This window comes from Hypanus sabinus, unplaced genomic scaffold, assembly GCF_030144855.1.
Source record: "Hypanus sabinus isolate sHypSab1 unplaced genomic scaffold, sHypSab1.hap1 scaffold_368, whole genome shotgun sequence".
In the NCBI taxonomy this organism is placed as follows: Eukaryota; Metazoa; Chordata; class Chondrichthyes; order Myliobatiformes; family Dasyatidae; genus Hypanus; species Hypanus sabinus.
Genome location: NW_026781264.1, coordinates 91887 through 362684, shown reverse-complemented (window position 1 = coordinate 362684; position 270798 = coordinate 91887). Strand labels below are relative to the sequence as shown.

Sequence of the window (270798 nt, the reverse complement as noted above, 5' to 3'; positions counted from 1 at the left end):
TCGTCTCTAACGCACTCACAATGTACACTAGAGTGGCCACTCTGTCCATCTGGTCCCTGCCCATGTTTCTGTTCCATATCAGTATATTAAAATCTACCCCTGCCGTTCCCCCTCTCACTCTCCCTGTGATGACAGGTTACAACTAGTCACCGCTCCGTGGGATAGGAGATTTCTCTTGAATTTCAGAGAATCATAGAAACCTACAACACATTACAGACGCTTTGGCCCACAATGTTGCGCCGACCATGTAACTTACACTAGAAACTGCTTTAAAATTACCCTACCGCATAGCCACCTATTTTCCTAAGCTCCGTGAACCTATCTAAGAGACTCTTAAAATACTCTATTGTATTCGCTTCTGCCACCATCGCTGGCAATGCATTCCACACAAACACCACTCTTTGCTTTAAAACCTTAGCTATGACATCTCCTCTGTACCTACTTCCAAGCAGCTTAAACCTATTCCCCCTCGTGTTAGCCGTTTCAGCCTGGGAAAAAGCCTCTGACTATCCACACGACCAATGCCTCTCATCATCTTATACACCTGCATGAATTTCCTGCATGATTTTCTCCGGGCTGAACAAGACGATGAGCTCACTGTGGTTGTGACGTTGTTCAGGGCTCCGGACGAAGTTGGTTAAACTCCTTCTTCCCCGCTCTTTTCAACGTTTTGTGTCATTTTCACCTATTTTAAAGGACTGTGCCTCAGACAGCTGGGTTGTTGCAATTTTTACGTACCAGCAGCAATAGATCACTAACGGAGTCTGGTTTCGAAGTTAAAACCACTCTCTTCATTAGTATCTACTCCAAATCTATAAGATTGAACGAAATAAACAGCAATTAACGGTGCTTAAAGTCTTAAGATGGTAAAGTGGAAAAGTTCAGTAATCTACGGAACAAGCGAGAGGAGAGATTTGTAAATCCACACGAAGATGTAGAGAGAAGGCAACTACGAAGAATTCCACACACATTCCACGCTGGGTGAACGAAATAACAGTCGCCGAAGATCTTATCCGTCGATTAGTTCCGAAATCCACTTAGAAATATCACCAGGTGACAGTCACAGGAAAATCGTCTTCAAGTGGTTTACCACAGAACACCCCGATTCCAGGTAAGGGAAATCCACACATATGGATTATACGAAGTGACAGTCACACATCCGTTGTGCACTGCGTGCCGATGATCAACCCAATCTTTTGGGCATAGCAGTGACAAGCTGAAGTCTCTCTCACTCTTCCTCTCTTCCTCTCCCTCTATCTCTCTCTCTCCCCTCCCTCTCCTCCCCCCTCTGTCTCTCTGTCTCTGCTGCAGCGCCTGTGTGACGTCACAGACCCGCCTCACTCAGGCACTTAAAGCGACACTCACAGTAAACGAATCTGCGGTCTCGTAACACAATGCACCTCTAAATTCTGACAGCAGACTGGCGAGTGAAACTTCGATGGTACAGAGTCAGAAACCGAAGAGTTGCCAGCCTGAGTCAGGCTTTGCGGCTCCAGAGAGAGAATGGGTCTGGAGTTTAGGAGGAGGAGGAGAGGGAAGAATCAGACCAACAGGATATGGCTACAAAAGGAAAATCAGAAAAAATTGGAAACTGGTTGACCGAAAAAAAAGATTGTTAGTTTCTGCAAAATACTGGTGGAAATCAAAAGATTAGGCAGCAATTGTGGAGAGGAATAAATAAACAACTTTTAGACCGAGCCTCTTCAGCATGCCTAGACTGTGGACTCCGCTGCTTAGTTACTACCTGAACTGCAGAGCTCCTCCAGCATTTTGTGTGTGTGCGTCTCTGTATGTCTAGCCACTGCAGAATCTCCTGTGTTTTATACCTGCATTTAACATTGGCATTAGATACACGTGGATATTGAATACATTGTTTATGTGAGCCGCTTCCTGCGTTAAAAAAGCTTCAGATTTTTTCTATATACCCGAAAAAAAATGAGATATGGACATTGAATCGGTGCTTCAAAACTGTTTAATGGCACCGGTATTACCCAAAAGGCCCTGCCAGGATAATTCTTATCAGGCACTGAAGCGCTGATGAACTGCGCAGGCGTCAGGCTGACGACGTCCCCGAGTATCACGCATGCGCGCAGCACACGAGGCCTTGAAAATGTCGGTTGCAGGTAAGAGCGATTCTCCGTGTTTTTTTCGTAAACACCGACTTCGGGATAATTCCTCTGAATTTCGGACACCGTGACCAGCAATCCCGGGACAGTCCTGCTCTCTTCCCTCTCTCTCAGCCCCACGATCCGTACACGGGCCCCGGGGAGCTTCCGGCTGATGAGGGAATGGGAACCGATGGATCTCTCAGACAGAGCTGAGCTCCAGCTATCTAAATGCAAGGATTAGGAACTCGGAGAAAGGGAACAAAACCCGTCTGTGGACACTCTCTGGAGGTCCAAGATTCGTATGTTACACGACTGCTGGACTAAGTGTGTAAATGTAGGAGTGGACTATGTTGAAAAATAGATGTGCTAGATTTTCTAAAATTGACTCCTTCTACCTTAGGCCACAACCTTATCTGTCATTCCTTATTTATTTATTTATTTATCTATCTATCTATCTATCTATCTATCTATCCATCTATCTATCTTATATATGGAAAAGCAGTATAACATTAGATGATCCAGCATAAGATGAAAGTTTAAACCTTAGCCTTTGTTTTAAATCAATACTTAGTCTTTTCTGTGATTAGAAAATCGGAATCTTGGTTAAATTACTGGACATAAAGTATGGTGAGGTGCATTGCTAGCATTGTAGATTAGCAAAGATTCTACTGTGGATTGGACTTCCAGAGCACAGTTATTGGATATCCACAGGACAGTACTGTCAAAGACTAAGATGGTACTTTCAAATAGCATTGGAAAGGAAATGAGAGGGAATTTTTGAGTGATGCAGAGCAAGAGAAAAGGATTGGAATTGAGAGGATAGTTCTGGTTGATGTTCTCCTTTCATGCCAACAATAATTTTATAAAATTGTTCTGTGATTCTGTGTGAAGCTTTCCCTGGTCATTTGCCAGCTCTTCTTGTGATTCTGCTCCTAAATGTGAAGACGTGGAGAAGTGAGTTTAAAATTATGCCATTGAACTGGTTGTAAGAATGGACCACACCTATTGGTCCTCATTTGCTTTATTCGGAGCCTTGTCAATAGCATGAATAACTGAATAAACATCTCATTAGAATGGGGTAGATTAAACTGAATATATAGGATCTTTAAATTATACCCCTTCCCACTTATTATTTTCGCTGGAAAAGAGATGTTGAAATTCTAAGTAATCCTGACTAAAGTGTATTAATGTTTGAAAAAAAAAGCTCAAGGTCAAATAAGTGTGAAACATTTGTAGAGTATTTTATAGGAAGGGACATTAAAGACATTCATCATTCATGCTGATTTTTCCTCCCAGCACTGCCGCAAATACACAAACCACCCCACCTCCCCAAATCTACTCCATGCTATGCCTGATGAACCAGCCAAGATTAGCAGTTCACCATCTGTGGGAAAAATTGAGTACAAATACCTAATAAGGTTGGGATGTGTACATTTGTCTCCCAATTTATGATGTAGGAGCATTGACATTATGCTGCTTTGTGTGTAAAATATACAATCCTCTTTGTTCAATTCTTTATTAGCTCGTGAACTTACAAGTTTGCTTCAGGGAGTTAAGCAATTTAATTTTAAACAACAGCATGAATTGACAAATGTTACCAATTTTAAATAGCAAAAAGTTTATAGTATTTTTTTCCTGGGAAAAAATAGAAGTGGGGAAAAAAAAGACTTTTGGTCTGAAGTTTGAATAGTGTTATCATGTGACTGCATTTTTCAAAAGAAAAGAACAAAGATTGTAGTTATCCAAATGCAGAAGGGTTAATCCTACGTTAAACGTGAATTAGGATTAAGAGATCCAAGATAATGTTAATTTAATGAAATAATTTAAGTCCAATTAATGCTTTAAATCTACACTATACGTTCAAGAATGCATTTTAGGTAGCTCAACACCTCAAGCAGGTCAGTCAGGTATCTCTGCTCCCTTTAAACTTGCACGTTTCTGTTTCCCAGATGCCTTTGAAACTTACTTTGACCTTATTTTCTGAGCTTCTTTTAAACTTGGAGGTTATGTGGAACACATCATTCTGTAATGTGATGTCTAAAAACAGTGATTTGGAAGTGAGGTATGATGTATTAATATGAGAACATCTAATAATACAGAAAATCTGCTGGTCGGACACCCAAGACCCAACCTTGGCAGGTCACTAAGTTTTACTGTGGTTCGTCACATGTTTGGAGGGCTGTCGCCTGAAAGTAATGATCATTAATCACCATCAATGTCACATAGTTCACACTAAAAATAAAGGCACAAGGGAGAAATCGGCCTCTGTCGCACCTTTTTTTCAGAGTGCTCAGTGGTTCATTTGAAATCAGGTCCAGAATTTTCCTGCATTTCTGATGGGAAATCTGTTGGATGTGTTTCTGACAAACATACACCCAAAAAATGTAATGAGTCAATGCACCAAGTGGATTGAACGCCAGCACTTTTGAACAGTGTGTTTCAGCCTATTCTGTTTCAATCTTTATGAAATGTGAAATAATATGAAAGGTCTAGAACTTGATAGAGGGCTGAAAGATTACGAGAGGCATAGACAGGGTGGATAGTCAGTACCCGTTTCCCAGGGCACCAACAGCAAACACCAGAGGGCATATGTATAAAATTAAGGGAGGGAAGTTTAGGGGAGACATCAGGGGTAATTTTTTTTTTACACAGAGTGTTGTGAGTGACTGGAATGACTTGCCAGGGGTGATGGTGGAGGCTAAAACATTAGGGGTATTTAACAGCCTCTTGGACAGGCACATGGATGAAAGAAAAATGGAGGGTTACGGGGTAGTGTGGGTTTAGTTCTTTTTTTTAAGGTTTATATGGGTTGGCACAACATGGAGGGCTGAAGGGCCTGTACTGTGCTGTCGTGTTCTATTCTATGGCTCTAAAATCTTTTACATCATCAGTTGAGAAAATCATCTTTGATCTACCTCCAATCACAAAGAGGAAATCTGCAGGTGCTGGAAATCCAAGCTACACACACAAATTGCTGGAGGAATTCAGCATTAGTACTCTTTTCCATAGATAATGCCTGGCCTGCTGTGTTCCTCCAGCATTTTGTGTGTGTTGCTTGTTCTACCTCCTCTCGGTCTGCATTTTTCTACCAGTGAGAACACGCTTCCACCAATTCTGTCTGGCTACGTAATGATATCAAACACCTTTGCCCTGGGCAACAAGTAGCTTTCACATCACAAATGTGCCAGACTCCAGGGAGACAGACTACTGCCCTTAAAGGCAGTATTCCTTGGCATTACCATCACTGAGTTCACCACTGTCAGTCACCTGGGTGAGACTTCAGGGGAAATACTTATGTACAGTACCGTCTGTATTGTTGCTGGAGAATTTTCAAGTGGGAAGAAGTGGAGTGATATTTGGAAATCTGAAATTGAAAGCATCATTTAGCAAGAAAATCACAAATAGGTGGTTTGCAGAAGCTGTGGCGAGTAAATCCTTCATTAACCTGTTACATAGGTTGTGTGAGAGTGCAGATGAACTCAATCAAGACTCAACCAGAGGAGATTAAAGTTCTTACTGACAGTGATTTGCTCGCTGTTGAAATGAATACCTCTCTATATAACATTCAGTTTGCACATGTTGTTGTCACTTGGTAAAAATTGTACAGTACAAGGTTTTTGCACACACTGGTCATTACAAATTAGAGGGGATATTGGTGGGAAGGCGGGGAGACCTCCAGTGTCCCTGACGCCCTCACGTAGAAGGGGTATATCCAGCTGCACTTTAAGGAGTTGGAGCTGGAAATGGATGAATTCCGCATCATCCAAGCATCGGAGGGTGTGATAGGTATGACGAGCAGAGAGGTGAGTTACACCAAAGGTGCAGGACACAGGAAACTGGATGAGAGTCAGGAAGGAGAATGAGGTTAAATAGCCATCGCCGAGTACTCTTGTTGCCATCCCCCACAACAACAGGTGGACACTTTAGAAACTGTTGGGGGGAATTACCTGGCAGAGGAAAGTCAAAGGGGTGATAGGGGATTTGTTAGTTAGTGGAACAGAAGTAGAAAGGGACGAATATCCTAGTGGCAAGGCTTGCTAGTGCTCCCCTGTGGGGTGGGTGGTTAAACTAAAGTTGCAGGGAGGATTGGAACCAGAATGACAGAGCAGATAGTGGAGAGGTTGAATTGAATCGAATTAACTTTATTACTTACATTCTTCATACATGAGTTGTAGAAATCTTTATGTTACGTCTCTGTCTAAATGTGCAATGTGAAATTTATAATAGTTTATAATAAATAGTATGTACAACAGGACAGTCAGGATAAATAAATGTACAATTGTATCAGCATGAATTAATAAATCAGAGGGCCTGGTGGAAGAAGCTGTCCCACAATCTGTTGGTCCTGGCTTTCAGGCTGTGGTACCGTTTCCCAGATGGTAGCAGCTGGAACAGTTTGTGGTTGGGGTGACTCTGGTCCCCAATGATCCTTTTTACACAGTGGCCCTTTTTACACACCTGTTTTTGTCAATGTCCTAAATAGTGAGAAGTTCACATCTACATATGCGCTGGGCTGTCCGCACCACTCTCTGCAGAGTCCTGCAACTGAGTGAAGTACAGCACCCATACCAGGCAGTCATGCAGCCAGTCAGGATGCTCTCAATTGTGCCCCTGTAGAAAGTTGTTAGTATTTGGGGCCCCGTCCCACACTTCCTGAACCGCCTGCGGTGAAAGTGGTGCTGTTGTGCCTTTTTCACCACACAGCCAGTATGTACAGACCCGGTGAGATCCTCGGTGTTGTGTGTGCCAGGGAACTTAAAGCTGTTCACCCTCTCAACCCCAGATCCTGGGTCAGCCTGTCTCCATTTCTCCTGTAGTCTGCAGCCAGCTCCTTTGTTTCAGTGACATTGAGGGCAAGGTTCTTTTTTTGACACCAAACAGATGTCATTCAGACCTCAGGACATGAAATTACGATATTGTAGCCATTACTTGGACTTGCTTGCGCCCAACAGTCTGAGGGATTTCAAGGAACAAATCTGTAGAGAGATTGCGGACTATGCCAAGAAACAAAGGTTGATAAAGTGAGTGATTTTAACTTTCCATTTATTGACTGGAATCCTAGGCTGTAAAAAGACTAGATGGGGTAGAGCTTATCAAATCTACCTTAATCAGTATGTAAAATTCCCGATGTAGAAGTGTGCAATAAGCTATTGGGAAGTGATCTAGGGCGAGTGACAGAAATTAGTGTATGGGAACACTTTGTATCTACTGATCATGAGATTCCAAGTAAATACAGAAAAGCAGAGGCCTGGACCTCTCTTGAGATTCTAAATTGGAGAAAGGCCAATTTTTATGATATTTGCAAGGATTTGACAAGTGTGGATTGGGACAGGATGTTTTTTAGCAAAGGAGAACTTGGTAAGTGGGAGTTCTTCAGAAGTGAAATTTTAACGGTGTAGAGTTTGTATGTGTCTGACAAAATAAAAGTTGAATGGTAACTAGTGCAGGGAATCTTGGTTTTCAAGAGATATTGAGGCCCTGGATATCTCGTTCCTCTAAATGCCGCGGACTGTTGGGTGCAACCAAAACTCATTAATGACAACCATTTCATAATTCCACTCCTGAACTCATCTGACTTTCCTTTAGTCGTCTTCTGTTGGATTCTAAAAGCTTCCTAATGGTCCTTTGCTCTTTTGTTTGCCCTCTGCTCTGCTTTTATGTTGGTTTTGGATTCTCATTTAACGCACGTTGTGCCCTGCTGCCATTCCAATGCTTCCACGTCTTTGGGATGTATCGATTACTCAGCTCTCGAATTGCTCCCAGAAACTCCAGCCATTGCTGCTCCATTGTCACTCCTACCTTTTCCCTTCCAAACAAGTTTGGCCAGCTTCTCTGTCGCAGAAACATGGAGAAGTTCAGAGGAGAAACAGGCTATTTGGCCCATTTAGTCAATGCCACAAAAACATTTAAGCTACCTGCAACTACCTGCACCGGGATCATCACCCTCCGAACCCTTTACCATCCAGGTACCTGTCAAACTTCTCTTAATGGTGAAATCGAGCTCATATTCACCACTAGTGCTGACATCTCATTCTGCACTCTCACGACCATTTCAGCAAAGAACTTTTCCAAATGTTCCCATTAAATTTTCACCTTCCCCACTTACCCATGACCTCTGGTTGTCGTCCCACCCAACCTCAGTGGAAAAAGCTGCTTGCATTTACCCTATCTATACCCTCATAATTTTGTTTACTTCCAACAAATCCTCAGAGCAATGTAAAATTTCCTTGTTTATGTTTGGAGCCTTTTTTAGGTGTATAAGATGATGAGGGGCATTGAGTGTGTGGAGAGTCAGAGGATTTTTTCCCAGCGTTAAGATGGCTAACAGGATGGGGCATAGTTTTAAGGTGCTTGGAAATATATGCGGAGGGGATGTTAGGGGTAGGTTTTTTACACAGAGAGTGTTGGATGTGTCGAATGCACTGCCAGCAGCAGTTGTCGAGGCGGATACAACAGGGACTTTTCACACTCTCTTAGATAGTTACATGGAGCTCAGAAAAATAGAGTACTATGTGCTAGGGAAACCCCAGTCAGTTTCTAGAGTAAGTTACATAGTCGGCACAACACTGTGGGCCAAAGGGTCTGTAATGTGCTATAGATTTCTATGATTCTATGAAATTCAAGGGAAATCTCCAAACCCACGGAGTGGTGACTAGTAGTGAATAGTGGGAAAGTTACTGGAACGTATGTGCAAGAACTGGAAATATAAGTATTTGGATAGATGTGGACTGATTAAGGATAGACAGCATGGCTTTGTGCATGGTAGGTCATGTCTAACCAGTCTTACAGAGTCTCTTGAGGAAGTTATCAGGAAAGTGGTTGAAGACAAGGCAGTGGATGTTGTCTACATGGACGTTAGCAAGGCACTTGACACAGTCTCATATGGGAGGTTGGTCAAGAAGGTTCAGTCACTCAGCATTCTAGATGAGATAGTAAATTGGATGAGACACTGTCTTTGGTTCCCTCTCTGACTGGAGGCCTTTGACTAGTGGTTGCCACAGGGATCAGTGCTAGATCTGTTGTGGTTTGTCATCTATATCAGTAATCTGGATGATAGTGTGGTTAACTGGATTAGCAGATTTATGACCACCAAGACTGGTGGTGTAGTGGACAGCGAGGAAGACTATCATGGCTTGCAGTGCAATCTGGACCCCCTGGGAAAATGGTTTGAGAAATGGAAAATGGAATTTAATTCAGACCAGTGTGAGCTGTTGCACTTTGGTTTGACCTACCAAGGGAGGTCTTTCACAGTGACTGGTCGGGCATGGAGGAGTATTGTAGAAGAAAGGGACCGGGGAATACAAGTCCTTAATTCACTGAAAGTGGTATCACAGTTAGATAGTGACGGAAAGAAAGATTTTAGTCCATTGGCTTTCGTGAACCAAATCCTGACAATAGTTGGATATTATGTTGACTTGTAAAAGAGGCCTAATTTGGAGTATTGTGTGATGTTTTGGTCACCTACTGACAGGAAAGATTTAAAAGAGATTCAAAGATTTCAGAGAAAATTCACAAGGCTGTTGTCAAGTTTGGAGGACTTGGGTTATAAGGAAAGATTGAACAGGTCAGGACTTTATTCTTTGGAATGTAGAAGATTGAGGTGAGATTTGATTGTGGTAGAGGGGCATAGATAGTGTAAATGCAAGCTGGCTTTCTCCACTGAGATTGGGTAGGACTTCAACCAGTGGCCAGGGGTTAAGGGTGAAAGGTGAAATGTTAAGGGGAACATGAGGGGAAACTTCTGCACACAGATGGTCATCTAGGTTTGGAATGAGCAGCCAGCACAAGTGGTGCACGCGAGCTCGATTTCAACATTTAGGAAGTTTGTGTAGGTACCTGGATTGTAGGAGTGTGGGAGGGGCAATTTAAATAGTTCAGCACAAGACTAGATGGCCCAAAGGACCTGTTTCTGTGTTGTACTTTTCTACAAGAACTTGAAATATTACAAAAATTCACTCTAACCCCTTTTACCAGCTGTGCGGACCAACCAGTCATCTCAGCAGGAATTTTTTTATATGGTGTTAAAGCTGTAGCACTTTAAGTTAATAATACATAAAAGAATTCCCAGATGCACATCCACAAAGACAATTTGCGTGAGACTGTTTCAGTTACTGTGGGGCCAGGCACCCATGCAGCTCAGCAGGAACAGGGAATAATACCAATGGAGAGAGTCAAACTGAGCCAGGTCACAGATTGGAGACGGCAGAAATGCCCCATTCTTATAGAGACAGGAGGAGCTTCAGGGAATTGATGGTCATTCCAGATACCAGCACTCTGCCCAGTCAGGAGATGATTTCTCTGTCCAACTTGGGTTGAACCTCACTGTAACCGTGTGATACCAAGTCAAACCATGGCAACTCAAGTAATCTCATCTGAAATGTTGTCCTAAACCCATTGATGGATTTTGTAAATCTTTTCACAGGTTAAAAACGAGAAGGAATTTGTCGCCGGGGATCTCAAACAGAAAACGCCAGTTTTGCTGTCTCTGTCTGGATATTTAAGAAGTGGAGCGAGGGATTCAATCGACTATCCTTCCTGCTCAGACTGTGGAGAGGGATTCAATTGATCATTTGACCAAATAGCAAGCCAGTCATCTTACACAGGAGAAAGGCTGTTCACCTGCTCAGACAGTGGGAATAGATTCACTCAGTTATCACAATTGAAGGTACATCAGCAAGTTCACACTGGGCAAGGCCATTCATCTGTTCTATGTGTGAGAAAGGATTCAGTTGGACCTGTGGACACACCAGTCAGTTCACACCACACCTGGTAGAGGCTGGTGATCTGCTGAATTTCTGGGAAAAGATTCACTCAGTCATTTGACCTTATGGCTCACCAGCGAGTTCACACTGGGGAGAAGCCATTCACCTGTTCAGTCTGTGGGAAGGGATTCACTCAGTCATCCAACCTACGGAGTCCCCAGCGAGTTCACACTGGGGAGAAGCCATTCACCTGTTCAGTCTGTGGGAAGAGATTCACTCAGTCATCCAACCTACGGAGTCCCCAGCGAGTTCACACTGGAGAGAGGCGCTTCACCTGCTCAGTCTGTGGGAAGAGATTCACTCGGTCATCCAACCTACTGGTACATCAGCGAGTTCACACTGGGGAGAAGCCATTCACCTGCTCAGAATGTGGGAAAGGATTCAGTGAGTTATCCAACCTACTGGTACATCAGCGAGTTCACTCTGGGGAGAAGCCATTCACCTGCTCAGTCTGTGCGAAGGGATTCACTCAGTCATCCCACCTACAGAGTCATCAGCGAGTTCACTCTGGGGAGAAGCCATTCACCTGCTCAGTCTGTGCGAAGGGATTCACTCGGTCATCCAGCCTACAGAGTCATCAGCGAGTTCACACTGGGGAGAAGCCATTCACATGCTCAGAATGTGGTAAAGGATTCAGTGAGTTATCCAACCTACTGGTACATCAGCGAGTTCACACTGGGGAGAAGCCATTCACCTGCTCAGAATGTGGGAAAGGATTCAGTGAGTTATCCACCCTACAGAGACATCAGCGAGTTCACACTGGGGAGAAGCCATTCACCTGCTCAGAATGTGGGAAAGGATTCAGTGCTTTATCCAGCCAACTGAGACATCAGCGAGTTCACACTGGGGAGAAGCCATTCACATGCTCAGAATGTGGGAAAGGATTCAGTGAGTTATCCACCCTACAGAGACATCAGCGACTTCACACTGGGCAGAAACCGTTCACCTGTTCAGAATGCGGGAAGAGATTCACTCAGTCATCCCACCTACAGAGTCATCTGCCAGTTCACACTGGGGAGAGGCCATTCACCTGCTCAGACTGTGGGAAAGGATTCACTCTGATATCCCGCCTACAGAGACATCAGCGAGTTCACACGGGGGAGAAGCCGTTCAACTGCTCAGTCTGTGGGAAGGGATTCACCCAGTCATCCCACCTACAGAGTCACCAGCGTGTTCACACTGGGGAGAAGCCATTCACCTGCTCAGTCTGTGGGAAGAGATTCGCTGTGTCATCCCACCTACAGAGTCATCAGCGAATTCACACTGGGGTGAAGCCGTTCACCTGTTCAGAATGTGGGAAGGGATTCACTCAGTCATCCCACCTACAGAGTCATCAACGAGTTCACACTGGAGAGAGGCCATTCACCTGCTCAGAATGTGGGAAGAGATTCACTCATTCATCCGCCCTACAGAGTCACCAGCGAGCTCACACTGGGGAGAAGCCGTTCATCTGCTCAGAATGCGGGAAGGGATTCACTCAATCATCCCAACTACAGAGACACCAGCAAGCTCACACTGGGGAGAAGCCATTCACCTGCTCAGAATGTGGGAAGGGATTCACTCAGTCATCCTACCTACTGAGACATGAGAGAGCTCACACCGGTGAAAAGCCGTTCAATTGCACAGAATGTGGGAAACGGTTCACTCTGTCATCCAACCTTCTGAAACACCAGCGAGTTCACACTGGGGAGAAGCCGTTCCTCTGCTCAGAATGTGGGAAGAGATTCAGTCACTCATCCACCCTACTGGTACATCAGCGAGTTCACACTGGGGAGAAGCCGTTCATCTGCTTAGTCTGTGGGAAGAGATTCACTAAGTCATCCAGATTGCTGGAACATCAGCGAGCTCACACTGGAGAGAGGCCATTCACCTGCTCAAAATGTGGGAAGAGATTCACTTGCTCTTCCACACTACAGAGACATCAGCGAGTTCACACTGGAGAGGAGCCATTTACCTGCTGAGAATGTGGGAAAGGATTCACTCAGTCATCCCAACTACTGGCACACCAGTCAGTTGTTATGAATACCTAGGTTTTGTTTGCTGTGGACTGTCATTTTAAGAGAGAGAGATTAGGAAGGTGAATCAGTTTGACTTGCAGCTTGTTTACATCACTCACAGCTTGTTTAGTTTTAACTGAGGACACAGACACTCAGAGTCAGAAGGAGATGAAGGAGGAAAAATGGAAAGATCGATACAAGGGAAATAGGTGCCAAGGGTCACTGTTTGGAATTTTCCTATGCCCGCAAGTGTGGGTTAATAATCGATTCATCGTACATCGAATGTGTGGTTGTCACCTCGTTTGATCCATAGGAGTGGATCTGATTTGGGGTATCCTGTGAAGACCACTGATGTGTTAACCCTTGCCTGGGTGTGGTGTGGTAATTCAATTGAAGACGATACGCCTTGTGACAAGTCACTTTGGGTGATAATTATTATGTGGATTTGGAAGGATGACAGATAATATCTACAGTAACTGTTCTCTTGTTTTATCACCATGGAACCTGTGGAATTCGACATAATTGCCTTCTCTCGACATTTACCCTGGATTACATATATCTCTCTCATCACCTATTCTGTGGTTGAACTGAACTTTCATACTTTACCATCTCAAGACTCCAAGCCTTGTTTCCCCCATGCTCAATAGTTTTGGATTTATATTTACACACATATATACACATAACACTGTTAACTTTTGTTTACCTTGCTTAAGTTACTATATTATAAGTCGATTCTAATAAAGATAGTTTTAAGATCAAAAACAGACTCCTGGTGTAGTCTCCACGAGGAAATCTGCAGATGCTTGGAATTCAAACACACACAAAATGCTGGTGGAGCACAGCAGGCCAGGGAGCATCTATAAGGAGAAGCACTGTCAACGTTTCAGGCCGAGACCCTTTGTCAGGCAGTCTCAGGCAGTCCTGATGAAGGGTCTCGGCCTGAAACTTCGACTGTGCTTCTCCTTATAGATGCTGCCTGGCCTGCTGTGTTCCACCAGTATTTTGTGTGTGTTGTTCCAGGTGTAGTCTATTGGTGCTGATTCGTTTCTAAAGCTTTACGATTCATAACAAAATTGGGGCCTGCATCTGGGATATGAACAGCTATGGGGGCGTAGTCATTAATTATCGATTTCATTGGGGAAGTCCCTTTTGATATATTTGTGTGTAGAAAATCAGCAGCGGATGCTGATTATTGTTTGGAAGCGGCAACCTCTGAGGCATTAGAGGATGCCAGACGGATTGAGTTGTTGAGTCTTGCTAGAAGGTTAAAACTTGCTATGTTGAAATTGACAATGAGGAGGGCACAGATGCAGAGGGTAATAGCTGAAGATTATGTATCTGAGGGTGTGTTTAAAGTGGAGGAGTTGGAGGTGTTTCCTGGAAGTAAACCTAGTGAGCTTGAGCTCCAGGACAAGTTAGAAAAGTTAAAGATGGAGGCTGCGGAAAGGCAGAGGCAATTTGAGGCTATAGAGGCAGAAAATCAGAGAGGAGGCAGAAAAACAGAAGGAGGAACCAGAAAGACAGAGGCTATTCGAGCTGGAAAAGATACAGTGGTTTCAGCAAAGGGGTCTAGCGTTAGACTCTGGTGATGTTTGAGGACGGTCAGGAAATTAAATTGGTACCTCCATTTGATCAGAAAGAGGTTGATAAATACTTCCAGCATTTTGAGAAAGTTGCTTAGAATTTAAAGTGGCCAAAAGAGGGTTGGTTCTCTTACAAAGTGTAATTAAGGGGAAAGCTCAACAAGCCTATTCTGCTTTGACAGTTGATGAAGCAGCTGATTATGACAAAGTGAAACAGGCTGTGCTCAAAGCTTACAAGTTGGTCCCAGAATCATACAGGCAAAAGTTTTGAAATTTGTGGAAATCTGTGAACCGGACATATGTAATTTGCTTATGAGAAGTCTGTGTGTTTTGATCGCTGGTGCACATATATGATGATGATAAGTATATGATGATGATAAATATATGATGATTTTAATAGCTTGAAAGAGTTAGTTTTAATTGAAGAATTCAAAAGGTGTGCTCCTGACGACATAAAGACATATTTAGATGAAAAGGATACTGCCACTTTGCAGGAGTCTGATAGAATAGCAGATGAGTTTGTTTTTACTCATAAGGTTAAGATTATCCCAAATAAGAGCTTCCAAAAGAGTGCCAGAGATCACCAGGGTAAACCAGAAATTACAGCTGGGACTAGTGACAAGAGTAAGGATGAAGAGAAGCAGTTGAAAGAGAAATATTCTGGTCTTGCTTGTTACTATTGTAAGAACGCTGGTCATGTGATGGCTAATTGTTCTATCCTGAATAAGAAAAATGAAAAGAAGCCAGTCCCAAATGCCGGTGTTCAGTTTGTTGACGCACCTATAAACCCACAGGGTTCTGAACATTCTGTTGAGGCTCAGTTATGGACTGAGAACTCTGACTGAATTAAGAAGGCTTTTGATCATTTTATGTCAAATGGGTTTGTATTAGTAAAGGAAGGGTCAACCCAATTACCCAAAATTCTTCGAGTTACTGGGGATTCTCAGTCACTTATATTAGACAGCATTCTAAAGTTTGGTGATGAGACTAACACTGATGAGGTAAATCTTATTAAAGGCATTGGGGGTAGCATGGTTTCTGTGCCATTGTACAAGGTAAATTTACTGTCAGGGTTGCTTTTGGGACCTGTTAAAATCGGATTATACTCCAGTTTACCATTGGAAGATGTTAGTTTGCTGTTAGGGAATGACCTAAAGTTGTTCCTGCAGTGCTGTTGACAACTAAGAGAACCGCTGACGACCCACAGATGGATTTTAACATTTATCCTTCCTGCGCAGGAACTCAAAGTATGGCTAAAATGTCTGCCGACGCAGACGAATCTGTGCAGCATGATTCTGATACTCATGATAGCCAAAATCGGGATTCAGGTTATGATGACTTGTCAGGGAATTTCTGCCTTCATTGTTTCAACAGGATTCAGTCGTAAGTCTGATGAGAAAGATTTATCCCTGTCTAGGAAGGAGTTTATAGCAGCAGGGAACCGAGACCCTGAGATTGAAGCTTTAAAAGAAACAGCAGTCTCAGATGATGAGACTAAGAAAGTGCCAGTAGGGTATTATCTCATGATGAAGTGTCAATGAGGAAGTGGAGGCCACCTGCTATACCAGCGAGTGAGGAATGGTAAATTGTTCACCAAGTTGTAGTTCCTAAAGTTATATGGCTGAAATTTTAACTTTGGCCCACAGTATGCCATTAGGTCGACATTTTGGAGTGAATAAAACTGTAAACAGTTATGTAATAATTCTACTGGCCTAATTTGAGGAAAGATGTTGTGACCTTTTGCAGAAGCTGTCGCACTTGTCAAGTTGTGGGTAAACCAAATCAGGTCACCCCAGTGGCCCCACTCTGCCCTATAACTGCATTCGGTGAACCCTTTTTAAAATTTATAGTGAGGGGAACCTTGTCCTTGTTAAAGGAACAGTGGATTGATGGGGATGTACATGTTAACTTGTTAGACTCTGTTTAGAAGTTCAAGAATAAACTACACCAAGTCTGTAGTCTAGTGAGACAAAACTTAAAGATCTCTCAAAACAAAATGAAGTGTTGGTTTGAAAAGTGGGCTTGAGAAAGAAAATACCAGGTGGGAGATAAGGTGCTTGAAATAGTCTCTCAAATTAATGATCTGAATAATGCTATTAAAACACCCGACCAACGTAAACTAACACAGGTGGTACACATAAATATAATAAAGCCTTATTTTGACAAGCAGGCACCATCTGTGAGTGTTGTTGTCAAAACATATGAATCTGGCAACCCTGAGAATGAAACAATTGACTCGTCTAAGAATTTTCACAAGCCAAACATGGTCCCAGTTAGGCTAATGAACTCGGTTGTTCCAGAAAACATTGCTAACAAGTCGGCTCATCTGCAGCCAAAGCAACAACAACAGCTGGAGGAAGCAATCCTGATGTTTAAAGATTTATTTCCCGATGTTCCCAAGCAAACCACGGTCGCAGTACATGATGTAGATATTGGTCAAGCCAAACCGATTAAACAACACCCATATTGCATGAACGTCGAAAAGTGTAAATTGGCTGAGCATGGAATTGAATATATGCTGAAAATGGTATTATTAGTCCTTTGGCATCAGATTGGAGCTCACCCTGCGTTATTGTGCCTTAACCTGATGGTGGTGTTAGATTTTGCACTGATTATGGGAAGGTAAATGCAGTAACAAAAACAGAATCCTCTCCTATCCCTAGGGAGGATGATTGCATCAATAAGGCTGGAAAAGCTAAATTTCTTACAAAGATTGATCTGTTGAAAGGATATTGGTGTGTTCCATTGACGGACAGAGGTAGAGAAATTTCTGCATTTGTGACACCTTCTGGCTTGTATGAACACAATGTTTTCTCTTTTCGAAGGAAAAATGGTCCAGGATCATTCCAGAGAATGATTGATTCTGTAATTCGAGGGTTAGAACACACAGATGCCTATATTGATGACTTAGCCACAGGGAGTGGCACTTGGGAAAAGCATATCTCTGCAGTAGAGAAGCCGTTTGACAGGCTTTCTCAGGACAACTTTACAGTTAGCTAAGAGTGAATTTGGCCATGCCACTGTGACCTGTCTTGGCTATGTTGTTGGTCAAAGCAAGTTGGCTCCTGTTCGGGCAAAAGTCCAGACAATTTCTCAAGTTCCTATTCTGACTGCTAAGAAGGCTCTTAGAAGGTTTCTGGGAATGGATGGATATTATCGTAAGTTCTGTAAGAACTTTGCTGCTATCGCTCTTCCTCTGACCAATCTCCTGAAGAAGCGTGAAAAGTATGTTTGGACCGAACCTTGTCGGGAGGCATTTGATCGATTGAAAGTTATTATTTGAGGTTAGGCCAATCAATGTAGTGCTGTCAGCCAATTTCATTAGCAGGTTGGAGCTGTGGGTGGCAACACAAGTCATGGGTGCACAGAGAGTAAAGGAGTGGGCCAAAGAGACAACCCTGTGGGGTATGTGTGCTGAGGGTCAGAGAGACAGAGGAGATGGAGCCCACTCTTACCACCCACCGGCGATCTGACAGGAAGTCCAGGATCCAGCTACACAAGGCAGGGTGAAGGCCGAGGTCTCTGAGCTTCTTGTCGATACTTCACGCATTCGTATGGCTACTGCTCTGGCCATGACTGCAAGAAACTGCAGAGAACTTTGGAGAGCAGAGAACATCAGAGAAACAAGCCTCCACTCCATGGACACTCCCTACACTTCCACTCCCTCGGAGAACCAGGCCATGTACTCAAAGATCCTCACAACCTGGACATTCTCGCTGCAAACCCGCTCCCCCATCGGGGAGGAGATACAAAAGCCTTAAAGTGCGTAACATCAGGCTGAAGGACGGCTTCCTGTCTGCAGTTATAAGCCAAATGAATGATTAAATGGACTCGACCTCACAATGTAACTCGACGTGACCCTGCACCATATGTCTATCTGCACTGCACTTTCTCTGCAGCCATAATGCTTTGTTACAGTTATTGTTTTATCGTATATCAGACCGATGTACCGTTGTTATGTATCGATCTGTGTGGATGGTACGTCAGGGAAGATTTGAACTGTCGTTCAGTACATGATGATAATAAACAAATTCCCCATTTTAATTGTGTGCAAATATTAGACAGACTGAGCTTCTGCTCTGGAACCACAGAAGGAAACTGAACAGTTCTCTTTCTGAGGAACGCAAATAAATAGAAAAGGCTTTAATCTCTCATTACGATCTGCGGTAAGTGGGATCAGGTGACTGGTGGTGGGTCTCCCATATCAATATCAGAATCAGGTTTAATAGCACCGGCATATGTCATGAAATTCGTTCAGAAGTAGAACCTAATTTTTAACCATAGATTTTAACAATTGTGATTTAATATAAGAATATAAATATCACATTGTTAAATTATATAAATAGTACAAAATGAAAAAAAGATGTAATAAACTATTTTAACTGTGCCAACTGTTTGACTGACTGGGTTGTTGCTTTGGAAGTAGTGGAGTGAAGCTTAACTGAACTGCACACATTTATGAGAAGCTCAGATAATTATAGAAAGCTAAATTCTCACATAAGTGGGTCAGACACCCAGAAACATCGGCAGCACTTCAGCAGGTAAAAACAGTGGAATGAAACATGCTGAAAATATTGCCGAAAAAAAACCATATTGTCCACCACAACGAGAGGACGTGACAGATCCGGATCTCACCGCCTTGTCTGAACGGGGAAAGATGAAGCTCCACGTATAGGTAGAGCAGTGACCCGCAGATGCTGCAGATCTGCAGAGAAACGTGAACATGAAACGGGATCACATGGCCGTTTTGGTCTCTCACCCCAGACAGATGTCCGTTTACCCACTACTCTGTGGAAAGACGCAAACGCCGCTCACATCTCCACTCACCTTAACTGGATTAGACATTTCAAACCCCAGGAAAAATATATCGTCTGTCCACTCGATCTATTCCTCTCGTAATCTTATAATCGTCCATCCAGTCTCACCCCAGCTTGCGCCGCTCTGGAGAAAACAACACAAGTTTGTCCAGCCTCTCGTTATAGCTCCTGCCCTCTAATCCAGGCAGTGTCCTGGTAAACCTCTTCTGTGCCCTCTCCAAAGCCCCGACATCCTCCCGAGAATGGGGGCGACCAGAACTGTATGAAACACTCCACATGTGGGCTAACTAGTTTTATAAAATTGTGTTACAAACTGTAAAGTTTTAGAAACAAACCAGCAGCAATAGAGTTCACAGTGGAGTCTGGTTTTGATGTTAAAACCATTATCTTTAGTAGTATCGACTGATAATATAGTAACTTAACGAAATAAAGGAAAGTTACCAGTGTTATGTGTATATATGTGTAAATATAACTCCCAGACTATCGAGCGTGAGGGAACAATGCACAGAGTCTTGAGATGGTAAAGTAGGAAAGTTCAGTAATACACGGACTAAATGATGGGAGAGAGATATTTGTAATCCAGGGTGAAACGTAGAGAAAAGACCGTTACCTCAAAACAACCACCGTCGAAGTTCTTATCCGCTGAATCGAGTTATCAGCGAAAGTGACCTGTCACAGGAATACCGTCTTCCAGGGGTTACCACACAACATTCCCAGGCAAGGGTTAACACAAGATATTCCACAATCCGCTCCTATGGATTATACGAAGTGACAGCCACACACATTCGTTGTGGTTCCGTGTACCGATGATCAACCCACTCCTGTGGGCATAGGAGAGTTCCAAGCCTCAGCTGCGACTAACTGAAGCGATCAGCTTTTCCAGTCTCTCTCTCTCTCTCTCTCTCTCTCTCTCTCTCTCTCTCTCTCTCTCTCTCTCTCTCTCTCTCTCTCTCTCTCTCTCTCTCTCTCCCCCTCTCTCTCTCTCTCTCTCCCTCTCTCCCACTCTCTCTCTCTCTCTCTCCCTCTCTCTCTCTCTCTCCCTCTCTCCCACTCTCCCTCCCTCTCTCTCTCTCTCTCGACTGCCTGTCTGCAGATCTCTCTCTCTCTCTGTTACTCTGTTATGGTTCAGTCCACAGTCAGCGCTGTCAGCCTGTGACTGACGTCATAGCCCCGCCTCCTCACGCCGGCGCTCTTAAAGAAACAGTCACAGTACGACCGCAGGCTCGTAACAGCCGCAACACAACTTCCCGACTTTTGAACTCAATGCTTCAACTAATAAAGACAACCATGCCATTTGCCTTCTTAACCACCCGATCAATCTGTGCAGACTCTTTCAGGGAGCGATGAACTTGGAGTCTAAGATCCCTCTGATCATCAACACTGTTCAGGGTTTTACATTTAACAGTGTACTGTCTCATACATTCGACCTACCGAGCTGCCAAGATGATCATCACTAATCAAATCTCACTGAGATTTCTCAGGTCCTGTTGAATTTATTGCCAAGTGCACAAGTACGGGAAGGTACAGGTACAGAGAAACACTGACTTGTGGCAGCATCACAGGCAAGTACATTCAGATAACACGCGGAACACAAATTATACGATTCTCTTATACGATTCAATTATACGATTATACGATCATCGACAATGTTCAGGGTTTTGCATTTAACAGTGTACTGTCGCATACATTCGACCTACCGAGCTGCCAAGATGATCATCACTAATCAAATCTCACTGAGATTTCTCAGGTCCTGTTGAATTTATTGCCAAGGGCACAAGTACGGGAAGGTACAGGTACAGAGAAACATTGACTTGTGGCAGCATCACAGGCAAGTACATTCAGATAACACACGGAGAATAAATTATCCGATTCTCTGTCAGGAACAATCTATAAATATGTTTTATGTCATTAACGATATTTAAAATACATTGTGTCATGATCAATACTAAAATGTGCATTTGTGTCAATAACAGACTTGGAAATGTTGAATTTGGTCCCTGTCTCCATTCCTCCTGTAATCCACAACCAGCTCCTGTGTTTTTGTCACAATGAGAGAGAGGTTGTTTTCTTGACACCACTGTGTCGGGGTGATGACTTCTTCTCTGTCGGCTGCCTCGTTATTATTTGGGATTCGGTCGATCAATCTTCTGTGGTCAGGAAATCTAATTAGCAGATTGGAACCCGCCACTGCAGCCCCACAGTGCACTATGTACTGATTGCAAAGCTACGAAATTGCATGTGAATAGCCTCCCCTCCCCCAACTCCACTCTTTCTGCCTCACCAGCAGACTGGGGCATCTCACATCTCGCTGCCTCCGCCAGGACATTAAACTGTGAACAACTGTGGTCAGGGACTGATCTCTGGGGAACTCCAAACGCTACCTCCTTCCAGTCTGAAAACGACCCACTGATCCAGACACACACTACCGGCAGTTTATCATCTCCAACGAAAAAGCCTAATCACCTATTCCCGATGTTCAATACCATAGCTGACTCTGAGTTTACCTCCGTCAAATGCCGGGAGGGACATAATAATCAGAAAGTCTCTCGTCACAGCCGTGTAAATAAAATGTGATCTCAGTGGGTGTGTGGCGCATGCTCAGAATGCGAAGGAGACAGACAAACTGAGCCCAGTCACAGACTGATGAAGGGGAGGAATGATCCATTTTGATACAGAGAGGGAAGCAGAGAGTTTGATGTTGTGCCTGATGCCGGAACTGTGGCCAGTTAGAAGTCTTGTTCCTCCAACTTGTTTTGAACTGTGAAAATGTTTTATTTATACGAAGGCACCATGGACGCTAAAGTTATTTGAGTTGAAATGTTGTCCTTCACCCACTGACGTGCTTTGTAAACTTTTAATAGTGTAGAAAAGGCAAAGGATTTGTGTATGGGAATTTCAAACACAACAACACGTTAGTTCCGCTGTATCTGTCAGTTCACCAGCGCTTGAATGCCGCCGATCCTTGAATGTGGAGGCGAAGATGCTGGAGAAGACAGCGCCCCACTCGCGACAAGGAGAGCCCGAACACGTGACCATGTCCGTGATCTGATTGGATACATCGCCATGACGTTCCGAGCACTGTGACGTCAATCACTGGCTCTCATTTTGGAAGGGATTCAGTTGGCCATCACAGATACACCAACAGCTTCGCACTGGATAGCGGCCGTTCACCTGCTCCGTGTGTGTGAAGAGACTCATTCAGTTAACCCACCTTGTGATGCTCCGGTGAGTTCGCAATAAATAGAGGCCACATTTCTGTCCGGAGTGAGCAAAGAGTTTCACTCAATCATCCCAGCTGCTGCAACACCAGCAACTTCACATCAGGGAGGAAGTTCAAATCAGCTCCGTGTTAAATGTTTAACCATCACGGTGACTGAAGACAGCTGCAGGTTCATGAGGGACTGTTACTGTCAGATTCTGCAGTTCTGGCGGCTGCTCATCGCACCCAGGACTGAACCCTGGTCACTGAGCATTGGAGGAGTCTGTTCTGCTGATGTTAGCTTTAAACTAGACTGGTGTTTAATATTGTGGATCTGTGAAAGGTAAATCAGTTCTGTATCAAATCCCGCGTCTCAGGTACTTACTGTCTCCACCACACTCATACTGTATACTAGGATGGCCACTCGGCCCATCTGGTCCCTGCCCAAGTTTCATTTCCATATCAGTTTATGCCGTTCCCCTTTCACTCTCCCTGAGATTACAGGTTGCAACTAGTCACCACTCTGTGGGATAGGAGATTTCCCTTGAATTTCATAAAATCACAGAAATCTATAACATATTACCGATGCTTTGGCCCAGAATGTTGTGCCGACCATGTAATTTACTCCATAAACAGCCTAGAATTACCCTACCGCATAGCCACCTATTTTCCTAAGCTTCATGTACCTATCTAAAAGTCTCTTAAAAGTTCCTATTGTATCCGCATCTACCACCGTCGCTGGCAGTGCATTCCACACACACACCACTGCTTAAAAAAATTAGCTCTGACATCTCCTCTGTACCTACTTCCAAGCAGCTTAAATCTATGCCCCCTCGTGTTAGCTGTTTCAGACTGGGAAAAAGCCTCTGACTATCCACACGACCAATGCCTCTCATCATCTTATACACCTGCATGAATTTCCTGCATGATTGTCTCCGGGCTGAACAAGACGATGAGCTCACTGTGGTTGTGACGTTGTTCAGGGCTCCGGACGAAGTTGGTTAAACTCCTTCTTCGCCGCTCTTTTCAACGTTTTGGGTCATTTTCACCAATTTTAAAGGACTGTGCCTCAGACAGCTGGGTTGTTGCAATTGTTACGTACCAGCAGCAATAGATCACTAATGGAGTCTGGTTTCGATGAGAAAACCACTATCTTTATAGTATCTACTCCAAATATAAAAGATTAAACGAAATGAACAGAAGTTAACAGTGTAATGCGTATATATAGCTCCCAAACTATCAAGCTTGGGAAACAATGCTTAATGTCTCCAGATGGTAACGTGGAAAAGTTTAGTAATCCACGGAATAAGTGAGTGAAAGGAGAGATTTGTAAATCCACACGATCATGTAGAGAGAAGGCAATTACGAAGAATTCCAGACACATTCCACGCTGGGTAAACAAAATAACAGTCGCCGATGATCTTATCCGTCGATTAGTTCCGAAATCCACTTAGAAATATCACCAGGTGACAGTGACAGGAATATCGTTTCCAAGTGGTTACCACAGAACACTCGGATTCCAGGTAGGGGCCAACAAAAGTGATACCACAGGATACTCCAGCAAATCCACACATACGGATGATACGAAGTGACAGTCACACATCCCTTGTGCACTGCGTGCCGATAATCAACCCGATCTTCTGGGCGTGGAAGAGCTCCAAATTTAGAAGTGAACGAATCTGCGGTCTCGCAACACAATGCTCCACTAAATTCTGACAGCAGACTAGCGAGTGAAACTTCGAGTCAGAAACCAGAGAGTTGCCAGCCTGAGTCAGGGCTTTGGGGCTCCAGAGAGAGATAGGGTCTAGAGTTTAAGAGGAGGAGGAATCAAACCAGCAGGATGTGGCTACAAAAGAAAGATCAGAAACATTTGGAAACTGGTTGACCTAAAGAAATGTGGTTAATTTCTGCAAAACTCTGGTGGAAATCAACAGATCCGGAAGCAAATGTGGAGAGGAATAAATGGACAACGTTTAGGCCGCGCCGCTTCTGCACGCTTCGGCTGTGTACTACGCTGCTTAGTTGCTGCTTGAACTACAGAATTCCTCCAGCATTGTGTGTGTGTGCGTCGCTGTATTCCCAGCAACTGCAGAATCTCCTGTGTTTTATAACTGCATTTTACTTTGGCATATGATACACTTTGATATTGAGTATATTGTTTATGGGAGCCGCTTTCTGCGTTAAAACAGCTGCAGAATTTTCTATACACACACGAAAAAAATGAGGTATGTATATTGAAACAGTGCCTGCAGAAATATTTAATGGCAGGATGATTACCCATAAGGCAGTGCATTTAAAATTTCGCTTACTCTGAAGCACCGAGCAAATGCGCAAGCGTCAGGGTTGATGACGTCCCCAAGTATCACGCATGCGCACAGTGCACAGAAGGCCTTGCAAATACCGGGTGCAGGTAAGAGCGATCCTCTACGTTTTTAAATAAACAGCGACTGAGGGACGATTCCTGTGAAATCCGGACACCGTTACCCGCAATCCCGGGACTGTCCTGCTCAATCTCCTCTCTCTCAGCCCCACGATCCGTACACGGGCCCCGGGGAGCTTCCGGCTGATGAGGGAATGGGAACCGATGGATCTCTCAGACAGAGTTGAGCTCCAGCTATCTAAATGCAAGGATCAGGAACTCGGAGAAAGGGAACAAAATCTTTTACATCACCAGTTGAGAAAATCACCTTTGTTCTTTCCTCAATCACAAACAAGAGAACATCTGCAGATGCTGGATTGCATCTGGATTGCTGGCAACACAAATTGCTGGATGAACTCAGCTTTAGTACACTTTTCCATAGATGCTGCCCGGCCTGCTGAATTCCTCCAGCATTTTGTGTGTGTTCTTGTTCTGGACTTTTCTACCGGTGAGAATATGTTTTGTCCCATTCTCTTTGGGTACATAATGATATCAAACACCTTTGTCCTGGGCAACAAGTAATTTTCACATCACAAATGAGACAGACTACTGCCCTTCCCTTCATATTCATTGGCTTTACCATCACTGTAAGTCACTTGGGGGAGACTTCAGGGAAAATATTTATGTAGAATACAGAAACTGGTGATACCTGTGTGCATTGTTGGTGATGAAAAATTGCTGGAGAATTTGCAAGGTGGAAGAAGTGGAGTTATATTTGGAAATCTGACTTTTTAAACATAATTTAGCAATCAAACCCCATATGGACAGTATGCAAAAGCTTTGTTGAGAAAGTCCTTCATTTCCGGTTACAAGTCTGCTACATAGGTTGTGTGAGAGTGCAGATGAACTGGACTGAACCCAGAGGAGATCAAAGTTCTTATTGACAGTGATTTGCTAGCTCATAAGATGAACACCTCTCTGTATAAAACTCACTGTGCACATATTGTCACTGGCAACAAAATGCACAGTACAAGATTTATGTGCACACTGGTTATTCCAAATTAGAGGAGATATTAGAGGGAAGGAGGGGAGACATCCAGTGTCCCTGATGCCTTCACAGACAAGATGTGCATCCAGCTGCAGCTTGTAACCCTGCACTTTAAGGTGTTGGACCTTGAGGTAGATGAATTCCACACCATCCGGCAGTTGGATGTGGTGATGGATGTGACATGAAGTGAGGTGAGTTGCACCTAAGGTGCAGGGCACAGGAAACTGTGTGAGAGTCAGGAAGGGGAATGCGGTTAAATAGTCATCATTGAATAATCTTGTGGCCATCCCCCACAACAACAGGTAGACCACTTTAGAAGGTGTTGTGCGGAGAATTAACTGGCAGAGGAAAATCAAAGGGGTGATAGGGGATTCGTTAGTTAGGGGGACAGAACAAAAGGTGACTAATATCTTAGGCTTGCTAGATGTAGCGTCGTGTGGGGGGGGGGGGGCGATATGATTAAAATAAGTTGTAGGGGGAATGAGAGCCAGAATGACAGAACAGATAGTGCAGAGGGTGAATCGAATTGAATTGACTTTATTACATAAATACTTCATAAACATGAGAGGGAGAAAACTACATTACATCTCCTTCTAAATCTGCAATGTGTAATTTACAGTAATTTATAATAGTTTGTACATAGGACAGTCAATATAACATCGAAATGCAATTGTATCTGCATAAATTAATCAGTCTGATGACCTGGTGGAAGATGACGTCCCAGGGCCTGTTGGTCCTTTTGCTGTGATCCCGTTTCCTGGATGGTAGCAGCACGAACAGTTTGTGGTTGTGGTGAATTTGGCTCCCAATATCCTTTGGGCCCTTTTTACACACGTGTCTGTGTAAATGTATTGAATGGCAGAAAGTTCAGAACTACGGATGCGCTGGGCTGTCCACACCACTCTCTGCAGGTTCCTGTGATTAAGGGAAGTACAGTTCCCATACCAGGCAGTGATGCAGCCAGTCAGGGTGCTCTCAATTGTTTCCCTGTAGAAAATTCCTAGGATTTCGCCCCATCCGGAACTTCTTCAGCCATCTGAGGTGGAAGAGGTGCTGCTGTGCTCTTTTCACAACACAGCCGGTATGTACAGACAATCTGAGATGCCTGCTGACGTTTATGCTGAGGAACTTAAAGCTGTTCACCTTCTCAACCGCAGATCCATTGATGTCAGTATCAACCCCAGATCCAATGAAGTCAGTATCAACCGCAGATCCAATGATGTCAGTATCAACCGCAGATCCAATGATATCAGCCTGTCTCCATTCCTCCTGTCATCCACAATCAGCTCCTTTGTTTTGGTGACAGTGCGGGAGAGTTTGTTTTCTTGACACCAGTCAGAATAATTGCTGGCAGAGTCAGCAATCAAATGGTTGAGCATGGGGCGATGAATGTGCTGAGCTGTGTATATCACAATGCAAGAAGCCTCGTAAGAAAGCCAGATGAGCTCAGGACAGGGGATTGTGATATTGTAGCCATTATTGGGACTTGTTTACACCCAACAGTCTGAGGAATTTAGAGGAACAAATTTGTAGAGAGATCACAGACCATGCCAAGGAACAAAGGATAATTCAGTAAGTGATTTTAACTTTCCATATATTGACTGGGACACCCATACTGTAAAAGGATTAGATGGAGTAAAGTTTGTCAAATGTGCCCTTACTACGTAGAATTCCCGACGTAGAAGTGTGCAATAAGCTGTTAGGAAATGATCCAGGGCTGCTGACAGAATTTAGTAAACATCATACCATGAGATTCAAAGTAAAGATGGAAAAAGAGAGGTCTGGACCACGGGTTGAGATTCTAAATTGGAGAACAGTCAATTTTGATGGTATCAGAAAGGATCTGACAAGTGTGGTTTGGGACAGGCTGTTTCCTGGCAACGGAGTATTTGTAAGTGGGAGGCCTTCAGAAGTGAAATTTTGAGGATATAGAGCTTGCATGTGCCTGCCAAAGTAAAAGTTGAAAGGTAACTGGTCCAGGGAACCTTGATTTTCAAGAGAAATTGAAGCCCCGGATATTTTGTTCCTCTAAAAGCCTCAGACTGTTGGGTGCTACTGAGATCCATTAATGACTACAAATCACAATTCCACACACTGAGCTCATCTGACTTTTTTGTTGTCATCTTCTGTTAGGTTCTAAAAGCTTCTGAATAGTTTTTGCTCTTTTGTTTGCCCTCTGTTTGACTTTTATGTTGGCTCTGGCTTCTCATTCCAGCCTCTGTTGTGTCCTCAATGTTTTCACTTCTTTGGGATATATTGATCACTCAGCTCTTGCTTGCATTTGCCCTATCTATACTCTCATGGTATTCTATACTTCTAACAAGTCGTCCGTCCAATGTTTAATTTCTTTGTGTATGTTTGGAGCCTTTTTTAGGTGCATATGATGATGAGGGGCATTGATCGTGTGGATAACCAGAGGTTTTTTTTCCCAGGGCTGAAATGGTTAACACGAGGGGGGCATAGTTTTAAGGTGCTTGGAAATAGATACCGAGGCAATGTCAGGGGTAAGGTTTTTTTTTACACAGATAGTGGTCGGTGCGTGGAATGTAAGCCAGCAGTGGTTGACAAAGCAGATACAATGGGGTCTTTTAACAACCTCTTGGATAGGTACATGGAGCATAGAAAAATAGAGGGCTGTGCACTAGGGAAATTCTAGGCAGTTTCTAGTGTAGGTTAAATGGTCGGCACAGGACTGTGGGCCAAAGAGCCTGTAATGTGCTCTAGATATCTCTGTCCTATGTGAAGGAGCAAAGCAACTTTGGTTATTCGCCGATCCTCTATTACCACCCCCATCACTAAAGATGACTTAATTATCTCTGCTGGGGCCCCTACAATTTCTGCTCTTGCCTCCCACAGGGTCTGAGGGAGCACCTGGCCATACCCTGGAGATTTATCCACCCTAATCTGCCTCAGGATGGGAACCACCTCCTCTGCTTTAGTGTGTACGGGGTCCACGATGTTAATGCTGCTTTTCCACACTTCCATTGACTTTGTATCCCATTTGCTGAGGAAACAGAGATGAAAGAAAATGAGGATCTCCCTCTCTGCTTTGTTTCCAAACATGGATTGCCACGTTGGTCTTCCAGAGGACCAACTTTCTCCCTTGCAATACTTTTGCTCTTAATCTATCAAACCGTTCAGTCTCTGTGTACTCCCGACATAAAAACAATTAACCCTGTCTTTCCCTCCAGGCTTCCAAGAACGCTCGGAGACGGCTTTCCTCTCACAGCGCCAGTGCCTGGATCCCAGCTCAGAGTAGAAGAAGAAGAATGTCCTTAACTCCTGGTGGAGTCTTCGGGCGCCGTCATGACAAGCTTTTGCACCGATCTTTCTGGTGATTGCTCATGGCGTTTCTGTGGCATTCTCCAGTTTTATTTTTACGGGGTCGAGTTGCCAGCTCGACGCTCAACCCAGCACGGATGGAAAGCGTGCAAGGGAGCCGGCTGGCCTTGAACTCGGGACCCTTCGCTCCGGAGTCCGGCGCTGATGCCACGACGCCTCACAGTGCCGAGGGGCAAATTCCATCCACACAAGGTGATGGTTCGAGGACGGCATTTGCCACATTCAGGTTGCCATCGCAGGGAGCTGTATGCTACAGAGACATAGAGGCGATCTATTCGGGAATCTCTCCCTCTAGACCTTCCCGACTTTTGAACTCAATTTTTCAACTAATATAGACAACCATGTCATTTGCCTTCTTATCCACCCGATCAATCTGTGCAGACTCTTTCAGGGAGCGATGAACTTGGAGTCTAAGATCCCTCTGATCATCGACACTGTTCAGAGTTTTGCACTTAACAGTGTACTGTCGCATACATTCGACCTACCGAGTTGCCAAGATGATCATCACTAATCAAATCTCACTGAGATTTCTCAGGTCCTGTTGAATTTATTGCCAAGTGCTCAAGTACGGGAAGGTACAGGGACAGAGAAACACTGACTTGTAGCAGCATCACAGGCAAGTACATTCAGAAAATACGCGGAACAGAAGTTATACGATTCTCTGTCCGTAACAATCTGTAAATATGTTTTATGTCATTAACGATATTTAAAATACATTGTGTCATGATCAATACTAAAATGTGCATTTGTGTCAATAACAGACTTGGAAATGTTGAATTTGTTCCCTGTCTCCATTCCTCCTGTAATCCACAACCAGCTCCTTTGTTTTCGTTACAATGAGGGAGAGGTTGTTTTCTTGACACCACTATGTCGGGGTGATGACTTCTTCTCTATACGCTGCCTCGTTATTATTTGGTATCCGGCGGATCAATGTACTGTGGTCAGCAAATCTAATTAGCAGATTGGAAACCGCCACTGCAGCCCCACAGTGCACTATGTACTGATTGCAAAGCTGCGAAATTGCATGTGAATAGCCTCCCCTCCCTCAACTCCACTCTTTCTGCGTCACCAGCAGACTGGGGCATCTCACATCTCGCTGCCTCCGCCAGGACATTAAACTGTGAACAACTGTGGTCAGGGACTGATCTCTGGGGTACTCGAAACGCTACCTCCTTCCAGTCTGAAAATGACCCACTCATCCAGACACACACTACCGGCAGTTTATCGATCTCCAACGAAAAAGCCTAATCACCTACTCCTGAGGGTCAATACCATTGCTGACTCGGAGTTTACAACCGTCAAATACCAGGAGGGACATAATAATCAGAAAGTCTCTAGTCACAGCCGTGTAAATAAAATATGATCTCAGTAGGGGTGTGGCGCATGCTCAGAATGCGAAGGAGACAGACAGACTGAGCCAAGTCACAGACTGATGAAGGGGAGGAATGATCCATTTTGATACAGAGAGGGAAGCGGAGAGTTTGATGTTCTGCCTGATGCCGGAACTGTAGCCTGTTAGAAGATGAAGTCTTGTTCCTCCAACTTGTTCTGAGCTGTGACAGTTTTTTTCAGAAGGCACCATGGAGAGTAAAATTACCTGAGTTGAAATGTTGTCCTTCACCCTCCAACGTGCTTTGTAAGCTTTTAACAGTGTAGAAAAGGCAAAGGAATTGTCTATGGGACTCACAAACACGTTAGTCTGCTGTATCTGTCAGGTCACCATCGCTTGAATGCCTCCGGTCCTTGAATGTGGAGGCGGAGATGTTGGAGAAGACAGCGCCTCACTCGCTACAAGGAGAGCCCGATCACGTGTCCATGTCCGTGATCTGATTGGATACATCGCCATGACGTTATAGCACTGTGACGTCATTCACTGGCTCTCATTTTGGAAGGGATTCAGTCGGGCATCGCAGATACACCAACAGCTTCGCTCTGGGAAGCGGCCGTTCACCTGCTCCGTGTGTGTGAAGAGACTCATTCAGTTAATCCACCTTGTGATGCTCCGGTGAGTTCACAATAAATAGAGGCCACATTTCTGTCCGGAGTGAGCAAAGAGTTTTACTCAATCATCCCAGCTGCTGCAACACCAGCAACTTCACATCATACCAGCAACTTCACATCATGGAGGAAGTTCAAATCAGCTCCGTGTTAAATGTTTAACCATCACGGTGACTGAAGGCAGCTGCAGGTCCATGAGGGACTGTTACTGTCAGATTCTGCAGTTCTTGAGGCTGCTCATCGCACCCAGGACTGAACCCTGGTCACTGAGCATTGGAGGAGTCTGTTCTGCCGATGGTAGCCTTAAACTACACACACACACGCGCGCCACTCTTTGTTTAAAAAACTTAGCTCTGACATGTCCTCTGTACCTACTTCCAAGCAGCTTAAACCTATTCGCCCTCGTGTTAGCCGTTTCAGCCCTGGGAATAAGCCTCTGACTATCCACACGACCAATGCCTCTCATCATCTTATACACCTGCATGAATTTCCTGCATGATTTTCTCCGGGCTGAACAAGACGATGAGCTCACTGTGGTTGTGACGTTGTTCAGGGCTCCGGACGAAGTTGGTTAAACTCCTTCTTCCCCGCTCTTTTCAACGTTTTGTGTCATTTTCACCAATTTTAAAGGATTGTGCCTCAGACAGCTGGGTTGTTGCAATTGTTACATACCAGCAGCAATAGATCACTAACGGAGTCTGGTTTCGATGTTAAAACCACTCTCTTCATTAGTATAGTGACGGGGTCCTGAATTACCCCTATGAACTGTGTTTTTGAAAAGAGAGAGGGAGATGTTCAACACCGGACACAGAGAGAGTGAGGGAGGGAAGGTGGACAGAGAGTGAGAGAGAGAGAGAGACAGAGAGTTAGAGAGGAAGACTGCTCGGAGACGATGTTATGGTTTCTCTGCAAGCTTGTTGACACTTTTACAAGGACACTGTCAGCTTCTGTGTTCTTACAGAGAGAGAAGGGAGGAACTGTTTGATGGACAGCTGGGGCTCAGCGCGGTGAGATAAGTAGGAGGTCCGCTGACAGACCTCCAGACACATGGTTTTGGACACTGAATGAGCTTTGTTGTGTCCACAGAAAAAGTTGGGCTTTGGAAGATCGATCCGGAGCATCGATCAGTGGCTCTCTCAGTGTGAAAAGGCTGTGACCGGTGGGGAGTTATTCGTGTGTCCATCCCTCGCCTGGGTTAATAACTCCACCACAGAAGAACGGTATCGTTTGTAGTGTCACAGTCGGTGACTTCCAAAGGATTTCGGAGGACGAAGGGACTATCGACGGCGTCAGCTTACCTGAAGACTCAAAACTCTCCCTCTCTCTCTCTCCATCACTACCCGACTCAATCCCACGAACTGAACCGAACTTCACTCATCACCGTAAGACGGTATCCATTTACCCCGAGGCGTGAAGAAGCTTGGCTTTCCTATTTACACACACACACACACACACAATCATTGATAACCTGTTTGGTATATCTGCATTTATATTGCGTAGTTACTAAGAAAGGGAATGTAGAGAGAAGGCAATTACGAAGAATTCCACACACATTCCACGCTGGGTGAACGAAATAACAGTCGCCGAAGATCTTATCCGTCGATTCGTTACGAAATACACTTAGAAATATCACCAGGTGACAGTGACAGGAATATCGTCTTCAAGTGGTTACCACAGAACACCCCGATTCCAGGTAAGGGCCGACAAAAGAGATACCACAGGATACTCCAGCAAATCCACACATATGGATGATACGAACTGACAGTCACACATCCGTTGTCTCTTACTCCGTGGGATAGGAGATTTCCCTTGAATTTCACAGAAACATTGAAATCTACAACATATTACTGATGCTTTGGCCCACAATATCGTACCGACCATGTAACTTAGTCTCTTAACTGTCTAGAATTACCCTACCGCATAGCCACCTATTTCCTAAGCTACATGTACCTATCTAAGCGTCTCTTAAAAGATCCTATTTTATCCGCCTCTACCGACGCTGGCGGTGCATTCCACACAGACATCATTCTCTGTTTAAAAAAAAACTTGGCTCTGACGCCTCCCCTGTACCTACCTCCAAGCAGCTTAAACCTATTCCCCCTCGTGTTAGCCGTTTATGCCCTGGGAAAAAGCCTCTGACTATCCACACGACCAATGCCTCTCATCATCTTATACACCTGCATGAATTTCCTGCATGATTTTCTCCGGCTGAACAAGACGATGAGCTCACTGTGGTTGTGACGTTGTTCAGGGCTCAGGACGAAGTTGGTTAAACTCCTTCTTACCCGCCCTTTTCAACGTTTTAGGTCACTCTCACTAATTTCAAAGGTCTTCGCTTCGAACTGCTGGGTTGTTACAATGAACATCTGAAGTCTGACAGCAGACTAGCGAGTGAATGGAGCAGAGTCAGAAACCAAGTTGCCAGTCAGGGATTTGGGGCTCCAGAAAGAGATGGGGCCTGGAGTTTACAAGGAGGAGGAAGAAGACAAACCGAACCTGCAGGATGTGGCTACAAATGAAAGATCAGACACATTTGGAAACTGCTTGATTGAAAAAAAAGTGGTTAATTTCTGCAAAATACTGGAGGAAATCAACAGATCAGGCAGAAAATGTGGAGAGGAATAAATAGACAACGTTTAGGCCGAGCCCCTTCAGCATGCCTAGACTGTGTACTCCGCTGCTTAGTTGCTGCCTGAACTGCACCGTTCCTCCAGCATTGTGTGTTTGTGTGTGTGTGTCTGTATTTCTAGCAACTGCAGAATCGTTTGTGTTTTATATCTTCATTTGTAAGAGGGTTGTACTTCGGCATTAGATAAACAGAATGCCTGTTGATATTGTTTTTGGGAGCCGCTTTCTACGTTAAAAGAGCTGCTGAGTTTTCTACACAGAAAAAACCCTGAGGTGTGGACATAAAACCGGTGCTTGCAGGAACTTTTTATGGCACCGTGATTACCCATAAAACCGTGCGTTTAAAATTTCTCTGCCTCTGAACCACCAATCAAATGCGCAGGCGTCAAGGTTGTTGACGTATTTAGATCGCATGCGCGCAGTACACAAAAGGACTCAGCAGGAGCGTTCAAGGTCAGAATGAATCTACGGGCGGCTATCTTAAACACCGAGTGTGGAACAATTGCTCTGATGCCGGACACCGTGACCCGCAATCCCGGGACAGTCCTGCTGTCTTCCCCTTCTCTCAGCCCCATGATCCGTACACAGGCCCTGGGAAGCTTCCGGTTGCTGAGGGAATGGGAACCGATGGATCTCTCAAACAGAGCTGAGATCCAGCTATTTAAATGCAAGGATTAGGAACTCGGAGAAAGGGAACAAAATCTTTTACATCACCAGTTGAGAAAATCTTCTTTGTTCTACCTCCAATCACAAACAAGAGAAAACCCGTGGAGAGGGCACAGTTTTAAGGTGCTTGAAAGCAGGTACGAAGGAGATGTCAGGGGTGTTGTGTTCTTTATACGGACCGTGGGTTACTCATAACAAACTATATTAGGGAAGAATTGACCTTTTATTTAACAGCAACAAAACCACGTTTTACACTGCCATGCTTCTCGATCATTCTTCATTTCTGCGCATTCTCAGAACTCTGTCCAGTCACGTCCTGGCACGTGATATCACCACGAGGGGTGAGTTTCTTTACGCAGAGTGATGAGTGTCTGGAATGGGCTGCCGGCGACTGTGATGAAGCCGGATGCAATCGTGTCTTTTAAGAGGCTTCTGGTACATGGTGCGCAGAAAAATAGAGGACTATGGGAAACTCTAGGTAATTTCAAAAGTAAGTAATATGTGGCACAGCATTGTAGGCCGAAGGGCCTGTAATGTATAAATGGTGAAGTCACTTACCCATGACCTCTGCTTGTCAGCCCACCCAACATCAGTGGAAAATGCTGCTTGCAAATACCTCTATCTATACCCTTATAATTCTGTATACTTCCAACAAATCCTCAAAGCAGTGTACAAACTCCATTTCCAAAAAAGTTGGGATATTTTCTAAAATGCAATAAAAACAAAAATCTGTGATATGTTAATTCACGTGAACCTTTATTTAACTGACAAAAGTACAAAGAAAAGATTTTCAATAGTTTTACTGACCAACTTAATTGTATTTTGTAAATATACACAAATTTAGAATTTGATGGCTGCAACACACTCAACAAAAGTTGGGACAGAGTTAAAATAAGATTGAAAAGTGCACAGAATATTCAAGTAACACCGGTTTGGAAGACTCCACATGAAGCAGGCTAATTGGTAGCAGGTGAGTTATCATGACTGGGTATAAAAGTAGCGTCCATCAAAGGCTCAGTCTTTGCAAGCAAGGATGGGTCGTGGCTCACCCCTTTGTGCCAAAATTCATGAGAGAATTTAGGTCTTTCAATATCTACAGTACATAATATTGTGAAAAGATTCAGAGAATTCAGAGACATCTCAGTGCGTGAAGGGCAAGGTCGGAAACCACTGTTGAATGCACGTGATCTTCAAGCCCTCAGGCGGCACTGCCTAAGAAACAGTCATGCTATTGTGACAATTATAGCCATCTGGCCTTGGGAGTACTTCGGAAAACCATTGTCACTTAATGCAGTCTGTCGCTCCATCCAGAAATTCAACTTGAAACTGTATTACTCAAGGAGGAAGCCATACATCAACTCTATGCAGAAACGCCAGCAAGTTCTCTGGGCCTGAGCTCATCTCAGATGGACTGAAAGACTGTGGAACTGTGGTCAGATGAGTCCACATTTCAGCTAGTTTTAAGAAAAAAACGGGCATTGAGTTCTCCATGCCAAAGGTGAAAACGACCATTCTGATTGTTATCAGTGAAAGGTACAAAAGCCAGCATCTGTGATGGTATGGGGGTGCATCAGTGCCCACGGCATGGGTGAGTTTCATGTATGTGAAGGTAACACTGACTCTGAGGCATATATTAGGATTTTAGAGAGACATATGTTGCCATCAGGGCGACGTCTTTTCCCGGGACGTCCATGCTTATTTCAGCAGGACAATGCCAGACCACATTCCGCACGGGCTACAACAGCGGGGCTTTGCAGACACAGAGTGCGTGTGCTTAACTGGCCTGCTGCCAGTCCAGATCTATCTCCTGTTGAAAACATATGGCGCATCTTGAAGAGGAGAATCAGACAACGGAGACCACGGACTGTTGAGCAGCTGAAGTCTTACATCAAGCAAGATTGGATAAAATTTCCAATTGCAAATCTACTACAATTAGTATCCTCAGTTCAAAAACGATTCAAAAATGTTATTAAAAGGAAAGGGTAATGTAACACAATGGTAATCATGCCTCTGTCCCAACTTTTGTTGAGTGTGTTTGTGTTGCAGCCATCAAATTCTACATTTGTGTAATTACAAAATACAATTAAGTTGTTCAGTAAAACTATTTCAAATCTTTTCTTTGTACTTTTGTCAGTAAAATAAGGGTAAATGTGAATTAACATATCAGAGATTTCTGTTTTTATTGCATTTTGGAAAATATCCCAACTTTTCTGGAAATGTTGTTTGTATAATTTCCTTGTTTATGCTTAGAGCCTTTTTTAGGTGTATGTGAGCTCGATTTCAACATTTAAGAGGTTTGTAATAGGTACCTGGATGGCAGGGGTATGGGAGTGGGCAGTTTAAATGGTTCAACACAAACTCGATGGCCCATAGGGCCTGTTTCTGTTTTGTATTTTTCTACGACTGTGACAGGATCCTGAGATAATTCTAATATGTACTCTATGAACTTGTAACAGCTGTGTGGACCAACCATTCATCTCAGCAGGAATTTTTTATATGGCGTTAAAACGGTGGCACTTTAAGTTAATAATACATAAAAGAATTCCCAGCAGCACGTCAAGAAAGACTATTTGCGTTTCAGATACTGTGGGGCCAGGCACCCGTGCTGCTCAGCAGGAATAGGGAATACGAGCATTGGAGAGAGTCAAACTGAGCCAAGGCACAAATTCGAGATGGCAGAAATGCCCCATTCTTATAGAGACAGGAAGAGCATCAGAGAATTGATGGTCATACCAGATACCAGCACTGTGCACAGTCAGGAGATGATTTCTCTGTCCAACTTGGGTTTAACATCACTGTAACAGTGTGATACGAGATCAAACCTCGGCACCTCAAGTAATTTCATCTCAGGTGTTGTCCTAAACCAATTGATGGATTATGTAAATCTTTTTACAGGTTAAAAACGAGAAGGAATTTGTCTCCACGAATCTCAGATACGGCACGGCAATTTTGCTGTCTCTGTCTGGATATTTAAGAAGTGGAGCAAGGGATTCAATCGACCATCCTTCCTGCTCAGACTGTGGGAATGGTTTCACTCGGTTATCTCAGTTGAAGGTGCATCAGCAAGTTCCCACTGGGCAGGGCTATTCATCTGTTCTGTGTGTGAGAAAGGGTTCTGTCGGGCATCCCACCTGCGGACAGACCAGTCCGATCACACTGGGCCGAGGCTGGTCATCTGCTGAATTTCAGGGAAGGGATTCTCTCGGTCATCTGACCAAATGGCACACCAGCAAGTTCATACCGGGAAGCGGCCATTCACCTGCTCAGACTGTGGGAAGGGATTCACACAGTCATCCACACGACAGATTCATCAGCGAGTTCACACTGGGGAGAAGCCATTCACCTGCTCAGAATGTGGGAAGGGATTCAGTCAATCATCCAACCTACAGAGTCACCGGCGAGTTCACACAGGGGAGAAGCCATTCACCTGCTCAGACTGTGGGAAGGGATTCACGCTGTCGTCCCACCTTCAGAGACACCATCGAGTTCACACTGGGGAGAAGCCGTTCACTTGCTCGGTCTGTGGGAAGAGATTCAGTGAGTCATCTGACCTACTGGTACATCAGCGAGTTCACACTGGGGAGAGGCCATTCACCTGCTCAGTCTGTGGGAAGGGATTCACTCAGTCATCCAACCTACTGGTACATCAGCGAGTTCACACTGGGGAGAAGCCGTTCACCTGCTCAGTCTGTGGGAAAGGATTCACACTGTCATCCCACCTACAGAGACATCTGCGAAGTCACACTGGAGAGAAGCCATTCACCTGCTCAGAATGTGGGAAGGGATTTACACTGTTACCCCACCTACAGAGACACCAGCGAGTTCACACTGTGGAGAAGCCATTTACCTGCTCAGAATGTGGGAAAGGATTCACTCATTCATCCATACTGCAGATTCATCAGCGAGTTCACACTGGGGAGAGGCCGTTCACCTGCTCAGACTGCGGGATGAGATTCACTTGCTCATCTAAACTGAAGGTACATCAGAGAGTTCACACTGGGGAGAAGCCGTACACCTGCTTAGACTGTGGGAAGGGATTCACTCAATCATCCAACCTACTGGTACATCAGCGAGTTCACACTGGGGAGAGCCCATTCACCTGCTCAGTCTGTGGGAAGAGATTCACTTGCTCAACAAAACTGAAGGTACATCAGAGAGTTCACACTGTGGAGAAGCCGTTCGCGTGCTCAGTCTGTGGGAAAGGATTCACCCAGTCATCCAAACTACAGAATCATCAGCGAGTTCACACTGGGTAGAAGCCGTTCACGTGCTCAGTCTGTGGGAGAGGATTCACTCAGTCATCCCAATTACTGGCACACCAGTCAGTTCACAATGGAGAGTGGCTGTTGTTATGAATCCCTGGGTTTTGTTTGCTGTGGACTGTCATTTTAAGAGAGAGACAGATTAAGAAGGTGAATCAGTCTGACTTGCAGCTTGTTTACATTGCTCACAACTTGTTTAGTTTTAACTGAGGACACAGACACTCAGAGTCAGACGGAGACGAAGGAGGAAAAATGGAAGGATCGAAATCAGGGAACTAGAGGCCAAGGGTCAATCTTTGGAACTTTCCTATGCCCACAAGGGTGGGTTAGTTATCGATTCATCGTACATCGAACGTGTGGTGGTCACCTCGTTTGATCCATAGGAGTGGATCTGATTTGGGGTATCATGTGAAGACCACTGATGTGTTAACCCTTGCCTGGGTGTGGTGACGATACCCCTTGTGACAATTTGCTTTTTGTGATAATTCGTATTTGGATTTGGAATGACGATGGATAAAATCTACAGCGATTATTCTCTCGTTTTACCACCATGGAACCTGTGGAATTCGACATAATTGCCTTCTCTTGACATTTACCCCGGATTACAAATATCTCCCTCATCACCTATTCCGTGGATGAACTGAGCTTTCATACTTTACTATCTCAAGACTCCAAGCCTTGTTTCCCCCGTGCTCAGTAGTTTGGGAGTTATATTTACACACATTTATTCACATAACACTGTTAACTTCTGTTTATCTTGTTTAAGTTACAATATTATAAGTAGTTATTAATAAAGATAGTGGTTTTAACATCAAAACCAGACTCCAGGTGTAGTCTATTGCTGCTGGTTTGTTTCTAAAGCGTTACGGTTCATAACAAAATTGCATCCTGCGTCCGGGATATGAACAAACTTGGGGAAATATTGATCGATTAATTATCGAGTTGATTGGGGTGATCCCTTTTGATTTATTTGTGTGTGGAAATCAGCAGCAATGGATATTTATATAATTCTGGAAGCACCAACCCCTGAGGTATTAGGAAAAGCTAAAAAGAATGAATTGCTGACGATTGAACCTCAATGAGGTAAGGGGGTGTGAAGGAGCAGGGTAAGCATAAAACTGGGAGAGCAGGTAAAGGTGAAAAAAATAGGGGTTTTATTACCCAAAATGTTTATAAACTCAACAGAACTGTTCTAGAGTCTAAACTTGAATCAGCTAAACAGAACAAAACTGGGTTACAACAATGCAGCGAAATACTCCTCAGACCTAGAGACACCACTCAGCTCCTGGCTGTGGGCTTATATTGGATGCTGGCCATTCAATAGTAAATTGCATGGGACAGAAAACATTCCCCTCCTTTAAAAGATATGCCATAAATGACGTAGCTCCAGAGAACACCCCTCTGGCTGTAGCAGAATCCAATTATCCAGCCCCATCTACATAGGCTGGTGTCATGCAGCCACTGAGTCGTTTCCCAGGTTATCAGGAGGACGGTCGGCTACAGGACACTTTAATAGGCCCGGCTGATGGTGCGGCTGCGAATTGCAGACGCCACAGGGGACTATGAGAAAGCCAGAAATTCAGAGGAAAATAGTTGAGCACTATATATCTATGAAGGTATTTGATAAGGAAGTGTTAAAGAGGTTTCCTGTGAGTAAAGAGGAGATCCAGTTACAACTAGAACAATTGAGGACTGATGTATTTAGATTAGAGGCTGAAGAAAAAGAGACAGAGGGGGTTTGATGCTAGAGAGGTAGACAAACAGAGGGAGGAAGCAGAAAAAAAGGTGTTTTGAAGCTGAGGAAGCAGACAAACAGAGGGAAGAAGGAAAAAGACAGAGGCAGGTTCTGACAGATAAGTTAAGGCTCAAGAAAGAAGTTGCTGTCTCAAAGGAGTTGGTTGTACCATTTATTGCCAGCCAGGAAGTTAAATTGGTCCCTCCATTTGATGAAACCGACGTAGGTAAATACTTCCAGCCTTTTGAGAAAGTGGCTGAAAGTCAAAAGCGGTCGAAAGGAAGCTGGACTCTTTAGTTACAAAGTATAATTAAGGGCAAGGCTCAACACACACATTCTGCCCTATCAATTGAAAATGCAGCTGATTATGTCATTGTGAAACAGGCTGTGTTCAAAGCTTATGTGTTGGTTCCAGAAGCTTACAAAGGCTTAGAAATTGGAGGAAATCTATGAAACAGACTTACATGGAATTTGCTTCTGAGAAGTTTGTGTGTTTTGACCGCTGGTGCACATATAAAAATATAAATGATGATTTTTACAGATAGAAAGAGTTGGTTTTAATAGAAGAATTCAAAAGGTGCGTCTATGATGACATAAAGAGATATTTAGATGAAAATGATGCTGCCACTTTGCAGGAGTCTGCTAGATTAGCAGATGTTTGCTTTAACTCATAAGGTTAAGTTTACCCCGAATAAGAGCTTCCAAAAGAGTAGCAGGGATCACCAGGGTAAACCAGAAATTAAAGCTGGGACTAGTGACAAGAGTAAGGATGAAGGGAAACAGTTGAAGGTGAAATATTCTGGTCTTGCTTGTTACTATTGTAAGAAAGCTGGTCATGTGATGGCTAATTGTTCTGTCCTGAAGAAGAAAATGGAAAAGGTGGCAGTCCCAAATGCCCGTGGTCAGTATGTTGAAGCACCTATAAACCCACAGGGTTCTGAACATTCTGTTGAGGCTCAGTTAAGGACTGAGAGGTCTGACTGAGTTAAGAAGGTGTTCGATCATTTTATGTCAGATGGGTTTGTATTAGTAAATGAAGAATCAACCCCAGTACCAGTGAAAATTCTTCGAGATACTGGGGCTTCTCAGTCACTTATATTAGACAGTGTTCTAAAGTTTGGTGATGAGTCTAACACTGGTGGGTTAAATCTTATTCAAGGCTTTGGGGGCGGTGTTGTTTCCGTGCTGTTGCACAAGGTAACTTTATAATCAGGATAGGTTTCAGGACCTGTTGAGATAGGATTGTGCTCCAGTTTACCAGTGGAAGATGTTACTTTGCTGTTAGGGAATGACCTGGCAAATGATAAAGTTGTTCCTGCAATGCTGTTGACAACTAAGCCAACCACTGTCGACCCACAGATGGGTTTTACCATTTATCCTTCATGCCCAGGAACTCGAAGTATGGCTAAAAAGTCTGCCGATGCAGTGAGTTCTGTGCAGCATGATTCTGATACCCATGATAGCCAAAATCCGGATTCAGGTTATGATGACTCGTCAGGGACTTTTCTACCTTCATTGTTTCAACAGGATTCAGGTCGTAAGTCTGATGAGAAAGATTTATCCCTGTCTAGGAAGGAGATTATAGCAGAACAGAACCAAGACCCTGAGATTGAAGCTTCAAAAGAAACAGCTCTCTCAGATAATGAGATTAAGAAAGTGCCAGTAGGGTATTATCTCAAGGATGGAGTGTTAATGAGGAAGTGGAGGCCACCTACTATACCAGCGAGTGAGGAATGGGCAATTGTTCACCAAGTTGTAGTTCCTAAAGTTTATTGGGCTGAAATTTTAACTTTGGCCTACAGTATGCCCTTACGTCGACATCTTGGAGTGAATGAAACTGTAAACAGGATTATGAAATAATTCTACTGGCCTAATTTGTGGAAAGTTGCTGTTACCTTTTGCAGAACCTGTCACACTTGTCAAGTTGTGGGTAAACCTAATCAGGTCAGACCAGTGGCCCCACTGTGGTCTATACCTGCATTCGGTGAACCGTTTTCAACATTTATAGTGGATTGTGATGGCCCTTTGCCAAAGACTAAAGCTAGCCATCAGTATCTGCTAACTATTATGTGTACTACATCCAGATTCCCAGAGGCAATAGCTCTCAGAAATATTAAAGCTAAAACTGTGGCAATGGCTGTTACCAAGTTTTTTACTTTATCTGGTTTGCCTAAAGAAATCCAGTCTGATCAAGGAAGTAATTTTACATCTGGATTATTCCAGCAGGTAGTTTATGAACTGGGAACTAAACAAATTACATCAACTGCATACCATCTGGAATCACAAGGGGCTTTGGAAAGATTTCATTCTGCCCTCAAAACAATGATTAAGACATACCATGATGAAAATGAAAAAGACTGGGATGAAGGAATGTATTTGGTTTTGTTCACAGTAAGAGTTGGTACAGGATTAACTGGGCTTTAGTCCATTTGAATTTGTATTTGGTCGCAGAGTGAGGGGACCTTTGACCTTGTTAAAGGAACAGTGGATTGATGGGGATGTACATGTTAACCTGTTAGACTATGTTTTAAAGTTCAAAAATACATTGCATGAAGCCTGTATTCTAGAAAGACAAAACTTAAAAGATTTCTCAAAACAAAATGAAGTGTTGGTTTGATAAGCGGGCTTGCGAAAGAAAATACCAGGTGGGGGATAATGTGCTTACCTTATCTCCAATGTTGATGAATCCACTACAGGTGAAATTCAATGAACCGTTTCAAATAGTCTCTCAACAATGATGTGAATTATGTTATTAAAACACCTGATCAACGTAAACTAACACAGGTGGTACAGAAAAATATAATAAAGCCTTATTTTGAGAAGCAGGCACCATCTGTGAGTGTTGTCAAAACATATGAATCTGGTAACCCTGAGAATGAAACAATTGACTCGTCTGTGACTTTTCACAAGCCAAACATGGTCCCAGTTAGACGAATGAACTTGGTTGTTCCAGAAAACATTGCTAACAAGTTGACTGATCTGCAGCCAACGTAACAACAACAGCTGACGGAATTAATTCTGAAGTTGAAAGATTTTTTTCCCGATGTTCCCAAACAACCACAGTCGCAGTACACGGCATAGATAATGGTCAAGCTAAACCGATTAAACAACACCCATATTGCATGAACATGAAAAGTGTAAATAGGCTGAGCAAGGAATTGAATATATGCAGAAAAATGGTATTATTAGTCCTTCAGCATCAGATTGGAGCTCACCCTGCATTATAGTGCCCAAACCTGATGGCAGTGCTAGATTTTGCACTGATTATAGGAAGGCAAATGCAGTAACATAAACAGATGCCTATCCTATCCCTAGGATAGATGATTGCATCGATAAGGTTGGAATAGCTAATATCTTACAAAGATTGATCTGTTGAAAGGGTATTGGTGTGTTCCATTGATGGACAGAGGTAGAGAAATTTCTGCATTTGTGGCACCATCTGGGTTGTATGAATACAATGTTTTACCTTTTTGAAAGAAAAATGCTCCAGGAACATTCCAGAGAATGAATGATTCTGTAATTCGAGGATTAGATCACACAGATGCTTATATTGATGACATAGTTACAGGGAGTGACACTTGGTATCCCTGCAGTGGAGAAGCTGTTTGACAGGTTTTCCCAGGTCAGCCTTACAGTTAACTTAGCTAAGAGTGAATATGGCCGTGCCACTGTGACCTGTCTTCGCTATGTTGTAGCTCAAGGCAAGTTGGCTCCTGTTCGGGCAAAAGACCAGGCAATTTCTCAAGTTCCTATTCTGACTGCTAAGAAGGCTCTTAGAAGGTTTCTGGGAATGGATGGATATTATCGTAAGTTCTGGAAGAACTTTGCTGCTGTCGCTCTTCCTCTGACTAATCTCCTGAAGAAGGGTGAAAAGTTTGTTTGGACCGAGCCTTGTCAGGAGGTATTTGATCGATTAAAAGTTATTTTTTGAGATTAGGCCAATCAATGTAGTGCTGTCAGCAAATTTAATCAGCAGATTGGAGCTGTGGGTGGCAACACAAGTCATGGGTGCACAGAGAGTAAAGGAGGGCGCCAAAGAGACAACCCTGTGGGGTATGTGTGCTGAGGGTCAGAGAGACAGGAGATGGAGCCCACTCTTACCACCTGCCGGCGATCTGACAGGAAGTCCAGGATCCAGCTACACAAGGCAGGGTGAAGACCGAGGTCTCTGAGCTCCTTGTCGATACTTCACGCCTTCGTATGGCTACTGCTCTGCCCATGACTGCAAGGAACTGCAGAGAACTTTGGAGAGCAGAGAAGATCAGAGAAACAAGCCTCCCCTCCATGGGCTCTTCCTACACTTCCCCTGCCTCGGAAAAGCAGGCCATGTACTCAAAGACCCTCACAACCTGGACATTTTTGCTGTAAACCCGCTCCCACATTGGCGGAGAGATACAAAAGCCTTAAAGTGCGTAACACCAAGCTGAAGGATGGCTTCCTGTCTGCAGTTATGCCAAATGAATGATAAAATGGACCCGACTTCACAATGTAACTCAGCGTGACCCTGCACCATATGTCTATCTGCACTGCACTTTCTCTGCAGCCATAATGCTTCGTTACAGTTATTTTTTTGTTGTATATCAGCTCAATGTACCGTCGTAATGTATCGATCTGTGTGGATGGTACATCAGGCAAGATTTTCACTGTAGCTCAGTACGTGATGATGATAAACAAATTTCCCCATTTTAATTCTGTGGAAATATTAGACAGACTGAGCTTCTGCTCTGGAACCTCAGAAGGAAACTGAACTGTTGTCATTTCTGTGGAAAGCAAATATATGGAAAATGCTTCAATCTCACATTACGATCTGCAGTAACAGGGATCAGGTGACCGGTGGTGGGTCTCCCATATCAATATCAGAATCAGGTTTAATAGCACCGGCATATAGATAGATAGATAGATACTTTATTCATCCCCAATTCAACCCATGAATTTCAACCCATGAAATATAACTCATGAAAGGGGAAATGTGCCATGAAATTTATTGTCTCTGTGGTAGCAGTAGAACCTAATACTTAACAAAAGATTTTAACAATTGTGATTTAAAATAAGAATATATATATAGTTCAAAAATAGAAAAAATAAAAATCTAATAAACTTTTAATTCTGTGGAACTATTTGACTGACTGGGTTGTTGCTTTGGAAATTCTGAAGTGAAGCTGAATTAAACTTTACACATTTCTGAGAAACTCAGATAAATACAAATGGCTAAATTCTCACATAAATGGGTCATACACCCAGAAACGTTGGCAGCACTTCAGCACGTCGAAACTGTGTATGAAACATGCAGAAAATATTGCAGGCAAAAAAAAACGCTGTCCACCCACAACGAGAGGATGTGACAGATCCGGATCTCACTGACTTGTCTGAACGGGTGAAAGATGAAGCTGCACGTACACGTAGAGCTGTGACTCGCAGATGCTGCCGATCTGCGGAAAAACGTGAACAGGAACCGGTGGAGGGACTCCCTCCTGAACCGGTGACTCTGCTCCTCGCCGCTCACACGCTGCCCGACCCATACGCCGCATTCCCCACATTATTCCATATTTACACCAGATACATGTCTACTTTTCCACACCATGTCTACCCCGATCCCTTTCCCTCCACCTCCAGGTCACAGACTCACGGGCTCGATTCCCATCCCCTTTTTCAGAGACTGGGATCCCTGATTCAACCGATAATGATGCTGTGCATTTAAATGTGTTCACCTCTCAGTCCTCGATTCTCTAAATGACATTTAGAGTTACCACATTTGATCTTTCTTCAATTTATGACCCCACCACTCCAGGGATCAGTTAGGTGTATCTTCATTGCACTCTCTATAACAAATACTCTCTAACCTTTTTGTTCATCCTCTATGGAATTAATTTAAACTTTCTGCAGCCCTGTGTTGCCCCAACTACTGACGTCCCACCCTTGTCACTATTTCCAACTTCCACCTCCCCCCCCCCACCTGGATCCACCTCTCACTCCCCAGCTCTTGCCCCATCCCCAGCCCTCACCTCTTTTCTCTGACTATTTCCCGTCCACTCTCAGTCCAGAGGGAGGGTCTCGGCCCGAAATGTTGACGGTCCATTTCCCTCCACAGATGCTGTCCGACCCATTGAGTTCCTCCGGCAGTTTGTTCTTTGGTGTGCATAACCCGTATTAGTATGGGGAGCGGGATTTTACACCATATTGCAGGGTTAGTTTGTTGACGTTCTTTGTTACGTCAGCAATATTTCAATGTTATTTTCAGTTCGGTGCATTGTTTTACCATACCGAGCTGCAGAAATCTTTTCAGCATTTTGTCCAACTTTGCCAAATCATTCCTGATTCCCACATCACTCTCTGGGACTGGGAGCCTTTCCCCATCACCAGGTCTGAGGAAAAGCAGGGAATCCTCTGTCACGGTTTCCTTCTCTGTGAGTTCTGTGATTTCCTGTAAACATGGAAGGTGTTGAGTGACGGACTGAGTGAAAGGGAATGGAGAAGACATTATCTGCTCAGTGATGAGACGTCTCAGCGACTTTGATCCCAGGAACAGTCACTGGGCAGCCTCTACACACATTCTGTAAATTACTGGGTTCGGTAATTAGCAGCAAAGCACATGACTGTGGAAATTACAAATCAGAATACTATTAGAGTCACAGAGCCCAGCAGAACTGAAAGAGGCCTTTCGGCCCTTCTAGTCAATACCGACCCGTTTTTGTTTTTACTGCTAACAACCTGCATACACTTCCCATCCATGTCCTTACCCAAATTTCTCTTTAGTGTCTAACTTGAACCCACATCCACCATTTCCACTGGCAGCTCATTCCAGACTCTCACCAACCTCTGAGTGAAGAATCCCGCTTCAGATTCCCCAAAAATATTTCACCTTTCACCCTGAAATATCGTGTGACAGTGGGAAAGTGTGTATTGAACCGTAGGAAATAGCAGAGATACTTAATGAATACTTTACTTCAGTATTCACTATGGAAAAGGATCTTAGTGATTGTACTGATGACTTGCAGCAGACTGAAAAGCTTGAGCATGTAAATATTAAGAAAGAGAATGTGCTGCAGCTTTTGGAAAACATCAAGTTGGATAAGTCGCTATGGATATGAACATTTGGAGAGGTATAATATGATTAGTAATAGTCAGCATGACTTTGTGAAGGACAGGTCGTGCCTTACGAGCCCGATTGAATTTTTTGATGATGTGACTAAACACATCGATGAAGAAAGAGCAGTAGATGCAGTGTATATGGATTTCTGCAAGGCATTTGATAAGGTAACCCATGTAAGGCTTATTGAGAAAGTAAGGAGGCATGGGATCCAAGGGGACATTGCTTTGTGGATCCAGAACGGGCTTGCCCTCTAAAAGCATAGAGTGGTTGTAGATGGGTCATATTCTGCATGGAGGCCGGTGACCAGTGGAGAGCCTCAGGGATCTGGTCTGGGACCCTTACTCTTTGTGTTTTTTATAAATGACCTGGATGAGGAAGTGGAGGGATGGGTTGGTAAGTTTGCTGATGACACAAAGGTTGAATGTTTTGTGGATAGTGTGGATGGCTGTCAGACTTTACAGCGGGACATTGATAGGATGCAGAACAGGGCTGAGAAGTGGCAGATGGAGTTCATCCCTGGTAAGTGTGAAGTGGTTCATTTTAGTAGGTCAAATATGATGGCAGTTAAAATGTCGGGACTGAGATGAGGGGAAATGTCTCCACTCCGAGGGTGGTGAATGTCTGTAAATCCACACCACAGAGGGTATTGAAGACTCGGTGATCGTCCTCACATAAAACAGAGGCTGGCAGATTTGTGACGAGCCAAGGGATCGAGAAAATCAAGATCGGTAGAAGCATGTGGCTGAGATGGGAGAGTAGCCTCCATCTTGCTGATGGTTAAAGGGGCCGAATGGCCTCCTCCTGTTGTTTCTCACTTAATGTTGCAGTGTTCCTGTCCAGTGAGGCCAGAGGAATGTGAATAGAAATGGGTGTTTATAAACTTAGACTGATTTAAATGACAAACACGAGGAAATTTGCAGATGCTGGAAATTCAAGCAACACACACAAAATGCTGGTGGAACGCAGCAGGTCAGGCAGCATCTATAGGGAGAAGCGCTGTCCACGTTTCAGGACTGACGAAGGGCATCGGCCCGAAGCATCGACAGTGCTTCTCCCTGTAGATGCTGCCTGACTTGCTGCGTTCCACCAGCATTTTGTGTGTGTTGACTGATTTAAAAGAAACCAGCTCATTTTCTGTGTGGGTCTGAACTGTGTGTCGGGATTTGTGTGTCTAGTTTCCCCTCAACTAGAAAGGGGAGGAGAGAAGAGAAGAGAGCGATAGTTTTAGGGGATTCTATAGTCAGGGGGGCAGATAGGAGATTTTGTGGGGCAGATCGGGAGTCTCGGATGGTATGTTGCCTCCCTGGTGCCAGGGTCCGGGACATCTCAGATCGGGTGCAGGCTATTTTTGAGAATGAGGGCATGAACCCAGATGTAGTGGTCCATGTAGGGACCAACGATGTAGGTAATGTGAGTGAGGGGGTCCTGCTTAGAGAGTTCAGGGAGTTAGGAGTGAAGCTGAAAGGCAGGACCTCCAGGGTGACAATCTCGGGATTGCTACCTGTGCCACGTGCGAGTGAGGCGAAGAATAGAATGATTATGCACATTAATACGAGGCTGAGAGCATGGTGCAGGAAGGAAGGGTACAGGTTTTTGCATAATTGGTCTTTGTTCCAGGTACATTGGGATCTGTTTCGAAGGGACGGTCTACATCTGAACCGGAGGGGTACTAACATTCTTGCAAGAATGTTTGCCAGTGCTGCTCAGGGGGGGTTAAACTAGATGTGCAGGGGGCAGGGATCCAGATCCAGAGGGTTGGTCAGAAGGAGCATGGGGTTAAATGTGTAGAAGGTTTGGGTGATCTTGAGAAGGTCATCAAAATTCAAGGTGCAATTAGCCCGATGGAAGTTCAAGGAGCTGGGTTAGGTACAATAGACAGTGTTTTAAGCAAAGAGAGGAGGAATGGGCTAAGAATTCTATACTTGAATGCGCGTAGTGTCAGAAATAAGACAGATGAGCTTGAAGCCCAGATGAAAATGGGGAACTACGATATTGTTGGGATAACGGAGACATGGCTGCAAGGGGATCAGGCCTGGGAATTGAGTGTACCAGGGTATACGTGCTATCGTAGAGACAGAAATATGGGAAGAGGGGGTGGGCTGGCCCTGTTGGTGAGGAATGAGATTCAGTCCTTAGCAAGAGGTGACTTGGGAACAGGGGAAGTAGAGTCTGTGTGGTTTGAGCTGAGGAACAGTAACGGTAAAAAGACCCTAATGGGTGTTGTGTACAGGCCCCCAAACAGTAGCGTGGATATTGGGTACAAGTTGATTAGGGAGTTAACATTGGCATGTACTAAAGGTAATGCAGTCGTTATGGGAGATTTCAGCATGCAGGTGAACTGGGAGAATCAGGTAGGTGCTGGACCCCAGGATAGGGAGTTTGTGGAGTGTCTAAGGGATGTATTTTTGGAACAGCTTGTGCTTGAGCCAACCAGGAACGAGGCTATTTTGAACTTGGTGATGTGTAATGAACAGGAATTGATAAGTGATCTTGAAGTAAAGGAGCCATTAGGAAGTAATGATCATAACATGATAAGTTTTTATCTACAATTTGAGAGGGATAAGGGCAGATCAGAGGTGTCAGTGCTGCAATTAAATAAAGGAGACTACAGAGCCATGAGGGAAGAGCTGGCCAAAGTTAAATGGGCGGATGCCCTGGCAGGAAAGACAGTGGATCAGCAGTGGCAGATATTCTAGGGGATAATACAAAAGATGCAAAAGCAGTTCATTCCAATGAGAAGGAAAGATTCAAAGAGGGGGAAGGGGACACAGTGGTTGACAAAGGAAGTCAGAGATTGTATAGCATTAAAGAAAAAGAAGTATGACAGGGCTAAGATGAGTGGGAATACAGATGATTGGGAAAGTTTTAAGGAACAGCAGATTTTAACTAAAAAAGCAATACGGAGAGAAAAAATCAGGTATGAGCTCAGTCTAGCCAGGAATACAAAAGGGGATAACAAAAGCTTTTTTAGCTATGTGAAGAGAAAGAATATAGTTAAGAACAATGTTGACCCCTTGAAGAATGAATTGGGAGAAATTGTTATGGGAAACAGGGAAATGGCAACTGAATTTAATGCGTACTTTAGATCTGTCTTCACCAGGGAGGACACAAGCAATCTCCCAGATGTATGGATGGGCCAGGGCCATAAGATATCAGAGGAATTGAGACAGATTGGCATTAGGAAAGAAACTGTGATGAGTAGACTGTTAGGACTGAAGGCTAATAAATCCCCGGGTCCAGATGGTCTGCATCCGAGGCTTCTAAAAGAGGTGGCTCAGGAAATTGCGGATGCATTGGTAATCATTTTCCAATGTTCCTTAGATTCAAGATCAGTTCCTGAAGCTTGGAGAGTGGCTAATGTTATCCCATTTTTCAAAAGGGAGGGGGGGAAGGAGAAAACGGAGAACTATCGCCCTGTTAGCCTAACGTCAGTCGTGGGGAACATGCTTGAGTCCATTATTAAGGACGAAATACTGGCACATCTTGATGGCAGTAATAGGAAAAGGCCGAGCCAGCATGGATTTACCAAGGGCAAATCATGCTTGACTATTCTGTTGGAGTTTTTTGAGGGTGTAACAAGGATGTTAGACGAGGGTAAGCCAGTGGATGTTGTATACCTAGATTTTCAGAAGGCATTCGATAAGGTGCCACATAGGAGATTGGTGAGTAAAATCAGAGCTCATGGCATTGGGGGCAGAGTTTCAACATGGATAGAAAACTGGTTGGCAGATAGAAAGCAAAGGGTAGCAGTGAATGGGTGTTTCTCGGACTGGCTGGAGGTGACTAGTGGGGTACCACAGGGCTCTGTATTGGGACCACAGCTCTTTACGATTTATGTCAACGATTTAGATGAGGACATTGAAAACCATATCAGCAAGTTTGCTGACGATACTAAATGGGTGGCAGTGTGACATGCGATGAGGACGTTAGGAGAATACAGGGAGACTTGGATAGGCTGGGTGAGTGGGCAGATACTTGGCAGATGTCATTCAATGTGAATAAATGTGAAGTTATCCACTTTGGAAGCAGGAACAAGAGGGCAGAGTATTGTCTGAACGGTGTAGAGTTAGGTAAGGGAGAAATGCAAAGAGACCTAGGAGTCCTAGTTTGTCAGTCAATGAAGGTGAATGAGCAAGTGCAACTGGCAGTGAAGAGGGCAAATGGAATGTTGGCCTTTGTTACAAGGGGAATTGAGTACCAGAGCAAGGATGTCCTTTTGCATTTGTACAGGGCCCTGGTGAGACCACACCTGGAATATTGTGTACAGTTTTGGTCTCCAGGTTTAAGGAAGGACATTCTGGCAATTGAGGAAGTGCAGCGTAGATTCACTAGGTTGATTCCTGGGATGGCAGGGCTGTCTTACGCAGAGAGATTGGAGAGATTGGGCTTGTACACGCTGGAATTGAGGAGATTGAGAGGGGATCTGATTGAAACGTTTAAGATAATTAAAGGATTTGATAGGATTGAGGCAGGAAATATCTTCCAGATGTTGGGAGAGTCCAGTACCAGAGGGCATGGATTGAGAATAAGAGGTCAGTTATTTAAAACAGAGTTGAGGAAGAGCTTCTTCTCCCAGAGAATTGTGGAGGTGTGGAATACACTGCCTCGGAAGACGGTGGAGGCCAATTCTCTGGATGCTTTCAAGAAGGAGCTAGATAGGTATCTGATGGATAGGGGAATCAAGGGATATGGGGACAAGGCAGGGACTGGGTATTGATAGTGAATGATCAGCCATGATCTCAGAATGGCGGTGCAGACTGGAGAGGCCGAATGGTCTACTTCTGCACCTATTGTCTATTGTCTATTGGGATGGGAAGTGAATCAAAACCCTGAGAACTCTGTGACCTGGGGCTGGAGGGAAAGGGATCGGGGAAGATACGGAGGGGAAATGTAAATACGTATGGAAATGATATAGGGAAATAATGAAATAATGTGGGAAATGCGGCGGTGGGTAATGCAGTATGTGAAGGGCGAGGAACAATCACCGGTCACATGGGAGACCCTCCAGCGAAACGTGATCGTGTTTTACTGCAGATCGGCAGTATTTGCGGGTTTGTTTCCGTGGCTCCGCCCACCGCCTGTGACGCAAAAAGAATTACATTGCGCATGCTCACAGGCCCGAGCCAGGCAGGGATGGTTTTTTCGTTCTTTGTGGAAGTGGATCAGCGGTGGGTCCGGGTCCGGGTCCGGGTCCGGGATCGGGATCGGGATCGGGATCGGGAGGGGGTCCTCGCCCCCTTGGACGGGGAGCCGGAGACGGATTATTCTCTGCGGGGCAACAATTTCCCTTCGGTGAGTATTGAAGCCGGTCCCGAGCGGGAAGGTCTGACGTTGAGTGGTGAGTTAACTTTCCCGAATTCAAACAAGATAAAGCCTGCAGATTCTGGAAATGCGAGCAACGCGCACAAAATGCTGGAGGAACTCAGCAGGCCGGGCAGCATCTAGGGGAAGAATACAGTCGACATAACCGGCCGAAACCCTTCGGCAGGACTGGAGAATAAAAGGTGGGGGTGGGGAAGGGAGAGAGAAACACAAGGTGATCGGTGAAACCTGATGGGGGAGGGGATGAACTTTCCCGAACTGGCGGCCTCGCCTCGCTTCCTTCACAGAATCTGCCGGGGTCGGTGCGGGTTGTGAGACCTTTACACCGAACCGTCTGAGATGAGCCGCCGCTCAGCCCCTGTTGTTCTGGTCCTGTTAGCAGGATGAAGTAAAACATGTTTCCATATTGTTACTGACAGAGAATTGTATAATTGCTGTTCTGTGTGTTATCTGAATGTACTTGCCTGTGATGCTGCTACAAGTCAGTGTTTCTCTGTATCTGTACCTTCCCGTACTTGTGCACTTGGTAATAAATTCAACAGGACCTGAGAAATCTCAGTGAGATTTGATTCGTGATGATCATCTTGGCAGCTCGGTCGGTCGAATGTATGAGACAGTACACTGTTAAATGCAAAACCCTGAACAGTGTTGATAATCAGAGGGATCTTAGACTCCAAGTTCATCGCTCCCTGAAAGAGACTGCACAGATTGATCGGGTGGTTAAGAAGGCAAATGGCGTGGTTGTCTTTATCAGTTGAAGCACTGAGTTCAAAAGTCGGGAAGTTGTGTTGCAGCTTTATAAAACTAGTTAGACCACATCTGGAGTCTTTCATTCTCCCATTCTCCCATTCTCGGAAGGATATCGGGGCTTTGGAGTGGGCGCAGAAAAGGTTTACCAGGATATTGCCTGGATTAGAGGGCCTGAGCTTTAACGGGAGGTTGGACAAAATTGTGTTGTTTTCTCTGGAGCCGTGCCAGCTGGTGTGAGACTGGATTGACGTTTATAAGATTACCAGAGGATTAGAAGCCATGTCTCAGAAAGGCAGCGTCCATTATCAAGGACCTCCAGCACCCAGGGCATGTCGTTTGCTCACTGTTACCAGCAGGTAAGGAGGTACAGATGTCTGAATGCTCACACTCAGTAATTCATGAACAGTTTCTTCCCCTCTGCCTCCGATTGCTAAATGGATATTGAACCCTTGAACACTACCTCACATTTAAAATATATAGTATTTCTGTTTGTTGCACAATGTTTAATTTATTCACAGAAAGATAGAAAACCTACAGCACAATACAAAACCTTCGGCCCACAAAGTTGTGCCAATATGTCCCTACCTTAGGAATTACTATGGTTACCCATAGCCCTCTATTTTTCTTAAGCTAGTATTTCTTTATTTTTCTCCAGTGTCTCCAGGTACCTATCCAAAAGACCATATTCTACCCACACCCACCACCATTGCCGGTAGCCAATTCCACACACTCACCACTCTCTGAGTAAAAAAACTTATCCGTAACATCTCCTCTGCAACTACTCCCCAGCACCTTAAACCTGTGCTGTCTTGTCAAAACCATTTAGACCTGGGAAAAGGTCTCTGACTGTCCAACGATCAATGCCTGTCATTATCTTGTACACCTCCATCAGGCCACTTCTCATCCTCCGTTGCTCCAAGTAGGAAAGGCCGAGTTCACTCAACCTTTTCTAATAAGGCATGCTCCCCAATCCAGGCAACATCTGTGTAAATCAAATTTGCACCCTTTCTATGGTTTCCACATGCTTCGTGTTGTGAGGCAACCAGAATTGAACACAGTGGGGTGTGACCAGCGTCAGATATAGCTGCAACATTACCTCTCGGCTCCTAAATTCAATGCCACGATTGATGAAGGTCAATGCATCATATGCCTTCTTAACCACAGAGTCAACCTGCGTAGCAGCTTTGAGTGTCCTATGGACTGGGACCCCAGGATCCCTCTGATCCTCCACACTGCCAAGAGTCTTACCATTAATGTTATATTCTACCATCATGTTTGACCTAACAAAATGAACCACTTCACTCTTATCCTGGTTGAACTCCATCTGCCACTTTTAGCCCATTTTTGCATCCTGTCAATGTCCCACTGATACCTCTAACATCCCTCCACACTATCCACAACTCCCCCAACCTTTGTGTCATCAGCAAAGTTGCTAACCCATCCCTCTACTTCCTCATCCAGGTCATTTATCAAAATCACAAAGAGTAAGGGTCCCAGATATACTGTAAATGATTTAGTTGTTCATTTTTATTATTTTATTTTGGGTGTTTTTCCCTTTTATAATATGTACTGCATTGAACTGCTGCTGCACGGTTTTCAAATTTCATGACACACACCGGTGATAATAAACCTGATTCTGATTCTGAGTGGACATACAATCTATTTTTCCTGGGGGTTGAAATGTCTAATATATTTAAGGTGAGAAAAGATGTAAGCAGCAAGTTTGTTTCTTTACACAGAATGGTGGGTAGCTGGAAAACTCTGCCTGGGGTGGGAGACCCGACTGGTCACTTGATCCAGTTTGCCCCTCCCATCTAACAGCTGATGGGCGGCACCTGTGCATCTGTTTCCGAGGCCCTGCCCTCTGGATGAGGCCCTGCCCTCCTGCCCTCACTTCGCGCATGTTCACTGTCTCCGGCCGGGCGGTGTTTTCTTTTCCGCTCAGTGCAGAAGTGCATCATCTGTGGGATCGAGGGAAGGGTCCTCACCTCCTGGGAGGGGAAGCCAGGGGTCAGGATCACTGTCTGTGGGCCAAAGATATTGCGTTCCCATCGGTGAGTATTGAGACCGATCCCAAGTGGGGAGATCCGATGTTGGCCGTGAGCACCGAACTGAGGACCAATTATCTGGGCTGGTCAAAAGTGTGTGGACTTCACTTAATCTGCATTGAATGATCCAAACCTGGAGCCCAGGCTGTCTATTTCCACAGAGTCGAAATGGGAGACCCACCGACAGGTCACGTGAGGCTGTTTACTGCAGATCTGCCCTGCCCTTCGCTTTGTGATGCGAGATGACGTGGTGTGCGCTCAGAGTTCCTGGATGGGTCAGGATGCTTCCTCTATGTTGTGTTGGGGAATCTGATGTTGGTCACTGAGTCCCGTTAACTTCCCCCAACTCGCCTCGTTTCCTAAGGCTGCTCACATTAGTCCTTGAGCTTTATGGCAGTTATGTCTTCTCCCGGACTGGGGTCGGTGAGAAAGGAGAATGTCCCAGGTTTTGGGGATCTTTGATTTCACTGCCTGCTTTACTGAGGGACTGGGAAGTCTAGGGGGGGTGAGTGGTTTCTGTGATTTGCACGTGGACAAGTGGTTAAGCTATCTGAAGGTCATGAGTTTGAGCCTCAGGCCAGGCAGTGTGTTGTATCCTTGAGTGTGTTGTTTTGTGATGTGTGAGGGACAATAAAAGATTGTTCACTGAGATTATTATATTTGGCTGCAACGTTTAAATTTCAATGAGTTTTGATCTTAGTAACATTAAGCAGAAATGTTTGGTTCTCCTTTTCATTGTTAATGCGCTCCATTATCTCTGTGATTAATGTTAGACCTGCGGTAAGAGGTTTATTGAAAGAAAAACCCCAACTGGAAGCAAACCATGGCTAAAGATGTGGGAATAGCAACAAGTGAACTGGCCCGAGGACTGAGAGCATCAACTGGAGAGAACAACACTGAATCAGCTGACTTGGAGTTCCCAGTGAGTCAGTGAGGAGGAAGTTTGGTGAGTTTCATTTATTCAAACACTGGTCCTTTAGACATCACATACCTGTACAAGGGAAGGTAGGAGATAGTTGGAGTGAAACTGAATGTGCCCAGAAGAACCATTTATGCCTCTGACAGGCACAGTTGCAACCACACCAGGTCTGGTAATGTGCTTCCAGCAGCCCAGCCCTTTAAAATCACTCACATTTTGTGGAAGTCAAATCTGGATAAAGTGGTGGAAATCGGGCAGAATCTGAAGTTGCTGGAGATCTGCACTAAAAACTGAAAATGTTTCAAGTCATCCTGACAAAATGTTATTAACCTGAATTGTAAAGATTGTTCCACTCCCCACAGCTGTTCCTTACATTCTGAGCAGTTTGGTAATTACAATTTCTTTTTATTACATTCACTCTGGATTAGTTTCTGTTTCCTGAAATGTACCTGTTTTAACATGGGAGTGGAAATGGCTCACTCTGTGATAGTAGAACAGTAAAGTAACCACAACTTTTCCCTGCAAATTACTCTGGTACCAATTAGTTTGTTATTCCTAGAAATGTGTTCAGTACAGTTGTTGCTAACAAGGTTTACAAGAATAATCTCAGGAATGTTTGGCATTATGTATGAGGAGCATTTGATTGTTCTGGACCCATGCTCAATGGAGTTCATCGGGACGGTGGGGGTGGTGGGGGATGTATGGTTAAGTAAACCTACCAAATGCTGAAAAGCCTGGATACAGTAGACACGGAGAGGATGTTTCCATTAGACTGTGATCTGACAGCACAGTCTCAGAATAAAGAATCTTCCCTTTAAAACAGAGAGGGAAAAAAAAATTGGCCAGAAGATGTCTGATCTGTGGAATTTGTTGCCACAGAGGTTGGTTGAAGCTGCCATTTGGGTATACATATGACAGAGATTAACATATTGATGATTGCTGAGCGGCTCAGGGTTACAGGAGGAAGGCAGGAATGTGGTGTTGGAATGAAAGTCAGCCATGGTTAAATGGTGGGGCAGACCAGTTGGACCAAATCACATAATTCTGTTCCTGACTGAATGATGGCTCCTCCTTATCCCATATTGGTTTGTGATGTGTGAGTGAAAATAAAAAAATGTTTACTGAAATCATTATATCAGCCTTCAACGTTTTGTTCTTAGTAACATTAAGCAGAAATATTTGGTTCTCCTTTTTATTGTTATTGTGCTTCATTATCACTCTGGTTAAAGTTAGACCTGCAGTGAGAGGTTTGTTGGAAGAAAAACCCCAAATGGAAGCAAACCACGACTGAAGATGGGAACAGCAATAAGTGAACCAGCCTGAGGACTGAGATTATAAACTGGAGAGAACAACTGCCTCAGGAGAATCGGAGATTCCATTGATTCAGTCAGGAGAAAGTTTGGTGAGTCTCATTTACTCAAACACTGGTCCTTTAGACATTACATACCTGTAAAAGGGAAGGTGGGTTATAGTTGGAGTGAGACTGAATGTGCCCAGAACAACCAGTTATGCCTCTGTCAGACCCAGTTGCAATCACTCCAGGTCTGGTAATGAGCTTCCGGTTTCCAGCCCTTTAAAACCACTCCCATTCTGTGGAAGTCGAAGCTGGAGAGAGTCACTCAGAGACCGTACGGTACAAACTCTTTATTCCACGTACCTGGGGCTTACTCAGTTAGTCGCTCAAACAGGAACAGTCAATGACTGTCCCCACCCAATCTACTAACTGACTAACAATTCCCCTGACACCACAGATATATCCATCCAGATACCCCCACACAAGACAGGCTATTTACTACATGACAGGCTGGAGCCCCTAAAGACAAACTACAAAGTAGTCATTATCAAAATAGTCCAGATACTCCCCACGCAAGACAGGCTGGAGCGAAAGATATTTACTACATGAGCCGTCCCTATAGACAAATTACAAAACAGTCATAAAGGCTTCCAGGCACAGAACAGACTGAAGCTGTCCTATCTCTTCTCATGAGTGCACATGGAGATAAGCATCTTGAAACTCCAGCTAGCTACCCTCAAAAAGAAACATGGCTCAGCACATTGGTTGATCATCAGCAGTTTCTTTCAGAAAAACAGGCTGCTATTGTTTAACAAAGTGTTAACCATTTTACAGACTTTATCATTCCCTCCATTTGATCATTACAATATCAACAAAGCAGTAACTTTTTATAGAGAAAGCAACTGATGACAGCATTGACTTATCAGTGGGTAAAGACAGTGTACAACAGGTATTACAACAAAGATATGTACTACTATTAGGCTATAATGCAGTATCATACCCCACATATTACCAAACAGGTCTTCGCAGATCACCATTTCGATCCTTCAGTGAACCCATGTAAATCATGCCCTACTTTCTTGATGCTGTCAATCTCCTTTGTGGTGTGCTCGGAGAGGGATGTAATGGTAGTAGATTCATCAGGGATATAGGTTCAACATTCTGTGTCAATAATAGCACAGGTTCCCCCTTTCTCAGCTGGGATAAAATCTAAAGCTGTACAATCCTGTAGGACTGTTTGCCAGATTGCAATCATTTTAGTGGATATTTCTGTTACTTGGGCCTGTGTTACTGTCAGGGCCCCTGCAGTACTGTGGCCAGCTCCTCAAGTGCTGTATCCAAATTGATTATCTCTCATGAATTCCTGATTTTTTCCATAGGAGAGAAAAGTAATCATCCAAAATCAATCAGTCTCGGTTGTTCCTCTCTGCTGCTAGGCACCGGCAAGTATGGCCAGGATGCATGTTTCCCAGTATAGGAAGTTCAGTTTGGTGGGGGCCTGCGATACCATCCCTCAAAACACTGACAGCGACAGTCATCTCTGACTGGACCACAGGTCCTCACTCTCTTCCCCATATGTTATTTGAGAAAGCCCAGGCTGAGAGTTCCTCACTCTGGTTGAGCGGGATTAATGACATTGGAACCATAGTTTTACCATGCTGTGGAATTTCAGCACAAACCTAGCAGGCCCCTAGCTCTACCTGTTTGGCATTGGTATGACAGAAAGACAGAAATGTTTTAACATGGGGGCCCCCGGATGCTGGGGTGAGCCCTCTCAAATACATCAACATGAACACCACTAACAACCAATACATTTTCCATTAGTCCGAGAGAGACCTTCTGCTCAGTTCCTTCAGTAACATGTTTGGCGCCTAATGATGTATCCACCGAGATTGCCCCTTCAGTTTCTCAGCCGTGGGAGTGGTTGGTAACACCTGATATGGTCCTCTCCACCGAGGTCCAAGATTCCCTTAATCCCAGTTCTTCATCAGGAAAAAAAATCCCAGGTTCCATGGTGGGATAGTCATTCCTCTCTGCGTAGTTGTACTCTTCATTGTAAGCCTGTCATACCTGTGAATGTAATGCTTAGAAAATTTTGGTTTTTTGGCATATATATTTCCCCGTGCCTTCCCCTCAGGTATGAATATCCAATTTTGCTGGTAGACTTCTGGGAACAATGGTACACAAGGTCTTAGTCCCCAGGGTGTCCTCATGGGCTGTCCATAAATGATTTCAGCTGGTGACAACCCTGTTTTCCCTTGTGGGGTAACCCTCATGTCGAACTGGGTATCGGTAGGACTATCAACCAAGTGAGTCCAGTCTCCACTGTTAGTCTGGCCAGATTACTCTTCCGAGTGCCATTGGCTCTTTCCACTATGCCAGCGGCCCATGGGTGGTGTACACAGTGGAATTGTTGCTTGATAGCTAGATCGTTATGACCCCCTTTGTTTACTTTCATCACGAAGTGTGGGCCATTGTCAAAGCTCAGCATCTCTGGCACACTGAACCTGGGAATTTTTTCCCGTAATAATACCTTCACAACAGACATTGCATTATTAAATTTGTTGGTTGTTAGTGGTGTTCATGTTTATGTCTTTGAGAGGGCTCACCCCAGCATTTGGGGGCCCCCATGTTAATTCTCCAATTTCCGGTAATTCCCTCCCCCTTCCCCTATCCCAGGTCCCTCTCTGCCTCTCTCCCCTTTCAACTTTCTGCTCCTTTATCTCTACAGTTCTTTCATGCTTATCCCCTCCCACTCCCCCCTTTATCTCTCCTCTGATTGGTTCTCCACCTCCCTCTAGCCCTTCCCCTATCTGTATTACTGGGCTTCGGCCCTCTCTTCCCCCCCATTCCTGACGAAGGGTCTCGGCGCGAAACGTTGGCTACTCTTTTTCCCACGGATGCTGCCAGACCTGCTGAGCTCTTCCAGCGTTGTGTACGTATTCTTCGCAGTATTAAAGGTAGTTGGAATAGCTTCAATCCATCCACTAAGCATATCTATAATAACTGAAGCAGTATCCAAAACAATGTACTCTAGCCAATTCAAGAAAATCAACTTGTAAACACGAGAAAGGTCCACCTGTCAAGGGAGTCGTACCTGGTGTGCAGGGTACAGGTTTCCAAACATTCCCTCCTTTCAGAGGGCTGTACAATTATGTATATAATCGACCAATATTAGTAAAAACTGTGTAGGAAAACAAACCTGTCCCGCTGGGGTGATCCAAAAACCTAGGTCGGGGTCTTTCTGGCACCCCATCTGGGACCACAGTTTGTGCTCCTCCTCAGAGACGTCCCCCTGAAAAGTACGTACCTCCCACATGTCCGGCAAACGCGTTCTGCTTGAGTCATGGAGGGTTGCTTGATGGGAACCCGAGGAGACTACAACTACCGAGGATTGTGCCGCACTTTTCGCTGTCTCATCTGCTAAAGCATTGTATTTAGTGACTCAGTCGGACATGTGCGTGTGGGCCGCTCATTTAATAACAGCCAAAACTTGAGGTAGCTGCAGAGCGGTGAGTAAGTTGTTTACAAAGGTGGCATTACTAATGGGGGTGGCCAGAGGAAGTCAGGAATCCCCATGTTCCCAGAGAGCCCTGTAGTCATGTACAATTCCAAATGCATAACGGGAGTCTGTGTAAATGTTCCCACTTTAGTCTGTTGCTGGGATACAGGCACGAGTCAGAGCAAACAGCTCAGCCTTCTGGGCGGAGACAGCTGCTTCAAAAGAGGCCTGTTCAATTACTTCACTGCCCGTCACTATCGCATCGTTTTCCTGCTGGATCCACAAAAGAGCTTCCATCCTCATAAAACATTGCCTCCGGCTTGAGGGGATATTGCTAAATGGATGGGAGAGTCGGTCTTTCCTTCACGGTGATCCACATGGGGGCAGTTGGTATGGCCAACTTAATGGCCTGAAATTGCCCAGAGATGGGGTACAACGACTCAGGATCGGTGAATATTAAAATAATGTATTACCATAATTCCTGTCTTCACCTTAGAGTCCTTCCAGTGTTGGAGTTGGCCCGCGGCCAAGTCTTGCCAGGCTCCCTCGCTGCTGGAGGCTTGTTTCGTCAGGGTGTAGGCAAGGAACCCTAGTCTCTTTTGATTGTACCCAGGACAAACCCTAATGGTTGTATAGGGAACCACCAGCCCTGTCTGTCACCAAAGGAAATCCGAAATTTTGGCCAGTAATGCATTGTACTCTCTTTCTGTAACTTTTCCAATCAACGTGACTGGGAAGTTCTGTCCCTCGAGAAGTGCAAAATATGGGCTTTCCTACGTTGAGCACCCTTCAGGTTCATTGAACCATAGAAAATTACAGCACAGAAACAGGCCTTTTGGCCCTTCTTGGCTTTGCCAAACCATTTTTCTGCCTAGCCCCATTGACTTGCACCCGGCCCATATCCCTCCATACACCTCTCATCGCATGAGATTTGGCCACTGGGAACGCAGTGGAGCCCAGATTAATTGCCCAACACTGGAGAGATCAGAAACTGGAGAAGCTGTTAGTTGTTCGCTAGTCCCGAAGTGATACCTTTGCCCGTGCATAGAATCTCAATTTCCAGCGGACAGAGCAAGTCTCTCCCTGCAAGATTACACCCCCGTCTGGTGGTGACTGTAAATGAAATCTCACACTGGTTCCCCTGGAATTCCACCTGCAGTGGATGGGTACGTGAATATGTACGTTCTGTGCCTTCGAACCCAGACAGAGTGATTGTAGCGTCTGATAGCTGGAATCCCTTTTGATAGTATTTCCTGATCGAGGGTGTTGTGGTTGCCTCCGTATCAACCATAAATGGAACTGGAATTCCAGCAACTTGCAATATTACATTGGGCTCTTCCTGAGGGTTGATACTCACAGTAGGAAGCATCCTTGTTTGTCAATTTCTAAACGGGTTGTTGTCCCCACCTGTCCCTTGGTAGGTTTTTGATCCCATTTTTGATCCCAAGATTTAGCCCACTCATGTCCTTCTTCCCACTGAACGTATTCACCTTTTAATATTAGTTCCCTTCGAGGTTCGAAAGTCAGGTCCCAGTAATATGTCAAAGCTCATCACATTCGATTTCGGTGATTGTCAGGCCAATCCATATTATTTGTTTTAATCTTGTTGGCTAACTTAGTTGGTAACCATTGGAACAGTAGGGCATAAACTAGGGGGACGGATTCCCATCATTAAAGGTTTGGTCTCCTGTGAAAGTGCCATAGTAGGCCACAAATCACTCGCAATATTCTGTTCTCAATTCCCCAGGCTTAGGTTTGCATTCAAGTACTTTAGTGATGTTTACCGGTTGCTGGAGAGCCCTTTCCAAGGCTTGAATGATCTGCTCTGTCTGTTCATTCTGATTATGGTTTCCTGCCTGTAACTCCTGATAGGTTTGGTATCTCAATTCTTCCTTCCATTTCTGCCCTTCATCAGCTGAGAGAATCATGCAGCAGAGACTGAATAAATCTTATGGGGTTGCATTAAACTTTTGTATAGTACTGCGGAAACTGAGCAAACTGTGCTGTTTTTTTTCTTTTCTCTCTGGGGACTGATTCATGATCATTATCATTTCTTGAAGCTTCCAGGGAGCATACACAGGAATCACTGAGGGCTGTCCCTCCTCCTGCTCAGGAATTGGGCATCATTCGGGTGGGCTGTTGTCATTGTGGAGCAATTAACTCTGGGGTTTTATTGGATTCTTCCCTCCCTGTCTCAGAATAATCCTCAGTATTCCCATTCTGGGAATTCTGCAAAAAATCACTCTGTCCTTTTAACAGCTGTGCAGACCAACCATACATCTCAGCAGGGATTTTCTACATGGTGTTAAATCTGTGATACTTTAAGTTAATAATACATAAAAGAATTCCCAGCTGTGCATCAAGAAAGACTATTTGTGTGAGACTGTTTCAGTTACTGTGTGGCCAGGCCCCCGTGCTGCTCAGCAGGAACAGGGAATAATACCAATGGAGAGAGTTAAACTGAGCCAGGTCACAGATTGGAGATGGCAGAAATGCCCCATTCCTATACAGACAGGAAGACCATTAGGGAATTGATGGTCATTCCCGATCCCAGCACTCTGCCCAGTCAGAAGTTGATTTCTCTCTCCAACTTGTGTTTAGCCTCACTGTAGAAACATAGAAAATAGGTAGAGGGATAGGCCATTTGGCCCTTCGAGCCTGCACCACCATTCAGTATGGTCATGGCTGATCCTCCAACTCGGAACCCTCTGCCTGCTTTCTCTCCATACCCACTGATCCCTTTTAGCCACAAGGACCATATCTAACTCCCTCTTAAATATAGCCAATGAACTGGCCTCAACTGTTTCCTGTGGCAGAGAATTCCACAGATTCACCACTCTCTGTGTGAGGAAGTTTTTCCTCATCTTGGTCCTAAAAGGCTTTCCCTTTATCCTTAAACTGTGACCCCTCGTTCTGGACTCCCCCAACATCGGAAACAATCTTCCTGCATCTAGCCTGTCCAATGCCTTTAAAATTTTATGTTTCAATAAGATCCCTCCTCAATCTCCTAAATTCTGGTGAGTATAAGTCTAGTGCCTAGAGAGTCATCAGCGAGTTCACACTGGAGAGAAGCCGTTCACCTGCTCAGTCTGTGGGAAGGGATTCACTCAGTCATCCACGCTGCAGAGACATCAGCGAGTTCACACTGGGAGAAGCCATTCACCTGCTCAGACTGTGGTATAGGATTCACTTAGTCATCCCAACTACTGGCACATCAGTCAGTTCACAATGGTGAGTGGCTGTTGTTATGAATCTCTAGGTTTCTTTTGCTGCGGACTGTCATTTTAAGAGAGAGAGAGATTAAGAAGGCAATTCAGTCTGACTTGCAGCTTGTTTAGTTTTACCCGAGGACACAGAAACTCAGAGTCAGACAGAGACGAAGGAGGAAAAATGGAAGAATCAAAACCAGAACCAAGGGTCACTGTTTAGAAGTTTCCTATGCCCACAAGGGTGGGTTAATTATCGATCCATCGTACATCAAATGTGTGGTTGTCACCTCATTTGATCCATAGGAGTGTATCTGATTTGTTGTATCTTGTGAAGACCACTTATGTGTTAACCCTTGCCTGGCTGTGGTGTGGTAATTCACTAGAAGATGATACTTCTTGTGACAAGTCGTTTTCGGTGATAATTTGTATGTCGACTTTGAATGACACATAAAATCTACAGTGACTGTTCTCTCGTTTTACCACCATGGAACCTGTGGAATTCAACATAATTGTCTTCTGTCAACATTTACTCTGGATTACAAGTATCCCTCTCTCATCACCTATTCCGTGGATGAACTGAACTTTCCTACTTTACCATTTCAAGACTCTAAGCCTTATTTCCCCCAAGCTCAATAGTTTGGGAGTTATATTTATACACATAACACTTAACTTTTGTTTATCTTGTTTAAGTTACAATATTATAAGTAGTCACTAGTAAAGATAGTGGTTCTAACATCAAAACCAGACTCCAGGTGCAGTCAATTGCTACTGGTTTGTTTCTAAAGCATTAAGGTTCATAAAAAAAATTGGGGCCAGCATCTCAGATATGAACAAATTTGGGGGTGTATTGATTGATTAATTATCGATTTGATTGGGGTAATCCCTTTTGATTGTAATCCTGCCTGTAATGCAACACTGATCATCATAGGAAGTCATTCCTGCCTCAGAGTGACAGACACCCTGAGCCAATAGGCTGTTCCTGGACTTTTTCCAATTGGCATATTTTAACTATTTCTAATTATTTATTGTTTTATATTGCTATATTTCTACACTACTCCTGGTGGTGCGACTGTAACAAAACCCAATTTCCCTCGGGATCAATAAAGTATGTCTGTCTGTCTTGTGTGTGGAAATCAGCAGCAGTGGATATTGCTATATTTTTGGAAGCGCCAACCCCTGAGGCATTAGGAAAAACCAATCAGAATGAATTGATGACTATTGCTAATAGGCTGAGCCTTAAGGAGTTAAGAATCTGTGAATGACAAGGGGAAGCATAAATCTGGGAGAGCAGGTAAAGGTTAAAAAAAATAGGGGCTTTATTCCCCAAAATGTTTACAAACTCAACAGAACTGTTCTAGAGTCCAAACTTGAATCAGCTAAACCGAACAGAACTGGGTGACAACAACATAGTGAAATACTCCTCAAACCAAGAGACACCACTCTGCTCCTGACTTTGGGTTTACATTTGATGCTGGCCAGTCCATAGTACATTGCAGGGAAGATAAAACATTCTACTCCTTAAACATATGGCATAAATGAAGTAGCTCCAGATAACATCCCGCTGGCTATAGTAGAATGGCACAATTCAATTATCCAGCCCCATCTACTTAGGCTGGTGTAACGCAACTGCTCATTCGTTTCCCAGATTATCAGGAGGATGGTCGGCTCCAGGACACTTTAATATGCCCAGCTGATGGTGCAGCTGGGAATTGCAGCCACCATAGGAGGGCTATGAGAAAGCCAGAAATTCAGAGGAAAATAGTTGAGCACTATATATCTATGAAGGTGTTTGATCAGGAGGTGTTACAGAGGTTTCCTGTGAGTAAAGAGGAGATCCTGTTATGTCTGGAACAATTGAGGATTGATGTACTTAGATTAGAGGCTGAAGTAAAGGAGAGGCAGAGGGGGGTTTGATACTAGAGAGGCAGACAAACAAAGGGAAGAGGCAGGAAAAAAGACTCTTGAAACTGAGGAAGCAGACAAACAGAGGGAAAGAAGACAGGCAGTTTGCGATAGAGAAGTTAAGGCTTGAGAAAGAAGGTGCTTGCTCAAAGGAGTTGGTTGTACCGTTCATTTCCAGCCAGGAAGTTAAATTGGTCCCTCCATTTGATCAGATTGATGTTTGTAAATATTTACAGCCTTTTGAAAAAGTGGCTCTAAGTCAAAAGCGGCCGAAAGGAAGCTGGACTCTTGTTACAAAGTATAATTAAGGGTCAGGCTCAACAAGCACATTCAATTGAAAATGCAGCTAATTATGACATTGTGGAGCAGGCTGTGCTCAAAGCTCATGAGTTGGTTCCAGAATCAGATAGACAAAGGTTTAGAAATTTGAGGAAATCTGTGAACCATAATTATATGGAATTAGCTTATGAGAAGTTTGTGTATTTTGACTGCTAGTTCACATATAAAAATATAAATGATGATATTTAACAGCTTGAGAGTTGGTTTTAATTGAAGAATTCAGAATGTGTGTCCCCGTTGACATAAAGACGTATTTAGATGAAAAAGATGCTTCCACTTTGCAGGAGTCTGCTTGATTAGCAGCTGAGTTTGCTTTAACTGACAAGGTTAAGTTTATCCCAAATAAGAGTTTCCAGAAGAGTAGCAAGGATAACCAGGGTAAAGCAGAAATTAAAGCTGGGACTACCGACAAGAGAAAGGAGGAAGGGAAGCAGTTGAAGTAGAAATACTCTGATCTCACTTGTTGCTATTGTAAGAAAGCTGGTCATATGATGGCTAATTGTTCCGTCCTGAAGAAGAACAAGGAAAAGGAGGCAGTCCCAAATGCCTCTGATCAGTATGTTGAAGCACCAGTAAACGCACTGGGTCCTGAACATTCTGTTGTGGCTCCAATAAGGTCTGAGAGGTCTGACCGAGTTAAGGTGGTGATCAATCATTTTATGTCAGATGGGATTGCATTATTGAAGGTTTCGGGACCTGTTGAGATCGGATTATGCACCAGTTTACCGGTGGAAGATGTTACTTTGCTGTTAGGGAATGACCTGGCAGATGGTAAAGTTGTTCCTGCAGTGCTGTTGACAACTAAGCCAACCACTGACGACCCACAGATGGATTTTAACATTTATCCTTCCTGCGCAATAACTCGAAGTATGGCTAAAAAGTCTGCCGACGCAGACGGTTCTGTGCAGCATGATTCTGATACCAATGATAGCCAAAGTCGGGATTCAGGTTATGAAGACTTGTCAGGGACTTTTCTACCTTCATTGTTTCAACATGATTCAGGTAGTAAGTCTGATGAGAAAGATTTATCTCTGTCTAGGAAGGAATTTATAGCAGAATAGAACCGAAACCCTGAGATTGAAGCTTTAAACGAAACAGCTCTCTCTGATGATGAGATTAAGGAAGTGCCAGTAGGGTATTATATCAGGGATGGAGTGTCAATGAGGAAGTGGAGGCTATTTGCTATACCAGCGTGTCAGGAATGGGTAATTGTTCACCAAGTTGGTGTTCCTAAAGTTTATAGGACTGAAACTTTAACGTTGGCCCATGGTATGCCCTTAGGTTGAGATCCTAGAGTGAATAAAACTGTAAACAGGATTATGAAAGCATTTTACTGGCCTAATTTGAGGAAAGATGTAGTGACCTTTTGCAGAACCTGTCACACTTGTCAAGTTATGAGTAAACCCTATCAGGTCGCCCCAATGGACCCACAGCGGCCTATACCTGCATTTGGTGAACCCTTTTCCAAAGTGATAGTGGATTGTGTTGGGCCATTGCCAAAGAGTAAAGCTGGCCATCAGTATCTGCTAACTATTATGTGTACTACATCCAGATTCCCAGAGGCAATTTTTCTCAGAAATATTTTCCTAGATAAAATTGTGGTGAAGGCAATTACCAAGTTTTTTTTTATATTTATTTGGTTTGCCTAAAGAAATCCAGTCTGATCAAGGAAATGATTGTATATCTGGATTATTCCAGCAGGTAGCTTATGAACTGGGTGCTAAACAAATTACATCGTCTGTGTACCATCCGGAATCACAAGGGGTTTTAGAAAAATTCCATTCTACCCTCAAAACAATTATTAAGACATACTGTGTTGAAAATGGAAAAGACTGGGATGCAGGAATATATTTGCTTTTGTTCGCAGTCAGAGAGTCGGTACAAGAATCACTGGGCTTTAGTCCATTTGAACTTGTATTTGATCACAGAGTGAAGGGACCTTTTACCTTGTTAAAGGAACAGTGCATTGATAGGGATGTACATTTTAACTTGTTTGACTTTGTCATGAAGTTCAAAAATAAACTACAGCAAGCCTGTAGTCTAGCAAGACAAACGTAAAGATTTCTCAAAACAAAATGAATTGTTGGTCTGATAAGCAGGCTTGCCAGGTGGGAGATAAGGTGCTTGCCTATTTCCAATGTTGACGAATCCACCTCAGGCGAAACTCAATAGACCGCATGAAATAGTCTCTCAAATTAATTATCTGAATTATGTTATTAAAACACATGATCGACGTAAACGAACACAGGTGGTACCCATGAATATGATAAAGCCTTATTTTGACAAGCAGGCACAATCTTTGAGTGTTGTTGTTAAAACATATGAATCTGGCAGCCCTGAGAATGAAGCAATTGACTCGTCTGAGAATTTTCACAAGCCAAACGTGGTCCCAGTTAGGCTAGTGAACGCAGTTGTTCCAGATAACATTGTTAACAAGTTTGGCACATCTGCAGCCAAAGCAACAACAACAGCTGAAAGAATTATTTCTGAAGTTTAAAGATATATTTCCGGATGTTCCCAAGCAAACCACGGTCGTAGTACATGATGTAGATATTGGTCAAGCCAAACCTAATACACAACACCCATATCGCATGAATGTAGAAAAGTGTAAAGTGGCTGAGCAAGGAATTGAATATATGCTAGAAAATGATATTATTAGTCCTTCAGCATAAGATTGGAGCTCACCCTGTGTTATTGCGCCAAAACCTGATGGTAGTGTTAGAGTTTGCACTGATTATAGGAAGGTAAATGCAGTAACAAAAACAGATGCCTATCCTATCCCTAGGAATAATGGTTGTATCGATAATATTGGAACAGCTAATTTCTTACAATGATAGATCTGATGAAAGGGTTTTGGTGTGTTCCATTGATGGACAGAGGTAGAGAAATTTCTGCATGTGTGACACCATCTGGGTTGTATGAATACAGTATTTTGCCTTTTGGAAGGAAAAATGCTCCAGGAACATCCCAAAGAATGATTGATTTTGTAATTCCAGGGTTAGAACACACAGATGTCTATATTGATAACTCGGGCACACGGAGTGACACTTGGGAAGAGCATATCTCTGCAGTAGAAAAGCTATTTGACAGGCTTTCCTAGGACAACCTTACAGTTAACTTGGCTAAGAGTGAATTTGGCCATGCCAGTGTGACTGTCTTGGCTATGTTGTAGGTCAAAGCAAGATGGCTCCTGCTCGGGCAAAAGTCCAGGCAATTTCTCAAGTTCCTATTCTGACTGCTAAGAAGGCTCTTAGGTTTCTGGGAATGGATGGATATTACCGTAAGTTCTGTCAGAACTTTGCTGCTATCGCTCTTCCTCTGAATAATCTCCTGAAGAAGGGTGAACAGTTGGTTTGGACCGAGCCGTGTCAGGAGGCATATGATCTATTGAAAGTTGTTATTTGAGATTAGGCTAATCAATGTAGTGTTGACATCAAATTTAATTAGCAGATTGGAGCTGTGGGTGGCAACACAAGTCATGGATGCACAGAGAGTAAAGGAGAGGGCCAAAGAGACAACCCTGTGGGTTATGTGTACTGAGGGTCAGAGAGACAGAGGAGATGGAGCCCACTCTTTCCACCTGCCGGCGATCTGACAGGAAGTCCAGTTTCCAGCTACACAAGGCAGGGTGAAGGCCGAGGTCTCTGAGCTTCTTCTCTATACTTCACGCCTTCGTATGGCTACTGCTCTGCCCATGACTGCAAGGAACTGCAGAGAACTTTGGAGAGCAGAGGACATCAGAGAAACAAGCCCCCACTCCTTGGACTCTTCCTACACTTCCCCTGCCTGGAAAATCAGGCCATGTACTCAAAGAACCTCATAATCTGGACATTCTAGCTGCAATCCCTCTCCCACTGGCGGAGAGATACAAAAGCCTTGAAGCGCGTAACACCATGTTGAAGGATGGCTTCCTGACTGCAGTTATAAGCCAAATGAATGATAAAATTGACTCAACCTCACAATGTAAGTCGACGTGACGCTGCACCATATGTCTATCTGCACTGCACTTTCTCTGCAGCCATAATGCTTTGTTACAGTTAATGTTCTGTCATCTATCAGCTCAATGTACTGTTGTAATGTATCGATCTGTGTGGATGGTACATCACTGTAGTTCAGTACGTGATGATAATAAACAAATTCCCCATTTTAATTGGATCAGGTGACCGGTGGTGGGTCTCCCATGTCAATATCGGAATCAAGTTTAATAGCACCGGCATATGTCATGAAATTCGTTCAGCAGTAGAACCTAACTTTTAACCACATATTTTAACAATTGTGATTTAATACAAGAATAGAAATATCACATAGTTAAATTATATAAATCATACAAAATGAAAAAAAGATGTAATAAACTATTTTGATTGTGCCGACTGTTTGACTGACTGGGTTGTTGCTTTGGAAGTAGTGGAGTGAAGCTTAACTGAACTTTACACAATGATGAGAAGCTCAGATAATTATAAAAAGCTAAATTCTCACATAAATGGGTCAGACACCCAGAAACATCGGCAGCACTTCAGCAGGTGAAAACAGTGGAATGAAACATGCTGAAAATATTGCCGAAAAAAAACCCATATTGTCCACCACAACGAGAGGACGTGACAGATCCGGATCTCACTGCCTTGTATGAACGGGGAAAGATGAAGCTACACGTATAGGTAGAGCAGTGACCCGCAGATGCTGCAGATCTGCAGAGAAACGTGAACAGGAAACGGGATCACATGGCCGCTTTGGTCTCTCACCCCCAGACAGATGTCCGTTTACCCACTACTCTGTGGAAGGACGCAAACGCCGCTCACATCTCCACTCACCTTAAATGTATTAGACATTTCAACCCCCAGGAAAAATATATCGTCTGTCCACACGATCTATTCCTCTCGTAATCTTATAAACGCCCATCCAGTCTCACCCCAGCCTGCGCCGCTCTGGAGAAAACAACACAAGTTTGTCCAGCCTCTCGTTATAGCTCATGCCCTCTAATCCAGGCAGTGTCCTGGTAAACCTCTTCTGCGCCCTCTCCAAAGCCCCGACATCCGAGAATGGGGGCGACCAGAACTGTATGAAACACTCCAGATGTGAGCTAACTAGTTTTATAAAACTGTGTTACGAACTGCAACGTTTTAGAAACGAACCAGCAGCAATAGAGTTCACGCTGGAGTCTGGTTTTGATGTTAAAACCATTATCTTTAGTAGTACTGACTTATATAATACAGTAACTTAACGAAATAAAGGAAAGTTTACAGTGTTATGTGTATATATGTGTAAATATGACTCACAGATTATCGAGCCTGAGGGAACAAAGCTCAGAGTCTTGAGATGGTAAAGTAGGAAAGTTCAGTAATTCACGGAATAAATGATGGGATAGAGATATTTATAATCCAGGGTGAAATATAGAGAAAAGGTTACTTCAAAATAACCGCCGTCGAAATTCTTATCCTTTGAATCCGTCCACATACGAGTTATCTGCAAAAGTGACCTGTCACAGGAATACCGTCTTCCAGGGGTTACCACACAACATACCCAGGCAAGGGTTAACACAAGATATTCCAAAATCTACTCCTATGGATTATACGAAGTGACAGTCACACACATTCGTTGTGTTTCCGTGTACCGATGATCAACCCACTCTTGCGGGCATAGGAGAGGTCCAAACCTCAGCTGCAACTAACTGAAGCGATCAGCTTTTCCAGTCTCTCTCTCTCTTTAGACTGGCCGACTGCCTGTCTGCAGATCGCTCTCTCTCTCTCTTATGTTCAGTCCACAGTCAGCGCTGTCAGCCTGTGACTGACGTCATAGCCCCGCCTCCTCACGCCGGCGCTCTTAAAGAAACAGTCACAGTACGACCGCAGGCTCGGAACAGCTGCAACACAACTTCCCGACTTTTGAACTCAGTGCTTCAACTAATAAAGACAACCATGTCATTTCCCTTCTTAACCACCCGATCAATCTGTGCAGTCTCTTTCAGGGAGCGATGAACTTGGTGTATAAGATCCCGCTGATCATCGACACTGTTCAGGGTTTTGCATTTAACAGTGTACTGTCTCATACATTCGACCTACCGAGCTGCCAAGATGATCATCACTAATCAAATCTCACTGAGATTTCTCAGGTCCTGTTGAATTTATTGCCAAGTGCACAAGTACGGGAAGGTACAGGTACAAAGAAACACTGACTTGTGGCAGCATCACAGACAAGTACATTCAGATAACACACGGAACACAAATTATACGATTCTCTGTCAGTAACAATCTATAAATATGCTTTATGACATTAACAACATATAAAACACATTGGGCCATGATCAATATTAAAATGATTTGTGTCAATAACAGTCTTGGAAATGTTGAATTCGGTCCCTGTCTCCATTCCTCCTGTAATCCACAACCAGCTCCTTTGTTTTTGTCACAATGAGGGAGAGGTTGTTTTCTTGACACCACTGTGTCGGGGTGATGACTTCTTCTCTGTCGGCTGCCTCGTTATTGTTTGGGATTCGGCCGATCAAAGTAGTGCCGTCAGCAAATCTAATTAGCAGATTGGAACCCCCCACTGCAGCCCCACAGTGCACTATGTACTGATTGCAAAGCTACGAAATTGCATGTGAATAGCCTCCCCTCCCCCAACTCCACTCTTTCTGCCTCACCAGCAGACTGGGACATCTCACATCTCGCTGCCTCCGCCAGGACATTAAACTGTGAACAACTGTGGTCAGGGACTGCTCTCTGGGGTACTCCAAACACTACCTCCTTCCAGTCTGTAAACGACCCACTCATCCAGACACACACTACCGGCAGTTTATCGATCTCCAACGAAAAAGCCTTATCACCTACTCCCGATGTTCAATACCATTGCTGACTCTGATTTTACCACTTCAAATGCCAGGAGGGACCATCTGGTCCCTTCCCATGATTCTGTTCCATATCAGTATATGAAAATACATCCCTGCCTTTCTCCTCTCGCGTTCCCTGAGATGACAGGTTGCAACTAGTCACCACTCCAAGGGATAGGAGATTGCCATTGAATTTCATAGAATCAGAGAAATCTACAGCACATTGCAGACAGTTTGGCCTTTATCTTAGTCCCAACTGCTTAGAATTACCCTACCACATAGCCACCTATTTTCCTAAGATCCATGTACCTATCTGAGTCTCTTAAAAGATCCTATTTTATCCGACTCTACCATATCGCTGGCACTGCATTCCATAAACACACACCACTGTTGTTTAAAAATCTTAGCTCTGACATCTCCTCTGTACTTACTTCCAAGCAGTTTAAACCTATTCCCCCTCGTGTTAGCCGTTTCTGCCCTGGGGAAAGCCTCTGGCTATCCACACGATCAATGCCTCTCATCATCTTATACACCTGCATGAATTTCCTGCATGATTTTCTCCGGGCTGAACAAGAGGATGAGCTCACTGTGGTTGAGACGTTGTTCAGGGCCCCGGACGAAGTTGGTTAAACTCCTTCTTCCCCGCTCTTTTCAATGTTTTAGGTCATTCTCACTAATTTCAAAGGTCTTCGCTTCGAACTGCTGGGTTGTTACAATGAACATCTGAAGTCTGACAGCAGACTAGCGAGTGAATGGAGCAGAGTCAGAAACCAAGTTGCCAGTCAGAGATTTGGGGCTCCAGAAAGAGATGGGGCCTGGTTTACAAGGAGGAGGAAGAAGAGAAACCGAACCTGCAGGATGTGGCTACAAATGAAAGATCAGACACATTTGGAATCTGCTTGATTGGAAAAAAAGGTGGTTAATTTCTGCAAAATACTGGAGGAAATCAACAGATCAGGCAGCAAATGTGGAGAGGAATAAATAGACAACGTTTACGCCGAGCCCCTTCAGCATGCCTAGACTGTGTACTCCTCTGCTTAGTTGCTACCTGAACTGCACAGTTCCGCCAGCATTGTGTGTGTGTCTGTGTGTGTGTGTGTGTGAGTGTGTGTGTGTGCGTGTGTGTCTGTTTGTGTGTGTGTGTGTGTGTGTGTGCGTGTGTCTGTGTGTGTGTGTGTGTGAGTGTGTGTGTGCGTGTGTCTGTGTGTGTGTGTGTGTGTGTGTGAGTGTGTGTGCGTGTGTGTCTGTGTGTGTGTGAGTGTGTGCGTGTGTCTGTGTGTGTGTGTGTTTCTAGCAACTGCAGAATCTCTTGTGTTTTATATCTGCCTCTGTAAGAGGGTTATACGAGAGGCATTAGGTAAATAGAATGCCTGTTGATATTGTTTTTGGGAGCCACTTTCTACGTTAAAACAGCTGCTGAGTTTTCGACACAGAAAAAAAAACCCTGAGGTGTGGACATGAAACGGGTGCTAGCAGGAATGTTTAATGGCACCGCGATTACTCATAAAGCCCTGGGTTTAAAATTTCGCTGCTTCTGAAGCAACGATCAAATACGCAGGCATCAAGGTCGATGACGTCACCGAATAGCACGCATGCGCGCCGTAGACAAAGGACATCCGGAGGATCGGTAAAGGTAAGAATGATTTTCTGGGCTGCTATCTTAAACACCGACTGAGGGACATTTGCTGTGAACTCTGGACATCATAGTCCGCAATCCTGGGACAGTCCTGCTCTCTTCCCTCTCTCTCAGCCCCGCGATCCGTACACGGACCCCGGGGAGCTTCCGGCTGATGAGTGAATGGGAACCGATGGATCTCTCAGACACAGCTGAGCTCCAGCTATCTAAACGCAAGGATTAGGAACTCGGAGAAAGGGAACAAAATCTTTTACATCACCAGTTGAGAAAATCACCTTTGTTCTATCTCCGATCACAAACAAGAGAAAATCTGCAGGTGCTGGAAATCCAAGCAACACACACAAAATGCCGGAGGAACTCAGCTTGAGTACTCTTTTCCATAGATGCTGCCTGGCCTGCTGAGCTCCACCAGCATTTTGTGTCTGTTGCTTCCTCTACCTCCTCTTGCTCTGGACTTTTCTACCGGTGAGAACATGTTTTGTCCCGTTATCCCTGGGTGCATAATGACATCAAACACCTTTGCCCTGGGCTACAAGTAGCTTTCACATCACAAATGTGCCAGACTCCAGTGAGACAGACTACTGCCCTTCCCTTCATATTCATTGGCATTGCATTCACTGAGTTCAACACCATCTGTCACTTGGGGGAGATTTCAGAGGAAATATTTATGTACAATACAGAAACTGGTATTACAGTATTGTGGCGATGCAAAATTTGCTGGAGAATTTGCAAGTGGGGAGTGATATTTGGAAATCTGACCTTTGAAAGTATCATTTAGCAAGCAAATCACATATGGACGGTTTGCAAAAGTTCAAGTGAGAAAATCCTTCATAACCCACAACAGGCCTGTTACATAGTTTGTGTGAGAGTGCAGATGAACTTGATCAAACCCAGAGGAGATCAAAGTTCTTATCGACAGTGAGTTGCTAGCTGTTAAAAGAAGTACCTCCCTATTTAAAATTCAGTGTGCATGTCTTGTTGTCAGTGGGTAAAAATTGCACAGCGCAAGGTGTTTCAGCACACCGGTCATTACAAATTAGACAGGACATTGGTGGGAAGGCGGGGAGACCTCCAGTGCCCCTGATACCCTCACATACAAGATGTGCATACAGCTGCAGCCTGTAACCCTGCATTTTAAGGAGCTGAAGCTGGAAATGGATGAATTCTGGATCATCTAGGAGTTGGAGGGGGAGATAGTTATAACATCAAGAGAGGTGAGTTACACCCAAGGTGCAGGACACATTAAACTGGGTGAGAGTAAGGAAGGGGAATGAGGTTAAATATCCATCACAGAGTACTCTTGGGGTCATCTCATACAACAACAGGTGGACCACTTTACAAACTGTTGGGGGGGGACGGGTTACCTGGCAGAGGAAAGTCAAATGTTCGGAAATTAAAACTAGCAGAGATCTAATATCCTAGTGGTAAGGCTTGCTATTGCTAGTGTGTGGAGTGGAGGGTGTTTGGTGAAACTAAATTTGCAGGGGGGAATTGGAGTCAGAATGCCAGAACAGATGGTGAAGCGGGTGAAATGAATTGACTTATACCATTCATATACATGAGTAGAAATCTTCATATTACTTCTTCATCTAAATGTGCAATCTGTAATTTACAATAAATAGTTTATACTTAGGACAGTCATTATAACAGAAACACAATTGTATCAGCATAAATTAATCAGTCTGTTGCCCTGGTGGAAGAAGCCGTCCAGGAGCCTGTTGGTCCAGCTTTTATGCTGCTGTACCATTTCCTGGAAGGTCGCAGCTGGAACAGTTTGTTGTTGGAGTGACATGGGTCCACAATGATCCTTTGGGACTTTTTACGCACCTGTCTGTGTAAATGTCCTGAACAATGGGAAGCACACAACTACAGATATGCCGGGCTGTCCGCACCACTCTCTGCAGAGCCCTACGATTGAGGGAAGTACAGTTCCCATATCAGGCAGTGATGCAGCCAGTCAGAATGCTCTCAATTGTGCCCCTGTAGAAAGTTCTTAGGATTTGGGGCCCCATCCCAAACTTCTTCAACCGTCTGAGGTGAAAGAGGCACACGGCCACGTACCACACAGCCGGTATGTACAGACCACATGAGATCCTTGGTGATGTTTATGCTGAGGAACTTAAAGCTGTTCACTCTCTCAACCCCACATCCATTGATGTTAAAAGGGGTTAGCCTGTCTCCATTCCTTCTGTAGTCCACAACCAGTTCCCTTGTTTTTGTGACATTGAGGGAGAGGTTGCTTTCTTGACACCAGAAAGATGTTGTTCAGACCTCAGATAGAGTCAGCAGACAAAAGGTTAAGCATGGTATGATGAACGTGCTGAGCTGTGTATATCAGAATGCAAGAAGCATTGTAGGAAAGCCCGATGAGCTCATGACAGGGAATTTGATATTGTAGCCATTATTGGGACTTGGTTGCTCCCAACACTCTGAGAGATTTAGAAAAAAAAAACTTTGTAGAGATCGCAGACTATGCTTAGAAACAAAGATTGATATAGTAAGCGATTTTAACTTTTTATATATTGAGTGGAATTCCCATACTGTAAAAGGACTAAATGGAGTAGAGTTTGTCAAATGTGCTCTTAATCAGGACGTCGTATTCCCGACATAGAGGTGTGCGGTAAGCTGTTAGGAAATGATCTTGCATTAGTGACAGAAGTTTGTGTATGGGAACACTTTGTATCTAGCGATCGTAATGATATAAGGTTCCAAGTAAATATGGAAAAAGAGAGGGCTGGACCATGGTTTGAGTTTCTAAATTGGAGAAAAGACAATTTTGATGGTATCAGAAAGATCTAATAAGTGTGGATTGGGACTGGCGGTTTTTCTAGCAAAGGAGTACTTGTAAGTGTGAGTTCTTCAGAAGTGAGGGAGTAGAGTTTGTATGTGCCTGCCAGAATAAAAGTGGTAAGGTAACTGGTACAGTGAAACTTGGGTTTCAAGAGATATTGAGACCTCGGATATTTTGTTCCTCTAAGTGTCTCAGACTGCTGGGCGCTACCAAGACTCATTAATGACTGACTCATTAATCATCATTCCAAGCCCTGAGCTTATCTGACTTTTTGTTTAGTCGTCTTCTGTTGGTTCCTAGAAGCTTCCCAATAGTTTTTTTGTTCTTTTGTTTGTCCTGTCTTTGTCTTTTATGTTGGTTTTGGCTTCTCATTTCAGCCATAGTTGTGTCCTCCTGCCTTTCCAATGCTTCCATTTCTTTGGGATATATCTGTCACTCAGCTCCCAAATTGCTCCCAGAAACTCCAGCCATTGCTGCTACGTTGTCACTCCTAACTTTTCCCTCCCAAACACGTTTGGCCAGCTCCTCTGTTACAGAAACATGGAGAAGTTCAGTACAGAAACAAGCTATTTGGCCCATCTGGTCAATGCCAAAAAAAATTTAAGCTGTCTAATGCAACGACCTGCACTGGGAACATCGCCCTCCATACCCCTACCATACAGGTACCTATCAAACTTCCCTTAATTGAGAAATCGAGTTCATATTCACCACTTGTGCTGGCATCTCTTTCCACACTCTCACGACCATTTCAGTAAAGAGCTTTCCCAAATGTTCCTGTTAAACTTTCACCATCCCCACTTACCCATGACCTCTGGTTGTCATCCTACCCAACCTCAGTGAAAAAAGCTGCTTGCATTTACCCGATCTATACCCTCATAATTTTGTAGACTTATAACAAATCCTCAAAGCAATGTCTAATTTCCTTGTTTATGTTTAGAGCCTTTTTTAGGTTTATGAAATGATGAGGGATGTTGATTGTGTGGATAGCCAGATGTTTGTTACATCGGCCTTTATAAATCTAAGTATAGAGTATAACAGTTGGAATGTAATGGTGAAGGGGTATTAGACATTGGTAAGACTGAATTTGGAGTATTCTGTGCAGTTTTGGTCACCTAATTACAGGAAGGATATTAATAAGGTTGAAAGAGTGCAGAGAAGGTTTACAAGGATGTTGCTGGGACTTGAGAAAGTGAGTTACAGAGAAAGGTTGAATGGGTTAGGACTTTGTTCCCTGGAATGTAGGAGAACGAGGGGTGATTTGATAGAGGTGTATAAAATTATGATGGGTATAGATAGAGTGAATGCAAGCAGGCTTTTTCCACTGAGGCCAGGGGAGAAAAAAAACAGTCATGGGTTAAGGGTGAAGGGGGAAAAGTTTAAAGGGAACATTAGGGGGTGCTTCTTCACTCAGAGAATGGTGGGAGTGTGGAATGAGCTGCCAGATGAAGTAGTGAATGCGGACTCACTTTTGACATTTAAGAAAAACTTGGACAGGTATATGGATGAGATGGGTTTGGAGAGATATGGCCCAGGTGCAGGTCAGTGGGACTAGGTAGAAAAATGGTTCTGCAAAAAGACCTGTTTCTGTGCTGTAATGTTCCATGGTTCTATAGTTGAAATTTCCCAGGGAAGAAATGGCTAACATGAGGGGGCATCATTTTAAGCTGCATGGATGTAGATACCGAGGGGATTTTGGAGTAAGATTTTACACAGAGAGTGGTGGGTGCGTGAAATGCACTGCCGAATATTTGTGTGAGAGTGCTTCAGTTACTGTGGGGCCAGCAACCCATGCAGCTCAGTTGGAACAGGGAGTAATACCAATGGCGAGAGTCAAACTGAGCCAGGTCACAGATTGAAGATGGCAGAAATGCCCCATTCTTATAGAGACAGGAGGAGCATCTGAGAGTTTGATGGTCATTTCAGATACCAGCAATCTGCCCAGTTAGAAGATGATTTCTCTCTCCAACTTGGGATGAACTTTACTGTAACAGTGTGATGTCAGATCACACCTTGACAACTCAAGTGATCTCATCTGAAATGTTGTCCTACCCCATTGATGGATTTTGTAAATCTTTTTTACAGGTTAAAAATGTCAAGGAATTTGTCTACGGGAATCTCAAACACAACACACCAGTTTTGCTGTCTTTGTCCAGATATTTAAGAAGTGCAGCAAGGGATTCACTCGATCATCCTTCCTGCTCAGACTGTGGGGAGGGATTCACTCGATTGTCCTTCCTGCTCAGACTGTATGGAGGGATTCACTCTGTCATCTAACTGACTGGCACACCCATCGTTTTACATGGCCGTTCACCTGCTCAGACAGTGGGAATGGATTCACTCGGTCATTTCAACTGAAGGTACTTCAGCAAGTTCACACTGGGCAGAGGCTGGTCATCTGCTGAACTTGTGGGAAAGGATTCACTCGGTCATCTGACCTAATGGCTCACCAGCGAGTTCACACCAGGGAGTGGCCGTTCACCTGCTCAGACTCTGGGAAGGGATTCACTCGGTCATCTGACGTAATGGCTCACCAGCGAGTTCACACTGGGGAGAGGCCGTTCATCTGCTCAGACTGTGGGAAGGGATTCATTTCGCCATCTAAACTGAAGATACATCAGAGAGTTCACACTGGAGAGAGGCCATTCACCTGCTCAGATTGTGGGAAGGGATTCACTCAGTCATCCTACCTACTGGTACACCAGTCAGTTCACACTGGGGAAAGGGCGTTCACTTGCTCAGAGTGTGGGAAAGGATTTACTCAATCATCCACCCTAATGGCTCACCAGCGAGTTCATAGTGGGGAGCGGCTGTTCACCTGCTCGGACTGTGGGAGGGGGTTCACTCGGTCATATAAACTGAAGGTACATCAGCGAGTTCACACTGGAGAGAGGCCATTCACCTGCTCGGACTGTGGGAAGGGATTCACTCAGTCATCTCTACTGAAGTTACATCAGCGAGTTCACACTGGGGAGCGGCCGTTCTCCTGCTCAGACTGTGGGAAGGGATTCACTTGCTCATCTCAACTGAAGGTACATCAGCGAGTTCATACTGGGGAGAGGCCGTTCACCTGTTCAGTCTGTGGGAAGGGATTCACTTTGTCACCTCACCTACTGAGACACCAGTTAGTTCATACTGGGGAGTGGCCATTCACTTGCTCAGTCTGTGGAAAGGGATTCACTGAATCATCTTTCCTGCAGAGACACCAGTCAGTTCACACTGGCAAGTGGCGGTTCACCTGCTCAGACTGTGGGAAGGGATTCAATTGGTCATCTCACCTGCTGTCACACCAGTCAGCCCATACAGGGAAAGGGCTGTTCACCTGCTCAGTCTGTGGGAAGGGTTTCATTTCATCATCTCAACTGAAGATACATCAGCGATTTCACACCGGGGAGAGGCCTTTCTCCTGCACAGACTGTGGGAAGGGATTCACTATGTCATCTCATCTGAAGGTACATCAGAGAGTTCACACTGGGGAGAGGCCATTCACCTGCTCAGACTGTGGGAAGGGATTCACTTCGTCATCTCAACTGAAGGTACATCATAGAGTTCACACTGGGGAGAGGCCGTTCACCTGCTCAGACTGTGGGAAGGGATTCACTCGGACATATCAACTACAGAGACACCAGCGAGTTCACACTGGGTAGAGGCCAATTTCATGCTCAGACTTTGGGAAAAAATTCTCTCAGCTAAATCAACCAATGTATATCACTGTTGACACTGGGGATATTCCCTTCACCTGCTGTGAATATGGGAATCGATTCACTTAGTGAACTAACCTTATGTAACTCTTGATTTGGCTAGTAGCTTAATATAACGGGTGATAGACCCCAGCCTGGCTAAACTTAAGAAATATCATTTGGATGGATGCTGTGTGATGTGTCCCCTGCTACAAATCAGAACCCTGAAATAACAGTAAACAACATGTGATTAAACAATTGAGCTTTGTAATTCATACTTTGACCAGTGGGTTAGTAAAGAAAGCAAATTTAAGAAAAAGAAAAAGGACCCATTCTCTCCATTTGCATTTTCTCATCTCTCCCTGGCAAAAGACCATGAAAATCTCTCTTCCAGACTCACAAGAAAGAACATTTCTGTCATTGGATAGCCCCATAGTCGTAGCCTAAACATTGCTGCTACTGAGAAACCATTACCTCAGCTGGGAAACTTTACTGAGAGGTCCTTACATTAGCAGTGAAACCTTACAGCATGTAAGACTTGTGATACACTACTGGGTTCACACTGGGGAGAAAGTTTCAATGAGCTGCATGCTGGATATTTGTCCATCACCATTGCTGAATGCAACTTCGAGACTGACTGTCGGTGCTGAACTCTGCAATTATTGCTGCGGCTCACCACACCCAGTTCTGCACCCTGGTCACTGGGCATGGGAGGAGTTTCTTCTGCTGCACATTCACCTTTAATGGGACTGGAGTTTAATATTCTGGATCTGAGACAAATAAATCAATTATATTTTAAACTCTGTCTCTGGTACTTACTGAATTTATAACACACCTAGTGTACAGTAGAGAGTCAACTCAAGCCAGCTGGACCCTGCCAGTGATCCAGTTCCACAACAGTTCTTTTAAATCTTCTCCTGTTGTTCATCTCTCGCTCTCCCTGGGTGGTGAGATCCACCACTGGATCCATATTCCAGTGGTGACGGATTCCAAACAGACACCACTCTGTGGTGAAGAGGTTTCCCTTGAGTTTTCTGCAGAGTGAAGAAGTCGAGGAGAAGGAAATCAGAAGTGGGGTGTGGCAATGTCAGAGTTGAAACATTTTGAAGCTGATTGACAGAGAAAATCTTTTGTTTGTCTGACTGATAACACGAACAATACCTGTGTTGAAGTGCTCCACTGTTTGAGGAACTGTGTGTGTTCGGAAATGCTTTATCTATTAAGGGAGTTGTTCCTGCTTGTTTATCTTGTAAAATTATATCTGGATCGTTGTTATGGATTGTCCTATCTGAAATAATGTATTGATTAATGTATAATTTTGTCATCATTTCATCTGCTCAGATTGTTGGGATGTCTCCCATGGAGGATCATACTCGTTCAACTGATTAATGTTTCCTTCCATAGTGATGATTAATTTTTCTGAGTTGGCCTCTCATTTAAGATTTCCGGTCTGTATTTCTTATCACAATTGCATATACACACATGGAGTGCTGAATCCAGTTCATTTTTGATGAAAACATATATACCTTGAAGTTTTATCTGACTGTTCTGTGATATTTTTTTATTTCATGTGTGTTATTTCCCTTCCTCCATCTGTCCAAGGTAGTGTTAATCTAAGTGGGTTTGAGTGTAAATAGTCTTTTCTAAAGCTTTCTTATTGTTTATCTTTCTAAATTTTACTAATTGAAATGGGACCAAGATATTTTTATAAAAAAAAGTCAATGTCAGTATTGATGAAAGTGTTTATTGCCTGTGTTGTATTTGTTAATTATTGAGCTCAATTTGGTAGTTTTTTTTTAAAAGTCTTGAACTGAATTTTGTCAAAGGTTTTCCCTATTTTGCAGTACTTTCTATTTTCTTTGCTTGTTGATATTCCAGATATGTGGGTATCAAGTGTCCTGGTGAAGGATCTTGGCCCGAAATGTTGATTCCCATCCATAGATGCTGCCTGACATGCTGAGCTTCTCCAGCACTTTGTGTGTAGTTCTCTAGATTTCTTGCAACTGCAGGTCCTCTTGTTTCCCAGATACTTATATGTTTCTTGAAAGAAGAAGCCAAGAACAAGCTGGTAGTGGGGTTGTGTGGCTCTGTTGGTAAAATATTAAATTAAATCATTAGAAAGAAGTGGCGTAGGGTAGGAAGGTGTAAAATCTGTGGGTAGAATTAAGGAACAGCAAATGTAAAAAAAAATCCCTGATGACAATTGTACAGAGACCCCCAAACAGTCGTAAGTATGTGGTCCTCAAATTACAATGGGAGATAGAAAATGCGTGCCAAGAGGGCAATGTTACAGTAGTCATGGGGGATTGTCATGCAGGTAATTAGGAAAATTAGGATGGTGTTGGTCTCAAGAGGAGGAATTCCTGGAATGCCTACAAGATGCTTTTTTAGAGCAGCTCGTGATTGAGTTCACTTGGGGATCAGCTATTCTGGATTGGGTGTTGTAATAAACCAGAATTAATTAGGTCACTTAAGTCCAAAGAACCTTTAGTGATCTTAATCTGATCTAATTCACCCTGACATTAGAGAAGGAGAAGCTAAAGTCAGGTGGAATAAAGAGAATTAGAGGGGCACGAGAGAAAAATTGTTCAAAATTGATCTAAAAAAAACATGGGCTGGGATGAAAACAGATCAGCAATGTCTGGAATTTTTGGAAGGCACAGGATATATACTGTGGCATGCAAAATTTGGGCACCCCTGTTCAAAATTTATTTTACTGTGATTAGATAAGCGAGTAAAAGATGACTTGATTACAAAAGGCATAAAGTTAAAGATGACACTTTTTAAATATATTTTAAGCAAGATTACATTTTTATTTCCATCTTTTACAATTTCAAAATAACAAAAAAGGAAAAGGGCCCAAAGCAAAAGTTTGGGCACCCTGCATGTTCGTTACTGAGTAAAACCCCCTTTGGCAAGTATCACAGCTTGTAAACACTTTTTGTAGCCAACCAACAGTCTTTCAGTTCTTGTTTGAGTAAATTTCTGGGTTCACTCATAAGTAGCAAAGTACTGACTGTGGAAACTACAAATGAGAATATTATTCAGGTCACAGAGCAGCAGTACTGAAACAGGCCTACTAGTCCATGCTGACCTGTTTTTGTTGTTACTGCCTGGTTCCAGCTACCTGCTCCAGAGCCTCCATACACCTCCCATCCACGTCCTCACCCAAATTCCTTTTCAGTGTCTAAATCGAACCCACATCCTCCACTTCCACTGGCAGCTCATTCCACACTCTCACCAACCTCCGAGTGAAGAATACCCCTTCAGGTTCCCCGAAAATAATTTACTTTCACCCTGAACGTATGTCCAATGTCAGGGTGAGAGGGAGGACGGGGCACAGAGGGAAGACAGTAAGGGAAGGTGGTGGTCGAGTGCAGAGAGGGAAACAGAGTGGAGAGTTTATACTTAATATCTTTCAGAAAAAGTAATTGTTTGAACTTACTGCAAACCTGCTATCCATACCCTGCACGTTATTGATCTAGATGACAAGTAGCAGTGCTTGGCGTTCAAAGTAAATATTGTTATCAGAGCACACATATGTCACCACATACAACCCTGAGATTGTTTTTCCTACAGGAACATTTAGCAAATCTATAGAATAGTAAAAGGATCAATGAAAGTTCAACTAGAGCATAGAATTCAACAAACTGTGCAAATGCAAATATATTCAAATATCAATGAATAATGAGAGCAATGTGGTGTAACCCTGAGGAACCTCACTAGGCCCGGGCCTCGAGTCCAATAAACAGCCTCCCACCATCACTCTCTGCTTCCTACCATCAAGACAACTGTGCATCCAGTGAGCCAGCTCTCCCTGGATCCCGTGTGATCTGACTTTCCACAGCAACTTACCATGTGAACCTTATCAAAGGCCTCACTGATGCCCACATCAGCCACGATCCTGGGGCGGAGGTGTCACAGATAAAGAGGGCATGGATTTAAGCAGAGGATGAAGAGCTTTAGAGGGATCTGAGGAAGAGATTTCCCACTCAGAGGGTAGCTGAAATCTGGAACACACTGCCCGAGGTGGTGGTTGAGGCTGTTCCCTTCACAACATTTACGAAGAGGATGAGCATTGAAACTGCCGAGATACAGTCGGCTGTGAACCAAGTGCTGATAAATGGGACCAGTGGAGACAGTGAGTGGATGGTCAGAACAGGTATGGCTGGCCAAAGGCCTGTTTCCGTGCTCTGTGATCCACCACTCCGGACATGTCAGATTAATGATTGTACCACTGCAAGGCATTGATTTCAAAACTCCACACCCCTCTCCATCCTGAAATAAACCAGACTGAACTCCTTTGTCACTACTGTGAGTATCAGTTTCTGTCAAGGTAACATACAAGTTGATCACTTTTGCTGAACAACTGGCAATTGATGAAGTTTCTTCCGTTAATGTTGCTGCCTTACAGCAAAGCTAAATCTCTCACTGTGTCAGAATCAGTAATTAAATCAGACCCCAAACACTCTGCTTTCATCCCTGCATGTTATAACTGGAACCATCTCACTGAGGGTCTGATGGAGACATGGGATCACATATCCCCTGCTCCTGACATTTCAATTACCCTCAAAATGGTTTACTGATTCAGTCTGAAGGTTATGGTACATTCAGCTCGTCATCAGACCTGACAAACCATGTCTTCCCACAGCTGGTTCCACATGTTGGTGTGTCCTCTTTCCTCCACCTCCAGGGAAGCTGCATCTCCACACAAACTCCTCACTTGAGATGACTGTCTATACCCGTGACACAGGAAATCACATCTCTGTCACTCTCCTGATACCGTGTCTGACCTGCTCACCCCCGGGTATCCTCCATCAACAAGCCTCTTCCTCAGACACCATCTGTGAGATTATATAAAAATATAATTACTGTAAAACGATCTATCAGACAGCTCCTGCACCCCATCACCCCGGACGATGATTTGCTGATTAAAACTCTCTCTTCTCAGGCCTTTCCCTACTCCCTTTCCCTACTGCCTTTCCCTTTGCAAACTCCAGATAAGCCAGCTGATCCGAATCCACTGTGAGGACATTTATATCTCACAGGAGGATGTAGAAACCCGTGTTGTCCTCTGATACAGAGGTCACTGACACCCCACCGCCATCCCAATCTGCACCAACAGCCAATGACGCTGACAGCTCTTCCAGACACTGGGGCTTTGTAACAAACACAATGTTAGCAGCAAGATTAAACAGTAATTCATTCGAAGAGAGAATGGCTGCTTCCTGAAAGGACACGCGAGCGTCCGATACAACGGAGCAGATCCTCCCCTGTTTACAACTTTATTTGACCCGGGTCACGGAACGTCCGATCATCCCACTTTCTCACAACAGCAAACCCACCCTCCCCGACTATGATCCTACACCTTCCCTGCACTCACCCCACGCCCAAGTCCACCCACAACCTCTACCCACACACACATAGACAGATCCCCTTCACACTAAATCCCTCCCAGCCTGGGAACCACAACTAACTGATCCCACAGCCTGGCCTCGGACGCAAAGTTAAAACTGGGGCTGCGGGTCCGGAGAGCCCGGAGCCTCCAGCCGTCCGGCAGAGCTCGTTCCCGGCACTTTTCATTGAAACATAGAAAACCTACAGCACAATACAGGCCCTTCGGCACACAAAGTTGTGCTTCCACGGCAGCTGGCCCCTGGTTTCCGCAAACCCGAGATCAGACCCTTCTTCACGGACTCCTGAACAGAATAACGGCCGGCGACAGCTCCAGTCGGCACTGCGCCTGCGTTTAGCAGGAGGTTCTGTGCTGCACCAGTCGTGGCCGGAGGTCCCTACAGAGGGACCAGTGGACGGAGGCGGGAGGGACAACGGAGAGGTAAATCACAAACACGACAAAGTCTGCAGATGCTGGAAATTCAGAGCAACACAAACAAAATGCTGGAGGAACTCAGCTGGCCGGGCAGCATCTACCGGAAAGAATCAGCAGTCGACGTTTCCAGTTGAACCCTCCTTCAGGACTGAGATGGGATGGGAGAAATATCTGAATAAAATCGGGGCGGGCGAGGAAATGTCTCGCTGGAAGGTGATAGGTGAAGCCAGGTAGGTGGGAAAGCTCAAGAGCAGAAGAAAATAGAGTCTAATAGGAGAGGAGAGTGGAGAATCGGAGAAAGGGATGGAGCAGTGGATCCAGAGAGAAGTGATAAGCAGGAGAGAGGACGTGAGAAGTCAGAGAGGGAGTGGGAGGGAGGGGTGTGAATGAAATTTATTCACCGGAAGGAGAAATCTATATTTATGCTATCAGGTTGCGGGGGGGGGGGGGGTGCCCAGACGGAGTATAAGTTGCTGATCCTGGACACTCAGGGTGGACTCGTCTTGGCAAAAGATGGGCTGACACGTCGGAACGAGAATGGGAATCGGAATTGAAATGTTTGGACACCGGAAGTCCCGCTCTGAGCGGATAGTTCAAAGTTTAATTTATTATAAAAGCAGGTATCCATAAACAACTCTTGAGTTTTTTTTTCTTCTTCTCCAGAGAACCACGAAACAAAAAAAGAGCATGAAAGTCGCTCAGGGAGAAGAATCAAACTACCCCCCCCCCCCCCCCGCATAAAAAAGATCTTCATCCTGATCATCAAACCCCAAACACACCCCTCTGGAGAAAATGGAACAATAACATCGACTCCCCCCCGATAAAAAAAAACACCCCTACCCCGCACAACTGCGGAGGAGCCGGTGTCACGAGTGTCGAGGCGGCCGCATCGGGAGCAGCGGACACAACGGGCGACCCCGGAAGATTCACAGGTGAAGTTTCGCCTCACCTGGAAGGATGTTTGGACAACGGAGAGAGTTCGGCCGTCCGGCCCTTTCACTGTGACACCCCGAAATCCACATCAAATCCGTCCAAACGAATCTGGGCGAGCTTTAATGGCCAATAAATATAATTCCTCTCAGCGATCAGCTGTCTGAGTGATTCCCTGACTCTGAGAGGAGAGGGTATCTATGGTCCACACTGTCAGGGTGTTGAGTTTACCAGGAGACAAAGACTGCAGGGACGAGAGGTTTTCTGTTGACTAATACACTGTGTGTGGACCCCGCCGGCAATTCTGGTGTTGAGACCGGAATCGAGACAAACACCACGCTGCCCACTCCACCAACAACACGGCACAGCCGGACACATAACAGGGGCCTTTACATCTCACAACGCTGGATTCAGTGATGAAACCCGTGAATAATGTTGTTGTCCCTCTGAAATCATAAGGAACGCCCATTAAGGCTACACCCCTACAGGTGACCTCACACAGACTCCCCCTCCCGCCTGACGTGCTCTCCACAGCGGGATCTGCCCTCACGTGCGCGGTGTCTTAAATAAATAAATGATAGATAGATAAGGTATGGGGAAAGACGGAGAGGAGGGGCATTAACTGAAGTTAATCAATAGTAATCAATATTCAGATTCAATAAAAAGAGTAATCAATATTCATACCGTCAGGTTGTAATATCAGATGTTGTTCCTCCAACCTGAGTGTGGCTTCATCTTGAAGTAGAGGAGGCCACGGTCAGACATATCAGAATGGGAATGGGACGTGGAATTAAAATGTGTGGCCACTGGGAGGTCCTGCTTTCACTGACGGACAGAGCGTGGGTCTTCGGAAACAAAAGGATGCGCCAGCAGAGAATATGGCAGAGGATGGTTTCGATCCATCGACCCCTGGATTATGGGCCCACCACGCTTCCGCTGTTACAAATCGGAGTAACTCAGCAGGTCCGGGCAGTATGTATGGAACTGAATACAAAGGGAACGTTTCGGGCCGGGACCTTTTATTGGAACTGGAAATGAAGAGGGGAGAGGCAATATCAATGATTGAGTTGGAATGTATGGGTTGCTTTGCTGTGAGACTCGGAGCTCAGGGTCTGTGTTTAAACAGCACATTCCTCAGAACAGGGAGCGGACTTTCTGCTGAAAACAAATCCAACTGGTTCGAAGTTTCACTCTCAGTCACGCAAACAAAGTCACTTTAGAATTCTATTCAACTATTTAATGTACAAGGGTATAATGTACAATGAAATGAATGTACAAGGGTATATGTGCTATCGTAGGGACAGAAATGTGGGGGGAGGGGGAGGGGTGGCCCTGTTGGTGAGGAAAGAGATTCAGTCCTTTGCAAGGGGGGGGCATAGGATCAGGAGAAGTAGAGTATGTGTACATAGAACTGAGGAACAGTAAGGGCAAAAAGACACTAATGGGTGGTGTCTACAGGCCCCCAAACAGTAGCATGGATATTGGATGCAAGTTGAATAGGGAGTTAACATTGACATCTGGCAAAGGCAATGTCGCAGTAGTTATGGGGGATTTCAACATGCAGGTGAACTGGGAGAATCAGGTTGGTGCTGGACCCCAGGATAGGGAGTTTGTAGAGTGCCTACGGGATGCATTCTTGGAACAGCTTGTATGAGAGCCAACCAAGGACAAGGCTACTCTGGATTTAGTGTTATGTAATGAACAGGATTTGAAAAGCGATCTTGAAGTAAAGGAGCCATTAGGAGGTAGTGACCATAATATGATAAGTTTTTATCTGCAATTTGAGAAGGTTAAGGGCAGATCGGAGGTGTCAGTGTTGCAGTTGAACAACGGAGACTATGGAGCCATGAGGGAGGAGCTGGCCAAAGTTAAATGGACAGATATCCTAGCAGAAAAGACAGTGGAAGAGCAATGGCAGGTATTCTTGGGAATAATGCACAAGGTGCAAAATCAGTTCATCCCCCGGAGAAGGAAGGATTCAAAGGGGGGAAAGGGGCCACAGTGGTTGACAAAGGAAGTCAGAGATTGCATAGCATTAAAAAAGGAGAAGTATGACAGAGCTAAGATGAGTGGGAAGACAGATGATTGGAAAATTTTTACGGAACAACAGAACTTAACGAAAAAGGCAATACGGGGAGAAAAAATGAGGCACAAACGCAAGCTAGCCCGGAATATAAAATAATTTGCAAATGCTTTTTTAGGTATGTGAAGAGAAAGAAGATAGTTAAGAACAATGTTGGGCCCTTGAAGAATGAATTGGGTGAAATTGTTATGGGAAACCGAGAAATGGCAGAAGAATTTAATAAGTACTTTAGATCTATCTTCACTAGGGAAGACACAAGCAATCTCCCAGATGTTTGGATGGGCCAAGGACATAGGGTAACAGAGGAAATTAAACAGATTGACATTAGGAAGGAGACGGTGATGAGTAGACTGATGGGACTGAAGGCTGACAAATCCCCAGGCCCAGATGGTCTGCATCCTAGGGAACTAAAGGAGGTTGCTCTGGAAATTGCAGATGCATTGGTAATCATTTTAAAATATTCCTTAGATTCAGGATCAGTTCCTGAGGATTGGAGAATGGCTAATGTTATCCCACTTTTTAAGAAAGGAAGGAGGGAGAAAGCAGAGAACTATCGTCCTGTCAGCCTAACATCAGTAATGGGGAAGATGCTAGGGTACATTATTAAAGATGAAATAGTGGCATATCTAGATAGCAGTGATAGGATTGGGCCGAGCCAGCATGGATTTACCAAGGGCAAATCATGCTTGACTAATCTGTTGGAGTTTTTCGAGGATGTAACCGGGATGTTGAACAAGGGAGATCCAGTGGATGTAGTGTACCTCGATTTTCAGAAGGCATTTGATAAGGTCCCACATAGGAGATTGGTGGGTAAAATCAGAGCTCATGGCTTTGGGGATCAGATATTGACATGAATAGAAAACTGGTTGGCAGATAGAAAGCAAAAGGTAGTGGTGAATGGGTGTTTCTAGGAATGGCTAGTGGGGTGCCACAGGGCTCGGTATTGGGACCACAGCTGTTTACGAATTATATCAACGATTTAGATAAATGCAATGAGAATAACATCAGCAAGTTTGCTGATGATACTAAGCTGGGTGGCAGTGTGACATGTGATGAGGATGTTAGGAGAATTCAGGGTGACTTGGATAGGCTGGGTGAGTGGGCAGATACTTGGCAGATGACGTTTAATGTGAATAAGTGTGAGGTTATCCACTTTGGGAGTAAGAACAGGAAGGCAGATTATTATCTGAACGGTGTAGAGTTAGGTAAGGGAGAAATACAAAGAAATCTAGGAGTCCTTGTTCATCAGTCACTGAAGGTAAATGAGCAAGTGCAGCAGGCAGTGAAGAAGGCTAATGGAATGTTGGCCTTTATTACAAAGGGAATTGAGTACAAGAGCAAGGAAATCCCTTTGCATTTGTACAGGGCCCTGGTGAGACCACACTTGGAGTATTGTGCAGAGTTTTGTTCTCCAGGGTTAAGGAAGGACATCCTCCTGGCTGTCGAGGAAGTGCAGCGTATATTCACAAGGTTAATTCCTGGGATGTCCGGACTGTCTTACGCAGAGCGGTTAGAGAGACTGGGTTTGTATATGCTGGAATTAAGGAGATTGAGAGGAAAAACTTCTTCTCCCAGAGAGTTGTGGGAGTCTGGAATGCACTGCCTCGGAAGGTAGTGGAGACCAATTCTCTGGATGCTTTCAAGAAGGAGCTAGATAGGTATCTTATGGACAGGGGAGTCAAGGGATATGGGGACAAGGCAGGAACCGGGTATTGATAGTAGTTGATCGGCCATGATCTCGGAATGGGGGTGCAAGCTCAATGGGCCGAATAGTCTACTTCTGCACCTATTGTCTATTGTCTATTGTCTATTTCTGTACATGCAAAGATGCTAAACTGTTAATAGTTAATAGTTTAACTATTAACTATTTCTTCTGCAGGGAAGAGCAATAAACCAATGAATATGTAATTTATCTTATAGGATGGGCTTGAACCAGCTACGTAACCAATTACAGTTGCTGCCCTAGTTGCTGTGAAATTGCAGAATTTGACTATTTTTACTTCAAACTCACATATCTGCAGTTGTTTTAAAAGTATTTTTTCCACGATGCTTTTAAGAAAAATCACTCCATGACATTCACAAATGTGAAATTCTTTAATACAAAGACATTACACAGTGTATGAAACGTGTATGATTCCCTGTTAAAGGAAACATGCTAAATACCCCTTTAATTTTGTTGATGTAAGGTTAAAAGTGAGGGGCAAAATGGAGATGAGAATGTAATCAATGAGGGAGGGCTGAGGGAAACGGGTTTCAGGAGAAGTGGTTTCAAGTGTGGAGTGAGCACGAGGGTTGTTGGAAAAGGATGAGTGAGGGTGATGTGTGCGGAACAGAATGAGGTAAGTGCAGGGATTGGAGGAAAGAGATGTAGAAGAAAGCATCGGCTCACTACAGGAAGGATGTGGAAACCATAGAAAAGGTGAGAGGAGATTTACAAGGATTTTGCCTGGATTGGGGAGCATGCGTTTTGAAAACAGTTCGAGTGAACTCGGCCTTTTCTCCTTGGAGCGTCGGAGGATGAGAGGTGGTCTGATAGAGGTGTACAAGATGATGAGAGGCATTGATCCTGCGGATTGTCAGAGGCTTTTTTCCCCAGGGCGGAAATGGCTAACACGAGAGGGCACAGTTTTAAAGTGCTTGGAAGTAGCTGCAGAGGAGATGACAGGAGTAGGTACAGAGAGTGGCGAGTGCGTGGAATGGGCTGTTGGTGACGGTGGTGGAGGTGGATATGACAGGTTCCTTTAAGAGGCTCCTAGATAGGTACATGGAGCTGAGTGAAATAGGGGGTTATGTGTAAACCTAGGTGATTTCCAAAGTAAAGACATGTTGGACTCAGCTTTGTGGGCCGAAGGGCCTGTGTTGTGCTGTTGACTTTCTTTGTTTCAATGAAAGAGAACGACAGTGAGGAGGTATGGATGAGTGAGAGAGGTGCTGTGACTGGACGGAATAATTAGACTAACTGTTTATTCATCCACAGTGCAAAGGTTGTTAGACGTGGCTAATCACAAATCACTGAGCAAATCCAGGGTGAGATTACAGTTTTTGGTCTCTGTATTCCACACCAGGAGTTTCACCAGGGTCTGGTGTAAGCAGCTGTCTGGCCTTGCACATTCCACATTCCAGTGAGTGGTCACTCTGCGAAAATGAAATCCAATCGGTTTAACATTTCAATATCATTCCGATGTGAAAGCATTCACATTAGTATTCTGCTAAGCTATTTCTGCTGCAGGGAAGGTCAGTGAATCTGAAAACTGATATAAAGAACAGTACCAATGGTCTCGAAACTGCAACGTTATCAATTACCTGCTTGCTGTGAGTTTCCGGAATTGTACAACTTTTTCTTTCAGACTCACATTATCTACAGTTGTCTCTAAAAAAATTATTTCATGATTCTTATAAAAAAATCAGGTTGTAACATTCACCAGACCATATGACTTGGAGCAGAATTTAGCCTATCAATTCAGCTCCGCCACTCCATCATAGCTGACCCCTGATCCCACTCACTCAACCCCATACATCTGCCTTCTAGCCATAACCTTTGATGCCCTGACCGATCAGGAGACTATCAACCTCTGCCTTAAATATTCCCACAGACTTGGCCTCCACTACAGTCTGTGGCAGAGCATTCCACAGATTCACTACTCTCTGTCTAAAGAAAAAAATCATTTTTTCATCTTTTCTAAACAGTTACCCCTCAATTTTGAGGCTGTGTCCTCTAGGTTTGGATACGCCCACCATTCTCTCCACATCTAAACTCGCCGGTCCTTTCAACATTCGGTAGGTTTCAATGAGATCCCCCAGCATTCCTGTAATTCCAGTCAGTACAGGCCCAAAGCTGCCACATGCTCCTCATATGTGAACCTCTTCATTGCTGGAATCATCCTCATGAACCTCCTGCGGTCACTCAACGATGACAACACATCGTTTCCGAGATATTGGACACAAATCTGTTGACAATACTGAAAATATGGCCCGATTAGTATCTCAGAATTTTGTACTCAGATTAGTGTACTCAGAATTTTCTCCTTGCTTTTATATTCTATTCCCTTTGAAATAAAGAACAGCATTGCATTTGCCTTCTTCACTACAGACTCAACCTTTAAATTAACGTCCAAGGAAATTAACCTTGCACGAGTACTCATGATCCTTTCTGCACTTGTGATGTTTGAACCTTCTCCCCATTTAGATGATAGTCTGCACTATTGTTCCTTCTACCAGAATGTGTTATCATACTTTTCCCAACACTGTATTCCCTTTGACACTTTTTGTCCATTCGTTCAATTTGTCTGAGTCGTTGCTTCATCCGCACTACCTATTGCTCCACCTATCTTCGTATCATCCACAAACTTTGCCACAAAACCATCCACATTCCATTATCTAAATCACTGATAAATAATGTGAAGAACTGTGGTCCCAATACTGACCCCTGAGGATCACCACTAGTCACCGGCAGCCAACGAGAAAAGCCTCCTTTTATTCCCACTGACAGCCTTCTGCCTGTCAACCATTCCCCTATTCCAGTAATGCCACAGGATTTTAGCTTTTTAAGCAGCCTCATGTGTGGCACCTTACCAAATGTCTTCTGAAAATGTAAGCAAAGTATATCCACTGTCTTCCCTTTGACCACCCTGCTGGTTACTTCCTCAAAGAACTCTAGTAGGCTTATCGGGCAAGATTTCTCTCCACAAAAACCATGATGACTTTGACTTATTTTATCATTAGTCTCCAAGTACCCCGAAACCTCATTCTTAATAATAGACTCCAACTGCTCCCCAACCACTAACATAAGGATAACTGGCCTATAATTTCCTTTTTTTTTACGGTCCTCGCATCTTAAAGAGCGGAGTGACATTTACAATCTTTCAGTCCAACATATCTGCAGGTGAAGTGTTGCCTCTCTTGGAAGGACTGGCAGGTGTAGCATTCTGGCCGCCTACAGAGATAAGTGCCAGGAGGCAGATTAGTGGGGACGGATCACTGTGGAAGTGTAGGTGAGTTAGCGTTAGTGTTAGGATCCTTTTTTGAGATGACTGAAGTTGTGGAGAATGTTGTGTTGATGCAGAACCTGACTGGGTGGTAGTTTATGACAAGAGGAAGACCATCACTGTTAAGGCAGAAGGAAATGGAGGAGATTCGGGTGAGAGCAGCATCAGTGGAAAAGGACGGGAAACGACATTCTTTGAAGAAGAACATCTGTGATGTCCTGAAGTGAAAATCCTCACCCTGGGAATAAATCTCAACACCCCCTTCTCAACACCCCTCTCCCCAAGCACCCCCTCTCTCAGCACACACCACCCCTCAGCACCCCTTTCCCCAAGCACACCCCTCTCTCAACACAACCCCTCCCTCCACACTTTCTCTACACACCCCTCTCAGCACCTCCCTCCCCAAGCACCCCCTCTCTCAACATATCCCCCTCTCTCAACACACCCTCTCCATCCACCCTTTCTCAACACCCCCCTCTCAGCACCTCCCTCCCCACGCACAACTCCTCTCAGCACACACCCCCTCCCTCAACTCCCCACCTCTCCCTCCACCCCGTCTTAGCACCTCCTTCCCTAAGCACACCGCCTCTCTCAGCACACACCCTCTCCCTCAACACCCCACCCCTCCCTCCACCCTCTCTACCCGCGCACACCCCCTTCCCTGCGCATCCCCTCTCTCCGCACTCCCCTGTCTCAGCACACACCCCCTCTCTCAACTCATCCCCCTCTCTCAACACTTCCTTTCCCTCAACACCACCCTCCCTACCTCCATCTCCCTCTGCTACGCAGCATCGTCCTGCAAAAGTTGCTCTACTATTTACCCCTGCCGTCCCACTCCCTACTCTTCCCCTCCCTCTCACACCCCCCCCCCCCTCACCCGGAGGGGCGTATATAAAGTGGGGAAAGAGAAGAGGGGTGCGAAGGGGATAGACAGTCCGTACCTGGAGAGGAAAGAGAAGACGAGGGGTGAAGGCGCGAGAGAGCGGGGTAGGGTGTAGGGAAAGAAGGAAAGGGAGAGTAGCGAAAGAGGAAGGAGCGTCTAGCGGGGAGGAGAGAGCATGGGATGAGGAGAGAGCGGGAGGGGGAGGAGAGAACGAGGGGTAGGTGGGGATGAGAGAGCGGGAGGAAAAGAAGACGGGGGTGGGATTGGGAGGAGAGCACAACGGGCAGGGGTGGGTGGGAGGAGAGCAAGTGTTTTTGTAATGAGCGACTGACACTGTATAACCAAATGATCTCGGGTGTAGCGGCTCAGACTGAAATCTGCGTGCACGGTGAGCACCGTTCACCCGGGACCGCACTGAACTCGGTCCGGTTTCAACATCACAGTAAGTGTTGTCTCCGATTCTCCAGAATCAGGGAACGTTTTCAACGGGATTCGGCTTCTGTCGGGACCGGGAGGGAATTCAGTGGGAGAAGGGGAATCTGAAATCTTCAAATTAACGAATTAATTATTGACCAAATGGATTAAAAGAAACGATTACCTTCAATTGCAAACCTTCTCCAGTTGTTCTCGTCGCTGCCGAAAAGCCTTTCGCACCGACAATGATATGCGCAATGTCCCCACGGGGCAGGGAAATAGTCTCTGTCCCTCTCCTCCCTCTCACCCCTCTTACTCACTCACTCACTCACTCACATACACACGAAAAACTATTCGGAATACAGAACTACTCTAAGATGTTGCCGTTCGGATCGTCGCAGTGGACAATGCTGCAGATATATTTATTTAATTAAATTGTGTATTTTTAATAGATATGTAAAAACTCTTAAAGTCCGATCGGAATTCAAACAAGTCGAAATTCAGATTGCAGACACTGGTGAACTTTCTTTTCTATATCATCGGTGTTTTTATTTATTTTCCCCCTGTAACAGAAATATTTAAACGCAGTGTTAAATTAGCTTTGTTCACAGTTGAAGGTGAGTGCGGAAAGTCGAACTGGTTTGTATGGTTTCAGCAGAGAAGCCGTTCCCCGCTCTGAGGGATGTCTGTGTGTTGGAATTCGCCCTGTGGACACCACAGAGAATCGTGCTGTGAGTTTTCACAGATTAGCACCCCCCCTTCCCCTCCTCCCCCGAAGCTACTAAATGACCCTCGCCTGACTGTCTGCTGTAAAGTTAGAATCTACCCACACGGAAACTGAACATTCTTAAGGTGAGAATAATTCAGCTTCTGATATTTATTTCCGATCTTTATTTCCAACCGACACGTTACCTGCGTTTTGGATTAGTGATCAAGAAGTTACTTGCAAACAAGCGAAAATTTACAGATTCCGGAGCAACACACACGAAATGTTGGAGAAACTCAGCAGGCCAGACAGCATCTATGAAAAGAGTGAACGGACGACGTTTTGGGCCAAAATCCTTCGATATGACTCCTTTCCGAGATGTTGCCTGGCCTGCTGATTTCCTCCGGCATTTAGTGTGTTTTGCAAGAAGTTATTCGCTCTATTTCAAGTCTCCTCTGTCGGTCGTGGTATTTGTGTTCTTGCATTATCCTGTCTGCACGGTTGAGATTCTCCACTGTTTATGTCAAGGTTAAAAACAGTTCCCGAATCAGGGGTTACGATTCGAAAGCAAGCGTGGGAAAAGTTATTTAGCCAACACGGCTTCTAATAATAGAAAACAGAACCGCGTTACAATAAGTATCTGTTACTAAAAGTTAAATTAAATAAGTATTGCAAAAATAAATTCAGTGAAGTACGTTCGTGGGTTCCATGTCAATTCCGAAATGGGATGGCAGAGGGAAGGAAGCGGTTCCTGAGTAGTTGAGTGTGTGCCCTCAATCTCCTGTACCACCTTCCTGCTGATACCAACGAGAAGAGGGCATCTCCTTGGTGAAGCAGATCCCTAATGATTGATGCCACTGTTTTGTAATAGCTGCCGTGCATTCTTTGTAACTGCATCGGTATGCTGGGCCCTGGAGATCCTCAGAGATGCTGACACACAGGGACATGAAGTTGCTCTTCCTGGGCACTGGTATAATTGTTAGCCTTCTAAGGGATGTTCAAACTTCCAACTGCAGCAAAAATGACCCCATCTCTGAAGCATTCACAGAATACAACTCCTGTTTCTCTGGGGTGGCTGAAATCCCTTGTAAATCTGTGTGACGACAGCACCCACCATTTCCTCACTCTCCTGAAATTGGCGGAAACACCAAAAAATTCCCACGATGTATTTTATTGAAGGAAAGGCAGATGAGCTTAGGTCATGGATTAACACATGACATTATGATATTGTCACCATCAATAAGCCTGGCTTGCAGAGAACTGGCAGATCAATATTCTGGGGTTCTGTTGTTTTGGACAGGACAGAGCGTGAGGGATTAAAGGGGTAGGGGTGGTTTCACTCAGGGAAACTGTCACGGCAGTGTGCAGAAAGGGCAGATGGGAGAACTCATCTAGTGAGGTTTTATGGGTAGATCGAAGAAATAAAATTTGTTTGAACATGTTAATGGGTCTATCTTATAGACCACCCAAGAGTCTGTGGGATTTAGAGGATCAAATTAGTAGACGTCAGAGAATATTGCAAGAACCATAATTTGTTATAATATGATTTTAACCCTCCACATACAGACTGGAACTCTCATACTGTAGATGTACTCATGTAGTTGACAAATGTCTAACAGAAGTTTCATTAATCAGTACATTGAGGTCCCAAAGACTCAAGTGTGATACTTGATCTCCCATTGGGGACTGAGACAGGACAGAGGTAATAGAAGTCTGTGTAGGGAAACTGTTTGCATCTGGTGATCACAATGCCATCAGATTCAAAGGAAGTATGGCGAACGACAGCTCTGCTCCGTGGTATTGAGGCCCTGGTAAAGAAAACAAAACGTACAACCAAGCTGGATGAACTCAGCAGGTCGGGCAGCATCTGTCATCAGACTGATTAGGGACATCCAACATGACTTTGTGTGTTCTAGACAATCTATTGAGTTTTTCAAAGAGGTTACAAGGAATGTTACCAGGAAAGTTGATGAAGGCAAGGCTCTTGATATTGTCTACATGGACTTTAGCAAGGCATTTGACAAGGTCCCGCATAGGGTGTTGACCTATAAATTTCATTCTCTTGGCATTCAAGTTGATTTATTAAATGGGAGTAGACATTAGCATAGAGGAGGAAGGCAGATAGTGATAGCAGATGGTTGCCTCTCTGACTGGAGACCCGTGACTTGTGGATTTCCAGAGGGATCGGTGCTGATATCCGTTGTTGTTTGTCAACTTTATCAATGATCTCGATGATAATTAGATTATCCGGATCAGCAAATTGGCAGATGAAACCAAGGTTCGGGGTGTATTTGACAGCGAGGAAAACTAACAGAGCTGACAGCGAGATCTGCGCCAGGAGTAAAAATGTCTGACAATGGCAGATGGAGTTTAATGCAGGCTTGTGAGCTGTTACGCTTCAGTAGGATCAACCAGGGTGGGTCTTACACAATGAAGGGTTCGGCACTGAGGGGTGCGGTAGGACAAAGGCATCCGGGAATACGGATCCATAACTCACTAAAAGTGGCAGCACACCTAGATAAGTTAGTAAAGAAATCTATGGCACATTCGCCTTCATAAATTAAAGTATTCAGTACAGGTGACTGCATAGCATAAGACAGTTATGAGGCCTAATTTGGAGTATGTTTGCAGTTTATGTCACCTACCCACAGGAAAGATGTAAATAAGGTTGACAGAATACAAGGAAAATTTACAAGGATGTTGCTGCGATTGGGGGACCTGAGTTATAAGGGAAGATTGGATATGTTACGACTTTGTTCCTTGGAACGCGGACGATTTGGGGGAGATTTTATGGAAGTCTACAAAATCATGAGGGGTATAGACAGGGTAGATGGGGTTGAGGGATGAGGCTAGTGAGAGTTAGGTCAGGGGACAGAGGGGAGTGAGGCTCCCATTTTTAATCGGCAAACAGCTCCCCCCCCTCCCCGATGCTCATTTCAATCAGTGCGTCCTTCCTGTCGACTATTTTAACGTATGTGACGATTTTCAGTGAGTGCGTCACTCCCTCCCTCGGTAAAACCTCTGGCCATTTGGAATAAATGACTTTTAAGAGAATTAAATTCGGCAAGTATTTCCAGCGCGGTGTGGAATGAAACCGTGGGCGAGGAGAGTTCTTGTGACAATAGTTGTCCAGATGGAAATGCAAACATCTCTACCAGTTTTTTTTTCCAGTTCGTAGAAATATATAGTCGAACGTGTTTGCTTTAACTTCAGCAGAAATGCAGCCCCCTGTACCTGAACAGGCGAGGGAGGTTTGAGCTGAAACTCTATCCATGTCAGGCAGACTTTCTTACACAGAGGGCGGAGTTCAGACCTTCCCACTGGTTGCGATGAAAGAAAAAGGAGAGATCCACACGGAAACCCGGACAGAAAGGTTAACGCAGCCTGTTTGTTTTCCTCTTCAGGGTTGCGACATTGACCCCACTTCCGCCTCCTCCCGCTGTCAGACCCGTCCTGAGCCGGTGAGAGTTAGTGTGACCCGGACTGCGGCAGTCCCGCTCTACCCCGGCTCATCCGGCCCTGTCCATCTGTAATGAGCGGCGGACGCATCACAGCCGAGTGCCTCGGGAGCAGCAGCTCAGACCCAACTCTCCGTACAGAGTGAGCACACCGGTTCAGGACCATTGTTGGTCACCGGGGAAGTCGGACTGTGATTTGCTGGGACCACACTGAACGCCGGCCGGTTACAGCATCAGAGGTAAGTGTTGTCTATGATTCTGCACAGCTATTCAGGATTTAGAGCGAGGCTCGGATTTGGTCAAAACCGGGAGTGAATTTAGTGGGAGAAGGGAGTTCTGACACGTTAATGTTAACGAGGCAATTGCTGTCCAAATGGATTAAGAGAAACGACGTATTTGCCGTCAACCAGAATTACTCTCCTGGCTGATTTCTAGTGAATGTGAGCAGAAAGCATTTTTCACCCCGGTAGTGACATATGAAATATCCAACGGAGCAGTCACCCGTCACCGATCTCTCTGAAACAAGGTATATCAGCAGATGCTGGAAATCTGAGCAAGACAAACAAAATGCTGAAGGAACTCTGCAGGCCAGGCAGCGTCTATGGAGAAAAGAACAGTCGACCTTCGAGACCCCAGCTAATGGATTTTACATCGCGTCATTGGTTCTATCACTCTTCTCTGTACGACAAAGAGTTAAACTTTGTTCACGCTTGAATGACAGTGTTTTCACTGGAACACTGGAATTTAGGAGGCTGAGAGGGGATCTGATTGAAACATATAAGATTATGAAGGGATTGGACACGCTGGAGGCAGGAAAAATGTTCCCGATGTTGGGGAAGTCCAAATCAGAGGCCACAGATTAAGAATAAGGGGTAGGGCGGTAGGCCATTTAGAACAGAGTTGAGGAAAATCTTTTTCACCCAGAGACTTGTGGATCTACGGAATGATCTGCCTCAGAAAGCAGTGGAGGCCAGTTCTCTGGATGCTTTCAACTAAGAATTAGATAGAGATTTTAAAGACAGCGAAGTCAAGGGATATGGGGAGAGGGCAGGAACGGGGTACTGATTGCGGATGATCAGCCATGATCACATTGAATGGCAGTGATGGCTCGAAGGGCCGAACGACCTACTCCTACACCTATCGTCTATAAAACTGTACCGTCCGGCGTGAACAAACATTCCACTCTCAAAATCATTGAGATCGCATGTCCCCTCCATTGCGATGTTTGTTTGAGACAGAACGTATCCTGTGCTAAAGAACAAGAAATTATTAGAACTACTCACACGGCAGTTTATAGCGGGGGAAGAGTCGGCGGGGAGGAGTGTAAAGAGGTGGTGGTTCCATTGTCTAGTCGGTTGGTGGGACCTGTTGTGGATCACTGCCTGCGGTCTTGATTCCCTTCTTTCAGAAGTGTGTGGATCAAAAGAAGGTTTAACAGAGACATCTGCACCGTGTGAGTTGTCCTGTGAGGAAACCTCTGTGATCTTGGCTTTTTTCAGTGATTGAGAAGAATTCGACATGACCTAAGTTTATAGGGTGGTGTATACGTTGCAGTCTTTTTAAAATAACAATGTGTTTGATTATATCCGTAGTAGTTTGGTAAAATCAGTGGGGTATTTGATGAGAAATAAAGTATCCTGCGGCGTCTTGACAGGGACGTAGACAGAATAGTTCCTGTTCTGGCAGGAACTGAAAGCAGTTGAAGACAGTCTCCCTCCTCTTCTCCGTCCACCCTTCTCACCCCCTCTCTCCGCCCTCACCCCCTTTCTCACACCCCACTCTCTCCCCAACTCTCCTCCACTCTCCCCCCTCTCTCCCACTCTACGCTCTTTCCCCCCTCCCCTTCTCTCTCCCCATCTCCCCTCCTCTCTCCCCATCTCCCCGCCTCTCCCCATCTCTCCCCCTTCTCCCCCTCTCTCCCCTCTGCCCCACTCTCCCCATTTCTCCTTCCCCCCTTCCCCCTTCTCCCCCTCTCTCTCCTCCCGTCTCTGGAATGGCCTCCTCAATATTCAGCAGAAGCAGATTATTACCATTAATTCTGTAATCTCTGCATTGTAAATATCACTGCCATGTGCATGTCTGTTTTCCTTAAAACACACACACACACAGTAAAAAGCATTCATGTCCGTAATGCCACACAGTTTTGAAGACGATATCGAACAGGATAAACATGGAAATCCTCTCCTGACGAGGGACGTATTGAAACACCACAACGTTCCTCACCCAGTACGGTCTCTGTGTGTACTTGGTGCTGAGCTTCTCTTTCTGTTCCAGCGAGTCCGAGTCCCTGAACTTAGTGGGTGCAAACAGTAAGTGAGCACACAGTGAGCAATATTCAGTTGATAACACACATATAAACCTGGGCTTCACATCAGTCAGCATGTAATTCCACACCCTGCTCCACAACGCATTAAGTATATGACACTAAAGCTGATTCAAGCAAATAATTATATTGTGCTGTTCGGTCCAGGCTTCCTATTGTGCCTCAGTGCACGGTGACACAGATTACCTCCAGTATCTGTCCACAACTCGATCTGCGCCAGGGAGCAACCGCGACCCGCATCCCGGCTCCGTTCAGTTGGTGTCAACACACTAATTCATTGCAACACGCTCAGAATGCTGGAGGAACTCAGCGGGCCAGGCAGCATCTATGGAAAACAGGACAGTCGACAATTTGGGCCGAGACCCTTCGGCAGCACCACTTTGCGGAACACCTGCACTTTGTCTGCCGGAAAAAGCAGAAGCTCCCAGTGGCCAGCCATTTAAATTCCACTTCCCATGCATATTCCGACATGTCAATCCCTGGTCTCCTCCACTGTTGTGGTGAGGCGACATTCAGACTGGAGGACCAACACCTTATATTACGTCTGGGTAGCCTCTCACCTGATAGCATGATCATTTTTTTTCTCAAACTTCAGGAAATAGCTCCCCCCACTTCATCATTCCCCATTCCCCTTTCCCTCTCTGGCCTTAACTATTTACTTGCCTATTGCCTCTCTCCGGTGCACTTTTCTTTTTCCCTGGCATTCTGTCCTCTCCTATCAGATTCCCACTTCTCCGGCCGTGTATCACTTTCACCAATCAATTTCCCAGCACTTTATGTCATACCTCCCCCTCCCTGTTTCACCTATCACTTTCTGCTTCTTCCTCCAACCCCCATCTCTCTCCGTCTAGCTGTGACCCAACATCTTTCTTTTCTCTTTTCTCCAGTCCTGCTGAAGGGTTTGGGCCCGAAACTTCGACTGTTCTCCTTTCTGTAGATGCTTCTTGGCCTGCTGAGTTCCTCCAGCATTTCGTGTTTGTCGTTTGGATTTCCAGCTTCTGCAGACTTTCTCTTGGCATTAATTTATTGTATACTTGGGGATCAATTTATTTTCAGACTGAAAACGGTAGTGACAGCTAAAGGCAAAGATCGTTGTGGAATTATTGGAAAGACACAACATCAGGACGGGCAATGTGAAGTCGGGTGAAAAGTTATGCTTTTGGAATAATATTTTCTTTTGAACTCTGGTCCTTCAATTTCACCAGATTTAACTGTGCTTCCACTGCCTGGAGCTCCACTGATCTCAGAGTCAGCCCTTTTATAAAGCAAATTTCAACAATTGTCCACAATGGGGCCAGTAAAATAATGGGCAAGGCGGCAACTGTGTCGAGATTACAATCTGGAGATAACCTCGCCCTAAAAAGTACAAGAAGATAAAAATATATTTCACCTTCAGATGAGCGTTCACTTGCTGGAGATAAGTGACCTGATCAAGCAGATAAAATCATCACTAATGGGTCTATTTGCGTTCCTCCCGTTCAGATCCCTGAAAGTTGCCTCACGGGGATGGGGGGGGGGCGGTTATGGGGGGGTGCTATGTTTACTGAATGATGAAAAGCCCTTTAACATTAAATTCACTGGATGTGCTTTTGTCAGCCAGAGGATGTTGAAGCGAGATTTAATAAAATTCACATGCTGAATTTACTGTGACCAACCTAGTTCAATTTGTGATCTCAGCGCCTTAATCCTGCCTCTCACCTGTAACATTTCACTCACATGTCCTTCAAGGACCATTACACTGCACAGATTACAGAATTATTTGCAATAATCTGCTTCTCCTGAATATTGAGGAGGCCATTCCAATGAGACACTAGACCCAGAGAGAAAAAAAAAAAACAACTCAACTGTCTACAACTGGCGATAGCCAGTTTCAGTTCTCCCACAACAGAGACTATTTTGGTCACGTCCCTGTCAAGACGCCGCGGGATACTTTATGTCTGATCAAAGACCCCACTGATTTTACCAAACTGCTATGGATGCAATCAAGTACCTTGTATTTTTTAAAAGACTGCGATGTATAGATCACCCTGTAAACTTAGGTCATGTCGAATTCTTCTCAATCACTGAAAAAAGCCAAGATCACAAAGGCTTCATCACAGGACAACTCACAAGATGAAGATAACTCTCTGTTAAACCTTCTTTAGATCTCTCACCTACCCACACCCTTCTGACAGAAGGGCATCAACACTGCCGGCGGTGATCCACTACAGGTCTCTACAACCGATTATATAATGGGACCATCAGCTCTTTAAATCCCTGCAATGTGGGTAGTTAATAATCTGCAATGCGGGTAGTTCTCATAAATTCACCCTCTCCCTGTAGCTACCGACCGAAATGACGCCTAGGATGGACAGATAGTGTTGTTACGAACCCCGCAACTGGGTCACTTACCAGCAAAGATAGAGAGGTCCTTTAAAGTCTGATGATAGGATTTTTAACAGTATTTATTAGTAAAAATACACAAAAATAATATCAATGCAAATATACAGATAATATACGTCGTCATTACTAAATCTAAAAGTGCGGGTATAATAATAATCAATAAGAAGTGGCTGTATCGTTGTCCGGGGAGAATGTATTGTCCGATGGAAATATAAAAGTCACTCAGTTCATGCAGGCTGCAGCCTTTGGTTGGAGAGCGAGAGAGAGATTTGGAGAAACTTGCCAATTCCTTTTATGATTTCGATCCGTCGAAGTCTCGTTGGTGTGGCCGTTCACTTGTGGCTTCTCCTTTAGCTAAGCCGTTCTTCCGTGGTGAGGCCGCCAATCCCAGGCAAGGGAAAGGACGCACACGAGCCCCACCGGCTGTCGCTATTAAACGCTGTCACGGGATTCCTAGCGTTTCTCTGGTGCGTCTAAAGGGGTTGTACCCCAGACCCTCTTTTATCCTCACTCACGGGGTCTCAGATGTCAATCAGGTTGGGATGATGCAATCCCTCAACCAGACCACTCTGGTCATTCCCTGAGGGCTTCAATGAATAGTACAGCACTCAATACACAATTCCGTCTCCCAGAGACAATGGCCGTTATCCGTAGCTTTGTATCGCTGAGGCCAGGACACATTCCAAAACCTTGAGGATACTCTCTCATTTTCTGGGTCCCAGACCCGAATTAATAGCGATCTTGCGATTCTGAAAAAGGAGGGGGCGACTTTGTACCCTTCGGCCCCTCAGAGTTGTGGCACATTCGTAACAGTGTCGATCCCGCCAGCGAAGGAATAAACAAAGCGAATCCTCGGTTCCGTCAGTCAGCGATCAGTAAAGCCCCGGCTGTGGAAACTGCTGGAAACTGTAGCCCGGGGACAGTTCCGAACATCTGGAAGCTAGCTCCTTCCTAGCCTTTGCTGTTCATTCGCAACTGCATTGAAAGTGCGACGTTTCCATTAACACTTCCAACTACACCAGTTTCCCGCCGGGCATGCACAGGAAGTTGTTCTTATTAGTCGAAGGGAATTATTATTTCTTTCAAAAGCGATTCACCTACAGTTCTACTGTTCAATACACCAATACGTTCTCTGTCTCATTTAAGTGTTCACAGAAGTGGCTAACTGCCTTTATGATGTTTATATTTCAGTATATAGCGCTTCTTACCTTGTACCGCGGCTCCAGGTTCTGATACCACCCTGTCCCAGTGAGGCTGTGTTACGGGTTCTGTAGTTAATGGACACACCCTAGTTAATGTTCAGTCAGCTCCTGTTCATAATCATTAACTAAACTCAGAGCTTCATCAGCGGGTCTCTCCTTCTCCTAGTCCTTGGAACAGGGTACGTTCGGTCTCTCAAACACATCAGAATGGGGATGAAATGTGATCTCAGTGACTTAGAACGTGGAATGGTTGTTAATGCCAGACGGCGCAGTTTATAATATCGCAGAAACTGCGGATTTCCTGGGATTGTCGCCTTCAACAGTTTCAGTTTGCGGAGAACAGCACAGAAAAGAAGTGAGGCTGCGGCAGGTCCGTGAGCAAAGACTCCTTATGAATGAGAGTGATCGAAGGGAAAAGGCCAGACTGATTCTATATGTCAGGAAGACGACAGTATCTCAAATAACCACGCTGCAACAATAGCGTGCAGAGAGGCATCACTGAACGTGTAACATGTCGAAGACTGAACTGGGCGGCTTACAGCTGTAGAAGACCACGGACATACACTCAGCGGCCACACTATTAGGTACAGGAGGTGACCGTGAGATGTACTTCAGAAAGTTTTATTTCAGATAGTCTTAAGATAGACTCTATCTTTGCGCAAGGTAGCACAAAAACATACAGAGAGAAACAAATAAACAAGTGCCGAGCTCTTGATTCCGTTCCCAGTGAATTCCCTGGGCCCAAACAGTGAGTGAGTACACCCTGCGGAACGTTCAGTTGAGATCACGGTCAGCAACCCGGACCTCACACTGATCGGGATGTAACTCCACACCCCGCTCCCCAGCGCTTGAACTGAAGGACACCAAACCTCAGTCAGGCAAATGGTTGTATTGTGTCGTTCGGTACCGGCTTCCGATTGTACTTCGGTGCACAGTGACAAAGATTACATCCAGAATCTCTTTCCAATTCAGTCTGCTCCAGGGTTCCTGTTTCCTTTCGGTTGGTCTGATCGAATTAATTTATTGTTTAGTACTGGACCAGTTTATTCTCAGACTGAAAAGCCCAGTGACAGCTGAGGGCAAAGTTCAATATGGGTTTATTAGAGAGAGACACCAGCAGGACGGACTCTGTCAACTCTGGTTGGGAATACTCTTCCTTGTGAACAGTGGACAGTCGCTTTCGCCAGGTGTGACGGTACCACATCTGCTGCAGCTGCACTGATATCAGAGTCGGACCGTTTATAAAGCAACCTTCAATATTTGTCCACAATGGGGCCTCTATAATAATGGGCAAGGCAGCAACGGTCTGGAGATAACCACGCCCTAAAGAGTACAGCAAGATAAGAATATATTTCCACAGATCAGTGTTCACTTACTGGAAATAGATAAAATTATTAATCAGATAAAAATATGACGAATGTGTCTGTTTACTTTCCTCCCGTTGGTGTGCTTCCCCGCCCTCACATTTACAGATACCGGAGCCGTTTCTCCTTACTGTGTGATGAATATTCTGTCTCCTGAATATTGAGGACGGTCATTCCCATGACACGCTGGACCCACAGAGAGAGGGAAAACATCTCAACTGTCTTCAACTGGCGGTGCCTGGTTTCAGATCCTCACACAACAGGAACTATTTTGTACACGTCCCTGTCAAACTCCGCGGGATACTTTGTCCCATCGAAGTTCCCACTCATTATACCAAATTACCGCGGATACAATGAAGTATATTGTTGTTCTAAAAAAAAACTGTAATGTATACAAGCCCCTGTTTTATGTCACACCACAAGTCAAGATCACAACAGATTCCTCATACAAAATCTCGCAGGGGCAAATATCTGTCTGGTAAACCTTCTCTTGATTTCCCACCTCGCCACTGACTTCTGACAGAAGCGAAACAACACTGCAGGCGGTGATCCACAACAGTTCTCAGCAACCGACTATATAATGGAACCATCAACTCCTCACATCGCCTCCCCCCACAGCAAGTCAATGCATTCAATTAGATGAAGGGAATTATTAATTCATTTAAAAGCGAGTCGCTACAGTTCTAATGTCGATGAACACAATATGTTATCAATCCCATTCGTGTTCATAAAAGTGTCTAAATATCTTTATGATATTTATATTTCAGTATATAGCGCTTCTTACCTTGTACCGCGGCTCCAGGTTCTGTTACCACCCTGTCCCTGTGAGGCTGTGTTACGGGTTCTGTAAGTAATGAACACACCCTGGTTAATGTTCAGTCAGCTCCTGGTGATAATCATTAACTAAACCCACAGCGTTATCAGCCGGTCTCTCCCTATCATGTTCTTTAGTAAAGGGTACGTTCTGTCTCCAGCAAACATCACAATGGAGATGAAATGTGATCTGGATGACTTTAGGGTGGAATGTTTGTTGTTTCAGACGGTTCAGTTTGAATATCGCAGGAACTGCTGAAATCCTGGCATTGTCAAGTTCAACAGTCTCAGTTTTGCGGAGAATGGTGCTGGGAAATAAAACAGGTTGCGGCAATTCTGACAGCAAAAACGTCTTAGTAATGAGAGAGGTCGGTGGAGAAAGGCGGGATCGATTCAATCTGCCAGGAAGACGACAGTAACTCAAATAAGCACGTTACTCCTGCACTGTGCGGAGAGGCATCGCTGGACGCGTAACGTGTCGAACATTGAACTGAATGGGCTCCGGCAATAGGACACCACGGACATAGAGCCAGTGGCTGTATTACTGGGTACCGGAGGAACACAATACAGTGCACACAGACATTTGTTGTCAACAGCCAATGACATTTAAATCAGCAAGTTTTATTTTAAATATCACTGACAGGTACTTGCTGTCTTTGCTAGAATAGCACACTCACTCCTGCAGAAAAATCAGGCGGATCCGCAAAGCCACACTATTTTAAAGACAGTAATGAAATGGTAGAAAAACTAGAATTCCTGCCATCACAAGTGGACGCATTAACTCATCGTAACGTCGCCCACCCAGTACAGTCTCCGTGTTTACTCTGTGCTGAGCTCCTGGTTCTGTTTCCAGCGAATCCGAGCACCTGTATCTCACGACAAATCGATCAGCTCCAGGGAGCAACCGCGACCCGCATCCTGGTTCAGTTCGGGTGGTGTCATTTCGCATTAATTTATTGTTTACTTTGGGACCAATGTACTGTCAGACTATAAACTTCAGTGACAGCTGAGGGCAGAAATCGCTGTGGACTTATCGCTGTGGGCCGAGATGGTCTGTTTCGGTGCTGTGACTGTTATATGTTATATGGTTATAGGAAAGACACAGCAGCAGGATGGGCCATGTGAACTCTGGTAAAAAGTTATGATTTTGGAACAATCTTTTCTTTTGAACACTGGACATTCACTTTCGCCAGATTAAACCGTGTCCCGGTAACGTGCAGCATCACCGATCTCACTCAACAACTTTATAAAGCAAACTTAAATATTTGTGCCCAATGGGGCCATTACAATGATGGGCAAGCCAGCAGCACCGATCTCAGTCAACAACTTTATAAAGCAAACTTAAATATTTGTCCACAATGGGGCCATTACAATGATGGGCAAGGCAGCAGCTAAGTGGAGATTGCAAACTGGACATAGCCACAGCCAAAAGAGTACAACATATTTCACCATCAGATTAGTGTTCACTTACTGGAAATAAATAACCTTATCAATCAGATGACTTTCATGACTACTGGTTCTATTTACATTACTCCCGTCGGTGTGTTACCCCGCTATCACCATTACTTTGCAAATACCCGAGCTGTTTAAAGAAGAGGAAGTGCTGGCGCTATTAAGGATAGTGGATAAGTCTCCAGGACATGATAGGATATTTCCTGGGAATTTGAGGGAAGTTAGTGCTGAAATAGCAGGGGCTCTGACGGAAATGTTTCAAATGTCATTATAAACGGGGATGGTGCCGGAGGAATTGCGTATTGCTCATGTGGTTCCATTGTTTAAAAAGGGTTTTAAAAGTAAACCTAGCAATTCTAGGCCTGTAATTATGACATCAATGATGGGTAAATTAATGGAAAGTATTCTTAGAGATGGTATATATAATTATCTGGACAGACATGGTCTGGTTAGGAACAGTCAACATGGATTGGTGCGTAGAAGGCCATGTTTGACAGATCTTATTGAATTTTTTAAAAAATTAAAAAACAATTATTACATTTTTAGAAATTTACAAAGAATAAATGAGGTTATAAAATAGTAAGAAAAAGAAAAATAATATTAACCCTCTCCCCTCCCCTTAGCCCTCCCCCCTTAACGCTTGTCTAAAGAAAAAAAAAAGAAAGAAAGAAGAGAAAGATTGCCTGGATACCGGAGGATCCCCACATGCTCCATGAAGTTCAAAATAATTTTAATATTTATTTTTACTTTCCCCAATTACTTTATAATTTTATCTCCAAAGGACCTATGTATTTAATCCCACCCTTTGTATGTTTGGGAGCCAAATTTTCAAAAATATATCATATTCATTTCTTAGATTGTATGTAATTTTTTCAAGTGGAATACAACTATGTATTTCATTATTCCATCGATCCATAGTTAAATATAATCAGATTTCCATGTAACTGTGATAACTTTTTTTGGCTAGTGCCAATGCAATTTTTATAATTTTTTTCTGATACTTATTCAATTTAAGTTTCGGTATTGTCCCTTCAATGTATCCTAATAAAAATAATACTGGACTATGTGGGAGTTGTACTCCAATAATTTGTTCCAATAAAAGTCTCAGATTTATCCAAAATGGCTGAATTTTAAAACAAGACCAAGTAGTATGTAAAAAAGTACCAATTTCTTGATTACAGCGAAAACATTGGTCAGACATATTTGAATATAATCTATTCATTTTCTGTGGTGTTATATATCATTGATGTAAAATTATATTGTATTAATCTAAGTCGAACATTTATTGTATTTATCATACTATCAGAACATAAACTTGACCAGTTTTTCCATCAATTTTAACATTCAAATCAGATTCCCATTTTTGTCTTGATTTATGAATTCCTGATTTAATTGTCTGTTTTTGAATCAAATTGTACATAGAAGATGTATTTTTTTTTAATTTTTACTTTTTGAATTAATATTTCTATTTCACTAGGTTTTGGCATGAACATTGTTTGACCAGCTTTTCTCGTAAATAATCCTTTAATTGAAAATAACAGAAAAGAGTGTTCTTTGATATTTTATATTTATTTCTTAATTGATCAACCGACATCAATATACCTCGTTCAAAACAATCACCTATATATTTAATCCCCTTTTGGAACCAATTATATAAAAGTTTATTATCCATTGTAAAAGGAATAAGCCTATTTTGAATTAAAGTTCTTATTGCTAATAAAGATTTCTTTATATCGTCCATATTTACCTTATTCCATAAATCAATCAAGTGTCTTAATATAGGAGATTTTTTCCCCTTATCCATTTGGATTCCCATTTATATATAAAATCATCTGGTATGTTTTCTCCTATCTTATCTAATTCTATTCTAATCCATGCTGGCTTTTCTTCATCAAAAAAGACGCAATAAATCTAAGTTGATTTGCTTTAGAATAATTCTTAAAATTTGCAATTTGTAACCCTTCTAAATCAAATATACATGTCAATATTTCCAACGATATTCTTGACTTCTTTCCTTTCCAAAGAAATTTCCTTACATATCTATTCAGTTCTTGAAAAACTTCTGAGGTAATTGTATTGGTAAAGTTTGGAATAAATATTGCAATCTAGGAAATATATTCATTTTTTCAGCATTAACTCTACCTATTAATGTTATTGGTAACATAATCCATTTATCAAGATCCTCTTTTATTTTTTTATTAATGGTAAATAATTTTGTTCATATAATTTTTTTACATCATTATCAACGCTAATACCTATATATTTTATCCCATTTATTACCATCGAAATTGAGTTACTAATCGACATTGATTATAATTTCCTTTGGTAAGGGGTAAAATTTCACTTTTATCCCAATTTACTTTATACCCTGATACCCATATTCTTTCAATCTAAAAGATAATCTTTGCAAAGATTGCAATGGGTTTGATAAATAAATCAAAACATCATTAGCAAATAAATTAATCTTATATTCTTCTTTATTAACTCTAAAGCCCCCAATGTCTGAATCTGTTCTAATTAATTCAGCTAATGGTACTATTGCCAATCCAAATAAAGCAGGTGATAATGGGCAGCCTAGTTGACCTCGTTAAGCAAAATGGTGTTGAAATCTGACCATTTGTAACTACTTTAGCTTGAGGATTAGGATTTCAGGTTTAAATGCATTGTATAAAAGATTTTCCTAACTCATATTTTTCCAATACCTTAAATAAAAAATCCCATTCCAATCTATTAAATTCCTTTTCTACATCCAAAGCAACTGCCACACTCATTTTCTCTCTTTTTTGTGCCAAATGAATTATACTAAGTAACTGGCTTATATTATCCATTGATTGTCTGTTTTTAATAAAACCTGTTTATACATATGTATTAATTTTGGTAAATATTTAGATATTCCTTTAGATAAAATTTTGCTATTATTTTATAATCTGTATTCAACAAAGAAGTGGGCCTATATGATGTTGGGTTTAAAGGATCTCTATCTTTTTTTGGCAGAACAGTTATAATCGTTGTTAAAACTGCATTCTTTCCACGATATATTTCTTCCATAAAAGGAGGAATTAATCAATCTTTAAACCTTTTATAAAATTCAGGAGGAAAACCGTCTTCTCCTGGGGATTTATTACTCTGAAGTGATCCTAAAGCTTCTTCAACCTCTTTTAATGTAAAGGGCATATCTAATCCTTTCTGTTCCTCCAAATTTAATTTTGGAAGGGTTATTTAAGATAAAAATGTATCTATCTCAGTAATCGTATTTTGTGATTCTGATTGATATAGTTCAGTATAATTTTATTTTAGTTTCATTAATTTGTAAGTGACCTTATACACACTTGTTCTAATTGCATTTATTGTTTTAGAAGCCTGTTCTGTTTTCAACTGCCAAGCAAGAATCTTATGAGATCTTTCACCTAATTCATAATATTTCTGTTTAGTTCTGATAATTACTTTTTCTGTACGATATGTCTGGTGTATTATATTGTAGTTTTTTTTATTTAAAATTGTCTTCGTTTTTCTTCAGTCATATATCTTTGAGATTCTTTTTCTAACTTTATGATATCTTTTTCTAATTGATCTATTTCTGCCAAATATTCCTTCTTAATTTTAGAGGTATAACTTATAATCTGACACCTTAAATATGCTTTCATCGCTTCCCATAATACAATTTTTTCCTGAACTGAATGTAATTTTGTATTAAAAAATTTGAATCTGTTTTTTCATAAAATCACAAAAGTCTTGACGTTTTAATAAAATTGAATTAAATCTTCATCAAGAGATCGATTTCTCCTTATCCATCATTATCATTATTATCAAGGGGAATTATTGCTTTATATTCCACACTTTTCACTCTATCTTGAATATTTTTTGAAAATAAAAAAAATCAACCCTTTAGTAAGTTTTATGTCTATTTGAATAAAATGAATAATCTCTTTCTCTTGGATTATTTTTTCTCCATATATCAATCAGGTTTAAATCTTTCATTTATAATAAAGTTAGTTTTATTACGTTTGATTTTGTAGCAACTTTAGTTGACCTATCCAAAACTGGATCTAAACAAAAATTAAAAGCTCCACCTATTAATATTTTATCATGTGCATCAGCCAAGTTCAAAAAAAACTTCTTGTATGAATTTTACATCATTTTCATTGGGGGCATAAATGTTTATACAAGTCCATAATTCTGAAAAAAATTGACAATGTATAATCACATATCTCCCCACAGAATCAATTACTACATTTTATATTTTAATTGGTAAAGATTTATTAACCAAAATTGCAACTCCTCTCGATTTTGAATTAAATGAAGCTGCAATGACATTTGCAACCCAATCTCTCTTTAATTTCTTATGTTCTGTTTCTGTTAAATGTGTTTCTTGTAAAAAAGCTATACCTCCTTTCATTTTCTTAAAATATGTTAAAACTCTTTTTCTTTTCACAGGTCCATTAAGTGCATTAACATTAAAACTTAAAAAATTAAGAAAATTAATCATTCATAATACATTGGGAACTCTTTGAAATTCTCCATGTTGCTATGAGTCTCTCCCCAACCATCCAGGCAAAAAAAGAAGACAAATAGAAGAAAGGTAACTTATATATAAGGAAAAAAACCCAAAATACTCCCTCACTAATGTTGCGAATAAAACGAACACAACATTACTCCCCCCCCCCACTTACGGGTCATGGCAATCGCCATGATTGTACAAGTGAAACTCGCAGCCATCGATCAGGAGCTCCTCCAAATCCCTCGCAGAAAAAAAAGAAAATATATTCGTGAAGAAACAAAAGAAAATAATTAATGTCTCTGCTCCCAATTCATACTCAACTATTTTTTCCTTTATAAATGTCTGTCAAGTCCAACCTCGTTTCAGTCTTCTTCATTAGTCCACTTCATTTCTATAATTCTTTACTCCTCTTCGTGGACATCAGGTAATTCTTATACAAGTTTCTCTGCTTTCCGGTAATCAACGAAAAATCTTCTTTCTTTGTTATCCAGGAAAATTATCAATTTTGCTGGGTAGCTCAATAAAAATTTATAGCCCTTTTCCCAGAAATATTTTTGCACTGGATTAAATTCCTTCCGCCTCTTCAGAAGATCGTAACTTATGTCCGGATAAAAAAAAAACTTTTATCTTCTATTATCAATGGCCCATTTCTCTTTTTAGCACCTTGAGTAGCTGCCTTCAAGATCACTTCTTTACCTTGCTCCCTTAAGCATTTTATCAAAATTGATCTCGGATTTTGATCTTGCTGAGGTCTTGGTCTTAAAGCTCTTTGTGCTCTTTCAATTTCAATTACTTGGCTTCCTTCTTTCATTTCCAAAATTTTCGGAATCCATTCTTGAAAGAATTTTATTGGATTTTCTTCCTCTGTACCCTCCATAAGACCAACAATTCTGATATTATTTCGTGCACTTGAGTTTTCAAGCGCATCTATTTTTTCCAACATCCGTTTTCTTTTTATTGTCCAGGCGAGATTATTGTCTTGGATCTTATCTATTCTTTCAGTATTTTCTTCCACTTTTACTTCCTTTTCTTCAACTTTATTATCCATCTGCTTTTGTTTTTCCACCACATTATCGAGTGTGGTCTTCATCCTTCTTATAGCTTTTAATTCATTTATAATATATATCAGGATATCTTTTATGACTCCTTTAATCTCCATTATCTTTTCCTCTTCTTCTTCCTCTGAATCTCCCACAGAGTCTGACTCCACTTCCGATATACTTCCAGGTTCGCTTCTAGCCGTAGTTGGGATTTGTAGTTTTGTTACTTTTGCTGATATCTGTTCATGCACACTTGTTTCTTCGCGCATGCATTGTTCTTGCCGTTTCATTTAGAGACCGCCGACGTTGCTGCAAATTCCTGTCCCGCATCAACAGAAGTGCCATGCACTTCGCCGTGAGGAGATCCAACTTGAGTCCGAGGCTTTGCCGAGACGGTTAGGCCTTTTCCCACGCCGATTTGCGCAGTCTTCGAAGTAGTAGCTTTCTTCTGTTTCGGTTTAGGAACCATATCAAAAGATAATCCTGAGTTATTTATAAATAGTTTCTAGTAGATATTTGTTAACTCTTCTTCATTTAAACCTTATTTCATTACTTTTTACGAGGGAGCTGGATTCCCAACGTCTTGATCCTACGGCAGCACGCGACGTCCGCAGATCTTATTGAATTTTTGAAGAGGTTACGAGGAAAGTTGATGAGGGTAAAGCAGTGGAGGTTGTCTATATGGAGTTCACTAAGGTCTTTGACAAGGTTCTACACGGATGGTTAGTTAGGAAGGTTCAATCTTTAAGTATTAATATTGAAGTAGTAAAATGGATTCAACAGTGGCTGGATGGGAGATGCCAGAAAGCAGTGGTGGATAACTCTTTGTCAGGTTGGAGGCCGGTGACTAGTGGTGTGCGGCAGGGATATGTACTGGGTCCAGTGTTGTTTGTCATATACATAAATGACCTGGATGATGGCGTGGTAAATTGGATTAGTAAGTATGCTGATGATACTAAGATAGGTGGCGTTGTGGATAATGACATAGGTTTTCAAAGCTGACAGAGAGATTTAGGCCAGTTAGAAGAGTAGACTGAAAGATGGCAGACGGAGTTTAATACTGATAAGTGTGAGGTGCTACATTTTGTTAGGACTATTCAAAATAGGACAATCATGTTAAATGTTAGGGCATTGAGGAATGCAGTAGAACAGGGTGATCTAGGAATAATGGTGCATAGTTCCCTGAAGGTGGAATCTCGTGGATCGGGTGGTGAAGAAAGCTTTTGGTATGCTGGCCTTTATAAATCACAGCATTGAGTATAGGAGTTGGGCTGTAATGCTAAAATTGTACAAGGCATTGCTGAGTCCAAATATAGAGTATTGTGTACAGTTCTGGTCACCGAGTTATAGGAAAGCAGTCAACAAAATAGAGTACAGAGCAGATTTACTAGAATGTTACCTGGGTTTCAGCACCAAAGTTACAGAGAAAGGTTGAACAAGTTAGATCTTTACACTTTGGAGCTTAGAAGGTTGAATGAGGACTTGATAGAGGTATTTAAAATTATGAGGGGGGTAGATAGAGTTGACGTGGATAGGCTTTTTTCCCATTGAGAGTAGTGGAGATTCAAACAAGAGGACATGAGTTGAGAGTTAGAGGGTAAAAGTTTAGGTTTAACACGCCGGGGAACTTCTTTACTCGGAGAGTAGTAGCTGAGTGGAACAAGGTGGCAGTAGAAGCGGCAGAGGCAGGTTCGATATTGTCATTTAAAAAAAAAAATGGACAGGAACATGGACAGGAAAGGAATGGGGGGTTATGGGCTAAGAGCCGATCGGTGGGACTACGTGAGAGTATGCATTCGACACGGACTAGAAGGGCTGAGATGGCCTGTTTCCGTGCTGTAATTGTTATATGGTTATATGTGAGGTGATGGACATTCAGATGAAGTAGGACTTGTACAGTTAATGGCAAGGCACTGACAAGTGCATAGTTCACTAAAAGGCAGGATTGTGAGAAAAAAAAAGCGTTTAGCATGCTTACCTTTATCAGCTATGGCGTAGAGTGTAGGAGCGGGGGATTATTTGTAGTAATATAATTTGTTGTGAGACCACTTTTGGAATATTATCTACAATTTTGCTTACCCTGTTATAGGAAGGACGCTGTCAAGTTGGAGAGGGTGCAGAAGAAATTTACGAGGATGCTTTCTGGACTAGAGGGTCGGGTTACAGTGAGGCTGGCCATGCTGGACCTTTATTCCTTGGAGAATGAGAGGTGACCTCAGAAGTTTAAAATCATAAGGGGTATTGATAAGGTAGATCGTCATTATTGCAGAGTTGGAGAGCACGAAATGAAAAGTCACAGAGAGAGGAGAGGAGGGGAAAAATTGGTAAGAGACCTTGGGGACAACCTCTGTACACTGAGGACAGTGAGTACCCGGAAGAAGGTACCAGAGGAAGTGGTTGAAGTGGGTTCAACTGCAACATTTAACTGGCATTTGGACATGTACATGGAAGGGAGAGGCTTGGAGAGTTATGGACCAAACTAGACATGTGCGACTAGCAGGGAGGATGCTGTGGTTGGTATGGACCATTTGAGCCGAATGGCCTGCTTAGCCTGCATTACTCTCGGATTCCTTAATTCTAAAGTGACACAAGTTGCATCCCTGTGCAAATACTTTTACTTGTACACATCGTTCTGCTGTCAGTCACTGGTGTCTTTTCAGGGCTCCTGGCATCCAAGGTTTTACACATACACATTGTGGATCATGCAAACTATCTGCCCTGTTCTGCTGTGAGTTAAAATACAATGAAAATCAGATGCTTTCAGTAGCTATGCTAACACGTTACCTTCCCTGCACTGCCATATATTCAGTTACTAATCAATGGTCAATAATACATCATCTTCCATAGTATCAGTAACCTGTGAACTCAATCCGAATGGTGAGCGAGCTGGGACCTTACTCTTCAGAGTAAAGGTGGGGGTGGGGAATTGGGGAGAGGTGATTTGATAGAGGCGTATAAGCTGGTAAGAGGCATAGATAGAATGGAGAGGCAACAACATTTTCCCAGGGTGGAAATGACTAATATGAGGGGGCATAATGTTAAGGTGATTAGAGAAAAGTATAGGGGTTTGTCAGAAGTAGTATTTTTTTAACAAAATGAAAATGGTGGTTGTATGGAATGCACAGCCTGGGTAGTGATAAGGGTAGATGCATCAGTGAGATTTAAGAGGCTTTTAGATAGACACATGGATGAAAAAAAATGGACAGCCATTTGAGAGAGTAAGGATCAATTGATCTTGGAGCAGATTAAAAGTTCGGTGCAACATCATGGGCCAAAATCCCTGCATTGTGTTATATTGCTCTATGTCTTGCCCAGCTCAGTTTAAGCCCTGAGAGGAGTGACGAGAGCTGTGAAGGCCTTTAAGGCCCAGAAATAAAATATGCGATTTTCATTTTAATGACAGAGATGGTATCCTATAGGTAGATTTGTTTTTCTGCTGGGATGGAATGCTTCAGGTCAATTAAACTTTCAGCAGCGTGTAGGGCTCTGCCTATTCCTTAACTCACCACCATTTTGGGGTCAATATTACAAAGCATTAGTGAACCTCATTACAGTCTAAACTTCCCATTCTTCTCAAGCATCATGTAAATGTAAAGTACTTTGAATTAATCCATATTTTTCTCTACTTCAGGTGAAAGATGAGCGGACATTGGCGATTCTATGAGAAAGTAGTGCTGGGTGTTGTTATTACTCTGAGATTGTTATTCGTCTTCTGGGGTAATGACCAACGTCGAGAGATTGATGTTGCAGAAACTTTTCATCGCAATGACCTGCCCAAGGTTGTTACTGGTGATGCAACTGAATCAGTGCTCAAGCCAAAGTGCCACGCGAACACGACATTGCTGCACCTGTCCTCATTTCATCAAGAGAAAGAGCACATAAAAAACTTCTTGATGTATAAACACTGTCGAGAATTTGACATGATTCAAAATGTTCCAGACAAATGTGGTGGTCGAGAAGAATCTCAGAATGTCTTCCTGCTCCTGGTCATCAAATCTCACCCTTTCAACCAGGATCGGCGGGAAATGATAAGGAAGACCTGGGGCAGAGAACGCGAATTCAATGGGGTCCTAATTAAGAGAGTCTTTATTTCTGGTGTCTCTCCTGACCAAAAAGAAAGTAGGAAATTGAATCAGCTGTTAGCCATGGAAAACAGAGAACACAGAGATATCCTACAATGGGATTTCTTGGATACCTTTTTCAACCTCACCCTCAAACAATACAAGTTGCTGCAGTGGGTCAGTGAATTTTGCCCCAGTGCTAAATTCATCTTCAATGGAGATGATGATGTCTTTGCCAATACCGATAACATGGTTGATTACTTGCTAGACATGAAGGTTCACCAACACCTGTTTGTGGGCCGTCTCATTTATGGGTTTGGACCCAAACGCCAGAAGTCGAGCAAGTATTATGTGCCAGAAATAGTGACCACCATCAAGTCGTACCCACCATACATTGGTGGAGCGGGCATACTTATGTCTGTGAATACAGCTCACATCATTTTTCACATAGCCCAAGACCTTGAACTATACCCCATTGATGATGTATTTTTGGGGATGTGTCTGGCCAAGGCTGGACTAGCCCCACACTCCCATAGCGGATTCAGGACAGCTGGAGTCAGGGTTCCTTCAACCCAAGATGAATCTTTCAATCCTTGCTATTACCGTGAGTTGCTGCTAGTGCACCGTTTCCGGCCTTTCGAACTGCTACTGATGTGGGATGCGGTGCATGATGCCAATCTGAAGTGTGCTCGTGCTCCCCAGGAGTCTGCATCCACGGAAAGGACCACATGAGTCATGAGAGAATGTAGCAACTGCTGGAAAGTAATGCAGTTTGTGCACATGTGTTAATCAGTTGTTTATGCAATGTAAGAGGTTTAATTCCTAACTTCTATTGGAGTATACATTAATTCATAGAGTTGGTGCCTTTCTACATTCTACTAATGTTTGAAAAGCTGTTAGGTGTCATCACTCAGCCTAATTATTACTGCAGCCATAATGACATTACAATATTGCCAGGAGCACCACAATTTAAGTCATTTGTAAAGTTATTCCAAGTGAGCAGTCCTTGTTGCATTGCGTGCAGATGGGTACAGCATGTTCACTTGGGGCATTTGTATAATAAGCCACCAATAAAATTTCAGGTAACAGTTATTTCTGTGTATTTTCTTCTTGCCGTTTCTTACATGACACTTGCAAAATGTGAAAGAGACAAATGTATTTCTTGGACTGGAACTGTGAGAACAACAAAGAATCTAGATCTGAAATTGTCTCAGGGTTGGAGGAATGGAGAAACTTATGGTCATCACTTCTGTACTCAAATGTCAGCCTGCACTGTGTCTGTGTAACTACATATCAAATAAAAGCACACACGCACGAGATGGCTTGAACTGGAGTATTTACATTGCAGAGAGGGAAAGAGATCAATGAACATGTGGGGACAACAGATCAATATGCATACATAGACGGCAGTCCATATGTAGTGCGAAGGGGAGTGGCATTAGATTTGGCAGGTGTCATGTCTAAGACAATGTACTCGGCTGCCAGTGTCATGTTGCTGGTATTGACACGGTCATCACTGAGAGGTAAGTCCGGTAGCTTTCACTAGTGGCCAACCTGGACATCGGAAATCTGGAGAGGAGGGAACTTCAATAAGGCTCACTGTCCGAGGGGCAATAGAGCAATCGGTGACCAATCAACTAGCGGCCAATCGGCATTTGGGATTGATTAGTAAGAGCAAATTAAAGGAAGGTGGGCCAAACCCAGTGGCCGTCTTCTGAGTAGAGGCATAGAAAACCTACAGCACAATATGGGCCTCTCGGCCCTCAGAACTGTGCCGAACATGTCCCTACCTTAGAACTACCTAGGCCTTACCCACAGCCCTCTTTTTCAAAGCATGTGACCGTCCAGGAGTCTCTTAAAAGACCGTATCTTTTCCGCCTCCAGCACCGCCGCCGGCAGCTCATTCAACGCACTCACCTCTCTCTGTGTAAAAAAAAACTACCCCTGAAATCTCCTCTCTATTACTTCCAAGCACCTTAAACTATGCACTCTCATTCTAGACATTTCAGCCCTGGGGAAAGTCTCTGACTGTCCACACGATCAAGGCCTCTCATTATCTTGTACACCTCTATCAGGCGACCTCTCATCCTCCATCGCTCCAAGGACAAGAAGGCCGAGTTCACTCAAACTATTCTCATAAGGCATGCTCCCCAATTCAGACAACATCCTTGTAAATCTCCTCTGCACCCCTTCTAAGGTTTCCATGTCCTTCCTGTAGTGAGGCAACTATAACTGAGCACAGTACTCCAAGTGGGATCGGACCAGGGTCCTATATAGCTGCAACATTGCCACTCAGCTCTTATACTCAATCCCACAATTGGTGAAGGCTAATGCACTATATGCCAACTTAACCACAGAGTCAACCTGTGTAGCAGCTTTGTGTGTTCTGTGGACTCGGACCCAGATCCCTCTGATCCTCCGCACTGTCAGAAGTTTTGCCTTTAATGCCATATTCTGCCATCATAGTGTAGGGACTGCGGTCTGCAGTCAGGTACTCAGGATCACTCAGCATAATGTTACACGAACATTATTAGCAAAACACTCCGACACAAGACGGGTTTCATTTTGTTACAGACAGAAATGCCGGTTTGGTAGTACAAGTAAATTGCATTTCCACATTGGTGGAGAAGTGTGCTGACACCCCTCGCTGACTGTAAAAGCTGTGACGAGATGCTGAGGTGTATTCAATATGGGCTGTGCCTTTAAAAAGAGAGAGAGTTGGTGTACATCGATTCAGAGAGAGAGAGAGAGAGAGAGCACGGAGCAGCTCGTGAGTCGCCATGGTTACGTAAGGGCGGGGCTATATAATGGGCAGCTGGCGTTCAGCATGTTTGGGATATATTCAAGGTCAGCCTGCTTTCCACACTTTTCACACAGACACACGGAAGACACGGACAGAAATACAGAGGAAATAGACACTGGATGAACTTTCAGTGCCCAGGAAAGGGTGGGTTTTGATCGCAGTGTCGGAAAGGGGTGGCCGATGGAATGTTATCGGTGTGTTTAACCTTTGATAACTTTACTGCGTGAAGGCGGTACTCTTTTGTGTGATCACAAAACTTTAACAGGACTTCGGAATGCAACTGAACGATCAACGACATCAGCTTACTTGGAAAACAAATCACCTCTCTCTCTCTCTCTCTCTCTCTCTCTCTCTCTCTCTCTCTCTCTCTCTCTCTCTCTCTCTCTCTCTCTCTCTCTCTCTCTCTCTCTCTCTCTCCTCAATTCTACCCCTCTTAATATCACGAAATGAACTGACGTCATTCCTATACCATCGTAAGTGTATCATTTACCACCTAAGCTGAAGATGTTTGAGGTTTTATATTTACACGCTTACATATGCATAAACTCTGCTAATCTGTTTGGTTTATCTGGTTTTATATTACGAGATTACGTGGATACTGATAAGTAGTGTTTTGTTTGTAACAATACCAGACTCCAGGTGTGTTCTATTTATGCTGGTTCTTTTAACCCGTTACGGGGTACGTAACAAAACTGTTCCAACCACTACATCACACCCCATTTCTGTAAACCCCTTCGACACTTACAGCACTCGGCATTTCCGCAAAACCTCCATCATCCAGCCTTGTTCATTCCGACGACAGCAGACCCGAGAAAGATTAAGTCGTGTCAGATTGAATGACTCATAAAACACTGTTGACCAATAGAAACTACAGACTGATCAAGGACCGGGGAAGCAGACAAGCCAGTTCTCTCTGCCTCGCCCCCACCCATTTTGTGGACTATGAATTGATTCTTACACTGGAATAATTTAATCAGAGGAACTGAATGTGGACACAGGGAGCTTCAGGTAATGATCTGCTAAACCTGAGACCATTCTCAAACAAGTCTCCAATTGTTATGTAAAGGGCGTGGACTCTGAACTGATTCCTGACCCAAGGACAATCTAATCAGAGCAATAAACCTGAGACCATGCTCAGGGGAGCAGCTACTTGTAATGTAAAATGCCAGACATATCAAAGAAGCAATCTGTAGTCTCGTTAGACTCTATCTGGGTTGCCTCATTTAACTGGCTTGGACCAGTCAGGGTGTAAAGATACGAATACACAAGGCTGAGGTGGGCAGAGCCAGGTACAATATGTTGGTTGTAGCTCTGTACAATGATCAGTAACCATGTGACCCAGGTAGGTCAGGTGACCTTGAGCCAATGGTTTGGGGATCCAATGGTTCAATTAATGAGGAACAATATAAGATTCCGGAGCACCAAATATGCCAGGGTGATAATAGTCCAGCGGCCAGAGACCAACCATTGTCGAAAAGTAGTACCACACGGACACGTGGAGATTGGATACATGGGGATCGGAATATGATGAAAGGCATTGACCGTGTGGATATTCAGAGGCTTTTTCCCAGGGCTGAAATGGTTGCCACAGGAGGACACATGTTGAAGGTGCTGGGGAGTCAGTACAGCGGAGGGGTAAGTTTGTGAGTACGTGAAATAGGCTGCCGGCAACAGTGGTGGAGGCGGATTCGATTGGGTCTTTTTAAGAGACTTTTGGATAGGTACATGAAGCTTAGAAAAATAGAGGGCTATAGGTATGCCTAGTCATTCCTAAGGTAAGGACATGTTCGGCACAACGTTGTGAGCCGAAAGCCCTGTATTGTGCTGTAGAATTTCTATGTGTTTTATGTTTCTATGTTTACCGGGTAAAAACCTTTCTCTTAATTGACTGTTCATGGAGTGTCTGGGTTTCCAGTAGTGTGCACACAGGAAGATAGTGTGCAAATCTACGTGATTTTAGTAGAAATAATAAAATATACTTGTTGGTAAATACAGATTTTCTGTATTTCATTGATCTTTGTTACAAGGAATGATTCTTGTCACGGTGGCATCCATCATTAACATTGCCCACTAACAGGACGTGCCCTCTACACAGTGTTACCATCGGGAAGGAGATACAGAAGCCTGAAAGCTCAGGCTCAGCGATTCAGGAACAGCGTTTTTCCCCGCTGCCACCTGTATCTCAGTTTTGTTTTCTCTATATTTATTTATCCTGTATTTCATTGTACTGCTGCCGTAAAGTTAACAATTTTGCGACGTATGTCTGTGATATTAAATCTGGTTCTGATTCTTTAAGTGTACCTTTGAAACCTTTGATTCTGATTCAGATACAGGGGGGATATTTTAGATCGAACTTACATTAGTTGAAAGCCTATCAGAACCTTATGTACTGTGCAGTAATATTCTGTGTTCTGTGCTCGATCGAGAGTACCGTATCTTGCTATAGTTAAGTAAGTCGATTAATTATTTAAAATTATTTAAATTAATTATTAATTAATTACACCTTGCTTTTCCAGACTACTCTCAATGCGTTGGATAATAAAGTGCAGGACAATAAAAAAAAACAATAGACCATATATATATATATTAGTACCGACCGCTGGATGATCTCGATAGCTTTGCTTGGAAGGGACTTGCCAAGTATTATGTAATGATGAATTGTCCTCGGTGTTGAGACTATCCTGGTCATGGGGTATGAAGGGAAGTATCTGGACAAACAGGAACATTAGCGATAGTCAGTATGGGCCAGTGCGTAGTAGGTCATGTCTAACCAATCTCACAGAGCTTTAGGACGTAGTAACCAGGAATGGTGTTGACAGCAAGGCAGTGGATGCGTCTGCACGGACTTCAGCAAGGAATTTGCAAGATTTACAAGGAAGGATGGTCGGGACGGTTCAGTCGCTTGGCTTTCACGATGAAGTAGTAAATTGGATTAGCCATTGGCTATGTTGGGGAAACTAGAGTGTGGTAATGGATGGTTGTCTCTCTGATTGGAGGCTAATGGAGAGAGGAGATCCGCAGGAATCGTTGCTGTGCCCGTTGTTATTTGTAATCTATATCCACGATCTCGATAATAATGTCGTTAACTGGATCAGCAAATTTGCCGATGACACCAACATTACGGATGTAGTTGACAGCGAGGAAGACTACCGGAGCATGAGGCGGGATCTGGACCAATGGACAAATGGCCTGAAAAATGGCAGATGGGATTTAGATCAGACAAGTGTTAGATGTTGCCCTTTTGGGCGGACCAGCCAGGGTGGGTCTGACACAATGAGAAATAGGGCACTGAGGAATACGATAGAACAAACGAATCTGTGAATGCAGGTCCATAATTCAACGAAAGTTGCGGCACTGTTACACAAGGTCGTAAAAGAAACTTTTCGCACATTGGCCGTCATAGACCAAAGTACTGAGTACAGGAGTTGGGACGATATTTTGCTGCTGTTTAAGGCTTTATTGGGGCCTAATTTGGAATAGTGTGTGCAAGAAAGATTAAAATATGATTAAAATAATGCGGAAAAAATTACAAGGCTTATGCCGGGATGGACTGAATGTTTTTAATTAAAAGGAAAGATTACACATGTTAGCAGTTTATTCCCGAGCGGGTAGAAGACTGAGGGGAGATTTGATAGAGATATACAACATTATGAGGCGTATAGAGAGTGTAAATGCAAGCGGGCTTTCTCCACTGATATCGGGCGAGAATACAACTGACGATCATGGGTGAAGTGTGAAATGTGAAATGTTTAAGGGAAACATGAGGGGGAAATTCTTCTGCCTGAGGGTGGTCAGAGTGTAGACAGAGCTGCCAACACAAATGGTAATTGAGATTCCGATGCCAATCTTTAAGAGATGTTTGGAGAGGTACATGGATGAGAGGGATATGGATGGCCACGGTCCGGGAGAGGTCGATGGCAGTAGGCAATTTAAATAATTCCTCACTGACCTGACGGGCTGGAGACCCTGTTTCTGTGCTGTGGTTTCCTATGGCTGTCTGACTGTGTATCTGGGTTAGAGCTTCAGCGTCACACAGCACCGACCGATCTAGAAAGTCGTTGATACTGTTCGATCCCTCTGTCCATGCAACACTGAAGTAATTTGGATGGTTATTCTGTATTCCCCAATTGCCTGCGATGGTTTTGAAGGGAGACAAGTGTGAGCCTGATTATTGCTTTGCCTTCGCTGCGTTTTTAGTTTGTGTAGTTTTGTGTGTTTCATTTATTATTGATTTCAGAGGGAGACACGGATTCCACACCGGCCATGTGGATTCAGGGTTAAATGAATCGAAATATGAGCGTATCGACACCCGATACGATAAAACCACGATTCAGAGGTAAATTGGCATTTGGATAAATTGGTGTGTACTTGAATTGGGAATTCGTATTGCCATTTTGGACGGCTGGTTCTTGTAGTGAGCACCAGTAGCTGCTGCTAAACACTTTGAAATTCTGGTTTCTCGTTGTAGGGCTCCATTGGAAAAGGTGCTTTGAAGTCATTGTAGCATTTGCCCTGTAATATGTAAATGGCAGGTCAGTTTAGAAAACGCGCTGGTGCAGTCAATCTCTCAGCGATTTGCTGACATCGTCCCCCTTAATTCCATTAATTATCCAGGTGCTGCTGTGTGATCAGATTAAATCGATTATTTCCTCAGCCCTATTTATTGCAGCACTGTAACTGCAGACTCGCAATAGAGTTGTAAACTGCAGCAGTATTTCGACTCTGCATGAGGAACACGGCTGCGCTCTGTCTTCCAGCCAGAATTCACTCTATCTACTACATCATCTGCCTTCTGTTAGGAAGCCAATACTGAATCAACGTAGCCAGGTTTCCCTGGATCCCATGCCTCCTGACTTTCTGATTGAGTCTTCTGTAGGGAACTGATCAAACTCCTGACTATAATTAATGCAGCCACATCGGCTGTTCGGATTCATCTGTTAGTTTTATTTTCACTTTCAAATAATTCAATCTGACTCATAAAGGACAACATGCCATGTTTTCTCTCCGCAGCCAGACTACATCTCTCCAAATACTCATAAGTTCCTCCTTCAATAATCTCTCCAGTAGATTACACACAACCGATGTAAGACTCCCTGGTCTATAATTCCAAAAACTATCCCTAATATCTTTCGTCAACAAATGAACAACATTTTCCACACTCCAATCAACTAGGTCTACTTCCGTGGCCAGCGAAGACACAAATATCATGTCCAAAAGCGCAGCAATATCCGAGATAGCCTTCCAAAATTACCTGGACTATATCCCTTCCGGCATCGGGGAATCATCTATCATAATGTTTTCCAAATTTCCAGCGCATCCTTTCTTAGCTTCGGCATGCTCTAGCATATCTGCCTTTTGACGCTGTGTTCACGTTGATCAATGTATTCAGTGAGGAGCTTCCCATCCTCTTTGGACTCCAGATACAAGTATTCCTCTTTGACCTCTAATCTACCCACTCTCTCGCCAGCCTCCTCCTGTTCTTCACAGTGCAACTTGTCAAGGATTTATCAAATCCCCCTGGAAGTCTTTTAAGTCCATTGTTAAATTCCTTCCTGTCTACATTGTGACTTGCTGTAGCCTTACCTGATCATTTCTTCCTTTTCTGTAAGTATCGTTCTTTCTTCCTCTTGACGTGTTGTTCCAACTTTCTTGTCTCCCAGGGTTACTTTACGCTATCGTCCTTTCCCTGCGTCACTGAGACAAGCCTTACTGAACCCCGTGTCAGTGCTCCCTAAACAATCCTCACATATGTGTTGCGCAATACCCCGAGTGCATCATTTCCCAATGTACGTTCTGAAGCTCCTGCCAGGAGTCACCACACATCGCTGTCCCCCAATTAAATAGATCCCATGCTCCCTGGTCCTAACTCTGTGCAAGGTAAATGTCGGTGAATTCTCCCTGTTGTTCTGAAATGCGGACCCGCGGAAAGATCTGTCACCTGACCCGTTTCCTTTTCTAATATTAGATCTGGTATGGAAAGTTCGCCAGTCAGCCTTTCTTCTTATAGTGACATGAATCCTTCCTGAACACAACTGAGAATTTATGCCATTCCTAAACATTTTACCTTGGGTATGTGCCAAAGACTATTAGGGAAGTTGCAGTTGCTGTGCCAATAACGGCTCATTTCCAGTTTCCGCTTCCCGGTCGTTTTCTCACTGTTGCCGTTGCGTTTTTTTTTGTTAATCTTGTGGGCGGCTGTACCGAATACTCCAAATGGGGAGATCGCGCCGATTTCAAAAGGGAGAACAGAAACACTGTTCGTCTCACAGTCTATTAAAAAACGAACGCTCCACGTTGTTCTCCCTTTCAGCAGCTGCGATACTATCCCTGGTTTCCCGTCGCACTCCCTTCACACTCTGTTACCCGACCCTGTCCATTTTGAAGAATGTAAAACCCAGAAATTCCTGAAGCCATCTCTGCCCTTGCGTCAGTCGAGTGTCTGTGATAGTTTGGAACATACTTCAACCAAAGTGACAATCACGCCTGGCGCATTGAACGTTTATATTGCTACCTACCTGAAGTGTAGGAAGCAAACAATCTTCCGCCAACTTTGCAATTTCCGGATAAGCAGGTATATGATTATTTGAATTTATGACATATTTGCCAAATTTGTTCATTGTAAAACGACTTTATTTGAAAACTCCGCTGAATTTTTTTTAGACACGGGCGTTATCTACACAGATGGCCATTTAATGTAAACACATACTTCATTCCATTACTTAGCTCCTCTCTGAATTTCCTTTGTGTCAGTGTATAGATACAAGTATTGGTGCACATGCTGAGAAATTGTAACATGAACCCAAATTGTTGTAGGATGTATACCGGGGAACTCAAATATCTGTCCTGGTAAAAATAGTTTTGAGTTTGCCATTTCAGGGAATGGGCTACATAGGGCACCCAAAATAATATAAAATTAGCTGATATAGAAAACAACAAAATCATCGATTTTCTGCGTTTTTCCACCTCGGCATCTTTCTGATTGTCGCTGCTGTGCCGAAGCTTTCTGCGGACTCTATTTGCCACAACGATATGTCTTACGGTTAACCCGTTAAATACCAGGATTAAGCCGATTGGTAGCAATGGTGTTAAAATGCTCTGCAGTAATGTGTACCCTCTCCACACGGGTGAAGTAGGGTATTCATGTGTGCGGATGCACCGCCACGGCGTGTTGTCAATGATCACGTAAGGTTCAAGGGCAAAGTAAAACGGGACACATTTCCCGCAGCTCACTATAACCACGGTCACGATAACAACCGTTGCTGTTCTCTCTGTGCAATATCGCTCCCGCAGCTTTCGGCAACATATTGCGATGAAGCGATCGAAGGTAAAACTGACCTTAAACCAAACAGAACAGTCCGACGTTACAACCTCGAATACAAGTGTCAGAGCGCAGACAGGAGTGATGAGCAGGAATCTAGAATAAATGTAGATATTGTTGGTCTGTTCCACTAAAGCAGCAACAATAACCACCATCAGATCCGCTGTTGCCATTCCAACTAGGTAACGGGTGATGCGTTTGGAGAGTCCGCATTTTCCCCGAGAAAGGATCACAATCGCCGCTAAATTAACTAGAAGAAATTTGGAATCAAAATAAAAATATGGTCAGCAGCAACTCTCTGAATGCCTCCATGGGGATGGTCTGTTTGGAAGTGGAAAGCGGGAATCCAGTGTGTGCGGTCTCGGTCGCTGCACTCCGGCTGGAGGACAATAACGGATGTGAGTGTCAGAGGATTGGCGACCTTTCCACAGTTTAGAGCGAGGCATCCGAGTTCCACGACTCACGTACCGGTGAGCAGTCGATCGCTCCTGTAAAGAACAACATTTCCATTATTAGAGGTGAAAGAAAAGATGGGATTATGTGTAGTGGTATCAAAGTGCCATCGAGGAGATATAAAGCACGAGTTCTTATTTACTGACTTACAGAAGAACAGACCTACGTGTCGGAAATAGACTGGACCGTCATTTAAATAAGCTGCCACGTTGTCCTAAGGTCGGAGTGTCTGCACTGATAGAAACTCGGACCTAGAAAAGCAGAGAACACATCACTTCCGAAAGCCTAGCGAGGTGAAATTATGAAACATTGACAATATCGACTCCAACTTATTTGAGAAAAGAAGAAAACACTGCGATCGAACTATAAAAAAATGAAAATAAAATCATTGGATGCTTGAATCCTCCATTCCGGAAACATGTTTCAGTCGATGGTAGCATCTGTGCTTAGTAACAGTGCGGATATCGCAGCAGAGTAACGACGGCACCATACATAAAGAGACCAGCTCCGGCATCTTACCAGGGACACCAACCGCTACAAGTGTGGGATAGAAAATGGCCGCGATGTGGTAAATTGCCGGATATCCCATATTCCGTCAGAAGCAACGTTCAGTTGTACGGAGCGTTTCAGCCGCACAGCTGGACTGGTGATCGGTTTAGCAGATTTTTATTGAGGAGAGAGCAATTCCACTGAGGCAATTAGCGTGGCTATCACGTCAGGGACATTAGTGACAACCAACTGCACAAACACTTACGTTAAACTATTTTTATCACTGTTCCCGTGTCCTGAATTTTTCTCCTCAAGGGATATTGCTTTACCTTATCTATTTACTTTAAAACAAAATATGATGTGAATTTTCCATGTTATTTTCCATGATATCTGGTTTCAGATAGTAAATAGGACATTTGTATGTATATCTGTGTTGCTTTTAAAGTAGGCATTTATCTTGAAGTCGATTTACTGTGTAACATTTGACGGGAGCACATTCGCTTCTGACATTGAGGGAAGGAGAATGTTCTGGCAGGGGAAATGGAGAATACTTCTTTATTAAAGGGGAACATTCGTTCATTTTTTTCTTTCGTTCGTTCCAGTCATTCATGTCGCTTTGAGTGTTGGAAGTCACAGCGACAGCTGACACGTGTTAGAATAAAATACACTGCACTCATATCCCACGACACAATTTAAAAGATCCACAGCGATATTCCAGAGACCTGTGATCAAAAAGAGAACGAGTCCTCTGGAAATCAGCGAGGGCTGTGGACAGTTTGAAGCACAATGTTTTCCAGCGCACACATGGGCCGTTTGGCAGGAACTTGATCTTTACCAGTGAAGGACTTGACCACTCCTTACCCGTGACGTGCGCTGCAGTCCTTTTAACTTTAAAGATATTCTCAAATGTGCCACAATTCTACCAATATATCGCCATCCATTCTCTGCATAAACAAAAGTAACGTCTTTGAACTATCCGCAGGTTCCCAGGCAGTTCTATTATTTGCCATGAAGATATATTTTCTTTCTCCTGATTTACTGTCAGGTATATTGCCTTTCGAGCGTCACTATGAGTATGTGCAGAACAGCGGATGTGGTCAAGCTCACCTGTCAATCACACTTCCTTCTGCTCCTGCAGTGCACCGCTCCGTGCCGATTGTGGTTCTCGTACCGATGAGCGGGCCTCGGCTTATTGGAGAAAGTCTCATCACTCTGTTTTCATTGTGGAACTCGTGCTAATGTGCGGCCCTCGGTTGACTCGGGAAAGCATCACCTGTGCCTTCAAATTCATCCTTCCACTTCGTACCTTTTCTGGTTGAACTCCATCTGTAACTGCTCAGCACTGCTCTGCGTCCTGTTGTTATCTGTGACTACCTTCCATACTATTCATAATTCCACCAACTTCCACATCATTTCAAGCCTAATAACCCACTGTTCCACTTCCTTATTCACATCATTTTTAAAGCACAGAAATCCGGGGCTCTTAGAACAGGACACCACTGGCACCAGCATCCAAGGGGAAAGCTCTTTATCCAGAAGTATCCTCTGTCTTCTTGGGCGCCAGTCCTGAATACACAAGCCAGCTTTTCCATGATATTAAGTCTTCTAACGTTCTGAAAGGTACTACCATGGTTAACCAAAGAATGACCGTTATATCCTCACAGAATTGAACCAGGCTCGGGAGAAATCATCTGCCCCTCACAAAGCCATACTGCTTCTCCCAAATCAGTTTCTGCTTCTGGAAATTCTCGTAAATCCTGTTTCTAAGAATGTTCTCCAATAATTTGCCCGTCACTGAAGAAGGACTCACCGCTTCCCTCAGTGATCCAGGATTTCTCCCGATCACACAATAGGACTTATCTATCCTAATGTTTCTTTTTCAAAACTTCCAGTACGTTCTCTCTCTTAAACTCGACATGTTGTCGCTCATCGGCCTGTTTAACGCACTCATCACAAATGTCCCTCTGACTGGTAAATACTGAACTAAAGTCCTCCTTCAGGATCTGCCCTTCTTCCCCCGACTTCAGAGGCTTGTTTCATCTTCTATCCCCGACCGGTCCTATACTCTCTCTAGTCGTCTTCTTCTTCACATACATCTCGAATGTCTTGGGGTTTTCCTTAACACCACTGCAGACCTCCTGTAGACGTTTCTAGTGATCCTAATTCCATTCTTCAGGTTGTCCCCAGCTACTTTGTAAACCTACAGTCATGTCTGATCCTTGCTTTCAAACACTGAGGTCAGCTTCCTGTAGCTTCTTTCTTCCTCTTGACCAGATGTATCACATCTCTGGTCAGCCATGTTTCCTTCACCCTACCGTCCTTCCCCTGTCTGAATGGGGCAAATCTATCCAGAATCCCATGTAAGTGCAGCCTAAAACACACTGACATTTCCTAGAACATATCCATTCCTGATTTATGTTTTGATGTTCCAGCCTAATATCTTCATAATTTCAATTACTCAGATAATTACTTAGGGAATTGACACAGAGCTGTTGGACGAGAGAGGGTGCAGTGATTAATTTGCACCCGGACACGGGTCAGTGTGCAGAGAGTGGGGCAATGGGATGGGTATGGGGAATGAAACGAGCTTGTGGGGAACAGCGGGGCATTGAGATTACTGGGTAACTGACGCGGGCTTGTGTGATTAGTATATGTAACCCTTTTACGAAAGGAGGGTGCTGGACCCCTTATACTCTGCCTACCGACACCACCGATCGGCAGATGGCGCAATAGCCACTGCTCTACACACCATCTTTACACATCTGGAGAAGAAGGGTGTTTATGTAGGAATGCTATTCTAGGACTCCAAAATCATAATTCCCTCCAGGCTCGACAGGAAGCTCAGAGATCTCGTCCTTGACCCTGCCTCTCAGATCGCCAGCAGGTTGTAAGAGTGGGCTCCCTCACCTCCACCCCTCTGACTTTCAACACAGGATCCACTCAGGGCCAAGTAGCGAGTCCCCTCCCTTACTCCCTGTATACCCATTACTGTATCGACACCCACAGCTCCAATCTGTCAATCAAATTTGCCGACGACACTACATTCATTGGCCTAATCTCAAAAATAAAAACGAAGTGGCCTACAGGGAATGAGTTATCTCTCTGACACAGTGGTGTCAAGTGAACAATTTCTCCCTCAACGTCACAGAAACAAAGGAGCTGGTTGTGGATTACAGGAGGAATGGAGACGGGCTAACCCCTATTGACATGTATAAATCTGGGATTGAGAGGGTAAACAGCTTTAAGTTCCTTGGCATCCACAACACCGATGACCTCAAGTGATCTGTACACACCAGCTGTGAAGTGAAAAAATGCACAACAGCGCCTCTTTCACCTCAGACGATTGAGGAAGTTTGGCTTGGGCACCAAAATGCTAAGAACATTCTGCAGAGACACAATTGAGAGCATCCTGACTGGTTGCATCACTGCACAGAATGGGAACTGTATTTCCCATAATCGCAGGGCTCTGCAGATTGTGGTGCAGACAGTCCAGAGCATCTGTGAACTTCCCATGATTCAAGACATTTACAAGGACATGTGTGTAAAAAGTGCTTGAATGATCATTGAGGAGCCTATTCACCCCAGCCGCAATCTATTCCAGCTGCAACCATCCAGGAAGTGCTTCGTCTGCAAGCACTGACGTCAGGTGGACTGCTCAGAAGAAGGGAATGTCAAGTCTCTTGTTTGCTAAGGTGACTGGGGAGAGTTTAATCTAGAACTGCTGGGGGTTGGAACCGAACTGAAGAGACGGAGGAAGAGGCAAAGAAAGCTTGTAGGTATTAAGAGAGAGAGGGGATAGGCAGGTGATCGAGAAGGGACGCGCTCAGACGGATGGTTGGAAATGTATCTATTTTTATTATGGATTTCTGATGGAGATACAGACTCCACACTGGCCATGTGGATTCAGGGTTAAAGGGATCGAAATTTAACCTTTTCTACACCCAGCACGATAAAATCACGATTCAGAGTTAAATCGGCATTAGGATAAAATGGTGTGTACTTGAACTGGAAATTTGGCATTGGCATTTCGGAACGATGGCTCTTTTAATGAGCAGCGAAAGTTGCTGCTGAACACTTTGAAGTGCTGATTTTGAGTTGCAGGTCTCACTGGAAAATATTGTTTTGAATTCATTGTAGCACCTGTCCCGTAATATGTAAATGGCAGGTCAGTTTAGATAACGTGGCGGTGCAGTCAATACCTCAGCGATTGCTTACGTCATCAGTCCTAATTCCATAAATTAGCATCTGCCCTGTAATGTGTAAATTACAGGACAGTATAGAAAACGCGCTTGTGCAGTCGATCGCTCAGCGGTTAGTTTACATCGGCAGCCCTAATTCAATAAATTATCCAGCACCTGCTGGGTGATCAGATTAAATCGGTTATTTCCCTCAGTCCTATTTCTCGGCTGAGTCTAAATAGGGTTACAAAGTGTATCGGAATTTCTATCCTCCTTGCGGGACAAGGCTGCCCACTGTCTTGCAGCCAGAATTCACTCTATCTACGACATCAACTGCCTTCTGTTAGGAAGCCAATCCTGAATCAACGCAGCCAGGTTTCCCTGGATCCCATGTCTCCTGACTTTCTGAATGAGTCTACTATGGAGAATCGGATCAAACGCTTCATCAAAATCAATACATCCACATCGACTGTTCTGATTCATCTGTTTGTTTTTCACTGTTACAAATAATGCAATCTGGTTCATAAAGGACAACATGCCCCTCAAAAAGCCACGTTGATCCTCCGTATCTGGACTACGTTTCTCCAAATGCCCATAAATTCCCTCCACAATAATCTTCTCTCATTACTGACATAATACTCATTGGTCTATAATTCGAACGTGTTAACATATTATTTTTCTTCCACAATTGAATAACGTTTTCCACCCTACAATCGTCGAGTTCTCCTTCCGTCGCCAGCGAAGACACAAATATCCCGTCCAATAGCTTAGGAATAACTTCGCTCGCCTTCCAAAGTTACCAGGACTATATCCCTTCTGGCACCGGAGAATCGTCTATCGTAATGTTTTCTAAGTTTGCAGCACATCCTCTTTCTGAGCGTCGGCATATTCGAGCATATCTGCCTTTTGACACCGTGCTCACATTCATCAATATTATCAGTAAGGAGCTTCACTACCTCCTTGACTCCGAATACAATTTTCCTTTCACCTCTGAGCTGCCCACACTCTCTCTAGTTATCCTCCTGTTCTTCATTCACCTTAGTGCATCTCCCCATGACATTCTCAAGTCCCTATCTACCTCTTCGAAGTCCATTGTTAAATTCTTCCCTGTCTTTTTTGTGACTCGCCATAACCCCACTCGATCTTTTCTTCCTAAATCTTAAGTATCTTTCTTTCTTCCTCTTGGCGAGTTGTTCCAACTTCCTTGTCACCCAGCGTTACTGTATGCTCTCATCCTTCCCTGCGTCAAAGAGACAAGCTTATACTGAACCCCACGTTATTACTCCCTAAGCAAACTCCACGTATCTGTCGCTCATTTACCTGAGTACACAATTTCCCAACGTACGTTCCCAAGTTCCTAACAGGTAGCACCACACATCGCTAACACATCGCCGAATTCCATGCTCCCTGGTCCTATCCCTGTGCAAGGTAAATGTCGGGGAGTCCTGCGCTATCGTTCTGAAATGCTGACCCGCGGAAAGATCTGTCATCTGACTCGTTTCCTTTTCTAATATTTGACGCTGTACGAACTGTTCGCTAGTCCTCCTGTCGAAATATATTGACACAAATCCTTCCTGGACACAACGAAAACGTTATCCGATACCTGAACCTTTTGCCCTGGGGAAGTGCCAAAGAATATTAGGAAAGCTTCAGTTTTCCGTTCCAATAACATTGCACAAGTCCATTTTCCGCTTCCCGTTGGGCTCCTCACTGTTCCCCTTGCATTTTTTTTAATCTAGGGACGGCTGTACAGAATACTCCATATCCGGTGATCGTGCCCTTCAGTTTTCTGTGTTCGTCTCCCAGTCTATCAACAAACGAACGCTCCACGTTGTCCTCCCTTTCTGCAACTGCGATACTATCCCTGGTTTCCCATCACACTCCCTTTATACTCTGTTATCCGACCCTGTCCCACTTTCAACATCTAACACCCGGAAACTCCTGAAGCTGTCCTTGCCCATCTGACAGTCGAGTGTCTGTGATAGTTTGCAACATACCTCAACCAATGCAACAATCACGCCAGCAGCATTGAGCGTTTGTATTGCTACCTACCTGAACTGTATGAAGTCAGCTATCTTCCGCCAATTCTGCAATTTCCAGATGACCAGGCATATGATTGTTTGAATTTATGTAATATTTGCCAATGCTGTTCATTGCAAAACGGCTTTATTTAATAACTCCACTGAACTGTAATTGGACATGGGCGTTATCTACACAGATGCCCATTTAAGGTAAACACATATTTCATTCCATTTCTCAACTCTTCTCTGAATTTCCTCTGTGTCAGTGTATAGATACAAGTATTGGTGCACACGCTGAGCATTTGCAACATGAACGCAAATTGCTGTAGGATGTATACCGGGGAACTCAAATATCTGTCCTGGTAAAAATAGTTCTCTGGTTGCCATTTCAGAGAATGGGCCACATAGGGCATCCAAAATAATATGAAATTAGCTGATATAGAAAACAGCAAAATCATCGATTTTCTGCGTTTTTCCACCTCGGCATCTTTCTGATTGTCGCTGCTGTGCCGAAGCCTTCTGCGGACTCTATTTGCCACAACGATATGTCTTACGGTTAACCCATTAAACACCAGGATTAAGCCGATTGGTAGCAATGGTGTTAAAATACTGTCCAGTAATGTGTACCCTCTCCACACGGGGGAAGTGGCGTATTCATATGTGGCGCGGCACCGCCACGGCTGGTTATCAATGATGACGTAAGGTTCAAGGGCAAAGTATAACGGGGCACTTCTCCCGCGGCTCACTATAACCACGGTAACGATAACGCCCGTTGCTGTTCTCTCGGTGCAGTATCGCTCCCGCAGCTTTCGGCAACATATTGCGATGAAACGATCGAAGGTAAAACTAACCGTGAACCAAACAGAACAGTCTGTTGTTAAGACCCTAAGTACAAGTGTCAGAGCGCATACAGGAGTGATGAGCAGGGATCTGGAATAACTGTAGATATTGTTGATTTGTTCCACTAAAGCAACAACGATAACCACCATCAGATCCGCTGTTGCCATTCCAACCAGGTAACGGGTGATGCATTTGGAGAGTCCGCATTTTTCCCGAGATAGGAACACAATCGCCGTTAAATTAACTGCAATAAATTGGAAAATGGAAATACAATTAAAATAAATGTAGATATTGTTGGTCTTTTCCACTAAAACAACAACGATAATCACCATCAGATCCGCTGTTGCCATTCCAACCAGGTAACGGGTGATGCATTTGGAGAGTCCGCATTTTCCCCGACAGAGGACCACAATCGCCGTTAAATTACCCTCAAGAAATTGGAAAGCAAAATTAAAATATGGTCAGCAGCAACTCTCTGAATGCCCCCAGGTATGGTCTGTTTGGAAGAGGAAAGCGGGAATCCAGTGTGTGCTGTCTCCGTCGCTGCTCTCCGGCTGGAGGACAATGACGGATGTGAGTGTCAGTGGATTGACGACCTCCCCACAGTTTAGAGCGAGGCATCCGAGTTCCACGACTCACGGACCGGTGATCAGTCGATCGCTCCTGTAAACAACACCTTTGCCATTATTAGAAGTGAAAGAACAGACGGGATTATTTGTAGCGGTGTCAAAGTGCCATTAAGGAGATCTCAAGCACGAGTTCTCATTTACTGACTTACAGAAGAACAGACCTACGTGTCGAAAATAGACTGGAACGTCATTTAAATAAGCTGCCACGTTGTTATAAGGTGGAAGTGTCTGCACAGATAGAAACTCGGACCTAGAATAACATATACCAGCATCAGCTCAGAAAGTATAGCGAGGTGAAATTCTGAAACAATGTCAATATCGGCACGAACGTAATTGACAAAAAAAAAAAATCACTGCGGCCAAAATAGGGAAAATGAAAATAAAACAATCAGGTTCCGAAATCCTCCATTCCGGAAACACGTTTCAGCCGGCGGTAGCATCTGTGCTCAGTAACAGTGCGGATACCGCAGCAGAACAACCACGCCACCATACATAAAGTGACCAGCTCCGGCATCTTACCGGGGACACCAACCGCTACAAGTGTGGGATAGAAAATGGCCGCGATGTAGAAAATCGCCGCATATCCCATATTCCGTCAGAAGCAGCGTTCAGTTGTACGGAGCGATTCAGCTGCTCAGATGGACTGGTGATCGGTTAAGCAAACTTTTATTGAGGTGAGAGCAATTAGCAATTCCACTGAGGCAATTAGCGTGGCTATCACGTCAGAGACATTAGTGACACCTAACTGCACAAACACTTACGTTAAACTATTTTTACTCACTGTTCCCTTGTTATGAATTTGACTCTTCAAGGGATATTGCAATCTATTTACTTTAAACCAAAATACGATGTGCTTTTCTCCGGGTTATTTTCCATGAGACCGGTCATCAGCTGTTTAAACAGCATATTTTTATAACATTCTTGCTTTAAGATAAGCATTCATCTTGAAGTCGATTTACTTCGTAATTTTTGACCGTGCCCATTCACTTCTGAAATTGAGGGAAGGAGTTTGTTCTGGCGGCTGAAATGGAGAACACTTCTTTATTAAAAGGGGAACATTCGCTCATTCTTTTCTTTCGCTCGTTGCAGTCATTCCATGCTCTTTGAGTGGTGGAATTGATAATGACAGCTGACATATATTACAATAACACTGTACTTATGGTCCTCCAAACACTTTTAAAGATCCACAGCGATATTCCAGAGACGTGTGATCAAAAAGCGAACCTGTGTTCAGGAAAGTAGCAAAGGCTATGGACAGTTTGAAGAACAATATTTTCCAACGCACACATGGGCCGTTTGCCAGGAACCTGACCTCTACCAGTGAATGACTTGACCTCCCATTCCCGTGGCGTGCGATGCCGTTTATTTAACTTTAAAGATATTCTCAAACCTGCCAAAACTCTATCATTCTCAGTTTGAATAAAAGTAGTAATTCAAATCTGTGATCTATCCGCAGGTTCCCAGGCTGTTCTATTATTTGCCACAAAGTTGTATTTATTTACTCCTGATTTACTTTCAGGTCTATAGCCTTTTGAGCGTCACTGTGAGTATGTGCAGAACAGCGGACGTGGTCAAGCTCACCTGCCAATCACACTTCCTTCTGCTCCTGCAGTGCACCGCTCAATGCCTGTTGTGGTTCTCGTCCCGATGAGCGGCCCTCGGCTTATTGGAGGAAGTCTCACCACTCTGTTTCCATTGTGGATCTTGTACTGATGTGCGGCCCTCGGTTGACTCCAGAAAGTATTACCTCTTCCATCAAATCCATCCTTCAAAAAGTGAATCATTCCCTACGTTTCCGGGTTGAACTCCATCTGTAACTGCTCAGCGGTGTTCTGCGTCCTGCCACCGTCCTGTTGGTAATCTGTGACAACCTTCTATACTATCCGTAATTGCACCGTAATCTCTGAAAATACAATAAACCACCCTTCCACCTCCTCATCCAAATCATTCATAAAAACACAACAATCCGGAGGTCTCAGAACATATCTCTGCAGGACTCCACTGCTCATGGACATCCGGGGAGAACATTTTCCATCCACAACTAACCTTTGCCTTCTGTGTACCTGGATACCAAACCTTCTGACGTTATGAATGGTCCTACCATCGTTAAACTTAACGCCTTGTTAAAATCCAGTCATATCAGATAAATTATCCACCACTTTATTTCCAGAAGACCACGGAACAAACACGTTCTCTCTTCTGTTTCTCTCTTCCATTGACTCCACCTTAGCTCGGGCGAGTGCAAAGATGTAAATAATCCTCATCCTCCGGGGGCAATCTGGAAATGGTTGCCCAACTCCTCCGTCCACGTCACCATCAATTACCTGAGACATAATTCTAAGAGGATCATCTCATCTCGGTCCAGGACATCCTGTTTTCTGGACAATATGTTTTCTGGAACTCAGCTACCAGAGGACATTGAGTATCTCCAAGGGGTTTACGTTGGTTAATATGATATCACCCCAACTTGTTTGGAGCGGACTGGATTCAATATACTGATGGAATTGCTTTGTCAGCGACATCATATGTGCCTGCAAATCGCGAAGCTCTCAAGGGGCTTGGCTGATGTAGTGAGTTACTAACTTTCTGTCCTATTTCCGACTCCCGCAGTTTTGTTCGCACCTCGAAATAAACTTTGTTTTGCTGTTTCCTCCGTCCCCTATTAATGGCGGCATCATAATGAGCTACCTTAATAGAGTCAATTAATTGCTGCTTGCATTTGTCCTTTCCAATGCCATCATACCGGGTCTGTGATAAATCTAACCCAAAGAGAGTTTCCAACCATTTCATTTTGCATAACATTGTCTTTAAAGTTCTGCTCATCCTTTCAGCAATTGCACTCTATTGTGGTGGATAAGGGATACCAACTTGTGTCGCGAGAGAGCTTTGCAATCCCCAACGGGTAGAAACTCTGTCCAACAAAATCCTGGCTGTAACGTCAGCGGTTTTCATTATCTAGTTGTGGAAGCCTCTATCCACCTGGTGAACGCATCCACTATCTCGATGATATATTTCGGTCCTCCTGAGGATGGAGCTGAAGATCCAACAGAATAACCCTGCAAGTTAACAAAAGGTCCTTCTACGGGGCGTATCCTGAAAATGCATTTCTAGCCGATTTATCTGGTTTCTCACTGGGGACAAATCAAACAATTCTTGCAATAATGTGCAACTCCTCGCAGATTTGGCCAACAACACAGATTCTTCAAATGCTCCACAGTTCTATCTGATCCTTGATGTCCACAAATGTCACGGTGCAAGTACATCAACTGGTTTCTTTCACAATCCCGCTCCTCAAATTTAGCACTATCAAGTATAATCCAGATTGGTGCCTGTATCCAATCGAATTTTCCCAAACTTCAGAATCCTCTCCCGTTTGTACTTTTGCTCACTCCTGATCCTATTGCAGTGTAATAACTAAGTCTATAAGTGTAGAGTTTGCTGGATTTGCAGTCATCCCTACCTCTACATCTGCACTCACTTTCATCACCCAAGTTGATTCCAGTTATGAATAACTCTCCAGCCTTCCTGCTCCTTTCTGGGGATATCTTTAAGTGAACCTCCACCTTTTTAATCGATCAGTGTTTTCTCTTGCCTTCTCAAATATTTACTTCAACAAGGGAGCTGATGACAAAGGTTTCCCTTCTATTGGGAAATAACCTCTAGATTCCCATAACGGTAAATATTCAGTCAAAGCACATGAGCATCCAGTGATTGAAGGGATACGGGGCATGTACAGTCATCAGAGTTTAGTCTCATTCGGTATCAGTCTGTTCACCATCTTCGGTCCATTCACTTACATTCATCTCGGTCTTCTGCACTGACGGGGGTAACATAGGACACGGTGTCTTGCATCACTGGAACAAGCTCTCCCGCCAGCCACGTCCCTGACGAGCGGGACGTTCCCGGCTGTGCAGTGACGTAACACTGACAACAGATTCTCAGAGTTCATCAGTCAACCTCCTGCTGCAATGCGGAACTTTACATGATTCCATAAGTCAGATCTGAGCTTCCCTCGAATTCCTATTCAGAGGTACGGGACTGAGACAACACCAGTAACCCTGGAGCAGACAGTTGCAGAACGAACCCCACACTTACACGATAGTAGAGACTGACAGATACAGAACGAAACCCACGCTCCCACACTGTAACAGAGACTGACAGATACAGAATGAAATTCACTCTCACACTGTAACAGTGACTGACAGATACAGAATGAAACCCACACTCTCACACTGTAACAGAGACTGACAGATACAGAACGAAATTCACTCTCACACTGTAACAGTGACTGACAGATACAGAATGAAACCCACACTCTCACACTGTAGCACAGACTGACAGATACAGAATGAAACCCACACTCTCTCACTGTAACAGAGACTGACAGATGCAGAATGAAACCCACACTCTCACACTGCAGCAGAGTGACAAATTCGTTAGGTTGTAGAGCAACCAGCTTGTTTCTGCAGTGGAATTAAATCAATCGCCATTTTCCTTCATAATCTATCCACTTGCCGATATGTAGAACCATGGGTAACAACTGAGCGCTCTGAAATGCGCAAGCGTTTAGTGGTGATACATTTCACTCGCTGTTTACCCCGTAAATATGAAAATTGTCCTTCATCAGACTCCTGAAAATTATGTGAGACGCGCCTCAGGGGGAATTCACCCCGGTGGCCGCTCTGTTGAACTCGGGAACTATCCGGGACGGTCCAGTCAGGTCCCGCCCGTTTTATTTTCATTCTCTCCGTGACATCTCATTCTTCGTTTTGGTGTTGCCCTCTGTGCTTTTCTCCGGGTTTCTTCAATCAGGGTGGATCAATTCCCTTTTCTTCAACCTCTCCTCTGTTTCTCTTTCTGAACGAAGTGATCTCCATCTGCAAGTGTAATCGATTTTTGGGAAAAAGAATGGTACTGGAAATCCGAATTCAGACATAAATCACTGGAAACGCTCAGCTTGTAAGGTACAGTAGATTAAATACCCATTAATATTTCAGTCATCTGTGCTTATAGTTCATCACCATGTTAAAAATGTCAAATACCTCGTGTCTGAGGGTTCGGACCCTGTATCTTTTACACTGATTATCTGATGCGGAAAGCCACACAGAGAAATATCGCAGAATTACTTTAAATGGTGTTGTACCGCTCTCTGACCGAACATTACACACTCCGTTGCATTTCCAGTTCCGTCGCACCGATGTCTGTCCTGCAACCGACCAGCCTTGTACAACTCCGGTGATTCTACACGCCCGGAGTTTGACGGAAGTAAGAGTTGACGCGACAGGTAACTTTTCGAGAGCAGGATTGATTTATGCGGTTCGCGCCAGTCATTAGTAACTCAACACTTTATTACACATAACTGTTCCAGTGATACGTAACGATTATGTCCCATCTCCGTCCACCCCTTGAACACGAAATCAGTTTGAATCCGAAGGGACTTCGTACTAGTCTTGGTCAATTTAACACCCAAACAGTTTGAGAGGTTTAGTGACTACAACACAACCGCCTGGCAAGATTAAATGACAAGACCATTGTATCTGGAGATGGTAGTGACCCGGGGTTAACTTTGTTGTGTCAATGCAGCACATCTCCTTCTGTTGTTGACTGCTGTCTGAGTCCAATCACAAACAAGAGGAAATCTGCAGATGCTGGAAATCAAAGTAATGGACACAAAATCCTGGAGGAACTCAGCAGGTCAGGCAGCCTCTGAGTAAAAGAGTAAACAGTGACGATTCGGGCCCAGACCCTTCATCAGGGTGATCCAATACAATAGGATTAGACTTTTCCACCACAACTGCAGGGTCAACGACAGATTTTAGACAAACAGGCATGCCACTTACAACTGGTGGTAATTGGAATGAATAATATGCAACGGGTTGTCTGAGACCCCGATGTCGTTGTGTTAAATTGCCAATCCAAACCCTTTGTGCTTATTTACAAACAATTGGAAAGGAGCTGGATAGTCAGATATGCCCAAAGCAGGGACGGTTGACAAAACAGTGTTAAGAGCATTAAAGACTGTGTTCATTTCCTGACTCCACTGTATTTCGTCAGACATGCTCGGTAATGAGGCTTGTCGAGGAGAAGCCTCCATCATTCGATATTCAGGAATCCAATGCCTACAGTAATTGACCATTCACAAAACGGGAAACATTTCAGTTCGGGTGCGGGGAAGTGGCGCATCAATAAAAGCTGCAATTAGGTCTTTGGCAATTTGCTCAGTTCCTTGAGAAACCATGTTTCCCAAATCCTGTAGAGTGGGCTGACATTTATTGAGGGATACCTTTTGTTTCTTTCCAGCCAGGCTTGGCAACAGAGCCGCAACGTCATTTTTTCGCAATTAACTCGGCCGAGAGTGATAATCGGCAGTTTGTAAATTTCTACTTTCCGCTGGCAACCGCTGGGCGCTTAAATCCCGTGTTATTGCTGCGGCATAAACCGAGGGGCTCTCAGTTTACCCATGATGCATCCTGGTCCGAGTTCACTGTCCACCACTGTAAGTGAAAGCAATCAAACACTGACTGTCCCTGTATAATGGTATGGAGAGAAAGGCAGAACAGGGTCTATAACAGAACAACATCAGACGCGGCAGGAATATGGAGATGATGACGTCAGCATCGGGCTCGACGGGACCAAGAGGTACAACTATCTTGTTAATAGCACTTAGATCTGTTAAAAAAAAATCACTCATTACCATGACTTGCGTTTGGAATTGGTGGAACAGGGGAATTACATGGAATACAGGTTGGGAACAGCACTTCCTGATCCAACAGCGCTTCTGTGCCAGGCTCCATACCTTTCACTGCCTCCGGTGACAAATTATATTTCCATATAGAGGGTGGAACAGCATTGGTCTTCCTGTGGTGGGGCGGAATGTACAATCAAACATGGTTCTTGTGTATCGACCACAGGGAGGGAGGTGACCCCTCCGTTGACAAATTATATTTCCGTATAGAGGGTGGAACAGCATTGGTCTTCCTGTAGTGGGGCGGAATATACAATCCCACATGGTTCTTGTGTACCGACCACAGGGAGGGAGGTGACTGCGAAAGCAAAAGGTGTACGACACGCTCGGGCGAAGGAGGGGGAGCAAGCAGTCAAACTTTATTTTAACGCTGAAAAGGGCGAAGATTAAATATCCGGAATGAAATTGTAGAGTAGCGTTATTATTTGGCAGTGATGTAGACTGTGTGCGGTTTAACCCTGTAAAGTCTGAAGCACGGGTTCGAGTAGTTCAGGAGTTGCAGGGAGTTTGATGGCAATCGTGACATGAGAAGTCCGGTTTGGCAATTTAAACCGCTCATTCTGGTCTTCACTCATAAACAGTTCTGCCACTGTGTCTTCTGGACCGTAATAGATGCGCCCGGTCAGAGAAAGAGTTTCTGCTCTGTGAAACACGGAAAGGAGCTTCTGGTGATGGTTCAGCCGAGATGTTTCAATGTGTCAGGCGGTGCGTTGGAAATGCATTAGAGGTCGGCATGTTGGAATACACTGCCGTAGACAATCAGCGTCGTTAGGCAGTTTAAGAATGTCTGGACTGTCTGCTCGGTAATGCAGAGTTGTCCTGCAAGTCTATTCCAGCAGATGATTCCCAGCTGTCAAGGAAACGGGAAGCACAGTCAGTCATATTTTCTCATGTTTTTTGTCTGCACCTGGCAACCTCTTCAGAGTCACTATGGCTTCCCCATCATGGCAGCCTTACACGGTGCCCTTTAACCACTTTCCATTAGTAACGTTATCTCCATCATTATTGTATCTCACTTTATTCCGCTGGGGACTTCAAAATTTCCTTGCACTGCCGTCCAAGTCGGTCCCACACACCACTTTCAATAACATCTGAACATTTCCAGGCAAGGGGTTATAAATCTTACAAATTTGTCCCTTAGCTTGCACCTCGGACATGGCTCACGGCCGGATTACCGCGACGGGGCAAACATTTTCTTTTGGATATTGTGTAACAGGATCTATTCTGATTCGCTTCCCGTTTCCGGGTTAAATACGCAAATTATATTCATGTCCCATTTGATTTTTAGTCCCTTCCGCCAGTGGACAGAGGACCCTTAAAATAGGCTCATCTTTCCTTGGATAGTTCCTTGTCTTGTCCTTATCCCCCTTCTGCTCGTCGGCTTCGGTTGCCTGGGCATTATCAGACGGGTCGGGGTGTTTGATTCTGTCGTACAGCTTCTGCGAACAGTAAAACATCGATCAGATCTGAATCCGGGGCGGGCTCGGGCTCTCTCAGACTCTCTGGGTGAGGATATAAGCCCCGAGACACCTCCCGGTTCTTCTGTTCGGACGTCTTCTGCAGAGTCGGTCTATTTATTGGTTTCGGAGACTGATGTCGCTTAGCTACCACCAGCCTTTTCTCAAGTCAAGGTTTGACCCAGGACACACACAACCCACAGATACTTAGGAAAACAAAGACAACATACTCCGTTGACCAGGCTCAAAATAACAAAGTAAATTGCATAAATCAAAACACTTTATTAAATCCCGCGTAGTGTCTCCGTCTCCTCGAACAGGATCTCGTTTAAAATATTTAATTTTCTTTATCTCAAAAGACTCCCATAGAGCCACCGTCCTTGTGTCCAACCACACAAGTCACTGGTAAAAGGAATCACATGTCTAGTATTTCCACTTTCCAACTAGCCATCATCAGCAGTGGAGACTGGCGGCACCAGCGGCTCTCCCCGGGATTTCTGTACTCGTTCCATCTGCCGGTGCAACTTTCTCATTGTTTTTCTTTACCTTTACAGAGAAAACTCACCCCGCATTTCTGTCAGCAATCTTTACTATCGTTACTTACCATCTTCCTTCAATCTACTTACCTGGTTTTCATCATTATGTTTACAGGAAACTCTCTCCCCCGCATTCCTGATCAACATTACTGTCACTGCTTCCCATCCGCCTTCAATCTACTTACCTGCTCCTGCAAAGGAAAGACGGTCAGTCGCAAGCACAAGCGTGAACGACATTTCGTTCCGTTCGCCTGTTGAAGACTTATTTATACTCGTTGGATTTGTTTACTAATCGGAAACATCTTGGGTGGGACTAGGATCCGGATCCTCACGTCCTTAATTCCCACAATACTTCACACAATGCTGCGGTCCTTCCGACTTGATCTTGCCGATGCCGTCCTTTCTACCCGGTCATGGGCCAGGAGGCTCAAAGCGGATCACCCAACGGGTAGCTAACTCGAAGTTGCCATTCCCACCCACAGTTACTCCATCGTCCGAAACCATTTTGTTGGCATCCTGCTTAGCTAAGGCAAATTGTCAGAGATGTTGAAGAATCAAGTTCAGTTGGCAAATCTTCTATTTAACATGCTATCACGGAGAGTCCACATGCGTGGAACTCTTAAGGTACAAGTATAATGCTGCTCTTTATATCTAGTAGCAGAGAGGTGTGTGAAATCTTAGCAGAACAAAGGAGTTAGTTCACAATGTTTATTTTCATGACTTATTGTTCATCGGTTTAAACTCATCTCATTTGCGCAGCTGTATTATGGTTCTGAGGAACAGAAGTGACAGGCACGATATTATTTCGTGGAAAACGCAGAAATCCACAATCTCCCAAAGCTTAAGCAACATACAGCCCTGTAAACCTTATATTAGTGAATTTCATCCGTAGGGATGGCGGTTCGATGCCAGAGAGACAGAGCGAGGGTGATGGTCGTGAATAATGTTCGGAGGAAGGGAGAGCGTGAATGACGGTTAGAAGGAGTGCCGTCAAGGAAAGGAGTCACAAAGACGGGAAAACTTTGTCCAGACCTGATTCCTGCCTGGGCACTGGCTGTCTAGGTGAGGATATAGACTCTGAGATTCCTCACCTTTCTTTTGTTTGAACATGGTTTGGGCAGTCAGTCTATGTTTTTCTCGGAGGCTGGTGTGGCCTAGCTAACTCCAGTCGAGTTTACTGTCATTTAATAATACACATGCACTCCGACAAACTAGACAAGGTTTCTCCAAGCCGGGTTGTAAAGAACAGCAGCACAAACAACACACAACTACTTATGAAAGAAAGGACAACATCCTCCGATGAGCCACGCACAAATAAACAAAGTAAATCAAAACACGTTATTATATTCAGATTCAGTTTGTCATTTAGAAACCACAAACGCAATGCAGTTAAAAAAATGAGACAACGTTCCTCCAGAATGATATCACAAAAGCACAGGACAAAACAGACTACACCGGAAAATCCACATAACCTTTGGCAATCCCCAATCCAGAGTCTGGAGAGGCTGCTGCGTATTAATATCGCGTTACTATCTTAGCACGTTCCCCGGAAAGGAGCTCCAAAGCTACCAGACAAAACAAGACCAAAAACTAAAGCTACAAGACCTGCACAAAACCACATAGTTACAACAGTGCAAACAATAGCATAATTCATTAAAAAAACAGACCATGGGCACAGTAAAAGTAGTCCAAAGATGTTAAAGGACTATAAGTTCAACAGAAACCACCACAGAGTTTCCACAAGTCCCCAGGGTCCCGACAGACTCGCCATCCCACGCAGGCGGCAGAAGGGCTTCCACGGCGCCGCCCGACTCAGCCTCGCAGACACAGCACACACCTCCGAGCCAAAGACCATCCCCTCCGGCACAGCTTCTCCGAGCACCATCCTCTGCCGAGCGTATTAAGACGGCCCCGCCAACGCGACTCCGAAGACTGGGTGCCTGTTCTTCCCAGCTGAGTCCCGGACCGCACAGCAGCAGCAGCAACGAAAGTGGTCTTCTGGAGATTTCCAGATGTTCCTCCGTGCTCCCACGTCCGTTTTTCACCCGATTATGATGGCGCACGGCACCCCGCTTGACAAATAACTGATAATCAGCTCCGGAATGGCCGCTGCAAGCTCCGTCGCGCCATCATCTTAGATTACAATTGAATTTGAACATGATTCAGCACTCCATATATGTATATGCAATTGTGATAAGAAATACAGACCAGGAAACTTAAATGAGAAGCTACCTCAGAAAAACGAATCATCACTGTGGAAGAAAACATGAACTAGTGGAATGAGTATGACCCTCCATGGGAGACATCCCAATGATCTGAGCAGATGAGATGGTGAAAAGGAAATATCGAGCACCTGACTGAGAGTTGGAGACCTCTTCCCAGAAACAGAAGGATTCCTTGCGGAAATACAGGACAAGGTGGTTAACAAAAGCGGGGAAAAAAATCAAAAATACATACAATACAAACAAGGCAATCAATGCAGAAAATGCTAAGAGAAACCAGACACAATCCAACACATTCCAGGATCCTGCGGCAGTTGAACTCAATCTGATTAATTATGCAGCTGCAATCAAGTGGCAAATATCATTCACCAAAATCTTGCTTTAAAATACAAACGGATGAATGACCATGTTAACCTAATTAAGGTACAATTATTTCCAGCCTGATCCACTTAGTCAAAATCTCACAGTATATATATATATGATAATCGATACATTATTACAGATAGGACAATCCATAATAACCATCCGGATATAATATTACAGGATAAACAAGCAAATCCCTCAATAGATATAACAATTCTGAACACACACGTTCCTTGACAAGTGGAGCACCTCACCACAGGTATTGTTTGTGTCATTGGTCAGACAAATTATTTTCTCTGTCAATCAGCTTCCAAATGTTACTACTCTGTCATTTATTGCCACACCCAGCTGCTGATTTCCTTCTCTTTGTGATACGTTCTTACATCAACCATCGTCCAGAGCCCCAAACTCTGCCCTGTGCAGACTCACCTCTGGTTTCTGACCCTGCTCCTTTGAACATCCAACCAATGTTTTCGCATTCTGCTTTCAGTCTTTAGAGAACAGTGATGTCTTCTAACAACCCTTCAGAAGCACGGAAAATGACCCATAATGAGGAAATGAGCCATGAATAAGGAGAGCAAATCCAAATGTCATTCTTCCTCAGCTCAGAGATTTCAGGGGCAAAGAACATCTCAGACAGAACTGCAGTCAGCTCAACTGTCTGGAGAAAATTCAAGGGGAACCTTTTCACCCACAGAGTGGTGACTGTTTGGAACCCATCCTACAGGGGGAACACGAGGTGAACAACAGGGGAGGATTTAAAAGGATTCGTGGGACAGAATCACTGGCAGGGTCCAGCAGGCCTAAATTGACTCTCTATTCAGTTTAAGATAGTACATAGGGCCAAGATAAATTGGTGCATATATTTCCTAATATAAGCCCTATTTGTGACAGATATACCATAGAGGTAGCTGCTCTAACTCATAAGTTTTGGTCATGTATAAGCTTAAATAATTTTTGGAGAGATGTGTTTAGAATATTGTCTAAAGTTATAGATGTGGATGTTCAACCCAATTTCTCCTACGGGAATTTTTGGGATTATTCCAGAGGAAATAGGCAGAGTATCTGCTTCCGCTCAGCATGTGATAGCCTTTTCAACTTCACTGACTAGGAGTACTGTCTTGTTATATTGGAAAGAATCTAATCCTCTACTGTTTTCTATTGGCTCACCTTCATTATGTCATATCTGAGCTTGGAGAAAATTAGAAGCTGGACGTTTGATACATCTTTTAATTTTGAGCAAGTCTGGTCACCCTTTATTCAATATTTTCATATGATTTAATTTATTTTTTCTTTATTCTCTTTCGGGAAACTCCTTATCCGTGAAAGTTTGGAGGTGACTGGAAGGTTGCATTTCTCTTTGTTTTTCTTCTAATTTTATCCTCAATTGGACTGCCCAATCTTTCTTTTCTTTTCTTTTCTTTTGTTCCAATTTAGTTTAGTGTTGTTTTCCTGCATATAAATAAAATTTTCCAATTTTTTTAACGATTTGTTAAGAGGAGTTTTGTTTTTTTTTATTATACTGTATATATAACTGCATAACATTAAACCTATCTGATTTTGACAATATATACTTTTCTTTATTGCTCTTTATATGTCTATTGTATTCTCTGTTTGCTAAACCTTTCCACTGATTTGTATATTTTTTACTGGAAATCAATAAAAAAGTTGAAAAAATGAAAATGACTGTCCTGGAACAGAGTCACTGGCACCATCCAGCCAGCCTGAGTTGGCTCTCTACTGTACGCTAGGTGTGTTATAAATTCACCAAGTACTGGAGACAGTTTTAAATAAAACTGACTTATTTCTCTCATATCCAGAATATTAAACTCCAGTCCATTAAAGGTGAATGTGCAGCAGAAGAAACTCCTCCCATGCCCAGTGACCAGGGTGCAGAACTGGGTGTGGTGATCAGCAGCAATAATTTACGAGTCACTCTTGAAATTACATTTAGCAATGGTGATGAACAAATATGCAGCATGCAGCTTATTGAAAGTTTCTCTCCAGTCTGAACCCGGCAGTGTGTCACAAGGTTAGATTACAGAGTGAATCCTTCCCCACATTCACAGCAGTTGAACGGCCTCTCCCCAGTGTGAACTCAATGATGCACATAAAGGTGAGATGACCGAGAGAATCTCCTCCCAGAGTCTAAGTAGGTGATCAGCCTCTACCCAGTGTGAACTGACTGGTGTCTCAGTAGGTCAGATGACCGAGTGAATCCCTTCCCACATTCTGAGCAGGTGAATGGCCTCTCCCCAGTGTGAACTCGCTGATGTTGCAGTAGGTCAGATGACCGAGTGAATCCCTTCCCACATTCTGAGCAGGTGAATGGCCTCTCCCCAGTGTGAACTCGCTGATGTACCAGTAGGTCAGATGACCGAATGAATCCCTTCTCACATTCTGAGCAGGTGAATGGCCTCTCCCCAGTGTGAACTAACTGATGTAACTTCAGTTTAGATGACTGAGTGAATCCCTTCCCACAGTCTGAGCAGGTGAATGGCCTCTCTCCAGTGTGAACTCGCTGATGTAACTTCAGGTTGGATGACCGAGTGAACCTCTTCCCACAGACTGAGCAGCTGAATGGCCTTTCCCCAGTGTGAACTAACTGATGTACCTTCAGATGGGATGACCGAGTGAATCCCTTCCCACAGTCTGAACAGGTGAATGGCCTCTGCCTAGTGTGAACTGTCTGGTGTCTCAATAGGTGTGATGACTGAGTGAATCCCTTCCCACAGTCTGAGCAGGTGAATGGCCTCTCCCCAGTGTGAACTAACTGATGTACCTTCAGATGGGATGACCGAGTGAATCCCTTCCCACAGTCTGAGCAGGTAAATGGCCTCTGCCTAGTGTGAACTCTCTGGTGAATCAATAGGTGAGATGACCGGGTGAATCCCTTCCCACAGTCTGAGCAGGTGAATGGCCTCTCTCCAGTGTGAACTTGCTGGTGAGCCATTAGATCAGATGACTGAGTGAACACTTTCCCACAAATTCAGCAGTTGAGCAACCTTTGCCCAGTGTGATCTGACTGGTGTGTCCACAGGTGGGATGACCGACTGAACCCCTTCTCACACACAGAACAGGTGAATGGCCTTGTCCCAGTGTGAACTTGCTTAAGTACCTTCAGTTGAGATGACCGAGTGAATGCACTCCCACTGTCTGAGCAGGTGAATGGCCTCTCCCCTGTGTAAAATGATGGGCGTGCCAGTTAGTCAGATGACCAAGTGAATCCCTCTCCACAGTATGAGCAGGAAGGATGATCGAGTAAATCCCTTGCTCCACTTCTTAAATATCTAGACCGAGACAGCAAAACTGGGGTGCTATGTTTGAATTTCCATAGACAAATTCCTTGTCATTTTTAACCTGTAAAGATTTAAAAATTCATCAGTGGGTGAAGGACAACATTTCAGATGAGCTCACACTGTTACAGTATGGTTCAACGCAAGCTGGAGAGAGAAATCATCTTCTAACTGGTCACAGTGTTGGTATCTGGAATGACCATCAAACTCTCTGATGCTCTATAAGTATGGGGCATTTCTGCCATCTCCAGCCTGTTACTTGGCTCAGTTTGACTCTCTCCATTGGTAGTATTCCCCATTCCCCTTGAGCTGCATGGGTGCCTGGCTCCACAGTAACTGAAACACTCTCACGCAAGTAGCTTTTGTTGACATACAGCTGGGATTTTCTTTTATGTACTATTAATTTAAAGTGCCATAGACTTAATGCCATGTAAATATCTCCTGACCTTGTCTAGTTCAACATTGGAGATAAATGGCTTGTAATTCTGAGAATTAGTTAAAACCCGAGCAGAAGGATATAAATAAAATAATTTAAACCATTGAATAAAATCAGGCCCAAAATTAAATTTTCTTATGTTTTAAATAGATAATTCCATTCAACCCAATCAAAGGCCTTCTCAGCATCTAAGGATGTCACACATTCCAATGTCTCTTTAGAAGGAGAATAAATGACATTTAATAAAAGACGAATAGGGAAATGAGAATATTAATCTTTAATAAATCCAGTCTGGTCCTTTGAGGTTGCCCTTTGAGTCCATTGCTCTTTGATCTGGCCTTAGAACACTTAGCTATTGCCTTTAGAGTATCTCACGGTATCACTGGGATATTAAGGTGAGGTATTAGTCACAAAGTTTTGTTCTATGCCGATGACGTACTACTTTATATTTCTAATGTCAAAACTTCTGTGCTTTCTTTACTTTCTTGTTTCAGCCAATTTTCAGGATATAATCTAAATTTACGTAAGAGTGAACTTCTTCCTTTGAAAAATTTGGTACCCATTCATACTAACCTTGCTTTTAAATCTATAAGAAATCAATTTTGCTGTAATAATTACTAAGATTTATAAGCTACTGTTTAAAGGAATTTTTTCACTCTATTGAGTTACGTTAAAAGGACACTTTCAAAATGGTTGCCACTTTCATTATCGTTGATTGGCTGAATCAATTCTATTAAAATGAATCTTACCTAAATTTATATACCATTTTCAGGCCTCACCCATCTTTATTCCTCAATCCTATTTTGATTCTCTTGACTCTCCCCTATCTTCCTATATATGGAAACATCAACTTTCTAGACAAAATCAATTTCATTTTCAAAAGACAAAAAAGAATGGAGGTTTAGCTTTACCAAATTTTATGATTTATTGCTGGGCAGGCAATATATGGAACCTCACATTTTGGTCATACTATATTAACCATGAGGACTGTCCTGTTTGGGTTTCTATAGAAGCTAATTCTGTTCATAAATTCTCTATTATTTCTCTTCTTGGATCTTCACTTCCTTTATCTTTAAGTAAACTACCTGACAGATTGGTAGTTAAACATACTTTGAGGATGTGGATAAAATTTAGAAAATATTTTGTTTTAATGAGACATTTGCTATCAAGTCCTATTTTTTCTAACTATTTTTAACCCTTCTTTGATTGATGTAGTTTTTAAAGAATGGGATAGACTAGGTATTAACTGCTTCCAGGATTTGTTAGTTGGAGGAAGCCTTTTCGCTTGAGCAATTCTCAGCTAAATAGAGCTTACCAAAAACCTATTTTTTTTAATGTCTGCAAATTAGGGACTTTCTGCAGTCTCAATTGCATACATTTCCAAAAAGTCCAGATAAAAATTTATTAGATGTAATTTTTAATCTGAAACCTTTTCAGAATGGTTCAATATCCAATATTTGTGGCTTGCTGTTGAGAATGAGAAATGTTCCTTTAGACAAAATTAAAATCTCTGGGAACAAGATTTGCAGACTTCAACATCTAGAATGAAATTTTTAAATTGGTTAATACTTCATCGTTATATGCCTGCCATTCCCTCCTACAATTTAAAGTAGTCCATAGGGCCCATATGACTAAGGATAAGCTCTCTCGTTTTTATTCAGATATGTCTCCCTATTTTGACAGATGCAACTATGGAGTAGCTTCATTGATTCATATGTTTCGGATATGGCCGAGACTTCAAAAATACTGAAAGGAAGTATTTCAAACCTTTTCTGCACTTTTTAAGGTTAATTTTAAGCCTAATCTTTTGACTGCCTTATTTGGTAATGTTGGAGGGCAAGATATGATTTTGGAAATACCTGATCAGTGGCTACGTGATGTTACATCATGCTTAAATTTAGAACAGATTTGGTGTTCAATTTCTGAATCAAAGACTTTCAAACATAATGGGGACCATTTTTGAATTATTTTCAAAGCATTTGATTTGTTGTTACGTACGGATGTTGGCTAATATTATCATCTATTTATTTATAATGATAAGGATGTTTTTCCTTTTTTTCTTTTTTTTTACCAAGCAGCTTTTTGTTGGTAGCGGATTAGATTTTTTCTAATATACAGTTTCTAATATACTGTATTTAGTACCATTTTATCATTTTTATAGATTATTATATATATTATATTTATATTATATATATATTATTATATAGTGTATATATATACACACACACTTAAGTTACTCGGTATTCTTTTATGTAAGAAAATCAATAACAATATTGAAAAGAAATGTCCGGATCTGGCTGGTGGCACAGTGGCAACCGTGCCGGACTTCAGGATGAACCTGAGTTTGAATCCAGCCAGCTCCCCTGGACACTTTCCAGGGGAGCTGGGTTACGGGCTGCTGATTTCTTTGGAACCACTGCTGTAACTTGCCTCGTACGCGGTTGCCCATGATGCCAGAGAGGCATGGAGGGAAATCGTCCGTTAACTGGAGAAACACCGGTTGCAGCGTACCTTTCCTTAAATATCTCCCAAAACCATTGCCTCATCCAATTTACTATCTCATCTTGAATGCTGAGTGACAGAACCTCCTTGACCAACCTCCCATATGTGACTTTGTCAAGTTCCCATGGAGAAAAAATCAGCTGTCTTGCCTTCATCCACTTTCCTGAAAACTTCCTCCAGAGACTCTATAAGATTGGCTAGACATGTCCTACCATGCACAAAACCATGCTGTCTATCCTTAATCAGTCCACATCTATCCAAATACTTACATATCCAGCTCCTGCACATATATTCTAATACTTTTCCCACTACTGATGTCAAGCTCACTAACATAAAGTTTTCTCATTTATCCTTAGAGCCTTTCTTGAACAGCGGAACAACCTTGGCTGTCCTCCAATCCTCCAGTACCTCACCTGTCACTAAGGATGATTTAAATATCTGAGCTTGGACCCCGAAAATTTCTGCACTTGTCTTCCGCAGGGTCCTGAGAAACAACTTGTCAGGCCTTGGGGATTTATCCATGCTAATTTGCCTTAAGACAGCAAACACCTCCACCTCTGTAATGTGTACAAGGTCCATGAAGTTGATGCTGCTTTGACTCACTTCTATCGACTCTGTGTCCATCTCCTGAGCAAATACAGATGCAAAACTACTATTTAAAACCTCCCCCATCTATTTTGTCTCCTGTATAGGTCACCATTCTGTTCGCCAAGAGTGGGCATGTTCCTGTTCTGACCTTCTCCATGTTTCTGTGACAGAGAAGCTGGCCAAACTTGACTGGAAGGGGAACCTGGTAGGAGTGATGATGGAGCAGCAATGGCTGGAGTCTCTGGGAGCAACTCGGGAGCTGAGTGATAGACACATCCCAAAGAAGTGGAAGCATTGGAAAGGTAGGAGGACTCAACCTTGGCTGAAATGAGAATCCAAAACCAACATAAAAGCCAAAGAGAGGTTAAATAATCTTTTAGAAACGAAGAGAAGACAACTAAAGAAAGTCAGATGAGCTCTGGGTGTGGAAATATGATATTGTAGTCATTAATGTGTCTTGGTAGCACCCAACAGCCTGAGGAATTTAGATGAACAAAATATCCAGGGCCTCGATATCTCTTGAAAACAAAGGTTCCCTGCACCAGTTACCTTTCACCTTTTATTTTGGCAGGCACATGCAAACTCTACACACTCAAAATTTCACTTCTGAAGAACCCCCACTTACCAAGTACTCCTTTGCCAGAAAACAGCCTGTTCCAATCCACACTTGTCAAATCCTTGCAAAGACCATAAAATTGATCTTTCTCCAATTTAAAATCTCAAGAGAAGTCCAGGCCTCTGTTTTTCCATATTTTCTTGGAATCTCATGGCATTAGGATCACTAGACATGAAGTGTTCCCATACACTAATTTCTGTCACCAGCCCTGGATTATTTCCCAACAGCTTATTGCACACTTCTACGCCGGATGTTTTACGTACTGCTTGAGGCACATTTGACAAACTCTACCTCATCTAGTCCTTTTACAGTATGGGAGTCCCATGTAAAGTTAAAATCACTTACTATATCAACTTTTGTTTTTTGGTGTAGTCTGTGAACTCTCTACAAATTTGTTCCTCTAAATCCCTCAGACTGTTCCCAGTAATCCCTCAACCAATTCCCAGTAATGCCTACGATATCGTAAATCCATGCCCTGGGCTTATCTGGCTTTCCTACAATGCTTCTTGGATCATGATTTCCACAGCTCAACACATTTATCGCACCATGCTCAAGCATTTGATTGCTGACTTTGTCTGAGGTCTGAACAACATCTGTCTGGTGTCAAGAAAACAAACTCTCCCTCAATGTGAGAAAAACCTCTGATGCTGAATTTTGTAGTGACAACGGAGGAAAGGTTTTCTTCCGATGACTCTTCCATGAAGGTCATATTTGTGCAGGTGTCGCTGCACAGTAGAACAGTGCACAACCACTCCAGAGTCTGCTAAATCTTCCTGAATTTTTTTTACAGTCAAATGGGGGTTTTGATTTGCCTTTCTAGCAGTCCTACGAGTAGTTCTCTCAAAAAGCTTTCTTGGTCTTCCAGACATCAACTTGCCCTCCTCTGTTCCTGTTAACTGCCATTTCTTAATTACATTGTGAACTGAGGAAACGGCAACCTGAAATTGCTTTGCTATCTTCTTATAGCCTTCTCCTGCTATGTGAGCATCATTTATTTTAACTTTTCAAGTACTAGGCAGCTGCTTAGAGGAGGCAATGGCTGCTGATTGTTGGAACAGGGTTTGAAGAGACAGGGTATTTATAAAGCTTTGTGATTTGCATAACCTGGCCTGTCCTAATGATGACTGTGAACAAGCCATAGCCCTAACATGCTAATTCAGGTCAGAGACCTTCGTAAAAGTTATCTGAGAGCTCAAATCTCTTGGGGTGCCCAAACTTATCCATGGTGCTCCTTTCCTTTTTTTTCCACTCTAAAATTGTACAAAACAGAAATAATACACTAATCTTGCTTAAAGTGTTGAAAAGAATGTTTCGTGTTTAAGACTTTTGGAGATCAGTTCACCTTCTACACACTAAATTATTCACAGTAACAGAATGTTTGACCAGTGGTGCCCAGCTGTTTACATACCACTGTATCGGATGAGGTGGTGAGCACGGTGTGATGGGGGTGGTGGGGGTGAGGAGGAGGACTGACAGGGAGCAAAGAGGGAGAACATGTGGGATGAGTGGTAGATTTAGAGGGTGATAAAGAGGGGAAGACAATGTGGGATACAGGAGCAGGCAGGGAGAGTGTTTGAGAGAGGGGGAGGGTGGGATGCAGGGAGAGAGGAAGAGAGGATGAGAGCTGGAAATGGAGGTTACAGAGTGGTGGAGGTGACTGAGTGAGAGAGACAAATTTGATTGAAGTGAGAGGGTGCATGAGAGAGGGGGAGATGGAGAGGGGAAGGCAGAAGGTGAAAGAGAGTGAGAGAATGGTCAAGTAGCAGTGTCACTGAGGCAGATAGAGAAGAGTGAAGGGGAGCGTAGAGGTGGGGAGGAAGCAAGAATGATTGAGGGGGCGATGATATGGAAGGGGGTGAGGGAGAGGCGAGATGGCGAGGGAGAGACTGAATAAAAAGGGAGGTCTGGAGTAGAGGGCAGGAGGATGAAGAGGGACCGTGAGGAGGAGTGGTGAGGGAAACGGGGTACGTAGACAGGGATGAGGGAGAAAGGTGAGAAGATGGTGTGTCTGATTAGAATTGTTAGGCTAACTATTTATTCAGTCCCCAGTTGCAGGGTCGTTAATCACGTATGTTCACATGTCACTGAACAAATCCACCGTGGGATTATGGTTCCATGCCTTGACATTTACTGTGTATGATTCTGGTCAACATATCCGACAGTGGGGAGCTCTAACACGTACGGTTCTGGTCAACATATCTGACAGTGGGGAGTCTTAACGTATACGGTTCTGGTCTACATGTCCAACAGTGGGGAGTTTCACAGCATACGAGGACCAACAGCAAATCACAGTGGAATGCCAACCCCAGGTGATGCTGGTGTTTCTCATGTTCAGGTAGCGGTGAGGAAAGAGTTAATCTCGGGTTTGTGTAAATCGAGGGCCGGTTGCAGTGGGAATGGGCTTGGATCGATCCAGACAGCTGGAGCCACCGGGTTCTCCAGTCTTTTAGATTTGCGCCCGAGTCGGGATTGCGGGATCAGTTTGTTGTGGTTCCCCTCCAGCTTGGGAGGGTGGATGTGAGTGAAGGGGGCCTGTCAGTGAGTCGGTGTGGGGTGAATGGTCAGAAGGGTTTGGAGCCACTGGCGGGACAGAGGGTGGTTGGGGTACTGTGGGTGATCAGAAGTAACATGACCTGGGTGGATGGGCAAGAGGTAAATTACGTTATCATCGAGGGTGGATCTGGTCCAATGAATCAGACAGATCAGCTCACGTGTCCTTTCAGGAGGCCACAATTCCCTCATCATCTTAATCACTGACTAATCTTCCTGTTAACATTGAGTTTGTTACAGAGCCCCAGAGTCTGCAAACAGACGATTGGTGGGAGGCAGAGTGTTATGGTGACAGCCTGTTTCTTGGACTCGAGTCCCGTGCTTAGTGACATTCCCTGGGGTTACACCCATTGCTACTTGTCATCTATGTCAATAATTTAGTTGAGAAAGTACAGGGTATGGGGAGAGAGTTTGCAGCAAGTTCAAACAATTACTGTTTTTGAAAGACAGTCAGTATAAACACTCCCCTCTCTTTCCCTCTCCCCACTCAGAACTGACCAAAAGCTACATCAGAGGATGAGAGATCTTGAACTGAGTGACCACTGTGAGGGAATGGGAGTGGTTTCAAAGGGCTGGGCTGCTGGAAGCACATTACCAGACCTGGAGTGATTGGAACTGGGTCTGACAGAGGCATAACTGGTTCTTCTGGGCACATTCAGTCCCACTCCAACTATTTCCTACCTTCCTTTGTACAGGTATGTAATGTCTAAAGGACCAGTGTTTGAGTAAATGAGACTCACCAAACTTTCTCCTGACTATATCAATGGAATCTCCAAGTCATTTGGGTTCTCTCCAGTTGATGTTCTCAATCCTCGGGCTGTTTCACTCGTCTTCAGTCATGGTTTGCTTCCATTTGGGGATTTTCTTCCAATAAATCTCTCATCACATGTCTAACTTTAACATCAAAGATAATGAAGCCGATAAACAATAAAAAGGAGAACCAAACATTTCTATTAATTGTTACTATGAACAAAACTCACTGAACGTTAAACATTGAAGGCTGAACAGAAAGGAAAACACCACCCACCCGGAAACAGTGAGCATGCGTGAAGAGATTGTACATCTGCGGATAAATCGGAGGGGCAAACAGGATCACGTAACTAGTGGGGTCTCCCACCCCAGGCAGAGGGTCCAGCTCCCAACACTCTGTGGAAAGACACAAACGTCGCTTACATCTGGTCTCACCTTAAGTGTATTAGACATTTCAATCCCCAGGACAATAGCATTGTCTATCCACTCAGATTCATAATCGTTTATTATCACCAGCATGTGGTGTAAAATCTGTTAACTGTGCAACAGCATTTCAATGTAATACATGATATAGAAGAAAAAAAAACAAAATAATAAAAATTTACAGTATACTTATATCTGGGACCATTAATCGCCGTGATTTTTATAAATGACCTTGATGAGGAAGTGAAGGGATGTGTTAGTAAATTTACTGATGACACAAATGTTGGGAGTGTTGTGGATAGTGTGCGGGGCTGTCAGAGGTCACAGTGGGACACTGAAAGGATGCAAAACTGGGCTGAGAAGTCCCAAATGGAGTTCAACCCGGATAAGCTTGAAGTTGTTCAATTTGTTAGGTCGAACATGATGGCAGAATTTCGCATTAATGGGAAGACTCTTCACAGTGTGGAGGATCAGAGGGATCTTGGGATCCGAGTCCATAGGACACTCAAGTCTGATATGCAGGTTGACTCTATGGTCTACCGTGCATTGACCTTTATTAATTGTGTGTTGAGTTTAGGAGCCGAGAGTTTTTGTTGCAGCTATATAGGACCTTGGTCACACTCCACTGTGCTCAATTCTGGTCACCTCACTACAGGAAGAATGTGGAAACCTTAGAAAGGGTGCAGAAGAGAGTTAAAAGTATGTTGCCTGGATTGGGGAGCATGCCTTATGAGAATAGGTTGAGTGAACTCGGCCTTCTCTCCTTGGAGTGACAGAGGATGAGAGGTGACTTGAAAGAGGTATATAAGTTTATGAGAGGCATTGATCATGTGGTTAGTCAGAGACTTTCTGAGACACTGTTTCTAATCCTTTGGTAATCTTATAAACGTCTATTCAGTCTCACCCCAGCCGGCACGGCTCCAGAGTAAACAACATAAGGTTGTCCAGCCTTCCGTTATAGTTCAGGCCCTCTATTCCAGGCAGTGTCCTGGTAAACCTCTTCTGCACCCGCTCCAAAGCCCCGATATCCTTCAGAGAATGATAGCCACCACAACTGTATAAAACACTCCAGATGTGGCCTAACCCTAACCCTCCCGTTGTAGCTCAGGCCCTCTATTCCAGGCAGTGTCCTGGTAAACCTCTTCTGCACCCGCTCCAAAGCCCCGATATCCTTCAGAGAATGATAGCCACCACAACTGTATAAAACACACCAGATGTGGCCTAATTAATCTTATAAACGTCTATTCAGTCTCAGCCCAGCCGGCACGGCTCCAGAGTAAACAACATAAGGTTGTCCAGCCTCCCGTTGTAGCTCAGGCCCTCTATTCCAGGCAGTGTCCTGGTAAACCTCTTCTGCACCCGCTCCAAAGCCCCGACATCCTTCAGAGAATGATAGCCACCACAACTGTATAAAACACTCCAGATGTGGCCTAATTAATCTTATAAAGCTGCAACATAACTTCCCGACTTTTGAACTCAATGATAAATACAACCATGTGGCGACCCATTTCCTGGCACACCCGAACCGGCTCACAATTAGCCAGCGTTCCGGCTAAGGGAGATAGCCTACGGGGGTTTGTGAGTACGTGTATTTTGGAGCATCCGCGCCCACGGGGGGCGGGTTGAAGGAGGCTTTAAAACAAGGCTGTTGAGTTCGAATAAAGTTATCTTTGACTGCAGTTTACCAACTCCCGTGTCGTTATTTTAGCGCTGCCTGTAGCACACCGCTACAACCACACCATTTGCCTTCTTAACCACCCGATCAATCTGTGCGGTTTCTTTCAGGGAGCGATGATCTCGGACTCCAAGATTCCTCTGATCATTAACACTGTTCAGGGTTTTGCATTTAACAGTGTCTACATTAACATGCCTCTACATTCCACCGACCGAGCTGCAAAGTTGATTATCACTAATCAAATCTCACCGAATTTTCGCAGGACCTGTTGAATTTATTGCCAAGTGCACAAGTACGGGAAGGTACAGGAACAGAGAAACACTGTGGCAGCATCACAGGCAAGTACATTCAGTTAACACACGGAACACAAATTATACATTTCTCTGTCAGTAACAATATGGAAATATGTTTTACGTCATCATGCTAATAGGACCAGAACAACAGGGGCTGAGCGGCGGCTCATCTCAGACGGTTCGTTGTGAAGGTCTCACAACCCGGACTGACCCCGGCAGATTCTGTGAAGGAAGCGAGGCGAGGCCGCCAGTTCGGGAAAGTTCATCCCCTCCCCCTTCAGGTTTCACCGATCACCTTGTGTTTCTCTCTCCCTTCTCCTCCCCCACCTTTCATTCTCCAGTCCTGCCGAAGGGTTTCGGCCGGTAACGTCGACTGTACTCTTCTCCTAGATGCTGCCCGGCCTGCTGAGTTCCTCCAGCATTTTGTGCGCGTTACTCGCATTTCCAGCAACTGCAGATTTTCTCTTGTTTCGAGTTCGGGAAAGTTAACTCACTACCCAACGTCAGAACTCCCCGATCGGGACCGGCTTCAATACTCACCGAAAGAAAATTTTTGGTGTTGCCCCGCAGAGAATAATCCGTCTTCGGCACCCCGTCCAAGACGGCGAGAACCCCCTCCGCATCCCGATCTCACCGCCGACCCGCTTTCACAAAGAACGAAAAAAATAGCACGGACTAGCCCGGGAATGTGAGCATGCGCAATGTGCTAATTGCGTCATCGAGCGGTGGGCGGGGCCTCAGAAAAATTCGCAGATGCTTCCGATCTGCGGTAAAACGGGATCACGTGACGAGTGGAGGGCCTCCCACGTGATCCGGTGACGGCTCCTCGCCCTTCACACACTGCCCTGCCCACCGTCGCATTTCCCATATTATTTTATTATTTCCAAAAATAAACCAGATACGTATTTAATTTTCCCACCATATCTTCCCCGGTCCCGTTCCCTCTAGCCCCAGGTCACAGAGCTCTCAGAGTTAAGAGTTTCGACTCACATCGCGGTCCGAAACACAATTCAGACCCAAACCAGAAATGTGCAAGTTTCATTTAAATCAGACTATGTCTATAAACACTAATTTCTATTTATATTCCTCCGGCCTCACTGATCAGGAACACTGAAACATTAAGTGAGAAACAGCAGCAGAAGGCCATTCAGCCCCTCTAACCATCAACAAGATAGCGGCTGTTCTCCCTTCTCAGCCATATATTTCTGCCCGATCCTCATTTCCTCGATTCCCTTTGGTCTCCACACATCTGTTGTTCTCTGTTTTATGTGAGGACCATCACTGAATCTTCACCGCCCTCTGTTGTGGGGATTTACAAACATTCACCGCCCTCGGAGTGGAGACATTTCAGACTCGGACAGTCCACGACCTTTTTCAGAGACTGGGATCCCTGGTTCAACCGGTAATGATGTTGTGCATTTTAAGGCGTTCACCTTTCAGTCCTCGATTCTCTAAATGAAAGGGTTATCACATTTGATCTTTCTTCATAAGATGACCCCACCACCCCAGGGATCAGTCTGGTGAATCTTTATTGCACTCTCTATAACAAATACTCTCTAACCTCTTTGTTCATCCCCTATGGAATTAATTTCCATCTTCTGTATCCCGTGTTGCTCCAACCCCTCACCTCCCACCCCTGTCACTATTTCCACCTTCCCACCCACACCCTCACCTGGATCCACCTCTCACTCCCCAGCTCTTGCCCCATCCCCACCCCTCACCTCTTTTCTCTGACTATTTCCCGTCCACTCACAATCCAGAGGGAGGGTCTCGGCCCGAAATGTTGACGGCCCATTTCCCTCCACAGATGCTGCCCGACCCACTGAGTTCCTCCGGCAGCGTCTTTGTATGCTGGTAAACTAACACCTTGACAATGTGGACCATAGATACCCCTTCCTCTAAAAGTCATCGAATCACTCAGACAGCTAATCGCTGACAGGAATTATATTTGATGGTTATTACATTCCAGCTGGATGGAGTTGATGGGGAGTTCGGCGTGTCCCAGCGAAAGAGCCGAACGGCCGAGCTCTCTGCGCTGTCCCTCCGGCTCTGGCCAGTGGTGGCGCTGTGGGAACCCTCGGCCAGAGTCTGGACCATAGGAAGACGCGCAGGCGCGCTGCCGACACTAAGCGTCGCAACACTGGGTCTGTGACAGTCCGAGCGGCGGTAGACAGAGGCTGATGTCGGGTTTGTGTAAATCGGGGGCCGGTTGCAGTGAGAAAGGGCCTGGCCCGAGCTCTGCCGGGTGGCTGTGAGCTCCAGGCTCTCCTCAGCCCCGGTTTTAAATATGCGACCGAGCCAGGGCTGTAGGGTCAATTTCTTGTGGTTCTCCAAGGTGTTTGGGGAGAATGGGCTCTGTCTGTGTGTGTGGGTAGAGGTTATGAGTGGAGTGTGGGTGTGGGTTTGTAGGCGGGTTGGGTTCTTTTGGGTGAAAGTGGGATGATTGCACATTCCGTGATACGGGGAGGATGGTCCCGAGACAAATTAAGTTATAAACAAGGGACGATCTGGTGAAATGGATCAGACAGCTTAGCTCGCGTGTCCTTTCAGGAAACAACAATTCACTCTTCATATTAATGACTGTCTAAGATTGCTGTTCACAAGATTATGAGTTACAAGATTGTGTGTTACAGAGTCTCAGAGTCTAGGACAGCTGTCTCCGTCATGGGCTGCGAGTGCAGATTGGGAAGGGGGAGGGTGTGTCAGTGACCTGTGCATCAGAGGACACGGGTTTCTACATCCTCCTGTGAGGTATAAATGTCCTCACAGTGAATTCGGATGTGCTGGCATATCGGGATTCTGAAAGTGAAAGGGAATCGGGAAGGGGCTGAGGAGAGAGTTTTAACAGGAGAACATGTTCAGGGGTAAAGGGATACAGGAGCAGTCTAATAGATCATTTTATGTTTTTTCTTTGTTTGTGTAACCTCACAGATGGTGACAGAGGAAGAAGCTTGTTGACGGAGGATACCCAGAGGCGAGCAGGTCAGGCACGGAATCAGGAAGTGAGTTGAATTGTCTTTATTTCATACATTAATGAGGAGTAAAAATCTTTACATTATCTCCATCTAAATGTGCAACGTGCAATCATTGTAATTTATAATAGTGTGCTGTCTTTACGACAGTTATTTAGTTTATAATATTTTCGCTTAGTAATTCATTCAATAGTATTTTCTAGTTAGAATTAGAAGTGTTTAAAGTATATTCATTGCATGTAAAATATATCGGCATGCGATGACGTCACATCCGGTTTCGCCGCGTCTTGTGTGAAAATACCGGTTTGAAATTAGCGCGAGGGTGGGGGCTTACCACGAGGCACACCTGAGCAGAAGTTGTTTTGCAGGCATGAGAAATCACAGTGAGAGCAACGCTGTAAGTTAATAGATAATCGATATATTGAACTAAGATGTTAATGCCGATCCTGTTAGAAGTAACGACGGTAGATAATGTTTATGCTTTCGTTAGTTAAATAGTCGCGGATAGTTTGCATGGAAGTGTATTTAAAGTAGTCAATGGAGCAGGTAAACTCTCCCTGTATACTGCACCTTAGTGTAATGTAGTTATAGTCACCTTTGCAAGTATTTACACTTGAAATGTGATATTAAGGAAGGAACAAATACTGTATCAATCTTGTATTGTTTTATCAACAGTTTTCACCATTTGTTAATGTGAAGAGTGAACAGTAAATGGTTAATCTTACTGCGATCTGGTTCTTATTAACTGGTTTATCTCGACGTTAAATTCGGCGTTCGTGACACGCGAAGGAGAACGTTACAAATAGTTTATAATAATTAAAACAGAGTGTAATATAGAGTACGTTCATCAGTCTGATGGCCTGGTGAAAGAAGCTGTCCCAGAGCCTGTTGGTCCTGGTTTTTATGCTGTGGTACTGCTTCCCGGATGGTAGCAGCTGGAATAGAGTGACAGAGATGTAAGGCAGCAGCATTAATGGAAGACGACACGGGAACTTCATCAATTGCCAGTGGTTTAGCAGAAGTGACCAATCTCTATGCTACCTTGACAGAAACAGATATGCACAGAGGTGACAAAGGGGTGCAGTCTGGTTTACTTCAGGTTAGAGAGGGGTGTGGAGTTTTGAAATCAATGCCTTGCGGTGCCACCATCGTTAATTTACCATGTCCGGAGTGGTGGATCACACAGCACGGAAACAAGCCTTTGGCCGGCCATACCTGTTCTGACCATCCACTCACTGTCTACACTGGTCCCATTTATCAGCACTTGGTTCATAGCCGACTGTATCTCGGCAGTTTCAATGCTCATCCTCTTCGTAAATGTTGTGAAGGGACCTGCCTCCACCACCACCTCGGGCAGTGCTCCAGATTTCAGCTACCCTCTGAGTGAAAAACCTCTTCCTCAGATTCCTCGAAATCTATGCCCTCTGACCTGTAACCCTACTGTCCCAGGATCGTGGCCGATATGGGCATCAGTGAGGTCTTTGAATAGGTTCAGCATGGTAAGTTGCTGTGGAAAGTCAGATCACATGGGATCCAGGGAGAGCTGGCTCACTGGATGCACAGTTGTCTTGATGGTAGGAAGCAGAGAGTGATGGTGGGAGGCTGTTTATTGGGCTCGAGGCCCGTGTCTAGTGGTGTTCCCCAGGGTTACACATTGCTGCTTGTCATCTATGTCAATAATTTCGTTGAGAATGTACAGGGTATAATTAGCATTTTTCAGCAAGTAAGTTCAAACAATTACTTGTATTCAGATAGTAAGTCTAGACACTCCTTGTCTCCTTCTTGCAGTTGCTCTCCCCTTACCCCTTACAGCTGTGGCCACCCTCCCGCATCATCCCCCTTCCCCACCCGCCTTCCCTCTCCACGCAGTCTTTGTTCTGATCCGCGACAGGTTATATGTTAACGATGTGAGGTGATATATTTTAAGGGAACCTGAGGGGTGTGAGTTCCAGATTTCAGCTACCCTCTGAGTGAGAAATCTCCCCCTCAGATCCCTCTAAACCTCTTCATCCTCTGCTTAAATCTGTGCCCTCTGATCGGTGACACCTCTGTCCCAGGATCGTGGCTGATATGGGCATCAGGGAGGCCTTTGATACGGTTCAGCATGGTAAGTTGCTGTGGAAAGTCAGATCACACGGGATCCAGGGAGAGCTGGCTCACTGGATGCACAGTTGTTTTGATGGTAGGAAGCAGAGAGTGATGGTGGGAGGCTGTTTATTGGACTCGAGGCCCGAGCCCAGTGAGGTTCCCCAGGGTTACACCCCATTGGTATCATTATTCATTGATATTTGAATATATTTGCATTTGCACAGTTTGTTGAATTCTATGCTCTAGTTGAACTTTCATTGATCCTTTTACTATTCTATAGATTTGCTAAGTGTTCCTGTAGGAAAAACAATCTCAGGGTTGTATGTGGTGACATATGTGTGCTCTGATAACAATATTTACTTTGAACGTCAAGCACTGCTACTTGTCATCTAGATCAATAACGTGCAGGGTATGGATAGCAGGTTTGCAGTAAGTTCAAACAATTACTTTTTCTGAAAGATATTAAGTATAAACTCTCCACTCTGTTTCCCTCTCTGCACTCGACCACCACCTTCACTTACTGTCTTCCCTCTGTGCCCCATCCTCCCTCTCACCCTGACATTGGACATACGTTCAGGGTGAAAGTAAATTATTTTCGGGGAATCTGAAGGGGAATTCTTCACTTGGAGGTTGGTGAGAGTGTGGAATGAGCTGCCAGTGGAAGTGGAGGATGTGGGTTCGATTTAGACACTGAAAAGGAATTTGGGTGAGGACGTGGATGGGAGGTGCATGGAGGCTGTGGTGCAGGTAGCTGGAAACAGGCAGTAACAACAAAAACAGGCCAGCATGGACTAGAAGGGCCTGTTTCAGTACTGCTGCTCTGTGACCTGAATAATATTCTCATTTGTAATTTCCACAGTCAGTAGTTTGCTACTTATGAGTGAACCCAGAAATTTACTCAAACAAGAACTGAAAGACTGTTGGTTGGCCACAAAAAGTGTTTACAAGCTGTGATACTTGCCAAAGGGGGTTTTACTCAGTAACGAACATGCAGGGTGCCCAAACTTTTGCTTCGGGCCCTTTTCCTTTTTTGTTATTTTGAAATTGTAAAAGATGGAAATAAAAATGTAATCTTGCTTAAAATATATTTAAAAAGTGTCATCTTTAACTTTATGCCTTTTGTAATCAAGTCATCTTTTACTCGCTTATCTAATCACAGTAAAAGAAAGTTTGAACAGGGGTGACCAAATTTTGCATGCCACTGTATATATCCTGTGCCTTCCAAAAATTCCAGACATTGCTGATCTGTTTTCGTCCCGGCCCATGTTTTTTTTAGATCAATTTTGAACAATTTTTCTCTCGTGCCCCTCTAATTCTCTTTATTCCACCTGACTTTAGCTTCTCCTTCTCTAATGTCAGGGTGAATTAGATCAGATTAAGATCACTAAAGGTTCTTTGGACTTAAGTGACCTAATTAATTCTGGTTTATTACAACACCCAATCCAGAATAGCTGATCCCCAAGTGGGCTCAACCACGAGCTGCTCTAAAAAAGCATCTTGTAGGCATTCCAGGAATTCCTCCTCTTGAGACCAACACCATCCTGATTTTCCTAATTACCTGCATGAAAATCCCCATGACTATTGTAACATTGCGCTCTTGGCACGCATTTTCTATCTCCCATTGTAATTTGAGGACCACATACTTTCTACTGTTTGGGGGTCTCTGTACAATTGTCATCAGGGATTCTTTTTTACATTTGCTGTTCCTTAATTCTACCCACAGATTTTACACCTTCCTACCCTACGCCACTTCTTTCTAATGATTTCATTTAATATTTTACCAACAGAGCCACACAACCCCACTACCAGCTTGTTCTTGGCTTCTTCTTTCAAGAAACATATAACTATCTGGGAAACAAGAGGGCCTGCAGTTGCAAGAAATCTAGAGAACTACACACAAAGTGCTGGAGGAGCTCAGCATGTCAGGCAGCATCTATGGATGGGAATCAACATTTCGGGCCAAGATCCTTCACCAGGACACTTGATACCCACATATCTGGAATATCAACAAGCAAAGAAAATAGAAAGTACTGCAAAATAGGGAAAACCTTTGACAAAATTCAGTTCAAGACTTTAAAAAAAACTACCAAATTGAGCTCAATAATTAACAAATACAACACAGGCAATAAACACTTTCATCAATACTGACATTGACTTTTTTTTTATAAAAATATCTTGGTCCCATTTCAATTAGTAAAATTTAGAAAGATAAACAATAACTTAAGAAAGCTTTAGAAAAGACTATTTACACTCAAACCCACTTAAATTTACACTACCTTGGACAGATGGAGGAAGGGAAATAACACACATGAAATAAAAAATATCACAGAACAGTCAGATAAAACTTCTAGGTATATATGTTTTCATCAAAAATGAACTGGATTCAGCACTCCATGTGTGTATATGCAATTGTGATAAGAAATACAGACCGGAAATCTTAAATGAGAGGCCAACTCCGAAAAATTAATCATCACTATGGAAGGAAACATTAATCAGTTGAACGAGTATGATCCTCCATGGGAGACATCCCAACAATCTGAGCAGATGAAATGATGACAAAATTATACATTAATCAATACATTATTTCAGATAGGACAATCCATAACAACGATCCAGATATAATATTACAAGATATACAAGCAGGAACAACTCCCTTAATAGATAAAGCATTTCCGAACACACACAGTTCCTCAAACAGTGGAGCACTTCACCACAGGTATTGTTCGTGTTATCAGTCAGACAAACAAAAGATTTTCTCTGTCAATCAGCTTCAAAATGTTTCAACTCTGACATTGCCACACCCCACTTCTGATTTCCTTCTCCTCGACTTCTTCACTCTGCAGAAAACTCAAGGGAAACCTCTTCACCACAGAGTGGTGTCTGTTTGGAATCCGTCACCACTGGAATATGGATCCAGTGGTGGATCTCACCACCCAGGGAGAGTGAGAGATGAACAACAGGAGAAGATTTAAAAGAACTGTCGTGGAACTGGATCACTGGCAGGGTCCAGCTGGCTTGAGTTGACTCTCTACTGTACACTAGGTGTGTTATAAATTCAGTAAGTACCAGATACAGAGTTTAAAATAGAACTGATTTACTTGTCTCAGTTCCAGAATATTAAACTTCAGTTCCATTAAAGGTGAATGTGCAGCAGAAGAAATTCCTCCCATGCCCAGTGACCAGGGTGCAGGACTGGGTGTGGTGAGCAGCAGCAATAATTGCAGAGTTCAGCACCGACAGTCAGTCTCGAAATTGCATTCAGCAATGGTGATGGACAAATATCCAGCATGCAGCTCATTGAAACTTTCTCGCAAGTTTGAACCCGGTAGTGTGTCACAAGTGTAACATACTGTAAGGTGTCACTGCTGATGTAACAACCTCTCAGTAATGTTTCCCAGCTGAGGTAATGGTTTCTCAGTAGCAGCAATGTTTAGGCTACGACTATGGGGCTATCCAATGACAGAAATGTTCTTTCTTGTGAGTCTGGAAGAGAGATTTTTATAGTCTTTTGCCAAGGAGAGTTGAGAAAATGCAAATGGAGAGAGTGGGTCCTTTTTCTTTTTTTTAATTTGTTTTCTTTACTAACCCTCTGGTCAAAGTAAGAATTACAAAGCTCAATCGTTTAATCACATATTGTTTACTGTTATTTCAGGGTACTGATTTGTAATGGGGGACACATCACACAGCATCCATCCAAATGATATTTGGCAAGTTTAGCCAGGCTGGGGTCTATCACCCCTTATATTAAGCTGCTAGCTGAAGTGAGAGTTACGCAAGGTTAATTCACTGAGTGAATCGTTTCCCACATTCACAGCAGGTGAACGGAATCTCCCCAGTGTCAACAGTGATACACATTTGGTTGATTTGGCGGAGAGGATTTTTCCCCAAAGTCTGAGCATGAAATCGGCCTCTACCCAGTGTGAACTCGCTGGTGTCTCTGTAGTTGATATGTCCGAGTGAATCCCTTCCCACAGTCTGAGCAGGTAAATGGCCTCTCCCCAGTGTGAACTCTCTGATGTACCTTCAGTTGAGATGACGAAGTGAATCCCTTCCCACAGTCTGAGCAGGTGAATGGCCTCTCCCCAGTGTGAACTCGCTGGTGTACCTTCAGTTGAGATGATGAAATGAAACCCTTCCCACAGACTGAGCAGGTGAACGGCCCTTTCCCTGTATGGGCTGACTGGTGTGACAGCAGGTGAGATGACCGATTGAATCCCTTCCCACAGTCTGAGCAGGTGAACCGCCACTTCCCAGTGTGAACTGACTGGTGTCTCTGCAGGAAAGATGATTCAGTGAATCCCTTTCCACAGACTGAGCAAGTGAATGGCCACTCCCCGGTATGAACTAACTGGTGTCTCAGTAGGTGAGGTGACAAAGTGAATCCCTTCCCACAGACTGAGCAGGTGAACGGCCTCTCCCCAGTATGAACTCGCTGATGTACCTTCAGTTGAGATGAGCAAGTGAATCCCTTCCCACATTCTGAGCAGGTGAACGGCCGCTCCCCAGTGTGAACTCGCTGATGTAACTTCAGTAGACATGACTGAGTGAATCCCTTCCCACAGTCCGAGCAGGAGAATGGCCTCTCACCAGTGTGAACTCGCTGATGTACCTTCAGTTTATATGACCGAGTGAACCCCCTCCCACAGTCCGAGCAGGTGAACAGCCGCTCCCCACTATGAACTCGCTGGTGAGCCATTAGGGTGGATGATTGAGTAAATCCTTTCCCACACTCTGAGCAGGTGAACGGCCTTTCCCCAGTGTGAACTGACTGGTGTACCAGTAGGTAGGATGACTGAGTGAATCCCTTCCCACAATCTGAGCAGGTGAACGGCCTCTCTCCAGTGTGAACTCTCTGATGTATCTTCAGTTTAGATGGCGAAATGAATCCCTTCCCACAGTCTGAACAGATGAACGGACTCTCCACAGTGTGAACTCGCAGGTGAGCCATTAGGTCAGATGACTGAGTGAATCCTTTCCCACAATTCCAGCAGTTGACCAGCCTCTGCCCAGTGTGAACTTGCTGAAGTACCTTCAGTTGAAATGACCGAGTGAATCCATTCCCACTGTCTGAGCAGGTGAACGGCCACTCCCTGGTGTGAACTCGCTGGTGAGCCATTAGGTCAGATGACCGAGTGAATCCTTTCCCACAAGTTCAGCAGATGACCAGCCTCTGCCCAGTGTGAACTTGCTGAAGTACCTTCAGTTGAAATGACCGAGTGAATCCATTCCCACTGTCTGAGCAGGTGAACTCCCATGTAAAACGATGGGTGTGCCAGTCAGTTAGATGACAGAGTGAATCCCTCCATACAGTCTGAGCAGGAAGGACAATCGAGTGAATCCCTCCCCACAGTCTGAGCAGGAAGGATGATCGTGTGAAACCCTTGCTGCACTTCTTAAATATCTGGACAAAGATAGCAAAACTGGTGTGTTGTGTTTGAGATTCCCGTAGACAAATTCCTTGACATTTTTAACCTGTAAAAAAGATTTACAAAATCCATCAATGGGGTAGGACAACATTTCATATGAGATCACTTGAGTTGTCAAGGTGTGATCTGACATCACACTGTTACAGTAGTTCATCCCAAGTTGGAGAGAGAAATCATCTTCTAACTGGGCAGATTGCTGGTATCTGAAATGACCATCAAACTCCCATGCTCCTCCTGTCTCTATAAGAATGGGGCATTTCTGCCATCTCTAATCTGTGACTTGGCTCAGTTTGACACTCGCCATTGGTATTATTCCCAGTTCCAACTGAGCTGCATGGGTTGCTGGCCCCACAGTAACTGAAACACTCTCACACAAATATTCAGCAGTGCATTTCATGCACCCACCACTCTCTGTGTAAAAACTTACCCCAAAATCCCCTCGGTATCTATTTCCATGCAGCTTAAAATGATGCCCCCTCATGTTAGCCATTTCTTCCCTGGGAAATTTCAACCATAGAACCATGGAACATTACAGCACAGAAACAGGCCTTTTGGCCCTTCATGGCTGTGCAGAACCATTTCTCTGCCTAGTCCCACTGACCTGCACCTGGGCCATATCTCTCCAAACCCATCTCATCCATATACCTGTCCAAGTTTTTCTTAAATGTCAAAAGTGAGTCCGCATTCACCACTTCATCTGGCAGCTCATTCCACACTCCCACCACTCTCTGAGTGAAGAAGCACCCCCTAATGTTTCCTTTAAACTTTTCCCCCTTCACCCTTAACCCATGACCTCTGTTTTTTTTTCTCCCCTGGCCTCAGTGGAAAAAGCCTGCTTGCATTCACTCTATCTATACCCATCATAATTTTATACACCTCTATCAAATCACCCCTCATTCTCCTACATTCCAGGGAACAAAGTCCTAACCCATTCAATCTTTCTCTGTAACTCACCTTCTCAAGTCCCAGCAACATCCTTGTAAACCTTCTCTGCACTCTTTCAACCTTATTAATATCCTTCCTGTAATTAGGTGACCAAAACTGCACAGAATACTCCAAATTCAGTCTTAACAATGTCTAATACCCCTTCACCATTACATTCCAACTGTTATACTCTATACTTAGATTTATAAAGGCCGATGTAACAAACATCTGGCTATCCACACGATCAACATCCCTCATCATTTCATAAACCTAAAAAAGGCTCTAAACATAAACAAGGAAATTAGACATTGCTCTGAGGATTTGTTATAAGTCTACAAAATTATGAGGGTATAGATCGGGTAAATGCAAGCAGCTTTTTTCACTGAGGGTGGGTAGGATGACAACCAGAGGTCATGGGTAAGTGGGGATGGTGAAAGTTTAACAGGAACATTTGGGAAAGCTCTTTACTGAAATGGTCGTGAGAGTGTGGAAAGAGATGCCAGCACAAGTGGTGAATATGAACTCGATTTCTCAATTAAGGGAAGTTTGACAGGTACCTGTATGGTAGGGGTATGGAGGGCGATGTTCCCAGTGCAGGTCGTTGCATTAGACAGCTTAAATTTTTTTTGGCATTGACCAGATGGGCCAAATAGCTTGTTTCTGTACTGAACTTCTCCATGTTTCTGTAACAGAGGAGCTGGCCAAACGTGTTTGGGAGGGAAAAGTTAGGAGTGACAACGTAGCAGCAATGGCTGGAGTTTCTGGGAGCAATTTGGGAGCTGAGTGACAGATATATCCCAAAGAAATGGAAGCATTGGAAAGGCAGGAGGACACAACTATGGCTGAGATGAGAAGCCAAAACCAACATAAAAGACAAAGACAGGACAAACAAAAGAACAAAAAACTATTGGGAAGCTTCTAGGAACCAACAGAAGACGACTAAACAAAAAGTCAGATAAGCTCAGGGCTTGGAATGATGATTAATGAGTCAGTCATTAATGAGCCTTGGTAGCGCCCAGCAGTCTGAGACACTTAGAGGAACAAAATATCCGAGGTCTCAATATCCCAAGTTTCCCTGTACCAGTTACCTTACCACTTGTATTCTGGCAGGCACATACAAACTCTACTCCCTCACTTCTGAAGAACTCACACTTACAAGTACTCCTTTGCTAGAAAAACCGCCAGTCCCAATCCACACTTATTAGATCTTTCTGATACCATCAAAATAGTCTTTTCTCCAATTTAGAAATTCAAACCATGGTCCAGCCCTCTCTTTTTCCATATTTACTTGGAACCTTATGTCATTACGATCGCTAGATACAAAGTGTTCCCATACACTAATTTCTGTCACTAATGCTAGATCATTTCCTAACAGCTTACCGCACACCTCTATGTCGGGAATACGACGTCCTGATTAAGAGCACATTTGACAAACTACCCCATTTAGTCCTTTTACAGTATGGGAGTTCCACTCAATATATAAAAAGTTAAAATCGCTTACTATATCAATCTTTGTTTCTAAGCATAGTCTGCGATCTCTACAAAGTTTTTTTTTCTAAATCTCTCAGAGTGTTGGGAGCAACCAAGTCCCAATAATGGCTACAATATCAAATTCCCTGTCATGAGCTCATCGGGCTTTCCTACAATGCTTCTTGCATTGTGATATACACAGCTCAGCACGTTCATCATACCATGCTTAACCTTTTGTCTGCTGACTCTATCTGAGGTCTGAACAACATCTTTCTGGTGTCAAGAAAGCAACCTCTCCCTCAATATCACAAAAACAAGGGAACTGGTTGTGGACTACAGAAGGAATGGAGACAGGCTAACCCCTTTTAACATCAATGGATCTGGGGTTGAGAGAGTGAACAGCTTTAACTTCCTCAGCATAAACATCACCAAGGATCTCATGTGGTCTGTACATACCGGCTGTGTGGTACGTGGCCGTGTGCCTCTTTCACCTCAGACGGTTGAAGAAGTTTGGGATGGGGCCCCAAATCCTAAGAACTTTCTACAGGGGCACAATTGAGAGTATTTTGACTGGCTGCATCACTGCCTGATATGGGAATTGTACTTCCCTCAATCGTAGGGCTCTGCAGAGAGTGGTGCGGACAGCCCGGCATATCTGTAGTTGTGAGCTTCCCATTGTTCAGGACATTTACACAGACAGGTGCGTAAAAAGTCCCAAAGGATCATTGTGGACCCATGTCACTCCAACAACAAACTGTTCCAGCTGCGACCTTCCAGGAAATGGTACAGCAGCATAAAAGCTGGACCAACAGGCTCCTGGATGGCTTCTTCCACCAGGGCAACAGACTGATTAATTTATGCTGATACAATTGTGTTTCTGTTATAATGACTGTCCTAAGTATAAACTATTTATTCTAAATTACACATTGCACATTTAGATGAAGTAATATGAAGATTTCTACTCCTCATGTATATTAATGATATAAGTCAATTCATTTCACCTGCTTCACCATCTGTTCTGGCATTCTGACTCCAATTCCCCCCTGCAAATTTAGTTTCACCAAACACCCTCCACTCCACACACTAGCAATAGCAAGCCTTACCACTAGGATATTAGATCTCTGCTAGTTTTAATTTCCGAACATTTGACTTTCCTCTGCCAGGTAACCCGCCCCCCCCCCCAACAGTTTGTAAAGTGGTCCACCTATTGTTGTATGAGATGACCCCAAGAGTACTCTGTGGCGGCTATTTAACCTCATTCCCCTTCCTTACTCTCACCCAGTTTAATGTGTCCTGCACCTTGAGTGTAACTCACCTCTCTTGATGTTATAACTATCACCCCCTCCAACTCCTAGATGATCCAGAATTCATCCATTTCCAGCTTCAGCTCCTTAAAATGCAGGGTTACAGGCTGCAGCTGTATGCACATCTTGTATGTGAGGGTATCAGGGGCACTGGAGGTCTCCCCGCCTTCCCACCAATGTCCCGTCTAATTTGTAATGACCGGTGTGCCAAAACACCTTGTGCTGTGCAATTTTTACCCACTGACAACAAGACATGCACTCTGAATTTTAAATAGGGAGGTATTTCTTTTAACAGCTAGCAAATCACTGTCGATAAGAACTTTGATCTCCTCTGGGTTTGATCGAGTTCATCTGCACTCTCACACAAACTATGTAACAGGCCTGTTGTGGGTTATGAAGGATTTTCTCACTAGAACTTTTGCAAACCGTCCATATGTGATTTGCTTGCTAAATGATACTTTCAAAGGTCAGATTTCCAAATATCACTTCCCACTTGCAAATTCTCCAGCAAATTTTGCATCGCCACAATACTGTAACACCAGTTTCTGTATTGTACATAAATATTTCCCCTGAACCCTCCCACAAGTGACAGATGGTGTTGAACTCAGTGAATGCAATGCCAATGAATATGAAGGGAAGGGCAGTAGTCTGCCTCATTGGAGTCTGGCACATTTGTGATGTGAAAGCTGCTTGTTGCCCAGGGCAAAGGTGTTTGATATCATTACGTACCCAGAGAGAATGGGACAAAACATGTTCTCACCGGTAGAAAAGTGCAGAACTAGAGGAGGTAGCTCAAGCAACACACACAAAATACTGGAGGAGCTCAGCAGGCCAGGCAGCATCTATTGAAAAAAGTACTAATGCTGAGTTCCTCCGGCATTTTGTGTGTGTTGCTTGGATTTCCAGCATCTGCACATTTTCCCTTGTTTGTGATCGGAGATAGAACAAAGGTGATTTTCTCAACTGGAGATGTAAAAGATTTTTGTTCCCTTTCTCCGAGTTCCTAATCCTTGCATTTTAGATAGCTGGAGCTCAGCTCTGTCTGAGAGATCCATCGGTTCCCATACCCTCAGCGGCCGGAAGCTTCCCGGCGCCCGTGTACGGATCGCGGGGCTGAGAGAGAGGGGAGAGAGCAGGACCGTCCCAGGATTGCGGACTATGATGTCCAGAGTTCACAGCAAATGTCCCTCAGTGGGTGTTTAAGATAGCAGCCCGAAAAATCATTCTTACCTTTACCGATCCTCCGGAGGTCCTTTGTGTACGGCGCGCATGCGTGCTATTCGGTGACGTCATCGACCTTGATGCCTGCACATTTGATCGTTGCTTCAGAAACAGCGAAATTTTAAACTCAGGGCTTTATGGGTAATCGCGGTGCCATTAAACATTCCTGCTAGCACCGGTTTCATGTCCACACCTCAAGGGTTTTTTTTCTGTGTAGAGAACTCAGCAGCTGTTTTAACGTGGAAAGCGGCTCCCAAAAACAATATACTCAATATCAACAGGCATTCTATTTATCTAATGCCTCTCGTATAACCCTCTTACAGAGGCAGATATAAAACACAAGAGATTCTGCAGTTGCTAGAAACACACACACACACACACACACACACACACACACACACACAATGCTGGAGGAACTGCGCAGTTCAGGTAGCAACTAAGCAGAGGAGTACACAGTCTAGGCATGCTGAAGGGTCTCGGCCTAAACGTAGTCTATTTATTCCTCTCTACATTTGCTGCCTGATCTGTTGATTTCCTCCAGTATTTTGCAGAAATTAACCAGTTTTTTTTTTCAATCAAGCAGTTTCCAAATGTGTCTGATCTTTCATTTGTAGCCACATCCTGCAGGTTCGGTTTCTCTTCTTCCTCCTCCTTGTAAACTCTATGCCCCATCTATTTCTGGAGCCCCAAATCCCTGATTGGCAACTTGGTTTCTGACTCTGCTCCATTCACTCGCTAGTCTGCTGTCAGACTTCAGAGGTGCATTGTAACAACCCAGCAGTTCGAAGCGAAGACCTTTGAAATTAGTGAGAATGACTGAAAACATTGAAAAGAGCGGGGAAGAAGGAGTTTAACCAACTTCGTCCGGAGCCCTGAACAACGTCACAACCACAGTGAGCTCATCGTCTTGTTCAGCAGGGAGAAAATCATGCAGGGAATTCATGCAGGTGTATAAGATGATGAGAGGCATTGGTCGTGTGGATAGTCAGAGGCTTTTTCCCAGGGCTGAAACGGCTAACACGAGGGGGAATCGGTTTAAGCTGCTTGGAAGTAGGTACAGAGGAGATGTCAGAGCTAAGATTTTTAAACAACAGTGGTGATTGTGTATGGAATGCACTGCCAGCGACGGTGGTAGAGTCGGATAAAATAGGATCTTTTAAGAGACTCTTGGATAGGTACATGGGGCTTAGGAAAATAGAGGGCTATGCGGTAGGGTAATTCTAAGCAGTTTAGAGACTAATTTACATGGTCGGCACAACATTGTGGGTCAAAAGGTCTGTAATGTGTTGTAGATTTCTGTGATTCTATGGAATTCAAGGGGAATTTCCTATCCCACGGAGTGGTGACTAGTTGCAACCTGTCATCTCAGGGAGAGCAAGAGGGGAACGGCAGGGATAGATTTTCATAAACTGATACGGAACAGAAACATAGGCTGAAACCAGATGGGCCGAGTGTCCTTTCTAGTATACATAGTGAGTGTAGTGGAGACTGTAAGTACCTGACACACGGGATTTGATAAAACTGATTTATCTTTCACAGATCCACAATATTAAACATCAGTCTAGTTTAAGGCTAACATCAGCAGAACAGACTCCTCCAATGCTCAGTGACCAGGGTTCAGTCCTGGGTGCGATGAGCAGCCGCAAAGTTCTTGCAGAATCTGACAGTAACAGTCCCTCATGAACCTGCAGCTGCCTTCAGTCACCGTAATGGTGAAACATTTAACACGGAGCTGATTTGAACTTCCTCCCTGATGTGAAGTTGCTGGTGTTAGCAGCTGGGATGATTGAGTGAAACTCTTCGCTCACTCCGGACAGAAATGTGGTCTCTATTTATTGAGAACTCACCGGAGCATCACAAGGTGGGTTAACTGAATGAGTCTCTTCGCACACACGGAGCAGGTGAACGGCCGCTTCCCAGAGCGAAGCTGTTGGTGAATCTGCGATGTGCCACTGAATCCCTTCCAAAATGAGCCAGTGAATGACGTCACAGTGCTCTGAACGTCATGGCGATGTATCCAATCAGATCACGGAGATGGACACGTGCTCGCGCTCTCCTTGTAGCGAGAGGGGCGTTGTCTTCTCCAGCATCTCCATCTCCACTTTCAAGGATCGGCGGCATTCAAGCGCTGGCGACCTGATAGATACCGCGGAGCTAACGTGATGTTGTGTTTGATATTCCTATCGACAAATCCTTTGAATTCTTTACACTGTTAAAAGTTTACAAAGAATGTCAGTGGATGAAAGACAACATTTCATTTTTCAAAATGATCCTGAGACAAACGGGGTAATTTAGTGAAGGTTTATAGTCTCCGTTATATAACGCAGCCATGACTTTTCTTTCATACTTAAAACGTTCATTTAATACCCCGGGCAAATAATCTTCGACCAGCCTTATCTTATCTTCTTCGTCATACCTAACCGACGATATTGGCGAATTATGGTAACCTTTGTTTGAAAGCCATGAAAAGCAATGGTCACAGGTCGAGGTTTCTACTGAGAAGAGGAATTAAACACCGGGGCTCGGTGTACCCGGTCTATTCCAGGCGGAGTCTCCAAAACGTCAGAAAACAAACGAGCGAACAGCTTTGGAAAACATTCTGAAGGTCGATTGCCTTCGACCAACTCAGGAAGACCCAAAATTCGTATATTGTTCCTCTTGATCTGCAGTGGCGGGTTCCAATCTGCTAATTAAATTTGTTGACTACACTGCATTGTTCGGCCGAATCCCAAATAACGAGGCAGCCGACAGAGAAGAAGTCATCACCCCGACATGGTGGTGTCAAGAAAACAACCTCTCCCTCACTGTGACAAAAACACAGGAGCTGGTTGTGGATTACAGGAGGAATGGAGACTGGGATCAAATTCAACATTTCCCAGTCTGTTATTGACACAAAATACACATTTTAATATTGATCATGACACAATGTATTTTATATAACGTTATACATTTAGGTATTATAATTAGTAAAACAAAATAAAGATCTCTACAAAGCGAATACATTCCATTTAATGGTCTCCAGGAAACAACAATTTTCCTGATGGAATCCACTTACTTTTTCTTTAATCGGTCGTATTCATGCTGTGAAAATGATTTTACCTAGATTTTTATATGTTTTCCAAAATATACCTATCTTTTTAACTAAAAAACAAATTCGATCAAATTGACTCACTTATTTCTTCCTTATTTGGAACAATAAATTAATTAGTATCATTTACAAAAATCTGAAAAAGATGGTGGACTTGCACTTCCTAATTTAAGACTGTATTATTGGGCTGTGAACATTAGAGAATCCTGTTTTGGTTATATTGTCTTGATAAGAACTAAAATCAATTGTGGGTTGATATGGAATTAAAAGCAGTTAAACAATTTCATTTAACTTCAATATTAGGAGCTCCATTACTTATACAGCTCTTTAAAATTCCAAATTTAAATCTTTACCCGGTTATTAAACAATCCCTACGGATTTGGGTTCAGTTTCGTGTTTTAAAAATTTTTAATCAATTTAAGATGACTAGTTTTTTACATCGAAACTTCTCATTTATACCTTCAACAACTGACCCCATTTTTCTCCTATGGAAAAATAAAGGGATTCTTTTTTTTACAGATTTATTTTGTGATGGCCGATTAATGATCTTTGAAGAGTTAATTAACAAATTTTCTCTCGCTCATACACATGTTTTTCAATATGTTCAGTTTTGACATTTTTTACAACATTATTTACCTAAGATTCCATGTTTACAAGAATCTGATTTGTTGGATACCATTTTGAAATTGAATCCCTTTGTGAAAGGTTCCATTGGCAGAATGTATCATTTATTTTTGTTACCAAATGAGAACCTATCACTAAAGATTAAACAAGATTGGGAGAGAAAACTTAATATGACCTTTGTTAATGAAGATTGGCTTCGAGTTTTTAAAAATGTAAATTCCTCTTCTGAATGTGCCAACCATTGTTTAATTCCATTTAAAACTGTTCACCGTTATTATTTAACAAAGGAGAGACGATCTAAAATATTTCCTAGTATAGACAAATGCTGGGATAGATGTAAAACTGAAGTAGCTACTTTGACACATATGTTCTGGTCAAGTTCTTCATTAAAATCGTTTTGGAAATCTTTTATTTCTACAAGTTCTAAAGCTCTGAAAATTAATTTACAACCTAATAGATTGACTGTTCTATTTGGAATAGCTCCACATCATATTCAGGGTATTTCATCTTCAGATCAACATGTAATTGCATTTGTTACTCTACTGACAAGAAGGGCTATTTTATTATGGAAAGATATTTCTTCCCCTACATTCATTGAATCGTTTTCTCAAGGAATGTTATGTCTTAGTTTGGAAGAAATACAAGTAGAACTTTTGATCCTCGATTCGATTTTGAGAGAAGATGGGGTTCTTTTGCCAAATATTATTATTTAATTTGAATGTTGCTAAATGTTTTCCGTCCAATTTGATTTTTTTTGTAAGTGTGAAATGACGGTTGATGATTCTTTTTAAAAAAAAATTAGGTAATGGTCAAACGTATTGCTCCGGAGGGTTCATTCCTAATGGACTTTTCCCTTTTTTTTTCTGGTTACTGGGTTTTTTTCCGCGTTAGATGGGACACTTTTTTCCCTTATTTATATATATGTATATATATTTGTTTCCATTTTTATATTTTACGATCAGTTTTTTTTCAGCTTTATTAACTGTGTACATACTAATCTATTGACGTTTTGCATCATTATATAGCTGTAGAAGATTAAGCATCAATAAAAAAGATTCTAAAAATGAAAAATGAAACTGGCAAAACAATCACTAGACATATGGTGCAGAGTCACGTCGAGTTACATTGTGAGGTCGAGTCCATTTTATCATTCATTTAGCTTGTAACTGTAGACAGGAAACCGTCCTTGAGCCGGGCGTGTCGCACTTTAAGGCTTTTGTATCTCTTCCCCGATGGGAGAGCGGGTTTGCAGCAAGAATGTCCAGGTAATGTGAGGGTCTTTGAGTACATGGCCTGCTTTTCCGAGGCAGGGGAAGAGTAGGAAGAGTCCATGGAGGGGAGGCTTGTTTCCCCGATGTTCTCTGCTCTCCAAAGTTCTCTGCAGTCATGGGCAGAGCAGTAGCCATACGAAGGCGTGAAGTATCGACAAGAAGCTCAGAGACCTCGGCCTTCACCCTGCCTTGTGTAGCTAGATCCTGGACTTCCTGTCAGATCGTCGGCAGGTGGTAAGAGTGGGCTCCCTCACCTCTGTCTCTCTGACCCTCAGCACACATACCCCACAGGGGTGTCTCTTTGCCCCCTACTTTACTCTCTGTATTCCCATGACGTGTCGCCACCCACAGCTCCAATCTGTTAATTAAATTTGCTGAATACACTACACTGACTGGCCGAATCCCAAATAATAACGAGGTAGCCTACAGAGAAGACGTCATCACCCCGACACAGTGGTGTCAAGAAAACAACCTCTCCCTCATTGTGACAAAAAAAGAGGAGCTGGTTGTGGATTACAGGAGGAATGGAGACAGGGACCATATTCAACATTTCCAGACTGTTATTGACACAAAATGCGCATTTTACTATTGATCATGACACAATGTATTTTATATATTGTTAATGATATAAAACATATTTAGAGATTGTTACTGACAGAGCATCGTATAATTTGTGTTCTGTGTGTTATGTGAATGTACTTGCCTGTGATGCTGCCACAAGTCAGTGTTCCTCTGTACCTGCACCTTCCCGTACTTGTGCACTTGGCAATAAATTCAACAGGACCTGAGAAATCTCAGTGAGATTTGATTAGTGATGATCATCTTGGCAGCTCGGTAGGTCGAATGTATGAGACAGTACACCGTTAAATGCAAAACCCTGAACAGTGTCGATGATCAGAGGTATCTTAGACTCCAAGTTCATTGCTCCCTGAAAGAGACTGAAACAGATTGATCGGGTGGTTAAGAAGGCAAATGGCGTGGTTGTCTTTATTATTTGAAGCATTGAGTTCAAAGGTCGGGAAGTTGTGTTGCGGCTGTTACGAGCCTGCGGTCGTACTGTGACTTTTTTTTAAGAGCGCCGGCCTGAGGAGGCGGGGCTATGACGTCAGTCACAGGCTGACAGCGCTGAGTGTGGACTGAACCAGAAGAGAGAGAGAGAGAGAGAGAGAGAGAGAGAGAGAGAGAGAGAGAGAGAGAGAGAGAGAGAGAGAGAGAGAGAGAGAGAGAGAGAGAGAGAGAGAGCGAGAGAGCGAGAGAGAGAGGGAGAGAGAGAGAGACTGGAAAAGCTGATCGCTTCAGTTAGTCGCAGCTGAGGCTTGGAACTCTCCTATGCCCACAAGAGTGGGTTGATCATCGGTACACGGAACCACAACGAACGTGTGTGGCTGTCACTTCGTATAATCCATAGGAGTGGGGTTTGGAATATCTTGTGTTAACCTTTGCCTGGGTATGTTGTGTGGTAACCCCTGGAAGACGGTATTCCTCTGACAGGTCACTTTCGCTGATAACTCGTACGTGGACGGATTCAACGGATAAGAACTTCGTCGACGGTTATTTTGAAGTAACGGCATTTTCTTTACGTTTCACCATGGATTACAAGCATCTCTCTCCCATTATTTATTCCGTAGATTACTGAATTTTCCTACTTTACCATTTAAAGACTCTAAGCTTTGTTCCCTCAGACTCGATAGTCTGGGAAATACATTTACACACATATACACTTAACACTGTTAACTTTCCTTTATTTCGTTGTTACTATATTATAAATAGATACTAATAAAGAGAGTGATTTTAACATCAAAACCAGACTCCAGTGTGAACTCTATTGCTGCTGGTTCGTTTCTAAAACGTTACAGCTCGTAACACAGTTTTATAAAACTAGTTAGACCACATCTGGAGTGTTTCATACAGTTCTGGTCGCCCCCATTCTCGAAAGGATGTCGGGGCTTTGGACAGGGCACAGAAGAGGTTTACCAGGACACTGCCTGGATTAGAGGGCATGAGCTATAACGAGAGGCTGGACAAACTTGTGTTGTTTTCTCCAGAGCGGCGCAGGCTGGGGTGAGACTGGATGGACGTTTATAAGATTACGAGAGGAATAGATAGAGTGGACAGACGATATATTTTTCCTGGGGGTTGAAATGTCTAATACATTTAAGGTGAGAGGAGATGTGAGCGGCAAGTTTGCTTCTTTCCACTGACTAATGAGTAGCTGGAGTCTCTGCCTTGGGGGGAGGGGGGAGGTGTCACCAATCCTGACGAGTAATCCCATTTGCCCCTCCCATTTAACCGCAGCATCTGCGCTGGCCCCGCCTCCCGATGATGTAACAATCTCTCCGCGCATGTTCACAGTCTCCGGGTGGACGGTGTTATCCTCTCCGCTCAGAGCTGAAGTGGGTCGGCCGTGTGTTCGGGAAAGACTTTCGACTCTTCCTTCGAGATCTCTCTCTGCGGGCCGAAGATATCACTTCCCCATCGGTGAGTATTGAGACCGATCCCGAGCGGGGAGATCTGATGTTGGCCGTGAGCCCCGAACTGAGGGCCAGTTAATCATCTATTTTCCAGCTATCTGGGCTCGTCAGAAATGTGTCGACTTAACTTAATCTGCATTGAACGATCCAAACCAGGAGCCCAGGCTGTCTGTTTCAGCAGAATTGAAATGGAAGACTCTTGTGCCGCAGATTCGCCCCGCCTCCGCTTTGTGACGCCAGATGACGTGGTTGATTTTGGCCACTGACTGTGTTCAGGTATTAACTTCCCTGAACTCGCCTCGCTTCCTCAGGCTCCTCGCTTTTGTCCTGGGGCTTTTTGGCTGTTGTGTCTTCTCCCGGACTGGGGTGGGTGAGAAAGGTGAATGTCCCAGGTTGTGGGGATCTTTGATTTCATTGCCTGCTTTAGCGATGGACTGGGATGTCAAGGGGGAGAATGGTTCGAGCTTCAGCACCACGCAGCGTGGTGTGTCCCTGAGCAAGGCACTTAGCCACACATTACTCCTGCACGTTTATAGCCCAGCTCCGGCGGTCACTCCAGTATAGGCAAGACAAGATCTGTATCCTAGGACCTGTAATACAAATTTCCTGAAATGGACCAGTTTTAACCTGGAAATGGAGTGATAGTATAACAGTAAAGAAAGCACAACTTTTCCCTGTCAATTATCTGGTACCATTTTGTCTGTTATTGCTGGAAATGTGTTCAGTACAGTTGTTGCTAATGAGGTTCACATGAATAATCTCAGGAATGATCGGCTTTATGTGTGAGGAGCATTTGATGGTTCTGGACCTGTGCTCGATGGAGTTCAGAGGGACGGTGGGGGTGGTGGAGGGATGTATGGTTAAATAAGCCTACCAAATGCTGAATAGCCTGGACATGAAGAGGATGTTTCCATTAGACAGGGAGTCTGTGATCTGACAGCACAGTCTCAGAATAAACTTGCTTCCCTTTAAAACTGAGATGAGAAAAATTTTTTGGCCAAGAGATGTCTGATATCTGGAATTTGTTGCCGCAGAATTTGTTTGAGGCTGCCATTTGGGTATATTTGTGAAGATTAATATACTGATGATTGCTGAGTAGATTCAGTGTTACAGGAGGAAGACAGGAATATGGTGTTGGAATAAAAATCAGTCGTGGTTGAATGGTGGGCAGACCAGATGGATTGAATCACCTAATTCTGTTCCTGTTTCTTATATCTTACCGTGACTGAATGATGGCTCCTTCTTATCCCGTATCGTCTGTGTCATGTGAGGGACAATAAAAGATTGTTCACTGAGATCATTATATTTGCCTTCAACGTTTAAATTTCAGTGAGTTTTGTTCCTAGTAACATTAAGCAGAAATATTTGGTCCTCCTTTTCATTGTTAACGTGCTTCATTATCTTTCATGTTAAAGTTAAAACTGCGGTGAGAGATTTATTGGAAGAAAACGCATGACTGAAGACGAGGGAACAGCAACAAGTGAACCAGCCTGAGGATTGAGAGCACTGACTGGAGAGGACCCACATGACTCGGAGATTCCAGTGATTCAGTCAGGAGAAAGTTTGGTGAGTCTCATTTACTCAAACACTGGTCCTTTAGGCATTACATAGCTGTACAAAGGAAGGTACAAAATAGTTGGGAGTGAGACAGAATGTGCCCAGAAGAACCAGTTATGCCAGTACCAGTCAGACACAGTTGTGAAGAAGCACCCACCTCCAATATTCCCTTTAAACTTTTCGCCCTTCTCCCTTAACCCATGTCCTCTGGTTTTTTTTCTCCCCTAGCCTCAGTGGAAAAAGACTGCTTGCATTCACTCTATCTGTACCCATCATAATTTTATACACCTCTATCAAATCACCCCTCATTCTCCTACACTCCAGGGAATAAAGTCCTACCCTATTCAACCTTTCTCTGTAACTCAGTTTCTCAAGTCCTGGCAACATCCTTGTAAACCTTCTCTGCACTCTTTCAACCTTATTAATATCCTTCCTGTAATTCGGTGACCAAAACTGCACACAATACTCCAAATTCCCCCTCACTATTGCAATATACAACCACACCATTACATTCCAACTCTTATACTCAGTACTTTGATTTATAAAGGCCAATGTACCATCTCTTTACTACCCTATCTACATGTGATGCCACTTTTAGGGAATTTTCTATCAGTATTCCTAGATCCTTCTGTTCTAGTGCACTCCTCAGTGCCCTACCTTTTACCTTGTATGTTCTATATTGGTTTGACCTTCCAAAGTGCAATACCTCACACTTGTCTGTATTAAACTCCATCTGCCATTTTTCCAGCTGGTCCAGATCCCTCTGCAAGCTTTGAAAACCTTCCTCACGGTGCACTACACCTCCAATCTTTGTATCATCAACAAATTTGCTGATCCAATTTACCAAATTATTATCCAGATCATTGATATAGATGACAAATAACAATGGACCCAGCACTGATCCCTGTGGCACACCACCTGTCACAGGCCTCCACTCAAGAATAGCAATCCTCCACGACCACTCTCTGACTTCTCCCTTTCTCAATTCCCATTCAAATTTACTACCTCACCATGTATACCTAGTGACTGAATGTTCCTAACTAACCTCCCATGCGGGACCTTGTCAAAGGCCTTACTGAAGTCCATACAGACAACATCCACTGCCTTGCCTTCATCCACTTTCCTTGTAACCGCCTCGAAAATCTCTAATATATTTGTTAAACATGACCTACCGTGCACAAAGCCGTGTTGACTCTCCCTAATAAGTCCCTGTCTATCTAAATAATTGTCGATCCTATCTCTTCGTACTCCTTCCAATAACTTACCCATGACCTACATCAAACTTTCAAACCTATGATTTCCTGGATTACTTTTAGAGCCTGCTTTAAACAACGGAACAACATGAGCTATCCTCCAAATCTCTGGCACCTCACCCGTAGATAACGACATTTAAATATATCTGCCAGGGCCTCTGCAATTTCAACACTAGTCTCCTTCAAGGTCCGAGGGAATACCCTGTCAGGTCCTGGAGATTTATCTACTCACCTCAAGGTAGCAAGCACCTCCTCCTCTTCTATCTGTATAGGTTCCATGACCTCAATACTTGTTTGCCTTATTCCATTGACTCCATGCCAGTTTCCTTAGTAAATTCAGACACAAAAAAAACATTTAACATCTCCCCAATTTCTTTTCGTTCCATGCATAGCCAACCACTCTGATCTTCAAGATGACCAATTTTATCCCTTAACTATCCTTTTGCTATTAATATATCTGTGGAAGCTCTTACTATCCTTCACCTTGACTGCCAACGCCACCTCATGTCTTCTTTCAGTCCTCCTGATTTCTTCCTTAAGTATTTTTTTGCACTTTTTATACCCCTCAAGTACCTTCTTTGCTCCCTGATTCTTACACATGTCATACATCTCTCTTTTCTTTATCAGAGTTCCAATATCCATCGAGAACCAAGGTTCTTTATTCTTATACACTTTGGCTTTAATCCTGAGACTTTGTTCCCAGGGTGTACTCATGGGCCGTCCAGAAATGATTTCAGCTGGTGACAACCCTGTTTTCCTCTGTGGGGTAACCCTCATGTGGAATCGGGCTAATGGTCGGACCTTCAACCAAGTGAGTCCAGTCTCCACTGTTAGTCTGGCCAGTTTACTCTTCAGAGTGCCATTGGCTCTTTCCACACTGCCAGCGGCCCGTGGGTGGTGTACACAGTGGAATTGTTGCTTGATAGCTAGTTTGTTACATACTCCTTCATTTACTTTCACCATAAAGTGTGGGCCATTGTTGAACTCAGCATCTCTGGCTTGTACCTGGGAATTATTTCCCATAATAATACCTTCACAACAGTCACAGCAGTATTAATGGTAGTTGGAATAGCTTCAATCCATCTATTAAACACATCTATAATAACTAAGCAGTATCTATAGCAATGTACTCCAGGCAATTCAATAAAATCAACTTGTAGACATGAAAAAGATCCACCTGTCAAGGGAGTCGTACCCGATGTGCAGGGTACAGGATACCAACCATTCCCTCCTTTCCCAGGTGTGTCAAAAATTGTATTGGTAAAAATTGTGTTGGAACACAAACCTGTCCCACTAGGTGATCCAAAAACTTAGGCTGGGGACATTCTTGCACCCCATATGGGACCACAGTTTTCACTCCTCCTCAGAAGCGTCCCCCTGAGAAGAACAAAACACGAGGTAGCTGCAGAACAGTGAGTAAGTTGTCATTACTAATGGGGTGGCCAGAGGAAGTCAAGAATCCCCATGTTCCTAGAGAGCCCCGTAGTCATGTGCAATTCCAAATGCATAATGGGAGTCTGTGTGAACGTTCCCACTTCTGTCTGTTGCTGGGATACAGGCACGAGTCAGAGCAAACAGCTCAGCCTTCTGGGCGGAGACAGCTGCTTCAAAAGAGGCCTGTTCAGTTACTTCACTGTCCGTCACTATCGCATAGTCAGAATATCATTTTCCTGCTGGATCCACAGAAGAGCTTCCATCCTCATAAAACGTTGCCTCAGGCTAGAGGGGGTATTGCAGAATGGATGGGAGAGTCTGTCCTTCTTTCCCAGTGATCCGGACGGGCTAGAGGGGGTATTGCAGAATGGATGGGAGAGTCTGTCCTTCTTTCCCAGTGATCCGGACGGGCTAGAGGGGGCATTGCAGAATGGATGGGAGAGTCTGTCCTTCTTTCCCAGTGATCCGGACGGGCTAGAGGGGGTATTGCAGAATGGATGGGAGAGTCTGTCCTTCTTTCCCAGTGATCCGGACGGGCTAGAGGGGGTATTGCAGAATGGATGGGAGAGTCTGTCCTTCTTTCCCAGTGATCTGGACGGGCTAGAGGGGGTATTGCAGAATGGATGAGAGAGTCTGTCCTTCTTTCCCAGTGATCCGGACGGGCTAGAGGGGGCATTGCAGAATGGATGGGAGAGTCTGTCCTTCTTTCCCAGTGATCCGGACGGGCTAGAGGGGGTATTGCAGAATGGATGGGAGAGTCTGTCCTTCTTTCCCAGTGATCCGGACGGGCTAGAGGGGGCATTGCAGAATGGATGGGAGAGTCTGTCCTTCTTTCCCAGTGATCCGGATGGGCTAGAGGGGGTATTGTAGAATGGATGGGAGAGTCTGTCCTTCTTTCCCAGTGATCCGGATGGGCTAGAGGGGGTATTGCAGAATGGATGGGAGAGTCTGTCCTTCTTTCACTGTGATCCGGATGGGCTAGAGAGGGTATTGCAGAATGGTTGGGAGAGTCTGTCCTTCTTTCACAGTGATCCGGATGGGCTAGAGAGGGTATTGCAGAATGGTTGGGAGAGTCTGTCCTTCTTTCACTGTGATCCAGACAGGAGGGCGGACTTCATGGACTGAAATTGCCCAGAGATGGGGTACAACATCTTGGGTTCTGTCACTATTAAAAGAATGTCTTACCAGATGTCCCGTCTTCACCTCAGACTCCTTCTAGTATCGGAGTTGGCCCGCGGCCAAGTCTTGCCAGTCTCCCTTGGTGCTGGAGGCCTGTTTCGTCATGGTGTAGGCCAGGAGCACTCGGCTCATTGGCTTGAACCCAGGTCAGACCCTGAAGGTGGTATTGGGAACCTCCAGTCCTGTCTGTCGCCAAAAGAAATCTGGAACCTCGGCCAGAAATGCAATGCAGTCTCTTCCTTTAACCTCTCCAATCACCGTGACTGGGAATTTCTGTCCCTCGGGGTGCATAATATTGGCTTTCCTCAGTTGAGCACCACGTAGGGTCATAGCACAGAGTCACATGAGAGTCGGCCACTGGAAGAAGGGGTTCAAATGTACTGGAGTCCAGATAAAGTGCCCACCACTGGGTGGTCAGAGGAAGCTATTAGTTGTTCGCAGTTCCAGCATGATATCCTTGTCCATGCATAGAATCTCAACTTCCAACAGACAGAGCAAGTCTCTCCCTACGAGATTACACCCCCGTCTGGTGGTGACAGTAAATGAAACCTCACACTGGTTCCCCTGGAATTCCACCTGCAGTGGCTGGGTACGTGAATACGTACGTTCCGTGCCTTCGAACACTGACAGAGTGATTGTAGCGTCTGATACCTGGAATCCCTTTTCCGATACTATTTCCTGATCGAGAATGGTTGTGGTTGCCCTCATATCAATCATAAATGGAACTGGATTTCCAGCAACTTGCAATATTACATTGGGCTCTTCCTGAGGGTTGGCAGTCATGGTTGGAAGGATCTTCTTGTCAATTTCTAAACGGGTTGTTGTCCCCACCTGTCCCTTGGTAGGTTTTTGTTCCCATTTCTGTTCCTCAGATATAGCCCGCTCGCGTCCTTCCCGCTGAGCATATTCACCTTTAATATTAGTTCCCTTCAGGGTTGATCGGGATTCAAAATTTGGGTCCTAATGATATGTCAAAGCTCATCGCATTCGATTTTGGTCATTGTCAGGCCAATCCATATTATTTGTTTTAATCATGTTGGCTAACTCAGTTGGTAAGCATTGGAGCAGTAGGGCATTGAACTCGAGGGAAAGATTCCCATCATTAAAGGCTTGGTCTCCTGCAAATGTGCCGTAGCAGGCCACAAGTCACTCCCAATAGTCTGGTCCCGATTCCCCAGGCTCAGGTTTGCATTCAAGTACTTTAGTGATGTTTACAGGTTGCTGGAGAGCCCTTTCCAATGCTTGAATAATCTGGTCAGTCTGTTCATTCTCATTATGGTTTTCCGCCTGTTACTCCTGATAGCTGTAACTCCTGTCTCTCAATTCTGCCTTCCCTTTTTGCCTCTCATCAGCTGAGAGAATCATGCAGCAGTTAAATCTTGAGGAGTCGCATTAAACATTTGTATGGTACTGTGGACACACTGAGCAAACTGCGCTGTTTTTTCTTTTCTATCTGGGGCCTGATTCATGATCATTAGCATTTCTTGAGGCTTCCAGGGAGCATACACTGGAATCACTGATGGCTGTCCGTCTTCCTATTCCGAGGGGGAGCGTTTGCTACTGCTGTTCAGGAGGATTTAAACTAATGTGGCAGGGGGATGGGAACAAGTGCAGAGAGACAGAGGGGTGAAAAATGACGGTAGAAGCAAAAAGTAGTAAGGTGAAAAGTAAAAGTGGCAGGCAGTCAAATCCAGGGCAAAAATCAAAAAGGGCCACTTTTCAACATAATTGTATAAGGGCTAAGAGTGTGGTAAAAACAAGCCTGAAGGCTTTGTGTGTCAATGTAAGGAGCATTTGTAATAAGGTGAATGAATTGAATGTGCAGATCGTTATTAATGAATATGATATGGTTGGAATCACAGAGACATGGCTTCAGGGTGACCAAGGATAGGAGCTCAACATCCAGGGATATTCAATATTCAGGAGGGATAGACAGGAAAGAAAAGGAGGTGGGGTAGCCTTGCTGGTTAGAGAAGAGATTAACACATTAGAAAGGAAGGACATTAGCCTGGAGGATGTGGAATCGATATGGGTAGAGCTGCGTAACACTAAGGGGCATAAAACGCTGGTGGGATTTGTGTACAGGCCACCTAACAGTAGTAGTGAAGTTGGGGATGGTATTAAACAGGAAATTAGAAATGCGTGCAAAAAAGGAACAGCAGTTATAACGGGTGACTTCAATCTACATATAGATTGGGTGAACCAAATTGGTAAGGGTGCTGAGGAAGAGGATTTCTTAGAATGTGCGCGGGATGGTTTTCTGAACCAACATGTCGAGGAACCAACTAGGGAGCACGTCATTCTAGACTGGGTATTGAGCAATGAGGAAGGGTTAATTAGCAATCTTGTCATGCGATGCTCCTTGTGTAAGAGTGTCCATAATATGGTTGAATTCTTCATTAAGATGGAGAGTGACATAGTTAATTCAGAACCAAATGTTCTGAACTTAACGACGGGCAACTTTGAAGATATGAGACTTGATGTAGCTAAGACAGACTGGCAAATGATATTTAAAGGGTTGACGGTGGATAGAAACATAGAAAGTAGGTGCAGGAGTAGGCCATTCGGCCCTTCGAGCCTGCACCGCCATTCAGTATGATCATGGCTGATCATCCAACTCAGAACCCTGTACCTGCTTTCTCTCCATAACCCCGATCCCTTTAGCCACAAGAGCCATATCTAACTCCCTCTTAAATATAGCCAATGAACTTGCCTCAACTGTTTCCTGTGGCAGAGAATTCCACAGATTCTCCACTCTTTGTGTGAAGACGTTTTTCCTCATCTCGGTCCTAAAAGTCTTCCCCTTTATCCTTAAACTGTGACCCCTCATTCTGGACTCCCCCAACATCGGAAACAATATTCCTGCATCTAGCCTGTCCAATCCCTTTAGAATTTTATATGTTTCAATAAGATCCCCCATCAATCTTCTAAATTCCAGTGAGGATAAGCCTAGTCGATCCAGTCTTCCTTCATATGAAAGTCCTGTCATCCCAGGAATCAATCTGGTGAACCTTTTGATTAGGGGACCAAAACTGCACACAATACTCTAGGTGCGGTCTCACCAAGGCCTTGTACAACTGCAGTAGAACCTTCTTGCTCCTGTACTCAAATCCCTTTGCAATGAATGCCAGCATACCTTTCGCCTTTTTCACCGCCTGCTGTACCTGCATGCCTCCCTTCAATGACTGGTGTACAATGACACCCAGGTCTCGATGCACCTCCCCTTTTCCTAATCGGCAACCGTTCAGAGAATAATCTGTTTTCCTGTTCTTGCAACCAAAATGGATAACCTCATATTTATCCTCATTAAATTGCATCTGCCATGAATTTGCCCACTCACCTAACCTATCCAAGTCACCCTGCATCCTCTCAGCACCCTCCTTACAGCTAACACCGCCGCCCAGCTTCGTGTCATCCGCAAACTTGGAGATGCTGCATTTAATTCCCTCATCTAAAATCATTAATATATATTGTAAACAACTGGGGTCCCTGCACTGAGCCTTGCGGTACCCCACTAGTCATTGCCTGCCATTCTGAAAAGTTCCCGTTTACTCCTACTCTTTGCTTCCTGTCTGCCAACCAATTCTCTATCCACATCAATACCATACCCCCAATACTGAGTGTGTTAAGTTTACACACTAATCTCCTGTGTGGGACCTTGTCAAAAGCCTTTTGAAAATCTAAGTATACCACATCTACTGGCTCTCCCCTATCCACTCTACTAGTTACATGTTCAAAAAATTCTATAAGATTCGTCAGACCGGAATTTCCTTTCACAAATCCATGCTGACTTTGTCCGATGATTTCACCTCTTTCCAAATGTGCTGTTATCACATCTTTGATAACCGACTCTAGCATTATTCCCACCACCGACGTCAGAATAATTGGTCTATGATTCCCCGGTTTTTCTCTCCCTCCTTTTTTAAAAAAGTGGGCTTACATTAGCCACCCTCCAATCCTCAGGAATTAATCCAGAATCTAAGGAGTTTTGAAAAATTATCACTAATGCATCCACTATTTCTTGGGCCACTCTGGGATGCAGAACATCTGGCCCTGGGGATTTATCTGCCTTTAATCCCTTCAATTTACCTAACACCACTTCCCTACTAACATGTATTGCCCTCAGTTCCTCCATCTCACTAGACCCTCGGTCGCTTACTATTTGCGGAGGGTTATTTATGTCCTCCTTAGTGAAGACAGAACCAAAGTAGTTATTCAACTGGTCTGCCATGTCTTTGTTCCCTATGATCAACTCACCTGTTTCTGACTGTAAAGGTCCTTACATTTGTCTTGACCAATCTTTTTCTTTTCACATATCTGTAAAACCTGTTACAGTCAGTTTTTATGTTCCCTGCCAGCTTTCTCTCATAATCTTTTTTCCCTTTCCTAATTAAGCCTTTTGTCCTCCTCTGCTGGTGTCTGAATTTCTCCCAGTCCCCAGGTGTGGCACATTTTTTTGCTAATTTATATGTTTCTTCTTTGGACTTGATACTATCCCTAATTTCCCTTGTCAGCCACGGGTGCACTACCTTCCCTGGCTTATTCTTTTGCCAAACTGGGATGAACAATTGTTGTAGTTCATCCATGCTTTAAATGCTTGCCATTGCATGTTCACCGTCAACCCTTTAAGTATCATTTGCCAGTCTATCTTAGCTAATTCACGTCTCATACCTTCAAAGTTACCTTTCTTTAAGTTCAGAACCTTTGTTTCTGAATTAACTATGTCACTCTCCATCTTAATGAAGAATTCCACCATATAATGGTCACTCTTACCCAAGGGGCCTCGCACGACAAGATTGCTAACTAACCCTTTCTTTTTGCTCAATGCACAATGTAGAATGGCCTGCTCTCTAGTTGGTTCTGCAACATTCAAAGGCAATGGCAAGCATTTAAAAATTGCATGGATGAACTACAACAAGTTTTAAGTTTTTCAGCTTAAACCTATTCCCCCTCGTGTTAGCTGTTTCAGCCCTGGGGAAGAAGCCGCTGGCTATCCACACGACCAATGCCTCTCATCATCTTATGCACTTGCATGATTTTCTACAGGGTGAATAAGACGATGAGCTCACTGTGGTTTTTACGTTCTCTCTCTCTCTCTCTCTCTCTCTCTCTCTCTCCTTGTGTCTAACGTCACAGCCCCGCCTCACTCAGGCACAAAGTGACACTCACAGTAAGCGAACCTGTGGTCTCGTAACACAATGCACCTCTAAAGTCTGACAGCAGACTAGCGAGTGAATCTTCGATGGTGCAGAGTCAAAAACAAAAAAGTTGCCAGCCTGAGTCAGGGCTTTGGGGCTCCAGAGAGTGATGGGTTCTAGAATTTACCAGGAGGAGGAGGAATCAGACCAGCAGGATGTGGCTACAAAAGGAAGGTCAGAAACATTTGGAAACTGGTTGACCGGAAAAAAAGGTGGTTAATTTCAGGCAGCAAATGTGGAGAGGAATAAAAAGACAATGTTTAGGCTGAGCCCCTTCAGCATGCCTGGACTGTGTACTCCGCTGCTTAGTTCCTCTCTGAATTGCAGAGCTCCTCCAGCGTTTTGTGTGTGTGTGTCTCTGTATTTCCAGCAACTGCAGAATCTCCTGTGTTTTATATCTGCATTTTACTTTGGCGTGAGATACACGTTGATATTGAGTATATTGTTTATGGGAGCTGCTTTCTACGTTAAAATAGCTGCAAAATTTTTCTATACACACTATAAAAAAAATGAGGTATGGACATTGAACCGGTGCTTGCAGAAATGGTTAATGGCATCGTGATTACCCATAGGGCCATGCATTAAGAATTTTGCCAGTGCTAAAGCGCTGATGAAATGCGCAGGTGTCAGGCTGAGGACGTACCTGAGTATCACGCATGCGCGCAGTACACAGAAGGCTTTAAAAATGTCGGGTGCAGGTAATAGCGATTCTCCGTGTTTTTATCTTAAACACCGACTTCGCGACAATTCCTGTGAAATCTGGACACCCTGGCCAACAATCCCGGGACAGTCCTGCTCTTGTCCCTGTCTCTCAGCACCACGATCCATACACGGGCCCCGGGGAGCTTCCGGCTGATGAGGGAATGGGAACCGATGGATCTCTCAGACAGAGCTGAGCTCCAGCTATAATAAAGGCAAGGATTAGGAACTCAGAGAAAGGGAACAAAATCTTTTACATCACCAGTTGAGAAAATCACCTTTGTTTTACCTCCAATCACTAATAAGAGAAAATCTGAAGATGCTGGAAATCCAAGCAACACACACAAAATGCTGGAGGAATTCAGCATTGGTACTCTTTTCCGTAGATGCTGCCTGGCCTGATGAGTTCCTCCAGCATTTTGTGTCTGTTGCTTGTTCTACCTCCTCTTGTTCTGGACTTTTCTACCGGTGAGAGCATGTATTGTCCCATTCTCTCTGGGTACTGAATGATATCAAGCACCTTTGCCCTGGGCAGCAAGTAGCTTTCACATCTCAAATGTGCCAGACTCCAGTGAGACAGAAAGACTACTGCCCTTCCCTTCATATTCATTGGCATTGCAATGACTGAGTTCACCACTGTCAGTCTTTGTCTGATGTGTGTATTGTGGCGATGCAAACGTTGCTGGAGAATTGGGGGAGGCTTCAAGGGAGGATAGAAACTGAGTTCACCACTGTCAGTCATTGGGGGGGGGGAGAGGGTTCAGGGGAAATATTTATGTAGAATATAGAAACTGGTGATATTTGTGTGTATTCTGGTGTTGCAAAAGTTGCTGGAGAATTTGCAAGTGGGAAGAAGTGGAATGATATTTGGAAATCTGACTTGTTAAAGCATAACTTAGCAAGCAAACAACATAGGGACAACATGCAAAAACTTTGGTGAGAAAATCCTTCATTACCCATTACAGGCCTGCTACATAGGTTGTGTGAGAGTGTAGATGAACTGGATTGAACCCAGAGGAGATCAAAGTTCCTATTGACTGTGATTTTCTAGCTGTGAAAATGAATACCTCTCTATATAAAATTCACTGTGCACATCTTGTCACTGGGTAAAAAAAATGCACAGTGCAAGATTTATGTACACACTGGTTATTACAAATTAGAGGGGGTATTGGAGGGAAGATGGGGAGACCTGTAGTGTCCCTGATGCCCTCACTTACAAGAAGTGCATCCAGCTGCAGCTTGTAACCCTGCACTTTAAGGAGTTGGAACTTGAAACACATATGGGAATTGATGGTCATTCCAGATGCCAGCACTCTGCCCAGTCAGGAGATGATTTATCTTCCAACAGTGTGATACCAAATCAAATCTTAGCAACTCAAGTAATCTCATCTGAAATGTTGTCCTACACTCATTGATGGATTTTGTAAATCTTTTACAGGTTAAAAACGGGAAGGAATTTGTCTCCAGGAATCTCAAACACGGTACAACAGTTTTTTTGTCTCTGTCCAGATATTTAAGAAGTGGAGCAAGGGATTCAATCAACCATCCTTCCTGCTCAGACTGTGGGGAGGGATTCACTTGGTCATTTCAACTGAAGGTACATCAGCAAGTTCACACTGGGCAAGGCCATTCATCTGTTCTGTGTGTGAGAAAGGATTCTGTCGGGCATCCCACCTGTGGACACACCGGTCAGATGACACTGGGCAGAGCTGGTCATCTGCTGAATTTCGGGGAAGGGATTCTCTCGGTCATCTGACCTAATGGCACACCAGCGTGTTCACACCAGGGGGCAAGCATTCACCTGCACAGTCTGTGGGAAGGGATTCACTGCGTCATCCAACCTACAGAGACATCAGCGAGTTCACACTGGGGAGAAGCCATTCACCTGCTCAGTCTGTGGGAAGGGATTCACTCAGTCATCCCACCTACAGAGTCATCAGCGAGTTCACACTGGGGAGAAGCCGTTCATTTGCTCAGTCTGTGGGAAGGGATTCACTCAGTCATCCCAACTACAGAGTCATCAGCGAGTTCACACTGGGGAGAAGCCATTCACCTGCTCAGTCTGTGGGAAGGGATTCTCTCAGTCATCCAACCTACAGAATCATCAGCGAGTTCACACTGGGGAGAAGCCGTTCACCTGTTCAGAATGTGGGATAGGATTCACTCAGTCATCCCAACTACTGGCACATCAGTCAGTTCATAATGGGGAGTGGCCATTCACCTGCTCAGTCTGTGGGAAGGGATTCACTCAGTCATCCCACCTACAGAGTCATCAGCGAGTTCACACTAGAGAGAAGCCATTCACCTGCTCAGTCTGTGGGAAGGGATTCACTCAGTCATCCCAACTACAGAATCATCAGCGACATCACACTGAGGAGTGGCTGTTCACCTGCTCAGAATGTGGGAAAAGATTCACTCAGTCATCCACCCTACTGAGTCATCAGCGTGTTCACACTGGGGAGAAGCCGTTCATCTGCTCGGAATGTGGGAAAAGATTCACTCACTCATCCACCCTACAGAGACACCAGCGAGTTCACACTGGGGAGAGGCCATTCACCTGCTCAGTCTGTGGGAAGGGATTCACTCGGTCATCCATCCTACAGAGTCATCAGCGAGTTCACACTGGGGAGAAGCCGTTCACCTGCTCAGTCTGTGGGAAGGGATTCACTCATTTATCCAGCCTACAGAGTCATCAGCGAGTTCACACTGGGGAGAGGCCATTCACCTGCTCAGACTGTGGGAAGAGTTTCACTCGGTCATCCCAACTACTGGCACACCAGTCAGTTCATACTGGGGAGAAGCCGTTCACCTGCTCAGTCTGTGGGAAGGGATTCACTCGGTCATCCCACCTACAGAATCATCGGCGAGTTCACACTGGGGAGAAGCCATTCATCTGCTCAGAATGTGGGAAGGGATTCACTCGGTCATCCACCCTACTGAGTCACCAGCGAGTTCACACTGGGGAGAGGCCGTTCTCCTGCACAGTATGTGGGAAGGGATTCACTCGGTCATCCACCCTGCAGAGACACCAGCGAGTTCACACTGGGGAGAGGCCATTCACCTGCTCAGACTGTGGGAAGAGTTTCACTCGGTCATCCCAACTACTGGCACACCAGTCAGTTCATACTGGGGAGAAGCCGTTCACCTGCTCAGTCTGTGGGAAGGGATTCACTCAGTCATCCAGCTTACAGAGTCATCAGCGATTTCACACTGGGGAGAGGCCATTCACCTGCTCAGACTGTGGGGTAGGATTCACTCGGTCATCACAACTACTGGCACACCAGTCCGTTCACAGTGGGGACTGGCCGTTGTTATGAATCCCTGGGTTTTGTTTGATGTGGACTGTCATTTTAAGAGAGAGAGACAGGGATTAGGATGCCGACTCAGTCTCACTTGCTGCTTGTTTTCATTGCTCGCAGCTTGTTTAGTTTTAACCGAGGACACAGACACTCAGAGACAGACAGAGACAAAGGAGGAAAAATGGAAGGATCGAAACCAGGGAACTAGTGGCCAAGGGTCACTGTTTGAAACTTTCCTATGCCCACAAGGACGGGTTAATTATCGATTCACCGTACATCGAATGTGTGGTTGTCATCTCATTTGATCCTTAAGAGTGGATCGGATTTGGCGCATCCTGTGGAGACCACTTATGTGTTAACCCTTGCCTGGCTGTGGTGTGGTAGTTCACGAAGACAATACCCCTTGTGACAAGTCACTTTCGATGATAATTTGTATGTGGATTTGGAACAATGACGGATAAAATCTCCAGCAACTGTTCTCTCGTTTTACCACCGTGGAACCTGTGCAATTCTACATATTTGACTTCTCTCGCCATTTACCCTGGATCATAACTCACTCTCTCTCATCGCCTATTCTGTAGTTGAACTGAACTTTCATACTTTACCATCTCAAGACTGGAAGCCTTGTTTCCCCTGAGCTCAATAGTTTGGGAGTTACATTTACACACATTTATAAACTTAACACTGTTAACTTCTGTTTATCTTGTTGAAGTTGCAATTTTACAAGTAGATTCTAATAAAGACAGATTTAACATCAAAACCAGACTCCAGGTGTAGTCTATTGCTGCTGGCTTGTTTCTAAAGCATTATAGTTCGTAACAAATTTGGGGCCTGCGTCTGGGATATGAACAAATTTGATGAATTATCGATTTGATTGGGGAAATCCCTTTTGATTTATTTGTGTGTGGAAATCAGGAGCAATGGACATTTATAAATTTCTGGAAGCGCCAACCCCTAAGGCATTAGGAAAAGCCAAAAAGAATGAATTGCTGACTGTTGCTAATGGGCTGAATCTTAAGTATGTAAGGGGGTGCGAAGGACCAGGGCAAGCATAAAACTGGGAGAGGAGGTAAAATTAAACCAATAGGGGTTTTATTATAAAATATAGGCACCCACCCCCTTTTTCAGAGACTGGGATCCCTGTTTCAACTGGTAATGATGTGCATTGCAATGTGTTCACCTCTCAGTCCTCGATTCTCTAAATGAAAGGGTTATCACATTTGATCTTTCTTTATATGATGACCCAACCATTTCAGGGATCAGTCTGTTGAAACTTCATTGCACTCTCTAATACAAATACTCTCCAATCACTTTTTTAATCCTCTGTGCAAAAAATGTCCATCTTCTGCAGCCCCGTGTTGCCCCAACGACTCACCTCCTACCCCCGTCATTGGCCCCACTTGCAGGTCAACCGTCTGTCGGTGTTTCCTCCCCTATGTGAATCCCTCTGCTCGCCACCACCGTGGGCTCAGACATTTCCACAGATTTCCACCGGGGCAAACATCTTGTCCGCTCCCTCTCACACCATCTTTTTCCTTTCAATTAAATCCCTCCTCTCCCTCCCCAGGGAACTGGCATCAAACCGACAGGCCGAGCGGTCTCCACCTCTCGGCGACATATCAGACTCCGGCTGCAGGAGACGCTTCACAAACGCCCCAACTTCCCTTGGAGGGAAATGGAAATAAATCAAAAAACGGACATTTACTCCGCTGTGATGTGGAGTTTGAGGCCAGAGCGGGAGGCGAACTCAGCGGGGGTAACACCCTCTGGACTTGTCCACCTCTGCGACTGGTGGTAACAAGTGATTGACATCGCTTTGCAACAATGGGAATAGCGCAGCCCCTGAATCCTTTGTTGACTGCGGTGGGGGAGGGCTGGTCACGTGACTATTAGCCCAGCTATTAAACTGATAAAGCCCGAGCTCACCAGCGCATGGATGACGTAAGACGCTGTGCACGTAAGGGCAGATCCCGGTGTGGGAAGCCCATGCGTGACGTCAGGCGCGAGGGGGGTCTGTGCGACACGACCTGTGGGGATGCGCTCTCATTTAAATGCACCTTAGTGCGTTTCTTATGATTTCAGAGGGACAACAACATTAATCACGGGTTTCATTACTGAATCCACTGTTGTGAGATATAAAGTCACCTGTTATGTGTCCGGCTGGGACGTGTTGTTTTGGGGGCTATTGATCGATTAATTATCTATTTGATTGGGCATATCCCTTTTGATTTATTTGTGTGTGGAAATCAGCAGCAGTGAATATTGATAAATTTCTGTAGGTTGGATGACTGAGTGAATCCCTTCCCACGTACTTCCTCATCCAGGTCATCCACTCTTGGTCTTCCTGGAATCATTCTTTGACACTTCTCCAGACCCACTCCAATACGAACACATCTTTTGCTCAGATAATAAGTCGGAAGTACAGGTCGGAATCTGCTCACAATACACCAACAGTGATCTGTCCAATGCATTATAAAGCTATAGTATCGCATCCTTGCTCTTATATTGCTAACATTGCAGTTGTCATCCTTAATCAACTCAATCTACAAGCAAATCTTTAGGGCCTCTTGCTCAAGGACTTACAAGCACTTATGCACCTCTAATTTTTTCAAGCTTCTCCCATTTATTTTTTTTCTATGCCCAATTACTTCTACCAAATGTACATGACTTGCATACACTGTATTTCAACTGCTACTTTGCTGGCATTCTCCAGACCTATCGAAGTCCTTCTGCAGACTCCCGCTTTGCTCTAAACTATCTGTCCCGTACCTATCTTTGTATCAACAGCAATGTTCGTCGCCAAGGTATCAATGCCGTCATCCATATCATTCAGATTTAACATGAAACGATGCGGTCTCAATACTGACCCCTACAGAACAGCATTTGTTACCGACAGCAAAACAGAATTTCCCACATTATTCTGACTCTTTCTCCCTTGTCAGTACAAGTTTCTTCCCTGTAATTCCATGAGCTGTGATCCTGTTAAGCAGCCTCACGTGCAGCACCTTAGAAACATAGAAAACCTGCAGCACGTTACAGGCCCTTTGGCTCACAAAGCGATGCCGAACATGTCCTTGCTCTAGAAATGTCAAGGGTTACCGACAGCTCTCTATTTTTCTAAGCTCTGTATACCTATCCAGGAGTCTCTTAAAAGACCCTATCATGGCCGCCTCCACCACCATTGCCGGCAGCCCATTCCAACCACTCACCACTCTCTATGTAAAAAAAACATACCCCTGACATCTCCTCCGTACCTACTTCCAAGCATCTTCAAACTATGCCCTCTCGTACTAGCAATTTCAGCCCTGGGAAAAAGCCTCTAACTATCCACACGATCAATGTCTCTCATTTTCATGAACACCTTTATCAGGACACCTCTTATCCTCCATCACTCCAAGGAGAAAAGACTGAGTTCACTCAACCTATCCCTATCCAAACAACATCCTCGTAAATCTCCTCAGCACCCTTTCTATGGCTTCCACATCCTTCCTGTAGTTTGGCGACCAGGACTGAGCACAGTACTCCAAGTGGGGTCTGACCAAAGTCCTATATAGCTGCAACATTACATCTCGGCTTTTAAACTCAAGCCTGCGGATTATTAAGGCCAACGCACAGTATGGCTTCTTAACCACAGAGTCAACCTACATAGCAGCTTTGAGTGTCCTGTGGACTCCGTCCCCAAGATCCCTCTGTTCCTCCACACTGCCAAGAGGCTTACCATTAATACTATATGCTATCATATTTGACCGAAGCAAATGAACCACATCACACTTCTTTGGGTTGAACTCCATTTGCCACTTCTCAGCCCAGGTCTGCAGACTATCAATATCCCCCTGCAACCTAACCCAACCTTTGTGTCATCAGCAAATTTACTAACCCGTACCTCCACTTCCTCATCCAGGTCATTTATAAAAGTCACGAAGGGTAGGGGTCCCAGAATCGATCCCTGAGGTAGACCACTGGTCACCGACCTCCATGCAGAATATGACCAGTCTACAACCACTCTTTGTCTTCTGTGAGCAAGCCAGTTCTGGATGCACAAAGCAATGTGCCCTTGGATCCCATGCCTCCTTACTTTCTCAATAAGCCTTGCATGGGGTACCTTGTTGAAGATCATCTGAAAATCCAAGCAAACAACATACACTGCCTCTGCTTTATCTATCTTTCCTGTTATTTCTGCAAATTATTCCAAGAGATTTGTCAGTCAGGATTTCCTTGAAGGAATCCGGCTGACTTTGGCCTACTTCATCATGTTTCCCCAATTACAGTACCCAAGAAACACACTCTTAGTACACTCTAACATCTTCCTGACCACTAAGGTCAGACTAACTGCCCAATAATTTTCCTCTTAAATAGGGGAGTGACATTTGCAAATTTCTGGTCCAATAGAACCGTTCCAAAATCTAGTGATTTGTGATAGATCATTACTCATCACTTGAAGAGAAAACTAAGGGGGAACTTCTTCATTCAGAGGCGGGGAGAGTGTGCACCGAGCTGCTGAGCAAGTGGCAGGGACGATTGTAATCTTTAAGAGAAGTTTGCTTAAGTCACTGGATGAGAAGCATATGGAGGGCGATGGTCCAGGTGGAAGTTGTTGGAACTCGGAAGATTAATGCTTTAGCATGGACTGGACTGGCCGAATGGCATTTTCCTGTGTTTTAGAATTTTATGACTCCAATGCCTTCACAATCTCTTCAGCTACCTCTTTCCGAACTCTGCGGTGTCTTATCTACCTTCAGGCCTTTCAGCTTCAAAAACACCTTCTCTCCTTGGTAAAAGCATGTATCCTCACTTCTGCCCCAGGTGCTGCTGACTGTTTGGCATTTATGTAATAAATTTAATGACACAACTGTAGTGGGTGACTTCAATCTGCAGGAGGATTGGGAAAGTCAGATTGGCGTGAGATCGCAAAAGAGGGGATGTATTGAAAGCTAACGAAATGGCTTTTTAGAGCAGCTGATGGTTGAGCCTACTCGGGGAACTGCTATCTTAGATTGGGTGTTGTGTAATAACCCAGATCTTATTAGGGAGGTTAATGTAAAGGAACCAGTAGAAGGCTGTGATCATAATATGATTGAAGTCCTACTGCAATTTGTGAGGCAGAAGCACAGGTCACATGAGTAGTATCGCAGTGGAATGACAGGGAATTACAGAGGCGTGAGAGAGGTGATTCCCCAGGTGGATTGGAGGATGCTTGTGGAGATGACGTCAGAGCAGAAATGGCTGACGTTTCTGGGAATAGTTCATGATGTACAGGATAGATATGTCCCACAGACGTAGTTCTCAAACAGCGGGGCTAGGCTATCATGGCTGACAAAGGAAGTTAAGGACTGTATAAAAGCATATAAGGTAGCAAAAGTGAGTAGTAGGTTGGATAACTGGGTAGCTTTTAACATCCAACAACAGGCAAGTTAAAAATAAAAGCTATAAGGGGAAAGGTGAAATATGACAGCAAACTATACAATAATATCAACCAGTTATAAAATATACGAAAGGGAGGCGAGAGTTGATATTGGACCACTGGAAAATGATGCTCATGGGGTACAAATGGGGAAGAGATGGTAGACTAACTTGATAGGTACTTTTCATCCGTCTTGTCCGTGGAAGACACCACCGGTGTGCCAGAGATCCATGAGTGTCAGGGAACAGGAGTGAGTGCCATTGCTATTACAAAGGAAAACGTGCTAGGCAAACTCAGGTTCTTAAACTGGAGAAGTCACCTGGACCAGATGGACTACATCCCAGAGTCCTGAGAGAGGTTGCTGGAGAGATAACAGATGCATTGTTCATGACACGTCAAGAATCACTTGATTCTGGCATGGTCCCGGAGGACAGGAAGATTGCAAATGCCAATCCACTCTTTGAGAAGGGAGGAAGGCAAAGTAAAGCAAATCATAGTCCAGTTAGCCTAACCTCAGTGGCTGGGAAAGTGTGGAGTCATGATAACAGTTGAGGTTTTGGGGTACTAGGAGACTAATGATATAATAAGTCAAAGCCAGCATAGGTTCTGCACAGGGAAACCTTGCCTGACAAGTCTGTTACAGATCTTCGAGGAAGTCATAAGCAAGATGGACAAACGAGAGGCGATGGATATCATTTACTTGGATTTTCAGAAGGCATCTGATAAGGTGTCACACATGAAACTGCTTAACAGGATAAAAGTCAGAAGTAATACTGGCATGTATAGTGGATTGGCTGACAGCCAAGAGGCAGCGAGTTGGAATAAAAGGGGCTTTTTCTTGTTGGCCAGCAGTGACTTGTGGTCTTCAGGGGTCAGTATTCGGACCGCTAATTCTCACATAGTTTGTCAATGATTTGGATAATGGAACTGATGGGGTTGTGTGGCTCAGACTGTGGGAAGAGATTCACCACATCATCTCACCTAGTGACTCACCAGTCAGTTCACACTGCAGAGAGGAATTTCCCCTGCTCAGTCTGTGGGAAGAGATTTGCTCAGTCATCTAACCTACAGAGACACCAGCAAGTTCACACTGGGGAGAAGCTGTTCACCTGCTCAGACTGTGGAAAGGGATTCACTCGATCATTCAACCTACAGAGTCACCAGCGAGTTCACACTGTGGAGAAGCCGTTCACCTGCTCAGACTGTGGAAAGGGATTCACACTGTTAGGTAGCCTACAAGTACACCAGGTAGTACACACTGGGGAGCGGCTGTTCACCTGCTCAGACTGTGGGAAGGGATTCACTCAGTCATCCAACCTGCAGACACACCAGCGAGTTCACACTGGGGAGAGGCCATTCACCTGCTCAGACTGTGGGAAGGGATTCACCACATCATCACACCTAGTGACACACCAGTCAGTTCACACTGCAAAGTGGGATTTCACCCGCTCAGATTGTGAGAAGGGATTCACCCAGTCAATAGACAATAGACAGTAGACAATAGGTGCAGAAGTAGACCATTCGGCCCCTCGAGTCTGCACCGTCATTCTGAGATCATGGCTGATCATTCACTATCAATACCCAGTCCCTGCCTTGTCCCCATATCCCTTGATTCCTCTATCCATCAGATATCTATCTAGCTCCTTCTTGAACGCATCCAGATAATTGGCCTCCACCGTCTTCCGAGGCAGTGCATTCCACACCTCCACAACTCTCTGGGAGAAGAAGCTCTTCCTCAACTCTGTTTTAAATAACTGACCTCTTATTCTCAATCCATGCCCTCTGGTACTGGACTCTCCCAAACATCTGGAACATATTTCCTGCCTCAATCCTATCAAATCCTTTAATTATCTTAAACGCTTCAATCAGATCCCCTCTCAATCTCCTCAATTCCAGCGTGTACAAGCCCAATCTCTCCAATCTCTCTGCGTAAGACAGCCCTGCCATCCCAGGAATCAACCTAGTGAATCTACACTGCACTTCCTCAACTGCCAGAATGTCCTTCCTTAAACCTGGAGACCTAAACTGTACACAATATTCCAGGTGTGGTCTCACCAGAGCCCTGTACAAATGCAAAAGGACATCCTTGTTCTTGTATTCAATTCCCCTTGTAACAAAGGCCAACATTCCATTTGCCCTCTTCACTGCCTGTTGCACTTGCTCATTCACCTTCATTGACTGGTGAACTAGGACTCCTAGGTCTCTTTGCATTTCTCCCTTACCTAACTCTACACCGTTCAGACAATACCCTGCCCTCTTGTTCCTGCTTCCAAAGTGGATAACTTCACATTTATTCACATTATATGGCATCTGCCAAGTATCTGCCCACTCACCCAGCCTATCCAAGTCTCCCTGTATTCTCCTAACGTCCTCTTCGCATGTCACACTGCCACCCAGTTTAGTATCGTCAGCAAACTTGCTGATATAGTTTTCAATGCCCTCAGCTAAATCATTGGCATAAATCGTAAAGACCTGTGGTCCCAATACAGAGCCCTGTGGTACCCCACTAGTCACCTCCAGCCAGTCCGAGAAACACCCATTCACTGCTACCCTTTGCTTTCTATCTGCCAACCAGTTTTCTATCCATGTTGAAACCCTGCCCCCAATGCCATGAGCTCTGATTTTACTCACCAATCTCCTATGTTGCACCTTATCGAATGCCTTCTGAAAATCTAGGTATACAACATCCACTGGCTTACCCTCGTCTAACATCCTTGTTACACCCTTAAAAACTCCAACAGATTAGTCAAGCATGATTTGCCCTTGGTAAATCCATGCTGGCTCGGCCTAATCCTATTTCTGCCATCTAGATGTGCCACTATTTCGTCCTTAATAATGGACTCAAGCATCTTCCCCATGACTGACGTTAGGCTAACAGGGCGATAGTTCTCCGTTTTCTCCTTCCCTCCCTTCTTGAAAAGTGGGATAACATTAGCCACTCTCCAAGCTTCAGGAACTGATCCTGAATCTAAGGAACATTGGAAAATGATTACCAATGCATCCGCAATTTCCTGAGCCACCTCTTTTCGAACCCTCGGATGCAGACCATCTGGACCCGGGGATTTATTAGCCTTCAGTCCTACCAGTCTACTCATCACAGTTTCTTTCCTAATGTCAATCTGTCTCAATTCCTCTGATATCTTATGACCCTGGCCCATCCATACATCTGGGAGATTGCTTGTGTCCTCCCTGGTGAAGACAGTCATCTGATCTGCTAGCACACCAGTGAGTTCCACTGGGGAGAGGCCGTCGATCTGTGAATGTGGGAAGGCATTCACACGATCATCTCATCTATTAAAACACCAGCGAGTTCACACCACTTAGAGGCCGATCGTCTGCTCAGACTTTGGGAAATGATGCTCTCAACCGTCTCCACCAAGGCTGCATCATTGTGTTCCACTGGGGAGAGGCCATTCACCTGCTGTGAATATGGGAAGGGTTTCACTCAATAATCTAACCTTGGAACACACGCCTGGGTTCACTTTGGGGAGAAAGTTTCAATAAGCTGCAGGCAGGATATTTTTCCATCCCCGTTGCTGAATGCAATTCCGAGAGTTACTGGGGGAGTCTAGTACAAGAGGGCATGACTTGATGTTTGCAGGGCGCCCATGCAGAGCAGAGATGCGGAGATTTTTTTTTAGTCTGAGGGTGGTGAATGTGTGGAATTTGTTGCCACGGGCAGCAGTGGAGGCCAAGTCATTGGGTGTGTTTAAGGAAGAGATTGATAGGTATCTGAGTAGTCAGGGCATCTAAGGTTATGGTGAGAAGGCGGGGGAATGGGACTAAAGGGCAGAATGGATCAGCTCATGATGAAATGGAGCAGACTCGATGGGCCAAATGGCCTATTCTGCTCCTGTCTTTCGTGATTTTTTTTTCTCATGTGTGTTATTCCTCTTCCTCCTTCTCTCCAAGGTAGTGTTAATCTAAGTGGGTTTAAGTGTAAATAGTCTTTTCTAAACTTGTAATTTAAGTTCTTACTTTTCTTGGGAAATTTTAGTGATCGAAATGGGACTAAGATATTTTCATTAAAAAAGTCAATGTCGGTATTGATGGAAGTGTTTATTGCCTTTGTTGTATTTGTTAATTATTGAGCTCTGTTCCACAGTTTTTTAAAGCCTTGAAATAAATGTTGTCAATGGTTTTCCCAATATTGCAATACTTTCTATTGTTTTTGGACAGTTCATTTCAACCCTGAGGCTGTCAAGTTGAACAACTCCAGCCATTGCTATTCTGCCATCATCCCTGCTAGTGTCCCCTTCCAATCAACTTCTGTAAGCTCTTCTCTCGTGCCTCCATATTTCCCCTCACTCCACTAATAAAGATGCATCATGTTGTACCTTTCCCCTCTCAAAGTGCAGGGTGAATTGCAACATGTTATGATCACAGCGACCACGTGGTTCCTTTACCATAAGCTCCCTAATCAAATTTGGTTCCTTGGACAACACCCATTCCAGAATAAACATTTTTCAAGAGGGCAATTTTAAAAGCATTTTCTAAAATGCTTTTTCTAAAAGCATTAGAATTTTCAAGCTATTCTAAAAGCACCTCATTAGTATTTTCCAAATACCCTCTCTTGAGATCAAGCACCAATCTAATTTTCATAATCTACCTCCACCCAACCCGCTCTTGAACTGCTTGTCCCACTCCCATCGGGGGGTAAATGCTCAGCATCCTCACCAGGACTACTAGCCTCTGGGACAGATACTTTTCCCAAGCAGTAAGGCTGATAAATATCTCTAACCAATAACAAACCCTTCCACAACACCAAACACCTCTACTTTACCATTTCCCGTCTGTCATCTTGTATGCAGGCATCCTATGCCGAGCGTCACTTTATGAACATAGTATATAAGCTTTGGATATATGTTATTATTATTGTGTTTTTGTGTTGCATTGGAGCTGGAGTAATAATTATTTCGACCTCGTTTACACATGCCTGCTCGAAATGGAATTAAACAACTCTGAATCTTGAATAAATATTTCAGCAGGCTGCAGCGTTACATTTCTGTCTCTCAGAATTATTGCGGCAGAGCGCCACCTGGTGACAATGGAGTCCACAAATCGGGAGGGGGGGGGGTCCTGTTATTGTGGGAAATCACCAGCAAGTGGCAGTGTTGTCCACAAAAGGGAGAGGTTTACAGCGATAGTGAAGTGGACTGGAAGCGAACTGCAAGTGGATGAAGTGCCAGACCTGCCCGAGAACACTTTCCTCACCACTAGTCAGGGTCCCAAACAGTCCTTCCATTTGAGGCAACTTTTCAGCATCGTGACTGTTGGGGTCATCCATTTTTTCCAGTTTTCCAGGTGTGGCCTCCTCGACATTACTGAGACCCGATGTAGTCCCTGCATTCTGCACTCTGTCCCGCTGAGATTCTGCAGATGTTGGAGATGCAGGGTCACAGACACAAACTGTTGGAGGAAGTCAGGAGGTCAGGTAGCTTCGATAGAGGGGATAAAGCAAAACAAAGATTTCCTGCCGAGACCCTTCATCGGGACTGGAAGTGGGGAGAAGCCGGAACAAGATGGAGCGGGGAGTGGAAAGAGTCCAAGCTGGTAGGTGATAGGTGAAGCCAGATAAGAGTGAAGGTTAGTGGGTGGGGTAGGGGGGAGATGAAGTGAGACGCTGTGAGGTGGTAGATGGAAAATGTAAAGGACTGAAAAGGAGGAATCTGATAGGAGAGGAGAGCGGTCAATGGGGAAGAAACTAAAGGGGAACCAGAGGGAGACGATCCGCAGTGGAGAAGAGAGAAGTGAGGAGACATAATGGAAGAGACTGGCGTGTGGGTTGATGAAATGAAAAGGTGGAGATAGAAGTTAAAGATATGGCTGCTCATGCTACCCGGAAGTAATATGAGGTGTTGCTCCTCCAAACTGAGAGTGCACTCATCGTGTTAGTTAAACAATGAACCGGAAGGGAGAGTGGATTGATAATTTTCCCCTGGGATCTCTATTAAATCAATCCTCTCTTACCTTAAACCAGTCCTCTCTGGTTGTTGATTCCACAAAAATGGGGTAAAAGAAAAAAATAAACTTAGAAAACCTACAGCATAATACATGCCCTTCGGCCCACAAAGTTGTGCTGAGCATGACCCTAAATTAGAATTTACGAGGGTTACCCATAGCCCTCTATTTTTCTAAGCTCCATGTACCTATCCAGTAGTCTCTTAAAAGACGCTATCGTAGCCGCCTCCACCTCCGTCGCCAGCAGCCCGTTCCACACACCCACCACTCTGAGTATAAAACTTACCCGTGACATCTCCTCTGTACCTGCTCCCAAGCACATTAAACCCGCGGCAGCCATTTTAGCCCTGAGGAAAAGCCGCTGACTATCTACAAGATCAATGCCTCTCATCACCCTGTACACCTCTATCTGGTCACCTCTCATCCTCCGTCGCTCCAAGGAGAAAAGGCCGAATTCTCTCAACAGCGCACTTTCTCCATTTCTGTACACTTATAGTTTGGAACACCTGCATAATGTCGGCCTCATTAGTAAGTCTTCGGAATCTGTTGAATTTATAACAGTGCTAGTGTACAGTAGAGAGTCAACTCAGGCCTGCTAAACCCTACCACTGATTCTGTTCCACGACTCTCCTTTTAAATCCTCCCCTGTTGTTCCCCTCTCGTTCTCCCTGCGAAATGGGTTGCAGTCACCACTTTCTGGGGGAAGAGGTTCCCCTTGAGTTATCTGCAGACTGAAGAAGACGAGCTGACTGCAGTTCTCTCCAACATGTTCTTCGCCCCTCTCATCTCTGGACTGAGGAAGAATGACTTTGCTAGTTAACCTCGTTATTCACGACTCATTTCCATATTATGGGTCATTTTCCCTGCTTCTAAAAGTTGTTGAAAACACCCCTGTCCTTTAAAGACTGAAAGCAGAATGGGGAACCACCTGTCGGATGTTCAACGAAGCAGGGTCAGAAACCCGAGGGAAGTCTACACAGGGCAGAGAGTGGGGCTCTGGATTATGAACGTATGATGAGGAGAAGGGAAGCTGCAGCGGGGCGTGGCAACGAATGACAGAGTAGCAACATTTGGAAGCTGATTGACAGAGAAAATAATTTGGTTGTCTGATTGATGACACAAGAAATGACTGTGGTGAGGTGCTCCACTGGTTGAGGAACATGTGTTGGGAATGGTTTAATCTGCTGGGGGAGTTGATCGTGTTTGGTTATCCTGTAATATTACAACCGGATGGTTATTATGGATTGTCCTATCTGACATAATGTATTGATTATCATATAATATGTAAGATTTTGACACTAAAACCGTATCGGGTTTGAATTTATGGTACCTTTATGAAGTGATGGGCATTCATGAGTTTGTATTTTCAAGCAAGATTTTGGTAAATGATATTTGCCATTTGTTTGTACCTTTGTAAGTAATCAGATTGAGTTAAACTGCTGCAGGATATTGGAATGTGTTGGATTGTGTCTGCTTTCTCTGGCATTTTCTGCACTAACTGCCTCGTTTGTTAATATTTCATGTATTTTTGATGTTTCCCCCCTTTTGTCAAACGTCCTTTATTTCTGCAAGGAACCCCTTTGTTTTTTGGGGAGAGGTCTCCAACTCTCAGTCAGGTGCTCACGGCTTCCTTGTCACCATCTAGTCTACTCAGATTGTTGGGATGTCTCGCATGGAGGGTCATACTCATTTCACTGGTTAAAGTTTTCTTCTGGAGTGATGATTGATTGTTCTGAGTTGGCCTCACATGTACGTGTTCTGGTCTGTATTTCTTATCACGATTGCAAATACACACATGGAGAGCTGAATCCTGTTCATTTTGTTGAAAATATACACTTAAACGTTTTATCTGTTTTTCTTGTTTTTTTTTATTGAAGTTCATCGTCAAACAAACATTTCCAGAAGTTGTATTTCAGACTTTGTAGATATATATCATATAATCAAATATGTCACAAATCTCAGCATTGAATTTATCTGAGGTATACACTTATAGAAAAGAGTGAAAGAAAAAACAAGCAAAAGGAAAAAAAACTATGTACAAGTAGGGAGTGATCTTTTTTTAACAACATATTAAATGATTTGTGAGAATAAAATCAGGCCTATGAGGCATTATGTAGTTAAACCATTTTTCCCAGTATGAATCAAATTGTTCCAGATTATGATTATCTTCTGCATTTTGTAAATGTCCATTGTAATTTCCATCCATGCATTTAACCTTGGGCTCTCCTGTGATAACCATATCCCAGTAACAGTCTTTTTACCAGCCACCAACCACCAACCACATATTCATTAAATATTTATCTTTTTTCAACCATTCTTGAGGTATATATCCAAAATATATGGTCTTACTCCCCAAGGGTATTTCACACTTAAAGATGCCATGTCGGGCATTGTGTATCCCCCTCCAATAGTCTTTGATAGCAGGGCAGTCACAAAAAAATATAATAATGATTTGCATTTCGATTTCCACAGTTTCTCCAGCAAACAGCGAGGTTACTATCATAATGGGATTTCTAAGAGGGTGTAATAAAATATCTTATCAAGTTTTTCTGTCCGAACTCCCTCCATTTCTGTGAACTGGTACACTTCCATTGATACCTCCATATTGTTGTCCATTCTTCCTCGGATATAATTATCCCTCCTTCCTTCTCCCATTTTGTTTTAAAGTATGAAGTCAAATGTATTTTAAGATTTGACAAACCTTATTCATGCTTGAAATAATTCCACTACCGTTATCTGAATTATATGCTTTTCTAAACAGCTCTAACATGCACGTACTTGCCTTGGTTACAATCTTAAGCATCCTATTAACATACTGTCGCATCTATAAATACTGATAAAAATCTTGTTTTTCTAAATGTTTCCCTTTCAGCATTTCAAAGCTGAACAGTGTTCCTTCTTTTATTATGTTGCAAAGAACTGTTATTCCTTTAGCTGTCCAGTCCTTAAATCTAGCATCCAATTTATTTGGTGTAAAATCCGAGTTATATGCACACCATTGAAGAATTGCAGTATCTCCCTCGAGATTATATTCTTTTAGAGTAGTTTTCCACATTAAGAGTCAATTTCACCCATGGATTATCAATATTATTTATGTACCTTTGCAAGTTATTATCAGCCAAAACCGCTTGTATGGGGATGGGAAGTACCCGCTCCTCAATGTTTTTCCTTTGTGCGTCATACGATGGGTTGCTCCAGCATATCACAGCTCTCAACTGTGCTGCAAAATAATAACCTCGAAGAGAAGTTAGGCCGCATTCACCCTTTTCCTTTGCTAATTGCAAAGTTTTGAGATGAACTCTAGGCCTTTTACCTTGCCAAATATACCTTGATAACATCTTGTTCCTTTCATTGAATTGATTTTGATTAATCTCTATTGGTAGGGTCTGAAAGAGCTATATCAGTCTGGGCAGTGTATTCATTATAATAGACTCACTCCTTGAACTGAAACTAAAAGAAAGGAATCAGGTTCCATCTTGCTATATATTCCTTAATGTTTTTTTTATATAAAGGCTGATAATTACATTCTGATAATGTTGCCTAATCTTTTGGCATAATGATGCCCAAATATTTGAAAGACTCTGTTTGCCATGCCCGGGGTTATCTACTTTCAATTTCTCTTGCTGGGCTATAGTAATATGAAAGTAATTGGGTTTTATCTATGTTGATCTTGTATCCTGATAATTGACCATATTGTTCAAAGGATTGCATCAATCAGGTAAAGAGTATGTTGGTTGCCCTAGATAGATCAAAATGTCATCCACGTAACAAGCCAATTTATGCTCTGTCCCTTTACTAGTAATTCCCCACTTTGTCTGATGTATTGAGCTAATGGCTCCAGATATAATGCGAAGAGTAGTGCTGACCATGCACAACCCTGTCTTGTGCCCCTTTCTAGGGTAAGACTATTTGATTAAATATCCATTGATTTTAATCCGAGCGGTAGGGTTGTCATATCGTGCCTGTATAGTTTTAATAATTGTTATGGAAACCAAATCTATGTAAAACTCTGTAAAGAAAATTCCAATTAACCGAATCAAATGCCTTTTCAGCATCCACGCTTATCACTATTGCTTTGATTTTATTTTTTTGTGTACATGATCCATAATGTGAAGTATCCTTCGTATATTGTGCAAACACGAGGAAATCTGCAGATGCTGGAAATTCAAACAACACACACAAAATGCTGGTGGAACGCAGCAGGCCAGTCAGCATCTATAGGGAGAAGCACTGTCAGCGTCTCTGGCCGAGACCCTTCATCAGAACTAACAGAAAGGAAAGATACTAAGAGATTTGAAAGCAGTTGGGGGAGGGGGAAATGCGAAATGATAGGAGAGGACCGGAGGGGGTGGAGTGAAGCTGAAAGCTGGACAGGTGATTGGCAAAAGTGATACAGCGCTGGAGAAGGGAAAGGATCATGGGACAGGAGGCCGAGGGAGAAGAAAGGTGGAGGGGAGCACCAGAGGGAGATGGAGAACAAGTGGAGTGATGGGCAACTAAGCATGTCAGGGATGAGGTAAGAAGGGGAGGAGGGGCATTAACAGAAGTTACAGAAGTCAATATTCATGCCTTTCTTTCTCCCTTATCACTATTGCTTTGATTTTTTTTTGTATATGAATTTGTATACAAGTTCCCTCTCTTCAGCAAGAGTCATTCCTTTGCCGCCCGGCTGGCAGTTTCCGCAGCCGCAACCCCCGCATTTTTGCTCGCATGCTGCGTCAATACTATCCCACTTCCGATTTCCATGCTCGATTTCCATAGCGGTTTTCTAGAACACAGAAGATGTCATCTGCAGTTTTATAAGTTTTGAGGCGAAGGTCTCTTCTGACTTTGTCGTCAAGACTGTCCAGCAGTTGAACCTTTTCCACCTCTCTTGAACCGGTTGGCTCTCTCTGCCTCTGGAGTGCTTCCCAGTCCTTTCTCCACCTGTGAAAATCACGTCTGCCGCCAGTAAACTTGGGAAGGGCCGTCGGTTTCAGTCTGATGGCTGGCGTGGGAAAATTGGAGGAAAAGCCCAATGCCGTCGGTGTTAGTCTTTCAGCATCCTCCTTTCTCCTTGCCTGTATGAAGTGGGCCTTCTTGGAAACTAGCTTGGGGATTTGGAGTTCGAGCCCCTTTAGGCGACTCTGAAGGTGCTTCCGATCCCCTGGCCGGTTCCATCGTTCCCACCTCCTTCGCTGTCTTTACCAGTCCTTGCAGATGGTTAAGCATGAAGCCATACGCCTCCTGGTGGCCATCGGGTTGTACAGCAGCGACGTCTTCACATTCATCCTCTGCTGCTTGTAGTGCTATGAGCAACTGAACATTTCCAAAGTTGGTCCAAAGAGTCTCCCGGATCAACCTCTCATTTGCCATCTTTGCCAGGTCGGCTTTTTGCTGTTCAGTTAACACAGCTACTTTCTCTGTGTTCAGCTTCACCTCCCGTTCTGCAGTGAGTCCGGCCTCCGCATCGTCATTGGCTTCCATGACTTTCTCGGCTTCTATTGTGAGTTTATTGAAACTCACTCTGAGCTCCTCTTCAGACATGTCTTCATAGGTCCTGGTAATACTGTTGGCCAGACGAGAAAACAATCGTTTTGCTGTCATTCTCTCTAGCTTGAGTTGCTCAACTGATTTCCCAATAGCTTGATCAGCCATGTCTGATTCCCTCTGCAGGTGAAAGTACAACTTTTTAGTGATGCTTTGATGTTTTTTTATCTCAACTTGATTTCCTTCCTTTTTCAGGACTCCAGGTTATTGCTCTTGCTGTTCCAGCTCAAAGCTCCCAGATTTCTGTTTCCTGGTCAAACAGTTTTGTCAAGTCTGAGCAGGTGAACGGCCTCTACCCAGTGTGAACCTGCTGGTGTTTTTCGAGACCAGATGACCGAGTGAATCCCTTCCCACAGACTGAGCAGGTGAATGGCTTCTCCCCAGTGTGAACTCGCTGATGTACCAGTAGGGTAGATGACTGAGTGAATCCCTTCCCACATTCTGAGCAGGAGAATGGCTTCTCCCCAGTGTGAACTCGCAGGTGTTCAAGTAGGTGGGATGATCGAGTGAATCTCTTCCCACATTCTGAGCAGGTGAATGGCTTCTCCCCAGTGTGAACTCGCTGATGTACCAGTAGGGTAGATCACTGAGTGAATCCCTTCCCACAGACTGAGCAGGTGAACGGCTTCTCCCCAGTGTGAACTCGCTGATGACTCTGTAGTTTGGATGACTGAGTGAATCCCTTCCCACAGACTGAGCAGGTGAACAGCCTCTCACCAGTGTGAACTCGCTGATGTACCTTCAGATTAGATGTGTAAGTGAATCCCTTCCCACAGTCTGAGCAGGTGAACAGCCGCTGCCTGGTATGAACTCGCTGATGTTTCAGTCTGCTGGATGAATCAGTGAATCCTTCCCCACATTGTAAGCAGGTGAACGGCTTCTCCCCAGTGTGAACTCGCTGATGTCTCTGCAGGTTGGATAACTGAGTGAATCCCTTCCCACATTCTGAGCAGGAGAATGGCTTCTCCCCAGTGTGAACTCGCAGGTGTTCAAGTAGGTGGGATGACCGAGTGAATCCCTTCCCACATTCTGAGCAGGTGAACGGCTTCTCCCCAGTGTGAACTCGCTGATGTCTCTGTAGGCTGGATAACTGAGTGAATCTCTTCCCACATTCTGAGCAGGTGAACGGCCGCTCCCCGGTGAGAACTCGCTGGTGAGCCATTAGGTCAGATGACCGAGTGAATCCTTCCCCACAAATTCAGCAGATGACCAGCCTCTACTCAGTGTGAACTGACTGGTGTGTCCACAGGTGGGAAGACCGACTGAACCCGTTCCCACACACAGAATAGTTGAATGGCCTTGCCCAGTGTGTAGCTTCAGTTGAGATTACTGAGTGAATCCATTCCCAGTGTCTGAGCAGGTGAACGGTCTCTCCCCTGTGTAAAATGACGGACGTGTCAGTTGGTCAGATGACCGAGTGAATCTCTCCCCACAGTCTGAGCAGGAATCTCTTGCTCCTTAAATATCTAAACAGAGACAGCACAACTGGTGTGTTGTGTTTGAATTCCCATAGACAAATTCCTTGTCGTTTTTAACCTGTAAAAAAAATTAAAATCCATCAGTGGGTGAAGGACAACATTTGATATGAGATCACTTGAGTTGCCAAGGTTTGATTTGGTATCACACTGTTACAGTGAAGTTCAACACAAGTTGGAGAGCGAAATCATCTTCGAACCGGGCACAGTGCTGGTATCTGGAAAAACCCACAAACTCTCTGATGCTCTATAAGGGTGGGGTACTTCTGCCATCTCCAATATGTGACGGCTCAGTTTGACTCTCTTCAATGGTATTATTCCCTGTTCCCTCTGAGCTGAAAGGGTATCAGGCCCCACAGTAACAGAAACCCTCTCATGGCGCATCAGCGCCAGACTTTGAGATGAAAGGTCCTGAGTTCGAATCCAGCCGGCTCCCCTGCACGCATTCCATCCGTGCTGGGTTATGAGCTGGTGATCTCTTTGGCCCCTCACCCAGCAGAAGGTAATGGCAAACCACTGCAGTAACTTGCCTCAACGTTAGAGAGACATGGAGAAACTCTGGAATTGAGGATTTCTCCTACTCAGATATATGGTTGGTCTGCACAGCTCTTAAAGGAATTCGAGTGAATGATAGTATTATTTAAGGTTCTTGTCATGGAAAAGTACAACACAGAAACAGGCCCTTCCAGTTTGTGTTGAACTATTTAAACTTTCTACTCCCATACCCCTTTCATCCAAGTACCTATGCAAACCTCTTAAATTTTGAAGTTGAGCTCGCATGCACCACTTCTGCTGGCTGCTCATCCCACACCCGGATCTGTGTGAAGAATTTTCCCCTCATGTTCCAATTAACCTTTCACCTTTCACCCTTAACCCATGGCTTCTGGTTGTAGTCCCACCCCATCTCAGTGGAGAAAGCCAGCTTGCATTTACCCCATCTATAACCCTCATAATTGTGGTATACCTCCATCAAATCTCCCCTCAATCTTCTACCTTCCAAGGAATAAAGTCCTGACCTGTTCCAGTCTCTCCTTATAACCCAAGTCCTCCAGACCTGGCATTTCTCTGAAATCTCTGAACCCCTTTTACATCTTTCCTGTAGGTTGATGACCAAAACTGCACTCAATACTCCAGATTAGGCATCACCAATGTCTTGTACAATGTCAACATAACATACCATTCAATACTTTGGTTTATGAAGGACTATGTGCCAAAATCTTTCTTTCCGTCCCTATCGAACTGTGACACCACTTTTAGTGAAACATAGGCCTGTATTCCCAGATCCCTTTCATCAACAACACTCCTACATGTCCGACCAGTCACTGTGTAAGACCCACCCTGGTAGGTCCTACCAACATACAACATCTCACACTTCTCTGCATTGAATTCCATTTTCCATTTCTCAAGCCATATTTCCACCTGGTCCAGTTCGCACTACAAGCCATGATAGTCTTCTCACAGTCCGCTGAATCCCCAGTCTCGGTTTCATCCTCCAATTTGCTGATCCCTAACCAGCTTATCATCCAGATTACTGATATAGATGACAAACAACAACAGATCCAGCACTGATCCCTGTGGCTCACCACCAGTCACAGGTTCCAGTCAGAGAGGCAACCATCTGCTACCATACTGGCTTCTCCCACAGACAGTGTCTCATCCAATTTACTGTCTCATCTTGAATGCTGAATGACTGAACCTTCTTGACCAACCTCCCATATGAGACTTTGTCAAGTGCCTTGCTAAAGTCCATGTAGGCAACATCCACTGCCTTGCCCTCAGCCACATTCCTGATAACTTCCTCGAGAGACTCTGTAAGACTGGTTAGACATGACCCACCATGCACAAAACCATGCTGTCTATCCTTAATCAGTCCACATCTATCCAAATACTTATATATCCGGTTCCTGCACTTATGTTCTAATAACTTTCCCACTACTGATGTCACGCTCACTAACGTAACATTTTCTCGTTTCCCCTTACACCCCCTCTCGAACAGTGGAACAACATTGTCTGTCCTCCAATCCTCCAGTGCCTCACCTGGCACTAAGGATTATTTCAATATCTTTGCTTGGACCCCAACAATTTCTGCACTTGTGTTCCGCAGGGTCCTTGGGAACAACTAGTCAGGCTCTGGGGATTTATCCATGCTAATTTGCCTTAAGCCAGCAAACACCTCCACCTCTGTAATCTGTCCATGCTCTCTGAATTTGATGCTGCCTTGCCTCACCTCTATCGACTCTGTGTCCATCTCCTGAGTAAATACGGATGCAAAACTACTATTTAAAACCACCCCTATCTATTTTTTCTCCCATATAGATTACCATTCTGATCATCCAGAGTGGGCATGTTTCTGTTCTGACCTTCTCCATGTTTCTGTGACAGAGAAGCTGGCCAAACCTGACTGGAAGGGGAACCTGGTAGGAATGACGATGGAGCAGCAATGGCTGGAGTCTCTGGGAGCAACTCAGGAGGTGAGTGATAGACACATCCCAAAGAAGTGGAAGCATTGGAAAGGCAGGAGGACACAACTGTGGCTGAAATGAGAAGCCTAAGCCAACATAAAAGCCAAAGAGAGGGCAAATAATAGAGTAAAAAACATTGGGAAGCTTTTAGAAACCAACAGAAGTCAACTAAAGCAAGTCAGATGAGCTCAGGGCGTGGGAGTATGATATTGTAGTCATTAATGCATCTTGATAGCACCCAACAGCCTGAGGAATTTAGAGGAACAAAATATCCGGGGCCTCGATATCAGTTGAAAACAAAGGTTCCCTGCACCAGTTACCTTTCAACATTTATTTTGGTAGGCACATACAAACTCTGCACCCTCAAAATTTCACTTCTGAAGAACCCCCACTTACCAAGTACTCCTTTGCAGAAAACAGCCTGTCCCAGTCCACACTTTTCAAATCCTTGCAAATACCATAAACATTGATGTTGCTCCAATCTAGAATCTCAAGAGAGGTCCAGACCTCTGTTTTTCCATACTTACTTGGAATCTCATGGCATTATGATCACTATACACAAAGTGTTCCCATTCACTAATTTTTGTCACCAGCCCTGGATCGTTTCCCAACAGCTTATTGCACAATTCTACGCCGGATGTTTTACGTACTGATTAAGGAGCATTTGACAAGCTCTACCCCAGCTGGTCCTTTTACAGTATGGGAGTCCCAGTCAATATATGGAAAGTTAAAATCACTTACTATATCAACTTTTTTTTCTTGGTATTGTCTGTGAACTCTCTACAAACTTGTTCCTCCAGATTCCTCAGACTGTTGGGTGCAACCAATTCCCAGTAATGCCTACGATATCACAATTCCATGCCCTGGGCTCATCTGGCTTTCCTATGATGCTTCTTGCATTGTGATTTCCACAGCTCAACACATCCATCGCACCAGGCTCAAGCATTTGATGCTGACTCTGTCTGAGCTCTGAACAACATCTGTCTGGTGTCAAGAATACAACCTCTCCCTCAGTCAGAAAAACCTCTGACGCTGAATTTTGTGTTGAGGACGCAGGAAAGGTTTTCTTCTGATGACTCTCCATGCAGGTCATATTTGTGCAGGTGTCACTGCACAGTAGAACAGTGCACCACCACTTCAGAGTCTGCTAAATCTTCCTGAATGTTTTTTACAGTCAAACGGGGGTTTTGATTTGCCTTTCTAGCAATCCTACGAGTAGTTCTCCCAAAAAGTTTTCTTGGTCTTCCAGACATCAACTTGACCTCCACCGTTCCTGTTAAATGCCAGTTCTTACTTACATTATGTACTGAGGAAACAGCTACCTGAAAACGCTTTGCTATCTTCTTATAGCCTACTCCTGCTTTGTGGGCATCATTTATTTTAACTTTCAGAGTGCTCAGCGGCTGCTTAGAGGAGCCCATGGCTGCTGATTGTTGGGACAAGGTTGGAGGAGTCAGGATATTTATAAAGCTTTGCAATTTGTACAGCCTGGCCTGTCCTAATGATGATTGCAAACAAGCCATAGCCCTAACAAGCTAATTCAGGTCTGAGACCTTGGTAAAATTTAACTGAGAGCTCAAATCTCTTGGGGTGCCCAAACTTTTCCTTGGTGCTCCTTTCCCTTTTTTCTCCCACTCTAAAATTGTACAAAACAGAAATAATACACTAAACTCCTGATGAAGGGTTTCGGCCCGAAACGTCGTCACTACCTCCTCCCATAGATGCTGTCTGGCCTGCTGAGTTCTGCCAGCATTTTGTGTTTTTAATAATACACTCATCTTGCTTAAAATGTTGAATGTTTTGTCTTTAATTTTCTGACTTTTGGAGACCAGTTCACCTTCTACTCACTTAACTATTCACAGTAACAGGAAGTTTGACCACTGGTGCCCAGCCGTTTGCATACCACTGTATGGGATGGGGTGGAGAGTGCGGGGTGTGACGGGAGAAAGGGGGAGGAGAAGGAGGACTGACAGGGAGCGAAGAGGGAGAACGCGTGGGGTGAGTGGTAGATTTAGAGGATGAGAAAGAGGGGAAGACAATGTGGGATACGGGAGACAGCAGGGAGTGTTTGAGAGAGGGGGGAGGGTGGGATGTAGGGAGAGAGATAGAGAGGTTGAGAGCTGGAAATGGAGGTGGTTACAGAGTGGCAGAGGTGAGTGAGTGAGAGACAAGTTTGATTGAGGTGCGTGAGAGAGGAGGAGATGGAGAGGGGAAGACAGAGGGTAACTGAGATTGAGAGTGGGATGGCGGGTGATAGCGGTAGGGACAGGGATTGTGGAATGGGAGAGAGAATGGAACAGTAAGAGAAATAGATGGAGAGATGGAGAGAAAGAGGGAGAGAGTGAGAGAAATGAAAAGAGTCATGACAGAGTGAGGAGATGAAGAGAAACAAGAGAGAGGAGTATGATTTATTACTAGAGGGGTAGAGAGAGTGGCAAAAAAGGAGAGCGCGAGGAAAGGGGTGAAAGAGTGGGAGTGGTCAAGTAGCAGTGCAACAGGGATAGGGAAAGAAGCGGGAGGGAGAGAGCCGGTGAGGAAGCAAGGATGATTGAGGGGGCGATGATAAGGAAGGGGTGAGGGAGAGTAGAGACAGTGAGGGAGAGAGGGAGCAAGAAGGAAGGGCTGGAGTAGAGGGCCCTATGAGGAAGAGGAACTGTGAGGAGGGTGTGGTGAGGGAAATGGGGTAAGTAGCTAGGGGTGAGTGAGAAAGGCAAGGAGATTGGTGTGTATGATCTGAATTGTTAGATGAACTATTTACTCAGTCCCCAGTTGCAGGGTCATTAATCACGTATGTTCACAAGTCACGGAACAAATCCACCATGCGATTACGGTTCCATGCTGGGAATTATGAGTGTGAGGGCAGCTTGCTGTTCTCGGTGTCGGATGTGGGAGGTCCTGGAGTCTCCTAGCCTCCCGGACGTTCACATTTGCGCCTGGTGTGTCGAGCTGCAGTTCCTAAGGGACTGTGCCAGGGAACTGGAGCTGCAGCTCGATGACCTTCGTCTGGTCAGGGAGAGTGAGGTGTTGATAGAGAGGAGTTACAGGCAGGTGGTCACACCGGGGCCACGGGAGGCAGACAGGTGGGTCATGGTTAGGAGGGGGAAGGGGAAGAGTCAGGTACTAGAGAGTACCCCAGTGGCTGTACCCCTTGACAATTAAGTACTCCTGTTTGAATACTGTTGCGGGGGGTGGGGGGGGGTGAACAGCCTTCCTGGGGGAAGCAACTGTGGCCGTGCCTCTGGCACAGAGTCCAGCCCTGTGGCTCAGAAGGGGAGGGAAAGGAAGAGGAAGGCAGTAGTAATAGGGGACTCGATAGTTAGGGAGTCAGATAGGTGATTCTGTGGAGGCAGTCAGGAGATCTGGATGGTAGTTTGCCTCCCTGGTGCCAGGGTCCGGGATACTTCTGATTGCGTCCAAGATATCCTGAAGTGGGAGGGTAAGGAGCCAGAGGTCGTGGTACATATAGGTACCAATGACATAGGTAGGAAAAGGGAAGAGGTCCTGAAAGGAAAATATAGGGATCTTGGAAGGGAGTTGAGAAGAAGGTCTGCAAAGGTAGTAATCTCGGGATTACTGCCTGTGCCACGTGGCAGTGACAGTAGTAATGGAATGAGGTGGAGGATAAATGCGTGGCTGAGGGGTTGGAGCAGGGGGCAGGGATTCAAGATTCTGGATCATTCCGACCTCTTTTGGAGCAGGTGTGACCTGTACAAAAAGGACGGGTTGCACTTGAAACCTAGTGGAACCAATATCCTGGCGGGGAGATCTGTGAAGGCTACTGGGGAGACTTTAAACTAGGATGATTGTGGGGGGAGTGGGAATCAAACTGAAGAGACTGGGAGAGAGGAGGTTAGTTCACAAATAGAGAAAGCTTGTAGACAGTGTGAGGAAATCTAGGAATAATGGTGCATATTTCCCTGAAGGTGGAATCTCATGTGGTGGTGAAGAAAGATTTTGGTATGCTGACCTATATAAATCAGAGCATTGAGTACAGGAGTTGGGATGTAATGTTAAAATTGTACAAGGCATTGGTGAGGCCAGAATTGGAGCATTGTATACAGTTCTGGTCACCAAATTATACGTAAGATGTCAACAGAGAACAGAGATTTACTAGAATGTTACCTGGGTTTCAGCACCTAAGTTACAGAGAAAGGTTGAACAAGTTAGGTCTTTATTCTTTGGAGCGTAGAAGGTTGAGGGGGAACTTGATAGAGGTATTTAAAATTATGAGGGGGATAGATAGAGTTGACGTAGATAGGCTTTTTCCATTGAGTGCAGGGGAGATTCAAACAAGAGGACATGAGTTGAGAGTTAAGGGGCAAAAGTTTAGGGGTAACACGAGGGGGAACTTCTTTACTCAGAGACTGGTAACTGTGTGGAACGAGCTTCCAGTGTAAGTGGTAGAGACAGGTTCGATTTTGACATTTTAAAAAAATTGGATAGGTATACGGACAGGAAAGGTATGGAGGGTTATGGGCTGAGTGCGGGTTGGTGTGACTGGGTGAGGGTAAGCATTCGGCACAGACTGAAAGGGCCGAGATGGCCTGTTTCTGTGCTGTAATCGTTATGTGGTTTTACTGCGTACGATTCTGGTCTCCATATCCGACAGCGGGGAGTTTTAACACATACGGGGACCAACTGCAGCTCAACCCCAGCTGATGCGGGTGTTTCTACTGTTCTGGTGGCGGTGAGGCAGGTGTTAATCTCGGGTTTGTGTAAATCCAGGGCCGGTTGCTGTGGGAAAGGGCCGAGACCGAGCCGGACAGCGGGAGGCTCCGGGCTCTCCAGTCTTGCATCCCTGGTGTTAGTTTTGCACTGTGTCGGGATCGCGGGATCAGTTTGTTGTGGTTCCCCAAGCTGGGAGGGTGGACGTGGGTGAAGGGGGCCTGTCTATGTGTCGGTGTGGGGTGAATGGTCAGAAGGGTGTGGGTGTGCGGGGGGTGGTTGGGGTACTGTGGGTTATCGGAAGTAACATGACCTGGGTGGATGGGCAAGGGGTAAATTACGTTGTCAACGAGGGTGGATCTGGTCCAATGAATCAGACAGCTCAGCTCGCATGTCCTTTCAGGAGGCCACAATTCTCTCATCATCTTAATCACTGACTAATCTTCCTGATAACATTGTGTTGGTTACAGAGCCCCAGAGTCTGGGAATGGCTGGGTGGTAGGAGGCACAGGGTGATGGTGAGAGGCTGTTTCTTGGACTCGAGTCCAGTGCTTAGTGACGTTCTCTGAGGTTACGCCCATTCATACTTGTCATCTATGTCAATAATTTAGTTGAGAAAGTACAGGGTATGGGGAGAGAGTTTGCAGCAAGGTCAAACAATTACTGTTTTTGAATGACAGTCAGTATAAACACTCCCCTCTCCCCACTCAGAACTGACCAAAAGCTACATCAGAGGATGCAAGATCTTGAACTGAGTAACCACTGTGAGGGAATGGGAGTGGTTTCAAAGGGCTGGGCTGCTGGAAGCACATTACCAGACCTGGAGTGATTGCAACTGGGTCTGACAGAGGCATAACTGGTCCTTCTGGGCACATTCAGTCTCACTCCCCACTATTACCTACCTTCCTTTGTACAGGTATGTAATGTCTAAAGGACCAGTGTTTGAGTAAATGAGACTCACCAAACTTTCTCCGGACTGAATCAGTGGAATCTCCGAGTCAGATGGGTTCTCTCCAGTCGGTGCTCTCAGTCCTCGGGCTGGTTCACTTGTTGCTGTTCAGTTTTCAGTCGTGGTTTTTCTTCCAATAAATCCTTCACTGCAGATCTAACTTTAACATGAAAGACAATGAAGCACATTAATAATGAAAAGGAGAACCAAACATTTCTGCGTAATGTTACTAAGAACAAAGCTCACTGAAATTTAAACACTGAAGACAGATTTAACGATCTCAGTGAACAATCTTTAATTGTCCCTCACATGTCACAGAATGATATGGGATAAGAAGGAGCCATCATTCAGTCATGGTAAGACATAAGACACAGGAACAGAATCAGGTGATTCGATCCATCTGGTCTGCTCCACCATTCAACCAGGGCTGATTTTTATTCCAACACCATATTCCTGTCTTCCTCCTGTAACCCTGAAGCTACTTAGCAATCAAGAATATATTAATCTCTGTCATAAATATACCCAAATGGCAGCCTCAACCAACCTCTGTGGCAACAAATTCCACACTTCAGACATCTTTTGGCCAAAAAATTTTTCTCATCTGAGTTTAAGGGGAAGCATCTTTATTCTGAGACCATGCTGTCAGATCACAGACTCTGTCTAATGGAAACATCCTCTCCATGTCCACTGTATCCAGACTTTTCAGCATTCGGTAGGTTTACTTAACCATACATCCCTCCACCACCCCAACCGTCCCTCTGAACTCCATTGAGCACAGGTCCAGAACCATCAAATGCTCCTCATACATAACACCGATCGTTCCTGAGATTATTCATGTAAACCTTGTTAGCAACAACTGCACTGAACACATTTCCAGGAAAAACAGTAAAATTGGAACCAGGTTAATTGACAGGGAAATGTTGTGCTTTCTTTACTGTTCTACTATCACATGTGCTGGCGCCTGGCCAAGTGGTTAATGCATTGGTCTAGTGATCTGAAGGTTGCTAGTTCGAGCCTTGGCAGAGGCTGCCTGTGTGTCCTTGAGCGACGACACCGGTGCCAAGCTGTATGGGTCCTAATGCCCTTCCCTTGGACAACATCGCTGGCGTTGAGAGTGGAGACCTGCAGAGACTCTAAAGGAGGCCTACAAACTATCACAGCCATTTTCATTTCCAGGTTAAAACAGGTCCATTTCATGAAATATAAGCCAAGAAATAAAAAGAAACTGGAATTACCAGAAACACTCTGCAGGTAAGGAACAGCTTACAATACAATTCAATTAATAACATTTCATCAGAATGACTTCAAACATTTTCAGTTTTTAGTGCAGATCTCCAGCACAGCTGCCTGATTTCCACTGTGTGACAGTGGGGGAGGATGGGCGGGGGGGGGGGGGGGGGGGGATTTCCGAACACAGTTTGAACACCAATCTCTGGGTCTATTTCTACTGTTGTAAACACGGAACAGCCCATTTACTCACAGCCTCTCCCTGTGAGGATGGAATGGGAACTCATCCTCTCCTCAGACTGGCAGTCATTGCTTCCAAAGGAACTCCAGAAACAAACATCTGATCCCAGACCAGAAATACTCACTCAACACCTCACAAGCCCAAACAGCTCAATCCCTGGATCCACTTTAGCTGGATCAAAAACTATGATCTCCCAGGACCCAACCTCACAGACTCACACAGCTTAATCTGCCACTCACCGACCTTGAGAGTCTCACACATCGTCCCCACATCTCACACTGGGTAGTGCAATCTGAGATTTCCCCACAGCCAATGTCCAGCTGCTCGAAATTTCTGCTTCATTGCAGGATGGCCATCCAGCCACATCTGTAGAAGCTCAAACCAAAGTCAAAGCCAAAACACCAGCAGTTCCATTTGCCTGGAAAGCCGATCACAGGATTAGAGCCCAAGCACCAACTCTCCCAGTACTCTTTGCTGCCAGTAAAATGCTGCAGTGTGTCAGCCCGTCACTGTTCATAAACGAGCACCTCCACACCAATGCACAACAGAACTGGGACCTGATGACCCTCCGGCATTCCAGCTAACAATAACCGTTTCTGGAAATGACTCAGCGAGGCCAAAGGTTCAAAAGAACACTTCACAATGAAGACAGAGATTGGAAGAAAGATTGCTGATATATAACATCGAGGAGGTGGGATACAGGGTGGACCGAAGATGACCCAGATGGGAGATGTAAATCACTGAAGCAGGAAGATGGGTTTAGGAGACTGCACAGAGGTTGAACAAGATGAGCAGAGATAAGCAGATGGAACCAGGTGGGAGAAGGGATCATACATTCAGAGGTGCAGTGCTACCAGAGCTCACCGGACAACTGCTCCGATACCTCTGTAAAAAAGTCAAAATAAACAAGCGGGTAATTTAACAGCAGCCACATATTAAATAGAGGGAATTCTACGGAAGCAGGGGGTTGGGAAGTGGGGGTGTTGGCTGGTAGGGAAAAGTACCACTAATAAACATTAGGATATTTGATCGTTTTTGGTTTAATCCTGGAGCTGTGACTGTTTTTTATTTAGGTATTTGTGAAATTCCTTCTCGCTCGACCCGTTGCCCAAGGAAGCTGGGAAATACCTGTACAGAAGTGCAAGCATTTTCCGCTCTTTCCAACGGGTACCATTGGATTCCAGGAAGGAGCTATATTAAGCAAGGAATGAACGGAAATGTTCTGCTCCGAATCAGTCGTATTAGTAAGGCTACATCTATGGTGGTCCGTGGATTACTCGCTAATCCTAAAGTAAACTTTTCTCAGTAACAACCCTTTGGCTTCTAAGCAAACAAAGTTATTTTACTTGCTTGATAATTATATTTTATGATAATCGGTTAAGTGCAACAATGCAATATTTTGTCATATTATTAAGTTAAGTATTATATGTTTAATTTTACCAGTTATACACTGAAACGTAATGATAGGCTGTCATCTTGTTAATGTCTTAGCTATCACTATATTTCTGTGGAGCTCTGGAATTCATATATTTCTTTCACCTTGGTTTACTGCTTGCCATTATAGGAAGCCCTATATATGTCACATCCAATTTGTGCACCTGCTCATTGCACGTATGGGGCAAGGCAGTTGCTCAGTAAATGAAATGAGCATGTACACAAATTGGATATCACAAACTGGAAGTGATTGATAAGTTTATGGCCTAAGGTGGAAGGAGTCAATTTTACAAAACCTAGCAATTTTCAATTATCTGAAACAGAAATACCACAAAAGTTATTAACTTCAAACTTACTGCATATTCACTCAAAGAGTTGAACTACACGTGCAGGCACCGAGCGCTGTATAACTCCAGGCCTTCCAACTTAGGCCACGAACTTATCAATCAAACCACCACCCACCCACTCCACCACCCCCCCCCCCCGCCCCCCACAGCTCCGGCAGCTAAAAAATTACCTCTTCAGCCCTGCTCCTCAGCCGTCCGGCAGAGCTCGGGCCCGGCCCTTTCCCAATGCAACCGGCCCCCGAGTTACACAATACCGGGATCATTCCCGACTCACCCCTGCTCGAATCGGAGAACCGCCAGCAACAGCGGCACTCGGTACCGCGCATGCGTTCAGCAGGCGTTTCTCCGCAGCGCCACCGATGGCCGGAGGTCTGCACATCGTCTCCGAAGGCCGGAGATCTGCACAGCGCCACCAGTGGCTGGAGATCTATACAGCGCCACCCGTGGTCGGGGGCCGGAAGGACAACGGAGAGGTAAATCACAAACACGACAAAGTCTGTAGATTCTGGAAATCCAAAGCAACACAAACAAAACGCTGGCCGAACACAGCAGGCCGGGTAGCAGCGGGAATGGAAATCAGAATGAAAATGTTTGGACACCGGGAACTCCCGCACGGAGCGGATAGTTCAAAGGTTAGTTTATTATTAGAGCAGCTATCCATAAATAACACTGAGTTTCTGTTTCTCCATAGAACCACGAAACAAAGAAAGAGCATGAAAGTCGCTCAGGGAGAAAAATCAAACTCCCACCCCACCCCCCGGATCAAGAAGAACGGGATCCCAATCATCAAACCCCAAAACCCACCCCTCCGCACAAAAGGGAACAATAACATCGAGCCCCACATAAAAAAAAAACACTCCTACCCCGCACAACTGCGGTGGAGCCGGTGTCACCAGTGTAGAGGCGGCCGCATCGGGAGCAGCGGACACAACGGGCGACCCCGGAAGATTCACAGGTGAAGTGTCGCCTCACCTGGAAGGATGTTTGGACAACGGAGAGAGTTCGGCCATCTGGCCCTTTCATTGTGACACCCCAAACTCCACGTCAAATCCGTCCAAACGAATCTGGGTGAATTTTAATGACCAATATATATTGATCAGCTGATTGAATGATCCCCTGACTCTGAGAGGAAGGGGTATCTATTGTCCACACTGTCTGGGTGTTGAGTTTACCAGGAGACAAAGACTGCAGGGACGAAAGGTTTTCTGTTGGCTAATACACTGTGTGTATTGCCCGCTGGCAATTCTGGTGTTGTGACCCGAATCGGGACAAACACCACGCTGCCCACTCCACCAACAACACGGCACAGCCGAACACATAACAGGGGACTTTACATCCCACAACCCTGGATTCAGTGATGAAACCCGTGATTAATGTTGTTGTCCCACTGAAAAGTCCATTAAGGTGCTTTTAAATGCCTGCGCTCTCCCACAGGTGACGTCACATAGCTCCTACCCCCCGCCCCCCCACGCGCCTGACGTCACACATGGGCTCCCCACACCGGGATCTGCCCTCACGTGCGCGGTGTCTTACGTCACCCACGCGCTGCTGTGCACAAGCTTCATCGGTTTAACGGCTGGGCTAATAATCACGTGACCAGCCCCTCTCCCACCGCTGTCAACAGAGGATTCAGGAGCTACGTTATTCCCATTGGTGCGAAGCGATGTCAATCACTGGTTACAACCAGTCACGGAGGCGGAAAAGCCGAGTGGGCGTTACCCCGCTGAGTACGTCTCCCGCTCAAGCGCCTCCTCAGAGCGGAGAAAACCTCAAAGTAAATGTCCGCTTTCTGATTTATTTCCATTTCCCTCCGAGGGCAGTTGGGGCGTTTGTGAAGCGTCTCCTGCGGCCGGAGTCTGATGTATCGCTGAGAGGTAGGAGGAGACCGCTCGGCCCGTCTGTTCGATGCCGGTTCCCCGGGGAGGGAGGGATTTTACTGAAAGGATGATGATGGTGAGAGAGGGGGCGGACAGGATATTTGGCCCGGTGGGGACAGGAGGGGCTCATCTGTGGAAATATCTGAGCCCACGGTGGTGTCGAGCAGAGGGATTCACCACATGGGGGGCAAACACCGGCAGACTGTTGCCCTGCAAGCGGGGCCAATGGTCCGGGCAAAGTGACAATTATTTGGGCTTTGTTGAGATTGTACCTGGAATATGGTGTAAAATCCCGCTCCCCACACTAACACGGGTTTACAGACCAAAGAACAAACTGCCGGAGGAACTCAGTGGGTCGGACACCATCTGTGGAGGGAAATGGACCGTCAACATTTCGGGCCGAGACCCTCCCTCTGGACCGAGAGTGGACGGGAAATGGTCAGAGAAAAGAGGTGAGGGGTGGGGATGCGGCAAGAGCCGGGGAGTGAGAGGTGGATCCAGGTGATGGGGGAGGTGGGGAGGTGGAAATAGTGACAGGGGTGGGAGGTGAGTGGTTGGGGCAACACGGGGCTGAAGAATATGGAAATTCCATAGAGGATTAACAAAGAGGTTAGAGAGTATTTGTTATAGAGAGTGCAATGAAGATTCACCTGAATGATCCCTGGTGTGGTGGGGTCATCATATGAAGAAAGATCAAATGTGATAACCCTTTCATTTAGAGTATCGAGGACTGAGAGGTGAACATTGACATGCACTACTTCATTACCGGTTGAACTAGGGATCCCAGTCTCTGAAACAGGGGGTGAACTGCCCGGCACTGAGATGAGGGGAATTGTTTCCACTCTGAGGGTGGTGAATGTCTGTAAATCCCCACCACAGGGGGCGATTATTCTACCTAGAGATTCTACATCTTCCAACCCTTTACAACCTCGTTATAATGAGTTTATTTAATATTTTACCAAAAGAGCCATACAGCCCTACTACCGGCTCATTATTTCAAGAAACATATAAGTATCTGGGAAACGAGAGGACCTGCAGATGCTAGAAATGGAGAGAACGACACATAAAGTGCTGGAGGAGCTCAGCATGTCAAGCAGCATCTATGGATGGGAATCAACATTCCTGGCCAAGTCTCTTCTTTATGACTCGATACCCACATATCTGGAATATCAACAAGCAAAGACAATAGAAAGTAGTGTGAAATCCATAAAACCTTTGACAAAATTTAGTTCATGGCTTCAAAAAAACCTGCCAAACAGAGCTCAATAGGAAACAAATACAACAAAGGCAATAAATACTTGCATCAATACCGAGATTGACTTTTTTAATGAAAATATCTTGGTCCCATTTCAATCAGTAAAATTTACAAAGACAAATAAGAACTGAAGAGACTTTAGAAAAGTCTATTTACACGAAGTCCCACTTAGATTAACGACTACCTTGGACACAAGGAGGAACAGGAATAACACACATGAAAAAAAAATCACACAACAGTCAGATAAAACCTAAATATATATTTTCATCAAAAATAAACAGGATTCAGCACTCCATGTGTGTATATGCAATCGTGATAAGAAATACAGACCAGAAAACTTAAATGAGAGGCCAACTCAGAACAATAAGTCATCACTCTGGAAGAAAACATTAACCAGTGGAATGAGTATGACCCTCCATGGGAGACATCCCAACGATCTGAGCAGACTAGATGGTGTGAAGGAAGCAACGAGCACCTGACTGAGAGTTGGAGATCCCTTCCCAGAATCAGCGGGGTTCCTTGCAGAAATACAGGACAAGGTGTTTAAGAAAAAGAAAAAAATCTGAAATACATGGAATTCAAGCAAGCAAGACACTAAATGCAGAAAATGCCAAGAGACACCAGACACAATCCAACACATTCCAGGATCCTGCAGCAGTTTAACTCAGTCTGATTACTTACGCAGGTACAATCAAGTGGAAAATGTCATTCACCAAAATCTTGCTTTAAAATACAAATGGATGAATGACCACGGTAACTTCATTAAGGCACTATAAATTCAAGCCTGATTCAGTTAAGGACATAATCTCACAATTTATTTGATAATTAATACATTATTAGAGATAGGATCATCTCAAATAACCATTCAGATATAATTTACAGGATAAACAAGCAAGAATAACTCCCTCAATAGGTATAACCATTCTCAACACACACATGTGCCTCGACCAATGGGGCCTCTCACCACAGGCATTGTTCATCAGTCAGATAACAAAATTATTTTGTCTGCCAATTAACGTCCAAGTGTTGCTACTCTGTCATTCGTTGCCATGCCCCACTGTTGATTCCTTTCTCCTCATCATACGTTCTTACCAGAACCATCGTCCAGAGTCCCAAACTCTGCCCTGTGCAGACCCGCCTCTGATTTCTGACCCTGCTCCTTTGAACATCCTACTTATGGTTTCCCATTCCAATTTAAGTCTTTAGAGGACAGTGGTGTTTCCAACAACCCTTTAGAAGCAGGGAAAATGAGTCATAATGTGGAAATAAGTTGTGTTTAAGGAGGTTAACGAACAATGTCATTCTTCATCAGCCCAGAGATTAGAACTGCAGTCATCTCGACTTTTTCAGTCTGCAGAGAATTCAAGGGAAACAACAGGGGAGGATTTAAATGGACTGATGTGGAACAGATTCACTGGCCGGGTTCAGCAGGCCTGAGTACACCAGTTGTGTTATAAATTCACTAAGCACCAAAGACAGAGTTTATAATAGAACTGGTTTATTTGTAACAGATGCAGAATATTAAACTCCAGCCCCATTAAAGGTGAATGTGCAGCAGAAGAAACACCTCCCATGCCCAGTGACCAGGGTGCAGAACTGGGTGTGGTGAGCAGCAGCAATAATTGCAGATTTCAGCACCAATAGTCGCTCTCGAAATTGCATTCAGCAACGGTGATGGACAAATATCCAGCATGCAGCTCATTGAAACTATCTCCCCAGTTTGAACCTGGTAGTGTGTTACAAGTGTAACACACTGTAAGGTTTCACTGCTGAGGTAATGGCTTCCCTGCAGCAGCAATGTTTAGGTTACGACTAGAGATAACAGGGTTTTGGAGTGTGGGACTATCCAATGAGAGAAATGTTCTTTCTTGTGAGTCTGGAAGAGAGATTTTCATGGCCTTTTGCTGGGGAGAGATGAGAAGACGTGAATGGAGAGACTGGGCCCTTTTTCTTTTTTTTTGTTTTCTTTACTAACCCTCTGGTCAAAGTAAGAATTATAAATCTTAATAGCTTAATCACATATTATGTACAATTTGTTACTTCAGGTGTCACACAGACGCAAACCTATAAAACTACCAGCAACAATTAAATACACTTGGAGTCTAGTTTTGCTGTTAACAAACAAAATTTTATTGGTAACTACTAATAATAGTGAACTTAAACCAGATAATCCAAGGGTTAGCAATGTTATGCATATATAGGTGTGAATACAGGTTTCCCCCGGTATCTAAAGCTAGAGTGTTCCTATGAAACCATTTGTAAGCCGAAATGTCATGAAGTGAAGAAGCAATTACCATTAATCTAAATGGGAAAAGATTTTGGATGTTCCCAGACCCAAAGAAAACCCACCAAATCATACCAAATAGCACATAAAACCTAAAATAACACTAACCTATAGTAAAAGTAGGAATGATAAAGTAGAAATATTGTATGTACGGTGTAGATTCACTGAAATTCGGGAAGATAGTGAACTGAAATCGATTTGGAGAGAAAAAAAATCGGCACGTGCACGCATGCGTAGACAAATGCCGCACAAGGCTTCACGGTCACCCTAGTCTTTCTCGGGGTAAACTCACGTATAAAGCAGGCATCATCTTTATCATAAAAGTGAAAATCCTCTTTGGTTAGCAAAAACAGGTACTAACGTAGGTCTTTCGTAACAGTGAGCTGTCGTAAAGCGAACGTCCGAAAAACGGGAGCCACCTGTATATAAAATCCAAAACCAAGGTGGTAAACGACATTGTCTTACAATGATGTGGTAGATTCAATTTAGTTCACAAGATGGGGGGGGGGGGGGATAATAGACTTCTCTGTAAGAAGTCGCTTGCTTGTTCTGTGTTGGTAAAGGATCATTCTGACCTTGCTTAACCACACAGAACATAAACATTAGCTGGTCACCATAGCAACCCAGCACTTCTGCAGAAATCCAACAGCGTGTCCAAGGTCAGTCTCGGTTCTCTTTGCACTTTAAAGAGACAGTCCACAGAGAGTATGAACCCCAAGGGCAGATTACACAGGGGACACATCGCTCAGTATCCACCCAAACGAGATTCTTCAGTTTGGCCAGACTGGGGGCTATAACCCCCTCTGTTAAGCTGCCAGCACAACTGGAAGCTACATAACATTAGATGACTGAGTGAATTGCTTCCTACATTCACAGCAGGTGAACGGCCTCTCCCCAGTGTGAACTCAATGATGCACACTGGTTGTTTTGGCTGAGAGAATTTCTTCCCAAAGTCCAAGCATATTGGTCTCTACCCAGTGTGAAGGCGCTGGTGTGCCTTTAGGATGGATGACTGAGTGAATCCCTTCCCACATTCTGAGCAACTGAACGGCTTCTCCCCAGTGTGAACTCGCCGATGTACCAGTAAGGTGGATGACTTAGTGAATCCCTTCCCACATTCTGAGCAGGTGAAAGGCCTCACCCCAGTGTGAACTTGCTGGTGTGCCAGTAGTTGGGATGACCGAGTGAATCCCTTCCCACACTCTGAGCAAGTGAACGGCCTCTCCCCAGTGTGAACTTGCTGATGTACCTTCAGTTGGGATGACGAAGTGAAACCCTTCCCACAGACTGAGCAAGTGAACGGCCTCTCACCAGTGTGAAGTCGCAGATGTATCTGCAGATGGGATGATCGAGTGAATCCCTTCCCACAGTCTGAGCAGGTGAATGGTCTCTCACAAGTGTGAACTCGCTGATGTATCTTCAGTTGGGATAACGAAGGGAATCCCTTCCCACAGTCTGAGCAGGTGATTGGCCACTTTCCGGTATGAACTCGCTGATGTATCTTCAGATGGGATAACGAAGCAAATCCCTTCCCGCAGTCCGAGCAGGTGATTGGCCACTCTCCGGTGTGAACTCCCTGGTGTGCCTTCAGTTGAGATAACTGAGAGTATCCTTTCCCACAGTCCGAGCAGGTGAACGGCCTCTCCCCAGTGTGAACTCGCTGATGTACCTTCAGATGGGATGATGAAATGAATCCCTTCCCACAGTCTGAGCAGGTGAATGGCCTCTCCCCAGTGTGAACTCGCTGATGTATCTTCAGATGGGATGATGAAGTGAATCCCTTCCCACAGTCTGAGCAGGTGAACGGCCTCTCACCAGTGTGAACTCGCTGATGTATCTTCAGATGGGATGACGAAGCGAATCCTATCCCACAGTCCGAGCAGGTTATTGGCCACTCTCCAGTGTGAACTCGCTGATGTACCTTCAGTTGAGATGACTGAGCGAATCCCTTCCCACAGTTTGAGCAGGTGAATGGCCTCTCTCTGGTGTGAACTCGCTGATGTACCTGAAGTTGAGGTAACTCAGTGAATCCCTTTCCGCAGTCTGAGCAGGTGAACGGCCACTCTCCGGTGTGAACTGACCGGTGTTTCAGTAACTTATATGACGAAATGAATCCCATCCCGCAGTCCAAGCAGGTGAATGGCCTCTCCCCAGTGTGAACTTGCTGATGTTCCTTCAGTTGAGATGACTGAGCGAATCCCTTCCCACAGTCTGAGCAGGTGAATGGCCTCTCCCCAGTGTGAACTCGCTGATGTACCTTCAGTTGAGATGTCTGAGCGAATCCCTTCCCACAGTCTGAGCAGGTGAATGGCCTCTCCCCGGTGTGAACTGACTGGTGTCTCAGTAACTTATATGTGGAAGTGAATCCTTTCCCACAGTCCGAGCAGGTGAATGGCCTCTCCCCGGTGTGAACTCGCTGGTGAGCCATTAGGACAGATGACCGAGTCAATCCTTCTCCACAAATTCCTCAGATGACCAGTCTCTGCCCAGTGTGAACTGACTGGTGTGTCCGCAGGTGGGAAGACCAACTGAATCCCTTCTCACTCACAGAACAGGTGAATGGCCTTGCCCAGTGTGAACTTGCTGATGTACCTTCAGTTGAGATGACCGAGTGAATCCATTCCCACTGTCTGAGCAGATGAATGGGCTCCCCCCATGTAAACTAATGGGCATGCCAGTTGGTCAGATGATCGAGTGAATCCCTACCCACAGTCTGAGCAGGAAGGATGATCGAGTGAATCTCTTGCTCCACTTCTTAAATATCTGGACAGAGACAGCAAAACTAGCGTGTTGTGTTCGAGATTCCCGTAGGCAAATTCCTTGTCATTTTTAACCTGTAAAAAGATTTACAAAATCCATCAATGGGTGTAGGACAACATTTCAGATGAGATTCCCTGAGTTGTCAAGGTGTGAGCTGGCATCACACTGTTTCAGTGAAGTTTAACCCAAGTTGGAGAGAGAAATCACCTTTAACTGGGCACAGTGCTGGTATCTGGAATGACCATCAATTCCCTGATGCTCTTCCTGTCTCTTTAAGAATGAGGCATTTCTGCCATCTCCAATCTGTGACCTGGCTCAGTTTGACTCTCTCCGTTGGTATTGTTCCCTGTTCCCACTGAGCTGCATGGGTTCCTGGCCCCAAAGTAACTGAAACACTCTCACACAAGTAGCCTGCAATCCGTTCTATGCACCCACAACTCTCAGTGTAAATAAAGTTACCCCTGACATCCCCTCCATATCAACTTTCAAGCACCTTGAAACTGTGCTCCCTCACATTAGCCATTTCAGCCCTGGGGTAAAAACCTCTAGCTATCCACACGATCAGTGTCCCTCATCATCCTATACATCTGAAAAAGGCTCTAAACATAAACAAAGATATTATACATATCTTTGAGGATTTGTTGGGAATAGACAACGTTATGACAGTATAGATAGGGTACAGGTAAGCAGCTTTTTCCACTGAGGATGGGTGCGATGACAACCATAGGTCATGGGTAAGCGGGGAAGTGAAAATTTAATGGGAACATTTGGAAAAGCTCTTTACTGAAATGGTCGTGAGAGCGTGCAGTGAGATGCCAGCACAAGTGGTGAATATGAGTTCGGTTTCACCATTTAAAAGAAGTTTGGATGGGAGCCTGGATGGTAGGGGTATGGCGGGCGATGGTCCCGGTGCAGTTAGTTGCATTAGACAGTTTAAATGTTTGTTTGGCATTGAATGGATTGGGCAAATAGCCTGTTTCCGTACTGAACTTCTCCATGTTTCTGTGACAGAAGCTGGCTAAACTTGCTTGGAAGGGAAAGATAGGAGTGACAACGGAGCAACAATGGCTGGAGTTTCTGGGAGCAATTCAGGAGCTGAGTGATCGATACATCCCAAAGAAGTGGAAGCATTATAAAGGCAGGAAGACACAACCGTGGCTGAAATGAGAAGCCAAAGCCAACATAAAAGCCAAAGAGAGGGCAAGCAAAAGAGCAAAAACTATTGGAAGCTTTTAGAAACCAACAGAAGACGACTAAAAATAAGTCCGATGAGCTCGGGGGTGGAATTATGATACTGTTGTCAATAATGAGTCTTGGTAGCACCCAACAGTCTGAGGCATTTAGAGGAACAAAATATCGGGGGCCTCAATATCTCTTGAAAACCAAGGCTCCCTGCACCAGTTACCTTTCAGCATACGAACTCTACACTCTCAAAAATGTCACTTCTGAAGGCCTCCCACTTACCAAGTACTCCTTTGCCAGAAAACGGCCTATCCCAAACCACACTTGTCAGGTCCTTTTGACACCATCAAAACTGACCTTTTATCCCCTCTGTTCTGTTCCCCTAACTAACGAATCCCCTATCACCCGTTTGACTTTCCTCTGCCAGGTAATCCCTCCATCCCCAACAGTTTCTAAAGCGGCCCACCTGGCTGTTGTGTGGGATGGCAACAAGAGTACTCTGCGATGGCTATTTAACTTCATTCCCCTTCACGTCTCTCACCTAGTTTCCTGTCTCCTGCACCTTAGGTGTAACTCACCTCTCTTCATGTCATATCTATCACCCCCTCCAACTGCTGGATGATCCACAATTCATCCGTTTTCAGCTCCAACTCCTCAAAGTGCAGCTGGGTGCACATCTTGTAGGTGAGGGTGTCAGGGACACTGGAGTTCTCCCCACCAATGTCCCCTCTAATTTGTAATCACCAGTGTGCACAGAAATCTTGTACTGTGCATTCTTTTACCCAGTGACGACATGTGCACTGCGAATTTTATATAGAGAGGTATTCCTTTTAACAGCCAGCAAATCACTGTCTGTAAGAACTGTGATCTCCTCTGGGCTCGATTCAGTTCATCTGCCCTCTCACACCATGTCACAGGCCTGTAAAGGGTAATGAAGGATTTTCTCTCCAGTGCTTTTGCACTTTGTCCATAAGTGGTTTGCTTGCTAAATTATGCTTTAAAAAGTCAGATTTCCAAATAGCACTCCAATTCTTCCCTCTTGTAAACTCTCCAACAATTTTTGCATCACCACAATACACACAGGTATCACCAGTTTCTGTATTGTACATAAATATTTCCCCTGAAGTCTCCCCCAATGACTGACGGTGGTGACCTCAGTGATGGCAATCCCAATGAATATGAAGGGAAGGGCAGTAGTCTGTCTCACTGGAGTCTGGCACATTTGATGTGAAAGCTACTTGTTGCCCAGGGCAAAGGTGTTTGATATCATTATCTTCCAGAGAGAATGGTACAAAACATGTCGTCACGGGTTGAAAAGTCCAGAACAAGAGGAGGTGGAACAAGCAACACACACAAAATGCTGGAGGAACTCAGCAGGCCGGGCAGCATCTATGGAAAAGAGTACTAATGCTGAGTTCCTCCGGCATTTTGTGTGTGTTGGTTGGATTTCCAGCATCTGCAGATTTTCTCCTGTCAGTGATCGGAGGTAGAACAAAGGCGAATTTCTCAACTGGAGATGTAAAAGATTTTGTTCCCTTTCTCCCGAGTTCCTAATCCTTGCATTTAGATAGCTGGAGCTCAGCTCTGTCTGAGAGATCCATCGGTTCCCATTCACTCATCAGCCGGGAGCTCCCCGGGGCCCGTGTACGGATCGTGAGGCTGAGAGAGAGGGAAGAGAGCAGGACTGTCCCGGGATTGCGGACTGTGATGTCCGGATTTCACAGGAATCGTTCTGAAGTCGGTGTTTCAGAGAAAAACACGGAGAATCACTCTTACCTCCATCCGACATTTTCAAGGCCTTCAGTGTACTATGCGCATGCGTGACACTCGGGGACGTCCTCAGCCTGACGCCTGCGCATTTCATCGGTGCCTCAACGACGGCGAAATTTTTAACTCATGGCCCTATGGGTAATCACGGTGCCATTAAAGATTAGTGCAGGTACCGGTTCAAGGTCCATACCTTATTTTTTCGTGTGCATCGAAAAATCTGCAGCTGTTTTACCGCAGAAAGCGGCTCCCATAAGCAATATACTCAATATCAATGCCTATCGAATGCCAAAGTAAAATGCAGTTATAAAACACAGGAGATTCTGCAGTTGCTTGGAATACAGAGACGCACACACACAAATACTGGAGGAACTCTGCAGTTCAAGCAGCAACTAAGTAGAGGAGTGCACAGGCTAGGCATGCTGAAAGGGCTCGGTGTAAACGTTGTCTTTTTATTCCTCTTCACAATTGCTGTCTGTTGATTTCCACCAGTATTTTGCAGAAATTAACCACCTTTTTTTTTCGATCAACCAATTTCCAAATGCTTCTAATCTTTCTTCTGTAGCCACATCCAGCTGGTCTGATTCCTCCTCCTCGTAAACTCTAGACCCCAACTCTCATTGCAGCCCCAAAGCCTGACTCAATCTGGCAACTCTTTGATTTCTGACTCTGCACCATCGAAGATTCACTTGCTAGACAGCTGTCAGACTTTAGAGGTGTATTGTGTTACGAGACTGCAGGTTCGTTTACTGCGAGTGCGTTTTTAGTGTCTGATTGAGGTCTTTGACGTAAAACACAAAGGGTGAGGGGGCGGGAGAGGGAGAGGGGGAGGGGAGTGGGGAGGGAGAGAGGGAGGGGAGGGGGAACGGGGAGGGGGAGATGGGCGACGGGCGAGAACGTCACAACCACAGTGAGCTCATCGTCTTATTCAGCCCGGAGACAATCATTCAGGTGTATAAGATGATAAGAGGCATTGGTCGTGTGGATAGCCAGAGGCTTTTTCCCAGTAGGAAAATGGCTAACACGAGGGGGAATAGGTTTAAGCTGCTTGGAAGTAGGTACAGAGGAGATATCAGAGCAATGTTTTTTTTAAGCAAAGAGTGGTGTGTGTGTGGAATGCACTGCCAGCGACGGTGGTAGAGGCGAATACAATAGGGTCTTTTAAGAGACTCTTGGATAGGTACATGGAGCTTAGGAAAATAGATTTCTGTTATTCTATGAAATTCAAGGGAAATCTTCTATTCCACGGAGTGGTGACTAGTTGCAACCTGTCACCTCAGGGAGTGTGAGAGGGGAACGGCAGGTTTTGATATACGGATATGGAACAGAAACATGGGCAGGAACCAGATGGGCCGAGTGGCCTTTCTAGTTGACATTGTGAGTGTGGTAGAGACAGTAAGTACCTGAAACACGGGATTTTATACAAAACTGTTTTAACTTTCACAGCTCCACAATATTAAACACCAGTCTAGTTTAAGTCTAACATCAGCAGAACAGACTCCTCCAATGCTCAGTGACCAGGGTTCAGTCCTGGGTGCAATGAGCAGCCACCAGAACTGCAGAATCTGACAGTAACAGTCCCTCATGAACCTGCAGCTGCCTTCAGTCACCGTGATGGTTAGACTTTTAACACAGAGGTAATTTGAACTTCCTCCCTGATGTAGGAGGGTTCAGACCGAAGATGTAGGGGAGAAGGAAAACAAAAAGATAATAAAGTTGCGTGCACCGTTAGGGATAAGCAGAGAGGAAGAGGTGGAGAGTTTCTTAAATGCATCTATTTTAATGCTACGAGCATTGTCAGATAGGTGGATGAGGTTAGAGCATGGATTGAGACATGGAAATATGATGTTGTAGCTATCAGTGAAACATGGTTGCAAGACAGGTGTGATTGGCAACTAAATATCCCTAGATTTCGTTGCTTAAGGTGTGAAAGAATCGGAGGGGCAAGAGGGTGAGGCATTGCATTGCTTGTCCGAGAAAATATTACAGTGGTATTTTGACAGGACAGATTAGAGGGCTCGTCTCGGGAGACTACTTGGATGGAATTGAGGAATGGGAAAGGTGTAGTAACACTTATAGGGGTGTATTATAGACCACATAATGGGGAGCGAGAATTGGAGGAGCAAATTTGTAAGGAGATAGCAGATATTTGTAGTAACCACAAGGTTGTGATTGTGGCTGATTTTAATTTTCCACACATCGACAGGGAAGCCCATACTGTAAAAGGGATGGATGGTTTCGAGTTTGTAAAATGTGTGCAGGATAGGTTTTTGCAGCAATGCATGGAGGTACCAACTAGAGAAGTGGCAGTGTTGGATCTCCTGCTGGGAATGAGATAGGTCAGGTGATGGAGGTATGTGTTGGGGAGCACTTCGGGTCCAGTGATCACAATACCATTAGTTTCAATATAATTATGGAGAAGGATAGGACTGGACCTAGTGTTGAGATTTTTGATTGGAGAAAGGCTAACTTTGATGAGATGCGAAAAGATTTAGGAGTGGATTGGGACAATTAGTTTATGGGAAGGATATTACAAAGAAATGGAGTTCATTTAAAGGTGAAATTTTGAGGGTACAGAATCTTTATGCTCCTATTAGGTTGAAAGGTTAGAAGTTCGAGAGAGCCATGGTTTTCGAGAGATATTGTAAACATGGTTCGGAAAAAGAGATAGATCTATAATATAGGCAGCATGGAGCAAATGAGGTGCTCAAGGAATATAAAGAATGTAAAAAGAATCTTAAGAAAGAAATTAGAAAAGCTAAAAGAGGATATGAGGCTGCTTTGGCAAGTAAGGTGAAAATGAATCCAGAGGGTTTCTACAGTTATATTAATAGCAAAACGATAGTGAGGGATAGAATTGGTCCCTTAGAGAATCAGCGTTGACAGCTATGGGGGAGATTTTGAAAAATGATTTTCATTGGTATTCACTAAGGAGAAGGTTATTGAATTGTGAAAGGTAAGAGAAACAAGTACGGTAGTTATGGAAACTCTGATAATTAAATAAGAGGAGGTACAGGAGCTTTTAAGGAATATAAAAGTGGACAAGTCTCTGGTTCCTGACAGGATATTCCCTGGAACCTTGAGGGAAGTTAGTGTAGAAATAGCAGGAGCTCTGACGGAAATATTTCAAATGTCATTAGAAACGGGGATGGTGCCGGAAGATTGGCGAATTGCTCATGTTGTTCCATTGTTTAAAAAGGGTTCTAAGAGTAAACCTAGCAACGATGGGCCTGTAAGTTTGACGTCAGTGGTGGGTAAATTAAAGGAAAATATTCTTAGATATGGTATATAATTATCTGATTAGACAGGGTCTGATTAAGAACAGTCAACATGGATTTGTGCATGAAAGATCATGTTTGACAAGCCGCATTGAACTTTTTGAAGTGGTTACTAGGAAAGTTGACGAGGGTAAAGCAGTGGATGTTGTCTATAGGGACTTCAGTAAGTCCTTTGACAAGATTCCACACGGAAGGAAGTTAGGAAGGTTCAATCATTAGGTATTAATATTGAAGTAGTAAAATGGAATCAACAGTGGCTGGATGGGAGATGCCAGAGAGTAGTGGTGGATAACTGTTTGTCAGGTTAGAGGCCGGTGACTAGTGTTGTGCCTCAGGGATCTGTACTGGGTCCAGTGTTGTTTGTCATATACATTAATGATCTGGATGGTGGGGCGGTAAATTGGATTAGTAAGTAAGCAGATGATACAAAGATGGGTGGCGTTGTGGATAATGAAGTAGGTTTTCAAAGCTTGCAGAGAGATTTAAGCCAGTTAGAAGAGTGGACAAAAAAATGGCAGATGGAGGTTAATGTTGTTAAGAGTGAGGCGCTACATTTTGGTAGGTCTAATCAAAATAGGACATATATGGTAAATGGTAGGGCACTGAGGAATGCAACAGAACTGAGTGATCAAGGAATAATGGTGCATTGTTCCCTGAAGGTGGAATCTCATGTGGACAGGGTGGTGAAGAAAGCTGGCCTTTACAAATCAGAGCAGTGAGTATAGGAGTTGGGATGTAATGTTAAAATTATACAAGGCATTGTTCAGGCCAAATATGGAGTATTGTGTGCAGTTCTGATCATCGCATTATAGGAAAGATTTCAATATAATTGAGAGAGTACGGAAAAGAGTTACTGGAATGTTACCTGGGTTTCAACACCTAAGTTACAGAAAAAGGTTGAACAAGTTAGGTCTTTATTCTTTGGAGTATAGAAGGTTGAGGGGGGACTCAATAGAGGTATTTAAAATTTTGATGGGGATAGATTGATTTGACGTGGATAGGCTTTTTCCATTGAGAGTAGGGGAGATTCAAACACGAGGACTTGAGTTGAGAGTTAGGGGGAAAAAGTTTAGGGGTAACACGAGTGGGAACTTCTTTACTCAGAGAGTGGTAGTTGTGTGGAGGAGCTTCTAGTAGAAGTGGTAGAAGCAGGTTCGATATTAAAAAAAAATGTATAGGTATATCGACGGGAAAGGAATGGAGGGTTATGGGCTGAGTGCAAATTGGTGGGAATAGATGAGAGTAAGCTTTCAGCATGGACTAGAAGGGCTGAGAAGGCCTGTTTCCGTGCTGTAATTGTTATATGGTTATATAATAACCATCCAGAAATTATATTACAGGATAAACAAGCAGGACTAACTCCCTCAATAGATATAACCATTCCCAACACCCTCATTTCCCTTGACCAATGGAGCACCTCACAACAGGCATTGCTTGTGTCATCAGTCAGACAAACGAATTATTTTCTGTCAATCAGCTTCGACATGTCCACACTCTGTTATTCGGTTCCACTCGCTGCTGCTGATTCCCTTCTCATGATCCGTTCTTACCCCAACCATTTCCCGGAGCCCCACACTCTGCCCTGTGCAGACCTGCCTCTGGTTTCTGACCTTGCTCCGTTGAACATCCAACAGATGGTTTCCCATTCTGCTTTCAGTCTTTAGATGACAGTGGCGTTCTGTAGCAACAGTTTAGAAGCAGGGAAAATGACCCATAATGTGGAAATGAGCCCTAAATAAGGAGGTTAACTCCCAATGTCATTCTTCCTGAGACCAGAGATTAGAGGGACAAAGGACATCTGAGACAGAACTGCAGTCAGCTCGACTTCTACAGTCTGCAGAGAATTCAAGGGAAACCTCTTCACCAACAGAGTGGTGACTGTTTGGAACCCATCACCACAGGGAGAGCGAGAGGGGAACAACAGGGGAGGATTTAAAAGGACTGTCGTGTAGTTGAAACTCTGGCAAGGTCCAGGCGGCCACTCTCTACTGTACACGAGGTGTGTTATAAATTCACTAAGTACCAAAGACAGAGTTTAAAATAGAACTGATTTATTTGCACATATCCAGAATATTAAACTCCAGTCCCATTAAAGGTGAATATGCAGCAGAAGAAACTCCTCCCATGCCCAGTGACCAGGATGCAGAACTGGGTGTGGTGAGCAGCAGCAAATATTGCAGAGTTCAGCACTGACAGTCACTCTCGAAATTGCATTCAGCAACGGTGATGGACAAATATCCAGCATGCAGATTATTGAAACTTTCTCTCCAATGTGAACCCTGTAGTGTGTCACAAGGTTAGATTACTGTCTGAAACCATTCCCAGATTCGCAGCAGGTGAACATCCTCGCCCCAGTGAGAACTCAATGATACGCATTCATTTGAGATCACTGAGAGAATCTCTTCCCAATGTCTGACTGATAATGTTTTAAAGGATTTGGGGGATACTCAGATTCATGTAAATAATGGGTTGAGGTTGAGTTCCAACTGTGCCTGTGTTTGTGAATGGCTTTATTTAAGATGAAGTCTCACAGCTGCTTTTTGGAGCGACATAAAGGTTGAAGCTCATACAGATCCAAAAAAGACGTTTCCTGATAATTCACACCTTTGGTTTCGACAAAAGATGGTTGCTGATGAAGATAAGACAGGATATTCCTTTCTTAATTACAACTTTATGTTGAAGGTGTCTCTTATCTAAGTTATTAAGCTTTGCTTTATTTGAGCAACTGGAATATCTTTGGAAGTGATTGTTCTTTTTTATCGGTGGCCTTATAAATTGTAGCTATTCTGGAAGCCGAGCAGTGAACTTGTTTGAACCGCCAGAGGGATGAGACGCTTTTCCCCTTGATGTCGGGACAAAGTTACCTAGCCGGAGGAGCTCGAAGAAGTAACCTGGTGAACGGATAAGTAACGATCTTTCAGGGCTGTGGTTACTTGATCCGGTGAATTTAAGTCTACACTTATTGCTGTGGCTCGAATCCCAAAATAGGGAATGTCGCTCTGGGCTGAATAGGTGACTGAAGACTTGAGTCGAATCGCAATTGGGTAGCAATTGGGTAACCTCGCCCACGGGATTGGTACCTTGACCAGATCAAAAGAACTATTCGGACCAGGATTTAAGGTAAGCAGTTGTCTCGGTAAGGTTGCTGCGGGTGACATTGGCTATTCTGTATGACGGCCGGAAGCGGGATTGGGGCCCCGGTCGGGAGAAGCGGTCGCCGCTGCCCTGCGAATTCGATAAGGGGTCACGCAAGTCTCAGAATATGGCCGGTTGAAATTTGATAAGGATGCGACACTGGCAGCCCGGTAAATTTCTCACCTCCGCAGCAGAATATGGCCGGTTGAAGTTTAATGAGGCAAGTTCAGAGAAATGAAGGAAGGGAACCTCCCACTCCTCCAGAGTATGTGAGTGTTGTTTTGTGAAAATTAACGGAAAATATGCTAGCAGGTTTTTGTGATAATTAAAGTCTGCCGGTGACATTGGATATTCAGTATTGTTCTTAAAGAAAGAGTCGGGAATGGGGACCCCGGTCAGGAGAAGCGGCCACCGCTACCTAAGGGATTTGGCCATATCAGCTGCCTCCTGATAATATGGCCGGTTGAAGTTGATTAACGAGGAGGCAGGCTGGCTAAATTTCTCACCCAGCGTCATAAATAAGAGCAACTGATATTTGGCCCCCGGGGGGGGGGGGAGCGGGGGAGGAACTTGTGTTATAGAATCATGTAAGCAAGCGGTTAATTTAATCTGGAAAAAGAACTGTGGAAGGAAATGGAAATTCCTGATTGAGGAGTGGGAAGATAAAGCGGATGTAAAATTGAATAATACTTTACTGGCCAGTTGGAGGAATAATGCATGCAATACAGAAATAGAGGCATGTGCTGTTGTCGGAACTCCTAAGAGTCGGGAAACCCTTAAAGCTGAATGTGAATGGGTGGATGGGAGAGGAAAAGAGAGAAATAGCAACAGTGAAAACAGCAAAAGGCCGACAACGACAGAAAGGAGGGATTAAGGCAACAGCGCTGAACAAGAGCTGAAAAGGGTCCCGGGATCCCGATCCTATGTTTGGCATACAGACCCTGCTTGATGATTCAGAAGACACGGATTGGGATGAGGAATGGGGATTATTTCCCAGAGTTCCGATACCTCCGTCCCAAACCAGCGTTCCTCAGCACCCACTCCGCCTTATAATTCTGCATGTCCTTATCAAGACACTAAGGGATCAGGTATAGGGGAACGAGTAAAACTAAATCGAAGAAATAAGGGGCGTAAAGAAACAGAATAGAGATCAGGGTGAAGAATTAGCCTAATTTACTCAGTAAATGGAGGAAGTCCAAATTAGCTCCCCGGGGCAATATCCCACTAGACAACTGCCCAATCCACGAGCAGCAGACGATATTGTGGAATCGACTGTTGAGGTTTATGTCCCTTGGAAACGGCCAGAAATGATCATGATAATGAATCAAACCCCAGACCGGAATGAAAAACCAGCTAAGTTTGCCCAGTATGTCCGGAGTACTATTAAAATGTAGGTGGCTACTACTAAATATTTATTTGGATTATGTTGCTTGATTTTATCCCCAGAAGAAAAAGGTAAATGGTTGGAACAAATGAGTGATGATACGGGGCCGGTTCGAACTCATGACGATTTACAACAAAATATCCCTGATGATCATTACTGGATTAACCATTTGATTCAAGCACTGGAGCGAGCCCTTCAGCGAACAGGGTGCTGGAATGCAACCCAAGCCTGAACAGACAGGAAGTGAGTATTGGGAAAGTTTTGTTGCCTGTTATGGTGCCTTTACCGGAGATTTAGCTTTAAACTAAGGACAAGATTCGCTCCTGTTTAATGCCATGTTATTTTAGTGTGTTCCTCCCATGTTGCAGATATGCCTCGGACGAACAATATCGATTAGTCTGACAATACTCGAAACCAGAGGAGATGAGTTGTTGTTTATTATTGGAGCGGTCAGATTGAGTCCAAATCAGGTGAGAACTGAGCATGTTCAACGAACACGAAGGCAGACGGTAGTAAAGCAACGGAATACTTTGGACGGTGGGGAGGATCCTGGAAATCCTGACCAGAGATACCCGGACTGGCCTTCTCCTCCGTTCCCCAATCCTGATATGGCAGACTGGGGCCAATATACAGGATGGGATAAGTACCTCCATGGAGGGAAGAATTTACCTCAGAGACCGGCACAGCTGAATCCACCTTCTAACCCCTTCCAGCCGGGACCCTGGAAGGGGAATCGAGGAGGACCTGATAGTAGACCCTGGTCGCAGGGAACCAGACCTCGGGTACCGCCCAGAGATGAGCCTCGACTGAAGCAATGGCTAGACCCTGTTTTAATTCTGGAAGATATGGCCATTGGTGGGCAAAATGTCCCTATCACTTTAGGGCAGAATCACCCTCCAGCGGACCACTTCGAGCCTCATTCACAATGCCTTTCGCATGAGGCAAGGGGCAAAACATCTCAGTAGTCAATACGTCCCCTAATCAAGAACCACATGCTACGCTACGAATGGCAGGAACTCCAATTCAGTTTATGATTGATACGGGGGCAACCACTTCGACCCTCGATCAGGAGAGTGTAAAGGACAAGGGATACGACTGTGGTTTTATCATGATTTGAGGGATAGGTAAATGTAGATTGTCAGACTATGCCGCTGCCTTTTCAATCCTGTAGACAAAACATTTGCAGTCACCAGCAATCTCGGATGCAATTTGGCAGGGAGAGATTTGCCCTGTCCACTAGGGGTTGAAGTACCCTGCGCAGAGGGGGGCATCAGTTTGGGACTGACAGGGGGAAGGCAGTCCCCCCAGTTTGCTGTTCACCAATGGAGGGGAATCAGCCTAGGTCCATCCACTTTTGTGCCTCCCTTCCCAACAGCTGACTCTCAAGTAACAGTCTGTTGTGTCGCTACTGGGGCTTCGGTTGAAGATGACCAGTATTATACCTCTCCCGAAGGAAAGGAACATTCGGTTTCCATTATCGGAGAAATAGAAGGTAAGAAAGTCTCTGCTTCCCTGGCTCAGATCCTTGGTTGCCTTTGGCGATAAACAGGACTGGTGGATCCGCATATTACCCGAACTGTTAATCCAGGTTATAAGGCAAAGCGTCTGGGCACTCTCGACGATACCTTAACGCAACTTGCCCAGACTGTTAAAGGATCATGGCAGCAGCTCCCTCAAGGACGCCTACAATGTTGTGAGTTCCCACAAAAGCTGACTGGACGGTTGACCCGGCATGCATCCAGCATTATCCAATGACAGAGAGAACCACAACTACGGGCGACCTCTCCCCCCCCCCCACGAAGTTGGGCGGACATCTTGCACCCCTGTCTGCATTGAACTGAAAAAGGAACAGGCGTTTCCTTCAGTTACTCAGTAGCCCTTGAAACCAGAGGCAGATGAAGGAGTGCGAGCACTTATAACCTCCTTGCTGGCTCAGGGAATTCCGGTCCCTCGCCAATCACCTTGCAATACGCCGATCTTCGCCGTTCCAAAGCCAGAAAGAAAAGAACGGCGCCTAGTACAAGACATCAGGAAGATAAATGAAATCGTGGCACCCCTACATGCCCTTGGCCCAAGCCCTGCAACTATTCTGAATTGCACGCCTGCAGCCGACTGCATATTTACAATAGTAGAGTTGCAACATGCTATCTTCGTCGTTCCAATACATCCAGATTTCCATTACTAGTTTGCATTTACGTATCAAGGACAACAATACACCTGACTCGCTTGCCCTGAGGGTTGATTCATTCTCCAATGCTATTTTCGCAGACTCGCCAGTGCCAATGACGTGAGTTGAGGTTGTCTAGTAGCTCAGCTTTGATACAGTATACAGATGGTTTACTGATTGCCAGCCATAGCGCTTCCGCCTGCGAAATTGTCACGACGATACCACTGAACTTTCTCCACTCGTTGGAGAACGTGACCCCGCCGCATAAAGTAACGCGTTCCCAGAAAGAAGTGAAGTCTCTAGAGGTCCTGCTCTCAGCAGCCGAACGGAAGCTGACAGAAGACCGAATACGACCCCATTTCAGATGCCCCAATTTCAACTTCGCCGAAACAGACGAGGGTCTTTTTCGGACTCCTGAATTTCTACAAGACAACGAATATTGAATATTGCCATTTACACCGTCAGCTATCTCAACTGGTATCACTAAACGCTCCGCCTACCTTCACTCTGACTGCCGAACAAAGAGAGGCTGTCACTGAATTAAAGGACAGTGTATTACGAGCCCCTCCCTTGGGGCAGTCCCTCTATGATCGCCCCTTTCAACTATACGTCGCCATTAAAGACCGTTGTGCCACTACAGTACACACTCAAAAACATGGCGACCGACAGCGTCCTATTACTCTACCAAATTAGATCCCGTAGCAGCAGGATTGCCACTCTTCATACAGATACCCCCGCTGTACACACGCTTGTGTTGGCCGCTTCAAATATTACCTTACACCTGCCAGTTGCTGTGCTCACACCACAGTCCACGGTGGAATTCCTCAATAATCTCCAGACTCAACATCCAACACAAGCTCGGCAAAGGCGAAACGAGATGGCTCTCCTTGATAATACCCTACTGACTTCTTCTCACTCTGAACCCTGCGACCTTCCTAAATGACCCACCACAACCCTTGAACGTTCCAACACATGCTTTTCTATTACAAAATCGTATTTTCACCACCACACGAGAAGATTTGTCCGGTCAGCCATTGTCTAATGCCGACCTCCACTTCTATGTCGTTGGCATTTTTTTGTCAGCCACACCAACAAACCATGCTCAGGGTATGCCATCGCCACTGACTCCACAGTTATTGGACAAGGATCTTTAAGTCCCCTATATTGGCACAAATGGCAGAGCTTTCTGCCCTCACCCGCGCCTGTATTTTAGCTAGAGGCAAATCAGCCAATATTTACACTGAATCCCGCTACGCTTTTGGTGTGGCCCATGATTATCGTTGCTTCTGTGGGAGCATCGTGGATTTGTAACCTCCACTGGACAGTCTATTATTAATGCCCTGTATGTTCGTCACTTATTACAGTCTCTTCAGATCCCATCTCAAGTCGCTATTAATAAATGTTTAATACACGAGCATCCGATGAAGTATCCCCGGGAAACGCCAGGGGGGACGAGCCGGCAAAGCAAGCCGCTCTCCTCCAGCCACTTATTATACTTATGGGGTACAAAAGTCCACAGTCCAATCACCACAGCAAACGGAAATGCCAGACATGAGGGAAATGCGCGCATTTCAGTGGGACGCCCCTGCTGAGGAACGCAAATTATGGTCCCAGATGGGATGACACTATGATAAAACACTCAATTGTGGCTGACCCCTGCGGGACAGGATTTTTTCCAAATTTCTTTTTACCCACCCTGATTGATTATGTGCACAATTGTACCCACCTGGGCAAGGAGGGAATGGTAACCACATTATTACAATCCTGGTGGCACCCTGATTTCCAAACAGCAACTGAAAAAGGAATAAAAACATGCCTATTATGTAAAAAGGCCAATGCTGGGAAGGGTATACCTTGTGCCTCCGGGAACACCCTCCTGCCAGGTGTCTACAACATGATTCTATTGGACTACCTAGGGTGCATGGTTATAAATATTTCTTGCTAATAGTAAATCTGTTTAGCAGATGGATAGAGGCTATACACAGTACTCATAATACTGCTATGTCGATTCCCCGTTACGGATTACCCGAATCAATAAGCTCAGACAATGGACCTCATTTTATTGCTAAGATAAATGAGAAAATCTGTAAAGAACTGGCAGTAAATCAGCAACTCCACTGTGCTCACCATCCAAGTGCAGCTGGTATTGTGGAGCAAGCAAATGGAACCTTAAAGAATAAACTCACTAAACTTATGCAAGAAACTGGACTAATCTGGCTTAAGGTTTTACCTGTGGCATTGTCCCATATGAGAGTTACATCCCCGTCTAAAATTGTATTCCCAGCAGAAATCATCTATGGAATGCCTATGCATACCCCATGGACGCCGGGGTTAAATTGTCCATTTCCTCATAAGATAGAAATGCATGCTCTAGGGGAGGAAATGGGAATGTATTTGTGTAAGCTGACCAAAATTTTCCATAGTGTGCATTCGCGGGTTCGCCAGGCCCACCAAGCTGACGAGGATCAAGTTAAAGGGGACTATCCCACTGTTGATCCTGGAGACTTTGCGTTGATAAAGAATTGGGACAGAAATAAATTGGACACTCGGTTGTAAGGAACCCATCAGGTGCTGCTGACCACACCTACGGCCGTGAGGTTGGAGGGGCAACCAAAGTGGGTACATCGAACCGACTGTAAACCCGCCATAAAGGAAGTAGCAGAAACGGAGGGGGAATAATATCATGCTGACAGTACTAATGTTACTTTTCGGACTGTATACACCACGTCTACAAACACATACTTCCCTTTCTCTGTGCCACACACATGCAGAACAAATATGGCAGTCGGCGTGTTTGGTGGGTCCCAGGTTACCCCAGCATGCGGAATCGGGAATGCCCTCGGAACGAGTACCTTTGAGTAGTAGTGAGATGTTAACTGTGAGATTTCCGAATGCTTTGAGTAAAACATCAGACCCATTTTTGGATCGATGGTGGATATCAGGATGCAATACAAACCAGAATTGCGGGTGTCTCTGTTTTAAGGGATTTACGAATCCCTACAGAAGTGGCTGAGAGACTTGCCCATAGAACTTGCCCATACTCTGAGTAAGGTAAACGGGACCGGTTATTGCCGAACTGGAGCAATAGAGGAAACGTTATTGGGAAATAGCTCTTGTACAGAAATTAGAGCTGATTCCCCTCCGTTCGCTGATAATGGAACTGACTGGTTATGTGATAAGAAGGTATATCCGTGGCTGTCAGGGCCTTACGATGACAAGGGAACCATCACGGCAAGAAATTGGACGGGATGTTGCTGATTACCTTATGTAGCACCCTTTATATATTCATTAGCCAACATTTCTCATCGTACTCAGCTAGAAGGAAATAAGAGAGGAATTACAGAAAGTGAGAGATTTTGGACGATAGTATTTCCTTTGTATGGGACAGCCCGAAATTCGAGAGAAGAGATCAGGTTGACAGCTGTACCAGAGGAGTTGGCGAATAGTACTGCTCGGGTTTTAACCGATGTCCAGACCCAGATTTAACTACTGAAGTAGTAGCTCTGAGGATGGTAGCTTTACAGACTGGGATGGCATTGGATTTATTGCTAGCAGAGAAAGGGTTGTCATAGGAAAGGAATGCTGTACTTATATTCCAGATGAGGCATCTAATATTACAGATCTATCTAAGCTTATCACTCGGGAAATCCAGAAAATTAAGGGAATTGGAGAGAAGATGCATGGGCTTACCGATGGTAAGGCAACCTGACCATGGTCTTTTAACATTTTGGAGACTTCTGGGGAATGGTTCTGTATGTAGCTGTGATAATAGTTTTAATTATAACCATAGTATTTCATATAAGATATATTAACCCTCTTATAGCTTGTTGTAAACCTAATAGATTACTTTATATTTTATCATCAAATAATAAAAAGGAGGGAATGATAGAGTTTTAAACGAATTGGGGTATTCTCAGATTCCTGTAAATAATTGGTGAAGGTTGAGTACCGACTGTGTATTCTGATCTGTGAATGGCGACGGCATTTTTACGATGATGTATCTCAGCTGCTTCTTTGGAGCGAGATAAGGGTTGAAGCTCACACAGATCCACAAAACGCGTCTCCTGACTTTTCACACCTTTTGGGTTCGACAAAAGGCGTTTGCTGATGGAGATAAGACAGGACGTTCCTTTCTGAGTTAAATCTTAAATTTGGTGCAGTCTCTTATCTAAGTTATTAAGTTTTGCTCTATTTGAGTAGTTGGAATGTCTATCGAATTGATTGTTCTTTTGTATCGGTGGCCTTATAAATTGTAACCATTCTGGAAATAGAGCAGTGAACTTGTTTGAACCGCCAGAAGGATGAGACGCTTCTCCCCTTGATGTCGGGACAATGTTCCCTCGCCGGGGGAGCTCGAAGAAATAAACTAGTGAAAAGATAAATAATGATCTTTTTTCTGCTGTGGTTATTTGGTCCGGTGAATTTAAGTTTACAACGTGGACCAAATGATGTACATCTCAGAGTTCCGAAAGAGGTGGCTGAAGAGAGTGCACTTACTTTATTTACTTTACTTTATTGTCCCCAAACAATTGATACTACAGCGTACAATCATCACAGCGATATCTGACTCAGTGCTTCGCTCTCCCGGAAGTACAAATCGAAGTAAATATAATAAAAAAATAAATTATAAATCATAATTAGAAAATAAAAAAGGGAAAGTAAGGTAGTGCAAGCCAGGTCTGGATATTTGGAAGGTACGGCCCAGATCCGGGTGGAGATCAGATCAGTGTGGAGATTTAGTGATGATTTTTCAAGAATTAAAGCACTCTGGTATGGTTCTGGAAGACAGGAATGTTGGAAATACCACTTCACCCTTCAAGTAGGCAGAGAGGTAGAAGAAGCGAATTATAGGCCAGTTAGTCTGATCTCACTGGTTGGGAAGATATTGGAGTCAGATTTTGAGGATGTGTTTACAGTGTATTTGAGGCTCATGGTAAAATCGGCCATTTTCAGTATGTTTTCCTCGAGGAAAATTCTTGCCTCACAAGCGTGTTGAAATCTTTTCAATGTACAGAAGAATTAACAAGCAAGATATACGAAGGACAATCGGTTGCTGATGTGCGCCTGGACCTTCAGAAGGTCGTTGACAAGGTGCCAGACATGAGCCAATAATATTACAGGAAAGATTTTTGCATGCATAAAGCAGTGGCTGATTTGCCGGAGGCAAATAATAGAAATAAGGGGTACCTACCGGTGACCAGTGGAGTTCCACAGGGATCTGTGTTGAAACTATTTTTTTTATGTTGTATGGCAATGGCTTGATGACAGAATTGATTACTTTACTGCAAAGTTTGCGGATGATACCATGGTAATTGTAGGGTCAGGCAGTTTTGCGGAAGTAACGAGGCTGCAAAAGCATCTCGACGTCTGGAGAAATGGGCAAAGTCTTGCAGATGGAATACAGTGGGGAAGTGTATAGTCATGCACTTCGGAAAAAAAATAAAAGAGTAGAATATTTTCTAAACAGAGAGAAAATTACAAAAAACACGATGTGCAAAAGGACTTGGGAGTCCCTGTGCAGGATTCTCTCTATCCAGACCAGCTCTATTGCAGCTTCCATGTTTTTTTGCTCTGGACTTATCCCGTCCAAAGTTCATATTTAGATCCAGAAAATAGTTCTGCTATTTAAATTAATTGTTCTGCCTTTGATGAAGGAGCAATCGTCTGCCTATAGAGAGTTTCTCAAAATATAATAATATTATTTTATCGTTTCTCAGCTCCAGCTGGTAAAACTTCACGTACGGGCATGGCGAAGCGCACTCATTTCTCAGTTTGCTAGGAACTTTTCTGCTCAAATCGCGGGGATGTCTTCTATTGTGGGACATGAGTAGTTAATTTTATCTTTTATAGTGACTATTTCTTCAGATTTCTGGGTTGTACTTTCATTTAAGTTTAGTGGTGTGTACTTCTTATTAGTTTTACATATTCCGGCATGGAGTGCTGCATCCTGGCTTTGTTAAAGTAAGTATATCCTTAGGAGATAGTTTTTATTTCACCTCTTCCACTCTCACTCTTTCACGAATGACTTACCAACTTGTAAAGCTTCTTTCTGTCTCTCCTACACTTCTTACTCTGAATTATCATCTTTGTTTCCCCCCAAAATGCCAAAACCGCCAGTGCGGGGACAGATGTGAGTATAGACGCTATGAGTTAGGAGGGAAAGTGCGACTCTATAGAAAACTCCAAATGAGGTGATCGCGCTCTTCATGTTTCTGTGTTAGTCTCACAGTCAATTAGCAAACCCATGATCCACGTTCCCCTCCCTTTCTGCAGCGGCGATTCCACAACCCCTTGTGGAAGTGGTGTCCAATTTTATGTTACAGCTAAGGCTAATAAAATGGCTTCTAGTTATGCTAAAAGTAAAAACGCTTCTTTGTTATGTTAACTGGTGAGAGAGTGGGTTCTCCCGCAGCTTGTTTGGATTATAGTTACTGATAACGAGAATTGGATTAATTTGTTAACCAATTGGGATAGGTGTTATTGTTTCTTGTGGGGCTGTAGGCTAGTGTTGATGGGCTTTTGGGGAGTCGGCGCGAAGGGTTTAGAGAGAGAAGACGCGATGCTGTAAGCTGGGCGACGGAACGGACCCCGAGCGGTGGTCGGATGCCCAGGTTTTCGTCGAGGAGAGTAGATGAGGACTTATTCGTGTGGAGCTTCTGCTCGAGCACAGTTGTTGGTCCCAGGCGGCGGGTCGAGGAGGTTGGAGGGGATCGAATGGTGGCAAGAAGACGTCGTTAACTGAACTCCAACGGTCGTGCAAGAAGTGGTTGGACTTGATAAGTTTGGCGCCTTTTACTTTTCCTTTTATATTGGATCTCTGTTTAGTACATAGTTCCAGTAAGATCTATAAAGTGCTATCATTTAATCGCACATGGTGTACTGTCTATTATTTGGGGGAGTGGGGACATCACACAGCAACTATCCACGCTGATTAGCCAGATTGGCGGGGCCAAAGGCTGCTCCCCCTAAAAGGAAGCGAACTGAGCAAGCCTGAGGATAGCCAGGGGGCTACACCTGTTTGCCATCGCACTCCCTTTACACTCTTTTACCCGACGCTGTCCATTAAAAAAAAAACATAAAGCCCGTAAAGTTCTGAAGCCATTCTTGCTCTTGTGACAGTCGAGTGTCTGTGATAGTTCGGAACATACTTTAACCAATGTAACAATCACGCCAGCAGCATTGAGCGTTTGTATTGCTACCTACCTGAACTGTATGAAGTCAGCAATCCTCCGCAAATTCTACAATTCCCGGTTGACCAGGGATATGATTGTTTGAATTAATGACATATTTGTCAAGCCTGTTCATTGTAAAACGGCTTTATTTGAAAATTCGCTGAATTGCCATTAGAGGCGGGCGTTATCTACACAGATGGCCATTTAATGTAAAAACATATGTCATTCCATTCCTCAGCTCTTCTCTGAATTTCCTCTGTGTCAGTGTATAGATACAAGTGCTGGTGAACACGCTGAGAATTTGCAACATGAACCCAAATTGCTGTAGGATGTATACCGGGGAACTCAAATATCTGTCCTTGTAAAAATAGTTTTCCGTTTGCCATTTCAGGGTATGGGCTACATTGGGCATCCAAAGTAATATGAAATTAGCTGATATAGAAAACAACAAAATTATCGATTTTCTGCGTTTTTCCACCTCGGCATATTTCTGATTGTCGCTGCTGTGCCGAAGCTTTCTGCGGACTCTATTTGCCACAACGATATGTCTTACGGTTAACCCGTTAAACACCAGGATTAAGCCGATTGGTATCATTGGTGTTAAAATACTGTCCAGTATTGCATATCCTTACCACACGGGTGAAGTAGCGTATTCATATGTGGTGGTGCACCGCCACGGCGTGTTGTCAATGATGACGTAAGGTTCAACGGCAAAGTAAACCGGGGCACATCTCCCGCAGCTCACTATAACCACGGTCACGATAACCACCGTTGCTGTTCTCTCGGTGCAGTATCGGTCCCGCAGCTTTCGGCAACATATTGCGATGAAGCGATCGAAGGTAAACATGACCGTGAACCAAACAGAACAATCTGTCACTGCGACCCGAAATACAAGTGTCAGAGCGCATACAGGAGTGATGAGCAGGGATCTGGAATAAATGTAGATATTGTTGGTCTGTTCCACTAAAGCAGCAACGATAACCACCATCAGATCCGCTGTTGCCATTCCAACCAGGTAACGGGTGATGCATTTGGAGAGTCCGCATTTTCCCCGAGATAGGATCACAATCGCCGTTAAGTTAACTGCAAGAAATTTGGAAACAAAATAGAAATATGGTCAGCTCCCTGAATGCCCCCATTCTACCGATGCTGTGCAGGGTGTGGTATGTTTGGAAGTGGAAAGCGGGAATCCAGTGTGTGCGGTCTCGGTCGCTGGACTCCGGCTGGAGGACAATGACGGATGTGAGTGACAGTGGACTGGCGACCTTCCCACAGTTTCGAGCGAGGCATCCGAGTTCCACGACTCACGGACCGTTGAGCAGTCGATCGCTGCTGTAAACAACACCATTTCCGTTATTAGAGGTGAAATAGCTGAAGGGATTGTTTGTATCCTTGTTTGTAGTGCAGTCAAGGAGATATAAAGCACGAGTTCTCATTCATTGACTTACAGAAGAAAAGACCTACGTGTCGAAAATAGACTGGACCGTCATTTAAATAAGTTGCCGCGTTGTTATAATGTCGAAGTGTCTGCACTGATAGAGACACGGACCTAGAAAGGCAGAGACCGGCATCACTTCAGAAAGACTAGCGAGGTGAAATTATGAAACAGTGACGATATCGACACTAACGTAATTAACAAGATAAAAAAACACTGCGATCGAAGTACGAAAAATGAAAATAAAACAACCAGATGCCTGAATCCTCCATTCCAGAAACACGTTTCAGCCGATGGTGGCATCTGTGCTCAGTATCGGTGCGGATACCACAGCAAAGTAACGACGGCACCATACATAGGACCAGCTACGGCATCTTACCGGGGACACCAACCGCTACAAGTGTGGGATAGAAAATGGCCGCGATGTAGTAAATCGCCGGATATCCCATATTCCTCAGAAGCAGCGTTCAGTTGTACAAAGCGTTTCAGCTGCTCAGATGGACTGGTGATCGGTTTAGCAGACTTTTATTGAGGTGAGAGCAATTCCACTGAGGCAATTAGCGTGGCTATCACGTCAGGGGCATTAGTGACAACCAAATGCACAAACACTTATCTTAAACTATTTATACTTACTCTGTCCCTGTGTCATGAATTTGACTCATCAAGGGAGTCTATTACTATAAAATAAAATATGATATATTTTTCACTGTTATTTTCCATGTTACCTGGCTTCAGCTATTAAAACAGCATATTGTTATATCATTGTTCTTTTAAAACAGGCATTCATCTTGAAGTCAATCTACTTTGTAACCTTTGACCGTGCACATTCCCTTCTGAAATTGAGGGAAGGAGTTTGTTCTGGCGGGTGAAATAGAGAACACTTCTTTATTACAGGGGAACTTTCGTTCATCTTTTCGTTCGTTCATACCAGTCATTCCGGGGTTTTGAGTGATGGAAATCACTGTGACAGCTGACATGTGTTACAATAAAATGCAGTGCACAAATTCTTGCAAACACTTTAAAGATCCACAGCGATATTTCGGAGACCTGTTATCAAAGAGGCAGAGTGTCTTCCGGAAATTAGCGAGGGCTGTGGACAGTTTGAAAAACAATGTTTTCCAGCGCGTACATGGGCCGTTCGGCAGGAACTTGACCACCCCATTCCCGTGACTTGCCATGGAGGCGATTTAAATTTAAAGATATGCTCACACCTGCCACAATTCTACCACTATTTCTCCATCCATTCTCTGTTTGAACAAAAGTGATAAGTCAAATCTGAGAATCCTCCGCAGATTCCCGGGCTGTTCTATTATTTGCCACAAGTTGTCTTTTCTTCCTCCTGATTTACTGTCAGGTATATTGCCTTTCGAGCGTTACTGTGAGTATGTGCAGAACAGCGGATGTGTTCAAGCTCACCTGTCAATCACATTTCTTCCTGCTCCTGCAGCGCACCGCTCCGTGCCGATTGTGGTTCTGGTACCGATGAGCGGGCCTCGGCTTACTAGAGAATGTCTCATCACTCTGTTTCCATTGTGGAACTCGTACTAATGAGCGGCCCTAGGTTGACTCGAGAATGTATCACCTCTCTGCCTTAAATTCATCCTTCCAAAGTGAATCACTAGTAATCTTCCGCATTGAACTCCGTCTGTAACTTCTCAGCTCTGCTCTGCGTCCTGTCACTGTCCTGTTGTAAACTCTGACTCTCTTCAGCACGAGCCATGATTCCACCAACTTCCACATTATTGCAAATACAATAATTCACCGTTCCACTTACTTATTCACATCATTTATAAAGCACAAAAATCCGGGGGTCTCAGAACAGATCTCACAGGACACCACTGGCACCAACATCCAGGGAGAAAACGCTCGACCCACAACTACCCTCTGCCTGCTTGGGAGTCAGTCCTAAATCCACAAGCCAACTTTTACAGGGTACCAAGTTTTCTAACGTTCTCAAAGGTCCAACCATGGTTAACCGAAGGATGACCGTCAGATCCTCATAGAATTGAACTAGGGAGGTGAGAAATGATTTGCCCTTCACAAAGCCATACTGATTCTCCCAAATCAGTTACTGCTTCTGGAGGCTCTCGTAAATCCTGTGCCTAAGAATGTTCTCCAATAATTTGCCCGTCACTGAAGTAGGACTCACCGCTTCCCGCAGTCACCCAGGCTTTCTTCCGACCACACGAGGACTTACCTATCCTAATGCTTTTTTCAAAAGTTCTAGTACATTCTCTCTCTCTTAACCTCGACATGCTGTCGCATATCGGCCTGTTTAGCGCTCTCCTCACAAATATCCCTCTCACTGGTGAACACTGAACTGAAGAGTTCATTCAGGACCTGCCCTTCTTCCCGCGAGTTCAGAGGTTTGTTTCACCTTCAGTCCTCGACAGGTCCTACATTCACTCTAGTCATCTTTTTCTTCACATACATCTAGAAAGGCTTGTTTTCCTGAAAGTTACTTCAGACCTACTGTAGACGTCTCTAGTTCTAATTCCGTTCTTCATTTTGTCCCCGGCCAATTTGTAAATCTACAGTCATGCCTGATCCCTGTTTTCTAATCCTGAGGTCAGCTTCCTGAAGCTTCTTTGTTTCTCTGGACCAGGTGTATCACGTCTCTTGTCAACCATGGTTCCTTCACCCTGCAGTCCTTCCCCTGTCTGAATGGGGTAAATTTTATATTAGTTTTACACATGCCGGCATGCAGTGCTCAATTCTGGTTTCGTTAAGAAAAACATATCCTGGGAAGGTACTTTTTAATCAACACCTCCCCTTCTCCCAGTTTCACTGATGAAGTACTTCCCTGTTGTTCTTCCTCTTCTGCCCACTACACTTCTTACTCTGACATATCATCTTCTTTTTCAAAATAAAAAGCCAATAATTCAAGAGTATCGTGGACAGAAGTGAGTATAGATGCCATTACTAATGTGAAAATGTGCTTTGGCGGCTTGAACGCCTGGGGGTAGATAAGACTCCTGGACCAGATGATGTACATTCCAGGGTTCAGAAAGAGGTAGTTGAAGAGTTTGTGAAGTCATTAGAGACACGGAACATGACAACACAGGAAAATGCCTTTTGGCCAGTCTAGTCTGTGCCAAACCATTAGTCTGCCTAGTTCCAGCAACCTCTAACGGGACAACAGTCATCCATTCCCTCCCATCCATATACCGATCAGAACTTCTCTGAAATGTTGAAAATCGACCGTGCCACAAACTCAGGCGGCATATTCCACATTCTCACTGCCCCCTCATGTTTCTCTTAAAAAATCAGTAATCACCTTTCAAGATTGTCTCGATTTTGGAATCTTTTTGCCAAACTAGGAAGTTGCAAATGTCTCCCCAATCTTTAAGAAGGAAGGGAGGCAGAAGAAAGGAAATTATAGAACAGTTAGCGAGGGTGCGATACAGTTTGTTTAACTTGAAAGATATTCACAAAACTGCCACAATTCAATCAAAACTGTCATAATTTTTCCATCCATTCTCTCTTTGAACAGAGATAGCAAGTGAAATCTGTGAACTATCCACAGGTTCCCATTCTGTTCTATTATTTTCCATGAAGTTGTATTTTTTTTTCCTGATTTACTGTCAGGTATATTGCCTTCCGAGCGTCACTGTGAGTCTGGCACAACACCGGATGTGGTCAAGCTCACCTGTCAATCACACTTCCTTCTTCTCCTGCAGTGCACCGCTCCGTGCCGATTGTGGTTCTCGTAGCGATGAGCGGCCCTCGGCTTATTGGAGAGAGTCCCATCACTCTGTTTACATTGTGGAACTCGTACTAATGTGCGGCCCTCGGTTAACTCCAGAAATTATCACCTCAGCCTTCAAATTCATCCTTCCAACGTGAATCACTCCGTAACGTTCCGGGTTGAGCACCATCTGTAACTTCCCAGCGCTCTTCTGCGTCCTGTCACTGCCCTGTTGTAATCTGTGACTACCTTCTATACTATCCACGTCATTGCAAATATAATAAACCGCTTTTCCACTTCCTTAATCACATCATTTTTAAAGCAGAAAAATCCGGGGGTCTCAGAACAGATCTCTGCAGGACATCACAGGTTCCAGCATCCAGGGAGAAAATGCTCTATCCACAACTATCTTCTGCCTTCTTGGGCATCCGTCCTGAATCCACAAGCCAGCTTTTCCAAGATACCAAGTCTTCTAACGTTCTGAAGGATCCTACCATGTTTAACCGAAAGATGACCGTCACTTTCTCACAGAATTGAACCAGGCTCTTGAGAGATGATCTGCCTCTCACAAAGCCACAATGATTCTCCCAAATCAGTTACTGATTCTGGAAATTCTCGTAAATCCTGTTTTTAAGAATGTTCCCCAATAATTAGCCCGTCAGTGAAGTAGAACTCACCGCTTCCCGCAGTCACCGAGGAATTCTCCCGACCACACAAGAGTACTTATCTATCCTAATGTTTTATTCTTCAAACGTACGGTACATCCCCTGTCCTAACCTTGGTATGTTGTCGCACATTGACTCGTTTAACGCTTTTCACACAAATGTCCCTCTCACTGGTGAATACTGAACTGAAGTCTTCTTTCAGGACCTGCACATCCCCCGGCCTCGGGGGCTTGTTTCATCACGTATCCCCGACCAGTCCTACAATCACTCTAGTCATCTTTTTCTTCACATGCATCTCCAATGGCTTGGGGTTTTCCTTAAAGCCACTGATGACCTCCTGTAGATGTTTCTAGCCATTTTAATCCCATTCTTCAGTTTGTCCCCGGCGACTTTGTACATCTACAGTCATGTCTGATCCTTGCTTTCTAATCCTGAGCTCAGCTTCCTAAAGCTTCTTTCTTCTTCTTGACCAGATGTTTCACATCTCTGGTCAACCATGGTTCCTTCATCCTACCATCCATTCCCTGTCTGAATGGGGCAAACCTGTCCAGAACCCCATGTAAGTGCAGCCGAAAATACTTTACACATTTTCGTTGTGCATTTTTCAGGACATATACATTTTCGATTTATGCTTTGATGTTTCAGCCTAATATCTTCGTAATTCCATTTACACAGTTAATTACTTCTGAAACTGACACAGAGCTGTGGGACGAGAGCGTGTAGAGTGATTAACTTAGACGCTGACACGGGGTAGTGGACAGAGAGTGAGGCAATGGGATGGGTATGGGGAATGCACGAGCTTGTGGGGACACAGCGGGGCATTGAGATTACTTGGTAACTGACGCGGGCCTGTCTGATTAGTGTATGTAACCGTTTTACGAAAGGAGGGTGCTGGACCCCTTATGATTTGCCTACCGACACAACTGATCGACAGACGGCACAATAGACACTGCTCTACACACCGTCCTTACATATCTGGAGAAGAAGAATGCTTATGTGAGAATGCTATTCTTGGACGACAGTTCAGTATTCAACACCATAATTCCCCCCCCCCCCCAGGCTCGACAGGAAGCTCAGAGATCTCGTCCTTGACCCTGTCTCTCAGATCGCCAGCAGGTTGTAAGAATGGGCTCCCTCTCCTGTACCCCACTGACTTTCATCACAGGAGCCCCTCAGGGCCATGTACTGAGACCCCTCCCTTACTCCCTGTATATCTATGACTGTATCGCCACCCACAGCTCCAATCTGTTAATTAAATTTGCCGACGATACTATGTTGATTGGACTCATCTCAAAAAATAACGAAGTGTCCTACAGGGAAGAAGTTATCTCTCTGACACAGTGACGTCAGGTAAACAACCTCTCCCTCCGTGCCGCAAAAACAAAGGAGCTGATTGTTGATTACCAGAGGAATGGAGACGTGCTAACTCCTATTGACATGAATAAATCTGGGGCTTAGAGGGTAAATAGTTTTAATTTCCTCGGCATCCACTTCGCCGAGGACCTCACGTGGTCTGCAGACACCGGCTGTGAAGTTGAAAAGGCACAACAGCGCCTTTTTCACCTCAGACGATTGTGGTATGGACACCGAAATCCTAAGAACTTGCTGCCGGGGCACAATTGAGAGCATCCTGACTGGCTGCATCACTGCCTGGTATGGGAACTGCACTTGCCTCAATCGCAGGACTCTGCAGAGAGTGGTGTGGACAGCCCAGCGCATCTGTGAACATCCCACGTCTCAGGACATTTCCAAGGACAGTTGTATAGAAATGGCCCGTAGGATCATTGGGGATCCTCGTCACCCTAACCGTAATCTATTCCAGCTGTTACCATCCGGGAAGTGCTTCGTATGCGACCACTGACATCAGGTGGACTCCCATCCGAATGGCAATCCACTTGTTTTCAAAGGCTGCTGCGGAGAGTTTAAACTGGAATTGCTGGGGGTGGGAACGGAACTGAAGAGACGGGGGAAGAGGCTGATGGCTTACAAACAGAGAATGCTTGTAGACATTACGAGAGAGAAGATAAGCAGGTGATAGAGAAAGGACGCGCTCAGATGGTTTGAGATGTGTCTATTTTAATGCAGCCAGTATTACGAACTTAGTATTATGATCTCAGAGCTTGGAAATATGAGGTTGTGGCTATTACAGAGACTTGGATGGCTTAGGGGCAGGAATAGCTCTATCGAGTGCTAGCCGTTAGATGTTTCAGGACGGAATGGGAGGGAGGCAACAGAGGTGGGGGTTTGTCACTACTGATCAGAGATAGTGTCACGGCTGCAGAAAAGGAGGAAATCAGGAAGCTGCTGTCTACAGAGTCTCTGTGGGTGGAAGTTAGGAAAAGGAAGGGATCAATAACACCAATGGAGTTATCTTCTGGACCACCCAATAGTAAAAGGAAGCTCACGGAGCAGATAGGGAGACAGATTCTGGAAATGTGTAAAAATAACAGGGTTGTCGTGGTGGGAGTTTTTAATTTCCCAAATGTTGATTGACACCTCCCTAGATCAAAGGTTTTAGATGGGGTGGAGTTTGTTAGCTGTGTTCAGGAAAATTTCTTGACATAATATGCAGATAAGCTTACAGTAGGAGATGGTGTACCTGATCTGGTATTGCAAAATGAACCTGGTTAGGTGTTAGATCTCTCAGAGAGGGAGCGGTTTGGAGATAGTGATCATAATTCTATCTCCTTTACCATAGTAGTGGAGAGGGACAGGAACAGAGAAGTTAAGAAAGCGTTTAATTGGAATAAAGGGAGATATGAGGCTATCAGGCAGGAACAAGGAATCTTAAAATGGGAGCAGATGTTCTCAGGAAAATGTACGGAAGAAATTTGGCAGACGTTCAGGGTATATTTAGGTGGAGTTCTGCATATGAAAGTTCCAAAGAGACAGGGAATGTATGGTAGGGTACAGGAGCCATGGTGTATCAAGGCGGTTTAAATCTAGTCAAGAAGAAAATGAAACCATACAATAGACAATAAACAATAGACAATAGGTGAAGTAGACCATTCGACCCTGCGAGCCTGCACCGCCATTCTGACATCATGGCTGATCAACTACTCTCAATACCTGGTTCCTGCCTTGTCCCCATATCCCTTGATTCCCCTATCCATAGGATATCTATCCAGCTCCTTCTTGAAAGCATCCAGAGAATTGGCCCTCACGGGCTTCCGAGGCAGTGCATTCTAGGCCCCCACGACTCTCTGGTAGAAGAAGTTTTTTTCCTTAACTCTGTCGTAAATGACCTACCCCTTATTCTCAAAACATGCCCTCTGGTACTGGACTCTCCAAGCATCTGGAACATATTTCCTGCCTCTATCTTGTCCAATCCCTTAATAATCTTATATGTTGCAATCAGATCCCCTCTCATTCTCCTTAATTCCAGAGTATACAAGCCCAGTCTCTCTAACCTCTCTGCGTAAGGCAGTCGGGACATCCCAGGAATTAACCTTGTGAATCAACGCTGCACTTCCTCTACAGACAGGATGTCCTTCCTTAACACTGGAGACCAAAACTGTTCACAATACTCCAGGTGTGGTCTCACCAGGGCCCTGCACAAATGCAAGAGGATTTCCTTGCTCGTGTGCTCAATTTCCTTTGTAATAAAGGCCAACATTCCATTAGCCTTCTTCACTGCCTGCTGCACTTGCTCATTCACCTTCAATGACTGATGAACAAGGACTCCTTGATCTCTTTGTATTTCTCCCTTACCTAACTTTACACCACTCAGGCAATAATCTGCCTTCCTGTTCTTACTCCCAAAGTGGATAAATTCACACTTATTCACATTAAACGTGATCTGCCAAATATCTGCCCACTCACCCAGCCTATTCAAGTCGCCCTGAATTCTCCTAACATCCTCCTCATATGTCACACTGCCATCCAGCTTATTAACATCAGCAAATTTGCTAATATTGCTCTGAATACATTCATCTGAATCGTTGACGTAAATCGTAATCAGCTGTGGTCCCAATACCGAGCCCTATGGCACCCCAGTAATTACCACCTGCCATTCCGAGAAACACCCATTCACCACTACCCTTTGCTTTTATCCGCCACCAGATTTTTTATCCATGTCATCCAAGCCCTGAGCTTTGCTTTGACCCACCAATCTCCTATGTGAAACCTTATACAATGCCTTCTGAAAATCGAGGTACACTACATCCACTGGATCTCCCCCGTCTATCTTACTGGTTACATCCTCGAAAAACTCCAACTGATTAGTCAAGCATGATTTATCCTTGGTAAGTCCATGCTGGCTCGGCCCAGTCCTATCATTGCTATCTAGATATGCCACTATTTCATCGTTAATAATGGACTCTAGCATATTCCCCACTACTGATGTTAGGCTAACAGGTCGATATTTCTCTGTTTTCACCCTCCCTCCGTTCTTAAAAAGCGGGGTAACATTAACCACTCTCCAATCCTCAGGAACTGAACCTGAATCTAAGGAATATTGAAAAATGATTACCAATGCATCCGCAATTTCCTCGGCCATCTCCTTCAGTACCCTAGGATGCAGACCATCTGGACCTAGAGATTTGTCAGCTTTCAGTCCCATCAGTCTACTCATCAACGTTTCCTTCCTAATGACAATCTGTTTCATTTCCTCTGTTACCCCATGTCCTTGGCCCAACCATACGTCTGGGAACAACATAAGAAATGTTGGGAAAAATATCTCGAAGAACTAGCAAGAAGGAGGTTAGGAAGGAAATTAGGAGAGTCAGAAGGGGACATGAGAAGGCCTTGGCGGACAGGCTTAAGGAGATTTCCAAGGGATTCTGTAACAATGTGAAGAGAAAGCGGATAGGACGTCAGAGAATATGACCAATCAAGTGTGACACTGCAGAAGTGTGTATAGAACCGGAGGAGATAGCAGAGGTATTTAACGAATACCTTGATTCAGCATTCACTACGGGAAAGGTTATTTTCTATTGTAGGGATGACTTACAGCGGACTGAAAGGCCTGAACCTATAGATATTAAGAAACAGGATGTGATGGAGCTTTTGAAAAGTATCGATTTGGATAAGTCACAGGGACCAGACGAGATGTACCCCAGGCTACTCAGGGAAGCGAGGGTAGAGATTGCATCGCTTTATCATATATTTTATCCATTATAACTGCGTTGCTATTATATTATTAACTGCACAACACATCCTCCTGGGTCCTGCACCCACAATCCTGAAGCGTTCAGATCCGTTCCTCATAGTCGGGCCACTTTCTTAATGTATAACTAAGAAAGTACTCTCTCCAATAATCCGACCCCACACCTCCGTAGAGAGTCATTGGAAACCTACACGACATCCATAAATCAATAAGTGAAAAACACCATAGATATGCTGATGAACGAGAAAATTATGCTACATGAACTGGGAACACATTGCCCCAGTATTAATGTCTAAATCTAGTTTCATCGCAATGTCACAACACTGTCGCATTAAACAATTAGGCCGACACTACTACATTTCTGTCAATCTCCTAAAAGCCACAATAGTGAACACCACTAGAACAGTCCGAAAGTTCATAGCATTTCAGAAATGAGTGAGCTTGGCCATGCCCGTACCTCAGCTTTTATCAGCTTGAGCTGAGAAAAAGTGAAGATTTACTCAGTACTACCACCACTACCACTACCGCTAATACTACTACTAATAATGATAATCCGATAGTACTGTAGAGAACGCAAAGGGTTTTCCCCTTGCTGTTTGCCTGCGTGTACATTATTTTAGAAACCAGTAAGTGAATGACATTGTTTCCTTGAAGCAGTCTTGGCACTGGGGTTTTCCACAAAAGTGTGCACAACTATGAACTGATTGCACGAGTTCTGTTAATAGACAATAGACAATTGGTGCAGAAGTAAACCATTCGGCCCTTCGAGCCTGCACCTCCATTTTGAGATCATGACTGATCATCTACTATCAACATCCGGTTCCTGCCTTGTCCCCATATCCATTGATTCCCCTATCCATAAGATACCTATCTAGCTCCTTCTCGAAAGCATGCAGTGCATTGTCTCTCACTGCATTCCCAGACAGTGCATTCCAGACCCCCACAACTCTCTGGGAGAAGACGTTTTTCCTTAACTCTGTCCTAAATGACTTACCCCTTATTCTCAAAACATGCCGTCTGGTACTGGACTCTCCCAGCATCTGGAACATATTTCCTGTCT

At 44.3% G+C, this 270798-nt stretch overlaps 7 protein-coding genes, 1 long non-coding RNA gene and 2 pseudogenes across 20 annotated transcripts; 6 read left to right on the top strand and 4 right to left on the bottom strand.

Annotated features, from left to right (window-relative positions):
• Positions 1–2016: 2016 nt before the first annotated feature.
• On the top strand, positions 2017–13490 carry LOC132388640 (gastrula zinc finger protein XlCGF26.1-like; annotated as a pseudogene).
• A 17616-nt stretch (positions 13491–31106) lies between these two features.
• Positions 31107–40441, top strand: LOC132388628 (zinc finger protein 235-like). Its single transcript, XM_059960993.1, has 3 exons — positions 31107–31220; positions 32300–34997; positions 37403–40441. The coding sequence occupies exon 3, from the start codon at positions 37726–37728 to the stop codon at positions 38761–38763; it is 1038 nt and encodes a 345-aa protein (XP_059816976.1). The 5' UTR covers positions 31107–31220; positions 32300–34997; positions 37403–37725; the 3' UTR covers positions 38764–40441.
• Positions 40442–52711: 12270 nt separating this feature from the next.
• On the top strand, positions 52712–201645 carry LOC132388633 (zinc finger protein 420-like). Of its 7 annotated transcripts, XR_009510289.1 has the most exons (5): positions 52712–52886; positions 56488–56660; positions 57863–58035; positions 199031–199189; positions 201012–201645. XR_009510289.1 is itself a non-coding variant. In XM_059961000.1 (4 exons), exon 4 carries the CDS (start codon positions 199353–199355, stop codon positions 200907–200909), a length of 1557 nt encoding a protein of 518 aa, XP_059816983.1. In that variant the 5' UTR covers positions 52712–52886; positions 56488–56660; positions 57867–58035; positions 199031–199352; the 3' UTR covers positions 200910–201645. The 7 variants fall into 7 exon arrangements, 4 of the variants coding, with proteins under 4 accessions (XP_059816983.1, XP_059816982.1, XP_059816984.1 ...); XM_059961000.1 differs by having other exon boundaries at positions 57867–58035; positions 199031–201645; XM_059960999.1 differs by having other exon boundaries at positions 199031–201645.
• Positions 74990–83493, top strand: LOC132388630 (zinc finger protein 229-like). Its single transcript, XM_059960995.1, has 2 exons — positions 74990–75335; positions 80212–83493. The coding sequence occupies exon 2, from the start codon at positions 80568–80570 to the stop codon at positions 81771–81773; it is 1206 nt and encodes a 401-aa protein (XP_059816978.1). The 5' UTR covers positions 74990–75335; positions 80212–80567; the 3' UTR covers positions 81774–83493.
• On the top strand, positions 119808–120962 carry LOC132388632 (N-acetyllactosaminide beta-1,3-N-acetylglucosaminyltransferase 3-like). The gene has a single exon (XM_059960998.1). It carries the CDS (start codon positions 119808–119810, stop codon positions 120960–120962), a length of 1155 nt encoding a protein of 384 aa, XP_059816981.1.
• On the bottom strand, positions 149107–164083 carry LOC132388638 (zinc finger protein 239-like). 6 transcript variants are annotated; one of them, XR_009510294.1, is made up of 5 exons: positions 163954–164083; positions 161300–161418; positions 161013–161162; positions 153403–153644; positions 149111–150095 (listed from the first exon to the last, which is right to left on the bottom strand). XR_009510294.1 is itself a non-coding variant. In XM_059961006.1 (2 exons), exon 2 carries the CDS (start codon positions 153235–153237, stop codon positions 152452–152454), a length of 786 nt encoding a protein of 261 aa, XP_059816989.1. In that variant the 5' UTR covers positions 153238–153644; positions 161013–161146; the 3' UTR covers positions 151776–152451. The 6 variants fall into 6 exon arrangements, 1 of the variants encoding a protein (XP_059816989.1); XR_009510296.1 differs by lacking the exon at positions 161300–161418 and having other exon boundaries at positions 149112–150095; XR_009510293.1 differs by lacking the exon at positions 163954–164083 and having other exon boundaries at positions 149112–150095; positions 161013–161166; positions 161300–162587.
• Positions 170625–178880, bottom strand: LOC132388629 (zinc finger protein 229-like). Its single transcript, XM_059960994.1, has 2 exons — positions 178828–178880; positions 170625–173945 (listed from the first exon to the last, which is right to left on the bottom strand). The coding sequence occupies exon 2, from the start codon at positions 173587–173589 to the stop codon at positions 172384–172386; it is 1206 nt and encodes a 401-aa protein (XP_059816977.1). The 5' UTR covers positions 173590–173945; positions 178828–178880; the 3' UTR covers positions 170625–172383.
• Positions 201646–218074: 16429 nt separating the features above from the next.
• On the bottom strand, positions 218075–218957 carry LOC132388636 (zinc finger protein 229-like; annotated as a pseudogene).
• Positions 218958–219278: 321 nt separating this feature from the next.
• On the top strand, positions 219279–229471 carry LOC132388639 (uncharacterized). The gene is made up of 4 exons (XR_009510297.1): positions 219279–219389; positions 221640–221728; positions 228510–228584; positions 229149–229471. It is a non-coding gene; the product is annotated as an uncharacterized LOC132388639 (long non-coding RNA).
• A 4298-nt stretch (positions 229472–233769) lies between these two features.
• Positions 233770–241811, bottom strand: LOC132388635 (zinc finger protein 585A-like). 2 transcript variants are annotated; one of them, XM_059961003.1, is made up of 2 exons: positions 241717–241811; positions 233770–238832 (listed from the first exon to the last, which is right to left on the bottom strand). In XM_059961003.1, the coding sequence occupies exon 2, from the start codon at positions 238424–238426 to the stop codon at positions 236969–236971; it is 1458 nt and encodes a 485-aa protein (XP_059816986.1). In that variant the 5' UTR covers positions 238427–238832; positions 241717–241811; the 3' UTR covers positions 233770–236968. The 2 variants fall into 2 exon arrangements, with proteins under 2 accessions (XP_059816986.1, XP_059816987.1); XM_059961004.1 differs by lacking the exon at positions 241717–241811 and adding an exon at positions 240519–240539.
• Between the last annotated feature and the right edge of the window lie 28987 nt (positions 241812–270798).

Excerpts from the sequence above, each read along its gene's own strand:
- LOC132388633 (XM_059961000.1), top strand. The coding sequence starts at position 199,353 with ATGGCACACCAGCGTGTTCACACCAGGGGGCAAGCATTCACCTGCACA.
- LOC132388632 (XM_059960998.1), top strand. The coding sequence starts at position 119,808 with ATGAGCGGACATTGGCGATTCTATGAGAAAGTAGTGCTGGGTGTTGTT.
- LOC132388638 (XM_059961006.1), bottom strand. The coding sequence starts at position 153,237 with ATGGCTCACCAGCAAGTTCACACTGGAGAGAGGCCATTCACCTGCTCA.
- LOC132388629 (XM_059960994.1), bottom strand. The coding sequence starts at position 173,589 with ATGGCTCACCAGCGAGTTCACACCAGGGAGTGGCCGTTCACCTGCTCA.
- LOC132388630 (XM_059960995.1), top strand. The coding sequence starts at position 80,568 with ATGGCTCACCAGCGAGTTCACACCAGGGAGTGGCCGTTCACCTGCTCA.
- LOC132388635 (XM_059961003.1), bottom strand. The coding sequence starts at position 238,426 with ATGGCTCACCAGCGAGTTCACACCGGGGAGAGGCCATTCACCTGCTCG.
- LOC132388628 (XM_059960993.1), top strand. The coding sequence starts at position 37,726 with ATGGCACACCAGCAAGTTCATACCGGGAAGCGGCCATTCACCTGCTCA.